The following is a 288358-nucleotide window of genomic DNA, read 5'->3' as shown; positions in this document are numbered from 1 at the left end:
GCACTGGTCTAAAAGGGTAAGTGACTGTTCTGTAAACTGGCCTGAAACCTTCTCAAACTGGCCTTGGTCCAGTGGGCCATTCCTCATTGAGCCCTGACAAGCAAACAAAAGCCATGTATACTAACAAGTCAAGAAAGATGAAACAACAGTTTTACACATTAAATCATTTTAGCAAAACAGAACAGCTTGGCTGAGTAGTGTATGAAGGATTATCTAACGCACTGGAGAAAAAGGACCACAGAAACACACTTGTGCCTCCTCCAATCACAAGCTGTTGAGAGTGCCATTTGGTCTTAGTGCAACACAGTGGCAGGTGGCTGTACAATTCAGCCTGTGTTTACTGCATGCTGAATGGACAAGAAAACAATGCCACGATTATGATCTTATTCAGTTTATTTCCAATTAAGTGTGACCAGCCGGCTCTAGTTCTACATCTTAGAATGACAAATCTTTATAACTGTGCCACACTTCACCTAAATCGAATTAGATGGGGGAAACTATCCTAATGAAAACCAGTTGCGTCTATTTAAACCATTTGTTATTTTTCAAGGGCAAGAAATCATAAGTGCAGCTCACAACCTGGGCTTCACATTTGATTAATTAACTGTTTTATTGATTGCCCATGTGTTAAGCTAAACAATTTAATGTTTAAATGCCATCTAGCATAATCAGGCTTCAACTTACAAAGCAGTATTACACATTCTACATTAAACAGCATCACACACAAAAATTATTACTTACTTTTTTATTACTTTAGAACAAACCTACTGAAGCAAACAAACAAACAAAAAAGATTTATAGTAATGCATACAGGTACATATTACATAAATCGTGTTTATAGTGTTAACTAATTTTTTATGCATTCATTTTATATGTTGTAGACTTTGAGTGCTGCACAGTTTTAACTGTCTGGATGCTAATTAAAGGAACATTTCACCCCAAAAAAATTTTTTGTTAAAAATTTACTCCGCTTCAGGCCATCCAAGATATAGATGAGTTTGTTTCTTCGTGAAAACAGAGAGATTTCTCACCAGTGGGTCCTGTGATGTGAATAAGTGCCATCAGAATGAGAGTTCAGACAAACGTTAATAAAAACAATAATCTACATGTAATGCACATGAATCCAGTCCTTAAATCAATATTTTGCCAAGAAAAAGGCTGTAAGCTAAATAAGCTCATCATTACAGTATTTTAACTTCTAACCACTGCTTCTGGCTAAAATATCAGTCTATAACGTATAACAGGAAAAAATCCATCCTCTGTTGTTAAAAACATCTTAATTATGCATTTGCTTCTTACAAATAAGCAGCTTTTCCCTTTTTAATGTTGGACTGGAGTCATGTGAATTAGGCAATTTATGGATTATTGTGATGTTCTTGCTGTTTGAACTCTCATTCTGATGGCACCCATTCACTGAAGAGGATTTATTTGTGAGCAAGAGATATAAGGGTAAATTTCTCCAAATCTGTTCCAATAAAGAAACTAACTTATCTACACATCGGATGGCCCTAGGGTGAGTACAATTTCAGCAAAATAAAATGTTTGAATTATTCCCTTACGCGAGTATCTATGAAATCATCTACAAATTGTTTTTGCAAACATTCAAAGTCAAACTGATGACACATAATAGAAATGCAATCAGTGTCAACCACCTGTTGTTTACATCCTCACGATCGTTCTACTTAATTTGTGTTTTCATCTATTCATCTCTTTTAGATCAGTCATCTATTCATCTCTTTTCAATCAGTCTAAGAAAAAAAAAAACTTGTAGCATTTTGAAAGCTGTTTCGATAGCCAGCTCGAGCAACAAACTAGACACAAAAGCCCATCTGAACCTTCATGTCAACCACTATAAAAACAGTGGATTGATTGATCTTCCAAAGCACAACTCTGACAAGCCAGACACTAAACAAACATGATGTGTAAATACTGTCACCTGACCTCTCAGGACACTTTGACAATAAAATTATGTGGTCAAGTAAGCGTGCTTGATTTAGAAATCTCAAGACAGGGAGATCGCTTCTTCTGGGTAACCTCACAAGCTTGCAATCACACTATCTTAGAAGATCAACATAAATAGGGTAAGGGCAATTAAAAACTGCACAATGAAGGAGATACGTGCGTGATTGTGCAGGCGCACAAGTTGCCAACAAAGCGCTCGTGACTCGGGTGCAAGAAATGATAAAACACGAGCCAGACAACACTATCAAGTTCAGTCCTATCCAAACTCTCCAGTAACCCTTCTGACCAGGTCTGCTGTCCTTCCGATGACTCAAAGCCGCGGTGTTATGTTTATATTAGCTCATGAATTAAAGAGAGATGTATCTTTGTCAAACACTATGATCTTTGGCACACACGTACGCTGATGATGAGGATGATGATGATGCTAGCCTGCTAGCCAATGTCTCTTGTATTAATAAAGCATAACACCTCCTCAACGACAGCTCACAGCAGCTGTGATTTAAACACGGAGCTAATTACAACAGCCATACAAGCTAATCAAATCATCTTCCGTACACCCGAGAAGACGGTCAAAGGCGGAACTTACCTGAAGTCCTTCTCTACAACATCAGAGATTTTGTGTTTTGAGATGTTGTGACTGAGCAGCGGCGGTTAGCGGATAAGAGTCAAGTGCCGCTTCAAGTGTTTTGGAGTTGTTTTACACCACTGGCAAACCTATATTAATGATATGTCTGTCACTGTCAAATCAATATTTATGGTGGTAAGGAGTGTTGGTAACGGGTCAGTGTTGGGATACAGTGTTCTCGTTTTCTTTCTCTCTCTCTCTCTCTCTCTCTCTCTCTCTTCTGTAAGAAAGAAACCCCCCACCTCCCCCCGCTCCGCTTGAAATCCGCTCTTCCTGCGAGAAGAATAATGTGCGAGTGAAAACGCTCTGCCTACTTTCCAGTGTCGCGCGTTGCGATTGGTTGAACGCGAGCAGAGTGTAAGACGCGGACCAATCAGATTGGTCATTTTGTGATTTAAAAACGCGCGTGTATATGTGTGTGTGTTGGTGCTGTGTAGGACTGCTTAAACAGTGCTTGTAGGATGGTAGTGAGGGGAATTTTGGTTCATACAAGAGATTCGAATTTATCGTTTTTAACTCATTTTTATTATTATTATGAGTGAGCCAGAATTAATTTGCTACACATTATTTATGTTATTTTTTATTTAATGTCTAGCTTTAAGCATAGGCCTACTGTTCCAACAAATGCAAAAATGGTCTCACATCACAGCAGGCACACAAACGTCATAAAACATTTATTTGATATTTGGTTAAATTTCGGTTGTGACGTCAGGTGACCCAAATTCAATATCAATTCAATTTCAATGTTAATTCTATGTCCAATACCAACATCAGCTGACATGTGATATTTGTCGTTTTTAGGTTGTGTAACCAAAATCCAAGGTTAGTCAACGTCAAATTGGTGTCAAATACCGATTTTCATTAGGTCTGTCAAAAATTGGGAACCAACTTCACACATACTCCGTCTGCAGTGCGTATGCAGTCCGTGTGTGTCACGTGCTGTATGTAGTGCAGAAGGAGCACAGACTCATTGTGCTTTCACTCAGGAAGCGTTTGCAGTCCACTACTAATACGTGGCTGTTTAGTCCACAAACACTACATTTGTTCATTATTTTGATTTCAAATCATGTAAAACTTTTTCAGCATTGTGACTCTTTTATCACAGTACAGCAACAATCTTTCACAGACATTAAACTCAATAACTATAAACAACGTATTATTAATGAACTTGACTTCTAGGTTTGTATAGTAAGCTGCTAAAGCAAGCGGCAAAACATTTTAACACAACGATTAGCTTAGCATACTTTTCTTGTTAGGATATCGCAAATATTTAAAATTAAAACCACTGACAGAAACGGTGGACTCTCCTGCCTTTTGCATTTAAATCTTTATTACAAGCAATCCCCCGGGTCTTAATGAACTTAGTTTTTCTGCTTCCATAATAGTGCATATATTATGTTGCCTTGTTTATCTAAAGGTGCTTTTTTGCTTGTTTTAAACCTAGCTAAAAAACAATATGTTGAGTGTGAAACACAGTAGGCTTTAATTAGTATACATTTATTGTGTAATCATGGGCATCAGACTGGGGGTAAAACCAGTACTGATTACCAGGGCCCCAAAGGAAGAGAGGGCCCTTGAAAAGTCTGGAATATATTTTATTTACCTGGATATTTTCATGGGCGGGGCCATCGGGGCCCATCAGGACTGCCTATGCATAGGGCCCGGGATCTTGTGCAATGCCCATGTGTGAAATTACTGCATTTCCGTGTCAATTCATTTTAATTTTTACCGCAGACAATGCGCCATCACTTTAATTCAGCGCGTGCAGTACAGCAAAAATAGACTCGGTATGTAAACGATCGCTGCACTGCTGCAGACGCACCGCTCCTGGAACGCACTGACGGACCGCAACCGCGTGCAGTGTGAACGCTGGAATCTGTTAACATGGGTGCGTAAAAAAATATGCAACGTATACGCACTGCAGACGGAGTACGTTCATTATTTTGATTTCAAATCATGAAAGTTGTTCGTACAAACCAACTTTCCTTTTAAGTCGGTCAGGTCATGGTTCACTACAGATTAGTTTGCACATGAGATGAGCAAGATATAATTTGTTAATGCAATGGTTCCGTTAGAAAGGAGACCTGACTCGTTCAGATTCAAAATAATCTGCTGGTTCACTGAAGTGGTCACCATTCAGTAGGACCAAATCGAATGCTGTTGTTTTAGTGCTAGTAAAACAATTGGTTCACTAAAAGTCTTTGTTAAAAAAACACCATTTGTTAGTACACTAGGCCTATGTGGATTCCTCGTATTAAACCTAGCTACATTTTCAGATATATAAAATGTGAATAAGTCACATTTTAAAAGAATAAATCTGTTCACTTCTGAGTAACATGGCCTTATATTTTCAGGATTCCCAAGCTTTAAACACCTGGCCGAGGAGGGACCACATTATTTTTGCAATGCTCTTTCAGAATGTTTGTCTCTAGTGTGCTTTATAAGCACATACAGTGTGCGGTTCCCTGCTGTGGAAATGATTGGTTTATACTGTAGTCTTCCACACTTTATGCTTCTCCCTCTCTGAAACGATGCTTCAGTCAGTCCCAGAGGATTCATTCAGCAGCGGGTCATTGAACATGACCGCTGAGCCCTGAATGCTCTACTTAACCTTCTGCTGTTCTGTCATGGATGTAATCACACAAAAACAACATCAGATCGTTTTACATTTAACATTTTCCTCAGTAGCCATGTGTATTTTTAGTATGTACAGTCACTCGGTGCATTTAACAACATTGGTGATATATTAATGGTGCTTTGGAATAACTGACACAATCCTGTTTTGCATTTTAATAGACGTTAGGTGAAAATGTGTTGCTATTTTGCATTTTATATAGTTAGGCTACATACATTCAAGGGAAATCCAGATCTTATCTTATTCTCTATTAGCAGTTAAACTGAACCGAATTGCAAAAAGAAAGATATATACATGATAATGGTGAGGATTTAGATTCATCCCATCGATTTGTAAATGTAGAATAAATTGAGTATAAATTAGTTTAGATGACTTTAGTGATTCCTTCAGCATCTGTATTTAGATGGCTTAGTCAGTAGGTGGCGACTCCCCTGACCGAGTCATTTAATCAATAGTAATTCTAATAATTTATTTTGAAACATTGTTCAAAAAAAATAAATCAAATAATTAGGCTACAATTAAATAATGATTTAAATGAAAACCTTTTTTTCATTTAGTCAACACAGAAAATTATTTAAAAAAAAAAGAAGTAGCCCAGTATAATTACACAAGTATATACAAAGAGAAAAAATATTATTTAAAATTATTTTAAAAAATATACCTTTTTGATTTGTCAAAAAAGCCATTTTCTTATTCGTAGATTAAATTTCAGGGGCAGAGGGTGTCATCACCTGCTATTACAAGCAGGTTTCAGGATGTTTTGCATATGTAAGTGCAGCATTGTCTAAACAAGAAAAAGGAAGCTGGAAAAGTGATAAATGGACACGCAGTGGTATCATAGTGCTGGGGAAAGGAAAAAAACAGACTGAAGTCTAACTGTTTTGTGTTACAGTGTAGTGATCACAGCTGGCTGTTTTCTTCTCTCATTATGATAAAGGTATCAAGAGGCTTGCGCCGAGATATTGTGTGGGAAACGGATGGCTTGTTATTCTATTGTGACATGACAGGCTGAATGAACAATAAAAATGGGGGAAGAGGGAGAATTTTTGTCCGAGGGTCTTGATTGGAGGAGAAGGAGCACGCCGTGATTGATTTCAGCGGGAGAGGGCGAGGAAGGAAAGTGGATTCAGGAGGTGTCTGTAATCAGAGAGACAAAGCCAAACATTCAAGTGCGGGTAAGAGACAGGTTTTGTGCGAGAAAAAGAAACCGCAAACCTCCCCTTCCCTTTGTCAGTTGAAATATGCAAACTCTTGATACAGAATACCATACCTCGATCATTCCTGCCAGAACAAGACAGATGGCCTGAATCTTATTTCCACTGCAGAGCTACCTTGTCTTGGCAGCTCATCTGATACTCTGCTATTAGTAATCCCTTACATACTGTGTGTCAAGGTATAATGTGCATCACAGGTTTTATGGCACCTTTAATCTGGCAAATTCCCTGGTTTTTAAAACCATAGACCTGGCGACACTGAATGAAGGCATGGGTTAGTGTGTTGTGGGAGCTTTGAGGAGTGAAATATAATGAGGATCCAGATTACAGGAGATAATAAAGCACAGTGTGATTTGATTGTTATCGAACTGTGGGCGGATTCATGCTCCCAAAGGAAAACTGATGGCAAAGAAAATCCTGAAGAAAATATGTGTGCATGTGCATGTACTATGCAGATGAGAATTATTCAATTAATATAACGTAATCACATAAAATGATAAGTCCTAATAATCACAATGCAGATTCAACTCAAAGCCATGATGTTCATTCATCATACCAGATCATGCAGATTTTTTTCTCCTTTTTACAAATATGTAGTGTAGTCAAAGCTGAATATGAATTAGCCAAACAACCTTGTTAATGGTAAATTTTTATACACTAAACGAAAAATCTAAATATCTATCATTAACAGTTGTTATTTTAGCGTGCCTTTACATAGAAAATGCTTAAAGTGATAGTTCACCCAAAAATAAAAATTCTGTTTCCATTTACTCACCCTCATGTTGTTCCGAATCTGTAAATCTGAGTTTCCGTCTTCTGCTGAAGACAAAAGAAGATATTTTGATGAATGTTGGTAAATAAACAGTTGATGGTAGCTATTGACTTCCATAGTATGGAGGGGGAAAAATACTATGAAAGTCAATGGGGACCATAAACTACTTGGTCACCAGCATTCTTTAAAATATATTCTTTGATGAAGATTTTTTTTTAATTTTTTTTTTTTTTTTTAGCTTTAATAGAAAGAGAGAGAGATAGAGGGGGGGGGGGGGGGGTATACAAAACGGATAAATGCTGTTTCAGCATTATTTTGGCAGCATAACGCTGTACAAAAGCCTCACATGGCAGGAGAGAAAAGAGGTGACATCTTAGCCAAGATTGTGCATTATACTAAAACAACGGCAGAGGGCAGTGTGGGATAAAACACGATCTCCACACAAGCGTTTCAGTGGTAGAACTATTAACGTTTCTTTCTCGAAACATTGAAGTATACATATATACTGAAATAACAGAATCGCCTGAAGACAAAGTTAATCCCTCGCGGAAACAGCAAATCCGAGCACAGGTAGTCAAACCCGTGTCTGACATACTGTTGAATTCCTCTGTTGAGTAATGACTGACACGACCACTGGGTGGCGCTTCTGTTTCTGTTGCTCCAGGGTTGTGTTCATATTTCCGTCATGTTTGATCAGTGACAGATAGTTAAGAAAGAGTCTTTCTCAGGTTTCTGTGCGGAACTTTCGTATAAAAATGTATTTTTAATAATACATATGTAATGGTTTTAATTTTCTTATCTTTAATACTTGATTGGTGCACTTTCTGTAAGCTTAATGTGCATGTAAGACCTTGGATGAATTTCCATAACCTTTCCATATCACTTTTAGACTTTATTAATTGCCATGACTTTTTCAGTAGTTTGTGACTAACAGATTAGGATTTTCCTACCTTCTAGCTGACCAAAATTACAATCACTGTATTGATTATTTTCTTTCACTTTTCTAGGGTTAAAAAACACAATTTTAAGATGGGAATATTCTGGGATTGTTTTCAGATTTGTCATGACTGGGTCACTAACCTTGTGTCCTGGCACTCATGCTCTGTTTGAGTACCTCATATTCTGACCTGTTCTTTCAAACCAAACTCAACAGGGCTTTAGTTTTATTAGAAACGCTGAAATGTTACTTGATTGCTTGTCAGAAAAAGCAGTCTGTGCGACCTATTTGATACTAAATTGCAGATATATTCTCCCTGTTGGTTTGTTTTGCTGAAAGTAAAATGAAAGAATGATCTCTGCTGTCAGACTCTAATCTTGCCCAACCCAACTCTCTATATCTTTGTTATTTTTTGTGAATTATTGATGTTTTATTATTTGAACTGATAATGTAAATGCATTAGTATGTCTAATGGATTTATACACTATTACTGTGTGTTAAGTAGATAAATATAAGCCTCACCCACTGATGATGTAAATGCATAATAAATATATATATATATATATATATATATATATATATATATATATATAAATATATAAATATATATATATATATATATATATATATATATATATATATATATATATATATATATATATATATATATATATATATATACATACACACACACACACACACATATATATACACACATATATATATATATATATATATATATATATATATACACATATACACATATATACACATATATATATTGGCAAATTACAAAGTAGATAAATATATAATATAAGCTTTACCCACACGCTTCTATTTTAATAGGGATCATTTATTTGTTATTCCACGCATATAGAACTAACACTTCTCAAAAGCAACACAATGCACATACTCAGGCTGCACACCGCAGCACAGTGAACAGCTTTAGTTCTTTGCTAAAATACTCTGTGGAGCACCAGAATCACTACAACTCACAAGAAGCTAAACAAAGCTTTCTCACACAAAACAGAGACACAATAAAGGACTGATGCTATTTGGAAAGCAAAGCATAGTTGTGGATGGGGACAAGGGCTATCATGGAGAGCAGTATTCTGTGTGACTACAGATCTGGACCTTTGAATTCACTGCTTTTCCATCTATTCTCCATTCTACAGGAGCTGGCATTGTGTGGCTTTATGTGTGGGAGAGTAAGCACAATGAACACACTAAGACTGAAGACGGGCCGCCACTTCAGATGGGCCTCCTGAAGTTCTGGCCAGCGAAACGAGCCTTGTCTCCAAGCTCCTCCTCAATCCTGCAGACGTCAAACAATGTCAAAATCAATCTGGGAATTTCACTCACTTTAAACAACTTAAGACATGCAGACTGGTACTTAATGTTATTTATTAGAGATGTAAGGATTAGCAAAAATAAACTATGCAGGAAAAATAAATCATGGATCTCTTTAGTTTTTAAATGAACAAGAAATACTGAAGAGTTGAACCATTTAACAGTTTGAGGTTGGTAGGATTTATTTCTTATTCTCAATAGGTTTTCATTTATTTGTAAAAAAAAAAAAAATACAGCAGTAAAAAAAACAAAAACATATGTGAAAAATTATAACAATTTATAGTAATTTTTCTATTTGCACAGGAAACATTTATTAATATCAATGTTGAAAATGTTATGCTATTTGATATTTTTGAGGAAAACCTGAATAAAGTTCAAAAGAATAGCATTTATTTGCAATAAAATTTAAGATTATAATTGTCTCTACTTTTGATAAATTTAATGAATAGTTGTTGAATAAAAGTATTAATTTCTTTAAAAAAATATTTGACTGCGTAATGCAACTATTGACCAATCAGAATCAACTATTCCAGGCAAAGAGCTTGTATAAAAATGTAATGATGTACAAATGCAAGCGCTCACCTCAGCAGCTGATTGTACTTGGCCAGGCGCTCAGACCGGCAGGGAGCACCAGTCTTGATCTGAGAGAGAGAGAGAGAAAAAAAGGCAGTTTACTTTGCAATTCCCTACACAGCATTGGCCAGCCTTGGATAAGACGGTGCTTGGCAAGCTTTATACCTGGCCAGTGCAGAGTCCGACCACAAGGTCAGCGATGAAGGTGTCCTCTGTCTCTCCAGAACGATGGCTGACCATCACACCCCATCCATTAGACTGGGCCATCTTACAGCTAAACAAAGGAAGACACATTACATAAAAAAAACACAAGAACCTAAACTTTAGTTGTAAAAATATCCACATCCACAGTGCGAGACATCAGAAATACGTACGCCTGAAGGGACTCGGTGACGGAACCGATCTGGTTGACTTTGAGCAGCAGGCAGTTGCAGGCCTTGTCAGACACAGCTTTAGCGATGCGCTTGGGGTTGGTCACCGTGAGGTCATCACCCACCACCTGGATGTCAGTGCTGGCAGTGAAGTTGCTCCAGGCCTCCCAGTCATCCTGGTCAAATGGATCCTCAATGGAGACCACTGAGGAGCAAAAGATGGAACTTTATTGATTTGAACTGCAGTTAAAGGAGTTCAGATCTATCTATCTATCTATCTATCTATCTATCTATCTATCTATCTATCTATCTATCTATCGTTTTAATAAAGGATTGTTAAATAGCAAAAATGCTAAAGGTGCTAATTTAAATGCTAAATGTAAAATAACTATTATCTATTTGAATATATTTTAAAAATTAATTTATTCCCGTGATGGCAGCGCTGAATTTTCAACAGTCATTACTCCAGTCTTCAGTGTCCTTATAATGTTCCTTCTGTAAGTCTGGAGAACTGCTGACTGGCCTCTCGGGGGTTAAATGACCCCTGTTAAAACTCTCACCCCCACAGCAGGGTTTCATTCACTGCTGGATCTCTTCAAATACCTCTGCCTATTTTTGGTGATCTAAAGATACCCAAAAGACACGAGGGAAGAACTTGTGTTCGGGTAAACACACTTAGATAAGGATACGCATTTTGGTAACATTTTACAATAAGGTTTAACACCAGTTCCTGCACTAGATTATTATTATTACTAAAATTACTATTAATTAAATTTGTTTCATGTTTATATAATCACATAATTTGTCTACATAGATACTCTGACTTCAGATTCGCATTAAGCAGTTGTCACCGGTCGTCTGAGGACTGTAGTAGTGTATCAGACTCTCACATACAGTGACACTAAAGATCAGGGACACTGACCAGGATAATCCTTGATGAAGCTCTTGTAGATGTCAGCAAGCTGGTCAGGGCTGATATAACGGCTGGGGTCATCAGGTGATTTGAAGTCCAGGTCGTACTTGCCATCCTTGTAGAACTCAGAGGCGGCCACGTCCATGCCGATCACAATCTTGTCAGTGTAGCCGGCTTTGCCAATGGCATTCTTCAGCAGCTCCAGAGCTGAAAAACATATGAAGTTGATGCATCTTTTTTCTTTTCTTTTTTTTTTTTTTTTTTTTTTTTTTTTTATACATAAGGCTTTTTGGATAAAATGTATATAGGTAAAGTATATGTTTTAGGTTTCACTTACATTTTTTTTTACACTATTAAATCTTACCCTTGCCTTCACTAGTTTATTTTAATGGTTCTGCAGTCTGACTAATGCAGTATTTAATATCCAAACATTCAATGCCGAATGTTAACTTCCCAAAAGTCTTTCATATCAAATGCCCAAAACAGCTGTAATTACTCATAACAAACCATTAATATTTCTGCAGTTTATATTAGCTACAGCCAAATAATCAGTTCAGGCATTGATTTGTACTTTGTTTGAACATAAATGCATCTTGAAAATATATATTTCATGGTGCTATGCTTATTAGACGTAAGCTTTTAACCTACATCGACTAAATTAATTGTAAAAATAACAAATTATATGGGTAAAGAACAGGATAAATATTTAGACATACACAGAATAAGTAATCCAAATAGATGTGAAGGTCTCTACATTATTTTTCTCTGAAATAAGCTGATGTTATGGCTGTGATTGCAGGCAACACTAAGGTCATGCGCATTCCCAGAATTCACCAGAGAGTTGGCCTCAGCTGCAGAACTTCACTAGCTTCAATTCAATTATACCAATGCAGCAGATCTTCAAATGAAAACCATTTGTTGTTTGATTGAAATTAGTTTTGAAGGACTGAGCAAGTTTCGGTAATGATTCATAGTAACTCAAACATTTTGTTGTTTAGTGGTCATGTTTGTAAACCCGCTTATCTATAATCAAGATAACTATAATCTATAACACCTTTAGTTATCTCAAGTGCTGTCTCTATATCTTTTACCATACTGTATATTAGCGCTTATCTCTACTTGTTTGCTTACCAGTGGCTAAAAAATTTATTTGGTTATGAATGTAAATCATTTCTAAGATCAAACGCATAGTTTACATTTAATTCCCAAAGTATGTTTTACCGTGAATATGTTTTATATTTATGGTGGCATTACTGTGGTATTTACATTCTTAAAAATCTGAGGCAGATCTACATCTAGACCTGTTATCACAGAGCTCCAGACTCTCACCTTCTTTGTTCTCAAGGATGTTGGGAGCGAAGCCACCTTCATCGCCAACATTGGTGGCGTCTTGGCCGTACTTCTGCTTAATGACGTTCTTCAGGTTGTGATAAACTTCAGCACCAATGCGCATGGCCTCTTTGAAGCTGCTAGCACCGACAGGCAGGATCATGAACTCCTGCATGGCCAGCTTGTTTCCAGCGTGGGAGCCGCCGTTGATAACGTTGAAGGCCTTTGAAAACACACACTCTATTTATAGTGCGTCATAGTCTGCATCTTTCAGTAATGTTGGTTTATGTCATTGGGCATTTATTCCAGACAGAGATGTAGGTAAGTGTGCAGCAATTGTGGCTGACTTTAGCTTATAATATTTATAATAATTTTTTTTTATGATTTCAACTTGTACTGAGCGCACAAATAGTTCTGATGTATTCAATCACATGACTTGTTCAGGGCAAGTCACATTCATTTTTAGATGCACAGCTAAGAACTGATTTAGTAAATGTGTTTGGATTTTGCTTTATTTACAGAATAAAAAAATATATGGCAAAATTTGCATCATATTGGGGGATGGGAACCAGTTAAACATTGTAATGTACATCAGTAAAGACTGATAATTATTCAGGTTATTATTGTGAGCACGTACAGGGACAGGGAGGATGACTTCTGGGTTGCCAGCGAGGTCTGCGATGTGTCGGTAGAGGGGGACACCCTTCTCGGCAGCACCAGCCTTGCACACGGCCAGGGAAACACCCAGGATGGCATTGGCACCAAACTTTGCTGCGAATTCAAGGGAGCACATTCATTAAAATAATGGATGCATATTTAAGAGTGTTTATAAGCCGGCGTGAAGAGCTGTGAAAAATTACGCTTTCATACCGTGAATAAATTCTGTTCTGGCAACCCAAGGAATTATAACTATGATGAAACACTTAATCATATTAATACGCTTACACTTGTTTTCAGTGCCATCCATATCAAGCATCAGCTTATCAATCTTCTCCTGCTCCAAGACGGACACATTCTGTTTAAGCAGAAAAGATAGATTACTGGCAACATCAATATTTCAAGGAGTTTGACATTCACACAAACTTCTTTTAGCATAGAACAAATGCAAAATTACAGCATTCACAGCATTGTGAGATTAGTGGGAGGTTTTTATCTTTAGAATTATCTTTAGAGATGACAAAACGCAATTTTTTTTATTCCAGAGGTTAGTTAATATTCACAACAAGACACTTACCACTTATAATCATGGCTCTGAACTTATCTAATTCTCTCAGATAATCTTTCAGTGCCTCTTTTATATATTATGAATAACCACAACTCATCGACAGTATACATTATCATGTTAGTCAAAGAACAAATATTCCTACCTGGCTAACCAGAGCAGGTGCAATTGATTTATTGATATGCTCAACAGCTTTTGAGACACCTGCAGGAACACAAGCAGACCATCACTGACCCAGGCCAAGGAGTGGATGAACATGCAGAGCAGACATGACTAGATGATCACAGAGCAGATAGCTGCTTTATTGTCAATGAGAACATCTGTGATCATCTACAAATACCTGCCGGGGTTAGTCGGCAAAGCAAACTCAAAAAAGGCTCATGCTGCTTCTGTGCTTTATCAAAAGGGGTTAAGTTCCTCACTTCAGTTAATACACACGCTAATTTACCTGATTACACAAAGCAGGGGCCAAGAACTCATTTACATATTTAACAGCTCTTTTCACCCCTGACAGAGGAGAAAAGATACCAGAAGAAAGAGAGGATGAGAGGAGAAAAGAAACAGTGCAGTGTAGATGATACCCTTGAAAAACAAAACTGAGGAAATGATGGATGTCACAGAAATTAAGAAATTAAGGTTTAAAGATAAATAAATGCAGTACATTCTTAATTTCATTCAGATTTTTTCTGGATGTTATTATGAAGTATGAAATATACATGATATTATGTATATTTGTAAAACATTACAAATCGAGCATGTAGAGCTGCACGATTAATCGTTAAAAGATCGCGATCTCGATTCAGACACCCTCTCGATCTCATTTCTAAAAGACAACGATTCCCCGAGTCTGTTAAACCTTTGACAAAGTCTTACCGGATCATTCAAATCCGTGCGCGCACTGCCGCTGACACAGAGAGAGCTCTTACCATGTTTGGTTAAGAAACATCTTCACAAACAGTCTTTTCAACTACACAGTATTATATCTGTCTTACAGTCATTTATATTATCGCAGAAATACTGGGATAAAGTTTATAGTTTAAATATAAACATTGATGTCTATATGGCAGCGATCAAAATATAACAAATCCCCTTTTGAAAGTACTGCGCTTTAAATAACGTTTGTGTCGATTGCATTGTTTCACCAATAGGTGGCGACAAGTGTCTTAATTTATTTGTCAATGAATTAATTTTTCATTCAAGAGAATCGTTCAAAAACGCTGATTCATCCAGAAATGAAACAAGTGTAGTAGGTTTATGAGTGAGTCGTTGAATCAGTGATCTAAACAACTTTTTCATCATTCTAATATTAAAAAAACTGGGGTTTTAAATATATTATATATACACTACCAGTCAAAAGTTTTTGAACCATAAGATGTGTAATGTTTTTTTAAAGTCTCTTCTGCTCACCAAACTATATTTATCTGATCCAAAGTACAGCAAAAACAGTAAAGTTTTGAAATATTTACCATTTAAAATAACTGCTTTCACTTGAATGTATTTTAAAATGTAATTTATTTCTGTGGTGTGCAGCTGTATTTTCAGCATCATTACTCCAGTCTTCAGTGTCACATGATCTTCAGAAATCATTCTAATATGCTGTTTTGCCGTTCAAAAAAAACATTATTATTATTATTATTATTATTATTATTATTATGTTGAAAACAGATGAGTAGATTTTTTTCAGGTTTCTTTGATAGAAAGTTCAGAAGAACAATAATTGTGTGTAATAGAAATATTTTGTTATAAATGTCTTTGTCACACTTGATCAATTTAAAGAATCCTTGCAAAATAAAATAATTAATTTATATACTTGTGATAATGTTAATAGTAATAATAATAATAATAAAGAATCGTAGGAGAATCGTGATCTCTATATGAGATCAAAAAATCGTGATTCTCAATTTATCCAGAATCGTGCAGCCCTACGAGCATGATACAAAATGAGTTTTCACATAGAAAATGTTATTCTATTTTTATACGCTACTGTTAAAAGGTTTGTGGTCAGTAAGAGTTTATTTAACGTTTCTGAAAGAAGTCACCTATGCTTTTTGTTTGATCAATAACACAATAAAACAGTACTGTGAAATATTATTACAATTTTAAAATAATAATAATTTTATGCAAAGCTGATTTTTCAGCAGCCATTAGAAATCATTCCAATGAATATTAATATACTCAAGAAACTTTTCTTCAAGATTCTTTGATGAAAATACAATAAAAACACTTCTGAATAATCTAATGGGTCCTTGTTGAATAAAAGTAATATATATATATATATATATATATCTCTGAAATACAAACCTTTGCCCAGATAACGTGTCTTGTCATTGTCACGGAGTTCAAGGGCTTCATAGATGCCAGTGGAAGCGCCGCTGGGCACTGCAGCTCTGAAGAGACCTGTTGAACAATAAATACATGGAAACCTGTGAATGGTTATAAATAATTTACAAACAACCCTGCCTAGATTTGCAGAAATCTGTCTCCAGAATTTCCTTCTAGAACCACTGAAGTCACAGCTGGTCTACCATATGAGGAATGGTTGGACACAAATCCTTAATGCAAAAAGATTACGCAACAGAATCACAAAGAAAAAAAAATGATCTCATACCACATGTCAGTCTATACTATATCATATCTTTAAAGAAAAAATAATCGACTGATTAAACAATTGACAAGCATGGTACCTCAAGGAATTTTTAATCACCCAAACTCATGTTAAAAAGTGATGTTAAGGGGGTTTCCTCTTGTGATGTAACCTCCTGAGAGAAAGGGACACCCCCTGATTAAGGCAGCACACATGCACTACAAGATGCCATATTTTGACTCAGATTGTGGCAAATCTGCACATGCATATTCAATCAGCTCAGCATAAGTCGGCTGCCAGAGCGTGAAGTTGAAAACGGATTTAAAGCTTAACCAGAAACACATCAACTCTTACATAATAAGTCTGTACCTAACCAATCATTTCCACAAATTCAAACCTATAAAACTGGCAATAATGCCTAGTTTTGATCTTTGTAACATATCTGTGTTAATACACTGATCCAATCATTTATATTAATTGTTTTGCAAATCCAATGAATCAAAATCTTAGAAATTGTGCACTAGTTGGAAGTTAAGCTGTATTTTTCCAGTCCTCATACTAATCAAAACATCCATTACGCTGCGCTCAAATACACACAGACACATTAGGTTTGGGTGAGTTGTCTCCATTTGTTTTCATACATCTGGGACTGAGTGGAAAAGTACAAGAACATCAGCAGAAGATGAATAAACTTTCTACATATTAGTCCATATAAAAAAAACACATTCATCACCTTCAAAGATGAACCTGGCAAAGTAAGCCAACTCCCTCTCTGTTTAATACAATCTGGCAGAAGAGATATTCTACATATTTGTTCGCTTGCCAGCCTCAATCTTTCAAAATTGTCATTCACTAAACATAATAAAAATTCTGGGCATGTGTTAGAGGACAAGGCACGGCCTTGTGTTACATTTGTGTGTAGGGGAAAGGACAAAAAGCAAGTTACAAAATCAAGTATATGCTTTTAAGCATTGTTGCAAATGATCAAAACATTACTATGAGATCCGATTAGGCAACAAGTCTAAATTCTGTACACCACCATTTCAAAGTTTGGAGTCTGTAGGATTTTTTTTTTTTTAATGTGGTTCAATTTAAAATAACTTTTTTATTTTATTATATTTTAAATTATTATAAATATGTTTTAAATATTATAATATAGCCCATTTTAAAATATCATTTATTCCTGTGATGGCAGAGCTGAATTTTCAGCAGCCATTAAAACTATTGTGCTGCTTAATACAACTTAACTTAATCATAATCTTTTTTTTATTGATAAATAGAAAGTAAAATAAATAAATAAATAATTTTTTTACTCTCACTTTTGATTAATTTAATACTTTCTTTCTGAATAAAAGTATTAATTTATTTAAATAATAATAATAAACATAATAAAAAGTAAAAATCTTACTGATCCCAAACTTGAACAGAATTACTTTCTGTGTTCATGTGCAAAGCACCACACTGTAGCAATGCAATCCAAGTGGTATGCATTACTTCAGCTATTTATAACCACCTACCACCTGATATGTCGACTATATGCTATTGGACACCAACATGAGGGCCTGAATAGGCAGAGAGCAGCTCAGAAGCTCACCCATGTGAAAACTGCCACAGCATTTAGACTGTACGCCCCAATAACACCACACACAAGGTCAATTACTGTCGCTTTGTATTGATCTTCAACTTGTAATGGACTGCTCTGCGGTTGAAGAGACGGTGGTGATGGACCATGCTTTTTATCTCTAAAATGGACCCATTTTTGTATTTGCTGGCACATTACAAAATGGATTAAGCTTCCTGAAAGAATCATCAGATCAGTATACATACATGTGATTCTTTTTTTAGTATAAAAAAAAAATCTGAAGTGTTATTAAGTGTTAAATTGTGAAGTATTAATAAAAATTTTTAGCATTACATACCTTTCTTGGTGTACAGATCAACCTCCACAGTGGGGTTTCCACGGGAGTCAAAGATTTCACGAGCGTGGATCTTCAGGATGGACATGTTGCAGTTTCTGAAAAAAAAAAAAAAAAAAAAAAAAACTGGAGCTGACAAACATATCAGACAGCCACAAAATAACACTTATGGTTAGAGATGTACAATGTATTGGTATCATATCAGTTATTGGTCTATTTATTTAATTTTTATTTTATTTATACATCTGCATCGACCAAATATGGAAAATTTAACTGTTAAAGCATATTTACTCTATTTTTACATTTAGATTATATTAAGCCTTGAACACTAATATAACTTTTTTATGAATACATTAGCAAATCTCAATATAAATATGATTTTTTTATTTATAATGTGGTGATTGTATATTCAGTATTTTATGGTGAGTTAATTCAGACAAAATATAACTTTAGTATTTTCAATGAATAAAACTTATTTAAAAAATTTTTTTTATATAAAAATAGTAAAATAATTATGCTTTATAAGAAATGGAAATATAAATTTAACTTCTAGTCATAGCTAGTCCCACTGAAGGCCTTGTGGTGATTTCCCCATTAGGAAATGACTCAACTATTCCAAACTGAGTCAAAGATCAGGAAGGTTCTACACTTTTTCACCACATTTCATCAGAATCAACTCTTTATATGATCTGGAGTTTCATTTAATGCAGTCACCAAAGGACTAACAAGTTCAAAGTGAGTAAACCACCCAATTCTGACAGTCAACATGAGTAACAGGCTCCAGAAGTTGAGAACAAACTAACTTTATGACTTTTTTAAGTGCCTATTTCCCACTCCAGCCAAGAAAAGCTGAGCCTTTCGGCTCTCAGCACCTATTCGGCTAAAAATGCAGCTGTACTGAACATTTAAAACATGTAGTGACACTCAAATCCTCTAGCCATTATGCTTGTGAAGGTTTGAATGCTTTTGCATGTGAAGTCACTATTCATCTCTCAAATGAATGAATTCCTTGCCATTCTTTAAAAGAATTTGTTTGCTTAAGCTCTTGTGAAATGAAACTATTCTTTGCACATATAGACAAAAATTAATATCTCAAAAACCTCTTTTTTCATCATCAGATTAAGAAAAAACTTTCACATGAATATCACAAGTCCAATTTCCCTTATCTTTATAATGTCCTGTCCTGTCAACATAATATGCTAACATATAAAAACAAAAAAAACAAAAAAAACACATACACTTCATTTGGACCAATGGAAAATCCTGTAGCCTTAAATGTCTGAGGAAACTTCCCACTGGCCACTACACAGTGGGTTGGGTTAACTGAGACGGACAGTAACAAGTGACTGGCCTTCAGTCTGCATTGCACAGAAAAAATGTTGCTCTAAATTGTAACAGATTTATATCGAGAATTACATTTAAATAAGCTTCAAATTCAAGATTTTAAATATCTGTGATGATCATCAAATAAAGGTGTGGTGATAATAATATATGTCACACTAATAATGAAATATAATTCTAAAATAAATCTATTGCAACGTTTAAAAGCTACAAAATAAACAATATAATGTATCCAGTTACATATCTTTCCAATCTCATTAATGTTGCAGTGTTGAGATAATAGTAACCGAATACTCCGATTCTAGAGGACGTCATCGCACGACATAACTCGCTCGAACATCACGACCCCTGATTTAGCACATCTTATTAATCATGACAAACGTTTTTAACTGTTAAAATATTATAGCTAAAACACACACCCTGCATTCGCCTTACCGTTTCTGGTCTAGACGGCGCAAGAGAAGTCAAGAGCTGACCGTGGTGCAGAGAAGATAGAAGCTGTTGCTGTGGCGCAGTTAAGTGTAGGGCATCAGGATTCAGGAAGGAAGCGGTCAGCGCGAGCGCGCTTCTCGTGCTGTGATTGGTCAGTCGCGACTCACGCGGTACGCGAATGAGTTTGCATGGCAGAACGCACGTTTTCAACCGGCGAGACTCCGCCTTCGACAGAAATGCGGAAATTATAATTCACTGACTAAAAGCGTTTATTTATTTTAATTCAAGGTTGTTAATGACATGCTGTTGACATTATCTGGAACTTTATTAGTGTATCTTGTGTTCAAAGCTTTTTGACTCTAATATTTTCGCGTTTTATGCTGGAAACTGGTGCATTGTGGAGTACGTGCAAAGCATCACCTACTACCAGTGATGAGTCACAGTGAGTGTGCACACGAGTGAACGGATACTGATTGGACATGGCAGCTTTTATGTCATTCTAAACTCAGTTTACACTGTGATTTATAAAATTATGTACATTCGATTGCACACTGGCTTCAAAGGGTTTATTGTTATAATATTTAAAAATATGATGACAATCCCTTGTCAAAAATGTTTATAAACATATATATTCATTTACACTTAACTTTTTTAAAATGATACTTAAATTAATTTGATAGATGAGAGCTTTATGTTCCTTTTTATTTTATATAGCTTTTACAGAGTCAATGCGTTACTTTTTATAAAATAGAAAATCAAGTTTTTTTAGAAGTGTATTTAGATGGATATGTTTTATTCTGGGAATTCAATAGCACACAACAATATATGCAAATGGGAACAATATGAAAGCATTATGATTTACACAAAGATTATTGTACCAAATATATTCTCAATGTCACATCTGTAACCCACACGATGGTCCAAGTGATGCTGTGCGCGTTCTCGCCTCGGCTATGGCAGCCTCCCTCACTGAATGACCTTGAGCAGGATTACTAGTACGCCATCTGATGGCTGCTCATAGTACTTCCAACATATTTCCTCCAAGTCCTCAGACATGCGGTAGGCTGTATCGTTCGTGAGCTTCGTGGTTATGAAATACAATGGCGTTATAATATATATATGCATCAAAAGTTTATTTGTTTGTATTTGTCTTTACAGAAATATACTACTATAGAGATTTCCTGACAACATCTATGCTGTTCAAAAATGTGTTGGTTGTATTTATTTGATTTAAAACACAATAAAACAGTAATTCTGTTAAATATTACTGATGGAAAAAATACCAGATATATTTTTATATACTTTAGTATGCAATTTATTCTTGTGATGGCAAAGCAAAATTTTCCGCAACAAGTCTTCAGTGTCACGTGGTCCTTCATAAATCATTCTAATATGTTGATTTGGTGCTTACAAAACATTTATCAAAGTTGTGCAGTGCCATATTAATGGTGAATGCTTAATATTTTGTCAAAAGCTGTGATATCATTTTTTAGGATTCTTTGACAAGGAGAAAGTTCAAAAGCATTTATTTAAAATGTAAACTTTTGATCAGTTGATGCATCACTGCTGAGTAAAAGTATTAATTTCTTGTGGAGTATTATAAAAGTATTATAAAATCTTGTGGAGATCCATACTGTTACTATAGATTGACTTAGTGTTCTTAAACTGAATGAATATACATGGGGCAAATTTTCGAGCAATGTTGCTTGGGCACTTTCCCATTGAGAATCGGTAACAAATTCTGGATACTTTATATCAGTCTTGGGCCCTGGGTTTCCCAAAGTTGCCCAGCAACATTACTCAAAAAGTTGCCCTGTGTATCATCAGCCTTATAGTGTTACTGACTGAGCAATAATGTTCAATAGTATTTAACCAGTTCTCTTCTTTCACTGAGGTACAGTGAAATATGGTTTTCATTTGAAATCACTGAAGACTGACAAGGCTTGAGGCAATTAGAAAAAAAATCTGCTGTCTTGTTAGGGCTGCAATACAGCAAAATAGTAATTTCTAAATTCTCAATCAACCCACAAATCACACGGTCCTAGACAATTAAAATTTGTACAAGAATATTAACCTCTAACTGTACCAGTTTTTGTCTTTGAATGATAGCACACTACGTTCTTACCTTTACGTCCTACGTTCTTAGGTACCTTTATCCTTCCGTGTACCTTTATCCTTCCATGTACCCTTATTTTCCTGTACTGCGTACCCTTGCTAGATTTATATATTTGGATGAATGTTATAGTCATTTTAATTTAGGAACTGTCATCCTTGATGTCATGTTTAATTTATAATATCCATAGAATCAACGTCAGATTAAGATCTTGATCTTGACAAAAACATTCCCACAGCAAGGCCAGTGTTAAATTTGTGCTCCTCATATCACTCTGAATTTAGGTAAAAGGTACATCTTGATCACAATATGTTTTCCCTCAATGCAACTGCACTGTTATTATGCTTTTTGCAAACTCCAGTCATGTTTTCACAGAGTTCTGTGAGTAATGGATAGTAGTGCTGTGCACAGCACTTGCCTTGACTAACTGGAAAACCTTTACTACATTATCAGCTACTAAACTCTAGAGTCAACAAAGTAACATTTGACCTCTATGGTTTCTCTCTCCAGGCTCCTACACTCAAGAGTACCTCAAGCATTGGCTTTTTATTTTTTTATTTACTTCATCTTCATGTTTAGAATTCACAAACAGCATATTCCATTGTTACTAACAAATAGCTTTAGTGTTTTGTAATTAAAATGTCCACTGTAAGATTTATAATATTTTTAATGGACTTTTTTTTTGTCAATGCATTGTATAATAATTCATTACATGTATCTTCTGTTGTCTCTCAGTTTCTCCCTTAAATTTTCCACTCCCTTGGCACAGCTTGTAAAAACATGTCGTGACAGCTATCATAACTGTCAGTAGTGTCTGTTGAACATCTTTGTTCATGATTAAAAAATAAGACATATAGACAGATGTTTGATTTAGCCAGCAATTTGACAAAAATTGAGAAGATTGTTTGCTACAAGTTAACATGTTGTTGGTCTTCTCTTCTTTAGAAAATGCAAAGCATTTAGTTATGTCTATGATGGTGAGTGGGGGGTGCAGGAGGGTTTCTCCTTAAAGGGGGGGTGAAATGCTCGTTTTCACTCAATATCCTGTTAATCTTGAGTACCTATAGAGTAGTACTGCATCCTTCATAACTCCAAAAAGTCTTTAGTTTTATTATATTCATAAGAGAAAGATAGTCTGTACCGATTTTTCCAGGAAAAACACGAGTGCCTAGAGGCGTGACGTGTGGGCGGAGCTAAAGAATCACGAGCGCCAGTAGGATTTTGTGTTGAGCGCGTCTGGAAGCTGTGACACAGATCCAGAGGCTGAAATTTAACAAGAGCAGCATCAGCAAAGGCTTCTCTATGTGGTATGTACTGAAACTGTATATATTTGCTTAGCGGTTTTGGAAAATGACTAAGTTCCACTTTGTCGTCTTTTTTTTTTTTAAGCTGTACATGTGGAAAGTGCAGTTTGATGACAACATCGCATGTTGTTTACTTGATGTGCTTACGCACTGATAGCTAAGTTAACAACACAGAGATATTTGAAGCAGTTTTACTCGTGCAGTTTGATAACAACATCGCATGTTGTTTACTTGATGTGCTTACGCGCTGATTGCTAAGTTAACAACATATTTGAAGATATTTGAAGCAGTTTTACTCACCGCCTGCGGTTCCAACACACGATCGTGACCCTTTTTCGTTGGTATTGCATTATCCTTAAGAAATAAACGATGTGCAAATCCAGCATCAACCTGGGCCTTGTTTGTAAAACAAGCATCTTCGAAATGCAGGGAACAAACACAAACACTTGCACAACTCCGTTGATGCTCTGTAAAAATAAACTCCATCCACTGGTCCCTTAATGCTGTTTCTCTTTTGGTAATCTGTGCAGGGTTGTCTTGCCCTGGCAACCAAAAACACACTCCTTTTGTGACATTTCGCGACGCTCTCGCTGTGATCAGTGATTGTCTGTGCACAGCCTCTCTCTGCTCTGCTATACGGGAGCGCGCGCTCTTCCGGCAGACGCGCCCTTAGCACCCATATAAGGAAATTCCGCTCCATCTAACGTCACACAGAGCCATACTCGAAAAAAACTTTCCGAAACTTGTGACAAACCGGAAGGAGTATTTTTGGAACAGAAATACTCCTTCAAACGTACAACTTAATTTTTGAAACTTTGTCCATGTTTAGCATGGGAGTCCAACTCTTTAACAGTGTAAAAAACTCAGTATGCATGAAATAGCATTTCACCCCCCCTTTAAGTCCACTATCATCTCCACTGTTTTGCGCATGTTCAGCTCCAGGTTGTTAAGACCGCAGTCATCATTTAATGTAATTATTTTAAACAGGGTTTATTTATTAACAACATGTTACCAGTTTCAAATGACTTCCTGCCAAGTGTGCTTTATAGTGTCCTTTCTAACCACTCAGACACTGACGTTTTGTCTCAGTACCAGCAACATGTCAGAAGTGCGCACGAGAAAGTGCCAGTACGCTAAAGACTAAAATACTGAAGTGCCGGTTCTGTGTACCGGTGGTGCGTACCGGCCCACTTCAAGCACTGGTTTAGATATTAAAAGTACAGCTATAGAAAAGCAAATTCTATATGCGTTCAAATATAATTATAAAAAGGTGCACCCTTAAGGGTAAACGTGCAAAATAAGAAAGGGAAAACATGAAAAAGAAAAAGGGGAAACCACCGAACAAACTAGACTGACCTGTTGGTGAATCCTGAGAACTAGATGCTTCAAACATTTATTTGCCAAAACGTCAAAGCTTCTCTAAATGACCATGTTACTACACGCCTTTGGCATTCTGGGTGTCACTCTGCACCTCTTTACAATCCTGTGAACGAGACTGTTAGAGCATGCATCACACGCAGAGTCTGTGCACGCTGAGCATGGAGCTGTTTGTAGTCCTGTTATACACCGGATTGGTGAATTTTGTATCAGCTGGAATAGATGGACAGAAATGGACATATTCAGGCAAGTGCTTCCTTTGTATTTATATTTTTGATACAATTATTCATACCATAAATCTTGAGATTTCTGATGCGCGCGTAATAAGTTTGTAAGGCAATGTTCGATACTTACGTTTGCAGTAAATTTTAATATGAAACATTTAGCCTTTTTATATCGTTTTAGCTGCTGTCTTTCTTACTGTAGCAGATGTACAAAGTAATGTTTTTAGTCTATCTGTCAAATAACAATAAATCGCGTAGTTCTAGCCTAGTTCTCATCACAGAAGAAAAATGTTACCTACACAAATAGCCTATTAAAAGAAGATTGAGGATAGTAAAAAGAAAAAGATAAATATCTAAGACAAATAGGCCTATGGCTAAATTAAACAGTCTATCCACTGGTTGAATTTAAAGACTTTCAGTGGAATTTAATTTGTAAAATTTAATTGCAATTAATTGAGAGTGTATATATTTATTAATTAATTAATTAATTTATTTATTTATTGTGGAAGACTAAATTGAGGGTCATTTTTGGGTGCAACCTGCACTCGTTTTCTGGACTCATATTATAATCGACTGCGTTTATAGTGTATACGAGAAATGTGTCGCGCTCTGCTTAAATGCCTTTCATTCTTAAATACAGAAGGAGAAATTGACCAGAAGCACTGGGCAGAGAAGTTTCCCGAGTGCGGCGGCGACCAGCAGTCTCCCATTGACATACAGCGGCGCAAAGTGCGCTACAATCCGGGAATGCTGCAGCTCGAGCTGACGGGATATGACGACATTCGCGGCAACTTTCGCATGACCAACAATGGACACTCTGGTATGGATTCTTATATTAGAACCATTTCAAACCAATGGACAATTTTTAATTGTTATTATTTTCTAGCTAATATAAACTGCCTACAATTGTTATGTCGATCTGTTATCTTAATTTTGTCGCCTCCTTGTGTCAAAAAGGGGCCAAAATCTATTCGTCTATTAACAGTAAATGCTTCCTATACTTCTCACTACTTGAGTCCATGTAATCTTTACAGGATAGATTAGCTTTTAGAATGTAGTCAACAATCTTGTTTGTGTTTGACAGTGGAAATACATCTGCCACACACTATGAAGATTACCAAGGGGTTTCCAGACCACTACACTGCTGTCCAAATGCATCTGCACTGGGGAGGCTGGGATTTAGAGGAAAGTGGATCAGAGCACACAGTGGATGGCATCCGCTACATGGCAGAAGTATTTACAGAATTCATTTTAGCCCAACACATGAATGAATATACGTTTAGAGACATCCTAGATATAAAAAGATATAAAGCAATGCTGTTAAGGGATTGTTTTCTTCAGTGACTATGGTTGAGGGCTTATCCGTTCAAGTGATGCTGGACACATGCCTGAAAGCTTAGTACATTATGTCAGGTTCTATTTTAGACAAATATGTAGTTATCATTGTTCTGTTATAAATTGTATTGATTCATAATCAGCATTCCTGCATTTAAGTTGCTCAAGAGCGTTGAGAAACTTTAATTTAGCAATACGGATGGACTTGTTTAACTCAACATATGATTTGAATTTAACATTACTCAATTTTAAGTGTAATTTCTGGCTCCTTCCTGTTTGACTTCTTGTGTCACAGCTGCATATTGTTCACTACAACTCTGATAAGTACAGCAGCTTCAACGAGGCCAAAGATAAACCAGATGGTCTTGCTGTTTTAGCCTTTGTTTATGAGGTAAGACTGGGTGTTACCATCTTGTTCATCCTGTTTGAAATTAGAATAATGTTTGTATTTTTTATGACTCTTAAAAAACAAAACAAATATATATATATAGTGGTGCAGTGCTGCCCTCTAATGGGAATAAGGGAAAGCAAATTATCTTCAAAGAACAAGAAAAATGCAAATGAAAATGGAAAATGCTAATTATTGTCTATGTGAATTTTTCTGAAAAGAGCTGGGATACATCAAATAACCAAAATGCACCAAATGCCCCCGCATTGCCTGAATCACATAGCATGAGTAAAGATAGACATCTGTATTCTCTGAACTAAATGGGTTAATTGATCAGACCGCTGTGTGGTGGCCTACTGCCTGACATTCTGTTCCCACAAGACTGTGTGCAGGTCACGAGCTCCCAGTGCCATTTGATGGGGGAGGTCATTGTTTTAGTAACACACCCACAGGCACTCTAATCTGCTGCATGGTGAAGTGCAGTTGCAAATGTCTTTTTTTGCAATTGCTTGGCTAATAACTGGGTTTTTATTAATGATCTCTAGTGTGTTCACAAAACCTCTGCATAATGTTTTATCGAAAAATTATTAAACTTGAGTGCCTCGATCAACTTCACACAGACCTATAGTTATAGCTAGTAACATCATGCCCCTAGTTTAATACCACTTTTAGTTTCAACTTACTGTTAAAAAATACAATATAAAACAATATGTAATTTATTTTTAATAAATGTAGATTTTCTATTATATTTTTACAATAGCACTAAATTATAACAGTATCTATCTATCTATCTATCTATCTATCTATCTATCTATCTATCTATCTATCTATCTACAGTGTCTATCTATATATTTAGCATATATATATTTTTGAAGTTCATTTATATATATATATATATATATATATATTCATTTACAGTATTTGATATACTGATACTTTGTGTTTAGGATGGTCATTTTGAGAACACGTACTACAGCGATTTCATTTCAAACCTGGCAAACATCAAGTATGCAGGTAATGCAATTTTTTTTCACAAAAATGTTTTATTCTGTGCTGCCTCGTATATCCACTTCTTTTCTGTATTTTTCTCTTTTTCTTTTTCTTTGCAGGTCAGGCTATGAATATCACTAACTTGAACGTACGCTCCATGCTTCCGGAAAACTTGAGTCACTTTTTCAGATATCAGGGCTCTCTCACCACACCGCCGTGCCATGAGAGCATTCTGTGGACTGTATTTGATACGCCCATCACCCTCTCTCACAATCAGGTGCCTCTAAAAGTCCTCATGAAAAAGTTTTTTATCTTTTTTGCTTTCCTTTAACTTTTAATGTGGTGACCTTCAGATCAGAAAATTGGAGAGCACATTAATGGACCATGAAAATAAGACCCTGTGGAACGACTACCGCATAGCCCAGCCTCTGAATGAGAGAGTGGTGGAGTCCTCTTTCCTCCCACGCCTGAGCAAAGGAGGTTAGGGCAGAGCTTCATCCTTTCCAGCAGTTATGAAAAACGCTCTTTGTTAGGCCTGCAGTGCCTGAGCATGTTCTCCTTCTGTCCTCTTTTGTTTCTTGCAGGAATTTGCCGTCAGGAGGAAATTGAAGCCAAGCTGAAGAGGATTGAGAGCCTTATTGTGTCACTGGACAAAAAAATAGTTTCAGGTATAACTTTTCAAGAGAAATGTCATGATTACAGGGAAATCTTAAAGGGATAGCCCAAATTCTTGATGTCTTTAAGAAAAGTGTATGGGTTTCTTCTATTATTTGTAACAGAATGTAAGCTGCTTTTTCCATACAATGGAAGTGAATTGTGGCCAAAGTGGTTAAGCGAAATGTTTTAGTGGAAAGTGACTTAAATAGGAATTGTTCCTTACACAAACTACTGTATGGCTACAGGAACAGATTAATCTTTTTCTTTTTAAATATATATATATATATATATATATATATATATATATATATATATATATATATATATATATATATATATATATATATACATACATATATATTACTTTTTTGGTTTTGTTATTTAGCTTTAGTTTTTTCTTTTTCAAATTTTTAATAATATATATTTTTTTTAATTTCAGTAATTTTAGTATTTATTTCAATAAATTGCAAAAGCCAATTTATTTGATCTAATTTCAATTAATGGAAATATAAAAAAAATATTTTTGTTAGTTTTAGTTAAAATGTTCAAAGGTTTGGAATATAGTGTATGAGTCATGTGGACTGCTTTTATAATGTTTTATGGTATTTCATCCTTTTTGGAGCTGAACACAATCGGTTCCCATGCATATCATTGTATATAAAAGCAGCTCAGACATTCTGCATTCAAAGGAAAAAGACGTCATACAGGAGGGAGAGTAAATAACATAATCGTTATTTTTGAGTGAACTATCCCTTTAAATGTAATATGTGTAAATCTCAGTGTACACTGTTAAACAATCTCTAAATTAGAATTAGCTTTGACATTGATATTTGGTCTCTCAAGGACCATCATCTACAAGTACAGGTGAGTATTTTTTGCAGTGGGTGCAACTGTAGTTTTAGAACTGTAGACATTCAGATATACCATAAAAATTAATGTAACCAGCTGGGATTCTATTTATTGACTTACATCACCTTTCCTCCTTAAGGCCTGCAACATGTATCTCCACTGGTCCTCTACTTCCCAAAAAAGAATGTGGAGAGTTACGCCATGGTGTTGTTATCCCACCCCATGAACCTCCAATCCTTCACAGCCTGCATGAATGTCCGTATAATGCCCATACCAGACCTTACCGTGCTTTCTTACTCCACGGAACTTGACAATGAGCTCATGATCACTTTGGGCACTGAAGTGGGTCTCTGGATCGGAGATGAGTTTGTAAATTTACCATTCGAACACCAATCCAACAATTGGACAAACTACTGCTTTACCTGGGCATCACACACAGGAGGGGTTGAACTGTGGGTGAACGGACTGGTCGGGAAAGAGCGGTACATTCGGGCAGGATACACCATTCCAGCTGGAGGAAACCTAATTTTGGGAAAGGACCAGGATGGCCTTTTAGGGATCTCGGACAGTGATGCTTTTGTAGGGCACATGACCGATGTAAATGTGTGGGATTATGTGCTGACTGCAGCAGAGATTAAGGAGCAAATGTTGTGTGATAATGGCAAGGTGAAAGGGAATGTCCTGAGCTGGGCAATCACTCCGCTCAGTCTGTATGGAGGAGTTCAGCTGCAGACTGAGCAGGTTTGCCTCTGAGAGAGAAAGAGATTTTTTTCAAACAAACGTCAATATCAGCAATATTAGCTCTGCTAACTTGAACTTTCCCTGGGGAGTAACTGCAAGTAAGAAAGATAATCTATTTTAAATACAAGCATTTCAATGTATTTTTACCCAACTGAATACTGTGAATCATATCTGAAGAATTTCAATAAACATTTGCATTCTTAACCTTCTAAACAGTCCAAATCTATTCATGTATTCCAAATGCACTTTCTACATACTGTACTATGCCTTAAATATCTTTTAAGAGCAAGTTTCTAATTTCTTAAAGAAAGAATTTCTTGATTTTACAAAAACACAAAAAATATTGTATTATTGCCTCTTAGAAATGGAATTAAGCAGTGAAGCACATTCATTAAAATATGTCACAAAATTATATATATATATATATATATATATATATATATATATATATATATATATATATATATATCAATGTCATATGATGCAACAAACATGCAAAAAACATAAAACATACACAAGATATTATATAAAGGACCCTTAAGGTCAAAAAGTAATTCAAAGGATAAGTTTGAACTTTATGAAACAGCAATATTGTAAAATATGCAATGCAAATTATTATTAAGAATTGTAAATGCTTAAGAATATACACAATACTGTACTTCTTACTATAAAATATTCTTAGTTACAAGAAAAATATATTACATTTTACTTCATGATTACATCATTTGTCATTAAATTGAATCTAAATTGAAAATGTATCAAAAAACCATATGAAAATATCAATAAAAGTTATTACAATACATGCATTTTAAACCTGATTTAAAAAATAAAATAATAATTTATTGTAGAATCTTACTTGTCAAGACCCTAAATAAAGATGACAATGAAAAGGCAGACACTAAAAAATGTAAAGTGCATTAAAACAATTCAAAGGTCAAACGCAAGAACATGACCGGTGTAAACAGCCCTTTATCCATTAAGAAAAAATATGTTTTTGATTTTGTGTTCACTGCTTTCCCCTCCAGTCTCTTTGATCTCAGAGTCCCCAGCCTCCACCACAATGTCCACCTTGTTTCTCTGAGCAAAAAGCTTGCTGCTTTCCAGAAAGCTCTTGCTTTTGGTGATCACCCAGATGTATGAAAGTGTGGCAAGACAGATGAAGGCAAAAATTATGAAGCTGTACTTTAGCATTACGATGAGTAAGTGATGATCATTTTTTGGGTGAACTATTTTTTTTAAATAACTTAACAAAATCATCAACTGGTGCAAAACTGTGACTTTGTTTTGCGTTTGACCTCTAGAAAGGGGAAGACCCGGCCGAATGTGAAGTTTATGAGCCAGTGAACCGAGCCAATCACCATGTTCAGACATGTCAACTTTTTATAGACAGTGAGAAAAGAGATTCCATGAAACACTGTGCTGCTTTGACAATCCGTTAAACTGCCACTTTAAAGCACTTCTCCCACATTCACTCCAGGGTTTTAATGTAAGATCCCCAAAACTGCGGCATAAATCTATTGTCATTCCCCACCAAGGAATACAAGAAATGAAATGTATTCCTTAGGATGCAGCAAACCCCCCTGTGCATCTGCAATTGGTGTGATCTCACTTGGGCCAACAGCATGTCCGATGACGTAAACAATGACACAGGTGATGCTGACATAGGACATCCAGTCCAGTGTAGTCTGTTATTCTACCATTTATAGCCCTGCATTTCACACAGACCCAAGAGGCAAATTTGTCAGGCCAGCACATTCACAGCTCTAAAATGAAAATCTGTGCTGGGACTGATATTTTACAATGCCTATAACACCTGTCTGTCTGTAAACAAGAATTTACTACAAACATAATGGGCCACTTATTGGGTTAAAGCGAATCTGATTAGTCATAACCACCAGATCCAATATGAATCCTTATTGCTTGTATTAGGGGTCAAAAAATTTAAAATCTGGTTGGTATACATATAAACTTTTAATTATTATGTTATGGTCGATAACCAATAAACAACTTACATTACATTAAAATATTACCCTGACATTGATTAGACAAAAAATCATAATTTTAATATAATATTTTGTCTTAATATACAATATAAATATATTACAAATAAAACACAAACATTTGAATTCTTTGTGCTTGTGTTAGGAATGGACAGAATTAAAATACTCGTCAACAGAAAAACCACTAATTATTATGTTATGGCCAATAATCAATAAATGACCTCTATTAAAATTTTACTATGACCTCATTCAAACAATAAAATTTGCATTTTATATTTTCTGTCTAAATAATGTCATAATCATATTAAAATATAATACACAATAATATTTTTTTAATTCATGAATTTAGGTATCACAACATTAAATGTCCAGCATACAAAATGGAAACTCCCTTTGAAATTGGCCACAGATTACATTCAACTGTATTATATCATTAATGCTTTCAACGACTGACTCAAAATGATCTTAAGATGTTGGCAAAAATAACCTAATGTAAAGTCAGGGCAAATAAGCGCACACAATGGATTGTACCATATAAGCCGATATCTATCTAATTTTAGTTTCTAAACATTTGTAATATTTCCATATTTGATTAGTCCAAAATGAAGCATCTTTAATTTGTTTTTGAATAAATACAGAGTTGTTATACCTGTAAAGTGCCACAGTCAGAAGAACACAGGCTCCACAGCAGACACCAAAGCTTACTTTCTGCCAGATTTCTCCACTATGAACACCTACACAAACAGAAAATCATATTCTTTACACTCATTTTTCTTTATGATGTAAATTAGCTCCTCAAGAGGGGCATAAAGCTATAAAAACCATTAATAAGTCACAAAAAAAAAAAAAGAGAGAGAGAGAGGCAATAAGTAGCTTACAGCTGCTATTTTCATGTAGACACATACTGACCGTGTTGGTCTGCCACCCCTGCTGAGCTACAGATGCTGTCAGCATAATACATCTGAAGACTGGGTTCAAATTAGGATTTAGTTAAGCAAACATTAAAAATATAGAACATCAAACTTACGCTTTCAGAACAAAAATGTACTGGAAAGACTCATCTGTGTGAATTATTTTAAGTGGGGCTTCAGCACTGGCTCCTGTCAGTTGTTGGTCCATGTTGATGAAGAATACAGACAGCAGCTGCAGTGCAGCGCAGTGAGCCGAAGGTGAAGAGGCTGAGCACAGAGAGTCCACCTTCTGTTCCTCCACACACACTAGATACAAGATTCTACAAGACTCAAAATACATAATTGAATTGGTTTTTTAAGGACTCATAACAGCAAGAGTAAGGCATGATTTTATTTTTTATCTATCTATGAAGAAGGTGGAACATTTTGAGGACATTTGAACAGTGTAGAAGTTGCTGTGTTGGGTTGACAATGATGCATTGTCTTTTGCTGAGATTATGGGATAATATAATAAAGTGTTTATAATGTGTTATAAATTCTCAAAAAATTATCTCTCTCTCTCTTTCGCTCTATCTCTCTCACCTCTCCACCCCACACACATTGAGGTAGAATGAGATCGATGTCTAAGAGTGTTTTTAATTTTCTTTTATCAATAATGCATTGTAAATTTCATGAAAATAAGCATGTTTCCTCAGAATGACTTGTTCTTCATATATTAAAAGTTTTGAAGAGCTTGGATAATGCACTTTAACAAATATAAGAACATTACTGGTTCCTTTTTTACTCTTACTTTAATAAATTGCCATGGCAACACTGTTCAATATATACAAAATCCATTTGCATGTGTATTCTGGGTTCATTCAGGGCTGTAATAATTATAAGGTAGTGCTGGCAGCAAAAAGGTTGGCAAACAATGCTTTTAATTTGTAAGTAGTTTGCTTTTTTTTTTTTTTCATAAATACTAAAAAACTAACATGAATCCTGGGAGAACATATGCGCCCCTTACAGGTGAAAAGAGTTTTTTGCAAATGTACATGACAAGCAGTTTTTGTCTCATCTAAAACATGTAACTCAAACTATTCCCATTAAAATAATTAAATGAATTATTACAGATTTTTAAAGACAAGGAAAACAAATTAGTAATACAAAAATTAATGCTGCGGTTTTTAGGTCTCTAAAACAGTATATATACAAAATATATAAAATTATATAAATATATATATAAAATAAAATTATATATATATATATATATATATATATATATATATATATATATATATATATATATATATATATATATATATATATATATATATATATAAAATAAAATTATGAATAAATAAAATAAATAAAATGTTATATATATATATATATATATATATATATATATATATATATATATATATAAATGCTTGTTGTCCTCTAAAAGACCTCTAAAGCCAGGACTTCACACACAGCCTGCAAATTAGCGTATTTTAATTAAGAACCTATAATAAGAACACTGGTTTACACCTAAGTTATGAAATTAATATATCCATTGACTTATCAGAACATCTTCTGGAGTTTGTAATTGTATAATTACTCAGTGTCATGTTCTAAAGGAAAAACAGTGTAGTCCGAAACAAAGGGATTTCAGTAACACTTTGAAAAGGAATATTCATATTTAATTTTCTCAGCTCCACTACTGCTGAGTTAATAAAACAAGCAGAAAGAAACACACACACACACACACACACACACACACACACAGAGAGAGGTATTCCCCTTGTCTGAAGAAGCCAGATCTCTAAATTTCCTTTCCAACCAAGTTCCGGCCAATCATAACTTAAACTATTTTAGGACAGAATATCTTGTATGGTGATGCAGTTAAACAATGTGCAATTCAGGAATATTTATTGTAAATTTCTAGGTTGGTGGCAATATACGAAATAATAATCATAAATACAGTAGGCCAAATTGATTAAACAGACTAAACCCAAGTCAAATGAAAGAATGAAGATAGTATTGTCTTGGACACACTGTAAAAAGTGAACCAGTCTGGGATCTGAATATGGACTGCAGCCCACTAATTGGTGACCTCTGACCCAGGCTGTTGTTCTCCACTAAATATCAACAAATGCTAAGCTTTGTTTGTTACAGCAACACTGACTGCGTATGCACAGCATGGTGTCTGATTAAATGTATATAATACATTTTTTTACCTTAATACCCAATTTAAATCAAATTAAACATCTAAAACATATGGCAGCTTTATTCCTGTGGTGTTTCAACAAATGCATCATTGTCAGATATGTTTGAGTCTCTAAAAGGGATCTGCGAGAAACTTACTCTGGCACCAGTGATGTTGGGAAAGACACTTTAAAAAAGCAATTTTCCAAGCTGCATAAAGCTAATTATTTAGAATAGCTTTCCTTTAATTATTAAGTTTTTTTTTTAAAAAATCTCTCTGCACATATATGATCTATAATTAGAAAAACAGAGAGAGATTTGTTATTTTGTCCTGTATTACCCCTACCTAGAAAACACGTCTTATGAAAAACATACCAAATGTTTTATAATAACGTATTGTCCCTTGAACTTACATACATTGTAGTATAGTTGTTTGAATAATATGGGACATGCTGAAAAAACACGTTGCCCAAAGTACATGCCCAAGGTTTTGCTATAGGCTACTATGGTTAAGTGATTTAACGTCTTTACCTGCTGTAGGCCATACAGAGTTGTTCAGAGTTGTCTTGAATAGATTGTGTGTTGCTTATCTTTTCATTTCATTGGGGGAAAAATGGCATCACTAGTTTATTCAAATTAAAAAGTAGCATCTACTTAAATAAAAATAATAAAAAAAATTATACAAACAACAAAACGATTATTTTATTTCACAAAAGAGTATAAAAAACCCCCCTGAAAATAGATCAGGTCTATGCCATAAAATGTTTGACCCAATACAGAGCCATTTTTGAGAAAAAGCAGCATCCACGGACAGCAGGGGTCTCTCTCTGACCAGTATCTGCTCCCTCCTGCAGTGCAGCACTGCAGATTCTCTCATTCCCATTCCTCCTTCAGCAACTCATTAATCAAATTGATTGGACCTCATCAACTTAAACAGAGATCCTCAGCTGTTTATTTCAGCAGGTCGAGGGCTGAACACCCCACTGGGGATTGTGGTGAGGTGTGTGTCCTCACAGTCAGGAGTGTGTGCAGGTTTAAAGAAGCTCTCCTTTAGGGGCTGTCCTCTGCAGTGATATGCAGTCATTGCAGACACCCACTAAGGGCTGTAATGCACCCAAGAGATGGACACCGGAGTGAACAAGAAAAGGTTAAGTATTACGTGACTTTCCCAAAACCATGAATAAAAAAATTCCAGAACAGAGAGGGGGAAATACATGTTAATATGAAAATGTATCTTTGAAAATAAATCAAGTTTACACACACACAATATGTGATTTTGTTTTTAAGATCGAATCTCAATTGTATTTCTAATGATCAAATGTGATATATATTATGATGAATTAAATAAATTAAATTAAAATCATTCTGAAAATATATTATGAATTTAAATTAGGCTTATGAAATCAAATTCTCAGAAGATAAACAACTACATTTGCTATTAATTTAATATTTGCTATTGATTAAACCACACACACACACACACACACAACTGAGAGAAATGTCAAAAATACATTCTAAGTGCTTAAATGTGAATCCATTCCGTTTATCACTGTGGTAAACACGTTTGTTAATTTTGTGCTTTAAGTGACAAGCCCCTAATATGAAACACTGAAATATATGATTGTTCTGTCCCAGCTTGCCAGTGAAACATAACGCTACACTTGTGTTCATGCCAAAATTAATGATACAAGCTTCAAAAATGACTGTTGAGCCATGTTTGCAGTTTCCACTCAATAATCTGCTGTTATGAGCCGCTCATAGGACTGGCTTGTCAGCTGACGCTGCCTCAGGGTTAGCAATACTGTACCAAGAGTTGGCATATATACAACATCCACTTCCCTCAGCTCACATAACCAATCAGCACAACATTTGCCATTGTATTCAGCTTGTGCCCTTTTCCCAGCTATCCTCGGTATAGTTCCTCTTTTTTTAACTGAAAGCAGATCTGATATCATGCTGAGATAATGGAGAAGTCGCTCTGAATCCTCACTGTAGTGAAACTGGCATAGACTGAGTCTCTTACACGGCATGTATTATCAAATATTTAGAGAAGCTCAGATACAGCTCATCTCCACTCTAAATGCATATTAGCCAACGTCAAACGAGACTCAACTGAATGTCAAGGATTGAGGGAATGTGCTGGTGCAATCATTTCATAATTTACAGATCATTACCAAGCAGATTCTCTCCATAACCTTCATGATGGGAGACGTCGCCAACTGTTTTATGGATGTGAAGCTTAAATAATAAATAAATAAATAAATAAATAAGGTCCACATTAAATTAAAATTCTGTCTTTGCAAACAAATACATGTTATCAATCTTATTGTAAATTATTCATCTTTGTATATGAACATTTTTGAATTGTTTCATTTTTAAATTTGTTTGACCTTGTAAAGTTTCACCAAAATGTCCTAGCTGAATTTTCCAGTGAAAACGACTTTGAAAAAGACTTCAAAAATCAAACTAAAAGAAAACTTCAAAAACAAAAACTAATTCAAAATATTTATGAAAACAAGAATAGTATATAAAAATAATAAAATAACAATCTAGCGGGTAATGAATCGTTTTATTGAAATAAATTGATATGTTGATAAAATCTAACTATAATACAAATTCATAACTACATAATTAATAATATACATAGTTTAAAAGGCACTTCTTCCCCATTGTGTCATATGTATTTTTAAGGCATTGTGTGAAATAACAATAAAAGTGCATGTTGCGAACTAGTGCGTGTGACTTTATACATAGAAAAGCGATGAGAAAAATACATTTGATTATGACATTAATGCATACATATACGGCAAAAGCAATCCTATACATTTTTGTACATATAAATACAACACAATACAGATAATTCTTGGTTTAAAATTAAAAATTAAATGAAATGCACAGTAATGACATTGCATTAAGAATGCTTCATTGGGAGAAAGAGGGAAGAAATCCCTTGTAAAAACACTTCACAGTACATTTGCCATTTTGGTCACTAGTTAATAAAATGCTGTATCCCTCGCTTCCCCCTGAGCTACAGATCTTATTTCTATTAAAGTGAACATGAGATATGGAAGACAGAACAGATTTGGAAGACAGAAAGCCTCCCACCAAAAGTGCTGAGCTAAACCAGTAACAGTAAGTGCGTTTGTGTTCCATGCTCTGCGGGTTTTGTGCATGTGACCGCAGTCCCCTGTAATCCGTGAAGGCGCTTGGTCAAACAAGAAAGCTAATGTAAGGCTCCGATGTAACTCCAACAACCACAACAGAGAGCTGTAAAGTCAGAGCTTTCACTCGATTCAGATAGTGTTTAATGTACTGCAGCAGATGGAGGATCCTAGAAGCTGTTACCCCTCACTGTTCTCCCTGGTTTGGGGGTTGGTGTTTTCCTCTCTGTGTGAAGGCGTATGTGCACTTGCCCTATTCTGGGACACTGAATCTGTATGCCAGTGTCTGTCCTGACCTCTGCAGCACAGCACAGCCACCAGACGTGAGCGAACTGAGGGAGTCAACAGCACAAACATGATGCAGTTCGCAGCTCCTTGAAAGCTGTTTCCAATTCCCTATTAAATACAATGAAATCAGAATAAGTGGGTTGCCGAATGCAATAAAGGCAAGTACAGATAAATGACTTTGATGAAGTATACAAATAAACTGCATGAATGGGACTTCAGGTGGAAGTAAATTAAGTTAATTTCGGGCTAACTAAGTGGAACCGGGTGACTCACATGCAAGGTGACCAGCACAGGGTTGTGTCCTGCAGGGGAGTCAGTCAGCAGGAGCAGGAAGCGGACGGTGCTCCAGATGCGGAGCATGATGAAGATGATGGGGATGAGGGTGAGCTTCCTGTCTGCCATGGAAGACAGCGAGTTAGAGACAGGGCTGCTGGTCAGGATGGGACGGTACTCGGACAGAGCTGCATGCTGAAATACATCAAGGAGAAAAGGGACATAAAAAAGGGATCAGAATTCTGTAGTCTTACAGAAAAAGTTCACCTAAATTTAAAATTCCTGCATAGAAGAAAGTCATATGGGCTGCCTGCTCTACTATTCAAAAGTTTGTGATCTATAAATGTTTTTAAATGAATAAAATTAATGGTTTTGTTCAGCAAGAGTTAATCCAGAATTAAAGAATGATCATTAAATTGTTTAAAAGTGACAGGAAGGAGAATTTTTACCATTTTTAAATGCTGTTCTCAAACTACTAACTACTATTTTCAACATTTATAATAAGAAAATGTTTCTTTACCACCAAAATCAGCATATTAGAAGGATTTCTGAAGGATCATGTGACAATGAAGACTGAAGTAATGACTGCAAAAAATTCAGCTTTGCCATTACGGGAATAAATAACATTTTAAAATGTAACCAGCTATTTTAAATTGCAGTATTTCATGTTATTATTGATTTGATTGGAAATTCCACCTTGGTGGGAATAAGATAAGGTTTGCAGAATGCAGTTGTGCTACTATGACAAGGAATGTGGACCGGTCTTTAATATTGTTTGCATAGTATTTAATTTTCTCAACAATTAACTTTATAGGGTTCCTACCCCGTTTTACCAGTTAATTCCCATAACTTATCCAAATTAATTTTAATATATATATTTTTTTTAAATGTTGCACTCACAATGTGTAGCCTTTGAAATATTTAATGGATCACCATAACTAGTAAAACCTATTGATGACCAAAACCTCCATGACCTTTTAAAACTTTATTAATATCCATGAAATTTCCAGGTCTATCACTATTTTATGATATTTCCCTGATACATTAGTTCTGGGAATTATTCCAGATATTACATGCCCGTTGCGCACATTATGAGTTTATGAAAATGTCATGCAAACCTCTGCTAAGCTGTAATGTTACGAGCCATGGTGGACTTACTGCATTGTGAATGTGTATCTTTATAAGGATGTACAGGACTGGCAGTGTGACATAGGCAATGAACTCCCAGATCTTTCCCGTGAGCAGCATCCACAGCACATGGTCTTCAGCCTGGATGTTCACCCAGCACCAGCCAACAGACACCTCAGAGGCGTCATAGCCGATCTTGTGCAGGGACAGGGCTGCCACAGTGATGGCAAGAGGAACGCCCCAGCTGAAACAAACCACAAATCACAAGATCAGAATGTAAACAGACATCCACAGGCTGCAAAACCAGACCTTCCCTTCTTACACAGACCACTCACTGTCTACAATCTTAGAGTAGCTTAAAGGATGTTTCTGAAGGCAAAATATTATAAAAATTATATAAATAATCTCCTTTCATTTCCTAAAACACTGTCATATATAGGAAATATGGATACAATCTCCTGTCTACTTGTAAATCAAATAAAAAACAAGCATGACATATGCACATGAACATTTTATTTCTGAAACATTAAGATTACATAACATTTTTTTTATTAATTTGTAAAAAGTACAAATATTCCATATCAGAACGGAAGAAATTATCTAAAAGGATTTTGTACATTTGATTGATTTGATTTAAAGAAACTACACTTTAACTAATAAATTTAATAAATACTATACAGTTAATAAACAATGTTTAACATTAAACTGAAAGATAATGTTAAAAAAACATCGCTTAATTGACATTATAAACAACCACTTTAAGTTTTAAAACGATATTTTCACCATATTATTATTAAAGTGAACAATGACTCAGTCGTTCTTAAAACGTCTGCTTTTGTTTTTCACAGAAGAAAATTCATACAGTTTTGGTAGACCACAATGGTGAGTAAATGTTTAAAGAATTTTGAATGACTATTTCTGGGGTGAACTGTTCCTTTAAGAATTTCCTGGCTGTGAAGAAACGCTTTGTAGAATTTACCTGATAAGATGAAAATACAGCACCAAGTTGTCGGCCTGTCTCTGGCTGGACCTCACAATAAAAACGTATAAGTAAATGGCAATAGCCACGGTCCAGAAGAATGAGCTGGTGTTGGCGAATGTGGAAATGGCTCCTTGCGCAATACAATCCCCAGAATCAGAGTCAAAAATCCTCAAAACTCCGTAAAAGTAAGAGAGTGCAGACAGAAGGTCAGCGACAGAAAGATACACGAGCAGTTTTCTCGGTGTAGTTCTCAGATCGTGCCATATTGCAAATGTGCATATGATTAAAAGTGACCCAAAAAACGAAAGTGCACAGGATGTCAGGATAACAACCTGTTCGTAAACATACACCTCGGTCTGGTTCGTCTCGGCCATAGTTTCTACTTCAAGACTTTAAAATCTACTAACGCCTAGTTTGTTTGTTTGTTTGTTCGTTGTTTGGTAAAGTCGAGTCGTATTTAAAGTATCGAATCCACTTTTAACCCGAAGAGATTTCCAGTCCACTTTTCCCTTGACAGAGCATTACCTTGAAAAACAGGACGGGCTTTAAGATCCAGAGGCTTAACGAGAGCCAGTCCAACAGCCTCTTCAAAACTGCTGAGGCAGTGAAACAATGTCTTGAAAATAACAAATCAAAACTTGTAGAATTTCGCGTCAATATTTGTTACTATATAGCCCACTAAACGTGTGTTTTTGTCATAAAACAGACTAAACGTGTGGCCAACCTTGAAATCTAAGCTAACGAACTCAAGAACTTTGTTTTTGAGTTTAACAGTTTGAGAAGGTTAAGTCACTAGTATTAGAGAGTGATTCATCAAGTGAATCCTTTGATTCAAAACACTAAAAAGATTCATACAGAATCATTTACTATAATGACTCTTTCTGCTGGTTTCAACGTCACGCAAGTAGACGGGGACATGAACCATTCACAAGGCTGAAAAGAGACTCCAGAAAGAAAGTAAATTCTCACAAACGACAGTAAATAGGATTTATATATATCACGGGAACATTTGAATTTCACATAAAATATTCACGAACTTCTAATAAACACCAGTAGCCTACTAACGAATATTAACAATGGTTTTATTATAGTAAAATTGTAGGAACCATGTTTTTGGCATATTGACCACCATTTGTATAACCACAGTTTTACTACAAATCCCGTGGTTAAACTATTAATGTTGCAAAACCATGGTTAATTTGTGGTTACTATGGTTTAACTAAAAGGTTGTTATTTATTTATCTATCTATTTATTTATTGTAATAAAACCATGGTTATTTTTTGTGAGATTACAAACATAATTTTTTCTTTAGAACGTATATCATTTTCAACAAAATGTCATTCACCCGGAAATATTATTAGATGTTGGAACTGTGTTCCAACATTCCAAATGGAACTGAGAGAGTTTGGTAAAAGTATGTGTGCAAGCAATGCGCCATTGCAAATGTGCCTGCAATTATTGACAATTAAATACATGAAATAACTATAATACGCCATTAGATGGCGCAATGTGAACTTCCATCAAGCTTTAAGATCTTGGTCTCTTTTCTTTTAACCTCTTTATATCGTTATTTTTTTATCTATCATAATGAAAATTTTTGGAGAGAGATGGTGTTTTTGTAAAATAAATAAATAAATAATATTTCGTCTTATTGTGGATTTCTATAATTTAGGCCAGGATTAATTTTAGATAAATGCATCTCCTTTTATCACACTGTCACCAGGAGAGCAGTAATGTTTTCTTAGAATACTGCTTCCTGGAGTACTGCAGCATTCTGTCCCAATGTGGTGCATCGTTTTATTTCAGGCAGAGAGGAGGAAAGTGGAGAAGAGAAAAAAAATCAATGCTTTGCTTGATCCTCCATTTAAGGCAACCTATAGTTTTCTTCCCATCGCCTCTGTGAGCTGTGCATGCAGAGTGCTATTTAGAGGAATTTCACTTTCTTATTCTCATTACTCCATGTGAGTTTAACAATTTCAAAAAGTGCAGGTTTTTTTTTTTTTTTTTTTTTGCTCTCAAAGATACTCTTATGCTTGACAGACATCACCAACATAAATATGCCACAAATGGGGAATCCTTTTATTTTAACTGTGTTGAATCATATAGAAAGTAAAGAAAGTGAAAGTTGTGACATTTTGCCAAGTATGGTAACCCATACTCTGAATTGGTGCTCTGAATTTAACCCATCCAAGTGCAAACACACACACCATGAACACACAGTGGACAGTCATTTTTGCTCCAGTGCCTAGGGAGCAATATATATTTTAATATATTTTATTATGTATTGTTATATATTTTATTGTATTCTATGCTGTGTAATTTAATGTAAAATATAATTGAGAAGGACTAAGTAAAAAAATCTGTTTTGCATACTGATATATTCAAGTTCAGTTTGAGTCTATCACAGATAATATAAATTAAACTCCAGAGCCACTGACATAACACAATTCAGACTCAAGAGATAAACTACAATAAAATGCAAAGTACCATAAGTTACTATACAACTGAAACAACGATTGTTGGGAGTTGGGCATTTATCATGGATATTGTTTTGTGCATAACATTTTTTATTGACACCGTCTGTTAAGATCCAGTCTAGTAAGTGGCCTACAGGACAAATATTCAAACACTTTATTTGGATTAATTTGCTATAATTGCTCCTCTCTCACTCTCTATACGTACACACACACACACACACACGTGGTGTTTAACATACCTTTTAAATTAACATTAATGTTTGTGATATTAAGTTACACTCCATTTCACAGTATTAAAATCACACTTTAAGGTTATGATTAAAACATTTGCTTTACTACATTGTGAAAGACCTCACTAAACTGATTTCCAGGTTTCTGGACAAGTTCAAACTTACTGCCACACTAATGTGATTACATCAAAACCTCAGGTGAGTTACAGGCATTTCGTTCACCTGAATAAACTGCTCTTTTGAAGATCAACAACCGAAACCCAACCACTAATCAAATTAATCAAGTTAAAACTGCTTTAAAGACTAAACATACATCAGAAATAGTGAAATAACACAACATGACAATAATTTTTGTTTGTTTTTATTGTTATTTGGATAAAAAAAATGCATTTATATAGAATTTTTATATATTTTGTTAGAGATCATTTTTAAAATGAATATTGATACAAAAATATTACAAAAAATTACAAAATATTTTTTTTTAAATGAAGTGAATTTTATACATAACTTTCTTTCACTTATACATTCTCTCTATTTTTAGTGTGTAAGTGAAAAGTAAATGAGTAGAATTTTTGGTTTATCATATGATTAATGTTTTGGTCCTTCATCAAACTTATACATAAACACATCACAGCACAGTACTAATATGTCATCAGATTGTAAGCTAAATATAGGCCAAGTATAAACAGGCCAAGTCATACCAATACCGAAACTGTGAAATCTGGTCAGCTGATATTCACAATAACACTGAATGATTCACTCCTGATCTCATGGAAGAAGAAAGAAAGGGAACAGACCGATCTAAACTATGACAGCAATGTCATAGAAAATAAGAGAAAACATACATGAACCAATCTTTCACTTGAAACACTCAAGTCACTGTACGTGTTTAAGCAGCGGTGCCAATAAACAAAAGCTGACACTCACAATTAGAAGAAGAATGAATGGGTAGAGAAGCTTGATAATGAGCACAGACTGAGGTTTCTCTTTTCTTGTCTCTCTCCAGCCTCTGAGTGCGGGTGGGTTCCTCGGATGGATGGGCCTCCCAAGGTGACGAGTTTCTGCGGCAGTATACTTGCTGATTGCTTCGTTCTCACTCCACACAACAACCAGCTAAGACACTGCCAGAGAACCACTCACAGCAGCGGCCCTCATCCCTCACTCGCTCTCTTCCCTTCCATCACCATCAGCTGTCGGTGACTGTAGACGCTTCCAGTATATGACTCTGCCGTCTCCTGCAGGTCAGCTCTGGACACTTTAATACTCTGCTCATGGAATGTCCACAGTACCTGTATGACAGCCAGGGACAGAGGTAGATTTCCCCTGAAAGAATAAGCCTTTGTTCTGCTTTTGCTTTCCAAGAAAAGACGGTAGGTGAGAGGTTTCCTGAAAACACAGAAAACATCAAGTACTTCCAGTTTATTACACCTCACCACCACTGCATGCGAAAACAGAACTGTGTGACATAACACAGGGAATGACAGCATTAACATTTCAGAAAACTATTTTATCAGTCAGTATTTTTTTTTTCGGTATTAGGTTACTAATACTGCATTTATTTGATTACAAAATACAGTACAAACAAATGGAATATTGTGAAATATTTTCTAATAACTTTTCAGTTTTCATACAATTTGTCTTTTTTTCTGTAATCACAAAGCTGAATTTTCAGCAGCCATTACTTCAGTCTTCAGTGTCACACAATCCTTCAGAAATTATTTTAATTTGATTCTCTCAAGAAACATTTCTGATTATTATCAGTGTTGAAAACAGTTGTGGTCATTACTGTTTATGTGGAAACTCCTTAATTTATTTGGACTAAAAATCTTCTGTAACATTATAAATGTCTTTACTGTTACATTTAATCAATTGAATGCATCCTTGCTAAATAAAAGTTTTATTTTTATACAGAAAAAAAATGTGCTGAACCCAAACTTTTAAAAGGTTAGGGTTAGGTTGCAATAATGCATTTTTAATAGCATAAAGTGAGGGAAGATTATGCTTAAAACACACATAAATACGTTTAAAATAATTTTAAAACTGTCTAAAATGTCTTTTTATATAACATTTTTTTTTCTTTTTAAACCTAAGTACAAAGGGACAATGACGTCTGTATAACTGATGATAGAAAGTACCCAAAGAAATCACAGTTCTCATATGACGCCATTTCATCATAACTGCATGACACACAAAGGCATAAACTTCCAGGTTAGCTTTTAACAATAACCTTTGACAGAACCCAAAACACTTACCTTTAATAATCACAAGATAGGTGAAAACACACCCTGTGGATACACTGACGTAGCGCTTTCTCTACACTTTACGACAGTAGCGCTAACTTGCTAAGGCTTCCTCCAATGTAAACAAGCCTCTAAAGCTTACATCTGAAAGAGAAATACCGAACTCTTACAAAGTTCAGTTTGAGAGGCCGCCACACCTCAGGGAGGGGAGAGCACACCTTCCTTTATTACTTATACGAACTATGCTCAACCCTCTACACCGCAAATAGAGCCGTGACTCACTTATTCTCAAATAAACGTCGAATTTAGGTTCATGGGTTTAGCCTATATTTGCCTGTAAGAAACTGAGAGAACGGATGTGTGTGAAAGAGCACAAGCGTGCCATATGTTTATGAGTGCGATGACGGGGGTAGGTCCGGTCTTGATTTGTTGTTCACCTACACAAGCAGTAGGAAGGCCCTATCTGTTGGTATTCCCCACAGTGCAGCTATTTTGGGCAGGCAGCCTCTCTCCTAAGGGCTCTGTCAGAGAAGAAGGGCCTCTGCTCACTTAACAAGAAGACTTAAAAGAGAGTGGGAGAGAGTTAGCGTGTGCGTGGGAGAGCGGAAGAGTGAGGAAGAGAACGTGGAGGCACAATTAAAGAGAAATAAAAAGTGAAAGAGAGAAAGAAAGTGCTGAAAAAATGCTGCAGAGGACAGTAAAAAAAGATCAGGTTTTTCAAATGTGCTAGAAGCGCTTGCAGCATTAGCTGTGCGTCACACCAGGCTTAGTCACTGTCATCAGATGCCTGAATTCCCATACTGAAGCAATAAGGGGCACTGTGACCCAGCTGTTTTGTTCTTCTTCTGCAGTACAGTATGGTGACAAGTTATGGCATGTAATAAAAGCATGAGCTCAACAGGTTGAGGTCAAGAGAGGGCGAAGAAGCGCATGTGATATTATCTTTGTTCCTCGCTCTTCGGTCTGAGCGAGAGGCACCAGTGAAGCCTTTTACAGCAGCTGCTGACACAATATTCCATTGCGTCCTCTACGTTATCTGAGTCTGAGCAAACACACCTGTAATTATGAGACTCTTTTAGCCTGCGCTGACTGCTACAGTACCTCACATGACTGCTGACATCACCGTGGGGGGGGGGGGGGGGGGTTCCTAGAAAAAAACTTTAAGCAGCTCCCTTCGCTTTTACATTTTACCCCATAGCTAACAAACCAAGAAATGAGTAGTGAGACTGGTTTACAAGGAAAAACAAACATTAAATGGAAAGTTTCTCACTGAGTGTATAGAACTAAAAGCCACATTTTTTAAAATTAATTTTATAAATCAGTATTTTATAAACCATATTATTTTTTTCATATTTATATTAAAATAAACACTTTTCTAAAACACTGATACAAATGTTATATACATATTATTTCATTTTAATATTTATAGCATATAACAACACATAACTATATATAAAATATATAATAAAATCAATATAAAATATAAATGTGTATGTTTATTGTTTTTTTTTAAGTTTTGAAGCATGCATTTTATCAAACAGTATTAGATTGAAGCTTAAAAAAATATAGATCAACAATATACACTTATATATAAAATATATATAATAATTTTAAGTGTGCATTACATTTTGTTAGATTAACAAGAAACAATTATACAGTATGTAACAAGCCCTATACAAAGTTTTTTAAATAACTGTACTGACACACACACACACAAAAAACCCATAACGCAATTTTTAACAAGCCTTATGCAAATACCTTCTGCAGGGTTGTTTCTTAAGTAATTTTAAGAATTTATATTAAATATTTGAAGAGTTCATGTGCAAAAAGCCTCTAAGTGCCATCTGAAAGTTTCTTCTAAAGTGAGCTTTTTTTTTCTCAGGCTCCTATGTTTATGTTCAGTTTTATTTTCACTTTAATGGTAATGAAAAGAACCTGTTCATTGTCATTAAAGTGAAATTACTGAACCAACACATAAGAGCCTGAGAAACATTGTCATTTTAGAAGAACATTTCAGGTGAACTCTTCAATTGAACTAAAACTACAACCGAAATACTGATGAACTTTTGTGTGTGTGTGTGTGTGTGTGTGTGTGTGTGTGTGTGTGTGTGTGTGTATGTGTGAAGTGTATAACCCATCAGACTGTACATCAGAATTTCTGTTTGTCTGAGACGTGACAACCTGTCGGTCCTGCTTGGCTGGCTTTTTAGATCCTAGACGTGTATATTATGTCAGAGTGTTGGTGTTTAGTGCGATATAACATGATGCACGCTAAATGACATCTCCAACATTGGTACATATTATCAGATTAAAGGCTTTGAATTCTGTCAGCCAAAAGTATCATTAGACCACATCTGAAGGCTGCTTTGAGGAAATCTGATCGGCTCTTTGGACAGACAAACATAACACACACACACCCATGAATGAGCACACAGCTGTCTGATGGTCTTTAGAAACAGAAGAACACCGCCACATTTGTGCCACCCAAATCAGCACAGATGCAGAAAATCATTATTTCCCATGCAGTGCCTTGTGAACACATTCAGACCCCCACTTGCCCACACACACACACTCATATACAAACACACGCCTCTTGATCTGGTTTCTGCTGCAGTTGCTAAATTGCAGTGTTGTGTCCCTGTGTCTGTCTCGTGAGGCCGAAGGCTTGCTGAGACCACATGATGGCAGGAATTCCTGACTGCTTTGGGCCTGATGTAATCGCTAATACAGGCTTTCAGGAAGCAGGGGAAAAACACACGCGCATACACACACACCTGCCAGCTGGCAATGTCGTGAGCCAGTATATCTCTGACGCACATCAGTACCAAGATACACAGGTGCTGCATTAACTGACAGATCACATTTATGCGTTTATGGGTCACAAAGTTTGCAGGTTTAAATCTGAATGCCTAATCAATTTGAAAAAATTTAAATTAAATGGATTGAAACCAGTAGATAGGCATCTAATGTATGTAGCATCTCTTAAAGGGATAGTTCACCCAAAAATGAAAATTGTCATGATTTATTGTTTTAATTTAAAGCATCCACAAAAAACATATTTCGAAGAATGTTAGCACCCACTGTTTAGACAAAAACACTGAGACATTTCTCCAAATATCTTCTGTTGTGTTTCACAGAAAGTCATATGCTTTTTTGAATTTTCATTTTGAGTGAACTGTCCCTTTAAATGGGCATTTCCCCTCTAAAACCTAGTCTTTTCTATAATTTTGGGCAATATATGTATTAGATATTAGTAGTTAGTACTGAATATATGTATTAGATATTAGTAATTAGTACTGAAAGTAATCTCAAAAAGATGAATCTATATCAACAAGGACAGTTAAAAAATATAAAATAACTAGGACCAGACACTCACCTTACTGCTGACACAGGGTCTCTCATCTTCTCCAGAACATCTGGATACATTTCTGTAAAAGAAGCACTTTGTTTTGAACACCATCGGCACAGTTGTTTTCTTGGCCTCTTTCTCCCACGGTTGTGTCACTCTGTCTATAGAACAGCAGTCATTTCATTCCTCAGACTTAATCATCTTAAAGAGAAAGTACTGCTAAATGTCACTGAGCAAAACTTCTCAAGTTTGTTCCTTTATTCGGCTAATTACATTATTACTGTGAGAGTAAGTTCCCCTGTGATTTTAGTAGTAGTTATTACTTTAGTGTTAGAAGAAATAATATATAAACAGAATATTGGAAAATTAAACAGTGTAGCTCACTGGAGACCACAGTCGATAAATACAGTTAAATAAATAAAAAACTCAAATTAATTTTACCACTACTCTGCAATCCTTTTTCATGTTTTACCTTTTAGAGAGAATATTCTTTTTTAAACTATGTCAAATACACTCAACATTTTTGTCACATTTAGTTGCATTTTTGCCCTGAGCCTTGATAAAGTAAAGTCACCCAAAAATGAAAATCTTATGTTTATCTGCTTACCCCCAGGTCATCCAAGATGTTTTAGAAAACCGTTGCAGTCTGCAAGACTTACAATGGAGGTGGATGGAATCACGGCTAAAAATACAATAAAACAAACAAACAAAAAAACATACACAAACAAAACCAAATTAAACGCTGTGGCTCGTGACGATACATTAATCTGTAAAGAGACAAAACGGTTGGTCTGCGCAAAAAACACAGTTTTAGTGTATGTTTTAGCCGTGATTCCCCCATTGCTCTGAAGAAACAAAGTTTCATCTTGGATGCCCTGGGGGTAAGCAGATAAACATCAACTTTTCCTTTTTGGGTGAACTATCCCTTTAAGTTCTGACACTGGCTATTATTTCAGAAAAAGAGTGCTGAAAAATAGGCAAAAATTTTCATAGACATGATAAGGACTCTATGTCACTATCCAGCAGTAGTGAAAACCAAAATCCTTAAATAAAAGAAGAGACCAGGAAAACCAGAAAAAGTCATAGGGGACTGACAGGTGAAAAACAGTTTTTTTTTTTTTACCAAAAAAGCTAGAACCTGAAGTCTTTGAAAAGCTATATGGGGAGACAAAGTGCAAACATTGCATTCCTAAACAATATCACTTCACCCAAGAGGCTGTTGATCAATGCAAGCTCTATTTGTAGAGCTAGAAAGCATTAATAATTCACACAGCCCACCTTTCAGCCAGTGAAATACATTACTATCAGCACAGTGATGCTTCTGGCAACAGCAGCGGGGCTTGTGAGTTAACCACTGGTTCATGGAAGTAACCACCAAACAAATGTACAGCCGTCAGACAGTCCATAAAACAAGACTGGCAAACCCTCTCACCTTTTGTCTCTCTCCGGGGTCATGCCATCAGAGGATTGATTAGCTGAGGTGAAGTCAGGGATCTTCCAGAGAAGGGATATCCCTGTCGAGACTGTTTAATCAAAGACAAAAAACACATACCTTTATACAGTCTGCTATACAATCAGTTTATATGTGTGTTTGGACAACACAAAAGACTGAGTCACAAAGAGGTCTGTGATTCTTCCATTGCTATAGATCGATTTTCTCTATTTTTAAGGTCAGCAGTATTTGTTCACGGATGGAGGCTGGAGCACCAGAGCTGATGAGTACAGGGTTATTGAACAGTTTATCAATAATATCTCTGAAAATCAGCTTACATTTAGACACAGAGGCAGAAAGAATGTGACTCTTAAAGAAATGAATTAATGGCAAAGCTTGGCTTTTGACAATGACAAAGTTTGAGGGGTCAAATGACTAATATAGCAGTTTAAATTTAGCAGCTCATAAATTAAAATAAACCTCTTTTGTGTAACACTGCAAAATAATCTTTTGTATTTTATCTTATATTTTATTTCAAATATTAAAAAAATATTTCTATAGAAATTTGTTTGACCCCATCAGCGAATATATTTTTTCTTCTTCACATTTTAAGTATACACTTCTCTGCATTTCATCATGCTTACACTTAAAACGAAAGAAATTGCAGATGACATTAGAGAAATTTTTCTTAATTATTACTTAATTCAAGATGTATTTTCTAAAAACAAGTTTTGTTATATCATGCAGTTTTGGTTCTCCTGTTTAAGATGTTAATATGTTTTTAAAGTAAAAAAAAAAAAAAACCTGATTTTATAGCCATTTTATCTAATAAAAGAAAAATATTTTTAATTAAAATATTAATTTAACATTTAAAAATATATTTTTAAACTATTTATATATAAAAGGATGTCTCGTTTTCCGTTTCATTGACCCCACTGGCAAGTAGTTTTTTCTCACTTGATAAAAAAAACATCACAAAATGTTGTTAGATTTATGCTAAAACAATAAATGGCATTAGAAAAATCTACTCAATTCAAAATATGTTCTATAAAAAAAAACAAGTCTTATCTCATGCAGTTTCTCATGTTTAAGATGTTTATTAATAATAATAAAAAATACAGATTAAGAAACGAATTTAATGCAGTGTAATGATGTACATTTAAGTGCAATGTGATCATAAAATAGCAAAAAAAAAAAGTTTTTGACTAAAAGCACTATTCTTACACCAGCTACACCTGAGGAGTGACACACTTACTTCTCAGTTCAGTCTGTCCCAGTATCTATTCAGTTCAGTATAGTCTCCAGTCGACAGTATTGCAGTTGTCTCTTTCACTGGTCAATTGGATGAAAACGCAAATAGAGTTGCTGGTGCTGACCACAAGCCTCAACTCCCTCCTGACAAGCCAGTACAAGTCAAGGCATGTTCTTGTTGCTCTGCACAGCGCCCTCTGCTCTAGGGCTTCAGCAGCAAAAACTGGAGGAGGAGCAAAGAGAGAAGACTTAGCATCAGAGGTGACATTACAAATCAGAGATACCTGTCTCTCAGAGGTCACTGTACTGTCTTTACACGCAGTAGCATGTTCAGACAGTCCCTGCGCAACAGAACAGTTGATGAATAAGTGACTCAGACAGGCTGTGTTACGTACAGACATGATGAAAGAACACAATTATGCCAGTCAAGAATATTTAGTAACATGATGGGCAATATTTACAGTGTTAATCTACTATATTTAATTCACGTGGACAATTATTTGAGTGCACAAGCATTTCAACCCATTTACACAAGTGGGAAAGTAAATGAGTAAAGTTCTGAGTGTAGCATAAGTGTACACAAGAATAATATTTGCCTCATTAAAAGTTGAATGGTAATATTTTACTCCATATGATATATATATATATATATATATATATATATATATATATATATATATATATATTTTTTTTTTTTTTTGTACGTATTAACATATCTATTAAAACTCCCAAAAACTTGTACAACTTTTCAGAAGTGAATGTCTTACAAACTGTAGAGGAGTACAGTAGAGGAGATCTGTTTTTGTCAATGATATGCAGTAAGTTCAAGTGGTTCCCTGAGGAAGATTTTAAGGGACCCTACACTGCTCCCCCTAGTGGCACAATCATACTGCACCAAAGTTAAAATTAAAGGTCTGTACTTTTCTACAAATAAAATAAATAAATTATATATATATATATATATATATATATATATATATATATATATATATATATATATATATATATATATATATATATATATTAAAAGATGTATATTAGTAAAAAATACAATCTGTAACAATAATCTCTATGAAAAATGTAAATGTATAATGCATTTTTAGCAAATTTTTTTTTTCACAATTATAAATTATATAAAAATAAAATAATGTACGTATTTAAACTAATTTGCACATAATAAGGATAACAATAATTTCTATTAATAATGCATTAAAAAAAAGATTGAAAAAGATAGCGTATTTTAAATATTTAAAACATTTTAGGCTAATTTACAAAAATCTAACCTTCATGCATCGCTTAATCAAATTATCAAATTTTCACCGATCATTTTTACACAAATATTTACACTTACCCGAATCCTTAGTGGAATACGCATCGACACAAATGATTTCTCAGATATAAGCCAGCACTATTTATGTAGCAATTAAACACAGACCCTTAATTAAAGTGAGGCACCAGAGCAGCAACGCAGAGAGCACAGCACTCTAGAGAAACTTCATCAGCAGGCAGAGTTGCAGTGCAGCCGCACAGCTCAGCTCCACAGCAAATGTAACACTGTGGCCTCTCTCTCTCTCTCTCTCTCTCTCTCTCTCTCTCTCTGCAGTCTGGTCCACTGTGTGTTACAGTACTAGGACTGCACTTCACTGGATTGCAGCAGTCCAAGAATGATGACCTTACCAATAAAAACAACACAGTCACAAATGCCAGCGTTTCCATTTCCATCAGCACACACTGTCCTGTGGCTCACCTTCATCCTTCTCATTTACCCCTCTTCTGATTGTTTTGCCCCATTCTGATTTGTCCATTTTGTTCTTTTCATCCTTGACATGTACTGAACCTATTGGTTTAGTGTGTCAGAGCTGATATCTATAAAACACACATGCTGCAGTGGCTATTAAGAGGGTGCTCAATGGCCTCCTCTCTGCTTCATTGGGGCCTTGTTTTATTTGAGTCATCAGAAAAATCCCTTCATGAACCTGAAATTTTCTACAACACCACACTAATTAGTTGGCAGATTAGTAGCTTGGCGGATGCCACTGAAATAAAGGAAATCCCTAAACATTGTGCGCAAATATACTTGCAATACTATGAGAGGTTGGAGGGCAAGCATTGAATCCTTACTCCAGCAAGATCAAAGCTTGCTGCATTGATTACATCATCGGAACTAAAGCACTACTACGGGACAATGCACCATTGGGTTGGGGGGGGGGGGGGGGGGGGGGTTAAGGTTCGGTGGGGGGAGGTGGTGGTGTAAGCAGGCTAATCTAGCTGTTCTGTCTTTTCTCTCTCTCACTCATCCTGTCAGGAGGGCATATCCACAATCCGGGCTGCCAAACTCAAGACAAGAGCGAAAGACTTTTGTAACATCTCTCCGTTAACTTGCTTTCTCCTTTTCTTTCTCACATCATCCACGTGACCGTGTAGCTGCCTGTCTTTCTTGCTGCTGCAGCTGCTGCCACGTCTTGGCAGTACTGCAGGAACTGTGCTGCAGGACACTGCAGGGTATCCGCTCTCTCTCTCTCTCTCGTTCCTCCTCTCAATCTGTAACTTTTCACGAGGTGAAGGTGATCAACAAAAAGTAGCCATTTTGGAGGGAAAACAGTAAGGTTTGTACGTTCACGTCTTTCTGTACCTCAATACTGATCTCTGGAGAGCATGGGGGAGGAGGAGTAAGAGGAGATGGGAGGATGGGTGTTAAGAACATCAGGTGAGTGCGGCAATACGCTTTTTGGCTAAGCAGCGATCTCCTCCCCCCCACCCCCCTTTGGTGAGCACCAAGAGAAACTGCAGTTTCTGCTAATGATGTCAGGCAGCGGATCTGACAGTGATATAGCACTCCTTGCATTCCTGCTGTATACAGATCTAGTCCTGCCTTATAGCTTGCAATGTACGCAACAGCGGCCGTTCTTCAATGTTCAGTGGGGATGGAAAGGCTATGCGCGTAACCTGAGTTGAACTCATCATCGCCGGGTTCGTGTGCTGGTTATGAGCGCTCATTCAACTTTCAACCTACACAAATCGCTAAAGTGTGATGACAAAACCTTATTACATTTCAAAGCAATAGGCACTTAAACATAAACGTTATGCTCCAATGCCCATTCACTTATGTATGTAGGTAGTCAAACTGGAACCAACAAGAGTTGCAACAAAGTCTTAAAAATATGGCGCATGTTCAAGTATATAAGTAGTATCTATAGTTGAATAGAAAGCAAGCTGAAGCAGAAAAAGACCTGCAGTTTAAGAGTTATGAGTCCCCCCGATGCTTTATTTCAGTTACTCTCTCTCATTCTCGAATGGGACGGTTAGCAAGAGTGCTGCAATGTCCAACTGAGAGTGTGAAACACACACGTTCATAAACACTTGAAGCTGAGAATCTCAGGCACCTGACTAAACCATCCTGTCAAAAGCTTCTGTCCGAGTGTCCTTAGGAGTCTATGGTGGTGACAGTTGCTAGCTGACACATGCTCCATCCTCCCCAGGCCGTCCTAAAACGTTACTTCCACTTTTCCATCTGCTGCAAGCTTTTTAACGCTTTCCCTTCCTGGCATTCTGGATGCACGACAAACTGCAGCTTCAGTACTTCAAGCTAGACAACACAGCAAAAAATACAGCACCCTGAAGCTGAATAGGTCTGGCCTACTTGTTTTATTTATGTCTGCAGGCGTCAGTTCTGTACTAATCCTAATTCAAACTAGTGCATCTATTCTTCCTTTGCTAAGTGCTCTTGCTGGCTGGAATCCCGCATGTGCCTGTGTGTGCTTAAGTTGATAAGTAAGACCGACCGGAATTGTTAGGGAGATATTAAGTATTAGTAGCCTGACTGGAGAAGATCACTCATCATGTAGGTCAATGCAAACGGGTCCTTTCAGACCTCTGAGCAGGTCAGTGAATAATTCTGCAATCGGAGAGAAACATCCCACAAAGCTGAACCCCCGTGTACGGGTGAAAAGTTCGACATGCATCCTCTATCCCTGTAGGGAAAGACAAACTTCCACATACTCACTCAGCCTCCACTCACCTCCGGGTCTTGCAGGGATGATGCACATGCAGTCGTGTCTTCTTCTCCGGTGGTGTAAAGTTGACTGCAGCATTGCCTGCTGAATGGAATGACATTGTCCGCTTTCTCTCTCTGCCGTATTCTCTGTCTCTCTCTCTCTCTCTCTTTTTCTATCTCTTGCTCCCCCTCCTCCCTTCTGCGCGCTCACTGCCAGTACAAACTGCACAGCTCAGCAGTGTTCTCCCACTGCCGCAGCAGCTCCTGCATGAGCCTTGCGTATCTGAGTGTGCCGTGACTTTTAAAGGGGAATGCAACCTCCAGGGTCAGTGTGTGCCTCATCACCACCCCCCTACACTCCCACTATGACGACCCCCTCCCACCAACTCCCCCTCACAGCAGCTGGTCAAGACATTCCTTTAAAAGGGGGTATGTAGCGGTTGGGGGGAGGGAGGGGGGGGGGGGGGGGTTCGAAACTACCTCAAATCCTTTGGATTAAACGGGTGACCCTTTTTAAACTACAGTGTGCTATGTTTGTAGTGCGGACACCATCCATCTTGGCCACTGACAGTGGCCCAAATCCACCTAATGAGGCTATGTGGGCGATTTCGTCAGGTGAGTAAAAAAATGATGGATGTTGAACGAAAGAACATGTTTGTACTGATGGTGACGAAAAAAAAACTGAAATACAAAACCAGGATCTTGAGAAACCAGATCAGGGGGTGTTTGATGTGTATCGTTGCTTCCATTGCAACCAAGAGGTCAACTGTCTGGGAGTTAGAGAGATACATTACCAAGTAGTGTGCAACATTATATTGGACAGACCCCGAAGAGTTTTGACAATCAGGACGATTGAGGCGTCATGTTCCATTCACCATACGTTCTAAATCCTGACTTACACGTCGAGAGATCTGACATTACCGTAACTTCTAACAGAGGGGGTTTCGAGACCGTTGGCCCACGCCATGGACAGTAAATCAATCACAACTCTTTGCATCAGCAAAGCTGAAGCTGCAGCCCTGCAGTGGATTTGTCCCGCTGTCTCTTTCTGTAAAGCATGATGTTTGAGTCTGAACGCTTTTACTACAAGCGCCACTGCAGAAAGCCCACCGAGCAGTTACATTTATTGAAATATGGGAAATTCATAATCCTGAATGCAGGGCTGAGTTCACAAGACCATGACCTCTGGATAATATATAAACGGCTGCTGCATACTGGAAACCGGTGAGGGCACTTTGTAGCAATGGCAGATATCACCATAACTGTATTGATTGGTGACCTGCGAGTTTGCCCAGTGGAACAGAAAGCGATTGAGCACAAACTGTGTGCTGATCTCGCACATCTGCGTGGCTGTGAGTGCACTTTCCAGTTTGCTCTCCAAATCGCTTAGACACTAAAATTTCTAAATTATACTTTTGAGGTGGTGATTCAGGGAAGTATTAATGAAACATCCTAATTTTCACATCCTCACTGAGGCGTTCAAATGATTTATGGTGTTTACTTTCCTCTGTCTCATCTGTGACAACAAATAAAGATGCTCATAATGGACACAAAACCTGGATGATATACTGATATACATTCATATTTTATATTTACATTTCTATTAGTAGCTGCTTTTATCCAAAGCGATTTACTAATGCGAATACAACATCAGCAGTTCATCCTAAGAATGGAGTAACATGAGAAGTGCTGCAAGACAAAGTTTCACGATTGTTCAGAGAACTATATACTAGAATAGTGATGCAAGTGAGAAAAGTTAACGAACAATATTATTTGAAATGCCATTTAATAATTTTATTTAAACTGATATTTGGCCATTTTGACATTTGTATTTATAAATATTTCTTGACATATTAGTACATACTGTGTAAAATCATTGTATAAACAAAAAAAAAAGGTTTACATTAACTTACTTGTACTAATAGAATTAGTTTATATTTAAATATGTAAATAATTTGTATATTTAATGTACTGTAATATTATAGCAATTAATGTCATTCAAGTCATTTGTTCACTTGAACATCTTATTACTAGATAATATTTGATAAAACAATCCCTATAAATGTTTGAAATAAATGTATTTATAATATTAATTGTTTAATACATTACTATTACATCCAGGCTCAGCCATACTGCTATCAACATCATCCATTACATTGAACCACATCTAGTTTGTACACATGCACCTCTCAGCATTTCAGTCCTGCTGGTGCTCTGCGTCTCTCCACTGAGCATCCTGTGCTGACTTTGACACAGATAGAAATGCCTCCACCAGCATCTCCTTCATGAGCAGTGCATTTGGGTAATGGCATCTCCATTGATAAATAAAACATGAGTGAAGGGCCCTTTTACATGGCTGATCACATTACCCCTCGCCTCACCTGACGCTCTGAGTCAGCTGTCAGAGTGTCCCCTTCCGCCTCCGCACGGCTTTGGGATTAGAGCTGTGAATACCCACGGGAGCAGCTTCGTCACCCACCGGAGATAACTGTTCACAGCCAGGTGGACACTGGCTGCACGAATACTTCAGGGGGATTTAAACGAAGAGTGAAATAAACATTGATCATTTTAATATTTTACTCTGTATTTATGCCCGACTATTACAGCTGTCAAATCATAATTTATTCCACAATTAACAACAGTGTCTGTAAGAGTGTGCTTGAGATGAAACATGAGGATACATGTGAAAAAAACTATAATGGTAAAACACTTATTTTTATTGTGCATAGTTTCCAATCAAACTGTGATGTTGTCAAGTGATACATAAAAGTAACTGTTGTGTATATACACTAACCATAGCATAAAGACACCACTGCTCATACAGTATATGTTCCTGTGGCTCAGTGGTAGAGCATTAGCAGCGCAAAAAGTTGTGGGTACAATTCCAAGGGAACATACATATGGGTAAAAATGTATAGCCTGAATGCACTGTAAGTTGCTTTAGATAAAAGTGTCTGCTAAATGCATAAATATAAATATTTCATGTTTTTGAAAGAGATTTCTTATGCTCACCAAGGCTGAATTTATTTGATCAAAATACTGTAAAATCAGTCATGTGAGATATTATTAGAACTTAAAATAACTATTTCCTATTTTAATATATTTTATAAAATGTGATTTATTCCTGTGTTGACAAAGCTGTAATTTCATTTTTTTTCTTTGGTGGAAGCGATAATGTTTAAAGTTCAAAAGTAAAGCATTTATTTGAAATATAATTTTTAAATGTAAAAGTCTTAACTGTCATGTTTGTCAATTTAATACATCCATTAATAAATAAATGCATTGTAAAAAAAAGAAAAGAAAAAAAAGAGTAAGCCATATTATCCTTAATGTCCCATTTCAGAATGTTGTTCATGTTGTTAGAAGTTCCTAGTCAGAGTGTGAAAAGTGTGTTTTTAATTTAATTTCCTAAGTGTGCATAGAACCAAAAGTGCCTACAGTTCAAGAAACACATAATTTGTGTTCTTTGGAGTTCTTGGCAGTATGTTACTAGAAATAAATGAAAATTAGGCTTGGGATGCTTATAGAAATACTACCAGAAAGAGAAACGGACACAACACATCTATCCTAAGGTTAATATTCAGATCTCAGACAGGAAGATCTAACCCTAACCGAAACCCATCCTATCTACAATCGCAGCTCCCACTCTGGTCTGACAGAGCCAGCCGTCCTCCAGAAGAGTTTAACTGCAGCCCCATCAGATCACCCCTTCACCTCTCCCTCTCTCATTCATCCCATCCCTACCTCTCTCTACCAGCAGAATGGATTAACTAATTGACCGGGAACAGCTAGGAATTCAACGAGCCTGTAGTTCTCAGCTGACCTCATTTTTTTGAAGCAGGCCAGATCACTCCTTAGGCCTACTGTACGACTGCAGCAAAACTAGCATGCTTCCTGCTTAACTCCTTCACATAGCTTACATGAACAAGTTTGAGAAATATAGTAGCAAATTAGAGCTAAAGTGAATTTGATCATCTTATGAAGTCCTGAAGAAGATTCCAAATGGAGGTGATTCCATAGAGGAACAATTTTTGGCTCCTCGAAAAATCTTTCAGTGAGCAGTTCTTTTAAAAGAAGAACATTTTAACGATTTGAAGAATTTATCTTCTTTTTTGCCAATGGAAATATTACATGGATGTGAAATGTTCTTCATGGAATCATAAAGCCTATAAAATATCTTTCTGTAGCCATGTTCATTAACTCCATAAAGCAGTCTAAGGCCAGTCAGTGATGGCCTGAGGGTCTGCGACAAAGATGTCTGAAACACGTGCCCTATCTCAGTGTCCAGAGAGAGCTGACCTAGAGAAAACATAACGGCTGCATGTTAATTAGAGGAGGTGGACGGCTGGAGTGGATTGTTGTGGTGTCAGAGTCATGTGTGCGGTGAAGAATGGCTGTCTGCAGTCGTCGGCACATTTGATTAACAGCCTCCCCCGCATAGGCTAAACTTAAGTATATGGCTGCTTTATGCCACAAAATTACATTTGACTCCATGAGCTGTCAAGGCTTGAGTCGTTTACATCCCTGATTTGAACAAATCACCATTTTGGAATGTTTGGAGCAAATCACTTTCAAGGTACTGGGTCAAGAGGGCTTTTAATTTTGATGGCAAAAAAAATCTGCATTCCTCTCATTTTTGGACGGGCGCGATGATAAAAGCAGTCATGGGTCATTTAAAACCTCTCATGATATCTGGCAGTACATTGATTTTTAAAGTTGATATTACATGCCCGAATTAGCCTGACACATGAGCTGTATTAAACACTAGGGAGCTAAATGAAGACAAACATATCGCTGTATTTCGCCGCTTGCAGAGAGTCATTAGCTAATTTAGCCTCAGCAGCAGCTTTTCTCGGTTAATTGCATTTCAGCACTTTCTGTACAGTCAGTATAGATACAGTATGCATATATATATGGGGAGGGAGTTAACACATGTCTACAATGCAGGTTATTGATGTACGCATTTATGCAATATATATGCATGTATGCCAGCTATTCAATGTGATGCATGAATGTCTGTGATTACTGCATACTTGCTGAGCTAAGGAGAACAGCCTCACACACCATCCTGTGCAACCACTCATGTGATAAGAGTCACACAACATTATCACTCCCTCTGCAGGACTGCAGCGGAGGCGCAGTTCAAACAGAGTCAGTAGGCCTAGATTGTGTTCAAGGATGATCATCAAACCAGAAAATGAACCATAAGAACAGTAACTGCGGTTGGAGATGAGCACAATTTATATGAAAATGGTAAAATTAAACAGAATGAATAAAATAGATTACATGTGAAATTAGACTAAAGAAAATAAACAAAAATTAAAAATATAAATAAAAATATTTATTTCTGAAATTAGACTAAAAACAATAAAGGATTTCGACCCAATTAATTAAAAAACGTATTATGAAATTAGAATAAAAATAATACATTTACATTTAACTTAAAAATATAATTGATTCATTTAAAATATTCCTATTTGAAATGAGACTGAAAAAGATAAAACTGAAAAATATTAATAAAAATAAATCCAAAACATTTATTTATGGGGAAATAGACTAAAAAAAAAGATATTAGAAATTAATTTAAAATATTTTCTGAAATTAAGAAAATTCCCCCTCCCTGTTTCTTTGTCATTGTTTGGAAGATTAATTTTCTGTATTTATATTAATGTATGTGCCTACTAAAAGTCATCAACAGTTAGTATAAATTTAGATTTGCCAATAATAGGGAGAAAAATCATCTTACAAGTCACATTCTTTCTGTGCACGTAAAAAAAAAATCTTTGCGAGTGATTGGCATCATTAATTTTAAAGAGCCGTGTGAGATGGTAAGAGCATTTGGAGGTGCCCTTTCGACCTCTATTAAAGGGGCCGTGCTCCAGGGGTCTGAGCTGATGCAGCTTTGCACAGATACACATTGTAACAGTCACAGAACTGGTCATATGCAAACATAATGCCATTATAATATAGTGTAATCCACTGTTACGTCATGGAGATAATATATGTTCATAAAATGAGAGATTCAAATTATTTCAAGAACATGCAGCAAAGAATCGCTCCTTTAGAAAATCTGTCTTTCCCCAGCAAGGAAGCTCAGGACAGTTCTGCTGCTTTGCGGAACATATCAAGGGAGAACATTTTGCAGTACAATGCTTAAAGGGACAGTACGGTATTGCCCAAAATGACCTGCATTGAATGTATTTGCATAAATGTGCCACAGTAAGTAGGCTACATTTGAATATCTAAAATAAATGCGCTAGTCATATTTCCAAAGGGCATTTTCAGTATTTCCCAAAGTATTCTAGTGCTGACAGTGCTAACATGCATTTAGATGTATATTTTGAAAACACATTTGAATGAAATATTACATTTTACATTTAAATAAAATGATAAATTAGCTAATTTAATAATTCTATCTTGTCTTATTTTAACCTATAGTAATTATCAGGTTAGGACTGATGAATTTCATACAGATCTTTCGTTAACAAACATTTGATAGATGTTTTTTTAATAATATACTGTAAGTATAATAATAAGTGCTGTTCCAATTATCCGTACACATCACATCCATATTAAGGCATTTGAATTTGTACAAAATATAATCTGTACGCAAAACCATCCATATGTAGAGTGAATGTTTGTTGGACATGTACATTCTATACATATAAAGCTACAGTTTTGGTACCAGTGCTACAATTTTGGTTATATAATGTTCAGTTCATTGGCTGAGTAGAACAAAAAGGCATTTTAATGCAGTTATGACAAACTGATACAGTGATTATCCTGAGCACAGTCAGGTAGCTCATTAAAGGAGCACAGGGAGCTGCTAATGCCAATTTATATATTATAAATATGATTAATGCATCATATCACTATGAACAATGAGCACCTTTGCTCATTGTTCATAGTGATATGAAGCATAAATCATATTTATAATACATAAATTGGCATTAGCAGCTCCCTGTGCTCCTTTAACTTTGCTTTGATTATTATATCTTAATTATAAATTACGTAATTTATCCTGTTTGAATATTGCACTAGAGCCATAACCACCAAAGACATTCAGGCCTTAGATGAAGTGCCGCCCCTTAAGGTTCTTGGAAATGGCCAAATTGACCCCCTAATATTTGATATTTCTGATTTATATGCTGCACTACATTACTAAGCACTTTGCTTATATAGGAATGACATAAAGTTTTAAAAGTGACATTTTTAGGCTGGCCTTCCTCAGCAGTGTAACAACAGGTAAGATGTAGCAAAACAGAGATTTAATATTCAACAACAGTTTTAAGGTCTGACTCTGACAGTAGTATCCAGTTTTTTCCCCCTCAAATTTTTGTGTTTTGATTTAGAATATGGTATTACTTATGTGAACCCCATTGAAAAGTTGGGACATTTCGTAAAATGCGATAAAATGGTTAATTCTCTTTAACCTTTAAACAAAACCTCAAAGAAAAGTTTTCAATTGTTCTCACTGACAAACCTTTATATCATATTCTGTAAATAAAAATAAATTTTTATTTTGATGGCTGCAGCACACTACAAAAAAGTTAGAATAGAATATCCATATGTCCTATAGAATAACTTAACAATAAATAAATAATTAATTAATTAACAATTAATAATTAAATACATTTTGAATTAAAAACTATTTGCAAGCAGTTCAATCGGTATACTATTTGAATAAAAATAGACCTAGAATTTCTCTTACTTTTTAAAATTTATTTATTTTTATTTATACACTTTTTTTCCTTAAATAAAAAAACAACACTTATCTATACTCATAAAGTATTTTGTCTGTGTGGCTTCAATGCCAGAAACATTTTCATTTTTTTTCTTTTTTTTTATGTGTGTGTGTGTGTGCGTGCCACAATGAACCTATTTAGTTTTGATCTGAAATGCAAAAACATACTTTACTACTCATGCTGTAGTCAAAATTATGCTTCATAGTCTTATTTTAATTGTGCACTTTGTGATTTGAACATTTTAATGTCATTTTTATCAGCAGGATTATTTCAACAGCCAAGGTCACATATATTTTTCTAAAAATGTAGTAACCATTTCATGCCTTTAGGGAAAAACTAAAATGCTTTTGAATTGCAAATACCTAATAAAGCCCATTTTCTCCAACACATCTTATGAAGATTCAAATATTGCTATTTTTAGATTTAAACAGAGGGCGAAAGCCTGTACATTGTTCATCGTCATACATTGCAGAGATGTGTTTTGTTTTTTTGTAACAGGACTGTGTATACCCCACAGTTAGCACCTGCTCCAGCTGATGTTGAGAGAAAATACCAAAGCTGAATTGATCAGCACACTCGCACCTGGGACTGTTCCCAAAAAGCTGCTCTTAAACTAATCCTTACTGGCAACTGAACTAAAGACACTCTTAAAATCAGCCTTCTATCGGCTGCTATGAGGATAAGAGATGAAAAGAAATTAGGCAAAGGAAGTAAGAACATTTTTCAAAATTCTTTATCACAATGCAAGACAAAAATAGCATGAAAACAAGAAAGAAGGATGAAAGAAAGAAAGAAAGAAAAAGAAAGAAAGAAAGAAAGAAAGAAAAAGCAAGCAAAAAATAAGATGCAATAACACACATAGAAGAGAAGCAAATCTACAAATAATGCACTGTAAGAAATGATGCAATTGCATCAAAGCATTTTGTACTCGGCAGTGACCTTCACACGATTGCCACCAATTCTGTGTCTACTGCACATTTTAAAGCAGCCAAGGAGACTGCTCAAAGCATGCTGCCCTGGGCCTTCCTGTGCTCCTCCACCCCCAACCATGGAGAAAAGCTGATTGCCTCTCTCTTTCTCAGCAGCAATGCAGCATTCATGTCCTGCAGGCAATTTGATAAATGATCTAAGATCTGAGCTGAGGGGGATGCCTCTACTGCAGCACACGTCCCAGAGAGCACGTGCTCGCAACCGGTAGCACTATGAATTACACCCAACATACCATCAGCCCTATGCATGCACACTGTCATGCTCTCTCTCTCACAGCTGCAATGCTGTACTGATGTTCTGGCTTTAGCCTAAAGCTGAGGAATCTGCTCTGAGCGAGCACTTCTATCACCAAACCTTCACAATGCAGTACAGACTTCATATTATGAAGGCATTCAAAAATCATATTCTTAGTGTTTATTTTATGTCTTTGTTTTTCAGTTAAAATGTGCTTTTATTTTAAATTAAGCATTTAAATTGAGCAAGGGGGAATTTAAATTTAATACAATTATTATTTTTAAGCATCTTGTTCAAATCCAACAACTTTTTGTGTGTTTTATGTTTAAAAGCAGCAAAACTAAAAGAATATTATTTTTGATACCAAATATATTCTCATCATACTTTCAAGACAAATCTACTTTTATTTTAAATGAGGCAAAATAAGTTAAGCATTTAAACTGAGCAAAATTATGTTAGGTGATGTCTTTAGTTAAATGTGTTTTTTAAATGCAATAAAATGTTATGTAAACATAAATCCAACTACATTTAATGAGGTTTATGCTTACAACAAGAGAAAGAACTAAAAATCATGATTTTTAATTCAAAATATATTCTCCAAACATTTACAATGAAGATGAATGTAGCTTTGTTTTAAAGTTGACAAATTAAATTAAGCATTTAAATTGAGCAACATTATGTAAGGTGATTTATTCAGTTAAATTTCATTTTAAATGTAATAATTTTTTGTAAGCATAAATCTAACAACATTAAGCAAGGTTTTTGTGCTTAAAACAAGAACAAAGTTTATTTTACTGTTTAATTTAAGATATTTTCTGAAAAAAAGTAGACAAAGGAAATTAATCATTTAAATTAAGGAAAATTGTATGCAGTGATTGTCTTCTGAGAATGGTTTTTACAATGCGTTATCTTCTCGTTGTCTGGGGTTGATAGTTTACTGTTGGCTGTCAAACCCCCTGTCAGCCACACATGCTCTGCTATAGAGGGGGAATGATTTGCGGGTTGCCTGGTGGGACTGCTTATTGATTATCTTGAAATTACAGGTTTTAAAAGGCTGGCGAAAAAGAGAAGATGTAAGCTGCCCGCTCGCAGCAGTGTCTGCATGCTCACCGGCAGTAATCAGCATCTTCAGCATATTGTGCTAACACCACACAGGAAAATGTGAATTTCACTGAGAGACAGCTGAGTGCTGGGTAATTTAATTCAGGACTCTCTCTCTCAGCCAGAAGTGTAAAATGAGCCATATAACCTTCAACTTTTCATTTGATCATAAAGGATGACTGACAAATAAGAGCAGTTAGCATTTAAAGAAATTACATGTGTCAAATGCTAAAAACCATTCCTGAAAAATGCTCCCGCAGAAACCTGATCAGCAGATGACTGCGTCTAAAAACAAAGGGCAAAGAAATCTCAGTTCAGCTCTTTCCAAAAGTCCAAAAATTGATTTAAAATCTAATTCAAACTTGGACAAAAGGATTTTGAACAATATAAAACAAAGAAATCCTATGACAGGAAAAAAAATATTTCATATTTTATTTTAAATTCAAGACAAGCTAATTCAAGACAGATGTTCTGGAGTAATAGTAAATCATGCCACATAACATCATCACCAGGTTTTAAATAGGACACCACTGGATCCTATAAAAATACACACACACAAAAAAAACTCTGCAAGTCTTATGAGAATCTCATTGGAATGGTTCCAAATTATGTCAGAAATTCTAAAAAGACCAGTTTTCTTATTGGAATCCTTTAGGATTTTTTTGACAAGGGTCCTAGACAGGAATCTTATGGGAATAGTTTAAAAATATGATAGAAATTCTAAAATGTTCTTAGTGGAATCTTTTAGGATTTTTTAGGGCAAAAAAACAACAATAAAACAAATAATAAATTATAATAATAGTGTTTATTAAACTCACGTTATATGAATTTTAGCATTGCAAATCTTTTAAAGCAAAACCCATTAATTCCCTGCGCTTTAGCTTTGACCTTCATCTATTCTCGGGATTATATTTGAAAGCTTCCTGCAGTTGTGCCATGCAATTCTAAACACAAGGTGGCAGGAAAGGACTGTCTTTCCCTTATTCTTAAGCCATCACAGTGCATTATTATTCTGTAGCTCGATAATTCATTCTCAATGACAATCATAAAAGCAATGATTTTGACTAATCCTAACAAAATTGAATATGACAACTTTTCCTTTTTCCACATCACCTCCATTCACCTTCCCAAACTGCTTTGAATGTCAAAGCCTCTAGTAGTAACATTAAGCAAATAATCCGCCTGGAAAAATTAGGCCTGCTTATTAGGACAAAGGAAAACAATGAAGCCCATATATTTCACTTGAATGCAAAGACGTGCATATGTTGAATGCCAGATTTGACAGTTTAAGCTGAGCTCTTATATATGAACATTCTTTTGTAAAGAAAATAAAGTGCCAACATACGCAATAACCAGCACAAAGATTTAAAACTACACAAGCAAATGCTTAAATCCAAACTAAATCTGAAAAGAAAGTATCAGGCTGTTTTACAGTACACCTCTGCCGTGCCAACAAAGCAAAATATCCATTAACCAGAATGCCGCAGCACGGCCTCACTTATGGCTTCCATATGAAATAAACAGCATCTTTGCTGTAGAAAGTTTAAACAGCCTTCTGTAAGAATGACTCAGTGCACAGAGAGAGCGAATGTGTCAGAGTGTTGTGTGACGGTGGGATTAGCTCACAGTAAATTTCCTTTTCCTTATGACACGCTACCCAAACTCACATTCCTGCAACTCAAGTACAGTTCCTGAAAAGAATGAGGTGCTTGTGCAGAGATGTTTGGAGCCTGGTGAGGAAACATTGCAGGTGAGTCACTCAGAATCAAGCGCTTGTTTATTGCTTCTGGTGGAAAAGGGAACCAGACGGCAATGGTATAAATACAATAGAGCTGGTGTTAAAAGATGTGCTTTTCATGATACAAGGGAAACTGTTATGTAACAATAGTTTTAGGAAGGATGCAGTATATCATGTGTAACCTTTTTAAACTCTTCTTAAAACTCTAAATATTTGAACTGTAACTGTGTTATCCCTTTCCACAACTGACAGCATAATTCTTAGAACGTATACAATAACGTTTTCCACTAGAGTCCGAGTCTGACTGTTTGTGACATTTATATGGTTTAATATGGACAGAGTGGCTTTCCGAGCAGGAGAGAGAGAGCTAAAATGAATGTGTTTGCTTTTTCTCAAGTGAAAGGTAGCAATGGTTGTCTGGTTAAACAAAAACAGTCTGTGGTATTGTGCAACTGTGGTATGCTTGCCATTATTCAGGCTTATTGAAACACACTTGGTTTGGCATAAAGAACTGAATCTAAATCTAAATCTAAAACAACTAAACCCAGAGTTGTTAACCAGAGATTAAGCACTCCATGGGGTCCATAAAGTATGTTAGTTAAAAGAATAGTTCACCCAAAATTAAATATTTGCTGAAAATTTCCTCCTAGATGTAGATGATTTTGTTTCCTCATCTGAACAGATTTAGAGAAATTTAGCATGACGTCGCTTGCTCACCAATGGATACTACACAGTGAATGGGTGCTGACAGATGAGAGCTCAAACATCTGATAAAAACATCACGATAATCCACCAACAATCCACACGACTTCAGTCCATCTATTAACACTACGTGAAGTAAAAAGCTGCATGTTTGTAATGCACAAATCCATCAATATGGCATTTTAATAGTAAAACATCCGTCCATAATCCATTATAGCTTCTATTCTATTATAAAAAAAGGTCCATCCCCTTGTGTCATCTCACATCAATACCCACCGAAATATTTGTTTAGCACCATTTTGAACTGTGTTCATTTGTACATGGTGCTTGATCTGTGCATATTTCTCTCCTGATTCAGATGTGATGTTTTTTTTTTTCCTGGAAAAGCCAATTAATGCCATAATTTAACCAGGTTTGAAGTTAAAAATGGATTACTAATGGATATGTGTATAAATACACAGATTTTAACTTCACTAGATTCTAACTGATGGACTGGAGTTGTGTGGATTACTTGTGGATTATTGTAATGTGTTTTTTTTTTTTATCAGATGTTGAACTCTAATTCTGATGGCACCCATTCACTGCAGAGCATCTATCTGCTCATGTTCAGGTTTGGGGTAACTCTTCCTTTAATATTTTTGTCAATTACATTTTTTTTGGAAATGCAGTCATCATGCAGTAACAACATCTAGGTCGGAGTGCAATCGGGCTGAAAGTGAATATGAAAGTGCAGACATTACTGTGACTGAAGATGAGGCTGTGACCAAGTATTCAAGATTGGGGGTCATTGAAAAGCAATACTACTCTGAATATTGGAGGGATGCATGCAGCGTCCCCCCTTAAAGCGAGAGACAGATTATGGCAAAACACCTCTAACAACAAAGTCAGAAATTTTAACAGAAATTGTCTACATAATCTGTCAGAAAACATTATTTATTAAAAGCCAATTTTAACCTCTGGAGAAAAAAAACAAACACTTTTTTTACATAACTACACAAAGCAAACAGTGTAGCATCCATTTATGGCAAATGGTTCAAGGAATTTATTCATTTTTATAGTGATTAAAGTAATTTAAATCAATCATTTTAAAAGTATAATTGTATAATTAAAATAATCACACTGCTACTTCAAAAAATCGAATCAACATTAAACTTAACTTTATGTTAATATAATTAATTATTTTATTTCATTTATAGGCCTACTAAGAAAGCAACTAAATATAAAATATAAATATATGAAACACATCAAATTTAAGATCAGTAAACAAAAGAAAGACACATAAAGCAACCAGTGTAGCTGTCAAAAATGTGTCAAATGACTGAATTAATAAAAAAAAAAACTTGCATACTGTTGTATATCTAAATAATCAAACTAGTATGTAAAAATATCTGTTTAAGTACAAGATATTACTTAAATTAAGAAAAACAATACTTATAAGTCCCTAAAATAAAATAAAAATATTATGAAATATATCAAATTTGAGTTAAGTAATAAACAGAGGTAGGCCTACTCAATGCAAGGCATGTCAATAAATTTTAAAATAGGCGATATGATGCATTTTTGCCCATTTCTGACCTTTTTGTTTCTGAGAAAGACCCTGGATAATAGGTTTACAAAGTGACCTAAATTACCCATATCGTGCATATTAAATTCACTTGAATATAGAGGGCGAGTCAGTGGCTCACAAATAAAACAACTTTGTTTGAATGGCTAAATATTAGGACTATAAAGATGGTCAAATAAAATACAAATGAAAGAAAGTTCTAGCGCCTAACTGTATATCTGACATGCACTTACACAGTGATTATACTATCATTGTGTAGTCCACAATTAGCAGGCTTTATCAGGGGAAATGAGCTAAACAACAACGCTCAATTGGGAGGGACGTTCAGCAGCAGCTGGGAGCTATTTGACCACGTGACTGGAGAGATGTTTCTGTCGCTGTAAGCAGCCATCATTTCACCCAATACAAGCCTATGCTAAAAGACAGAGGGGAGATATAGTCATGAATTTGCACGGGAATACCGACTGAAAGAAACATACTTGAGCCACTCCTTCGCCTATGGTTTATTTTCCGGTAAGTATCATTTGCAGCTTCGGTCTGAAATAATTACAGTTAAACACATTTGCCTGTCTTTTGTCTTTGCTGTGTTCACATGCACACACTCGCGTTTTCCCAACATTTTCGATTGCAAACATCCAGTTGATGTGCTCATTCAACAGGGCGAAGTTAAACGAGAAATGCGATACAAAGGCGCCAGAATGTGTCACGTTTCCTATTGCGTCTCAGTGTAAATAATACATTAATATGCACTAAACAGCAGCTACTTCCTGCATTTGTAATGAGTGTAAAGTTGATTTTAAACCAGCAAATGTGTCTCGTGGACCTACGTTTAATAGTTTCCAACCCTAGTTAAGTTGAGCAGCATCAGGAGATGTGTGTTTCTGGTAATTGTGTTTGTTGGTTACATTTTAACCTCTACGAAAGTCAAAATAGTCGCATTACTAGTGACTAGCGGAGCTCCATGCATTAATTAGTTGGTGTATTTGTATGGTGTATTTACGTGAGAATTGTGCAGTCTCTAGTTTTACTCCACGACAGTAAAGGTGTTTGGCCCAGACAGTGCTCTGGAGAGGCTTTACTTTCGGTTTAAGGTTTTAAAGACCGCATCTGGAGGCTTGATTTGTTCTAAACTATCTGTACTTGTTTGTTGTTCTAAGACTGCTAATAGTTTAGTGTAATAGTACTGGAGTTTGTGTACATGGATTGAAGAGGGGGATCTTATTTATTGTATGTCTTCTAAGGTTTAAGTTTCCTTTTAGTCAATTAAGTGGAATCACATGTATTTACCTGCAGCGGGGAGTGGGCCTTTGCTGATATTAATCGCGCCAGATCTCCCCTAGCAGGTTTCATTCACTGGGGGGCTGGAAACTTAAAAACACGGAGTGGAGTTGGAGCAGAGTGACTGCAGAACGGTTTGAGGGAAAGGGGAAATTTCTGTTCCCGCTCCAGTCACATGGTGTTCCAGACCGGACTTTGATCGGTGTTGCTTTATAATGAGCAATGCTTTGGCTTCTTTTGAACTATTCATTGACGAAGATAAATAACTTAATCCCCTTAATCCCATTTCAATGGAGAGTTTGCGAAACGAGAGACATCCACCGTAAGGGGCGTGTCCAGTGACGCGACAAATTTGGTTGATCGCAGAGGAGCGGATCCAGTGAGAGCTTGATGGGATGACACGCAATTAAAAAGTTTTCCAAGAGTCGTGACAGTAGACCGTGCAACTATAATGACATATGAATGGTCCTGCCCACTCTAAAGTGATCCTAAACTGCAATGGAAATGTGAACTGTGCTGTGCCTGAGCCTGAAAATGCCAAACTTTACAGCAGAAAAAAAGCTTACAGCCTGGTACAAAAAGTGGTTTTGGTCTAAGGCTTAAAATAATTTAAATGAATTAGCAAAAAGTTCTGCAAAATTAAGGGCATGGCCACATGAGTGACCGGTGGATTGCTGCTGCTGTAAAACTAGGTAGGTGTGGTTTCTGCAACTAGCTCCTGCATCTTTGCCGTTTCACTTCCGGATAGCTGGCAAAGTTATCCGGAAGTGACCCTCTGTGATGTGATGCCAAGATGGCGACTGCCTGCTCCGCCCACTTTGAGCTTCAAAAACGCTCTTCAGAAATCTATGGGTGATGTCATGAACACTAAATGCATGTTTTTATACAGTCTATGACCGTGCCGAGTCATATCACGCTTTAGAAAAGCTCCATTAGTTACCACAGTTTTATTGGTGCAGCTCAATCTTTAGCGTATATTAAGGCAGGAACTGGTTCATGGTAACTTGGGGTTGTAAGGTGTTTAATGCCAATGGGTTTTGAGAACTCGCAGACACGTCAGCTCTGTGTTTGATCTATTTAATGTCAGATTACTGTGGTTGATGTATTCAAGGCAGATTAATCTTGCCTTTGTGTTTGCAGGAACACTAGGACTGATTTTCTAATTTCTGGAGGGAGTTAACTGTCTGTAGTAAATGCTCCCAACTGAACACTCAGATGTTTGTAGGCCTGTTTAACAGGTGTCTCCTCTGTCTCTGTGCTGTAGAGGACATCCTACTGAACTGACCTGATTTACAGCAGTGCGAATGTTGTGATTTATTAAACTGATTTGCTCCCATCCCATTCACAAATACTGCTTGTCTGGGTTGGGTTAACATTAAAATCGAATGGCCTGGCTTTTGAAGTGTTAAGAAATTAATTCATTAAAACAAAGTTCTTCTGTGGTTCTTTAGCACAGGATTTTATTTTTGAGTGTGTGTATATAACATTCTTGTTGTTGTATGGTCATTTTGAAGATTAAAGTTCTTGATGCATTAAAGGTACTTCAGGTCAGTGTATTGTTTCAAGCACATGGTTTTTCTAAAAATAACTTGTTGTGATATTTGACTGTAAAAATTATATATATTTTTTTAATATTAAACCTGGAAGTGAATTGTCAAGGTGGTTTTTCCTCTCACACTATTTTCTATAAAATGTACACTATTTAAAAGTTCAAGGATCAGTAAGTTTGAATGGTTTTTGTCTCTCATCTTAGTATAAGACTCATGCTCGAAGTTGCATTTGTGATCGCAAGCTTTGTCATTTTGCCATGTGCTTGAAGTATACTGCAGTATCAGTCAAGTGTGATTTTATCTGCTCCATCAGCCCCCACTGACTGTGCACGCACCTTCCCAAATGGATGATGCTTTTATACTTGTGTTTGCCCTTTGTACTATTCTTTAAAATGACAGGGGGTGACAAGGAGTAATTTTCCTCTAAAACCATCGGGAATCACCGATGAGAAGTAATTTGCCGGTACAAGACTTATGTGATGAATTGATATAGAAATTATTAATTTATGTACAAACTGAATAAAACAATCTTAAAGGGTTAGTTAACCCAAAAATTAAAATTCTCATTAATGACTCACCCTCATGTCGTTCCAAACCCATTCATCTTCGGAACACAGTTGAAGATATTTTAGATTTAGTTTGAGAGTTTTCTGTCCCTCCATTGAAACTGTGTGTACGGTATACTGTCCATGTCCAGAAAGGTAAGAAAAACATCATCAAAGTAGTCCATGTGACATCAGAGGGTCAGTCAGTTAATTTGTTGAAGCATCGAAAATACATTTTGGTTCAAAATTAAAAATAAATTCGACTTTATTCAGCATTGTCTTTTCTTCCGGGTCTGTTGTGATGTATGACACTGCTGACGTGTTTTCTGGTGCACCCAATAACAAAGATAACATGTCATCAGCGTCATACATCGGTAGCATCACTGCAGTGTTGTGAACTCGCGAACAACAGACCCGGAAGAGAAGACAATGCTGAATAAAGTCGTTATTTTTAGACCAAAATTTATTTTCGATGCTTCAAGAAATTCTAACTGACCCTCTGATGTCACATGGACTACTTTGTTTTTATGACATTTCTGGACATGGACAGTATACCGTACATTTTCAAAGGAGGGACAGAAAGCTCTCGTACTAAATCTAAAATATCTTAAACTGTGTTCCGAAGATGAACTGAGGTCTTACAGGTTTGGAACGACATGGTGAGTCATTAATGACATAATGTAAAATTTTTGGGTGAACTAAAAGTGTAGTTTGATGCTTTGACGTTGTTGTCTTCATCCCTGCAGTTGATGCAATCCATGTTGATGCAATCATGTTCATTGTTCACAGAAATCGAGGGTTTATGACATCATTAGTAGGTGACACAATGACACTATAGACACGGTCCTGTCCATGTCACTTAACATTTTTGGGATAATGTAAGTACACAAGTCAGCAAAATAAATAACACTGTTCTAGTGTTTTTGGGATATTTTAATAAAAACTATTGGCTTTATTTTGCATAAAGCACGACCATTTTAAGCAAATAAGTGAATAAATAGTATCTAAATTCTAATTCTATTTTTGTAGAATAAAAAGAAAATATACTTCAAATAAAAAGCCTTGGACAAACTTTGCAAAAAACATTGCATTGTTTTCTGTCCAAATGTCAAAAAGCACCTGATGGAGTCTGAACTTTACATCAAACTACTTCTGTTTCACACACACGCTGGCACAGATGTGCATGTTTGGCTAGAGTTTGGTGTATATATACATGGGCACTACGTGTCGATTTATAAAGGCAAGCACAAACAACCGTACACAGTGGCTGAGTACATGGTACTGTTGTTGCTGCTCAAGGGTTTGGTAAAGTTTTTCAGCAAAATTCTTGCCTGCCACGCAGGAGACCCTGGTCCGATTCCCAGCCAATGCAGCAGCTGTTCTCTTTAAGGGAAGTCGTGGCCTAGTGGTTAGAGTTTGACTCCTAACCCTAGGGTTGTGGGTTCGAGACTGTCCACTGCTCTGAGCGTGTGTTCACAGTGTTTGTCTTCACTGCTGTGTATGGGTTAAATTCAGAGCACGAATTCTGAGTATGGGTCACCATACTTGGATGAATGTCACGTCACCACACATACACGTACACTCTTAATAAGTTGACAGTGCCAACTACAGGCCTGGCATACATAATACAGCGTTTTTGAGGATGTGTAAATGCAAATAGTTTTGAAACGTTGTTGTGACTCGCAAGAGAGAAACTTTTTTTTTTTTTTTGACTACAGTGTTGTCGCGTAAACGTAGCCTTTATAAAGTAACGGAACACTATCACTCTCAGACAATGTTGTCAGTGGACTTAAGACAACTATGCAGGGTCTTGGTTTGACCTGATACCCTCAGAGGTGAATCGATGGCTGTTTGCTGAGATTAAGCCTAAAGTTACACAAGTCTGTCTGCGTCACTGCAACTCCCCTCATGTTTGTTGCATAAAATTCACTAATGTCTGTATTTTCGTAGCCAAGATTTCCTATAACATTTCTCTGGACACTTTTTCTGTTTGTTGAGGATCACAGGTTTGGTTCAGCTGAATGAGTTGTCTTAGTGTAATCTTGAAGTCCTTCAGTGTGTGCTGTTTTGAGTTGGCATACTTAATGAGCGTTTAGTTCGCTTAATGAACTTCACTAATTTGGTAAAATAACGAATTATGCTAACAATACAGCAGGTTTTGACAAGCAGCAGTTACTGTAAACTAAGAAATGCTGAGCTGCACTAAATCTATATTTAGTTCTGCTGGTTGAGGTATAGTTTCATATCTGATAACTGGTGCAGTTGAGGTTGAGAATGTTTCATGTCTTGGGATTTCAGCAGCCATTCATGTCTGCTCCCGATGAGTATGTCTGAGGAAGTGATATTTGGCAGATGAAGTAGTGATTTAGGTTTTTAATTTTCGTATGTGGTGTCTTGGTTTCTTCTCAGTTCCTGGCACGGTTTCATATAGTATACAGTATTTCCCCATACTTGCATAAAGTCAAGTTGCTGTCCCGCATTACCTTTTACCTGTAATGTGAGTTTATTCAGCCAGTTCGATGGACTCACTTCAGTTAATATCCAGGCTTTGTGACTGATGTTCATCTGTTCCTGTCCACCCAATGAAAGTCCGCAGTGACCAAAACAATACTGGAGCCCTTTAACTTTAAATTGTGTGGATTTTTTTTTGGGGGGGGGGGGGATGGGGGGGCATTTGTGTTCTGCAGAAGAAAGTCATACAGGTTTGGAATGACATGAATGTGAGTTTCCATTTTTGTGAACTGCCCCTTTTAAAAGTTGCTGTGTTCTTTTAAAAAATCTTAACTTACTGAGCCATGTTTATGTAGTCGTAATACTCAGTTTTTCTGAACTGAACTTTATTTCCAAAATATAGACTTGGTTTTTAGGTGGGAAGCATGGGCTGTCTAAAACCTGAGGCTTTCCCTACCATCATGGCAAAAACGGCATCACCCAATTTTGGTCTTCTGCTTTGACTACAGAAGTGTGTGTTTGTGTGATTTAGCAACATTTAGAAGATTCCTATTAGATTACAACATATATGTGTAGGGGTGTTCTTTTCTGTTAATGCATGATCGGTTCTGCACTATCATGATGGCACCTGCTATGGATCTGCCTAGAGCTGTTGAACTTGTCTAGTGGGTATGGCTGGTTTAGAGTGCTCCTGTTCTCTCATAACTGCTGCGTCAACCGCTATCAGCCCCACAGATCCCTGTTAGACAACTTAACAATATGATTGCTTTAATCCAGGGTGAGTCCAAGTTTGTGAAGGGAGTGTCAATATAATGACGCCACGCCCTTATCTCTTTCAATACAAATCAGGCCTAATGTGGTTGTCCTCAAACTTATTCTCACTATTGCTCATGCTTTGTCTTGTTGGTTTATTTACGTGTTATGCCGTTGCAAACCTGTTTTTTTTTTTTTTTTTAAGAGCAGAGATTATGGCATTTAGAGAGCTTGTTATGATGAACATCATAAGTGTCAGCAATTAAACAAAAAAAAAAATCTATTAGTTAATATACAATTTAGCCCTAGTTGGGATAAAAGGTTAACCTTATTTGTATATATATATTACACAGCTGAATTAAAGGGGTTAAACTGGGTTCAGGACATGACCCAAATCGAACCCGGGATATATATATATATATATATATATATATATATATATATATATATATATATATATATATATATATATATATATATATATATATATATATATATATATATATAATAATAAAAAAATTCTAGAGTTTAGGTAGTCTTTGCATGATTTCTTTAATCAAGCAGTGTTACAGTGCTGTTTGTCTGCCATTTTTCACCCATCTGCCCACTGACTGAATAGAGCATCTGTGTGACATTTGGGTTGACACCATGATTTGTCGTCATCTTTCTCGGTCTTTGCCCCTCACTCACAGCTGCCTGACAGATACCTCAGTCTCATGATTAAAACCTGTAGAAAATAACGTCCCTGTTCAGAGTGGCATCCTTCATCTTGAAAATACATCCTACACATAGTGAAGAATAAAAAGTCATTGGTGTTGTAAGCGTGTCACATTTTGAGTTATATTGACACACTTAATGGCATATGGCATATTAATTAAAATATTCAAAAACCTAGAACGGTGTTATTTCACAAATAATTTGGCTAAGACAGTTTCATTTAAATTTAGCAAATTATAAAACACTTAAATTGTTTTTAATTTACGTCTTGAAACTAGTGTAGGATATGGCGAATGTAAATTATATAATTTATTTTGCACTAAATGTTGCACACATGAATGGGAAAATTTAAATAAAGAAAATAAAAACATTGCCATTTTACATATTGCATTGTCATTTTGCATATTACATTTCAAAAAGGATTTTGCTGCCCATATGCTTCCATAAATTATGAGTGGCACATAGGAAAAATGAAATTAGAAGTATTTCGAGGTTGAAGTAGGTGCAAGGTTGGGATTTCGGCAGAACACAGGTTTTACAGAAGCAGAAAAGTCTAGAGGAGCCCAATTTTGCACAAGTATTAAATCTGGTCAAGACAAAAACCAGCACTATTCCCCAGTCCCAACAAATCCCCCCCCCCCCCCCCAAAGCTTCATCCGCATTTCAATCAGCTCTGCACAGAGGGGGCAAACCACCTGCAAAGCCCCTGCTCATAAACACTAAAAAAAACAAAAAACACTGAGGGTGTCACCTCCACATCACATGCCAGGCAGTCTCAGTCAAAACTATGCAAAGAGAGCAGACGTACCTGCTGGATGACATCATCTCACCCCTGAATATCATGCAATAATGTGAAGATATTTAAAATGGTCATTGGGTTCTAACAGATCTGTAAAAGGCTGTTTGTCTGTGTGTGTTGGTGCTTTGCCATGGAGCTTAATTGCCCCTTGCATAGAGAGTGTGCAAATTAACATGTTTCTTACTTTCTAAAGGTTGGACAGCCATTGAAGACTGTATTGTTTGGCGTTCACAAACTTGCCACCCACTTCTTGGTGTTCCTCTGCCTCGGGTAGGCCAGCGGCGGAGAGGCGTGACCCATTTAAAAGGTTGTTTACTTGTATCAGAAAAAGGGCTAAGATGCTCCTCAATGAACTCTTGTCTACAATTCAATTACCCTTGGGGCCCTTCAGCAGCTCATTATGAAATGTTTTCGATTAGCAGTTTTATGCACTGTACGGGAACAACATGACTTTGTCCAATAAGAATTCTCAAAGCTTATTTTTTTTTGCAGTTGTTTGTAGCAGACCTTTCTAATTGTTAAATATCAGATTTAAATGTGATGTAATTTAGGAGGACAGGAATTGCTTTAGAAACCAGAACATTGGGTGGGGATCTCACACACTGCACTGGTATGTCTAGTCTCTAAGCATGTCTAATGAATTTAGACCCCCCGACCCACCCAGTAGCCTCTTTTGCCACTGACCTGTCTGGTGGAATATTGCTGGCCCGAATTTGAGGTTTTTGCAGAAAAGTTTGGCTTTATTCTTGAAGACAGACTTTTTATTGCTCTTCCTGTTATCTTCAGACTAGACAAGCTTAAAAGAGGAAATGGCCTGTCTTTTTCCCTCCCTTATTTCCTATTTTTAAAGGGCATTGTGTGAAGCAGTCTACAGGAGCAGCTTGGTTGTGGTAAAGCTAGAGGTTTATTTCTCTTCTGCTTTGTCATGTGATGTAATGGAACTCTGAAAAGGGCCATGGACCAATAAACTGTGTTGTAACGTTAATGCACACAAGTGAGGCATCGAGCATGCAACTGTCCGAATAATACAGTGACTGTGCTATTAACAGTCTACAGTTGTCTGAGTTTGTAGAGTAGTTTAGTTTTTTTTTTGTGTGTGTGTGTATGTTCTCAAGCGTAGGCAGAATCAAGATAATCAGGGTGTTTTCTCATTAAAATTCAAGATTATTTTCAAGATTGTTTTATTAAAAACTCTGAGCCGATTATATTAAGAGCATGTCAAGTTTGTTGTATTTTTACAGTTAATGAATAGTGTTGGGTGATTATGGTCATTTTGTCAGATCGTCAGCCTGTGAGATCGACAAAACGCGATATTATCGTGCATGGGTGGAGAAAGAGAGACTCTCTGTACTTGTCATAGAATAACTATTTGGTGTTTTAAACAGTGCAGTTGCGTGAGAGAGAGCCATTGGAATAACCAATAATCGAAAAAATATACTTTCAAACATACTGATAGACTAACTTTATAAAAATAAATGTATTTAAAACAGCTAGTTCATATCGCGTGTCCTTTTGAAGTTATCAGTCTAAATATTCAGCAAAATCAGTCAACGGTGAAAATCGATAGTAGCTTTCATTTAAAGTCCAAATATTGCACCTATATGGGCCGTTCAGATTACTTGTTAAAGTGGAATGAAATACCTTCTATCTGCAGACGATGTACATCTGTTTGTGGATGGAGACCCATTCACCAGCTACAGGCTCTCCTCATTTGCACGGGCGTGTTGTATTTATGAAATGAGGTGCTGAAAGTGAAATAGCTGGGCATTTTGATAGCCCAAGTATAACAGGCCACCCAATAAAAATAATTATTATTAGGGATGCACCGAAATGAAAATTCTTGGCCGAAACCGAAAACCGAAAAAGAGAAAACCAAGGCCGAAAACCGAAACCGAAACACCGAAAGAAATTATGCCAATTATTAGTACCATTGCATTTATTGCTATGACCATGTACTAACTTTACTAAAATTAAGACATTGCAATTGCATAAATTAATATTAAAGTTTCAAAGATAATTACAATTACATAACTTATTTAAAAAAAAAACATAAAAATACATAATTACAAATGATGCAAATATTTATTAAGCACATTGCAACAATGCACAGTATAAAATAAAATTCAAACTAAAAATTTATCCCACTCATGTGTATATTTAATAATAATGTACAGGCCTACTGGCCTGCAGAAAGGTTTTAAAATGAACAGTTCTCTCATAAAAACAAAGTGCATTTAGGTGAAGTGCATTTGAAATTTTTCTATGTAGGACTAGAAAGTGCATTACTTCTCCAGTTGGCAAGACTGTTATCACTTCTGGGGATGTGGACTTCAGACAGATAACCATCTAGCTGTTGAGCAGTTGAGCTTGTCATCTGCCTGACATTTGAGACATATTTGAGAGAGTGTATTTAAATAGGGCCAGGGCATAAATAAACATTTTTATCAAATTAAAGCAGAAATCTAGCAGAAAATCTAGCATAAATATGGCTACAATCTGATATTATGTATGTATATATGTTTGTGTGTGTGTATAAGAACAAAATAGCCAACGTGTTATTATTATTTGAGGCACTTTCTTGCAGAATTCCACTGAACATATCAGACAACGAGGGTGCATGCCACTCATCTGGTGCAGAGACCAGCCTTTTTTTCTGCGCTCTGATCCGTTTCCTGCACTTGGCGCTTCTCCGTCTCCACGCGGGTTCTCCGCATACAGTGCGGCCTGGATCATTTCTCGTGCGCGCTGCCTTATTTCCGCATCCAAGTAATGGTCTTTATAACGCGGATCAAGCACATTCGCGATGAAGTGCAGAGGATCCGACAAGATCTCAGTGAGACGTGTGCTAACAGACTCTATAAGACTGTACTTTTCTTTGTTTTTACTTCGTGGTCCGTCTTAATCTCTTTGTTAGGAGACGCTTTACTGCTGCGAATAAAGGAATACGAAGAGAGAGAATGTTTTCACGTGTGTTAAGTGAATGTCGCGGGGAGCTCGTGGTCTGTGCTATGCAGGTGCACGTGCAGGTCGCGGTTTCTGTTTGCGTCATCACAACATTTCGGCCGTGTTGTTTCGGTGATAAAAGTCTATCGGCCGAAAACCGAAAAGGCCATTTTCGGCCGAAAATTTTCGGTGGCCGAAATTTCGGTGCATCCCTAATTATTATTATAGTTTAATAGGAGAATAAGCCTAATATCATCTTGACTATCAACAGAGACATCTATTCTCTATCTCTGACTATCGTCAACACACGATACGATCGTCTATCAGGCACAACCCTATTATTGAACACACAAGAAAGCTGAAAAACATTATTTTTTGCTGCTCTTATTCATATCGTGTGTGTGTGTAAAATGTGATATGATATATGTATTAAACTAATAGTATTGATGATTTATATTCTTTAATGGGCATATTTATATAAATTATTGTATTAACTGATCATCATTCATAATTTATTTTTGTGTATTAACATAAAAATTTGTTTTGTGATGGTTGTGCATGAGTCCCTTGTTTGTTCTGAACAGTTAAACTGAGCAGCGTTCTTCAGAAAAATCTTTAAGGTCCTGCAGATTCTTCAGTTTTCCAGCATCTTTGCATATTTGAACCCTTTCCAGCGGTGACTGTATGATTTTTGGGATGCATCTTTTCAGACTGAGGACATTTGAGGGACTCAAACACAACTATTTAAAAACATTCAAACATTCACTGATGCTCCAGAAGGAAACAAGATGCATTAAGAGAACTTTTGGCATTTGAAGATCAAGGTAAATTGTACTTAATTTGTGTACCGGGAAACATACAAGTATCTTCTGTTGCTTACGAAGGGCAGAACTAAATGGAAAAAAATTATATTTCAACACAATAAGACAAATATTGTTGCCTTCTGGAGCATCAGTGAATGTTTGAATCTTTTTAAATAGTTGTGTTTGAGTCCCTCAAATGTCCTCAGTCTGAAAAGATGCATCCCAAAATCATAGTCACCGCTGGAAAGGGTTCAAATATGCAAAGATGCTGGAAAGCTGAAGAATCTGCAGGACCTTAAAGATTTTTCTGAAGAACGCTGCTCAGTTTAACTGTTCAGAACAAACAAGGGACTCATGCACAACCATCACAAAACAGAAAGACAGTCGAGGATCATCCGGTAACAGAACACCGTATTAAAAACCAAGGGTTCCCAAACTTTTGATTTTTTTTTTTTTTTTTTTTTTTTGTCTTGTGGACTAAATGTTAATATCTTTTATGTACAATATCTTACTCAGGACAGTACTAAAAAAAAATAATAATAATAACATGCATTTAGTATGATCTCTCTTATTTTTTTAAAATTACTCATTTTCACAGATTCTGCAAGGGGTGCCCAAACTTTATATATATATCTATCTCTTTATCAAATTAAGGATTAATTTTCAATAAGTTAATATTTACTATATTATTATTATTGTAATTTAGGCAACAATGAAAACATGAATTTTATTCCAGTCGTTTAACTGTTCCTCATTTTTATCTCCCTTTATTCTTCCTAGGTGCGCTTAACTAGCAGCTGCTTTGACCTGGTTTCCCAGCAGTCACTGGCATAAAAACTTGGCCTGCTTATTTGCGGAGGGGCATAGGTGAAGGAGTGGACCCTGACTGCCTTCTTTCTGTTATTTGCTCTCTTTTGTGACGAGGGGGGAGTAAGGTGCTAATAAGAACACCCAGAGCATGGGGCAGAAGGTTCCGGGAGGCATAAAGACTGTGGACATGCGGGACCCAGCGTTTCGGCCTCTCAAGCTAGAGCTGCAGGCCCTGGACTACACCAAGCCCTCCCGCCTGGATTTGTTGTTAGACATGCCATCAGCCTCACAGGAAGTCCAAGTTCAGCACTCGTGGAACAACGACGACCGGTCATTAAACATCTTTGTTAAAGAGGACAATAAACTCATATTTCACCGGCACCCGGTAGCGCAGAGCACAGATGCTATCCGGGGCCAAGTGGGATACACACGGGGACTGCATGTGTGGGAGATCAGCTGGGCCATGCGCCAGCGGGGCACCCATGCAGTTGTTGGGGTGGCGACGGGTGAAGCCCCGCTGCACTCTGTAGGATACACTGCACTTGTAGGCAACAATAACGAGTCCTGGGGCTGGGACCTGGGGCGTAACAAACTCTATCACGATGGCAAGAACCAGCCCAGTAGGACATATCCAGCTTTTCTTGAGCCTGATGAAACCTTTATTGTCCCAGACTCGTTTTTGGTGGTTCTGGACATGGATGAGGGGACTTTAAGTTTTATTGTCGACGGACAGTATTTAGGGGTTGCTTTCAGAGGACTCAAAGGAAAGAAGCTATACCCTGTAGTGAGTGCTGTGTGGGGACACTGTGAAATCCGAATTCGGTACATCAATGGACTTGATCGTAAGTATCATCCTTTCTGCTTGTTTGAATGTGCCTGTCTGTTTCTCCATGGCTCCTCCAGTCAGCTCTTGAATAACAAGACTGGCGTAGCGCTGTTGTTTGTTAAACATTGAACGTTTCTGGAGTTAGTGTGGCTTTGGGTGGCTTTGTTTCTTATCTGTTAATTCTGTGAAACCAGCTCCATTTACCTGATAAAGACCATGACATCATTCATTATCTTCACATCCTGCAGGCTAATCATTAAACTGACCACTTTGCTCTTTCCTTATTACATCTTGATCAGATTCCACTGTTGCCTGTGGAGCATTTAAACACTTTTTTTGCTGATTTAAATCATTTTAAAAGTCATTGCATCCATTATTATAGAGAAATATCTGCTTATATAACACAGTTGTAACTATCATAATGACTATCTTTTTTTTTTCTGCTATAGTTTGAGGGCATGTAAAAAAACAATTTTTTAAATATTATTATTATTGTAGCCTCTTCATTTGCTACCATCTTTTTATTTTTATGTGAATCTCTCTCTCCCTCCATATATATATATAATTTTTATTTTTTTTATTAATGCTAATAATGTTAATAATAATATTTATCAACGTGTCCTGGAATCTTATCTTTAAACTGGACGCTTTGCCTTGCTCTTTCTTTATTACATCTTGATTAGATTACACTGCCATTTCTTGCAGATTAATATTTTAAAAGTCGTTGCATCCATTATTTTAGGGAAGCAAGATTAAGCTTTTGTTTAACAGGAAAATAGTGATAGGCCCAGTCAGTTATTTGAGATTGTGAGAAAACTGCCTGATTAACAGAAGTGGTTATTCTGCTGAGCCAATTTCAAATCTCGTTTCTACAGTCTTTTCAGAGACTAAAACATATTTTCTGTTTTAGGATTCAGTTATGCGAGTTAATGTAAAAACAATGTTCAGTTAAATTCATTTTCTGACACATCTTCATAATGTGACATTGTTAGGTTAATCATTCTGAATTTTATTCTAGTGACATCCATAGTTTTAACATTAAGAAATGACAAAACTAAATTTAAGACTATTGTTTTTTTTTGTTTCTTTGAATTTGATTTAGAGACAATATTTAAATGAGTACTTCATGCAAATGTTTTTAATGTAAATTTGATGTAAATTGGGAAATATTAATTCTCTTTGACTGTGTATGGCCAATTATTTAAGTTAATTTGCACAGTGAATTTTTGCACAGCTACATTTTAGGAATGGGGTCCCATGCAATGGCAGTCATCATAATTAGGAGGTCCTTTGAATAAAGTTTGATATGGCTGGCTGACACAGAAGCTGACACTGCAAAAAATAAAAACTCCCCCCTACAGTAGATTGTTTGAGAGTTGAGAAAGTTAAGGGTTTTCAATATTACTCTGTCATATTAGTGTGAAATGTATTCTCTGAAATTGCAAGGTTACATAAAAATGTCTGCTGTTGGTGCATGTAGTTTCTTCGAAACTGACTCATTTCCTCAACCCAGCATGCTGTAATGAGTCAGTTCTGGAGGACATTCTTGTGATGTTATCATTCTGTGGTCATATAATGAAAGGATGCAGGTGAGGGCCAGACTTACTCATGTCTGGAGTGGACAGCTGTAACCCACCTTACTCTCAGTGGAAACAGTCTCCGGGCCTCTAATGATGTCCTGTCCAATGGAATACGTGTTTTATCACCTCAATGTTTTGCATGCCGTCAGGTGATGGAAAGACTCTTAAATGTCTTTCCTGAGTGTGCCATGTTGAGCAACATTTAACGAAGGTCTGATTTTGGGAAGTATTAATTCATCAGCTCAGGACACAGGTGTTCCCATTTTTGGAGAATTCTCATCGCTTGTATGTGTGAGAGAGTAGCCAGAGTATTACTCAGCCTCTGACTCCAAGACCTTGGCTTCCTTTTGTCTCTGTCTTGTGTCAGTGCCTTTAATGCGTTCCTCATCATGCTCGCGGTCAACAGAGGTATAATTGCACTGTTATTTATCCCTTACATCACTCTTACATCTACTTTGGTTTCCCCAGTGTCTCGTTTGCTAAAGTGTGCGATTTATGAAGTAATCTCAACATCCGAGCAGGTGGTGCTGTGGAAACCCTTCTGAAGTCCGAAGTACTTTAGGGTTGTTATATGGCTGGACTAAAGGGGACCTGTGGGGAAACTTGTTATACTTAAATCCAGGTGCACACTGTATAAATCTTTTGGACACTGTTTCTTCTCTTGGTAATTGTGAAACCAATATCGGCAGTCTGTTCACTCCGCGTCAGCTGATGAATTGCATTTGTCAGTTTTTTTTTTTTAACCTAAGGATCATACATAAATGAATATTTCTTTAACTTTTTGTCTTTAAAACCTCCATTGCAAATATCATTATAATATACTAATTATAATACCACATGCCTGCTCTTAAAGGGGTCATGAAATGTTTTTTTTTTTTTTTTTAGTTATTTTATCTTGCACTTGTGATCTTGGTATGGTTAATGTTTTAAAACTATCGTAATTTAGTTATTTATGAGCCATAATTTAGCTCTGATTTGAACTCTTCACCTGAAGTCTCCTGAAGACACACCCCCTTACTATTTCTGCTGTGATTGGCTAACATTAAAAGAGCAATAGAGGTTAATTTGTAAAGTTTGCACCGAAAAAGTCTTTCAATACCTAACAGTAGTAGCTATCATTCTTGTGTATGATGGACATACAAATCCATACACACAATCATGACACATGATAAAAAAAAAAATTAATGTCACGTTTCTCCAGTTTTCAATAGAAAAGGATCATTCATATTTTAAACGGAAGTAGTTTTGGGTTTTGAAACTTGCTTTGTTTGTCAACCTCTTATGTGTAAATATCAAGAACATTTTGGTTCTCCATTTCATAACCCCTTCATTCATCTTCAGAACACAAATTAAGATATTTTTGATAAGCCCCTCCCATAGACAGCAAGGATCCTAACATGATCAAGCTCAGAAAATGTAGTAAGGACATCGTTAAACTAATCCATATGACATCAGTTATTCAACTGTAATTTAATGAAGCTAAAAGAATACTTTGTGCAAAGATAACAAAAATAACGACTTTAATGACAAAATTTTCCTTTTTGGGAGAACTATCACTTTAAGAACAATCTATCCTCATGCACCCAGCCACAGACACCAGACATTCCTTACATTTGCACAAAGCCTTGGGCTTGCGCTGTATCATGTCAGTTTTGTGTGTAAATAAGGATGTCAAAACATGACTGATATAAAACAACCAGCCTAGCGCATATTGTACAGTCTGTCTTGACGTTTACCCCAAAATCTGGACAGCCTACACCTAGCTTTACAAGTTTGCGTAGTATTTGTGTGTGATCATTTGCTAATGAATCTTTGTCTGTCTTTTTCTCTCCCTGTAGCTGAACCTCTGCCATTAATGGACCTCTGTAGGCGCTCAGTCCGGGTCGCGTTGGGAAGAGAGCGACTGAGTGAAATCCATGGACTGCCCTTACCTGCTTCCCTTAAGAACTACTTGCTCTACCAATGTTGATATTAGTGCCTTTCCAACCATTCAAGGCATAGTGTCCGCCTCTGTTACTCTCTGGGATTAATCATCTTTCTGGCGAGCCTGTTTCATTACATCTTCGTTTTGGTTTCGGTGCCATTCTTGGTCACTGGGTATGGTACCAACAATAATTTTTACAAATAGGTCTGAGGATTTATCATGCTCGATACTTTTAGGATCATGCGTGTTGTTTTTTCTTGTTACTTCACTCATATACTGGAAATCCAACTGAAGGCTTTTGCCAGAATCTAATGGCAGATACAAAAACAAGAACCTTTTCCTCTCTAATCATGGCTTAGTGAATCTTCCGCTGTTTGTCAAGGCCTTTTCCTTTTTATAATTTTTTTTTTTTTTTTAATGAAATGTCGGCATTTAAGCTTTCTTGTATCATGTCATTAACTTGAGGGTCCATATAGCGACTCTTTGCGGGCAATGCAAAATACAATACCTTCTCAAAACCTTTAGGCTTAACAACCAGCAAGTTTTTATGTTGATAGACTTTTTTTTTATATTATGTTTTTCAGATGTCCTTCCCCTTGCAGTCAGTATAGTAAAGTAGCAACTTCAGATTCAAGGCTGCAGTTAGCAGGTTAGCAAGTTGACGACACGTAAGGGAAGGCGATGTCTTCGCTTGCTTGTTCTTGGCAGGTTAAAAATAGCATGGTTTTAGCTGTAAGTCTGACCGTCTGGCATGGAAAAACAGTTTTTGACGTATGTGTCTGTGAAGGGGGAGTTGAGAGACTAGCATTCATGGAAACAACCACAGCTAGTGTGCAATGCTAGCTTTTTTTTTTAATCACTCAACGAGTCCCTCGCCTCTTCACACTGCAATATCTGAAGTGCCTGGCTCATGATACTGGTATATTAAGAGAAAGCCATGATTGGAAGTCCTTTTTATATTAAATTAAATATTGCATCACTGTGAAACTACGTAGCATACATTAATCAATAAGAGGTTGTATAGTGTGCTTTCTGTAATGGCCCCTAAAATCCTGTGAACGCCCGTATTTTACAAATCATTTTTGCCTGTTTTATTATTGAGGACCCTGTTTTTAAACCCCTTCTGCCTGCACACCACCATTCTCTTTGTATTCAGTGATGTAGATGAATATTTGTAATCTAATAAAGTTTATTATAATTGATGTCTTTTGTGTTTTTATTTTTTTATTTTTTTTAATGTTCTTAAAACCCCAATGAAATCACTTATTTGCGGTTTGTTTTCCTTTTTATAACTCTTTCCTATTGATTTCCTATTTAAATTCTCATTACATTGTTAGACATGAATCTCGATTTGCAGTTGCAAATGGTATTGGGGTGGGAGATCCTAGAGAGCGTTTGATTGGACAGCAGTCTGTGCAGTGCAGGATGAGTCATCACCATTTTTGAAGTAGGTTAAATGTTTTTTTTATAAACCATCAAAGCTAACAGACATGAACAGAAAGCCTTGATTTGACAACTTGACTTGTCTGTCTTTCCAATAAAGCAGTAGTTCACCATTTTTAACCAAACTCGTTTATGCAATAGAAATGCAAAAAATATATAGTGCTAAGTGACTAGGAAACGTCAATGCACTGGGGCGAATTCAGACTTGAATGGGGGTATATATTGCACAATGATCTCTAGTTTTTTTTTCAAAAAAGTAAAAAATAAACTAACTGTTGGCAATTTTCTGATCTGTCAAAGGCACAAATGCCAAAAATAAACTGACAAATAAACCGGGATATACTGGTGCAGGTAACAAAAGAAAACCCATTGATTTAATTGCTAATACTATCAACAATGTAACGATCCAAAGCAAGTAAGAAATTACTTGCACTTTAACACATCCTAAAATGTTCAGATGGACAAAATGTCAAGCGACGTTTGTTTCATTTCAGAATGATTGTGCTATTTACAAAAACATCAGAGAGAGAAATGAAATTTGTTGATGGTCACCCTACCAACAGGCTTCATCTTTGTTCTTCTGCTTGAAAGAGCTTCGCTTCAGTAACTCATTTTGTTGATGTCAGTAAGCGTTTTATTCATTTATCCAACATAAACACTGGAAACTTTATCTGTAGACATAACAACGCTGCACCGAGACGAGAACAAGGAAAATCTGTTCCAAGCAAACAGCATCTCCTCTGACAGTTGTTTTAGGTTAGCAATCTTCAGCTAGCGTCAAGCCCAAGGTAAATGAGTTGCTGTCTAATGGAGTGGATTTTGATAGCAATGTTCCCACTGTCATCCTGACTTGGCGGTTGCCATGGCAATGTGTTTGCATACACACAGCACTTGAGCTTCAGCGTGAGGTCACTCATCTCAAGTATGCAGCTTGGCTGGAACAGTCTGCTGTTTGGGTGTCTGGAACAGCACATTCCTCCCTCTAATATTTTCAAAATGAAGGCTGGGAGTTTCTGTGTATACTTTTTATGAGAGAAATGAGTCCAAGTTGGCTTACAACTGAAGAAATGTGTTATCGGTTGAGGAACTGTTGCGGGTTCAGGAGGTTCAATGGACTTTAGTGTGATGTACTGAAGTCATGTTTCAAGGAACTTGCCTTTCTGTGTTTGTTTCTACACTATGTGCTAGCTTAGTGCATGATGCGTATTCGCTTTTTGTCTTTTGTCAACATGTGACTCTCTGAACCAGCTATTACAAACAGGCCAGACAGAGTCTGTGGACTTTTTTACATCTATTTTTGTGAAATTTCCTATGCTACATTTAATGAGAAAATCTGTGAAATGGACAGTGTTGGGCAAGTTACTTTGAAAATATAATTAATGACTGATTAGACCCATTTTTATACAGTCTATGATTAGGGCTAGTCCCTTTAAAAGTAATCATGTTACTGTTCTGATTACTTTATTTCAAAGATAATTAGTTACATTACTAGTTATGTAACAATTTTCTGTGACTACATGCATGAAATTTACATGGAATACAAGCATAAACGCTCCCAATAAATATATTACTATTAAAACATCAACATTCACAAAACACTGTTATTTTTAACCAAAGCAAGCATAGCTGGCTGTCTAGGTGGCATAATGCCAGCAAATATTGCTGCATTTATGATCTCTAAAAAGATGACATCAGTTCATCGCAATCTCAAAATGCTGTTATAACACACTGAATATGCATAATAAATCTTTCATAATGTCTACTCTAATTACTGTTTTGAAAATTATAACGCATTAAATTGCCCCGTTACTATAAAAGTAATCAAATGAACCAATTAATACTAGCAATACCTTTTCTTTTCTTGTCTATCATATTCTTGAAAACAACAACCTGGCTATGTGTTCTGTACTAGACTTGTCATGGCACTGTATACTGTGTTGTTCTCTTGATGGTCTGATTGCTTCTATTGTTCTCATTTGTTAGTCGGTTTGGATAAAAAGCGTCTGCCAAATGATTAGATGTAAATGTAAATTACAATAACACGTTACTAAGTAATGCTTTACTGCCCAATACTGAAAATGGAATTATCACTGGTAAAAAAGTGTTACTGTTGGTGGTAATATTTATTATTTAATAATAATAATAATGCTAGTTTATTATTATTAATAATATTTTATTTATTTTTATTTTTTTATATATTTTACTTTTAATAATTTTTTTTTAAAATAAACTACTGTTTATTTCATTCTATTTTATTTTCAAGATAGTAATTAATTGTTAAATAATTAAAGGAGTGTCTCAGTTTCTGTTGTGATATTGGCTGTTGCCAGCAAAACAAATTTTCAATATGTTAGTTGTAAACTTAAACTAATCTTGCAAACTTATTGCCTCAGAAAAATCTAGTTGGTTGCTCAATATAAATATAGTCAATCAAAGTTTACTCAGAAGCCAATTTATGGAAACTTGAATATACAAAGTAACCTTAATTGGATTTCTTTTTTTTTTTTTTTTTTGAGACAATAGGTTTGCAGCCAGGTGAAGTAAACAAATTGAAATTTACAGTGATTTACCAGTGGGACACTAAAGGGACAGAATGGTCCATTACAGATAGATGATCTGTCCTAAGTGGGATGCTTTCACTGTAGACTGCAACAACAACAACAACAAAGTCTCACATTGACAAAATACATTGACAAAACCATTTTTTTTATAAACATTCCCTGGGTTGGTGTGAAACTGTAATTGTGACAAGGCAAGGCAGAATGCAGTCAAATGCATAGCTCTTAACCACTAAAAAGTACTTTTGTTGCGAATTTATATTTAAGCATTTGGGAGTCACTTTAACTCAAAGCAACTGTTTGCATTGAAGGCATGTTTCATGTTTCACTTCATGCATTCCCATGGAATCGAACTCATAACCTTGGCATTAGTGCTTTGCTTTTTGTTTGAGATACAGGAAACCATGCAAATGATGTATTTAACACATCTCAGAAGCATTTTCACTTTTTGCTTGGGCTTCATTGGCCTCGGGTGCAGATCACAGGAAGCATAGTTTAAGGTGTAAAGAGTTTTTCCTGTTACAATTCTCTGAATACAGGATCTACTGTTAGGTAACCACCAAATCAGAGGATGCAAGAGATGGCAAAGCTGCAGCTACAGCTACAGAATAAAAATACGCCAGTCTGTTTTAAGGAGTAGAGACTCCTACTCATACAAAGTAACTGGCATATAACGGTGCCATTACTCCTCTGAGCAGCATCATTGTTTGCATATTTGACATGGACTGTTCTTTGTTAGTTTAGTCTAGGAAGACAAAACACAAACTCTCCAAGGCCCCTTGGCTTAAATAGCCATTAAACTAACTGTTAGCCATTTGTACTGTATAACAAGAGCATATTAAACATGTAAATGTTTGCACAAAGAGAGCGTTAAGCCTCCCGGTATGCACTATATGCCAACTTTATCTGTTTGCTTTTAAAGATATGGAAGGGAACATGGTTATTCTCATGAGATCACGAAAACCATCTTAGAAAATGAGTTATTGTAGACTGGACCAATTTTAGATCTTCTTGCACTGACAGGAAAGTGCTATTGGAGGAATATGATGCCCTGCTTGAACACACTCATGAGGTGTTACTTCAGACACTAATCTGATATGTCCTGTGGTCATATGTGTAAATATTTTTGGTCCTCCGAGTGAAATGACGTCAATCTCTTTCTTCGTTGTTGGATTCACATGCTACAGTTTGTGCTATTCTGTAAGGTGGGTTCCTGCCCTGTAGTTTCAAATAAAACAATGTAGACATATAAATGAGCAACACTCATGCATGGCTCTCTGAGGATTGAATCAAAGGAAAAACTCAGTTCCAGATGGGCCGGAGAGGTACCAGATCAAACCAGACACCGAAAATCATTACCATGTGTAGGTTTTAAGAGGTAAAGTGAGAGACGGTGAAAAAGAAAACAGCCATTTACTACTTGCAGTGCTGAGAATGAGCCATATCAGGCAGAGAGACTTCATCATGGGGGCTGGCAGTAGATCTTTTCAGGTTGTTTCCAAACCATGATATATGCTGATGAAATTTTAAAAGAAAGACGGAGGGGGGAAAAAATGGCAGAGATTGAAAGAATACATGTGGAAAGGCTCTTGTGTGTCTCAAAGTCTGTGTGAACAAGCTGCCCCAGCTGCAGAAACAATGCCTAGCTGACCTGTAACAATCGGCGGGGAATTTAGCTCATGGAAGAATGGTAATATGTTACCCGAGAATCAGCTCTCTCTGGTCTTCTTGATGGAGAATGTTGACAGGCATCGTCTTCCAGAGTTTTAGGGGTCAAGCCATACCACACTTAGTCCAACTTATTGGGGAGTATATGAAATAACTTTTACTAAATCAATTAAATCACAATTTGTTAAAGTACAGTATTCATATAAAGAGGCAAAAGAAAAGTTACATATTCAGAAATAAATGTATAATTATTCTATACATATTATATTTTTACACTTTGGGATCTATTTGATCTATTTCTTCAAAGTCAGTTTGTTTTAAAACAACATTCTGCTTTTCCGACCATTCAGACGTTTGGGGTTGGTACAATTTAAATGTCTTTGAAATTCATTTATGCTCACCAAGGCCATATTTATTTGATCAAAATGCAATACAAACCATAACAGTTTAAAATATATATATTTAATTTTTAATACGTATTATGTAATTGATTCCTGTGATGGCAAAGCTGAATTTTCAGCATAATGTAATCCTTCACAAATTTGCTGATTTGCTTTTTGATTTTTGTGAAAACCGTGGTGCATTTTATTTCAGGATTTGTTGAAGTTTAAAAGAACAGCATTTATTTCAGATATATTTTTTGTAACAATGTAAAAGTTTTAAACGACACTTTTGATTAATTTAAAGTGCCCTTGCTGAATTAAAATTATAGGCCCAAACTTTAGGGGCTTTTTCAGAATGTTTTCATGTTACAAAGTCTGAATATTGCAAATGCAGAACATTGTTATGTAGAGATGGGGTCTTCTACAAATGTATACGAAATTTGTATGATTTGTATAGCTCTGCTCACTGATAACCGATGAGTTAACTGATAATCGAGATTCCACACCCAGTCAAAACATATTTTGGGCTTTTTGCCATTCGCTTTTGGCTCTTTTCAAGCTGCTGACCCTGAAATATCCTGAAAATATGATGGCAAGTCTACAGTAAGAATCGCCTTGTGTCTCTGATACGCAGTATGGACAGTACAGATTTGGATTGTCTATGCCAAAGAATGTCTCTTTTCTCTCTTTTTCCTCTCTTGTCTTTCAGGCATGCCATCCATGTCCTCAACACCTGCCAAGTCCGTCATGGCTGCTGCCAGTGCCTGATGCTTCATAGTGGAGTGAGTAGTCATGGAGGCGGGGAAGGGTTTTAGATTCAAGCTGCACTCTTGGCACACTTGAATTGAGCTCCATGCCAATGGATCTCACAGGGCCTTTGCCTACTAAACATGGACACCCCTCTAAGAGCCTGGGCCCCCAAAACAACTCCATCTACTCTCCCTGTGCCAGGCAAAGGATTTATCCAACGTCTTTATATGTTGCTCATATAAATGCAGCTCTACCAGACCATTCCCCAGAGTTGAATTGGGTGAAGCAAATAAATCGATAATAGTTCGATAATTCTTACAGCAGCCAATGCTAGTGATGTGAAATTTAGATTTAATTAGATTACTTTATATTTAGATAGATTTATGTATCCTAAGGAATATTATTGAGGATGAAAATATAGATTTACACCGTAAGGATTTATGATCAGCAGTGTCAAGTTGGAAGAGACACACTACCAAAATGACTAATTCCCACAGCATTTTCTAGTGTGAATATAGGGTGTGATGCATTGTTTCTATTTGTCATGTTTTCATGAGTTTTTTACAGATTTTTTTTGGACTGTCAAAGTTAAAATGTTAAGTCATGATAATAATATTTTATATGAATCATTATCATAAATATTATTAATATTAACACACACACACACACACACACACACACACATATATATATATATATATATATATATATATATATATATATATATATATATATATACACACAAATACATTTAATTTAGCTTTCTAATGACTAGTTTTAAATTTTGTTAAAATTATTTTGTGTGTTTTTGTTCACTTTAAAAAGGGAATAAAATGTTTAAACTTTTAATTTGTTTAAATATTTTTTATTAAATGATAACAATACTTTTTTTTTTACATTTTTAATATAAATCATACATATTTCTAATTGTTAATTTAAGATGCATTGTTAGCTTAATAAAAAACAATTTAAAAAGCTAAATATTTTTCAGACAATCTAAGTAACATTTATATTTATTAATTTATGCAAAGCAGCTTACAAATGAGGAATACAAGAAGCAATTTTTACTAAAGAGACAGTAACACAAGAAGTTATACAGTACAATATAATTACTGTATACTTACAATATAAGTACATTACAGTATAATTTTCTGAATAGTACAGAGTACAAGTACAAGTACTAGTTTGAAATAGTTTAAGCATAGTAGAATAGAAGTCAAAATACTGAATACCCCTCATATAATGCAAAGAAATTGTGCAGCAGATTCATTGGTTATGAAAGTGTGAAAATAAACAATATTTGAGAACTAAGTCAGTTCTTTTTCTTCCTGCTTGCTTATAGGGGCTAGAAGATAAGCAATATTTTTGGCTACCCATTTAATACCACAGTGATTTCTCATGAAACAGCTAAAAGCTTCAGTACTCCCTGTGACTCCTCTCAAACTTGCATCTGATTCCTATCAGCAGGAGGACACAAGACAGGGCATGTCCAATCTCAAGACTGTGAAATCTTACAAATGATGAAACATCCTACACTATGCTCTCACCTGTGCACACACTGAGCCCATTAAGAGAAGTTTACAAGCTTTAAAAGGTAAAAGTTGAATTAAAATTAGGACAGCAGGACTGTTACAGTTCCACTGTTAATATAGTGGAACATCAATAACCTGCGTTTTCATTTCATCAAGGTCTATGTAGGTTAACTGTGGGAGTGACGTGTATGGGAATAAAATGCTGTGACTTCAGATACGGGCCAAACTGTGTCCTGGTGGTTGGAATGGTGTCTGCATTCCGTGTTTGGAGCCAAACAGGAAGTGTGATAGAGCGTCTGTGGCACTGTGGCCTCGGTACCATCTGCTGCTCCAACTCGCCCCCCCTTCCCTGGGAGAAACACTGGGGCATCGCTGCTGCCAGGTATTAATAAACCTGGGATAAGTACAGTCTGACCCTTTTTAGTCTGGGTTGATTTGATGAGAAAAATGGGTCAGAAGCGTAATTATAGGACAATGCCTGTCCTATAATGCATGTTTTACTGCTACTGCAAGATCCATACTGGGTTTATCACTGTGGTCCTTAGTAAACTTGCAGCAATGGTTAAAATTGCCATTTCATCGACACCAAACCAAAAGAATGCTCCTTTTATTTCATATTACAGTAGATTATTTATCATGATCATGAATGTTATTAAACTAGTGGTGTTGTACCTGATGGCCTTGTGTACAGTGGCCGAGAGAGCTCAATGCACTGCAAATAGAAAAAAACCTGCAAATTAAGAAAACAACTTCATCAATTTGACAACATGTGCTGCAAATACTCGCGACACACAAAGAAACGCGCTACAGATAAACTTATTTGGTTGTGTTGTGAGCATTTGCAGCACCTGCTGTCAAACTGATGAAGATGTTTTCTTGATTTGCTGGTGCTTTTTCTATTTGCATATGTTTTCTGAAGTTTTCTGTGAGCTCTCTCGGCCACCATACTTGTGAGGAGTGTGCTGACATATAGTGCCATGGTGCTACAGGTGAGTTTGAATCCCAACTGTAGGACCTTTCCTGATCCTGTCCCTATCTCTCCGCCACTTCGCTTTCTGTCAGCTCTGATCTGTCCTATTAAATAAATGCAAAAATGCAAAAAATAATCCTATATATATATATATATATATATATATATATATATATATATATTAGCCAGTGGAACAGTAGCTATTTAAATCATTGTATTTCTTATATTTCTTGTATTTATTATAGAAATGGCAACTAGCTAAAAGAAACAATATATTTTATTTTATTATTTTATTATATATAATTTTTTTTTATTATTTTATTGTTTTAGTATTAGTCATTAATAATAACCCTGGATGTTGACATTAGTAATGTCATTTATGTAAATAAGTAACACATTTGCTTCACTATCCCGAGTTTTGTGCAAATGACATAATAAAAAACGAATAATAAATAAAATCGTCACTTCACAGTTTATTTAAAAGTTTAGTTTGTGCCTGTCAATTTTACATTTGGTGTCAAAGTCTATACAATATTGTTAAAGAGTCAGTTTTTTATCTACAGGTAAAAAAAAAATACTATATTGATAATCATATTATAATGGGGATTAATTGGTTTGGGAATCGCTGACCCTTAAAGCATTATTAATTTGATGTTTAGTAAATATATTTACTATTAAAATTCTCTCAATACTGTTTTATGTACTGCTTTTTCTGCAAACAAACTCTTCTCTCAGTCAGACATAAAAGGATATTTACAGTATTGTGATGTTTGAAAAACAGCTCGTTTTTTATATGCGTATCAAACATTGCAGTGACTTATGACACAGTCATCAACTTCCTTCTGAATGTAATTACTCTTTAAAATGCAAACAATTTATTTCTTAATTTTAAATGCGTTCTTTGCACAATTGAGCTCCTTAACGCCATGCTAAAATAGGAGGGATAATGTAGGCCATATGTTCCAGCCAGCTCAAGGGCACAGCTAGAGCACTACCACCCAGAAGAGGGGCAGGCCGGGTGAACTCACGCCTGGTGCACCCCTGAGCGTTAAGTGGCAAATCCCAGTCATGGAAAAGAGTGTAATTACCACAAATGGCTGCCAGAGCCCACTTGAAAGTGGAAAACAGTGAACAAGACTGATTAATGAAGAGGCTGTTTGTTCAAGTGTCCCGTTTAATTAGGCAGTCAATTTATCATTTTTAGCAGCAGTAATTACTCTGCTTTTTCAATATGTGTGAGGTGTGTATGGGTGATGCTGTGATGGTCAGGCCGTTGAATGATAGCTGAAGCGTGTAGGGAGGTTGTGGTTAAAACAGCTGCAGCTTGTCCGGTATATTCCTCTGATTCATCAAAACTAGCTGACTCACTACAGTAATGTCTGACTCGGTCGAAACTAACTGTAAGTCTTGCAACAATTTTTTTGTGTTAATCATTCGGCATGAGCTAAGTGTTGTAAGAGGGAAAATGATACAGCATTTTTGATGACATGCTTTTGACTTTAAGGTTTTTTTAAGGACATTTTTGAAGTCGTTGGCTCTGTATAAGCCCTGAGGCTGTTGTGTCGAGGATAACAAAGAGTGGAAATTCATTTTAATACACCAGCAGAAAGCTTTGTATTCGAGAGAGAAAAAAAATAATGAGATAATCAGAGTGATTTTCACAGTCACTATCACAATCACTATCAACAATCAAATCGTGAGAGTCATTATTATGGGAGTTGGACTACAAGAAAAAGAACTGTATCATAAGAGTCATTCTTGTGGGAGTTGGGCTGGTTGTGCTGTATGTGTTTCATTCCCTAAAAAGAACCAAATCATAAAAGTCATTATTTTCGGAGTTGGACTACCTTGGCTGTGTGCTGTATGTGTTTGATTCACTAAGAATAAGCTGAGTCATAAGAGTCATTTGTTCAGAAGTTGGACTGCACTGGTTGTGGTTTATGTGTTTGATACACTCAAATGAACAGAATCATAAGAGTCATTCTAGTAGGGGTTGGACTGGTTGTGCTGTATTTGTTTGATTCAATGACAAGAATCAGATCATATGAATCATTCTTGTTGGAGTTGGACTATACTGGTTGCGCTTTATGTGTTTGATTCACTAAAATCTACCAAATCATAAGAGTCATTCATGTGGGAGCTTGACTACATTGGTTGTGCTTTATGTGTTGGATGCACTTAAAAAGATGTATTTTAAAGAGTCATTTGTTTGGAAGTTGGAATGCACTGGTTAAACTTTATGTGTTAGATTCACTAGAAAGAACCAGATCATAAGAGTCATTCTTGTAGGAGTTGGATTACATTGGTTGCACTTTGTGTTTAATTCACTAAAAAAAAAACCAGTTATATTTGTTTGGGAGTTAGACTATATTGTTGCACTGTAAATTCAGAGTTTTTGTGCAAGAAACTCTGCAAGAGTATTTAACTAAGATTAGGGACATTGTTTTCATCTGCAATATGTCTCTAAAATGTTTCCTGTCAGAAGACAAATAGATGATTAGAAAATGTATTTAAGATGTTTGATCTGGAATCTATGTAAACCAATCTTTTAAAGATGTTTATCAGCTTGTACAAAACAGATGTTGTGCTGTTTTTTAGTCCTTGACAGGCGTGTGTGAAAAAAATGTATGGAAAATACCAGTGTTATCTACAAAAATATATGTTCCATGGAAAAAAGCACATGCTGTAGGTTAAGTGTTAAATTAATAAATAATGACAGATCTTTTTTTTTTTTTTTTTAAGTGGACCATCCCTTTATGAGCATAAAGTAGCAATGCTACTTTTAAAAGTCCCTTGTCTGAATCATGCCACTATAAAGCATTTAAGCTTTTACAGCATGAAAGAGTGTGGTCTGATGACTGTGCTACTGTGCAAAGTTCCACTTCTGAATCATATCGGAAAAAATAAATATATGTATCACAGTACATGGCCATAAAAGCATAAAACCTAATTCTGACTTTGTTATAAACAAATATTTACAACCATGGTGGAGCTGATATCAGCCGACCTTATCAAATTACACTGTTAGACTAAGGCAAAGCTTTATAAATGCAGCTTCAATAGACAGACATAAGTAACGTCCTCAAATGCACCCCGCAGCTGCAGTGGTCAAACATTTGTTTCAATTCTCTGACATGGCTAGAAATACCACATTAGATTTTCATCCCAGGCAGACCTTAATTCTTTCTCTTGTCTTTGTTATACGAGTGCTGATGGAGAACATGTGCTCAAGGGCAGGAGGCAGAGGAAAGAGTTGGTAGCTGATGTGAACGGGCCTGCTTCCTGTGGCAGAATTATTCACAGCCCTTTGCGGTTCACGGCTTTTCCCATCGGCTAGACATCACAGAGCCTAGCCAGACACCACAACATGCTGTTTTTCTGCTATTTTCACTGCATTGACCGCAAACTGTAATTTAGCTGCATTAATCCATGCGAAAGAGTGTGGCGGAAGGGATTGCGTGGGCAGGACCTGCTGCACGTCTCTCACCCTGGATCGGCGGGAAGATGTCTGGTCTCCCCTGCTTTGGGTTTGGAGCTGCTGAATATGACCAGGCCCTAGTGAAATGGGCGACTGCATGCTGAGCCACTTAGGTCTCTCAGTGTGCTACAATTGCCTTGGTCTGGAAAATCATTACAGATTGTGTTTTGGCATTCTAAAAAATATTTGTGCTCTTAAAATGTGATGTATCGGAATAGGCCCAAATTGAGGGGTTATGGTTGTGCTGGTTAGCATAGTCCAGGGATAGGCAACATCAGTCCTGGATTGCCGCTGTCCTGCAGAGTTTAGCTCTAACCCTAATCAAACACACCTGAACAAGCTAATGTCTTCAGCATTACTAAGGCTACAGACAAGTGAGGTTTTTTTCAGGGTTGTAGCTAAACTCTGCAGGACATTGGTACTCCAGGACCGACGTTGCCTATCCCTGGCATAGTCCCATTAGCTGCTGAAAGATGCTGTAACTGCACTATATAGCTGGGAAAAGATGTGCGTGAAAGGTTTTCTACATTGATAAGCCACGTATGCGGTATTGTCAATGGCAATAAATTTACATTTTCTTTTAAAGGGAAAGTTCACCCAGAAATAAAAAAATCTGTTATTTATTTACCATGAAATTGTTCCAAACCTGTATGTTTTGACAGTAGCCACTGACTTCTATAGGATGTAAAAAAAAAAAAAAAAAAAAAAAACTATAAATGTCAATGGCTACTGTTAACAACTTTTGTTAAAAACATAAAGGTTTGGAACTATGTAAGGGTAAGTAAATGATGACAGAAATGCATTTATTTATTTATTTATTTGGTTAACTTAAATTTTAAATATGATATACGAATAATCACCTCAATGTATTATAGTTAATTATATAAATTATATTGTAAACAAAAATAGTAAATTCAAGGCATGCATTGTTATGTCATGAACTGGTTTTATGCTTTTTTGTCTTATGTCTTATTTCAAACTAGTTTGAAGAAAACCTCCAAAATACAAATTAAAGTGTTTATTTTATAACACTTATATCTATTTGCATCTGAAGATTTCAATTTACAATACATATTTTTAAAGGCCTGTTTGTATATAGGGTTACTTTTCAACTAAGTGTAATGGTGCAATGCTTCATATTTAGCAGTTTGCAAATTAGGGCTAATTTTGGTTATAACTAGTCTTCGTTGTAAAGCACTGATGGTGCATAAATGGAAATACTAACAGCTAGGTTTCTCCAGGTATTATTTCCCTCTTTTGCCCAAACACCAGATCAGAAGCCGAGATTGTTAGACCTTGGGATTGTTCGGTTTAATCTTCTGTAATATAGACCTTCCTATTTGATGTAATCCGAGCATGGTTCTGCCTCAGTCTCTGCTCACAAGCATTTGATTTTGAGAATCATGCTCTGGAGTATCTCAAGTTTTACTGAGGGGCATTGAAAGTAACTCTAGACAGAAAGACTAGTGTGTTTGCAGTCAGAGGTGTGGACAGATATGGGTGTAACATGATATGCATGTAGGTGGGTGCCTGTAAGGCCTTTTAATGGGCTTGGCAGCAATAGTTATAGCTTGGTTATATGTGAGATGGTTAAGATTAGCTATCATGAACTGTCCTTTTAAGGTTCACTTGAACTAGTCCCTGCTAACTACTAACTGCTGTCATCCTGAGGGCTTGTTTTGCAATTATATTATAAAACTAGGAGGAATGACCTGTATACTGTTATATACTGTATATAGCAAAAAGTAGAGCACAGATATAGAGTCACACTAAGATTTTCGGCCTTTGAATCTTGGCATTAATTGCATCAGTTAAAATGTAAGATCTGAAGCTGAAGTGTGATGGCAAACACATTCATAGCAGACACTATTTTTTACATATGGGGTAAAGGTCAGTTTTCACATAACTGGGACAGATTGTGTCATTATGAGATGTCAAGGTTTATTTATTATTTCCTCTGATTAATGGAAAGAAGTACGTGTTTTTATTGACACTGGGGTGGGCTGGAGTGTAAGACTCAAATGATATAATCAGAGAGGGGTGTTTCAAAGAAACCCGGTTCATTTTGTCAGATTAACATGTTTTGTCAGGTCAACACATTGAAATGACCTTTTCTTAAAACAGATGTCATTTCTTGGAACCCAAAAGATGGTAAACAACAGACATAGAGAAATAATTGTTATGGGGCAGAGATCAGTCATCCCATAGATATTATCTGACAGAGTCATTACTGTCACACTCATTTATCCTTCAGTCCATGATAATTTACTCATATGGCCAGGCTAAATGTAGAGATCTTTGTAAATCACATGATTGTCATGAAACTCTCTAGAAGTTGCAGGACAGTCAACATGAGGAATCGAATGTAGCCATAGTATTATGCGTTATTACAAAGAGTGTATATATATATATATATATATATATACACACAACATTATGGGTGTGTTAACTTATATGCATATTGTTTTGTAATTGCATGTGAAATTTTGAATAAGAAAAACTTAAATATTATTTTCTTGTAAAATGTACTACAATAATGTTTATTTAGAATTTTGAAAAATCTTGTTTACAGTGTAGTTCAGACTTAAAATGTTTTGTCAAGGTTTGTTTGGTTCTCTTTTTGCTGTGTACAGTAATTAAAATTTGATTTGACTGACTATAAAATTTGGTCACCAAGTCAGTCTCTTTTTATGCCTGTAAAACTCTTAAATGTTATATCACCTTGGCTGTCCTATAAGTTTCTTTAGTTCATTGAGCTCAATCCTTTTTATTGGATCACTGGCATCCAGTTTTTTGATTGGGCGGATTGATTACAAACACAGGATAGGAAATAATAGCAGACAATACTTTGGAGAAGCATAGCCTCCAAAAATGATATTTTTTACACATGCAAAATAGAATCTTTATTCTGTTTCAGTCTTTTGATGAAACTGTTATTGTAAATTAAATTCAGTTCTGTCAATTTTGAGTCCTGTGCTCAAATCACAAACAGTAAATCAAAGCTTGTGTAACAAAAACAAGGCAGGCTGTACAGGATTCTTGGAAACGGCTGGTTTTCCAGATAATAGCTGCATCTCCTGTGTTTATGTGCTCTTTGTGGAACCCCTGCTACAAGTCAATAAGACCTCATGAATTAAGGCTCTTGTTCAGAAATGTGGGCCTTAAATGAAGTCAAAAGGCTTTATTAAATTAATTAATTTACGATTTACGCGCAAACATTCCCATTGCTCCAAGTCATGCCTTCTGGATCTCTTTGGAATTTAACAAAAAGATTTTCACACTGTACTATTCTTTAAAAAATTTTGATGCCTAAATTAAATGTATTTTTACTTTAAACTTTATTTTATTTATTTATTTTAACATTAATTAAACCAAAAAGTTGTTTATATTTTGTCATATTTCATTCTATATTTTATTTAAAATAATTAAATACGACTTATAAACACTTGTGTTTCTTGACATGATCTGGAGGACATCAGAGTGACCTTAAACTGAAAGATCTGCGTTTTTAAGAACATGGTTTAGTTTTTCGTTTTAGGTTTGGAGATCCATGATGCAACAATAAAGGTATTGAGTTGAAATCTAGACCATCATTCCAGTGTTAAGCTTAAAAATGACCTCTGACCTTTTGTATTCATAAACAAGTGACAGGACATCATATGGCCAGGGGAAATTTTCGAGCTGATACGTTGTGCGGCATGAGACAGTAAACAAATAATGACCTCAGGATAAAGGAACTGAGAAGAAGAGGTTCTTTCTGTTCTATTTAATAGGCATTAGCGTAAACAGCCTAATTTAATTTAATGAGCAATTATTGGCTGAGTGCAGGAAAACACATTTGTACACTTTCAGACAAACACACAGTTGAACTGCTGAGACCGTGGCAGATGTTTTAGACTTTCTCTTCACAAACCTCAAGGACATTTTCTGTGAATGATTTCGAAATGATGACTCCAGAACGCATACAGGATCCAGTTGTTTTCTCTTACTGGATGAATATTACCCTAAGCTCACACAATAGTGTTTTTTGTTGGGAATGTGGCCACATGGAAACCATGTACAGAGCCATGGGTTCACGCACAACTGGGACAAAAGCGATGATTTTATTCAAGTGGAGGGGAAATAGAGATCAGCACATTATTTACAGGATGACAGTAAATGTTTGTGAATAGGGGTTATTGTTATGGTAATTCATTCAAGAGTATATGTGGCCAAGGTGAGATCATGTTTCTGAGACAGAATAGAGGGCATGCCACTACAAATAGCATCACGGTTCACTGCAGAGGGGAACACAGTCTAGTTTGGATGTGGAGAAAAAGGCTTCAACAGCATTAAAGGAACAATAAGAAATGAAAACTCTGTCATCACTTTAATTCCTTCCAAACCTATATGACTTACTTTATTGTGTGGAACACAAAAGATTAATCTTATGAAGAACATCCTGACTAGTCTTTCATAATGAAAGAGAATGAGGAGTGGGGCTGTTCAGTTCCAAAATAACAAGAAGTACCATAAAACTATCGTTAAAGTAGTCCATATGACTACATTTTATAGTCTTTTTTTCGGGAACAAACCAAAAAGTAACTCACAATTACTCGGTTTTACAATCCTTAAACTGTTCATATGAACTCATTGGATTTATCAACAATAGCGGAGTCAGATTATGTCCACTATGACTACATTGCCTCAAAACTGTCTTTAATAAAGCTTGCAGACAGTCTTGGTAAAATGATAGACTAATTCATTATGTTAAGGAGTAAAATGTTATGGACATTTTTACGAGAAACAAGAGGTTTCTTTAAGGAGCATTGTTTCCAAGAAAGCCTGCTGTGGTTTGGCGGCTATAGCTACGAATAAGATGGGCTTTCCCTTCCCAGAGCTCCCACTGAACTGCACTTTGAAGAACCCTCCTGCTAGGGCTATGTCAATTCCATCTTTTTGAAAACAGTTTACTCTGTTATTAAAACTAATCCATGTTGTGTAATTTTGAACTTATTGGGATCATTTAGTAATAAAGTAATTGTACCTTTGCAATTTTAACTGGCATTTTCTTTTAATCATCAGAGGTTCTTTATAGGCGTCTATGGTTCCATGAAGAAACTTTAACATCCATGGGACCTTCCCTTATGAAAATTAACCAATATTTTACTACAGATAAAACCAAAATAACATGCTTACTATAGTTAAGCCATGGTAACCACAAAATAACCATGGTTTTGCTACACTAACTATATAATCATGGTATTTGTATAGGAAACTGTGGTTATACAAATGGTAATCAATATGACAAAAATCATGGTTACTTCATTTTTACTACAATAAAACCATGGTTAGTTTTCATTCTTGTTTTTGTTTCAGGGTTTCCATTACACACACCCCAAAAAAAAAAAAAAAAAAAAGTACACTAAGGAAAATAAAAGTAAGTACAGTTCGCTGAAAGGCTCTTTGGGGAACCAAAAATGGTTCTTCTGTGGCATTGCTGTGAAAACCCCCTTTTGGAACCTTATTTTTTTTTTTTAGAAGGCCAAGGGAGAGGATTTATTTAGTTACCCATCAACATTAATGCTGACATAGTCAGTTACTTTGACATTCACTGCACCAAAGCGTAATGACCTAGTGCAAAAAAGTGCAGCAGTACTTTGCTTACATAGCGGCAAACTTATCATGCTATCTATTTTGACAGCATCACATCATAACAGTCATCTGATAGTAAGAGTCGCCGCCGGGTCAGTGGTATTATCCCTGGCCCAACTGAATAAACAGGGCACTCAGTTCCATGCTGGTGCAGCTAGCTCTCATGCTAGAGCCGCTATTATCATGGCATGCTCCATTGCTAACTGGAAACATTAGTCTGCTGTAACAGCAAACTCTAGAGGGCTGTCAAACTGGTTGTTTAACAAGCAGGTGGTGAGGTCCTTTTCTCCTAAACCTCATTCTGTTTGAGTCTCAGCCCCACTTACCGTCTCCCAGCAACCCAGCACCACAGCCACCAAACATGTCCTGCATACTTGAAAAAATAAATAAAAAGAAGGCAGTCTCAATTTATGTGAGGGGATTACAACAGTCGGAAAACTGTCTGCGACACTCCGTAAGTGGACTGAAGAGCTCATAGCGACATGTTCAGCAATTCCATGCCCATGTTTGCCCAGAAAATGACATAGAGTCATGTCGAGCCCACTGAAATATATGCGGTTATTAATGTTTTGAGCCCCTCCTACTTCTGGGCTAATCTGAGGAGTCACAGGAGAAAATGTGGGAATTCTCGATGATTACATGAGTTATGAAATTGAAGGAGCATGTTGATTTATAGACAATATTATAAAGGAAAGGAAAGGATGTGATGTGTGGCCAAGTATGGTGTCCCATACTTGGAATTTGGGCTCTGCCTTTAACCCATCCAAGTGCACACACAGTGCAATGAGTAGTGAACAACCATGCACACACACCCAGAGCAGTGGACAGCCAATGGGGAGCAGTTGGGGGTTTGGTGCCTTGCTAAAGGGTCTCACTTCAGTCATGGTATTGAAAGTGGAGAGAGCGCTGGTTATTCACTCCCCTTACCAACAATTCCTGCTGGACCTGAGACTCAAACACACAACCTTCGGGTTACAAGTCCGACTCTCTATCCATTAGACCATGATTGATTTATATTATCAATATTATCAATATTCTATATATAGAGATCAGTTAGCTGAAATCAAGTTTCCCAGGTGAATGCAGCATGGAGGTCACAGTTGCCATATTGTTGCTTATTAGAGTTGAAATCAACAGTGAATGTTTGTATCAACGATTTGGTCCACCATTGTCCACCAAGTTCCCCAAAGTGTTTCCACTGGTGGAAGATACTTATTGTGCCTGATTAGAAATCCTAACAAATCCCTTAGGCTGCACCCTATATTGCAAAAAAACTTTGTGGCTGGTAAAAAATATGTTTTTAATACTCTGCATACTCCCAATTTACTGCATCCTTCACGTTGTCATTGTCATGTGACCAGTGTCAGTTGCTTCCTCCCGTGGCTTCATAGTGTCTATCAGAGGTGCCTTTAGTTAGTGCAGACTTTTCCCAGACACATCCTGGCCAGGAATTCTATGATGCCTAAAAAAATCCAGGTTTTGTTTTTGTTTTTATAGTTGCTGAAGGTAATGTTTATAAAGTAGTTTGACCAATAATAGGCAGGCATTGTATATAATCAACCAATAGTGGTGTGTGGGAATGTGGGATCTATAGTGAACGGTCAAAGCGATGCAAATACGCATATACACATTAGGAGCATGACTGACTTGAAGCTGCACTGCACAGACCAATCTGTGTGGAAAGTATGGAAACAGGAAAACAAAGCCAATACTTGGATATTTTAGGCAATATAGAAATCCTGACCAGGATGTTTCCATAAAAAAGAACACATACTGTACAGTATGGTCACCCTGTTTTAGTATCTCAATGGAAGTGTGTACTTTTCACCTTTTCATATAAGTACACAATTTTGGATGCTGCCTTTGTGATATTATCTGAACTTTGTTATTATGACCATTAATGTCTTTTAAATTATATGTTACATAAAATAGCATATAACAGTATGGTTTTATAGTTTACATTTGGCTGCTGCTCAGCATGCTAGCTTAGGCTACCATTAACATAACATAGCATGTTATCTTAGCCTATACCCTGCACATATGAATCCTGGGAAACTCATTCCTCTAAGCATCCATTTTTACAACATGTCATGCATTGAAGTCTGAAACATAATATTAAAGTAGTGCAAACAAAACAACTGTATTGTGAACAGTAAACCCAAATTACTACATCTGAATTCAAAAAGATATCACCTGTTTATAGTCGAGTGATTAACTCTGTTCACTACAGACTTGCTTTTCGCTCACTGATCTCTATACTGTAGACTATAATATCTATATTATAGATCAGTGTTTTCACAGTATTTCAAATAGGCATGCCATTTTAACGTCTATCATCTAGATTTATGAGTTTCCCATTTGTAAATACAACTCTACTTTATGGTTCAAATACTCTAAGGGCACAATAATCACAGCAATACAGTTGCTGTTGATCAGGTTTTTTTTAATGGCTACAAATCAACAGGAAAAAAAAGCTGGTTTTAATGCTTGTAGTTTTAGTGAATGTAATATCAGCGCTTGAGTTGGAACATTTTAAAAGTTCAGAGTCAGTCACCTTCAGAAATCCTTACACAAAAAGGCTTTGAAATGATTGGAGTTCATAATACAAGCCACGTGTTACTGCGTTGAACTAAGCCCTTTGTGTTTTTTCATCACTGTTCTCACAGATCGTACGTCCAATCATAACTTTTCCAGTGTGCCAAAAAACAATGGCTTTCAGATGGGCTCCTGTCTGGTAGGAGAGACAGAGTGTGAGTCTATATCTAGTGTACACACTCTATAATAGGATTGTGACCCTGGCTGAAGAGGCAATTAGAGGACAAATGCAGTGTCTTTCTCGTTCTTTGGTTCTCTCTCTCTTTCAGTCACTGATTCTCTCAATCTCAGTGTGTTCGGACTGTTGCAGCCTGCAGCTGTTCCCCTTGTTTTCTTTGGGTATAATGAGGCAGTGCCGGTGCTGCAGGTTCTCATGATCTAATAGTTGGAGCGTTCAGACTGAGTTCACTCACTCACTGCTGTTTTTTGAGAGGAGACCACAGATATTTCCTTTGAATGTCTGCTCTCATGTCCTCAGCTGCTTTCCCTTCATGAACTTTGGCGATTGTTGAGGGTCGTGAGAATTTAAACCAGCAAAAAATAAAGAAGGTCAAATACTCTACACTAACTGAATGGAGGTGATAAACAAAATATCTATTTTAAGTAACTACATTACCAGTTAAAAGTTTGACCACACCTACTCTTTCTATGTAGTTATAATTTACAACTTACAATAGTAAATTCATCAAACTTTGAAATAACTAGAAATGAAGCATTTTTAAGCACCAATCAACCCACACAATTTTTTCCCCAGGAGAATCATATGGGAATCATATCGCAATTTTTACACATTTCCCATAACTATCATTAGTTAACTATGGTTGTTTGTTTCATAGAACTCTATTGGTTAACAACGGAACTTGCGACAATAGTTGCTTTTGGGGAATGCACTCCAGAGCAATCCCTTCAACAAGCCTCATTTGTATTAAGGAAGTCTTCCGTAGCACTGCACAGGACTTGTTAGAGCAAGAATTTTGTTTTTGACCACAAAATCAACAATGTCACCAAAGAAGTGTGTTCTTAGTTGTGAGGGAAAGATTATCTTTCTCCAGCTTCCCAGAGAACACAGCATTATGGGAATGATGTCGATATCACAGCTTTCAGACAATCACTAGTATGGATGTAATGATTCACTCAACTCACGATTCAATTTCATGATTTTGATTTCATGATTCGATTCACAATGTTTAGAAAAAATAAAAATAAAAATATAAATTAAATGTCTTATTTTAGTATTGCTTGGACAAAAGGCTGCATGTTTCTTTGTGAAATTTAAATATAACACTATAATAATATACTAATATAGCACTAGCATATTATTGCTCTTTTGTTGGTTTTGATTGCTTCTATTGTACTCATTTGAAAATCGTTTTGGATAAAAGCGTCTGCTGTATAACAAAATTAAAACATGTAAATGTAAATAGCAAAACTTAATTGAAATTTTAAATCAAGCTCCAAATCAAATAAATAACACAAATAAAATAAATCTCTTCACATAAACAAAATAAGGTTTTGTCTGCAACCACTGCATTTTCTATCATGCTGAATCATGATCCAAACAATGCTGCATACATGCAACAGGAGCAGTTTTAAATCTAAATTAGATTGTATAATTTCGAAATTTGAAGCAAAAACAGAATGGTTCAACTTCAGATTTGTAAGAAATATCTGCATGAAACAGAAACAGTAAGTTCTCCTCATACAAACATTCATATAAACTCCTACCCCTAATTTAGTCACGATTTTTTTTAGCATCTCAACCGATTTGAATCGTCACACATTTGAATAGATTTTCAACATCGTTACATCCCTAATCTCAACGCAAAAGTATAATGTGCTTTTGACTCTTTCTCTCCTAAAATTTAAAATATACATTAAATTTAAATGAATTATATAAAAAAAGTAAAAACATCTTGTTTAAAATATATTCAATATTATAGCATTAGAAAATTGATTGAATGGATATCATTTTAATTAATAAAGTTTATAAAGTCATATGGCTGGGACTAGAAGAAATCGGGTGGTTTGAAACTGTTCTAGTTATAGCAAATGAGATGAAGCAAGCAGAACTGTAACTCATCATGAAGAATAAATATGCATTGAATTACCTCTGATCACCATAGACACACACCCTAATATGCTGGGAAAGAAATATCCCATGTCTATTAATTCTCCAGCGTAATTGAGTGGACTCTATGATGGCAATGTACTCCTCACTTAACTCAGACAAATAGAAATTCATTTTAGATTATAGAATGAATGTTGTGTTTTTTCATTCTTTCAGTCTGTTCCCAAAGTTACAAAATCTAAAAACGCTAGCAGGTTAATGTTTCTATTTTACACCGTTGTTTAACTTCATGTTAACTTATACTTGCAATGATATAAATATTTATATAGAAATTACAATGAACCTACATTAATAAATTTGCTGCAAGATAATCCATGACCTAATGTTTATGGATTTAACGATATTGTATAGTGTTACATGTAATATTAAAATATATAAAGCTCACAGTCGATTGAAATGGACAGTATCACATTTGTGTGAGGTTTTATAACACATACTGTGTGGAGGTTTAACAAGATGCGTTTAACCTCTCTCCCCTTCCTCTATAATGGAGGGTTCATTTACTTCAAAGTGACCTCAGCCGCTGTAAAAATATGATGTATTTTCCTGTTCGAGGTTGAGACTTTGGTACTGAGTTTAGTCTGTATTTTCAAGATAATGGTTTTCAAATTTCACAGCGGCCAAACTGATATTCATGCACATGCATAGTCAAATATAGGATTGATGAAGATTATGGGACAGAGGAAGTCTTTTGCCTTTGTGGGGGGTTCAGTGTGGACAGTCTTGTCTAAACGTCCAGACACTCCCTGTGCTGTCAGTGGCACACAAACCACAACAGCTCTCCCTGACGGCATCATCCGCTCTCCCCTCCCTTAAATTGCAAGCTTTTCCTGCCTGTCATGAAAAACAGTATGGATGCAGTCTAGACGTTCTCTAGTTAGAGCATATGTCAAATAAGGAAACCTGTGCCTGAGCTAAAGTGAGGTGGACATTACTGAATGCTGCTCAAATGGAAGAAAAGGAGACAATCTCAGCCAGATGTTATGAAAAGTGCTTTGTGATAGAAGTGAATATGAAGGTAAACAACGCACCTCCAAAGTCAGTGGGGGCTGTGTTATCTGTAAGCTCTGATGAGACACTGTGGGTGGGCTCTTCATGACTTATTCAAAGCTGTTTGATGTTAAGAACATTATCTTAATTCAAACTTGAGGAGGTTTATAATACCTGGAGAGAGCAATAGGTTAGCTTTTTGATAATTGCCATATATATATATATATATATATATATATATATATATATATATATATATATATATATATATATAATAAATTCATTTAAAAGTAATAAAATAATTATCAAAATATTTTAATTTACTTCATAAAAAATATACATAACTAAATAATAATTACAAAAACACAAAACATTTTGTAAATAATTGTACACTATACCATTCAAAAGTTTTTTTTAAGACATTAATAGTTTTATGCAGCAATGTTGCATTTAGTCTGCAAAGCCATTAAAGGGTTAGTTCACCAAAAAATGAAAAATAGCCCATATTTTACTCACCCTCAGAGCATCCTAGGTGTATATGACTTTCTTCTTTCAGACGAATCCAATTGGAGTTACATAAAAATGATTGTGTCTCTTGCAAGCATTAAAATTTGAGTAGGCAGGTGATTTTGTTCAACAGTCCAAAAGTAGTCAAATAAAGAGAAATGCCTTCCGCTTTGCAGCAGTATATGACTGGAACATACTACAAAATACCCTGAAACTTACATCTCTGATACAAATCTCCACCTTTAAGCAGAACCTCCAAAATTACATAGTTGACTCTTGTTCCTGTTGACAATCATGAATCATATTTATACACACATACTTAAGCACTTTACTGTTTTTCCTTTTTTCTTTATTGTCTATCTTTTTTTAATTCAATTACTTGTTCTATGTGTCATGTGTTTGACTATGTACAGTTGTACAGTATGTTCCTATTAATTCCTGTAGCCTCTTGGCCAAGTCATGTTTGTGAATGAGAAGTGGTTCTCAAACAGTATACCTGGATAAATAAAAAAGTAATAAACAGGAGGCCTTTATTCACCCTCTGGAGTTGTGTTAGGCACGTTTTATTACGGATGCACTTCATTTGACGTCTTCTGGATTGTTGAACAGAAACACCCATGTACTCCCACTCTAACTAAAAAGTTGTCTTAAATTGTAATATTCACAGTTTTACCGTTTTTCTTTTTTAAAATGCAAACTTGATGATCATTAAAAGCTTTACAGGTCCATGCTAACCAGCGAAGCCTTGACCGCCAGGCACTTCCAATACTGTCCTCTTATGTCATATTCTCTACAGACAATCCTGTCCATCCCACTGTGTTTAGACATACAGGAAACGTCTGTGCAAAGACCTTGGCATTTCAAGTACATCATTTTATCAGACTGGTCTATTTCTAACTGCAAACTCTGCCCACATCATCAGATTCTGTCTCTCACACAGTTGCCTAGAAGTTATTTTTATGTATATTTTGACTGCTAGAATATACCCTTCCATCAGTGAGGCACTCAGCTGTGTAAAGTTACATGCTATTTTGTCCATGTGGTTCCTGGAATGTCTTTCCATGTCTGCTCACTCAGTTACATGTCCACTTCAGTCCAGCTCAAGCTTTACTGCACAAACCACATGGAAACATTCTTCTAAACAAATAAAAAAAAAAAAATGGCAGCAATGACATGAGGGGCCTCTTTTGTAAAAAACGTGCATAGGCCACACAGATTTGATCTTGGAGTGTGTGTTCGCTAAAATGCATGTCAACGTTCAAATGTATAAAAATGGTCTATGATGTGGAAAAGTGTTTCGCACCACGTCAGGGTCTAGGCAGACGTATGCACTTTTCAACATCGGAGTTCTGCAGGTATTTAGAATATTTGGAAATCTAAGAAATTCTTGTCACATTCTTAAATAAAGGATATTGATGTTGGATGGTGCTCTATTAAATGTTAATGACATTAATTAGGTGGCATTTACAAGCGGCGATCTGAAACCTTTCAACTGCGCACAACTCATGAAAATGTATGATTTATACATAAATTGTAATACAATTTTTAATTTTTAAATTTCATTGTCTGAATCACACGAACGGACATTTGAGAAAAGATTGTAAGATCAAATATTGGACAATTTCTATGTAACATTTTATAAAAGCGGACCAACATTTCTCCAGTGTGACATTGTTGAACTTGGTCACATGATCAATGTAATACCGAAGTCACAGATGTAATATCAGCACTAATTCAATGCACTTATTCCTCTCATCTTTGTAAAATGTTCCTAGACAGTTCCTCTTTAAGGGTTCAAAGAGAGCCTTTAAGGCCAAAAGAAATAAAAAGAAAGACATTGTCATGGTTCACATTTGCATTTAACTTCTTACCTAGATTGTCACTTATGCTAAAAATATAAATTCTAATTAATTTTTTTTATAAAATAAAAAATGTGTGTGTACATTTTCACTCAGAAATTGCTAGTAAATTTAACAAATAAGTAAAGAGAATCTGCAAGCAACATTGAATTAAATGTGAAAATCTTAAGTATACAGACTGAAATAGTCTTTTTTTTTTTTTAAATCTCATTTTTGTACCCATTGCAGGCTATAAATGAGGTGTTAGCTAAAACTGTGAAGAGATCACTTGTTGGTTTGAATAGAGGACTTCTGTGTCAGCTTAAACGCTCTAATGTTAAAGTGAGAAGTAAAAGGATATTGTGATGAAAACTAAACATTTCAAAGGATGTAAAAGCCAGTTTCTCAGTTAATTAGCCTGGACTGTCCTCCAGACTGCGCGAGGCGTTGAGGAGTGTGTGAGAAAGAACTTTGAGGGTGTGAGGGGACAAACGAGCCACTAAATGAGGACTGATGAAAGCAGTGTGAATTATTCATCATATTATGGGACAAAGTGTGAGATGATTGGCTCCAGTCTCTTCGCACTCACAGCCAGCTGCTCATGCTGCACATCTACACTCTGAACACATGGGCTCAAACTTCAGACTAAACTAAACCGAACACATGCAAACACAAACTTACGTAATAGTTCTCTCTCATTTGCTTGCATCTGTGTGATATGCAAATCGGTGGACAAAACAGGATCTACAAGAAAGTCTCTGAATCTGTTTTGTTTGGCAGACTTAAAGAAGTGGATGGAAGGAATATTTAAGTTTCAATGCAAGTTAAGCTTAATCTACAGCATTTGTTTTCATGATGCAGATTAACTATATATATATATATATTGATTTGTTTTGACTTGCTCTTGTTTTCAAGGTTAAATTTTTTATTAAACATTTATAAAGAGCACTTCCAAAATGTTTCTGTCAAAAATTTCACAGTATTTGATTTGCAGTGCACAAAACGTCTGAAATGTTTAATTTATATTTATTTATTTAGACTTATCACAGATGGGTCCTATTAACTTCCAATGGGAAGGCCTTACTGTAACCTTGAAAATATAAAAATATTACATGAAAAATAAAATTAAAATGTGGTAGCTTTATTTTAGTGTGGAAATATTAGTTTAACCTTTTTTTAATGATATACCTGGTAGCCATGAGAATTAAACAACTGTAAAAAAAGTATTTAATAATAATAATAAAAAAAAAATACAGAGCAAAATACTTATTTTGTGCTTAAAATAAGCTTCACATTTTTGCTTTTAAATGCTCAAAATGATACTCTATTGTACCTCACTTTAACCTCAAAAACGAGATAAAATACTTTTTTTTTTTTGTAGTAACCAACATTACTTCTTCCAAACAAATGCTATTGACTGAGCATAACAGCAATTCAGGATACAGAACCTAGGATGTTCCTTTTAAGTCAGGCTCAAACCTAGAGAGAAAAACAGCCGGGGTTATTAATTTCACATGTACCAGGAGATCACGTCATAACAGGGTCAACTGGTTTGGAAGATGTAATGTAGATGGGCAGTCTGGCCTTTCTGTGACGCTAATGAGAATTGTTATGTAATTGAGAAATGTACCAAACTCAAATAGTATATCATGTGATATGTAATCATGTGATTTGCATTAGTTTGTACCATTCAATGTTGTGCATATTATAAACAGAAAAACCCAAGTCTATTTTTACAAAGCTTAAAGAATCAGCATAATGCACGGCAAGTGCAAAAGGGTAAATAAGTGCACAATTCTGCTGCTTTATTCCGCTGTTCTCTTTCTAAACTGTCATCAGCTCTAGTCATCAGAGCCGTGTTGACAGGCGCTGCTCGTAAGTCTGTGTTCTGACCCTGGGAACTGTTTTCACAGTTGGGGGTTGGGAGAACAGCATTGCTTTACAAGAGCTGGAATAGGGACTGGTTCTCCTCCAAACTCTGATTCATGGCCACCCTCACACCTGACCAGCTGTGTCTGGCCTCAGTCCACATCATCAGCCCACCTCTGACCCAGTGCACAGAGACTGACCGGAACAAGTACTCAATCCTTGCAGATATTGTGTATCAAAGCGAAAGTATCCTAGTGTATTGTTATTTTAGTATAGGCCTATATAGTATACTAAAGAGTCTTTGTTAATATTTTGAGCAGCTTTTTATATTTTCAGTTTTTTTTTTTTTTTTACTTTAATTTAATTTTAGTATTTCTACTTGTTTCAATTGCATGTTTTTTTTTAATCTAATATGTAGCTGTATTTTATTTCAGCTTTGTTTTAATTACCGGTACCAAATTTTTTTAATCATTTGAGGTTTAGCAATAACAAAACAGGCAGAGTTTAAAATATGAGAAAAGTGTTTCATAATCGGTCTGACGATATTTCAGTGCGCATCATAGCAGTTATGCTCAATAAAAGGTTTTCAGACCGAGATTCTGGATTGCTTTCTCCTATTTTAACCTCTGTCCACATATTGTGGTTGAAATTGAGTAAAGGGTGCTTTTGAGAATTGTCTTTATTATGTTTTTGCTATTGTATCATAAATTGAGCATCTATTGTGATTTCTCTGTCATCTGAATTTTTTTTTTATTAATTTAGTTTTACTTTATATCCGTTATTAATTACGTTTGGGAGTCCTAGAGCAAATAAGGTAAAATTAAATGCATATAAGACGATGAAAATGTTTTTTTGTTTGTTTTTTTTGACCTTGCAAGAATGTCAACCTGTTGTTGTGGACTCCCAAAACCAAAATATTAACCTTTCATAATCCATAATAGGGGCACTTTAATTACTGAAATGAGGTTTTGAATGATGTAAGCTATATGTTGCCTTCTGAATGTGTGGTAGTTAATTGATAAAACACATCCATAGCATTTCAAGTTTTGTAATAACCACATACAGCCACTAGACCACACAAAGACCACAGGCATTGATGTATAAAACTCATTTAGCTATTTAAATCGAAAAGTAGACAATCAGACAAACATGTTCAATGAAATATCACACTCAAGTTTATTTGTTTCAGATTTTCTGGGCAGTATGTACAAAACAGCAGTATTTACATTGATGATTGCACAGGAAAAGGTCACAGAAGCAGCAGCTAAAAGAAAAGTATAACAACGTCTAAAAATTCATACCCTGTCATCAGCATGGATTTTGTGCTGCATGTTTTGTTCTCCAGACAAATTCGACTTCTAAACAGGAACAGCAATCACAGTTATGTACATGGACACTGCAAATAAATGGTGCTAGAATCATGATTCACCACAAGGGGGCACAGAAGCCCTGCGCAGCGCAAACAAAAGCAGACTAAAAATAATATTTCCAACATATTTGAGCATTTTTATTGATACACAACTGACGCCAGGACCTCTAGAGGTTGTAGTTATGGTGTTAGTAATTCTCGCTAGTTGTGATGATGTACAGCCTTTTAGTCTGGTATGAAACAGAATAATAATAATAATAATAATTTTATTTGCTTTTCTAATGCAACATCTTACAATGGCTGTGTCCAAAACCTCAAGCAGCTGCCTAATCAGTCTAAAAATTCACAGGCACAACGAAACTGCTTTCAGACAGACACGATTATTTTTATATTTTTCAAATAAGTCTCAAGCTCACCGAGGCTACATTTATTTGACAACAATATACTGCAAAAACAGTAATAATGTTAAAAATGATTGCAATTTAAAATAACTGTTTTCTATTTCAGTATTTTTACTGTGATGGCAAAAGCTGGATTTTCAGCAGCCATAAGCTACTCAAGTCTACTGTACGGTGTCACATGATCCTGCAAAACATTTTTTTTTTTTCAGGTTTCGGACACAGCCAATGTTTGAGTGTGTGATCAGGAAGGATCAATTGTGGGAAATATATCAAACAAACATGGATCAGCTATGAGAACTACATAACATTTTAATAGTGTAGGACAAGATGGTATAAAGGCAATTTAAATGGAAGCCAGTAAGGCCAATTGTTTGTCATAAATACATTACAAAAAAAATTTGGCTAATCTTTCCCCTTCATATATTTTGACACTTAAGAGTAAGGCAACCCCAAACCACTGTGCCATATTTAAGCTCCAATCAATGCTTTTTGCCTTTAACAGAACGAGCAAAAAATCACACTGACTGATTTTTGGCATTAATGATTGATTTATAGATTAGCAACAGCACATTTGTTTTAACTCAAAAGTCCTGTCTAGATTGAGTGTGTAAAAGAGGACTGTCACCTTGACACACAGTTTAGACATCAAGCGATCTGACAAAAAAAGAAGAGCCTGTTAACAAAAGGAAAGTATCTCCACTAGGGATTTTTAAACAGTTACCTTTATGAAAAACAAAGAGAAGTGTCATCATAAGGAATTAAACTCAAAACCCAAGACATTTATCATGGACTGCTTATGTTGCAAATAATCGACATGTCCAACTGGTGAAACAAAGCTGAGCATAAACCATGACTTACAGTTAGTCCTGCTTGGTTAGATGGTCAGGAAACGAAGCTGAATTAGTATGTTAACTCACTAGTGTTGTAACACTGACATGGATGCACATATCTTCTGTTTGAGGGTAAGATAAGGCATTCAGAGGGAATATATTATTATATACACACTTCACGAAACTGTCATGTTTTGATGCTAATCAAATATTTTCTTTGAGCTGTACTCGTTAAAATACCGCATTTCTCCATGCACAATGTCAGATAAATACATTATTTAAAAGTAACGGGACCCTCCAGTTTCTGACAAATTCTCACCAATAAATATGAGCTACACTATTAAGGGTGTATCGGTACACGTATTCATACCAAATGTTTTCAGTACGGGTCTTTCAGTTCAGTACACATACCAGTCAAATACAGCATTGTTTTAACCACTGCACAAGTTAAATTTCATTGGGAACGTCCAGTTCCAGTTGAAACAAAGTCTCATCTTTAAAAGTTTTTACAAAAACAAAAACAAAAACAACATTTTGATGATTTTGCCTGACAGATCGCTGTATAAATGTCTCTGTTCAAATGGCAGCTCTTTACTACTAGCTTTAACACAAAATAAACAGCCAAAGTCAGAGCAAACAAAGTTACAACAAAGTTAGAGAAATGAAATCTAAAGAAGAGCATTTCGTGAAATGTTAAAATAAATATTAATTCAATTTAAGTTTGGGCTCTGTAGTTAATTGTAACCTTATAGTAAAGTCAAAGTAGTTTAGAGCATAAGATGAGGCAGATTTTAATCCCTATTAATTGTAAGTATAATGTAATCTATTTAAAGAACGATTTGTTCAGTAAACCACTAAAAACCACTATAAAATTTTCACTAAAAATTATGTTTCGTTTTTTCCTGCTGCTGTACCAAAACCATACTGAAATGTGACATCTAAAACATGGTACGTACCGAACAGTCATGTTTGTGTACCATTACACCCCTAATATACAGTATATGTATACTATATATATATATATATATATATATATATATATATGTATATATATATATATATATATATATATATATACACATACATACATACATACACACACACTGTAGATAAAAAAGCTAGGGATGCACAGTATACAGTATCAGTACCCTATCAGCTATTGGGTAATATTAGAAATGTTTTAATTCTTTAGTACTGGCCGATATTGGATATATAATTGTTTGTGCTTTTTTAAATGACTCTATATATTAATTTCATTTATTTCCTTTCCAGGATCTAATGCTCAAAAACTAAAAAAAAAAAAACACACACACAAAAAATGTTAAATGCTATATGTAATTTTTAACAAATTTCAAAATAAATATCAATTTTCATACTGTATATTATAATGCTGTGATACCTTAATTCACTTGTAGCATTTAAAAAAGTTATTTTGTTATTTCTTTACAATATATTGGTCACAAACAAAATTATTAGCAGCTTATCGGTAATGCTCTATTTTTTTTATATCGGTGCATCCCTAATGCATTTTAACTGAACTCAACTGTTGATAAACAAGATCTTTTTTTTCTTTGATCTTTTGAATGATGTTACTTTTAAATAATGTATTGCACAGCTACAATGTACATCAGATCAAGGGTTTTCACACCTTAATTCTAAACGACTTTCTGAGCGAATTTGAGACATGGTTTGGTCTCTATGGCCCTGTCCTAAACAGCGCATATGATGTGTACTGTACTTGCAGTGAAGTCCCCGAGACCGTAGTGCTTCCCATTTGTCATTTGAGGTTTCAGAAGAATGCTCTATCCCTGTTGCAGAGTCCACCATTTGGAACAAGGTTAAAAAGCTTTCATCACGCAAGCAGATAAAATGTTTTTAGGATGCAAACTTCACAGAACTGAATTTCAGCACAGTGTTAGGACCTCAAATAACCTGCTAGTTTAGCCACTCACCGGCACAGTGGCGTGTCAGTAGATGCTGCTACAGAGGAGCTTCTCATCCATTTACCGATGTACTCAAGGGGAGCGGGCCAATGCACAGTCTCTGGCTGCCTGTAGCCAACTCCTTCCTGTTTCTGGTCAAGTCTGCAGGGGAAGAGAGTGTCCTGATGGAGGTATGGTCACATGATTGTGGTTCTGGGGCATGTACATGTTGTCACTTCTGCAGCCAACTGTGATCGTCATCCTCTTCTTCATCAAGTAACGCCTTTTCTCTCTAAGGTGTTTCTAACGGAATTGCTGTTTGGACAATAAGGTTAAGAACAATAATCAGGTCACTGACACTGCATTAGCATGAAAAACAAATTACTAATTACATATATTATCAATGAAAATTTTGCATTTTGTATGTCTTTTATGTTCACCAAGGCTGCATTCATTTGGTCAAAATACAGTAATATTGTGAAATATCATTAGAATTACAACAGTTTCTATTTGAATATATTTAAAAATGCAATTTAATGCTGTGTTGGCAAACTCCATTCTTCAATGTCACACGATCCTTCAGAAATCCTTTAAATATGCTGATTGGGTGCTCAAGAAATGCTATCAATGTTGAATAATAATACTGCTTAATATTTATGTGGTCGATACATTTTTAATAGAACATCTAAGCATTACTTTTAAATCTTTTGGAACATTATAAATGTCTTCACTTCACTTTTGATCAATTTACGGCATCATTGCTGAATAAAAGTATAACATTCTTTGAAAAAAATAAAAAAAATAAAAGCTGACTTACAAAAACATTACTGGCTGCCGAGCAAAACACAATACATTTGAAATGTTCAGATACTGAGACAGAGGTTGCTTTTACCAAAAATTATCCATTATTTCTGGCAAATTATGGAAACACCAACAAAATCTCAAAATTTTTTCCATCATTTAAATATATATATATATATATATATATATATATATATATATATATAGAAAACTTCTTTTGTAATGTTTTCTATCATTCAGCCTTAAAAACGAGCATGCTTCATATGCAAAGGATCCAAAATATGTACCACTTCAATGCACTTGTCATACAGTTGCAGACCTTATTAAGAGTCTCTTAATATTTAATATAGGGCTATACAAAAGACTAGTTTATGAGTTTACATCTTAAGCTGATGAAAGAAAATGAATTCAGTCATGATACAGTATATCTTACCTGTTGATGGACGTCCATGGGGCAGTCAATCTGGAGGGGCTAGCAGTTCTGCACAGATGCACACACAGTAACAGAGTTACAACAGACAGAAATAAAGGGCGGCAGAGTGCACACACTCACCCAATAACTGTGCACACTGGGTGTATAATATATACACTTCTGTTAACAAGTTTGCATTCTATAAGATTTTGTAATATTTTTTGAAAATTCCAATTGCTGTATCTTTACACTAAAGCAAATACTATTTAATTCTCTATGTTTAGACTAGGCTAGTAAGACTCACAGATGTGGACTTGTGGTCATGCGGTCGCTCAAGTTTGATGCGGATGTCTGTACGGTTCTGCTCCTGGTTCTTTCCACCATCTGTTTTCCCGGCTGGAAACATAAGAACATTTATTTAATAGATAAACACACAGACATAAGATACACTACTACACAAAGATACACCAAAGATGTTTTATTTTTTATAAATGTGTTAAAGAGTGTGTGACTTAAATTATTTTCCCCAAGTGTGTTTCTCTCACCAGGAGAGCTCCCCCTGCTGGTTGTACTGGCAGTGCTCATGTTGTCCTCCAGCCATGTGCTGTATGTGAACGAGTCTCGTTTTTGAGGAGTATCTGCTGACGACAGACTCTCCTGAATGGGACAAATACAACAAATTGTTCTAGCAGAGAAACTGACAAAATATATGGAGTCTGTCTTAGTGTTTTTTTTTTTAAATACTAGTCTCGCTGTGAACATGTTTGTGACAGTTTGCATGCAATGACTGGGTAGTTTCTAGAGATGTTCATTAGTTGAATGTGTTGATGATAAATGTGCTTTTCTCACCATGCCGGTGTCATAGTCCTCTGTGGCCTCGGTTTCATTGTCCTCTACCACACTAGCAAAGCTGCTGGCATTAGAGGAGGAGCGGGACAGGTCAAGAGCCTCAGGAATGGAGGGAGCCTGGTAGTACATGCTTGAGCTACACACACACACACACACACACACACAAAACACATTCGTAATGCCTTTAGCTGTGACAAACAAGAAGCTCCCATAGTTATTGTTGTCAGATCCCTTGCATCCACCAAAACACACAAGCCAGGGTTCAGTAGGAAACCCTATGAAGCACCAAATATGAAAAAAAACTGACAATGTTCAGCAGTGAACTTTTTTTTTTCCCAGCAAATTTAATTCTCAGTCATTACATGTCATTTTCACCACATCTCAAATTAAGGAAGTGGTGGTATTTTCTATAGAGATTTTATACACACACAAACACTGCTTTGCAAGATCACTCACTGCATGTAAGATTTTTGGAACATAACCAGTCCATCAGTACTGGCAGTTTAAATTTTCGAAAATAAATCACTGTGTTTACACCATTCTAACACAACGTGTGAAATATTAAAATGAAATATGAAATGTTCTGTCTATATAAATATATCAATATTATAATAATTTATATTTTATCATGCTTTTTCGTAGATTAATATTTGGGTTTGGGACAAAAGGAAAACAATATAATCTACACATACACTACAAATACATTTGAAAATAAGCAAAAATAAATAAAGCTATTGTAGAAAGCTTAAAAAACAATTTAAACAAATTTTTTTACACAAAACATTGAAATCAACCCTTGAGACTTAAAAGCACATGGTTTAAGGCTCGCTGAAATATGTGAACAAATCAAATCAATCAGCACTCCGTAATGCTTTTCACTTCACCTGTTCTTGGTGATGAGGACTTCAGGAGAGCTCTGGTTGGAGGAGTTTTCAGACTTGGGATCCTGGGAGGCGTGGCCACTGTCAGGAGTCTTCTGTGTGCTGGGGAAGCACTCTCTACTGCCACACACACACACACACACAGTCTCACCATCAGAGGGCAGTATAAGCATTGTGTTTGAAACTCTAGGTCAAAGGTGAGGTGACAGAACCCAAGCTCAACAGCAGTCTACTCTGAGTTAGGTTAGGTTAGATACAACAGTGCATGCTGATTCACATCACTATACTGAAACACATGAATTTGGAGCAACATCATTCAAAGGGCCTGTAAGTACTACAGCACATATGACAAAAGGCCAGCTCATGCAAGATCAGTTAAACAGACATTGATTGGCTGAAAAATTAGCAGACCAATCAGTTAGCATGCTGATTTTGCATGTGTGACCAGTTTAATAATGTGGTAAAGGCCATAATTCATAGCATTTCAGATGCATTGCTATGGCCAGGTAAGGAAAGCAGCTACTCTGTGGTTATAGAGGTGTCATTCTATGGTGGCATTTATACTTGGAGGAATCCACGATGAGCCTCCCATTCCTGAGAGTGACGCTGGGTAGAGAGAGACAGAGCACTGTCCTGTCCTCTGACAACAGAGCGGCAATTCTTCACCAAACACATAAACACAAAAAATAGTGTAAAGTTTGTGTAATATTACACTTTATGTTCTGTCTGCAACTCTTTTATTTTATATTAAGTATATTTGCATGTACAGAGCATATAAATGTATGATTTTTGGGATATAACCATTCTGTCAGTACTAACATTGTCAATAACATCTCTCTCAAACTGGTTATTTTTCAAAATAACACTATTTTGATATGTTTTGTAATGTAATTTATTTCTGTGATGGATGGCAAAGCTGAATTTGAGCAGCCATCATCACTCCAGCTTATGATTTGATTTTCTGCTCAAGAGACATTTCTTATTATCAATGTTGAAAGCAGTTGAGCTGCTTAATATTTTTAACTGTGATAATAAAACAACTAAATGAAATGATAATAAAAATTATAATAAATAAGTAAAATAAAACATTTCTGAATCCAAACTTTTGAATTGTAGTGCATGTATGAATTTCACAAAAAAATCTTGCTTCTGAAAGCAGGTTTAAGCACAAGCACAATCTGTGACAATGAAATGTTCATGCTTCACAATTGCAGTTTCTGAAGTTTCCTCCTCCTCTTACCTCTTCTCCTGGACCTCCTGGATGTTTTCGATGCCAATAGCACTGCTACGTCGAGAGCTGAAAGGTCCTGACTTTTTCCTAGTTGGGCTTTTTCCAGGAATGATCAAAGACTGTAGGAGAGAACAGGAAGGTCAGCGAGTCAAGGATTCATAAAGGAACACCTTCACACTGTGATGAAAACTTCTCAAAGGAAACTTGAAGGATAATACATCCTCTATAGGTCAGGTCTATGTTATACCACTTGCAATAGTCTATTATTTCTTATATCTGTGGCATGCTCCAGTCTTTTTTAAGAACAAAAGGCAGTGTTTCGTAGCTTGACTGGCAGGGTGGATGTGAAGTGTGTGCTTGAGAGTTTCGGCCTGAACTGAGAGATGAAAGATGGGAGCAGGATCTCCTGAGCTTCACTGGGCGACTGTGCTCTCGCTGGGGACACTTTGTTCTCTTCAAGTCTGAACGCTGGGATTTTACAGCTACTGCTTTATGACTTCAAATGAAAGGCCTTCAAAAAGGCTTTTATCTAAAATGGCTTCAAAGGCTTCGGAAAGACTCGCTGTTGCCTTTTTCTTTTGTGTTTCTATGCTATTACAGTAGCTCGCGAAGAGTGTACAATTATCAGACCAGGGGATAGAAATACACTGAAGAGTACATACTACACAACAAGAAATGATGTTGGACATTTAAAATGTAGCAGAGCTATGGTTTACATGCAGGAAGTGATGCTGGAAGGGGAGCTATGATGTAATCTGTGACCTTTCACCATTAACATTAAACACTGAAACACTGCTGCTGAACACAGATGTACGTAGATGTACACGGGTCATTTAAAAGAACTGTGATGGAGGATATAAAAGTATGCAATATGACTCTAACTGAACAGTGCTTACTGTCAAAGTGGCTTATATTCAATATGGAATATGGCCTGTTTAGTAAGACTGGATAGTATGGCATGAATAAAATGATGGATGCAAAATATATATGCTTCATATCAGTTATTTAATTGTGCATGCCCATTTCCTCTTTCATCGTATAAAGCTAATTTAAAGTTCATCTTTGCAAAATACTAATAATTTATGAATTAATAAAAACTTAACACTTTAAATGTAATACTTGGCTAAATGAATCTCAAAATCTCAAAATGAATTTCCATTTTTCATTCAGCACATTATAATTCTGTGGTGCCTAAATTCACTTTAGCTTTTAAAATGACTGATTTTAGTTTAATTTTATTTTTATTTGGTGTACATTTTATTATTGGAAAAAAAAAAAGAAATAATAAATACAATAAAAAAAAATTAAATACAATGAAAAAATCAAATAAAACAGAAATTAGACTCTTAGATGTAGACTAGCAGAAGTATTCAGGGTAAAATGCCATATTTAATGAAATCAATTAAAACATTGCTGTGAAGAATAGACCAATGCTAGATTTATTTTTATATTTCATGTATGTTTTAGTAATTTTGTTGTTTTGTCTTTTTATTAGCTTTTGTTTTAAATGTGTAGACAGCTTTTTTTTATATAAATTTTTAGTTTAGTTTTAGATATTTTATTATATCAGTTTTTTTTATTAACTAAACTACATTCTTATTTATTTATTTTTATTAATTACACTGGTGGCAATCATTCTGTTAACAGAACATTCAAAATAGGTGTATTTCCAAACAATTGTCCACTTTTTAAAAATGTCATTTTTTTTAAGTAAAACTTAAAGAAAGTTTTACTTAAAGGAAATATTATTTTATGATCAGTGCATTGAAAAAAGGACTTTAACTGACTGTAACTGCAGCTGTATGTTGTAAAAGTCATGCGGTGAGAACAAATGATGCATATGAGAGAGGAGTGAGAGTTATACATGAACCTCTTCTATGGTTCCTATTCCTATGGCACTGCCACGCCGTCCATATTTACTGGGACTTTTGCCTGGGACAAGCAATGACTGCACAGATCCCACAGAGAAAGAGAGAGAGAACGAGAGAAATCATGAGTCCATGCAGCAGGTTATGTGTTATACAAACAAAATAGCCTACAAACATCTGCTGGAGAGACAGTCATCAAAGCATGAACAGCGAGTAAAAAGCTGTCATGAACACAACAAGGTAGCCACACAAGGAAAAAAGGGCCAGAGGAACCTCAGCAGGTGCAGGGACCTGTGAAGGACAAGAACGCTGAAGTAGGAGCACATAGCACACAATTGGTGACATTGGGACAGTTGACATTTGAACACAGTTTAACAGTAAGTCAGGTTAGTCAGACAAGAAAGTTCATATATCATGACGTTAAATGAACATTTATGCATTATTTTTGAAACTGAACTGGGCCAGGTGTTATGTTAAACTTGTAAAAATGCAAACTATGCATACTCATAATTATCTTACTGTAGGTCATTGGCACTCGACTGGTGGGTCGTGATATTAAAATGGTTTGGCCTATTGAAGCAAATCCATTTTCATATCAGGGTCCCACATAAAAGTGGAAAAATGCTGAAATAACGAAATAAAATACAATTTACAAACCTTTAAATATTACTATCCAGTTTGTTATTTTGCATATTGTTGGACCTAAGCACATTTCAAACTTATTTTACGGATGCTTTTATTTGCAATAAAATAAAATACAACAAAAATGTAAATATTAAAATAAAAAACAGAATTCAGAATCCAGTTTATGTTAATAATATTGCATATCAATGGACCTATGCAAGTTTCAGTGTGATTTTAAATAAGTTTTTATTTACTTTATGTTTCTCATTTTGACTATTGTTGGACCTTTGCAAGTTTCGATGTAAATTTGAATATGTTTTTATTTACTTGTGATGAATAAATACATTTTGGTAAGTGTTGAGTTGTCACTTGATATGCAATGTAATGGGTCCTGCAGCAATACCAGTTGATAACCACTTTCACACACACAGGACCTTAGTGGGGCCCCATCACTGTCTATGGCCTTGTTTGTTCTGACTTAATCACCATAAGGGGATGAATTAATACACCGTTTCTAATTTTCACCAGTAACCTTTGGGATTAAATTCCCAATACCAAAATAATAGTTGTATTAAAATGTATTTTTTTATGCTCCATTGCATAACCTGTGTGAAGGCCATTTGGCTGACATGGCATATGATAGCGCTATAAATAACAGAAGCATTAACTGTGACAGAGGCATGGCTCAGTAACTCTGAAATGTGTTCCAGTGCGAGTCCCTGTGGGGAAAGTGGGATTTCTCTCGACTCATATGAGCGGTGCTCACGAGGGGCGCTGGCATGACTTAGCATGGCGCTAAGTGTGTGACGGTCCCCGGGGCAAGAAGCAGCACCGCTGCGCTTGATGGAGCAAGAGCTAGCTGGCCGGAAGATACTGTTTCTGCACTTAAGCTGTGCAAGAATTATACTTACCAACAAGACACCTGCATATTAAAATCCATTCAACATTCATTGCACACACATAAATACGTAACTCTCCCAGCAGGTTCTTATGCGGTGCTGATGTGTGTCTGATCCTGTGGGGGATGTGGTAAGGTCAAAACATTCACAGCCTTCTTTATACTAACACTGTTGCAGGTCGCCTTGGCCTACTTCAAAATCAGATAGTATTCATTCCTGAGAGACACTGCAAGGAAAATAACACAATAATGTCTCACATGACGCCTTGTAGATCTGACAGCATTTCATTCCCTCGTGAGCAACATGCAGCACATTCCACACTACTTTATGTCATGCACCCCTCAGAGGACCTCATCTTCACCATAATCAAGACACACACCTCCTGTGATTATAATGTGGAAAGCGATTATAATGTGGATTTGAAAAAGTTTAATATAATTATCAAAATAAAATTGCCTGAAAAAATTTGACAGATGTCATGCAACCATCATTATTTTCAAAAAGTTTTTTTTTTCAAGGTAGTACTATTTTTAAAAGAGTATTAAAAATTATATTATCAAAAAAAAACATCAAACTGTCAAAAGAAAACATATTAAAATATATTATATATGCATGCCAAGTTACTTTCATGCACAGGTTTTTTCCCTTCATTTCTATTTTTTAATTCTAAACAATAAAAAAAACTTATTTTTTACTTATTCGCTGGCATGGGGTGGGGGGTTGTTCTGTAAAAATGTGAAAAGCTTAAATAAAATATAAAAAAAAGAAAAGAAAAAAAAGAATAAAGATAATAGATCGAAACTTCATGTCATTTAGCCTTTTAACTGAGGAAATCCTGACTGTAGAGCAGCAAACAGGAGCAAGACCAGTGCATTTAAGTGACCCTTTCAAGAAACGTTCCTGAGGTAAACTGTAAAAGATCCAGTGAATAAGATCAGTGGCTGCAGAGATGACAGACAAAAAGCATGAAGGAAATGAGGAAATATTTTTTAAGGGACTGGTGCATGAGGGAAATTATGAATTAAATCGAAGTTGGTTGATTGATCATGAATTATTTCATCTTCGTTGTGTTGTTTTGTTCTCAGTTTGGCAGCTCAGAGGATCTGTGCATGTGCTTAACTTTCAGTGTAGTCAGGAATTCGTGAAGTATGTGTAACCAGGACTGACTTTTTAGATCAGAGTGGAGGGAAGTGAGGGGACTAACATAGATTGGCCCATTGAAAAGTCAATAGGGCAGGGGGGTTACTTACTATCCCAGGGGGTTTAGGGGTCTCTGGTGAGTGGTGGTTGTTGTTGTTGTGGCTGATACTGCCGCTGTGACTATTGGAGACTGTGTACTTCCTGATATTGTGGCCCATGGTGTCCAGAGACTGGCTCCTGCTGCGGATCACCCGCTATAGCACAGGGAGAGATGAGGAGGACACACGGTGAGCAGCGGCAGGTCAGCGAGGGCCAATGGAGTGGGTCTGAAGCCAAAGAATCAAGTAGCTAAAACAACCCGAGCAACACCTGAGCGAAGAGTGCAGCTTTGTTCGTGAAAGAAAAAAGCAAGTGGGCAGAGGGAAGACAGATGATATGAAGCTAGCAGAGAGTTTGGCTGCTCACGATTGAAGCTCGCAACCAATAGAGAGCAGAACCACCTGAGAGTGTTAATGGATATTGATTAAACATCACCCACTAAAGTGCTGCCTGATTTCACGGGAAAATGCCACAACCACCAATGAGCTGTGTCTACGCTAATGAGTTCATCTATTGACAGCTGCTGCTGAAAACAGTGTGAAATAGTGGTTGCGGAAGCAAATATAATAGATTAAAAGACAGATAATGAAAATGATTTATGAGAAGTCTGATTGATTTTTCATGTCTGGATGACCACAATCAATGCATGAACACCACTGAATACAATCAATTATAAACCAGGCTACCATGCACATACAAACCTTCCCTGTCTGTAGTGAATTATTGCTATGGAAAATTCAGTCTACTTGATAAATAACCTCTATATACTCGTCAGGCATAATGCTGCGCATTACAGAGAAATATTTGTGTCATGTATGATTAATCATGTACTACTGATTAATTTGTAAAGTATTTCAGGAAGCAAAACGCTGTAGAGCATAAGATAAATCTCATGAGTGGATCTATGCTCAACAATGTGCTAATAGGATTTAATTAGTGTTAATTATGGTAATGAGTTATTTAATTTCAGTAGCATCGGTTACATCACTTGGCAGGTGGAGTCATAAAGACATCACTATCTAAATCCCAAGAGAGAAAAATATGCTACTTTTCATAAAGAATAACAGCCGCAAGATAAAAAAATATATATATCAGCTAGGATGGATTTATTTGTTGTGTTTAAGCTTAAGTACTAAAACAACTAAACCTAAATTAAATAAAAATGAATGAATAACTAATACTAAATAGACATATTAAAAACAGAAACTAACGAAAATGACAAACACAACGACAGAATTACTAAAGCTAAAATGAAAACAGAAAATATAAAATTTAAATGTAAAATATTATAAAAAAAAAAATTATATTATTATACAAATATGATCGTATATAAAGACACTGCTCTGAATGAATGACTCTTCTCATATCAGAAAAAAAATGTATGACCACAAACCAAATCCACCCCCGTCCAGCATTCACACACACAAGCCACAGCGATGCTTCACAAACATCCCCATCCCCATCTATTCTGGATGTAAGTGCCCTCACAGAGACCTCGGAGCCCTGGGTCCTTGTGGATTACCTTGAAAGACTCAAAGAAGCCGCCTCCCCCTCCTCCTCCGTTCTCCAGTTTGTCCTCCTCTCCTCCCAGCCCCATCATAGCCTGACTGTTGATGTGCAGCTCCTCGTACAGCGTCTCCAGCAGAGCAGACCGGGTACGCTCCTGGTGATATAGCGCACTTGTACTTAGACATAGCATACATTTTAACATGGTAAATTAATGCTAGATGAGGCGTGTGACATTCACATTACACGTATGCATTTGTTAGTCACATACAGCATATCATAAAATACATTTTATTAATACATTGCATTTAAAGCCATCACCTTGGTATTGCATTTGAGCACTGATTTCTGACAGTTTAATGACACTCACCTCTAATTTGGCAAATTTTTCAGCTTTGTAACAAGCGTATTCAGCATTGATCAGCTTGGTAAGCAAGAATTCATGAAACTCTGGGCCCTGAGAGAAGCAGGAGAGTGCAGAAGGAGAACAAATAAGAGAGATACAGATGGATGGAGAGAATTATTTTCTTTACATATAGAAATAATAATAATAATAATAATAATAATTTTATTTAGTATGGATTAATTAAATTGATCAAAAGTATTTGCAAAGGCACTAAAATATTATAAAATTATATTTCAAACAAATTACATTCTTTTGGACTACAGAATACAGTCTCCACATAAATACTAAGGAGCACAACTCTTTTTAATGTTGAAAATAAAATGATAAATGTTTCTTGATTACCAAATTGGATCAGGTGACACAGAAATTCACAGCAATCAATTGTGAAATCGCAGGAATAAATTTCAAATGTAATACGGTTTAACAATATTACAGTTTCTACAGTACTTTTGATCAAATAATTGCAACCTTGAGCATAGGAGAATTTAATAATGTTTTAATAAAATCTTACTGACCAAAAACATTTTAAATGAAATCAACTGTATTAAGCAGATACTTTCCCCCCTGAAATGCCACTTAAAAAGCATTTACTGTATACATTTCATCAGTTCATTACTTAGGACCTGAACACATGAACCTGATGTTGCTAGTGCAATGCATAAATACTGTACTTCCCTTTATTAAGATTCATAAACTCACTTTCTTAAAAATGGCTGGGTTGGGGAGAGGTGGTCCGAAGAAGGGGACGTCATCTCTCGCTGTTACTGAAACCTGGACAATGATAAATGCATGCATCACTTACTAACTCACAGGGAGGTGTTACAGACGCGCTAGATTGCAGTAATACTGTGTTGATGTACCTTGTACAGGACGTTGTCAGAACAGGCATTTTCAACTTGCACCACTACATAGGCATGCAGGAAGTTGGAGGCAATCATGTCTGGCACAAATGGAGTGTTCTCGTCTTGAAACACGATGGCCACGATGTCATTTCCTATATGCCTCTTCCTTTGTAGCTGTGATAACAAAACAAGAGATGTCACTTTGATAATTCCTAATTACAGTTGCATTAAACTATACTATACAGTTGTTAAAGTAAGATTTCTTTGGCATAAATTAAAATGTATTAGCAGCTTTCAAGCCAAAGAAGGATAAAATAGTTGGGTCCTGGATGCTGATTGGTCAAAACAGTGTCGCAGTCTAATAAAATAGAAACTATAGTAATGTATGACACAAAAACTTATTCACCATAGATTCATAAAAAAAAACAACTATTAATATTTAATTAACCTACATACAGTTAAAATGTTTGGTGGCTATAAGGATATTTTAATGTTTTTGAAACAATTCTCTTATGACCATATTTTTTATATATATATATATATATATATATATATACATATATATATATATATATCAAGATCCTTTAATAAATAGAAACTTAAAAACAACAGTGTTGAAGAATAGCAAGAAAAACAAGACATTATACATTAGCTTTTAAAAAAATGCTAAAAAAATGTGTCTTTAACATTTATATCATGTCATTATATAAAATCACTAGAATATGTGCTATATTCTGAATATCCATTTTCATAGTGTGCCTTTTATACATGAATCTATGCAAATCATAGCACAAAATCTTGCACTTTATTGCTTAGGAATGAAATAAGCCAGTCCAAACATATTTGATGTAATACACCAACACACAGCTGCGGTGAGTGTCGTTAAACGCTCTTCTGGCAGACATCTGAGGATAAATTCCATATACTTTTGAGGTTCCATTTATGTGTCAATGATGGCATGAAGTTGTTTTTCACAACATGTCTCAACAGATGGCTGGCAAGGGCGAACACAGAGGTTGCAGCCGCTCATTTAAACATGGACATCAGTTCACCAACTCGATCTGCTGTCAGCCTCCAATCACTGCAGAGAGTGAGTGTGCACACATGACAGTGAGAGAGAGAGAGGAGCAGGCTTCATGTGTTCTAAATGTAGAAGATTCCCCGAGGAGTGAGCTCTAAAAAACACTCTTCCTCAGAGGACACAGTGCTGCCAGTGAAGGTGCAGAATAAAGGTCAGTTTGTGAGTCAACAATCATCTGCCAGCAGCACATCAACAGTGTGTGGCTGCACAAAACAGCATCTGCCCCAATCATAAGAAATGGATTTCTTCCCTCCTGTCGATCCAGATGGCTCATACCTATGTGGCTTGTTACATTATTTTGCATCTGAACAGTATCTACAAAGATGGAAAATCAGGGACAACTGATGCTTACCACAGTTGTACTGATTAAAGGATCTAGAAGCAATGAAAACAGATGTGCTGTGAGTGACCCTCTCACGGTCTGAACCCACAGAATTTTGAGTACCTGCTGTGTATCACCCTCTGTGTAAGGAAGCTTAGTTGACACGTGGAACATGATCTCCTTGTTGTGGAAATTGTGGTACACAGATTCAGAGCCTGTCTGTCCATGTGTCACGTCCAATCCTCCACGAAATCTAGTAGAAGAAAGCATATTCAAGGAATCTGCTGTCAAACATGAATGATATCATTAGCATTAGCCTTCACAAAGATAAGGAATCATAGTTTTGTAGCAAAACTTTATCATTTATCAAAAAACATATTCTAAATGTTTTGCAATGATATTCAATAAAAATAAATAAATAAATGGATTTAATAAAAACAAAATACAAAAAGGATAGGAAAATGTACTGTTTTTAAACATTTCTACAGGATTTATTTGATCATTTATTATTTATTGTTGGATTTCACTATATAAACAATAATTACACCAACATATATTTGTTTTAATGAAAACTTAAAAGTGATTATTTCTATTATTTTGTAAATAATTATTAATTAATTAAACAAATAATTTAAATTCCTTTATTTTTTAAGTGGCTAACCTTTTGTTCTGTGCCGATTTATTTTATTGTGTTTTTTTTTTGTATGATTAGTATATACACTTTTAGTATTTTACTAATTATTAATGTTTTAGTAATTTGGTGATTTTTGTAATTTTTTCAATAAATATGTCTATTTAGCATTAACTTCTATTTTAATTCTAGTAATTTTATGCTTGAACTTAAACATTTTATTTTAGTTTATTTTAGTAATATTTATTAATAAATTAATATTAATAATAGTACAATTTATATTTTTCATCTATTTCAATTAATAAAATATTTTTTATAATTTTAATAATAATAAAACTGGCTTGATAATAATAACATCATTTTACACTTTGTGTGATTTGGAGGAGCTATAACAGAGCTATAAGAAAGTGCCGTTCATTCCTAGTGAAATCTCTCCTCAGAAGTGCACAGATGCAAACACAGACACCCAAAGCTTCTATTTTAATTGATTCATGTTGTTAAACATTTAATCTAGTGCGTTGGCATCTCACTTGTGCCGTACTGAGAGAGAGTAAGAGAGAGAGTTACCCTTTGAAGTCATGGAGCTCGATTTTCTGTCCCAGAAACTCTAAAAACTCCACCAAAGCAGGACTCTCCTCATTATTCCCAAACAACTCCTCCTCTGAGGTCTACACAGATAAAAACACATAAAATGTTTAAAAGTTAAAAAAAAAAAACATTTGTATTGTGCCCTAAGCAGCAGACACAGTAACCCTTCAAGTACAATAGAAGGTCAACACAACACAGAAGCTTCATGCATTATCATGACTTCAATTTCTTAACAAAACAACAAAGTAGTTAGTCTTTCATACATCACAAGAACACATGACAATGCTTATGTTACAGCACAAAGCCCGACATTCAACAAAGCCCATACGAAATGAACTCACACACAAAAACAAGAATATCTTGATGAGGTCAAAAGCAAACTCTAAAATTAGAAAACCAAAATGGCTCATCATGAATCAATTAGCTTGATGAAAATGCAAATTGTTCTCCTGAATAAACACTGTCTCCCATTCAGAGTCGAGGAGGACAAGCGGAAGTTTTTAGGGCTGATCCATAAGGTGCGTTTTAGACATGAGAACGTCCCATTAAGGGCCTCTGTGTTCTTGTTAACCACATTGGAAAGGCTGAGTGTGTAAACACATTGATCCGTGAGATTAGAGGCTGTTCAAGCGCATCTCGCATCTCTCATGTTTATAGGCTAAGGGCGTTGCTGGCAAGCATCCTCGAACAACCTCTCAGGCACCTCTCAGTCTCTGAGGCAGGTCAAGGATCTGTCTTAATGCAATCAAAGCTTTCCTCTGGGAACAATGGCATCATGATATTAATAAAAGACAAATGAAGACAACGGCTGGATTGTTGTTTAAGCAGAGGAGACATTTTAGGGTTGAGAGAAGGAAAGGCAACTTTGTTCAAAAGAACGGTGTTGTTCTGAATAAATATGAATTATGATGGTGAGTTACAGCACCAATTCATCTCTGTGCATCGGCTAAATGAGAAGAAATGGGTTGTGAAGAAGCTAATGGAGATACGGCTTCCCATGCGACTCACCTGTCCAAACTTCTGATAAATGACTCCGAACTTGAAGTTGTTGCTTATGACGTGTTCGTCGAAAGTGACGATGAGCCTGGAGGCCTGTGGCAGAATAGACGTTTTCAATAGCATGATGAATGTCCTTTAGGTACTGCTTTGTCAACAATGCAAACCCAAAGAGACGACGAGCAATACTTTTGCAGAAGGTGGCATATTTCCCAGTGCCACGCTTTAATCAACCAGGACAAATGATTTAGGATTATGTGTTATTGAGTTAAGCGTATCACTTTGGTGCAGGTGGGTCATACAAAAAGATTGATTGTAATTGTTGTGTACCTTTGGGTAAAGCACCGGGAAAAATCGGTCCACGTTCACCTCTTCACAGACGAGCTGATGATAAAGAAAAAAGAAAAGACATATTGATTCGTTCCTCATTCTCATCTGATCTTGCAAAAGTGATGCAACACTACGGTCATCTGTCCAGGCAGGACAGAACAAGCTCATGGGAGAGGGAGACAATCAGTCATGTCACTCCGAGAGAAGTGTGATGAATCGGAGGGCCTGAAAACAATAGTGCTGACCCCTTCACCCCCTCCACACTTGATTCAATCTCACCTTGGCCATCTGGACAATGTTAGGGAATTCGGTCAGACAAGATATTGGTATCACATCCTGATATGTTTTCATTTTTGTTCTGTAAAAAAGGAAAGACATTTGTAGACATAAGATGATTTTATATATATATAAGGCAATAATATATGTCCTCTTCATTGACTTACCCTGCGTCCCAATGTGCATACTATCCCTCCTAAATTCACAATTTGCAATACTATTCAGGGTAAATAGGGTGGATAGTATGCACATTTGGGACACAGGGTTAAGTCTCTGTTTTCCCTTGATTACTTTAGTTAGTTCACATGTGTCTAGTTAATTAAGTCATTAGCTCCTCTTACATTTGTATAAATCTCCTTCCTTTAGTTCTCTGAGTTGTCGGTTAATTTTGAATGTTACCCTCCTTTGTGGATGTAATAAATGTCTCTTTAGAATGATCTTCTTCGTGCGCTCCTCATCCTTAAGCCCAAACACACTGCACGATTCTAGCAATCCTATAAGATCATTGCATGTCACACTGTGCGATATGGATCTAATAAACTTGGCTACGACATGTGTGTAGACTATAAGATGATGACACCTATTGACTCTTAGGAAACAACGCACGTTTCTATAGAAGAATAAAACGTCATGAGTATGCGCTAGTGGTAAACAAAAAGAGCATAATAAATCACACTTTAGCAGTTGTAGTTTTTATGTGTGATGAATAAAAGTGAAAGCGGTGAAAGAGGAAGGGATAAGAGCTTCAGGTAAGTTTTATGATTTAGCGTCATGTCGCGATGATTTCATGATGTATTTTTATTGGCTGGTCAGTAAACGTACGTGACTCGTACCAGCAAACACACTGTGCGATGATCATGCTGTATTGCTGGCTATCTTTGATAGCAAGACCGCGACAACGGCCGTCTTTTGTGCCTCTCTTACTATACGACACAGAATCACTGATTAGAAGCTACGATCAAAGAAAATGCTTTAGGCTTTACACCACGCAGAAGCGTGACATATGTATGTAATATAAAATAAGTTTTGTCATTGGAGTAGGAAAAGTGTATGCATATATATTCCTACCCCAATGACAAAATGTATTTTATATTACAAAAATAGCTCAATTTAAATTAAAAACATGATACATTTATATATATATATATATAATATACTATATGTAATATATAATATATTTGTAATATACAGTATATAAATATGAGCAAAGGTGGCTGTGAAAATAAATTTGTTTAGTTTATCCTTTATGATCTTTAATTCAAAAGTTCACAAAATTCTAACTTTTCACTGAAGTAAAAAAATGGAAAGTGTGGGGGGGGGGGGGTCTCATTATGAAATAAATGTTTTCTCTAGTTCATGTTGGCCACAATTATTGGCTCCCAAACATTGCAATGTCATTTCCCCAAGATAACATCTGTTTTCTCTCCTATAATGCCTTTCTATTTTGTGAAGCTCAGCTATCTTTTTCTACACATCAGAACTATATTCTTTGGTTTTACTCTGGGAACTAAGGGAATGACTAAGGGAACCTGGCCTATGTGTTCCTCATATTTATAATCCTGTGGAACAGGGAGTCATGGTTGGACAATTTCATGCTCTTAGTCACTCTGGTGTGCTAATTTTTTGTAAATATGAATGAGAATATACTTCAGATACTGTATATGTTACTCATAAGAATTTATAGGGGTGCCAATAATTGTGGCCAACATGCATTGGAGAAAAAAATATATAGTTTTAATCAACTTAGTTTCACATATATTCTGTGAAAACAAGATTTATAATCGTTCTCAGCTTTGCTTCACTTAAGTAATGCATTAAAATACACATATATCCACATCCCTGGCAGCTCAAAAACAACAACAAAAAAAGTTTCTAGTGGAATAAAAAGCACAACACGGCCCAGACCTACAACAGTAACACTTATTAACAGTCTTCAGTTCAGTGTCATTGTGGCATCATTAAATGTGTCACATGGATTTGATAACAGGAACATCCTGCTGTCTTTCCTCCGCCCACACAGATTGCCCTGTATTGTCCATCTGGTGCCTAATGCGGAAACGATGGTAGCGTGTACATTTGGCCTGTTTAATCTGTGAGAAAAGGGGTTTTATTGTGGGTCCCAGGAAACATTCACAGTTGTCAAGGAACATATATCAGTGTGCTCTGTTTAATGTCCACAATAAAAGCCAAATCTCAAAACAAAGTAGTGAAACTGTGCCAGACACTAAGCCCTTCATTAGCCGCCCTCATCTAGAGACGTTTGGCAAGGCCAGGAGACAAGTAAGTGATTCGAGAAAAGTAAATAAGACATGACAGCGGGGGAAGCAATCAAGAATGGATGGAGAATAAAAAACAGTATTAGAAGAGATAAGGTCACACCTGAGCATGAGACGGAGATGCTCTTGGTCCCCAATAACATCATATTTCATGGAGAACACCAGGTGGCCCAGGGCACTGTCCACTGTATAGTAATTAAAGTGTTCCTAATGAAGGAGCAGAAGGCGAAGCTGTGAGCGCTCATTCATCTTCACACTTGCAAACTCATTTCAGTTTTCAGTCCCAACACTCCCCCACAGATCTAAGGGCTAACCGACCACTTCTTTATGCACATTAGTCTCATTTATAATGGATATTAGATGTGAATACATTAAGCCCATTGAAGCTAAAGCCTAATAAATCTTCATTATGTCTGCCTGCTGCAGTGTCACATTGGCCTGTGTAATTAGGTTACATTTGTTAACAATTACATTTTTGAAACTTATTCAAATGGATGGGCAGAAGGTGATTTCAATCTGAATGTTCAGCTTTTCTATGCATTTTCAACTCGTGGGGGCTCAAGTTTTCTATTTAAGGTCTGCTGCAGACATATGATAAATTCACTGATAATCTTTACCTCCAGTGGACTGTTGTGGGCAAATAATTGAGTTGAATCCAAGAACCTAAAGAGTCTGATTAGTGAATTCATCTTTTAGACCAGTTTGTGAACTGATCCACTGAAATGTTCGGAATCAAATGAATAGCTTGACCATGATTTTGAGATTTCTACTTTTCACAATAATGTACCAAGGAGCGGCTTTGTAATTAATAATGACTTGAATTTTGGACTGTTCATCTCACAAAGCTATTATATGACTCAAAATACAATTAGGGCTCTTTAGTCTCCTGTTAACTCCGGGTTATTGCCGTTCTAAACCCTACTGTTAAATGTGAAGCAAGATAATCCTGGATTCCTTTTACCCAGAACAAAGTCAATCATACAGGTTCGAAAACAAAATGAGGGTGTGCGAAAATAATGACACAATCATTGTTGGGTGAACTACTACTTTAAGAAAATCCTTACTTTGCCCAGAAAATGCTTCCTGTAGATCTTAGCGGTGGTGTTACACTCCAGTTTGAAGCGTGAGTTGGGAGACAGGAGCTGGTCCAGGTCGATCCCATAGCTCAGCTCGTGATTGGTCCCTTCAATCCAATAACCCCCGAACTGGGGCAGCAGAATCAAGGGAAATGGACTCTTTCTACCGAGAACCTGACAGGGACAGTGAATAAAAACAATTACTGTGACTGTCAGTTGTGCAAGCACACAATAAATTCCACTGAGATACCAACAGTAAAATGTTTTCTGTCAGCTCTTTTCTTCTGAACTGGTTTACCTCATGGACGCTGGGGTAAGGGATGTAGTCCTCCTCGGTCTATAAGGAGATGACATTCAAAACATTACTAATAGAGTAGATCTATTTGGTTGCAACAGATCGTTTTTAAACTCCAATGACCCAAGGAGCAAAAAACACTCTACTTGCTCATCTGCTGGTTTATTTAAGAACTAAATCCCTATCTGCACTCAGTGCAATCAGTTTGATTCTATACAGGCAGTATGGCTTTAAGCCAGAGAATATTGCTCAGCACCAGGTTATCTTATTTGATTGCAGTTCCATTAGGGCAAGGGAAACTGTGCTAGGGATGTCTTTGAAAACTAGTTGCACCAGCTTGACTGATAACCAGCTCTTCTATTTGAAGCAATACAATACATGTTTTGTATTTTTGTCAGTGTTTGTGTGTACAGGGACAAAAGGGAGCTGGTGATGTGTACATACTTTGAGAGGAGGAGGAAAAGTGCATCGTTGCTCGTCCATTCTGTTGCTCTGAAAGATAAAAAGAGTGAATCTGTCAACCCTACAGCAGCCCTGTTAGCCCACGTGTGAAAGCTAAAAAATAACTGAAACACGTATACAAGAAAATCTCAAGTTATAAACTATAGGAATTCTGAAAATGTCTCTAAAATCATATATTTTGAGAGAGACACATGACGGAGAATATATAATTTGTGCATCTTAATTAAGGGGCTATACTGTAAATGTTCAAAAACAGTGCTGGATAGTGTTTAAATGAACACAATAATAATATTTTTTTTACGTAAATATTTTTCATTTCCCAAAAAAACTGTTTTGCCCAACAACTCAATCTTAGCAAATATAAAAATATACTAATTAATGTCATTAATTAGTTTTCAAAGAAGAAAGCAATCATTATTATTTACAATCAGTATAATTTACAAAACAAAATATTATATAATTCATAAAAAAGGTCAGTGCAAGAAAAACAGACAATTGCCAGGGGGGAAAAGTTAAACAGCATAATGGGACTTTCATAAAATGATTATGAAAGACCATAACATCTTATTAAAGAAAGTTCACGTGCCTCACGAGAATATTAGAAAAGAGCACATTATTTTACGAAGACAAACTGAGAGACAGAAAAAGCCTTTAGATTAGTCTTAGACAATGAACTTTTTTTATTCTCTTTAATCAGGTTTTAAGAAAATGGCAGACAGTGGAACACAAGATCAAAGTGCGATTTTGGGCATGCAGGGAGAATTGAGCATCTCAGTGACTCAAAAGAGTGAAGCCCTATGCAGCTCAGTCCAGCTGAATATGAAAATATTTTATGAGCTAGTCTCATCAGATTCTTCTGATAGCAGCTGTAGATTTGAAATGCTGCACTGAGATGCAGTGGGGATTGAATGTCTGATCTATCTGATGACGCATTCCATCAAGGGATCTTTTTGGCAGACCAACTGTGATATACATACTGTACCAACACGTTTGTTATTTAAAACATCCTATACATCTAGCCAAGCTTCTCATTTACTGTACAATGTCCCCCAGCTGCAACCCAACAAAAAATCAGATTCAATTTCAATGTCATGCTGTTCTCTGAAGCATTATGGTGCATTTAGTTTCTGCACAGACATCTGTTCATTCTAAGTTAGAGATAACAGCCGTAATATCAGAAGACTAAGATCAATACATCTCTGTGCACCCAACAACAGGAACGCCTTGTATTTCAGCACCAGAGACAGTAGACAATTTGTTTTTTAGTAGTTCAATCATGTACTCTTTATAGATTTGGCAACTAAAAAACTATGATAATCAGGGAACAAGAATAAATGTGTAAATTTTTCATTATAACTGTAATAACATAATAATAATAATAATATATATATATATATATATATATAGTTATATATTTTTTTTATTTGAACACTTTTAACATTTCATTTAAAATAAATAAATAGATCTATATCACAAGTTAGATTACAAGACTATAAGAATTACGTTTAATTTGCAATAACTGCTAATAAATATTCAACTATTATGTAACCAGATAGCCATAGTTTAAAAATTATATAAAAATTATTTTTTTTTATTTTTCATATAAACATTGAATTCTATAAACTGTTTGTAACTACATTCTATGTCACAAAATAACACGTTTTTACATGTACATTAAAGTAAGATACATATAGTGTGCAGCAGTGGTTGGGTAAGTGACTGACCTTGGGGTCATTCTTGTGGTTTCTAATGAATAAATGTCCTCATTATTTACAGTGATAACCTTCAACAAAAAACATGCAAAAGCAACTATGTAGCCAGTTAGGACAGCTGATTCAGGGCTAATGCTACTTCAAAGATGAAAGGCAGAGCAAAGGCAAAAGAGAAAAGTAAAAGAAACACATTACCTGCATTTTCTCAATCATTTCAAATAAATCAGTAGTCTGGAAGAAAGGAGAGGAGATGAGATGGAATGAGATGAGATGAGTTTAGAGTTGACCCCTGATTACATTCCCATGATATGAGAGGGGTGTGGCCAACACAATCTGACTGCAGCTGCATACTGAAAATATCCCATTTATCACTCAGACTTCATCAGGAATCAGACATTTAAAACATTCAGAACACATTCACAGCTTCTTTAATGCTGCTGTGGCACAAATGCATTTACACAGCAATTACACCTTAATATAAGGGCCTGAGAAAATAAATCTTGACTAGCTTTTATGCAGCATTGAGTCTTTACACATAATTTTTAGCAGGCATAGACCAGCCTTTACTTAGCTGTGTAAAGACACCTCAACGAGTTAACTACATCAACATGAGCTAACAATGAAAAATATTTCTAAAGCATTTATTAATCTTAAGGTGTCAATTTAAGGCTGCTCTGTGCCTGCTTACAATTCATTGTAAAGACACACACATGCCACTTCAGAAGTGCTTCTATTCCACCTTTGGAGTGTAAATGTCAACATTCACAGTACTAATACATGATTCAAATTAAATGTGTAGTTTCTGTTATAATTTTAGCAATTTTTACGGACAAAAACAAACATGAACTAACACTGATCAGCTGTATTTTGTTTAAGTGAATGAATGATGCATTTATAATACCATCAAATATATTTTTATTATGTCCGCATTTATACAGGTATGCATTTATTATTAACTTACATCAACAATTATTAATACATATTGCAACATATTGCTTATTGTTAGTTAATGCATTAACTAACATTAATTAAAGGACCTTACTGTTACCAGTTTTCCCACATAAAATTAATTTTAACATCAGCACAACTTTAGGGGCATGATAGTGTTTTTGGATCCAGCCATGAGTTAATAATGCCAAGTACACTCAATATTGGCAGATGGCAAAGTTAGTTTTGGCCCAACATGCAGGATACGGTGGAACTGGCATTTCCTTTCTAGCCCGATGCCAGCATGTCATTTTTAGATGATGCAGAAAAAGTATAGAGATAACTTAATCAACGGCACTCATTTTGGATAAAAGGCTTGTAGCTGACTGTCTTTGTAGCCATAAAGTTGGTTACAATCGGCTAAAATTATAATTGGATATAATTGTTATAATTGGCTGCTGAAGTACTTTGCAATCAATGGCAATTATCAATATCACACAGCCTTCACAACACGAGGCAATTTAAGAAAAAATCTGAGGATCAAGTGTAATATTTAACTTCTACATCCTAAATACATTTGTTTTGTTTCGTAAATCTTCCGATTATTATTCACTTGATTTATTCCCACACACATTACCATATTCTTATCTACTGACAGATTATGTGATTCCAGTTTACTCTAGTGAGCTTATTCTAGTCTGGAGAACCTCCAAGACACAGACAGCCTTTGGGACGGACCCAAAGACAACGTGAATGAGAGTAGAAACAGTTATAGGACGGACCCAAAGACAACATGTACCAGAGTGGAAACAATTATCTTCGATGCGTGGAGAATGAAGACTGGATGAATTTGTAACAGTCTTGAACAAATACTTTTTTACTGTAGCACATTGTTTCAACACAATGTGTGAGTCCTCCACCATCGGCAAACATAACTTACACTGCTGCCTCGAAAACGAACTTCAGGGAAACTGAGTCACAAAAACACTGACAGGAGGTCAGACTGATAGTCCTGTTACACAAACACATTACCAAAAGCCTCTTCAGCCAAATGACTTACCAAAACAACAGATCATAAAGCAATTTAATACTACTACTAAACTCCAAACCATATGCACTTTATGGTTCGAAGCAACCAGTATCCTCCTTAAACAAACATGCACAGATGAACACCTATTGAATTACAGAACAACTGTAAATATAATGAAAAGATATAATACAGAAATATTTTACAGTAACCTATCCTGCAAAAAAAAAGTGTAATCTTTTGAATTGTATGAGCTTCCTTTGTTCGCCTCCCAAATAGCAGATGTATGGATGTAAGAACCATTTTGAAGGCAAAATCCATTTGATCTTGAGATAAAACTAAAGGTAATTGAACATGACGAACTGTGATTAGCTTGAAAAGATGAATCAGCAGCAAAATCACAGTGCATGTCAGTCTATACTGATAGCAGCTCTGTCAGTGATGGGAGAAAATTCATATTCTCTTTTCTTGCTTGCATTAAAAAATTGCTGTGCATTGAAAAGGAAAGCCTTTGATATTTAGCTGCAAGAACATGATGTTGTATCAGGTAAGCATTGAAATACATTCTTTGATGTCAGAACTTGCTCAAATAAAATGTATCCTGCTCTCTACAAACACATGATAATATTTTATTATAAGTATATTTGGTTTTATATATATATAAAAATGCATTGCTGTTGGTTTTAGCATGTTTTGCAGCATATAATTAACTTTTATTTGTACTCAACTCAAAAACTGTTATAAAATCAGATATTTACCTCCCAGAATTGATCCAATATTTCTGTTAAGATTGCAGATTTTGACATACTTACTGTATCAGGTCTTTTCCAGTGAGCAACTGTCACTTGCTGCGGGTTGAGCTGTGCATACAGACTTTTAGCCATTATTCGAAAAGTAAAACCAAAGCTTCAAAAGTCAAAAAGCCAAATATTATCTGAAGGCTGCAAATCTAAAAGTCCTCTGTCCTCAGAAATGAGAGGAAACATCCAGCCCCGAGTGCTACAGCAGGTTTCATGTCAATAAAGTGAGAAGCTCCAGCAGGGCAGCACTAGACTGCTGTGTGTACTCTGGGAGGTGCGTGCATGTCTGTAACCTGAAGTCTAATTGTGTATTTAAGCATTAAGATCCTTAAACTCCATGTGCTCTGGAGTCTTTCCCCTCTCGGGGAACAGAGTGAATTGTGGAGGAGATGTTGCATTCCTACAGAATTAACTTTCTCTCCGTCCTGCACTTTTTCTTTCTCTCACTGGCAGAAGTTCAGGATAAAACAGAGAGCTGATCTGAGTCTGGATCTGCTCTCTTTCAGTCAGACAAGCCTGAGCAAAGTCTTACTTGCTCATCAACTCGGTTTCAAAACCTAGTGCAACATCACAATCATGGTTTGAAATGAACATCCGACAACATGCCAAATGTGGATGAATATTAACCCCGTTGACAATTTCACAAGTTATAATTCATATATCGTGTGCTACGTGTGAGCAGAGCTTTGTTATTATCAATTATCAACAATTGATAATGCACTACTGTTTGTATCTAGAATATAACAGGGCCAGAACAGGGTCTGGGATTGTTTTTCACACAATTTGAAATGTTCATGAACTTCACCAAACACACATCTTAACCACATCATGTAGGTAAAAGCGAAACCCAATTTAATTAATAATTTAACAATTAAATAACAATAATTTATTTAATGAAAAAAATGTATTAATCATACCCTCTGATCAAAATGAGCTTAAATGTTAAATAATTAGCCTAATTAAGGAATGTAACAATATGTTTCTGAAAGCACAAACATAAAATAACATTTACATTTTTAAAAAGTCAAAATATTACTATTATTATTATACAGTAAATTCACAAAAAATATTAAATACATCAATAAATAAATATAAAATATAACATAAAAAATATATATTATATATTGTGTTCTTTGTAAAGCATACAGTATATGTTGCCTTCATATTTAGCAAAATCAGCATCTTAAAAGACAACACACATCTGGAAACACAATTTGAGTTCGGAGTCTATGATGCCGCTTATGTTGACAGCTTATTAGGCTTGAAAAAATAGCTTCTCTTTGTGCACAATATTGTGCCACTTTAAACTAACAAAAAAAATCTGAATAGTGCATATACAGTTGAGGTCAGCTGAGACATGACTTTAGCAAAAGTAATGTAACACCAACTGTAGGTGATCAGCATGCAGAGGCCATTCTTTAGTTTGGCTCTTGAGTCTTGGGACAAAATCTTCATTAAACATGCTGTCACGTACATGTGCGATCAATATGGCCAGAAATGCATGGGTGATAGACAGATCTGTGGTGCAAAACAGACTTCTTATGTCAGCTTAAATAGGTTTATTGTTAGTTTGACTGGCATTATTATAGAGTGATACGTCCAGTTAAAACCAGCCGTGTCAGCTCGGCCTTCAACACCTCAACTGTATTTGGAGATTCGAGCAGAGCCTGCTCAGCTTCCCCACTGATCTTTCATTACTTCCTTCTGAGAAGCAATTCACACTTCACAGCAATTACAGGAATCACTGATACAAATACACACTAAAACATCTATTTAAAATCAGTTGTCCGACTGCCTTTTATTTTCAAATGTATGTACATTTATTTTGGAACAACGTTCTAAAATAAGAATAAGCTCATGATTATTAAAGGGGGGGGGTGAAATGCTATTTCATGCAATCTGAGTTTTTTACACTGTTAAAGAGTTGGATTCCCATGCTAAACATGGACAAAGTTTCTAAAATTAAGTTGTACGTTTGAAGGAGCATTTTGGTTCCAAAAATACTCCTTCCGGTTTGTCACAAGTTTCGGAAAGTTTTTTTCGAGTATGGCTCTGTGTGACGTTAGATGGAGCGGAATTTCCTTATATGGGTCCTGAGTGCACTTCTCCCCGGAAGAGCGCGCGCTCCCGTATAGCAGAGCACAGCCGAGACATTCACTGACCAGAGCGAGAGATCGAAATGTCACAAAAGAAGTGTGTTTTTGGTTGCCAGGGCAAGACAACCCTGCACAGATTACCAAAAAAAAAAAACATCAAGGGACCAGTGGACGGAGTTTATTTTTAAAGAGCATCGACGGAGTTGTGCAAGTGTTTGTGTTTGTTCCCTGCATTTCGAAGATGCTTGTTTTACAAACAAGGCCCAGTTTGACGCCGGATTTGCGCATCGTTTATTTCTTAAGGATAATGCAATCCCAACGAAAAAGGGTCACGATCGTGTGTTGGAACCGCAGGCGGTGAGTAAAACTGCTTCAAATATCTCTGTGTTGTTAACTTAGCTATCGGCGCGTAAGCACATCAAGTAAACCTTGTACACCTTTAAAGAAAAAAAAAAGAGGACATAAAGTGGAACTTAGTCATTTTCCAAAACCACTAAGTGTAACGGAGGCCAGTGAGTAGTGCTGTGCAGGTAAACCTCCCCGATCTCAAGAGACGCACTAGCAACAGACGCTAGTGGCTGTAGCCATGTAGCCTCCTTGTTAGAGGAGACCCGGGTTCGAGCCCCGCTCGGAGTGAGTGCGAGGAGCATCAGAAAGGACCCGGGAGAGAGCAAATATATACAGTTTCAATACATACCACATAGAGACGCTGTTGTAGTCGTTGCTGCTGCTGCTCTCGTTCAGTTTCAGCCTCGGGATCTGATTCTGGATCATAAATAAACGGCTGAATCTGACTGATAGCCATGGTTTATTTTGGATGATGTTTTTTTTTCCTCACGGTAATGTCACAACTTCCAAACGCTCTCAACACAAAAGCCTACTCGCGCTCGTGATTCTTTAGCTCCGCCCACACGTCGCGCCTCCAGCGGCTCGTGTTTTTCCGAAAAAAATCATCACAGACTATTTTTCTCTTATCAATATAATAAAACTAAAGACTTTTTGGAGATATGAAGGATGCAGTACTACTCTATAGGTACTCAAGATTAACAGGAGATTGAGTGAAAATGAGCATTTCACCCCCCCCCCCTTTAATTAATTCACATTGACGTTGTTAGCTAATCTTAATAAAACAATTCAGTCAATTCTACCTGATCTAATAGCCTTTTAATAGTAATTGACACATACAGTAATCAATGCCATATCTGCAATCAAATGTCAATAAATAAATAGATAGCTTAGCCTCATTATATAATTGTTTAATAGGTGAACAAGTAACAATGAAAATTTTTTTCTGCATATCAAATTGACTGAAATAAATAGCTTAAATAAACCTAGAAATAAACTGATAGCACAAGCTATGCACACAGATGAATCAGCAGATTTGGGCTGGACTGTGATTATGCTTAGAGAGCCTAGAGAAAAGTGAATAGAAGATTTTTTCCAAAATGTTCTGAGGAACTTTTTTTTTCATAGTTATCTATGATTCATGCCAACCTGCCAGACAGAACTGGCAGTCTATTTTAAATTAGCTTTAAGCCAGCGAGTGGATTTGGAAATGGAAATGTCTCCAGGGCTCAGAAGAAATGAGCAAATCTATTTAACTGGTCTAAAAAAGACCTTGTTAATACATTTTAAAATAAATGATAAAGAGCTTGTATGGTTATCTCTGTTTCAGCCTTAGCCAAACAACAAAACCCACAAATATCACTTTTTTTTTTTTACTTAATATAACAAAAAATAATTAGACAAAAGTGTCCCAATTTGGATACTTCATACACATGTTATGTTTAAGCAAATATCACTGCAAGTACTGTATAACAAAATATCAAAACAATGGCATTTATTCTTAGAAAATGACAGCACAAACAAACTTCAGGCAAACTTTAGGTCACATTTCAAAAGAAAAAATAGGAAGTTGAGTAGTGAAATTAAAGATAAAAAAAAATCACTGGAAACTTTCTAGTTATAAAACCCTGTTCACTTGAGCGGAAATGTCTTCGTACATCCGCTAAAAATCATCTTGAACATTAAGTAAAAAAAAAAACACTGGCAAAATGGCTCAGAAAAGTGAAGCTAACCTGCAAGTAATGACATTTAGGCATTTTTAAATGTGGCTAAAGTGAAGTGTGTAATCAAAATGGACTGTTAGACAAAGGTGGAGAAAAATCGCCTGTTTTTTAATGAAGCTCAGAGAAAGAAAGAAAGAAAATACTGATGGGCTTACTGGACTAATACACAGACAGTCAGGGGCATTATCTCCACTGTGAAATCAGGCCAATCCTTAATTAACGATCCCCTTCATGTGATTCTCTAGTCACTCTCTCTCTGTCCTATCCATGATCATCCTCAGCTCAGCACAAATCAAATCAAATCTAACTTTAGAAGATGCTGCTATTAGACTAGCAAAAGTCAGCACATCTCTCTTCTCATGGCCATGAGGCCCACAGCAAAAACAATGCTTCACTGGTGTCACAGGTCTTAATGAATAGGATCATGTTTTATACAGTATACATATTTTGGGGCTTTTCAACATTTTTATGAGATCAGATAGAGGACAGTGACAGGAAATTATTGGGGAGAGAGCGAGGGAATTGTGAGACAGGCCAGAGCCTCAAGAGCACTGGAGCACTTACATACCATGAGTTTGTAACAATGCATTTTTTTTATATTGTTCAATTTAGATCTTTGAGATGGTGCTCATCCTCTCAGTTATAAGTTGCTAGTGCGCAATCTCTTCAGAGGAGTGTCATGTGGAGGCAAGCAGGCCCATATGCTCATGTTTTACAGTTGATCTAACACATGCTAACACTGCAGGCAATTGTTGCTACTGTGTGTAACTTTGGATAATTTTTTTTTTTGTGTGTGCTTTCAAAACAATGAAAAAAGAATGGTGAGACATTCCCATTAGCCTTGTAACAAAAGCAGCTCACAGAAGGGCGTCTCAGGCCTGCAGCATGTACGTCAGAGGAGAAAAAAGACTTACATCTCACACAGAATTAGACAGTGTGTAAAACTAAAATCCTCTTTGACTTGGCAGCCTCTAATGTAAATGACATCAAACTGCTCAAAGCACAATCCAGCAGAGAACTGCTCTGGCAATGCAACTATAAGGTTGAACGAACAGGTCTGCTGGTGGATATCTGTTTAGCTTGTACAGCAAAATTATCTACATATTATTTGCGTATAGGGTTACTTTTTATTATCGAATTTAAAAAAATTAACAGAATAAGTACAAACAAGTGACAGATAATGACATACGAAACCCATAGAGTGACAATAACAAACGAAACCCATAACCAACAGAATAAGGAAAAATGTGATCTGTATAATTTCAAATCTCCTCCTAGAAAACAATGAAATGGAGTGCAACTGAGAAAATAGATTTTTGCGTAAATCTCCTAAGAAAAGTCTCCCACTTCAGAGATTGCCTTGTTCGTACTTCGCAGAAGATACAAAAATCTAAATAGATTATATTTAAATTATAAAAAATCAAATATGCAATTGTCTGACCATCACCCACATAATAATTATAATAATATATACCGTATTTTCCAGATTATAAGTCACACTTTTTTTCATAGTTTGGCTGGTCCTGCGACTTACAGTCAGGTGAGACCTATTTATCAAAATTAATTTCACATGAACCAGGAAAATTGAACCAAGACAAATGAACCAATAGAAAACATTACCGTCTACAGCCACCAGAGTCTATACTGTCTATACTGCTCACTGCTGCTGTAGTCTACACTGAAAACATAGAGCGCCCTCTCGCGGCTGTAGACGGTAATGTTTTCTCTTGGTTCTTGGTTCTAAATAAATGCGACTTATATATGTTTCTTTCCTCATCATGACGTATTTTTGGACTGATGCGACTTATACTTAAGTGTGACTTATAGTCCGAAAAATACGATATATATATATATATATATATATATATATATATATATATATATATATATAAATAATTTGCATATAAGTCGCATCAGTATATATATATATATATATATATATATATATATATATAAAATTATTTTTTTTTTAATCTTCACTCTGTCGACAATTGCATCATTTGTACTGTATCTATTTTTAACTTCAAATTTCAGGAGAAACATCAGTCAAAAGTTGATACATAAAGAGACCCAAAATTCTGTCATAATTCACACACCTTTATGTTGGTCCAAACTATTTTGAAGAGTGTTGGTAGCCAAACAGTTCTGATTACAGACACAAAAAAGACATTCCTCAAAGTACCTTCCATTTATGTTTCACATAGGGAAGTCATAAAAGTTTAGAGCAACAGAATGTGTAAATGATGACAGAAGTGTAATGTTTGGGTGAAGTAGTCATTTAATTAAACATAAATAAGAACCAAGCAATAAAATTGCCTATGGGAATATATGAAATGCAATGAAGAATGCTTCCTTTCCACAAATCTTTCCTTTTACCTCAGAATAGACTCAAAATTAATGCCATGACCTCCAAAGAAATCTTCTCTTTTCGTTTTCCATTCATTTTCTTTCTCCGGTCTTTTCTCCCACATGTGAGATCACCCTCCATTATGCTGTAGATAAGCTATGCTGCAGAATTGAGGATACCATTACAGCTCTCTGACATCACCCAAACTTTATCCTCTTAATCACAGGCTCAGCACACAGAGTTTAAAAGCACTAAAATCTCCAACACACACACAGAGATCACTCAAACTCCTTACACACATTACACACAATTCACGAAGGATCTTATTCTTTAGCCCTGCGCTTTGAGAACTTGACCCCCAAATCTAACTTTGTCAGACACAATCGGCAAGATCGCCAAACTATTCCAAACAAAATACAGCTAAACAATGAAACTAATAACATTTGACTTTAAGTGTGGTTTATTTACTCTCTTAGGACTGTTGAGAGTATTAGATGATCTGTGGATCAGCAAATATTAAAATGCAATAAATTTGATTTGTGCAGCTCAGTATGACAAGAAAAAAACACTAAAAAGAGATTTTCGCTTTCCATCAGCCAAAGTTCAGCCATGCAGTTAAAATTCATGCATTTTAGAAGCTGAGTAAAAATCGTCATTTTGTTAGAACTGTTCCTTTAAGGGTCACAAGAGCAGTTTGCTAAATCCCCGGGGCTAAGCCACTGTCAGTGGATAAATGACCTTTCCTAATCAATGTTATTTTGACAGTCATTAGTTTGTCTAATGGAATAAGGGGCGTGACTGAGAAACCGGCCTGACATTTGTTAATTAATAGCATCTGGCATTTAATTACATCACTCTCATTGAACTGCATGGCATGTCAATCATGTGTATTAATAACAAACAGAAAGTTCTTGATCATCACGCCTCCAAACAATGGCCTCATGCAAATCAGTATTAGTTCTATACAGGCTCACAGTAATGGAGCAGATGGGTCAGAAGAGGCGAGACAGACTCAGCAAGGACGCTCAGCATTCAGGCACGCAGGAGTTTTGTGATACTGTACCTTGAAGAACGCAGGGCCGGTGTGAGGCAGTGAGGGCTGGAACAGTGAAGGATCTAGTGTGTTAGAGATACAGGGCTCTCCTCCATCCTGTTTCCTGAAACGAGAGACACACTTCAGTCTAGCAGTACATCACACCCGTCATTTTTCTAAAAAGGGTCACAGCAGGGAAAACAGTGCAAAATGCTAATTCTTTGTGGCCTGTCAGTCAATGATTAAATCTTTTAATTTGTACCTTGGTAGCTTTCTGTATAATTAAATCACATTAAATTAAAGTTACTTATCTAGACCTAGAAAAACAAAAAAACTAAACGAAACAGGCTTATTAACATTTTAAAGGGAGGAAAATGCTTCCTGTATAGCCAAATGTAATGTAATGTAATATAATATAGGGAAGAAAATGCATTATATTTTTTTCTATGATAATTTGGCATACATTAATTAATAATATAATATATGATAACATATTTTTGAGCTTAAGGACATTTAGTTACTACTTGATGTATAATGTGTCCAAAAGCAGTTGACAACCACTGCTCTAAATGGTCAAAGGCCATAAGGGTCACCGCAGGGCAAGCTTTAGCATTGTGATAGCATGAGTAATGACAATTGTATCACCCCACACATGGCTGTACGGCAGCACCTCCGATTAGGCTTTGCATTTAGATTAGCAGGTTTCTCCATCTGTGCAAAGCTCCATGAAGCTGAAGAGGTGATGTGCAATATGCAGGGGCTGGTATAATACATTTTTTTAAGACTCCTATTGTTTTGACATGAGGCCATGATTAGATTTCCCATTATACTTTGGCTGAGGAGAAACAGATTGTATTACATTGCGGGCTAAATACGGTTCAGGGCAATGTAAGTGAGCTAAAGAATGACCCTGGATGCTCCATAATCAGACAACTGGTGAATTTATTCTTTCCTAAATGTTTTCGTAAAGATGGATCCTGACAGAAACTCCCAACAAGGTAACTGTGATTGCTGCGACACAAATCCTCCGTGGTAATTTAGGAAATGGATATGGATATAAAAGAATGAGTCCAATTAAAGGAAACTGCATGCTAACACACTAATGAAACAGATGCTGCACTTGCACCCAAAAATTACTTAAAAGATTAAAGGGGGATTTGAATAAGAATACCGCGAGCACCACTAAGGGATTTTATGCAAATCAGGTAATAGAGCAAATGTGCACATAAAATTAGCACTGAATTCAATTTGCACAGTGCAATTGACAATCTTTGTGGTCAATAAAATGTGTTAAAATAAAATAAAAATATACAATTAAAAATTAAATTAAAATACAATTAAATGTACCAAGCAAATAGTGTTTCTAACATTTCAATACACACTTTTTTTTTCTATTATAACACAGTGCATCAGTGTTTCAGTGCATTTGGTATCTGGTAAAAAAGGTGGTGTAACTCTTGACTGAATTTGCCCTTCAGGACTTGTTAGGTGCTTGTATTGCTTTTGGCGATCCATATCTGGGAAAATCCTTCTTTCTGACATCAAGGAGGGGTCATTATTGTTGTGCACCGCTGAAATCTCTGTAGTTTGTAAGAGGAGGTCAAAAGGAGACCTGTGATGAATCTTTCAAACAAAGAGGCAACTTTCCAGTTTGTACTTCTCAATAGTTCTCATGTCAGTTTAAACTGATGCCTATTACGGGTTGTTGTGGGAAATAAACCCAGAGTCTGAGCTTTACAGCAGCCGCCCCTTTGCTTGAATATTCTAACACCATCCATCAATTCCAGACAGCTACTTTAAAGGCAAATGAGATTTTGAAGACATGGCCATTTGGCTTTTAGCGTTCACATTAATGCATTACCGCAAACCATAATTTGAGGCTTGTTTTAAATTAACCCCCAGATTGCCCTATAACCCATGTATGGGTGTTCATGTGAACTTTTGCCTTTAACGGATCCAGAGATGTCTTGTGGCGTAGATTTCTGCTGTGGATAATGGATGTGATGTAATGCGGGAGTGATCAGCAGTGCTGGAACACAGACCTTAAATGAACCGCAGCTCAGCTCCAAAACTAAAGATAACAGAAACGCTCTATAAACATCCTCAGAAAGCTCGAATGGGCTGATATCCTTAATTAAACCATCCTCCAGTAATTGAGCATCCTTTAAATTAACTTCAATGAAACGATCTTGGAAGTGCACATCCCACTTTAGCTATAAAAATTGAACATTGTAGGCTCAGCATGTGGTGGTGAATTACTGCAGTGTAGTGGTAATTTACTCTATCGTTAAACTGACACACAGATCTGGTAGGTTTATTACAGAGTGATTAGAATTCCTATGTGCTAATTCTTTTCCCACACAGGCAAGAAATTCCCACCGGACTGCTGAGGGAACGCTCTGCATTCACAACCGGGATCATTATTTCACTCCCTACAGCTGAGCAGCCCAGAAACCAATTCCATGCACCAAACAGACAAAATCCTCACTGCAAGTCTGCAGGCATCACAGCCCTATGAAACTACACTACAGTACAGCCATGAAATTGTGCATAACATTATATGAATTGTTATTAATGCACACCGTGTTTGGAAATTCAAAAGTCTTGATAAACATTACATCATGGAGAAATGGATCCTATTGTATTAGTGCAAAAGATTAAATTTTAAATGCCTTTTATATTTAATCTTTTGCACTAATACAATAGGATCCATTTCTCCATGATGTAATGTTTATCAAGGCATATATGCCTTTTTATATATATATGCCTTTTGCATTAATAAAACTCACTTAAAATTAATCTTTTAAAACAGTAATAATTAAATAGTTAAATATATATTTTGCCAATTTTAAAAATTAATATCCATTTTTCATACTATACATCAAGTTTGTATACAATACTATAGTTGATGCGTAAATTCAGTTATTCAATTAAAATGTCTTTTTAATTAAGTTTTTGGTATTTTATTTTTGCTGTTGTTCTATTTACACAAAAAAGTATCACATTTAAATACGGACCATGAAAATGACATCAATTTTTAAATCGTAATTGTTTATAATTATGTTTAATGGTATGACCACAAATTTTAATAGTGGTGCATCAGTCTTACACAAGAGCATCAAGTTAAATGGACATTAATGAAAAAAAAAAAAAAAATCCCAGACAGATTAATTCATAATACACATGAATCTATAATTTGTATCTTATTAAACACCTGAATTATTAAACATTTGAATTGTCGATTTAATGAAGACATGAAATCATTTTCCCCTCGGCTGCTAATATCTAAAGACTCAAATTAAACTCCAACCTCTCCTCTGCTTTCCTCTTGAACCAAGTTCCATTGAGAGTAAATTCAGATATTTAAAGTCTGTGATTTAGAGGAGTGCAGCTCCGTGTGAAATTACATAAACCATTCACTCCTGAGGTTCTGCCACGCAGCAATGTTTCATTAGCATCACACCTCTGTCTTTAGCGAGTTTGAGTAACCACAGCAGATGCATGATGAAATGCACAAACGAGGAAGAGAAACTAATGAAATATGAACTACAGTCTCAAATGTGGTGTTGGAGAAAAGAACAATGCACTAAAAGCTCAAAAGTCAAGTCCTGAGCGCTGGAGCTCGGAGGACGACTAAAGAGGTTGGTAGGTCACCCATTAAGAAGTTAATTGTAAACAATGAATTGAACATTACTAATGCTTGCAAACGCACTCATTGCTGTCTTTCCCAGCATCCCTCTATATATCTAAATGAAGATTCATCTCTGGAAGCATATTGTACATGTCACCATTCATGCACCGCACACCTGCCAGATGCTCTGGCTGTCTCACCAAATCTCACACCGTATGCCACACACACCAAACCCCCGCAAACTGTCACACTTCATATTCCTGTACACATATACAGTGCTATTACTCACTGCGTGCGGATGGATGTAGGATCTCCTCTCTGCTCTTGCAGCGGTGAGATTCTCAAGTCAGTCGCACACCTGCTGGAAGCATTGATCCTCCCACTATCACTTCATTTGTTGCCTGGCTGTATCGCTCGCTTGCTCTTACTCTACTGCTCTTTTCCTCTCTCTTACCCTCCCCGTTTGCGCTCTTACGCACCCGTCCCGTCCCCTCCCCCGCTCGCTCAAACACTGAGGGCTGTCCATCTGAGCTGTCTGATGGGGCTGTAATTTGCATTCACCGTGCTTTGCCTTAATTAAACGCACACCTCTCCATCACAGACTGTTGCTCAGGCAACCAATTCACTAACAAATGATGTCCTATATCCTATTTAAAAACTGTAATCCTACCTTTACATGCTTTTTAAAACAGATTTCTCTTTGTCTGTTCCTGACTTCCGCTCTTGAGCCTCCAAGGGGTTTTTTTGTATTCAAGAGCTTGTTTCTCTTAAGTTAAGGATCTATTAAAAGGACATAATGTAAAGGAAGTGGATAAGATGAATGAATGGAAAACCACAGAAACATTGGTAATTTACTTATAAATACAATATGGAAGTTAAATAAAGGAAGTATCTTGAAGCGTCCCGGCTTGTCACATCAGAGAGTGACGGCACACATGTTCCACCGATCGAACATTTAAAGGGAAATTCTTAATCATTTATTCATTTCAGTCCTATATGACATCCTTTCTTCCATGCAACACACGAAAAAAGATGTAATGTGTGAACCTTAAATAGGATATGAAATCACTGATATCTTAATTTATATTTTTTTAAGAAGACTCTTATGCTCACCGAGGCTGCTTTTGAAAAGTACAATAAAAACATCAATCTAATGAACTGTTTGCTATTATAATATATTTCAAAAATGAAATGTACTCCTATGGTGGCTAAGCTAAATTTTCTGTGGTTTTCAGTCTTTAGTCCTGAGTGTCACATGATCCTTCAGATATCAGTTGAATATCCTGATTTGGTAGCCTACTATAAATTACTATAAATTTTAGGCCTGCATAAATTTTGAATCAGACTGATATAGAAAACATTTTTTTTTCCACAGACGAGGCTTAGAACAACATGAGGCTGAACTGAATACCTGTATTTAGTGAACTGTTTTTTTAAGATGCTCCTACAAACACATCAAGGAACTCAGCTAAACACAGACAGCACCTCACTGCATCAGACGTCTGCAAACACAACACATGTCTACCATATGACAGCAAAATACTGCTGTCCACAGCATAACTCAAAGAGATAATGCAGGATTAGAAGGAAATCTTCTACTCTTGAGAGACGTGTTTTGTAGTAATCAGTGAGCATAATCTGCCGGCCATGAAAAGCTGAAAACACACAGCTCATGTACAACTTCCCATTCAGAGAATAAAGAAGATCACGTTAAACTGGAAGGGCTGTTATTAGAAGAGGAATAAGATGTTGAGGAAGGCAGATAAAAAAAGGCAACATATAAATAAAAAACAGCATTTCTATCAAAAAAAAAAACTGTACATACTATTCAAGTTATTTTATTGTGAGTCATCTAATATCAGAGATATTTTTAATTCATATTTTCCTGAAAAATAAAAAAGGAATGCATGTAAATGATATTCCTTACCTACTGTAATTTTCTGTCAGAGTATTGCACTTTGACATTCCACATCCCATGTTTTATTTTATGGAAGGGCATCTTACTTTATGTGACCTCATCTGACTGCTCTGTGTATTACACAAAGAATAATATATATAAAAAAGGCTAAATCTATTCCATTTTTACCCTTCCTAATCCACACCCAGGATAAATGTGTCATCCCACACTGAGTGTCATCTTTCAAACTGCCCAGAAGCTGTCATGCTCATATCTGATCTCTAACTCTCCCTGATAACTTAAACCTCTTCTAATGATGGCCGTTGAGCCTCGCAGGTGTTCTGCATCTCCATCTGTCCTCAGAGAGGTGGAGAACAGCACAAAAAACGATCTTAACACAGAGATCAGTTAGTAAGTCTAGACAATAGCCTCAGAGAAAAAGTTGTTTTTCTGTCATAAAATGGATCCTTTTCCTGTATCTCTCTTAAGGGAAACAAAGACAAAACCACAAAAGTAGAGTGACTCAGACTAAAGCCATATTTGGCACATTAAAATTGTAAACTGAATCACATACACCACAATATCTAAAAAGGATACTTGGTTTAGTGTGTAGGTGTGCGGCTATCACTTACAGCAGAAATACTAATACATTGTGCTGTTCTGACTAATAAAGGCTTACTAAAAACTCCTCCTCCTGAAATACATGCCTGCATACTCCAAGAATATTAATCTATTCAAATGATAATCCAAAATGACTTAGAATATATGAATAATAATGTGACAACCCTAACTTAAGCATGGGGGAGGAGGAAAATCTTAAAGGGGTTCGCTCTGTTCCTCTCTTTCTCTCATTTGACTTAAAGTCAGAGTGAGAGAGTTTCAGGAAAGTAATTTTGGCTGCAATGTCACTACATTGTTCAATGTACATCATTGATTACAGTCTCGATTTTGCATATACAATACCAACAGAATGTTACTTTTGTTTCTGACATAGATTTTGTCATAGGTTTGTCCAAACTCCACAAACTACTTGTAACCTTTGAAGTATCAGATACAGTGTAATGGATAGAACATCAAAAACAAATCAGTTTTGCACACTGTGTCCTTATTTTCAAGCCAATGTCTGTTTATACTGAACTGTTTTTGCTGAACGTTCACACACCTAAAGCTCAAATTAACAAAATAGAAACAAAACTAAAGCACTAAGCAAAACAAAAACAAAACAAAACAAAACAAAACAAAACAAAACAAAACAAAAACAAAATCCTGAGCTACAAAACAAAAGCAAAAAAGGAAACAAAAACAATAAACAAAATCAAAATAAAGCCCAGAACAAATATCACATCACCTTAGCCGCAAAACTCATCTTCATATATATTTTAGGACAAATTCAAGCAGCATAACCTCAGCAGACCCCCTGCTCTCTATCACTTCCCCCTCCTCAGTTCCCATATGCATCTGTGAAGAAAACATTACTCATATTAGCACTAACTCCATCGAAGCCAAACTGAGTCATGTTCAAAACATTTACACAACAGGATCACAACTGCTGCCACTGACCTCATCTCCTGCGTGGGTGGTTAGCTTTAAAAAAAAAACATCCCCATTCCCCACAGAGGCAACGCATCTCACCTATAAACCATTTGCATGATCCGGCTGTTGGATATGTCAGATGATGGGTTTTTACTTTTAGCCATAATATAAACTGTGGTCTAGTATGTGTGGATAGAGGGGCTGGATGACAAGTGCATCACATGATGCAGTGACATGTTTTCATCCTCTCAAGGGCAGAATGATGTAACTCATGAATCCCTGATGCTGTGTGACCAGAACACAACCTCTAGAAACACACAGGATTTAAAGGTCCCATTGACATGGAAACGCCCTTTGGGAAGACTACACCTATTTATGTTGGACTCCACCCACCAAACGAGCAGGTGCAGCCAGCCCATGCACTTCATTATCTATAAACATTGATCTTCCTTTAACAAAGTGGCTAGTAGGCCTATATATAAGCCTACTGTATGTTGTTAATCCCCCCCAAAGCAACATGGAGACATCAATCACATCTATTCACTTCCAATCCACTGAGGAACCTCCACAGCAAAACAAGCTTAGGATTTACGATAAACGAATACAAAGGCAGAATGTCCTTCACCTATTCTATTTGATCTCCTGTACTGCTTCAGGATAATTCACACACATGAGGCGAGATGGGTTTTTCTCAGGTGTTTTTTTTTTTTATTCAAGGCCATAAAATTATATGGACATCAAGTGGATAACACGGCAATATTATTACAAATTAAAATTACTGCTTTCTATTTTAAAAGATTTCATTATTTTAAATAAATATGTTTATATACAGTATGTATGTATGTATATACAGTATATACATGTGTGTATATATATATATATATATATATATATATATATATACACACACACACACACACACACACACACTTTTTAAATTTCATATATTTTTTGTGTTTCTAAATGTCTGCTGAATTGCAAGTTTCATGATTCCCTAATAATTCACGGAACAAAATAAACCATCTCCATGTTCATCCTTGCTGCATGTGATTTCAAAGTAGTCTAACTCATAATTTATTTGTGCAATTCGGTTCAAATTTTTTTAGTATGAGGGCATTTCATACAATCTATCCATGTCATCTAGTTCCATCATGTGACACATGAATTCGCTCTAAAATACCCATAAAGATTTGGAAATATCTTAACTTTGCAAAATGATAATGCATTTTCTGGCTTATATTCATCATTGTTTTCCCTGAATGAGCCACCAGTTGAGAGCCACTCGGTTAAACTATTCTATTTGTTTATTACTAAACAGACCACTGTCACTACTGAGCAGTTATTAATATTTTTGTTTTTTGCAAAAAGAGAATGTGAACTCCAGAGCATGTACCATGACTCAGAGTTTGAACCCACGAACCCAAACCACCATTTACAGCAATTAAAGTCTCCCCTTCTCTCCCTGGCTCAGCGTATGAGAACCAAAATGTCCCGCCCCAGGAGGACACAGATGGGGAACAGCTATACATCACCTGCCCCCAGCTGGCCCTGCTAAAAACTCAAGCAGCAGCATCTGAGATTAGCTCCTAAATTCTTCATGTTCACAACTATTTAAAAAATTGTTATGCAACTTATTCAGATATTTAAATTTTGAATTCTGCAAACACCTCTTTTGATGAAAATGTCTGGAGTAAATGTACTATAAGAGGGCCTATTCAAAAGAAAACTAGAAAAAGTACAAACCTATCAGGTTATTGCAGGCAATTCCTGTAACAGAAGAAAATGTAAGAAAGGCCCCAAAGGATGACAGTAAGAAGGGTGTCTGAGGCAAGCAAAGGTTGCTGCTCTGATATTAAGCTGGCTACTATTGACACTGACATTCCTCAACCTACCAAGGCTAGAAGCAGCAACAGCATCCTAGGGATCCAAGCAGTTTTCAGTGGGACCTTTCTCCTTGTCCCACATAAATCCATTAATCACATATATATATTCTGCATAATTGTTTTCTATTTAAATATTAAATCAGTAACCCCAGAACTCCCCATAGAATATTTTTGTTTAAAACATACACTTTACAAGTATGTAAATGTGTGTAAAATACACACAGAAAAATAGACTTGTATTTCAAAAAAACATAATCCTAATGCTCTCTCTCTCTATATATATTAGTGCTGTCAATCGATTAAAAAAAAGTAACTAATTAATCGCACAATTTTTTAAAATTAATCGCGATTAATCGCGATTAATCGCAATTAAAAGACTGAAACTTTTTGGATATGTAAATGTAAAATGTAAATAATTAATGTAAACTCAAGACAAAGAAACTATTTAAATTCAAAATATGATTGTTTATTGGAATTTTTGTTTAACTTGTAACACAGATTTTCTCATGTAAACAACATACCTGCAATAAACCATCAATATCCTCCAAATTAACTGTTGGCTTGAAAGCCATATTTATTACAGAAATAAAAACACAGGCATGTAAGTACCATTTGAATTTCAAAACAATCAATGCCAATAAAAAACAAAAATGATTTCCATGTTGAATTCTAAGTGGACTGCAAAAAAATTCCAAAGTATAGTCATTGCCAGTGCTTTAAGTGGGCCGGTATGCACCGGTACTCAGTACCGCCACTTCCAAATATAGCTCTTGAGCATACCGGCGCCACCTCTCCGTGCGCCCAGAACGTGCTTGTAGCGTACCGGTACGCTCATTTGGACATCTGTTTTAATAGAGGTTTTAATCTTTTACCTGCACTGCCGATTTTCCGAGCGCCCTTCACAATGCAAGCTTCCTAATTCATCCCACCCAGAGCAGAAACTACATTACCCATTCACCCTTAAGTTATACAAGTGAATAGCGCATGTGTCGCTTTTCCCACTGTTAAGTGTCAACAACTCAACGTGGCCGGAGAAGGTGTGTGAAACTCGTTGTGAGTTATACTAAAGCAAAATCTTGAGTATTTATTGTCTGATAAACATTAAAAACTGTCTGCGGAGGTTGAGTCGTCCTGCAGCCCCCGCTGGCGGTTCATTGGCTGCAGCATCTTTTTTCTAAGTGCTAAAAAAATACCGTAGACGGCAAGGCAAAAATGTAGATATTCATTTATCTAATTAATCTATAGCCTATGCACAAAGACAATATGATTTTTTTGTCCCCTTTTTGTTTTAAAGCTTGATGAAGAGAGAGCGCGCAAGTTGCTGCAGCTGCGAGGAGGACAGTGATGCACGCGTACAGGAGTGATTGACAGTTCGCAGCACTGTGTACAAAAAATACTCCGCTACACAATTATTTCGTTATTTTCGTTTAAGCTTATTAACGTTAGCGTTACAGAAAGGTCTGATTTACGCACTGTTACAGTCATTGTTTTTTTTTTTTTTTAAACAATGACATTTGAGTTCATGATTTTAATGTTGCTGTTTCTTGTGGCAGACTAAATGAAGAGTAATGTTTCTTGTGGCAGACTGAAGAGTAATCCGGCAGAGTTTTATACTGAAACTTTCCGTCTAAAAGTCCTTCCTTGGTCTTATCCATATTTCTTTGCACGTTGAACACACATAGGCCACAACTGGAAAAAAAAAAAAACTGCAACCGCGTTAATTGCGTTATTTTTTTTTAACGCGTTAAATATTTCAAATTAATCGAATGCGTTAACGCGCTAATTTTGACAGCACTAATATATATATATATATATATATATATATATATATATATACACACACACACACACACACACACACATACACATACATTCTTTTAAGAAACTCACTTTAATATGATCTTTTATTTCTTTTTTTTGCACTGAAAACTTCAATTCAAACGTGACCACCACTTCTGTCTTTTTCTGTGGGTACAGCTAATGCCCTCCACTAGCTGCCTGCCTACAGTCTGTAATGGGTCAGATGAGTGTCTGCCTGCCAGAACCTCCAGAAGTGAGCTTGGACTGAGCTTTGATGCATGGCACATCAATCTAACATGCCTCTCATCTCCCCATGTCTCTGCCATCAGAACACCCCATGGTGCCTCTGGCCCTGAAGGTATTTTGATGGAATAAACCCAAATGGGCAGCTTCAGTTTGAGGAGGAGGAACTTGTACATCACAGCATGCTCGGGTCTAATATTTTTATGAGTGCTGATATCCACACTGATTAATAGCTGCTTTCCTCCGAGGCCCAGACCATCATCATTTCACTTTAACTATTCCTCTATAGAGATCTCAGCGTGAGCTGAAAAAGCAAAAATAGAGTGGTGTGGATATATCTCTGTCTTTTCTAGAATTTTAGCAGATTTGCTAAATCTGTTTACAAATCAGATTCAGGGAAAATATGATACCTTATCCAATGGAATTTGTGGCTCAATATTGCATAATCACATTTTTATGACCCATGGGATGGGAGTGTATTCATGCGTCCCTTGACTATAGCTGCTCTCCTTCAACCATACAAATGCACATTCTTCAGTTAATGTTACTATGCTTTAAAAAGGTTGCTCATTCTTCACAATGAAGTTCATGCTGTTTCCTATACTCGGTTACTTTCAAGCCACTGTATAGGAAACTCACTATGGTCTAACTAACTGCCACAAAAGTCGTTTGTGTGTGTGTGAGAATGAAGAATGATGACCTATCTCTGAGGATGAGATAACAGTCATTATACACAGATATATGGATTAAACATGCAGACAAACACCTTTACAAAACCAAACTAAGACTTCATCAAAGTGTATTCATCATAAAAGAGCTTTTTCATGCACCTAAAGGGTTTCTAAAAATGCATATTTCTGCAAATGTTGTTTTTAATACGCATGTCATGTGCCGTGTGATTACGATGGGTTTCCATTTATAAATGTTGTCTCAGAGAATCAGGGAATAGCTTGTCACTTTGCTGCTATATTTAGTCAGACAGTTGCATGTAAGGGACACACAGAAACAGTCTGGGCTGATTAAGTTTGACAGCTCTTTCCTCCCTTCTTCTTGAAACTCTAGACAATAGATTCCCATAAACACATACAGATACAGTAGTGTGAAAGATCAAGCAAACTCACCTGTATGCAGTTCTTGTGCTTGCATACAGTGAAAAACTCAAATATAGCCCTAAGAGCCTACTTCTTTGCTGTACAACTATGAACCTTGGCGGTGCACAGAGTCTGATAAAGAAAGCAGATCACTCAGGCAGTTCTCGAACATCTCAGGAGCATCATTATACAGTCAAAAGAGAGGACTAAAGAACATTCTGCTTATCTGCTTCTTCACAAAAGGAGATTTATAAGAATGTTCAAGCAGCTCTATTCCATAAATGAATGTATACAGGAACTAAAGCTGTTGAATATATAAGTTTGGCAATTTTCACTATGTACTAAGTAACAACTTTGACATCAGCGATATGATCTTGGAGAGATCTAAACCACCAACTCGAATGGGCAGTGAGGGCAGATAAATTTATATTATAAATCAAAAAAACATCAGTACTGATGCCTTTATGAAATATAAAGTGCAAATGTTTTGTGATTTTTTTTAGATGAAATGGGTAATTTGCCATCATTAATATTAAATAAACAGCAAATTGGAATCAGAAGTAGCAGCATAGTTCCTGTCTTACACAACCAAAAACTGGGAAACTCAGGATTTTCTTTCAGTCCAGAGTTTCCCATTTGGGGAGGCGTAAGTGAAAATACATGGAGGACGCAATAGTTGTGGGGGATATATTCAGTTTACAGCACCTGCATAAATGAACAAGCAACTACATGTGTAATGCACGTTTCATTTTTATTTATTTTTTTTGGTAGAAAAGGTACATTGGCATCTTCTGCCAGTGATTTAAATGCACCTGATGACCAGCAGTGATTCTGATGAAACAAACTTCTCAGGAGGACTTCAATAATACCAGAATTGCCAAAACAGGGCTAATAAAAAACAACAGCCTATGGTAAAAACAATCCACCAATGTCTATGTATCACTGTGTGCGGCTGCTTGCACCGGTGGACATCGCTCTGCTCTATCGATCTTATCAGACACAACCTGTTTCCCAGCAGGCTGTCTGGGACAGAAGGACATTGTGTGCTCTTAATGGCTCATTGTATTATTTTACACCAGCCTCTGTATATCTCTGTCTCATTTAATAATGCCAGACAGAACTCGGCTCAACATCGGTTAGACAAATGTGCTCAATTATATAAAACAAAATAGGACACCATGGCAGCATATTTCCATAAGAAAAGATCGACTTCGACTTAAAAGCAGAGAGTCTGAGGTAACCATGTCTCTCCTCACTGTGACACCTGCACTTTGTGATGAAAGAAGAGGAAAATGAACTGTTGTCACTCTGTACTGACATGACATATTTCTGCACTTTTTTCCAGAGATACTTTATCAAAGCCAGGGATGTCTCTTTGATGTCAGGGAAGTAAAAAGGGCAACAGGAAAGACACTTGATTGCTTTCAAACCTCTCCTCAGAATGTCAGCAGCCCTCTCATAGCCGCAGGTCATTCGGAGATTAATGAAAGCAAGTAGCTAAAGTCCACTGAGTTAATGGAAAAAATACACAGCATGTGTATTATTTCCACCACAGGAAGAGAGGTGAGTCTCTCTGGACCTTGAATGGGTTTAGCTGACCTGAGATGGGGTTAGATATAGTGTGGGACCAGCAGCCTGTAATCTGAGTGCCCTATTGTGCGTTAAGTGCTTCCGGATTTAGCGCTGGCCTGGTATTAGGGATGCTGTCATGAAAAGGAAGACTATATGCTACAGAGCTGCAAAACATGCAGCTGGATCATTCATTTACCTGAGGGAGAATGAGAAGGTTTGGAGTTCGATACAGCATTTTATTCAAAATAAAAATCTTTGGTAAAATTTTAAATGTCTTCATTTCCATAGTACATTTTCTTGTATCTAACTGTTTTTCAAAAATCTATTTAAGAATTATCAGTTCATTCAATTTCAGATCTCCCCAAACCTTATGCATCACAGTTAAAGCTGCAATGAAACCAATTAGCCACCTTCATGTCTTTACATTAAGGCTAAGATGTTAAAACGCATTTATTTATCTTCTGGGAAAACAGACAATATCCTGCACAGATATTTTTGTACACTGATGTCCTTCCCCCAACACCACATGCAGTGGACCATCTACAAAAAGAGGCTAAATTCATGGCTCAAATACATCAAAACAGGAACAAAAACTATGCTTGTCAGGCAATTTCATGCCACCTTTATATGGAGACGTAAACCTGATGCTGCTATATGCACATAATAACAGTGACCTAGATTGCCCATATGTACCAAAGAACGAGAAAAAGTCTGAATAAAACATATAGAGAAAGTGTGAGTGAAAGAGACAGGGAGATAAAGATGCCTTATTAACAGATGAAAGTGTCTCGATTCACACTCAGTAAGCAGCTCCATTCCTCTAACGCAGCATCATTGCTGAATATTGAAGCATTCCTGCTGGATCTGTGCAAAGATTGCTTTGTGACGCTAAGCAAGGTGCCTTCATTAAGCAAACCAAATCTAAATCCATTCATGCTAATGCCACGTCCAAGAGTGCAGTCCGCACATAATGACCACTAGACAAACACTTGCTGCCCCGCTGGCGAAATATTGACATTCTTTTCATATTCAGATCTGCCACTGAAAGATCTTCCAGAATTCAAACTCACCAGAACTTCTTCGGCCTCCTGATTCGAAAGGGAGAGCAAGGCATTGTGGATGTGTCAGGCTAATTGAGATCTGTCTTCCTTCCTGAAGATCTCAGGCCTACAGATGGGATTATGGCCTAATTCTGGATCACAGTAGTCAGATCCTGTCTCGCTCTAACAAGCTAATGAATCCTCTTCCTCTCAGTCTCTTTCAAAGACTCAAAATAAGCCTCATACATAAATTTGCATGTCTTTTTGATGAATTATCACCACTATATATAAAGCATTAGAATTAAAAAAGATGCATTTTCTATATGTGTTCAGATTTCATGTTCATAGCTAATATTTAGCATCCCGTTTGGCACAAGTTCCAATATATATTAATAAACTGCGACTCAGCAATGGACTACCTGTCAAAGTCCCGTCATAAAGCCACTGAAGTGTGATGTCAAAGGCTGCGATTGGCGTAAATATGAAGAAATCCTCAATTTGTCCTCAACTGCTCTGTGCCTTCAGAAAGAAACAGTGAGGAAGGATAGATGGGGTAGGGCTCTTGTCCTGCAGGCTGTTTGCTTCAGAGGCGGAGACTGATGCAGGCCGGGTCCTGAGGTCACACGTGGAGGGACGGATGCCGTTGGAGTCAGGAATCTGGTTTATCCCGTGGGTTCTTTAGGACCGACCTTCAGGCTGCTGTCCATCTGCGCCTGGCATCCTTAGCAGGCCTGTACACAAGGCCTGCCAGCACGCAGACACACACACACACTCTCACTCACACAGACAGGGGCGTGAGAGTGTCGCATGTGCGCCTCAGCCAGTTTGTCCTGCCAACACTGCAGAGCTGTCTCCCGTCGCTGTGGCAACAAGACAGCAGGACTGCAGTGTGTCCTCTGCGCTCCGGACCATTCTCATCCCAAAACCACTGCCTGAATCGAAAACATTTAATCTGGCTGTCCTCACTCTGTACGGCTTTGTGACACTTTAAGTTAAACACTTTAGTTTTTTTTTGACACTTTAGTTAAAACCAACAGTATACAACTTAGAATTTAAAAATCTGTCTATCTGCCTGTCTGTCTGTCAAACCATCATCCATTTGTCTATCTACAGTATCTTATTTAATGCATATATATATATATATATATATATATATATATATATATATATATATATATATATATATATATATATATATATATATATATATATATATATATATGCAAGAAATGTGCTTTGTGTAATAAATAATTACTCAATATAAAGTTAATTATAATTTTATATCAGTAAATCTTAAGTGATTTGAATAGATTTGAAGTACACTCATACTTATGAAATGAACTTATTTTTAACAAATTATGTCAGAGGATTTTTTTTTAAACTAGGGTATCGATTTACCCACCAAACCGGCCCACCCACCCATAAATCTTCAAAATTCCATGTGTAAATTGTCAAACTTTCAAAGACAATACTGTATCACTTCTATATTCTCTGATTTCTCTAATTTAATTCAAACTGAAATTGAAATCTAAATGTAATTCTCAAAGGTGCACATCCCTGCAACAGTAACCAGAAAGGTTTTTAAAACTACAGTGGCATCCTTAAATTGACAATAAGCTAAATGTGAAATCTAAATGGTATTACTAAGGAAAAGGCTGCTGCAACACCAAAGGGCTTTTGAATGGTTTCTTTCCAAGTCACTTAAAGCAGACAGAAAATTGTCTTTCCTCTGTAACGGTGTCCAGGCTGATACCCCTGAGCAAAACAGCATAAAAGCTTGTGGTTTCTGGAATGGCTGTTTCAGGCTATGACTGAGCTAAATGAAAAAGACTGTACTTACCACAAACTCCTGGCTCTGGAAAATGTCTTGTCAACTCTGAAATGACAAAAAAAAAAAAAAAAAGCATTTTAGTTAACGGCAATTCCTTGCACCTGTTTTCTCTTTACATAGAACAACCGGTTGCCCAAATAACTAAACTGCTGATGTTTGAGCTATCCTAAAAAGACATTTTAACATATTCCAACATTGTGAGCTAAATAAATGATCGTTATTACTCCACAGAAAAGCCAGCTGTTTATGGTTACCAATGTCCCTTTCAGAAATACCCTATTTAGAGTCATATTCATTGCTTAAAATCTAGTCTTTATTCAAAAAACAATTTCCCAGTAATAGGGGAAGTAATAGTGTTTTTGGTAACTATTGTTGGTAATGACCCTTTCCCATTTAGAATTAAATAGCATTTATTTTCTTTTTCAAATGAAATAAAATGATTCGAGTAAATTGTTTCCATCCATTTATCCTCAGTCAACATTTGAAAGCAATCAATTACCATTAAAAACAGCTAGCAGTGACTGAAACAGATGTTAATATTTAAATCTATATTTTAATATATATTTATATATACACTATATTATAAAATCTGCCTAGCACACATTACTGTGTGGGGAAAATGTCGACTTAGGCATGATCCTGCCACCAGCAGATGGTGTTGTGATACAACACTGGCTTGTTAGCTGAAGAATTACAGTGCAAAATCTGCACTTCTTACATGCATCACAGCAACACAAAAGATTAAAACTGCACAATCTGCACAACACATGGGACATACATTTAAATACAAAATATTTACCAGACATATCAGTTGTTCTGTACATGTTTCCCCTGCTGCTGTTTAGATACTCTCATATTTCCAGTGTGTTTTACTTAAAGTGCACATTCACCCCGGTCAGTCAGACAGGCGGTAGAGTCCGCAGCTTACGGCAATCCATCTTTCCAGCAACCTGTCTGTCATGGATTAGGCTGCATACTATCATGATTCACAGAGCTAGAAATAGACGCATGGTTGTTGCTCTTAGACACTAAAGCACCAACAGAATGTAAATGGACTGAAAGCATCACTTCTGTGTGTGTGTGTGTGTTTTGTTGACAGCTGCTATACAGTGGACTTTGAATTCACTATCCAGCCTCACCTCCACATAATAGACAAGAGGACAATCAATGTCACAGATGTTGATTTTCCTCTGACAGCCTCTCGTTTCAAAAAAGACAGCTGATGTTAAACGCTGACCCCTTCAGTGGCACTCAGAGTCAAGTACATCAACGGATGTTTCCATAAAGGTACAGTGCTAAAAGAAAACTACATAACCTGTGTTATTTTTAGTATATTGTCACCTCAAGTCCATACATGTTTGACAGTACTGAGAAAGCAGAGGCAGTGTGGGATTTCAAAAGGGAAGTTCAATGTTTCCTTTTTTTTTTTTATACACCTTCTCTGTTGACAGTCTTTGACAGTAATGTGTTGACTAGCCTAGCTAGCGATGCTAATGTGTCACAAATTGGTATCTGTTGACACTTGTGGTTCACTTTTCAAAACGAATAATAGTCCGTCACAAGATCGTAGTCAGTTTTCATGAGTTCTGAAGGCGAAAACCAGCACAGTGTTTTGTTTAGGAGAAAGAGTCTCACACCAATCTTGCCACAGAGCTTCGTTTCATTTACAGCTTCACTCTGACTCATGGCTTGTTTTTTGTCTGGTATTGTTTGTGTATTACAAAAGGAGACAAAAGATGGCTTCCTTAATACAAGTCAGAGTTTCATTACCGGAACAAAAGCAAACACTGATAACAGTTCAGTAGGTTCAGTAATTAACCCTCAGCCAAACTGAAACACATTAGGCTGTCTGCATTTTTCCATTCAGTGCAAGTGACCTCAAGTACAGTGAAGACCTTGGCTCGAATCTCTGTTGCCTTCAGGCATCAAGCAGTTCACACTTCACTAAAGCTAGTTAAAATATAATTTATTCACTCCCATGAACTGATGCAACCATTTTGCACAACAAACAAATGAATTTTTTAATCTTCCCTTACAATATACACTACTGTTCAAAATTGAGTTGACATGGCTTTTTTTACCATGTTAACCATGGTTGCATTTATTTATATATATTTTAACAGTACTACTGTGATATATTACAATAAATTATAATATTAAAATAACTGTTTTCCATTTATTTATCATTTAAAATGTAATTTGGCAAAGCAGCCATTCCTTCAGTCTTCAGTGTCACATGATCCTTCAGAAATCATTCTAATATGCTCAAGAAACATTTCATATTAATGTTGAAAACCGTTCTGTTGCTTATTTTTTTATGGAAACTGTAATACAATAATTTCAGGATTCTTCGATGAATAGAAAGGTCAAAACAACAGCATTTATTTGACAAAGAAACATTTAGCAAAAAATCTCAAATGGGTTTATCAGCAAAAAAAAAAACCTTGAGCAACTTACTCGGCAGCTATATTTATTTATTTGTGTGTGTGTGTGTGTGTGTGTGTGTGTGTGTTGGTAAGTTTTTATTTTATACTTTTATACATTTATAAAAAACAGTCCACAAAACTCAACAAAAAGTTGGACAAAAAGACGTCCTGTGTGTAGATTACAAAACATAATTGCTGTCAGTTCTGACGTTTGTGGTGTGGGGCCGCTCATAGTCTCTCAAGTTTAATTAGCTTTGCCTCATATCCGCAAATAAACAGTAAAATCCCCAGCTGCTCAAACACATAAACAGCACATCACTCAAACACACTCAAAGGACCACGACAACTGAAGCCTCCAGGGAACATTGGTGCCATCAACTGTACGTAAATAATGCCCTGACAGATCAAGACATTTTATTATTTGCTACATACACGTGCATTAAGATGTTTATATGATGTTAATGAACTGTCAAATGGTCACAAATCTGAGCTGCCAACAAAAGGATGAGGACTATATCAGAACCCCAGTCATGTGTTAGCTGCCCACAGGAGAATCAGAAAACTTTTTTTTTCACGTTCACCTCTTCTCGTGTTGCACAGAATCCTCATAAAAAGGAAATTGAGTCTGGGTGTGGTAAAACTCTGAAGCAAAGCTTTGACTGAGCCAAAATATCCGCAGGGGATCACAGTTCAACGGCATGCGTGATAGACTTAAGTAATTAGCCGGCTAAAATTAACACCTATTAAACGCACACTAAGCCAGATATTTGCCTGAATATATCAATGACCTTTTGACATTACAATTATTTTACAAATATTCTAAATTAAATGTCTGCACCTATAAATTAATTAAAAATGTGACTTCACGTTGAACTTTACCATGCCAACGTCAGGCAGTTTCCTTCTTCTTAGATGTTGCGTTTCGTGCAGAAATATTTGTTATGCAGGTTAATTGAATGCATTGCTATTTAATTGAAAGTACATCACAGATAATACATTGTTATTTCAGACATCAGTTCATGGAAGTCTGTGTTTCCTTATACTGTGGAACTACAGTAAGGATGTATAATTCATCACTAGGGTTCTGAGCATAAACTAGAGGGTTTCTGAGCCCTATGGAGAGCCTGGGGCCCTTTCTGTCAGGATCTTCTGAATTAATGTAATAATGTACCTTGCTGCCCTCAAACCTCTGCGGGGGCACTCAATATATTACACGAGCAGGTTGTGTTAGCTTGGATTTATAACATTGCAATAAAGTTTTGGGAGTGAGTGAGTGGTACATAGCAGGGAGACTGAGGAGACTGTCAATATTAAGGCCGGAGAGGATAATTACACAGGATACAATGACTTACTGAATCAAATGTTAAAGCTGACTTGGCTCTAACACAAGCTCTTTGACCATCACAGCCTATGATGCCTCTGTTAAGGTAACATGGTGCAGATGCATCGTAAATCATGTCTCAAACCCTTCAGGGCTACTGGAGTAAAGAGCACAACAATCCTGCTGGATGTCGTTTATCATTTAGAAAGCAGAATTCACAAGCATCATCCACTGACGGTTCAGTTCATCTCCAAAGGAACGAGAATCATTAAAAATAAATAAAGTAATTGAGAATAAATAAATAAATAAAATGTGTTTATGAATATGTGTTGGCCTTTTGATGGCCTGGCCATCTGTTTCCCCCGCCCGCGTCCCGAGATACTGGAATAGGCTTCAGCATCTCCACGACCCTACAGATGTTATGAGAAGTGTTTGTGACTGCATCGATGGGTAAATTAATGATTTAAATCAATTTAAATAAATAAACAACATTACATAAAACAACTAATTTAATTAAAAGTAATAATAATTAAATAATGAAGGAAGTCGTACTGGAAAAAGCAGAGACACTTTGAATAAAACCTACTTTGATGGTATGAGTTGCAATGTAACAAATTTGAGTGAGTCTATGTTTTTTGACACATTTTTTTTAAACATTTATTTCTTATTTTTTTCCAAACTGATGTCTCAAATGTTAATTTTGTCCTATCAACTTCAGTAAATCTATGATCCTAAACTTTCCTCAAGGTCACAGATCAATGGCCTTGTGGTGGGAAACAAAATGCACGATGCGAATTTAATCCATTACAACTTGACTAGTACATTGTTCACTGTACAGAATAGATTATCAGAGAAACAAGCAAACTAAACTGGGCAGGTTTAATAGTGTTTTGTCATTTTGAGTTCAGTAAAGGACAAAATATTGCAGCAGATTAAAGGGGGGGTGAAATGCTCGTTTTCACTCAATATCCTGTTAATCTTGAGTACCTATAGAGTAATACTGCATCCTTCATAAATCCAAAAAGTCTTTAGTTTTATTATATTCATAAGAGAAAGATAGTCTGTACTGATTTTTCCCGGAAAAACCCGACCGGCTGGAGGCGTGACGTGTGGGCGGAGCTAAAGAATCACGAGCGCGATTAGGCTTTTGCGTTGAGAGCATGTGGAAGCTGTGACATTACCGTGAGGGAAAAACCATCATCCCAAACAAACCATGGCTTACAGTCAGATTCAGCCGTTTATTTATGATCCAGAATCAGATCCAGAGGCTGAAACTGAACGAAAGCAGCAGCAGCAACGACTCGCTCCGAGCGGGGCTCGAACCCGGGTCTCTGCATGGGAGGGGACGCACTAACAAGGAGGCAGAGATATTTGAAGCAGTTTTACTCGTCGCCTGTGGCGCCACACGATCGTGACCCTTTTTCCTTGGGATTGCATCATCCTTAAGAAATAAACGATACGCAAATCCGTCGTCAAACTGGGCCTTGTGAACCAGCATCTTCGAAATGCAGGGAACAAACAAAAACACTTGCACAACTCCGTTGATGCTCTGTAAAAATAAACTCCATCCACTGGTCCCTATGCTGTTTTTTTTTTGGTAATCTGTGCAGGGTTGTCTTGCCCTGGCAACCAAAAACACACTCCTTTTGTGACATTTCGCGACGCTCTCGCTCTGATCAGTGAATGTCTGTTGTGCTCTCAGTGCTCTGCTATACGAGAGTGCGCGCTCTTCCGGCAGAAGTTCCTTAAGACCCATATAAGGAAATTCCGCTCCATCTAACGTCACACAGAGCCATACTCGAAAAAAACTTTCCGAAACTTGTGACAAACCGGAAGGAGTATTTTGGAAACAAAAATACTCCTTCAAACGTACAACTTAATTTTTGAAACTTTGTCCATGTTTAGCATGGGAATCCAACTCTTTACAGTGTAAAAAACTCAGTATGCATGAAATAGCATTTCACCCCCCCTTTAAGAAGTACAAAGATGACAAAAAAAATTGCACAATAAATAAATAAATAAATATATAAACAAAGACTGAGACTGCTGATGTAAGCAATGACAGATTATAAAGATGTTTTGAATGTATCTGTGCTATGAACCATGTTCAAAGATGCTGTCAAAGGCCAAAAAAATGAAGGTGTATTTTTATATTTTTGAAAGAAGTTTCTTATGCTCACCAAGGCTGCATTTCTTTGATCAAAAATACAGCAAATAACAGTAATATTGTGAAAGTAAATTTTAATTACAATTTAAAATAGCTGTTGTCTATATATATTTTTTTTTTTATGTCATTTAATCCATGGCAACGCCGTTTTGTTTTCATTCCAATATGCTGATTTGGTGCTCAAGAAACATTTATTATTATATAAAAAAAAATCTAATTTTTTTTTTTTTCTAGAGAAAACATCTGTTTCATCTGTGCTTAATATTTTTTTATATAAAACTGCAACTTTTATATATATATATATATATATATATATATATACATTTTTGAAATTTTCTATTTATTTGAAATCAAAATCTTTTCTATATATCGATTTATTCATATATCAGATTAGAAAGAAAGATGTCTCTTCCTTTTAAACTAAATACTGGTATTTTTTTAAGGAATGATGCGAAATGAGTGACTTGTGAGGAAACAGAACGTCAGTGTTGACAGATACTAACATGTCTCAGTATGTGAGTGTTTAAGGAGGACAGAGTTATACCTGCTGTCTGGGGAACAGATGTTAACCAAGAGAACAGCCCTCTAGTTACTGCCAATACATGTTATGCATCATAACAAGAACCTTACATAAACGCCCATCAATTTTTCATGGCTCTGGAACACAGAGGAACAATACCGGAACAGCGTGTATAAACAGCACATGTTTATGTTTACATTTCCATCTTTCTTGTTAAATAATAAATAATGTTCAAGTGATAGACATCATACACACACCACAATGTGTGAAACAATGCAGGCCTCGATATAAACATTCAACATCTGAAAGCTGCCACTGAAAGACAGTAAGGAGTAAGAGTACAGTGGTTGTACTGTACTGAGACACAGTGGTACCAGTCGCAAGTCTACAATGTGACAGCCAGATGAATGTATGTGGGTGCCTTAACACATGCAGACCGTCTCACAGCTCTTCAGGTTTCATCAGAAGTGTGTCTCCAAGCTGTAATGTCCACATTTGCTGTTACAAAACAGCACAGGTGCAGAGACCCATTAAAACAGCAGCAGCACCTGTCATGTGACACACAGGGCTGGAATGCATCAAACCTGTGACAGCATTTGGAAATTTGACCTGGGGCTTTAAAGGGAAATACACTAAATAAATGTAAATTAGACTCAGTATTACTAAAAACAACATCAGCAGAATTTAAAATATTTAAAATACAGTTAAGCTGAAAATTTATTTATTAACCATTAACGGTTAAACTGACAATTTTAAAACTAGATATTATTTTCTCAAACTATTGTTCAGTTTGGGGTTGGTTTAATTTGCTTTAATGCAATTAATTCATAGCAAATTCCCTCCTGCTGAAAATGAGTTATGTATGAGCCATCTATGGGACTGGAGGTGTCTAACAGCTGCCCTTCAGGACTAATCAAGAGTCTTTGTCTCCTCAAATAACACTAAAATGAATCCAGCCATCTTCAGTCACGTCTTCAATTCAGCCACTGGATGTGAACATGACTGTAAATTCAGATGAAGATCAGATGAAGGACAGAGGGGTTCGCGTTGAGAGAGGTGGATAAGTGGTCACAGACCCTTAAGAGGTGCACACATGGTCTTTGTAATGTAAAGCAAAACCCTAATGAAAACGGTTCTGCCTCTTTAAAATACAACTCAGTGGACAAACAGTGGATTAGGAAAAACAGAGGCTGACAAGCACCTTTAATCTTTGTCATTTAACAGATCTGTGTTAATTGAAAACAGTATGTACAAACCAACATTGTGGAATCAAAGGAAAATGGCATGAAATGGTCAATTACCAATTAGACTCTAAAAAAGATTTTTCAAAGTAAAAGTATTAATATTGGAGTACGTTTACAAAAAAATTACTACTTCAATGTTTCACTTTTAATTAAATGTGTTACCTGCCATTTCTTTGTAATCATTTATGGAATTTAATTATTTTTTTCAATTTCTGAATGTTATTTTTTTTTCAGTGTTCCCAATTCTTCTTGGTTCACTTCCTGTACCATTCTTTGCCCCACTGGAACATTTAAATTGGGCATAAAGAATCTGCTGACCTCCAAAAACCAGTGATCGGCAACACTGCTTGCAAAACAAGTTGATTTTCCACATGGTTGTTTTTGAACAGGGACCACTCAGAGTCTTTTTGAGACATCTAGAGTCAAGTGCTATGACTCAACCCAGGTGCAAAACTAAAGAAAAGAGAGAAAGAAAGACCAAAAAGAAAAGCATTTCATGATCTGGGACAAAGCCTGGGCCTGCTGTTTATTTCATTAGACTCCAACTCCATTAAGAGTTCACGAGGCCAGAGAGATGGGCCAACATAGCATCACCAGGCTTCATTTAGAAAATGACTCTATATTTCAGTCTGAGGTCACCTGAGGGGACCGTCCACATGCAGATCCACATGCTGAACCTGCATAATGAGATCATTATTCAAACTGAGGATAAATTTTTGTTTCTTTTAGATGACTGTGGCTTCAAGGTCTGGGCTGGAAACTGAAGCCATCATGAATTATGCCCTTGATCATTGTTTAGGAGGAATGTCCTTGTAGTGGAGGTTATTGGATAAAACCATCTGCCAAATAAGTAATTGTAAATGGGATTGTCATCAAAGGTAAACACATAAAGATCTTAAAGTTATACAGTGTTTGTCTAGGTTCTGTAAACAGGTGTATGTTCACGAGGCCATGTAAACAATCACCTGCAAAGCAAATCTGTTCACTTGTTATCTACACTCGGAGCAATTTTCAGAGATGACTTTCAGATGTCACAATCTTTAGGACCAAGCAAATGTCAGAACGCAACCAAAGACAATTTACTGAGCGAAATGAGAAAAAGGATCAATACAGATAATTTCCTTCCATCAACAAATCAGTGAAGCAAACTCGTAAAAGTACAAGCTGCCCTTTAAAGTGTTGAATACACTACCAGCCAAACTCCCTCAGTTTTTTATTATATAGATAATCAAAAACATATAATATTACTAGTGCTGGGCAACGATTAATGTGTACAATGTGTGTGTAGTTTATATATTTATTATGTACATATAAATACACACACATGCATGTATAAATTTAAGAAAAATATTTTATATATTAAATATATTTAAATAAAATATAAATTATATGAATATAAATATAACATGTAAATACATGTATATATTATATTTTCAAAATATATACTGTATGTGTGTATACATATACACACACAGTATCATTATATAAACACACACACACACACAAAGATTAATTAATTAATTACACACACACACACATGTGTGTATATATATATATTGTTTTTATTCAAAATAAGGGAATACAATTAAGAAATGTATATATCAACTAGTGTATTAATTCAAAAATGACATGTTCAAATTGACTTTAATTGACACTTGTATTTAAATGTAACAATAAAAATTAAATTGACAAATCACTTAAATCATTTTAATAAAAAAAGGTAATGTATTGGTAAGTTGCAATTTCTTTATATTTTTTTTTATTTAAAATGTCCATTATTTTAGTATTTTACTATTACACCTATTTAATATGTAATTAATTAATTCACTGGTACATAAATGAAGGATTAAAAATGCCTAGTTTAAAAAAAGTTTTTCATTTATTTAATTTATCGTTTTTTTCCAGGAAGTGGTCACAAATTTAATGTTTTTTTAAACGGTATTCAGTCTGCAGTTTGCATATACCATTTTAGTATTTAAGAAACTTATGTGTATTTATATTGGTCTACTAAACCATTTTAACACATTTAAGCATAAGCTTTAGATGAAATGTGCAATGTGTCCTGGTAATACATCTATTTAAAGACAGTTCTGGTGGAACAGGTTAAATGTGTCTTCTTCAGCATTCCTGTGATCTGATCAGCCACAGGGACACAGATAACACTTGTCCTTGACAACACAGAACTGAAATATGGCAGCCTTGCACCTGTTGAGCAGACGGGATCCCTTAACAGGCAGAGGAATCTCACTGGAGTCTGTGGGTATTCAGTCAAACGAAATCTCAGGTTTAAATTCCTCCCTACTGAATCAACAGATCACTTAAAGCGGGCTTAATCGAATCCTTAAGGCTGGATTGATAGGGTAAACAGCCTGTGATTTCGTTAACCATCCTGGCTGCTTCACAGACACAAGGTTTCTGCCTGGATGCGTGTCTGCTACAGTCAACCGCAGTGTCTAATTCAATCCAAACTCAATTACCCTCTCCACTATAATGGCCCTTAATAACAGGGTTTACTTGCAGGAGAGCAGTTCACGAGAGCATTGCACTCCGAGAGAGCAGTCCTGTCATTCAAATATATAGCAGTGATAAAATCAAGTCTGCTTGTAGCGATAACACTCCACTTTTACAATGCATTAGCATTCAAACACACTAATATTGCATCTCTCTTCTGAGACCGTGACCACAGTTGCTGATATCCCAACAGAATTTACAATCACACTTAACAGCACAGAGTAAGAAATGTGAATGTGAGTGTTTGCTCTTACCCGCCATACGCTCCAAAAGTGAAACTCCTCTTTCTCTGTGGCATCTTGGCTAATGGATACAGCTGAGTGAAAAACAGAGAGACAGAACTCTACAGAGACACCAGCACTGCCTCTGTCTCCCTGGACTGACTGGGTATGTGTGTGAAAGTGTGTGTTTTTGTGTGTAACTGTACACATGCAGCACGCTGTCCTTCCTTTCCACTCCCCTGGCTCGCTCTCTCTCACGCCTCCTTGGCAAATAAGGGACAGAGACGCTGGCTCTGTCCACTTTTAGTCGCCCCGGTAACCGCTCCCCACTTCTCATTCATATCAGTGCTATTGTAAACAGGCAGAAATGGAGCAGTACCTAATGTCTTTATAATGTCTTTTAAAATACACTCATTACATCTCAGTGAAATTTCAGGTCTGCTAAGGTAATAATGAAAATAAAAAAAACTGGACTGGAGGGAGGAAAAAAATAAAATAAAATTGACATGGACCAACAGTTAATCAATTATAAAAGGAAGAAAGAAAGAAAGAAAGTAACAGTAACCTTTAAAAATATAGTTTAAAATGTAATATATATATATATATATATATATATATATATATATATATATATATATATATATATATATATATATATATATATATATATATATAAACAATCAGAGCGCCTTATCACTATTTTGATTTTGATTTTGATTTTCCCTAATACTCCATTCACACACATTAACATTGCTTTACTCACTGTTACTTGCTTTAATGATGGATGTATGTCTAACTTTGAGAGCAGGTGAGGACACGTTAGAGCTGCATTCGGTGCTACTGTGTATAGACCATCAGGGCCATATACAGAATTTCCTCTCAGACTTGTTGGTCACAGCTGATCAAGCACTAATTGTTGGAGATTTTTTTTACATATTCATGTTGATAATACAAATGATGCATTAGCACTTGCGTTTACTGAACTAATAAACTCTTTTGGAGTCAAGTTAAATGTCACTGGGCCCGACTCATCATTTTAATCATACACTAGATTTAATTATATCACATGGAATCGATTTTACTGATATAGATATTGTTCCTCAAAGGGATGATGTTACTGACCATTTCCTTGTATCGTGCATGCTGTGTATAACTGATATTAACTATATGGCTCAGCATTACCGTCTGGGCAGAACTATTGTTCCAATCACCAAAGACAGATTCACAAATAACCTGCCTAATTTATCTTAACTGCTATTTGTACCCAAAAATACACATGAACGAGACAAAATGACTGGCAATGTGTCACTATATTCTCTAATACATTAGAAGCTGTTGCACCCATCACAATGAAAAAGGTTAGAGAAAAATTTACTGTGCCATGGTATAACAGTTATACCCACTCTCTCAAGAAAGAAACTCATAGTCTTGAGTGCAAATGGAGAAAAACTAAATTGGAAGTTTTTAGAAATGCATGGAAAAACAGCATGTCCAGCTATAGACAGGGCCTAAAAACTGCCAGGGCTGACCATATCCACAAACTCATTGAAAATAACCAAAACAATCCAAGGTTTTTTTTAGCACAGTGGCTAGATTAACAAATAACCAGATGCCACCTGATTCAAATATTCCATTAACATTTAATAGTAATGACTTTATGAATTTCTTCACTGATAAAATAGATAACATTAGAAATACAATAGTGAATGTAGATTCTACAATGTCTAATACTTCAATTTCATCCATCGCACCCAAAGATAATCTGCAGTGCTTTACAACTATAGGACAGTTAGAGCAAAATTAAACTTATAACTACATCTAAACCAACAATATGTTTATTAGATCCTGTACACATTCCTTTCTGCAAAAAATATCTGTGTTCAGTCAGGTTTCAGGCCCCACCATAGCACAGAAACTGCTCTCATTAAAATTACAAATGACTCACTTCTTGCATCAGATCAAGGCTGCATCTCATTGCTAGCTTTACTTCATTTTAGTGCTGTGATCGACACCATAAATCATGACATACTCATAGATCAATTACAAAACTATAACTTTAAGGGCAGGCTTTAAGATGGTTTAGATCCTCCCTGTCCAATCGCTATCATTTTGATTATTTAAATGGGGAGTCATCTCATTTATCACCAGCAAAATATGGAGTGCCACAAGGATCTGTCCTAGGTCCTCTGCTATTTTCAATATACATGTTGCCCCTTGGTAATATTATAAAAAAATACGGGATTAGTTTCCACTGTTGATACTGATGATTCTCAACTATATATCTCAACGAGACCAGATGAAACATCAAAATGATCTAAGCTACAGTAACAGAGTGTGTGTTACAAATGTAGAAGATTGGATGACCAATCATTTTCTCCTATTAAATTCAGATATTAATTATTGGACCAAAAAAAAAAAACAGTACACTCAATCTCGTAGATTAGTTTGCAACTAGATGGATGTACTGTTACTTCCTCTACAGTCAAAACTCTGGGTGTTATATTAGACAGTAACTTGACAGTAAACCAGTATTTCCCATATTACAAAAACAGCATTCTTCCATCTTAGAAACATTGACAAGCTGAAGCTACGAAACATGTTACCTGTTTTTGATGCAGAAAAGCTAGTTCATGCATTCATTACCTCTAGACTGGACTATTGTTATGCACTTCTAGGTGGTTGTCCTGCATCTTCAATAAATAAGATACAGGTATTCCAAAATGCAGCGGCTAGAGTCCTTACCAGGTCAAGAAAATATGATCATATTACCACAGATTTACAGTCTCTGCACTGGCTACCTATTAAGTTTGTATCAGTTACAAAATATTATTACTTGCGTATAAGGCCCTAAATGGTTTAGTTCCTGTGTACCTAACTAGCCTTCTACTACGTTACAATCCATCATGCTCCCTAAGGTCACAAATTGCTGGACTTTTAGTAGTACCTACAATAGGAAAACAAAGTCCACTAAAGGAGGTAAAGCTTTTTCGCATTTGGCTCCCAAACTCTGGAATAGCCTTCCTGAAAATGTTCGGGGTTCAGACACACTCTCTTGGTTTAAATCTCTTTCGCCAAACAGTCAAATAATGCATCTCATAATTTTGGACTGCAGTTATATCTGATCAAATGCACATTATTATTCTTTAGCTTGGGTTAAACTAATTCATTTTACTTGGTTTACTTGGTAGCAGCTACGCTAATTATGTCTCTATTTGTTTCTCTGTTTTGAGAAACCATTCTGGATCCAGAACACCTCAGAAGAAATGATGCCAATCTCAGAGGACCTCAGATGATGCTAACCCTGAAACAACAAAGAACTAACAAATATTGCTACAAGTGTGATAGCATCATATAATAATTGCTGTTAATAGTGTTCATTGTCTGTTCGAATACGTTTTTTATCAATTTTTCTGAAAATTTCTGCCATATGCACATAAATTGACGGTCACGACTGATAAGCTACTACTAAATATTGAATAAGTTGTATTTTCTGTAAAGTTGTTTTGCAATGATTTGTATCGTAAAAAGCTATACAAATAAACTTGAATTGAATTGCATATAGTGCTGTTGCGCTACGGACATTTCCCTGATCCCGCCCCCTATCTCTCTCCCTTTTCACTCCGTCAACTCTGATCTTTCCTGTTATAATAAATGTGAAAATTCCAAAAAAAAATCTTAGAAAAATGAATAAATAATGTGCTAAAATTAATGAAAAAAATAAAACATTAATAAATAAATTAAATATAATAGTCTCTAAAAACATGTTTCAATAAATAAAAGAAATCTCTCATATCAGCTGATATCAATATATAATACACCCTAAAATCATTATAGTTGACAGTAGAGGGGGAAAAACACTAGGTATTGTGTCGTTCATAATAACAGCTGCTCAAACAAAAGCATTGTGTCAACTGTTGACACAGACTTGTGTTCTGTTTCGAATTCACTTAACTATTTATCTAACACACATACCTACTTCTCTGTTCTGAGCATGTATAATAAATGAGTCTGGGACACAGTCAAAGGAGAAGTGTATCTGTAGGTCAGTAATTTAAAAACTTGCTTTGCACAGAAGGACTAGGGAGACAGTAAAGTCTGAGTCTAGCAGTAATGTCTTTCTGACTGAGCAAAACACAGCTGCTCTGCGCCATGGTTGAGTTTGAGGATTTATCTGCTTTTAAGCAGTTTCGAGTCTTCTTGGACTCTCGCTGCTACGTGTTTTTTTGTTCTTTATCAGGATTGGATGGCACACAGACTTCCAAAAGAACACAGAAGCTGAGATCTCCTCAGAGATAGTCTTTATTGACCCTGACGTGCTGCTCTCAAACCCAGACGGTCCAACACATCTAGCCAGCGGCTGAAACCACACTGACAAGAGAGTCTAAAACTGCTGACTCATGGGTGAAATCCAGGTTTACGACAGCGAATTCAATAAAATGACTCCTTGGCACTTTTCCACTGACTCAAAGATCTGTAAGAGGAAACTCATGCACACTAAGACATCCAGTAAATTGGCCTGCTTCACACCGCACACATAAACATCACATTTTTATGTCTATGTGGCATCCATATCAACGAGTACAACTGGTTTACATTGTTTACATAAACACTAAAGTGTTAGAATTGTAGCACCTATCATATTTTTTTGTTTGTTTAGTATTTTGATTGTACATAGTGTGCTAAAATCAGCAGAAAATTGTACTATCCTTTAAAACATTTGAGCAAAACAGAATTTTAACCCACGGTTTAATAAAAACAGAGTAATACTATGTTACATAAATAAATATAGAATTTATATTTATAAAAATGTATTATAATATCTTGAGTATATAATATTTTTTAATATTTGTAAAATACTTATTAATTATAATATATAAATACTTATTAAATACTGTATATTAGCGCTGTCGAACAATTAATTCCATGCAAAATAAAAGTTTTTGTTTACATAATGTGTGTGTACCGTGTATGTTATGTATAAATTACAGTTACAGTATATATTTATATTCATATAATTTAATTTATATGTAAATATTTTTATTATATAAACATACACTTTTTCTTAAATATATGCATGCATGTTTCTCTATTTATATATACATAATAAATATATATACACACACACACACATATTTTCTGTAAAATAAATACTTGTATTTTGGATGCGATTAATCGCAATTAATCATTTAACTACACACATATACATACATACATACATACACACAAGTTTTAATATTATACATTGTGTTTTAATCATATTTGTAATTTTTAATTGTTTTATGTGCATCATTACAACATTACATATGTATATATCAGACACATATATACACAGGGCCTAAAACTAACTTTTCGAAAAAAAAAACAAAAAACAAAACAGGCAGTTTTGGTGAGTGTTAATTTAAGGCCCTGTATTTACATTCTTGCAACTGCTTATACATACAGTGTGAAATGGGGCGTAGTCCTCAATTCAAATCTAACTTTATAGTGACTGACTGGCCAACCAAATGAAATGGATTGATCTACCTACAGAAAGTCCTGCTACATGAAAGCCCTGACATCATGTGCCTGAATATATCGTCAATCCATCTGTAGAGTAGACAGCCTGTCCTCATTGACTCAGATGGCTGCTCTCAACTGAAAGACATTTGCTCTTAGGGAATAAACTGCCAGGTAGACATTGATCAAACCAGAATACTGTTTACACAGCTCTTATTTTTTTGCTCCGGACCACCGCTGTTCATCATTTCAAGGCTTGAGACAGATCAAGATGCTCCACAGAGAATGCTTATTGTTTGAGGGGCAGGCGGAGGACATATCAGTTACATCTCAAACAAATGAACGTGGCAGGTCCCATTCACAAGCCAATAAACCCTCACGTCCCTTTACTGCACCTGAGCAAAGGGGATTTTCAACAGTGAGACCAAGGAACTAATATAAGCCTTGAACTTATTACATGTTGGTGAAGACAAAAGTCAGAGTCAAGGCGAAAATTCATAGGCTATAGTTCGAAAACTCCTGTAATAACACAGAGGCTCTGAAAAATACAGCTCCATCAAAAATCTGCTTTCAGCTCAAATAAAAAAAGTAGACAGTGGTGTAGTTGTTTATGAGCCGTTTATCCTGTGGCGTGAAAAGGTCCAGCCTGCTTCCCTTCAGACGGGAGGGTTAATTACACTATAACATTTACTCTGTCTCATGATAAACACCTTGCTTATGGCCACAGCATATGAAAGTGGTTTGACCAAGGTTAAGACTATATTTCAAATGGAGAAGAGATGATTTAAAGGGGGCTGGTATTTAAAAAGTAATTGTGCTGGAAATAAACTACAGCTTATCTTTGCCTGCATTTCATTTTTATCAGTCTTTCACTCTGCACTTCAGCCATGCTAAAGCAAGATTACTTTCTGTAAATCTTTACTCATAAAACTCTTTTATGGGAGTCTGGAGCTTGTTTCAGATGGAAAACAGAACTGCTTTTCACAGGCAGTCATGGGCTTGTGATGTTTAAAGAGACCGTAGATGTGCTAGGAGAGGTTAAGAAGTGTCCACATGACTTCACGTCCCAGCAAGGGAAGCAGACATGGCCTCGTGCACACTGCAGTCTTTCACTGGAGCTCAGTGCACCGCTGCAGACACACTGAGAAAGAGACGCTTGTTCGAGTACGCCATGAGCTTCCCTAGACGAACTGGACTCACATGAAAAAAAAAAAAAAAAAAAAAAAAAACTTAAAGAGGTCTCAAACTACCTTTGTTTTTTTATTTTGTACTGGTCTCTGAGGTCTACTTATCACGTTTTCAAGATACATAAAATTTCTGCATGAAATAAAACAGGATAGAAAATAGCCTTTTGGTTCTAAATAGTTTTTTTTTTTTACGTAGCATAATTGCACAAAGTTATGGTCAGACTATTCTGTTTTAGCTTCTAATTTAAATCAAAAACTGGTCATGCTGCATGTTTGTAGCAACCTTTATTTATTTATTTTAAATGTAGTGGTTGCCTTTAATTTTTATATGAAGAGATTTATTTAAATAGTAATATTTATCTGATTTGGAATTAGTTTCTAAAATTTCAATTTAGCTTTGTTATTTATTTCAGTTTTACATGGAAATATGCAAAATTTTGTCTGAGAAATTATTAAAAGGACACAAAACGGTTTCAATATCTGTTCTGTTCAGGGGCATCGCTAGGAGTTCTGGGCCCTGTGCCCTGAATTTGCTATGCCCCACCTCAAAATCATGTTCAGTTGCACAGGATTGTGGGATATCAAATGCAACAAAGGATATATCAAAGCTGCCTTCAAAAACTGATCAGGTGCAGGCATCTCAGTAGACAGGATGTGAAACGATCATGATTTTAGACATTCCTTGTTGCTGTCTGTGGAAGCAGTATTTTTCAGCTTTTCGACCTGACATATGAAACTGCTTTTGATAATGAGGTTCAGCTGGACTAGACACAAACAGGTCTGGTTACTGCCGACCCTTTTCAATTAAATCAATACTTAAAAAGAACCTAATAACAGCATAAAGTTGGTTAAAAGGTCTTACCGAGTAATGTGGGCACACTATGCCAAACATGAAGAAAATTCCAGAAATGATGAGGAAGATGATTGAAATACACCAGTCTGGAAAGGGTTACAAAGCTATTTCAAAGGCTCTTGGACCTAAAAAAACACCATAAAAGCCATCACCTCCAAATGGAAAGAACTCAGCACAACAGTGAACATTCCCAGAAGTGGCTGACCTTCCAAAATTCCTCCAAGAGCACAGCAACAACTCATCCAAGAAGCCACAAAGGACAGCATCGAAGGAACTGCAGGCCTCTCCTGCAACATTAAAGGTCACTGTTCAGGACTCCACTACCTGAAAGACACTGGCCAAGGCATCCATGAAAGAGTGGTGAAGCGAAAACCACTGCCAACAAAGAAGAACATTAAAGGGTCAATTGTTTATGGTTTTGTACTGTTCTCCGAGGTCCACTTATGTTTTCAAGATTTCTACATCAAAAAATGGATGCTTCTGATTTAGATTAAAATGCATAAATAATCATTACATATATCAGATGATCTGTAATGCAGACAAAGCAATAGTGCAGATTGGCTTCAATAAGTTGTTTTGAGGCTAACGAGAACATTTTGAGCTCTGAAACTTACAGAATGTTTTTATTGTACAATGACTTTTTAAATGTCAAAAGAGCAAGGGAATTTTGATTCTTCAGTTATTGACCCCTATAAGGATCATCAGAATTTTGCCACCATGATCCTTTCATAAATACAGTACACACAGACATTACAGACACACATTACACACTTTCTTAAGTTTACTGTTAGAATGCTAAGAAGAGGCATTCTCTAAGATGATTTCAGAATTCATCACAGTGCATAAACAGAAGACCATCAAATTCACTTTCTCAGCAGACACTAGATCTCTCTCATCCCAGGAAACACCTTGCTGGATCGGTGACCTGACTAAGTGACTGTTTATGGGCCTCTTCCATGCCCATCGATTTTAGTGCCATGGAGAGAAGATCTATTATAGTAATAATGGATGCCTGGTGCTATGATGCTCCTGTGCCAGCTAGAACAGACCTACAGTCAAAGGATGACACACAACCAGAGTTCATTTCTCTCTTCTTAGGCTGAAAGCTCAATCCTTCTCTTTCACATGGATTTATGCATCCATTTGTACAACGTCAGATGCTTATTCTGTTCATGGCAACACTGTACTGGCACCTACTGGCAGATAATGAAACTGCAATGAAAAGTGAATTTCCTTATACAGGCCAAAATAAATAAATACAAATTCCAGTAGTTTTATTGCATAAAAGTAGTGCATAAAAGCAACTCTCTTTTCTAATATGTATATCATGAGACAGCACGACACAGCATGCAAAAAGTCTCACTAACAAGACTGCACAAGAGAAATAATATAATAATAATATTTTCTTAAGATGACCGTTAATTTAAATTCATTTATAACAATTAAATAATGATTATTAACTAAATTGTAAAGAGTAAGTAGTTTAATGGATTAACAGTTTCAAATGACCTAAACAAAGTATTGCTGAATTTCATTTAAGACGACTGCTTAAAAACTCAAATCTTCACACATTTAATTAATAAATTTGTTTCATGTATTTATAACTTGATATCATGCTGCATACAGCAGGATGTCAAGTAAATAGCAAAAATAGCATCTTTCGTGTCCAGTGAAACTACTCAGAAATTCATACTTGTAGTATCTCGCAAGTTGTCCAGCAGAGAGAGCTGTACTTATGTATCACAGCAGAGCTAAATGACTTTCTTATCTGTGTGATGCAGCAATACACCTGGAGCTTCCGGGGATGCCCTATATAACATTCATTCAGAGCACACTGTACAGACTCACACTGCCGTAACTGCCAAGCGCTGCACTGTCTGTGCATGACCACGGAGTATGTGGATGGATTCTCTGAGATACATGAATGCAAAATTCAGAAGAACATTCCGCTTTGAGAGCATGTGGAAAATAAATGCAACTTTAATAATAAATGACAACAATACTTTACTCCGATACTAAATGACTGATTTCAGTCGGTTCATTATTTCTTCTTAGCTCATTATTTACTGAAAAATCTGTCCGGTTTTGAAAGACTTGAAATAATTTTTCAAATACTGTATATTATTGTTAATAATGTCCTGAGTTTTACTATCAGTTCAAGCCTGAAAGGGGAACAGAGTCGCGTGACAGACACAATGATGCTTGTATGTGTTTGCAGTACACAAGCTACTGACGGTTAAGACAGCTGACTCCACTGTGTGACCATCTCTGTCTCACACGTGCGCAAAACTATGCATTTGAACATACAATAGTAAATACTTAAACTAATAAGAAAACATACTTAGCCGATTCAGAAGCACCAGATTGTCATTGCAAAGTCAGAATTACCTTTTCTCCTAGTTTCACGAAACGGTCCGCCATTAAATGCATCGCTGTTCCGTTGTAATTTGTGAGCAATCTTAAAGATTCCTAAATGCATCTACTTTTAGAAGGCCAAATAAAGTACTTTCACCTAGATACACACAGCATCTCCCTGACATGGCTGCTTCAACACTAGCTGTGTTTACTGAAACCATGGCTTTTTTCTTTTTGCGAACATTTAGGCGGCATTACGCAAATATTTCCACACAGTGACGTAGACATGTGGGGCAGTGTTTGAATGGGTTGTTTTAGGGGGACGTGTCAGAGTCTTAACTTTGATAAAGAATATCTCTTTGGATTTGAGACTTCAGTCTTTGCAACTTTACAGATCTTCTTTATGCACCAAGAGCTTGTAACACTCCAAAGAGAAAGGAAAAGCTAAACTTGAAAACATCTTTGTCTTATAACAGTCTATAAGTGTGTTCCAGCTTTCCCTCTCTAAATTCAATAATCTCTTTGCTCTATTTTGAAGGACATGAAACAATCAAATTCTAAGAAAGAGAGAGTTAATAAGTTTGATGGGTTCAGGAGAGTCTAAGACAAGATACAGGCAAGTGTAAAAAACAAGCGAGTATTCAGGGAAGACACATCATGCTGGACTGTCCATCACAGAAGCCAGCCAGTAGGTTTTGGCTCTCGTGTAAGTGTCATTTTAATGAATCATTCAGTAAAAGCAGGCTCTTCAGCTCAGCAAGAGAACTGGGCATTAAGTAAAGGCTATCTGTCAGCCGCAGACACTGTCTGTCTATCCTATTTTCAGTTAGCCCGTCACTCTCTGAAGGCCATCCAGTTTTCTCCTCACCTACTGTCACTTTTCTCCCTGGGAAGCCTTCCAAAATAAAATGACAACATTACTTCCAGAGCTCTGAAGACTTGGAGCACTGTTCTTCTAGCATTCTGATAACTTCATGAAGATAAACACACACACACCAACTGTTCATCTTATGAATTTAAGAGACACATACATTTGTCGCCTATGAAAGATTGTTCCTGCCACAGGGAGAGAAAAGGTAATTTTGACTTTATATCTCAGAATTCTGACTTTTTTCCTTTTAATTCTAAAAAAAAAAAAAAAAAAAAAAGTCATAATTGTTAAGATGTGAAGTGAGAATTATGAGAGATAGGCTTTGTTTATTTATTTGGTTTATTCCATGGTGGAAACAATAAAACATAATTGTGAGATAGAAACTCTGTAGTGGAAACAAGCCTCTAGCCCCTTCTGTGATCCATCCCTAATTTTTATTTATCAATTATATATAGACTCAAATGCCAGTAAATGCTAATAAATATCCAGAAAGTGCACAAATTTACTACCACCATGAATATGACCCAAATCTTTAAAGTTAATCATTTTTCTGTCACAATATTTCTGTTACTCTTGGAACCCAGGGAAACACAGGAGACAAGAGATCCAAACGCAGTGTGGTTTAATGGGTAATCCAAATCAGAATCCAACAAGCAGGGGTCAAAACCAGAAATCAATCAAACAAGCAAACAATAGGGATAGGTACAGGAACAGGAACTGGAATAGGAACAGGAACAGGAACTGGAAAGTCGGAAGACGAGGAAACTGGGTGACGGAATGAAAGGACTCTATGAAGACAAACAGAAAAAGACTGGTTAATATAGACAGGGTAATGACTATCAAGTGAAGGCACCTGAGTTCAATTAACAGGAGTGCAATTACTGTGATGGAGGGACAAGGCTTTGTGGGAATTGTAGTGCCTACGGTGAGGTGCTTATGGGGAAGTGAGACCACTAGTGGAGACTCAGGGAAACAGAGACCAGACAGCGTGACAATTTCAAGTTCTTTTCATCTCCTCCAAAAACCTGTTCCATTTGGTAAAAAGATCAAATAATGCTGTTTAGTATTGAGTTTAAATAACAGATGACAGCAGCTGTGGAAAACAATAAATGCAAATATCACACATATGGAATATCTCTTGTTCCCTGCAACTCAAATTATATATGAAATGCAAGTAAATGCTAACTAATCTCAAACTGTAATTTTCAGAAAGTTCACAAATTTGTGATGCATATATTTAAAGATAGTCGTTTTCACATAGCATATTTTTTGGTGCACAATATTTCCAAAGAACATCGAGTTCTTTTCATCCTCTCTAAGCATCTGTTCCATTCGGTAAAACATCAAATAATGCAAGCAAAATGTTTTGAATTACTGTGGCAGATACAGTAGACAACAGCAGCGAAGCAGTGAAAACTCCAAGCAATCACAACAGAATGTCAGATTGTTTTATTTTTCAAAAGAGTGAAGATGACATCAGTGCTGAGTAAGTGGCTCCAATGGTCACTCCAACAAATAAACAGAATAAGCTTCTGCACTGAGCATATGTCAACAGGCATTCTGCAGCCAACAAACCCATTCAATTAATGAAGCATTTGCCATTTTTTTACCAGGAAACAGCACATCTCAAACAACAAAGTGCTTTGCTGGCAATTAGATGGGCAATTTAATTTCTTAAAATGCCAATGCTATAAAGCAGTGTGTTTGTTTGCCAGCCTCTAGATTAAAATGCCTAACTAAATCTTCCACTTAAAAGTGAACTGAACATCTCTCAGGGTGAAGGAGAAAGGGACGAGACCTTTGCTCCTTAGCTCTTTATTAAAGACTTGGCTTATTTAAAATCACTACAGCTAAGCAGAATGTGATCTGCAAACTAAATATTGAAAATTAAATGCTACCAATAATAATAGACTGCAATCCCATCTGCTCACTCTACTAATGCCGCAGACAGAGACGACATGAATGCGGACTTAATTTTTCTCTGCAATTGTAAAGAGCTGAAGAAATGAAGTGCAAATGGCATAGCTTACGCTAATGACATTACGGTGGGGATCCGCAATGAGCCAAGCTGCTAACTGAGATTGGCAGCACATCACTGCTAGAAGCCATGAATACAGATGAAGAAGCTTCTGAACCGCACACTTCATAATCAAGAACATAATAAACATGCTCTAATAGATTGTGTCGGTATGCAAATTGAAACAGTAAATGACTTTGGTTGATTTTTAAGGACTTCTCATCCAAATTTATAAACTGGCTTAGTTTTTAGAGAAAGATATCACAAGGAAAATATATTACCTTTATCTGGGGGAAAAACTGCATTTCAAAATATTCATTGGAAAACTACAGTAGATAAAAACTAGAAAAATGAATGAAAAAAAAAAGTTCAAATTCAAAAAGTGTGGGGTCAGTAAGAGTTTTTAAAGAAAACCCTCTTATGCTCACAAAGGCTTTTCAAAATAAGAAATACAGTAAAAACAGCGATATTGCAAAATATACTAATTTAAAATAACTTTACATATTTTAAATGTAATGTATTCCTGTTATGGGAGAGCTGAATCTTCAGCAGTCATTACTTCAGTCTTCGGTGTCACATGATCCTTTAGAAATCATTCTAATACATAAAAAAATATTTCTTACTGACCAAAATTTTTTAATTGCAGTGTATGTATAAAGATATGATATACAGAGCCAGTGCCAGTGTCAGTGCGGCTCCTGCCAATTCTTTCAGGGGGGGGCAAATGTTTGCTCAATTAATGAGGATAGGTCACCCATTCAATTGATAAATTAAAGGCTAGTTAAAGATGTAAAGGGAACTGAACTACTATAGTATTAAAAATAAACTGACATTAGAAATCAATCTCTTGCTCTCCTTATGTTTTTCTATATGCATGTTAACACAATTCAGCAGAAAATGAAGACTGATGCCAGGATGTGGTTTTTCCCCAAAAAAACATTTACTTCGATTTCAGTTTAATAAGAAATAATTGAAGTCTCATAAATCACTGTTTACTCATTTATATCACATTCCTCACTTACATTACACTGCTTCCCTAATATCCATATGCATCTTTCCTCTTTCATGTTTTTTCACCATCTCCGAGAGATGATGCATTTCGGTGACACCTGTAGTTGTCTATGCGATGTCCGTCATGCTCTCGCGATGGAACAAAATGCAGCATTAAATTAGCAAAATACCTTTACATTTGATAAAGATATTTAAGTAGTTTTTAATTTTTTCTTGTTGGTAAAATTCAAACTCATTGAGATTGCCTTGCAGTGCCTGTAGTTAGAAAAAAAAAATCTTTGAATGGAAGTATATGAGAGCACTCAGGGCAATTCTCAGTTTGACAGAAATCGCCCAAAAAGGGGCGGTACTAACCGCTGAGCCAGAGAGAGACATGCACTGCTCTTGTCATATTATCACAACTATGCAGTGTTCTTAACCACATAATGCATATTTTAGGTTTCAGACATTTAAATACACTAGAACTAGTAAAACAATACATTTAGAGTTTGAAAAATACACACATATGTCTATGGAAGCAACAATAATCCATTCAAATTTAATTTGCAGATGTGCTTTATTCATATCAGATACACATATTGTAAGTCACTATAAATTTCACTCCATTCTTCATTCAGTTCAGCGGCCACTTATTACTTGTATTTCGTAAAAAAAGAAGAATTCACGTGCTGTAAATCCAACTGACAGGTCTTTCTGAACTGCAGCGCGAACAAACATGGTGGCGCCCATCTCACATAACAAATCACACTCAAGATCATTTATAAAGATTTTTAAATGAGAAAACACACTAATTTAGATCTATCTGTGAATCGGAATATCAGATTGTCCATGACATTGTATGTTAGTTTGTGCACAGAACACGGCGCACAAGTCCTCAATTGAGTTTTTAGGCGTCTAGTGTTTGAATGCTTAAATTGGCAAAGCTTAAGTGCAAATGATAAGCTTTCATGACCAGCAGTGCGGCAGTGGGCCGTCAACTGTCCCAAGCATTTTTTTAGGCTGGCCTTAGCCAGAGATCGCCAGACCCCCCTTCAGTCATGGGCCCCTATAAAGCCCCTTTCACACTGCCATTCCGGCAAATATACGGGTAAAGTCAGTGTTCTGGATATTGTTCCCGGGTCGCTAGATTTTGCACTTTCACACTGCAAGTGATTACCCGGGATATGTGCGTGCTTTCACACACAACCCGTTAAGATACCGTAACGACACGTGAAATCAGGCGTGACGTGTAATGTATGAGTCGAAGACGTTAGGCACGTTATACTTTCACTGAAGCAAGCGAACGATCTCGGCATCGGCGCGAAAAGTGAGAAACCAACTGATCTCTGTTTCATTACAGTTTGCACATATTTTTCCGTCGCAAATGTTGATCTTCCTTCAAAACAGCCGGTAAAAGAGTCGCGCAATAATGTGCGTCATCACTTCGACATGCCATTAGATCTGGCTTTTGTTCACACAGCGCTCGTCCCGGGTTGAACCCGGCAATGTTACTAGGTCCCCGACCCGGGTTCAATGCCGGGTTCAATCCCGGGATGTGTTTGCTTTCACACAGAAGGCGACCTGGCAATTTTCCGGCAATATGCCGGGTCCGACGTGCAGTGTGAAAGGGGCTTAATAGTCACCACTTTTCACCCCAGTATGGATGGCCCTTGGTCGGAATTAGAATTTAATGCTGGTTCTTAGTTAGCCACTACAGTATTCCTATTAGAGTCATGTAGAGATTTATAGTTTTAATGATTGCTCTGATGGACATGCGCAAGGTTTCTAAAACAATAAACAATAAAACAATTACAAACTGAATAACTGAAATGTTCTTCATGTCACAATAAAGTAAACAACATAGCTCACCCTTATGAAAGGAAAATATATTTACCAATATATTTCTTAAAATATATTGTGATATATTGTAATATATTATTTTCCCTTTTTATTTTCTAATATTTAATATATTTGAATACATTTAATAATATATTGATGATACATATATTATATTATATATTGCAAAATATACAAATCATTGCCGCTTTTAATATATTGCAATATATTGCAAAAATATAAATATATATAAGAATATATGTGTGGCGAGTGGGGCGGGGCCGAGAGGCGTGGGAACGAGGAGTGAGGCCAGGTGTAGTGATTGGAGATGAGCTACACCTGCGCCCCACCGCCGGTCTTGAGTCCCACGTAGGAGATGGAAGGATATAAAACTGGAGCGACGACCGTGAAGGACGAGAGAGGACCAGGCCTGGGACATTATTTTATGTTTTGGCTTTTATTTGTGCGCGTCAGTCACCGTGAGGGGCTGACGCGCTATTTTGTGTTTATTCTGATTATTAAAATGAGTTTTTGATTGTGCACCGGTTCCCGCCTCCTTCTTCCCGATGAATATGGAGATTTGCATATCGTTACAGTGGTGCCGAAGCCCGGGAGAAGGAGGGACGCGCTGCTGAAGATCCCTCGTCACTGTGGTGAATCCGCGGTGCCCTCGAGCTGGCGAGGTATGTGCCGCCAGGGACGCTCGAGGCGGTGGGCTGGAGCGAGTTGCCGGGGACGGGCGAGCTCGCTGCTGGCCGCCCACGATATGGAGGGGCGGCTGCCGTCCGTGAGGGAGCGGAGGAGTCGGCGCCGTTCGCCAGGGGGCCGGAGCCTGCTGCCTCCGCGAAGGAATCCGGAGGGGCAGGGAACGGGGGACTCCTGCCGGCTGCCCAAAACCGGAGGAGCCGTCGCCGTCCATCGGGCGGCGGAGGAGTGTTGCGCCGTCCGACGAGGGCCGTCCAGTGCCACCGCCAGGCACCGCGGAGGAGATCACCCAGCTGGTGGAGGGCCGAGCAGCAGTGTGTCGGGGAACCGGATTTTTTTTTTTTTTTTCTCTCTCCCCTCTCTCGTCCTTGTCGCTCCTCCTTCCATCTCCTTTTCTCTCGCCTCGCCTGTCCTACCCCCAGGTTCCTGCAGGTCCCCTTGAGCGGTCCCCCCCGGAGGGAAGGGGGGGGGGGGGGGGAGTAGAGCGCAGTCTCGAGGGTACCCCCCCGGCCTGCGAGGGGCGATGGGGGTATGTGGCGAGTGGGGCGGGGCCGAGAGGCGTGGGAACGAGGAGTGAGGCCAGGTGTAGTGATTGGAGATGAGCTACACCTGCGCCCCACCGCCGGTCTTGAGTCCCACGTAGGAGATGGAAGGATATAAAACTGGAGCGACGACCGTGAAGGACGAGAGAGGACCAGGCCTGGGACATTATTTTATGTTTTGGCTTACTATTTTGTGTTTATTTTGAATATTAAAATGATTTTGATTGTCCGCCGGTTCCCGCCTCCTTCTTCCCGATGAATATGGAGATTTGCATATCGTTACAATATGCCTAATATATTACATGATATTTTCCAATATATTGCAATATATTTTTGTTTCATAAGGGCAGCATTATAAAGTATCCTTTTTTGCTAATACAAGTTATAATAGCCGTCATCTTACACATTAAGGGATCAATCAATCAATCACACGTTACAGTGTGCAACTCATATACAGTAATCAGTTTGCAGTAATCGAAATGAATTAAACTGGTAAACAGTGTCTGCTACAAATACAAACACAATTCAACAATTTATCAATGCAAATAACACTAAACATACTTTGTCCATCACTCATACAACGTCTTTATAATGAAAGCAATCAAGCAAAGTCTCCAGTCAGAATGGCTGATGCAAAACTAGAGCGCAATCCTCGTGATCAGTTTTACTATGTCCGTATCCTGGTAATTTGTGTAACTCTGAAAAAAGCAAACGTTGTGCTTTAAAACAAGCACAAAACAACTAAATCAATATTCCATCAACAAACAGCAAGTTAATCTTGCCGTTAAGCCAATTCCTGTTCAATCTAGAGGCTCAGATCTGCTAAAAGTAGTGTTTATAGCGTTTTATGTTACCCCTGCTATAGTTTATTCTCCAAACAGAGAAAATATCAGCAATCATCAACCAACAAATCAAAATGTTAGTTCCTGAAATAAATGTTAGGTTTCCTTTAGAAAACGACATTTTCACTAAATAAAATGACCTATTATGCCAAATAAGTTTTTCAGAGATTATATAAGGTTCAAAAAAGGTTAGATGAGTTAAAAAAAGAAGTCTTCCAATTATAAGCCAATTATGGTATGCTGAAAATCTGAATAAGCAATTAGCAAGTAACTGTGAATGTGTTTAAATCCCCTTTTATAACAAACAGCTACAATATTTCAACTAGCAACCTCTACAGCAGTTTTCTTATCAGACACTGATTTATAGAGCTCATTCCAGATGTTAAACATCTAGCAGACACAGGCAAGGTGCCATACAACATTTATCAAAGGAAGAGCAAGTGTTCTCAGAAAGCACCATAAATTACTGCAGTTCAGAGAAACCAATGTACTGTATGGCCTGGGAGGAACGATAATCATGTTAACCATAATCCTGCTGGACACTTGCATACAGTACGTCCATTTTTCTAAGTTAAAGTGCTAATGTCTGGGATTTATAAACTACATAATCACAAGAGTCATTTAAGGCTATAATATGTGTGTGCTGTTATTTCATTCAAAAGCGTTCCTACCAGGTTCCAGCCTACCACTTCAGGTCCCTCTGGAGAGATCCAGCAGCCAATTAGGAGAAACCCTGAGGCAGCTTTATGCATCTCATGCGGGATCCAGGGTGTCAGATCTGTTCCTGCTTAAAGCTCAACTCTGATGAAGAGCAAGCTACTGCAAACTCATACACCACCAAAAGCAGCAATATTCATCCAGCTGTTCTAACAGAGAGAATCTGAGGTCTTGTCTCTTAGATGAGCGTACAAACATGGCAGAGTGCTGAGTGGCAGACAAGCCTTTTATCTGATGACATGCTGAGCAGTCAAAAGGGACATGGCCAGGTTTCTTCTCATGGAAATATGCCAGCATATATATATATATATATATATATATATATATATATATATATATATATATATATATATATATATATATATATATATATATATATATATATACTCATAGTAAGATCAAAATTTGCTGTAAAGAACATGAAAGTATGGCTCCATCCTGCCTTGTCTCAATGGTTTAGGCTGGTGGTGGTGGTGTAATGGTGTGGGGTATATTTTCTTGGCACACTTTTGGCCCCTTGGAACCAAATGAGCATCGTTTAAATGCCACCGCCTACCTGAGTATTGTTGCTGACCATGTCCATCCATTTATGACTACAGTGTAACCATCTTCTGATGGCTACTTCCAGCAGGATAATGCACCATGTCACAAAGCTCAAATCATCTCAGACTGGTTTCTTGAACATGAGAATGAGTTCACTTCACTCGGATGGCCTCCACAGTCAACGGATCTCAATCCAATAGAGCAGCTTTGGGATGTGTTGGAACGGGAGATTTGCATCATGGATGTGCAGCCGACAAATCTGCAGCAACTCCGTGAAGCTATCATGTCAATATGTACAGTACCAAAATATATGAGGAATATTTCCAACACCAAAAATGAAAATTTGGTGTTCATCTGCTTACCCCCATCCAAGATGTGGGTGAAATTTGTTATTTCAGTAGAACACAAACTGAGATTTTTGGCTCAAACCATTGCAGTCTATCAGTCTTATATTATAAGTGGATGAGAATCATCTAAAACATACAATAACAATAAAAAAAGCTACAGGGTTTAATTTGGTTTTATTTGTCTAGGTTTTAAAAAAAAAATGTTTTAGCCATGATTCCCATGCACTTACATTATAAGACTGATAGCAAAGACTGCAAAGGTTTGATCTATATATATACTCACTGACACACACACATACACACATATTTTTTTTTTTTTTTTAATGGCCAAGGTCTTGGTAGCTAGTGGTAAAGTGATTACTTGGTAATGGCCAACACTGGAGACCTCCTATTGATTTATGTCATTGGAAATTTGAATCTCCATTGACCAGATTTCCCATTATGAATAGATACTATAAAACACCTTAAGTCTATTGTGCATACATATTTACTGAAAACAACATGAATACAAGGACCCCATCTGTGGAGGTCAAACTCAGAAATTGGACAAACGCCTCGGCTTGTTCTGTTCTGACACATCATTCCCACAAGTTTAGGGAACATTTACAATTGATCAACAGAATGTGAAAGATCTCAATCCCTCAAAGGCAGTCACAGTTCTGTGTTCATGTATTTTAACCTTAAAAGGTGATTTTTAAATTATGCTTTCTGGGATAATAGCTCAATCAAAAAAGTCCCAACAGAGATATGTGAACCAACCTTTGGCCTTTCACTTGAAGGTGTCACATAACTTTGTCTGTCATAAACATTATAATCATTTTTAGCAACCAATTCTTATCAACCTGACAGTGAGCGTGATATCACCAAGTACAACATGTTCCTGCATCAACATCCTTTTTGATCCTGGAGCAACATCCTAATCAACCAGTCAGAATCAGAAAATATCACTTTTAGGCTTACAATCATGGTTACGTGCTACACCCTTGTTAATCAACTATCATTTCCCACTGATTTTAAGAATACGTAAATCATGGGTAGGGTTATTCTAGGGGTAGGGATTGGGCTAAGTCTATATTTTTGGACAATAATGTTGATGCAAAATGACTGAGGGCGTTGCAGGAAAGGTTTTTGGTCCATCATGCGCTCCTACACCCATATATCAAGCAAAATAATTTCTGACAGGAAACTGAAGTGAAACTGAAAATAATTTTAGTACTGATCGATCATCGAACTGATTAAATATACGATATACGATATACAATATACAATATACAAAATACAATATATGATTTGACAACTTGCCATGTTAATGACTAATTTAATTTAAACACTGCTTCATAATGAATTAATTATTCATGCACTTAAAATAGTTTTGCCATTTATTTGCTCTTTGAACTATCATTTCTAAAAGAAAATGAGTGAAAAAAGAAAATTATCAGGCACACAAGGCAGGAAGTTTTGGCTTGAGTTAACTAACTTAATTTTACTTTATTTTCTTTACAATAAATTTAAGCTTCTGTAATTTTGTTTTCCTTTTAATTACATCACTGCTTGCTTTTAAGTCACCAAAAATGGTCTAAATGTCTAAATTCACTCATCAAATTCACTTTAACAGCTCCATTTATTTATTAACAATTTATTTACTACTTATCTATGCTAATAATTATCAGTATTTATGTTATGTTATATTTAAAAAAAAATTTGTCTAGGGCACCAACAGAGCCTGAGCCGGCCTTGGTCTGCACCTTGATCCACCGAACATACTGTATTAACCTCAACATGAATACAAGCACAGTGTGAAAACTGGGGAAGAAAAGAGTACATAAAACTGTTTTCCAATATTCAATTAAACCCATCACCAACATGTCTTTTAAGTCCATAATCCATATCAGAAACCCCACTGCTGTTGAAAATAACAGCACTGATCCTTTACTTTGAGGTTCACCAGGCTCCAAACCAGCAGATCTAACACAACCAGCCCCCCGGTGTTATCTTTCCCCTCTGGAGCCATATGAAATGGGGATAAAAAAGGTGTAAAATACAATCAGAACACAACAGATCACACTATGGGCCCTATTTTAACGATCTGAAACGCAAGTGTCAAAGCGCGAAGCGCAAGTAACTTTGTGGGCGGGTCTCGGCGCTGTTGCTATTTTCCCGGCGGGATAAATGGGTCTTGCGCCCGGCGCAAATCTAAAGTGGGTTGGTCTGAAGTAGCTTCATTATTCATAGGTGTGGTTTGGGCGTAACGTGAAATAAACCAATCAGAGCGTCATCCAACATTCCCTTTAAAAGCAGGTGCGCAAGTTCCATTATGGATTGCTATTATTATGGCGTATTTACCAGGCACACGCCAGGAGCGGTTCACAGCCAAGGAGACTGATGTTCTTGTAAGAGCAGTGAAAGACAGAGAAGTTGTGTTGTATGGGGATGGGAGAATAATTAGCCTGAATAATTTGTAAGCTAGATTTATGCCTATTTTTTCACATCTTCGTGGCACACCACAATGATTTCCGTCATCTCATGTGTTAATATTTTTTTAGTGTAACAATTTATGATTTGCAAAAATAACTGTTGCATCTGTGTAGATTACATGAGCAAAGTGTATGCGCGTTGTGCACGCTATACATTATGGTCAAGCATGCGCCCTTAAAATAGCATAATGAACAACGCGCAACGCGCCACTGACTTTAGACTATGGGCCCTATCTTGCACCCAGCGCAATTGACTTTGTACACCGACGCATGTGTCATTCCTATTTTGCACCCGCGCAAAGCGCGCTTTTCCCTCCACAGAAGCACGTCGCTAAACTAGTGAATGAACTTGCGCTCCCTGGGCGGTTCAGCGCAAAAAAGGAGGCGTGTTCCGGCGCAAACAATCCCTGGTGCTATTTTGCTGTTCCATTAAACAATTGCGCCACTGACCAGAAAAAACCTAGTCTAAAGTCAGTGGCGCGTTGCGCGTTGTTCATTATGCTATTTTAAGGGCGCATGCTTGACCATAATGTATAGCGTGCACAACGCGCATACACTTTGCTCATGTAATCTACACAGATGCAACAGTTATTTTTGCAAATCATAAATTGTTACACTAAAAAAAATATTAACACATGAGATGACGGAAATCATTGTGGTGTGCCACGAAGATGTGAAAAAAATAGGCATAAATCTAGCTTACAAATTATTCAGGCTAATTATTCTCCCATCCCCATACAACACAACTTCTCTGTCTTTCACTGCTCTTACAAGAACATCAGTCTTCTCGGCTGTGAACCGCTCCTGGCGTGCGCCTGGTAAATACGCCATAATAATAGCAATCCATAATGGAACTTGCGCACCTGCTTTTAAAGGGAATGTTGGATGACGCTCTGATTGGTTTATTTCACGTTACGCCCAAACCACACCTATGAATAATGAAGCTACTTCAGACCAACCCATTTTAGATTTGCGCCGGGCGCAAGACCCATTTATCCCGCCGGGAAAATAGCAACAGCGCCGAGACCCGCCCACAAACTTACTTGCGCTTCGCGCTTTGACACTTGCGTTTCAGATCGTTAAAATAGGGCCCTAGGTTTTTTCTGGTCAGTGGCGCAATTGTTTAACGGAACAGCAAAATAGCACCAGGGATTGTTTGCGCCGGAACACACCTCCTTTTTTGCGCTGAACCGCCCAGGGAGCGCAAGTTCATTCACTAGTTTAGCGACGTGCCTCTGTGGAGGGAAAAGCGCGATTTGCGCGGGTGCAAAATAGGAATGACACATGCGTTGGTGTACAAAGTCAATTGCGCTGGGTGCAAGATAGGGCCCTATGTGTCCTTATTATACACTGACAGTGTAACGGCTGCGAATCTTTTTTTTCCCCACCACAGGAATAGCCTACATTGTTTTTTAAATAGTGCTGTCAAATTATAAATCACGATTAATTGCATCCAAAATAAAAGTTTTGTTTACAAAATAAATGTTTGTGTACTGTGTATATATTTTTTTATTTTAAATTGTAATAATATTTCACAATAAAACAGTTGTTTGTGTATTTTTGATCAAATACATGCACTTTTAAACAGTTGAGCATATTTTGCTTTGTTTCCATAGTTATGGATGAAACAATTGAGAAATTCTGGTCGAAACTGCTAGGAATTTTATGTTGCTGCAATAATATTTTCATTCAAAAAAGAAAATGATGACCTACATGCAATACACAGCATTTCACTCCTTCAAATTCTCATCTTCAGACTTGAAAGAACTGCAGTTCACATGAGGTATGACATCAGACTACCGCTGATGAGCCACACTGTTTAAGATGCTGTGCTGCTGTTGAGGCCGGATCAGAATCACAGCTGAGCGCAACAGGCGGAGAAGCAGATGTGCTACACCATGTGATATCCACTTTCACCACAGAAACTAGTAACTAAAGATGCAGCCTCTATCTTATGTACCAAGAGTGTGGACATCTCAAATATGTGTCTGTCTTTTTCACTAAATCATATAAAGCTACAACTTATTTAGTTGTCCAAATTTAGCCATCTTTTCAACACAGGGTATTGTAACACACTATAACACACTAAAGACAGGGTCTTTACAACTAACTATCGATTCTGCTTCAATCTTCAGCCTATGAATATCCGAGGGACAAGCATTATGAGGAATATGTCAGAGATTAATTTCTAAATGGTAAGCAAACAGAAGAGCAGAGGGATGTAATCTACACGGACCCTGAGTGAAATTGAATTCTGTCACTGCTGAACTCTGAATAAAAAGAATTACTACTTATAACTAAATAAATTTCTGGACTGTGATGAATCATACCAAGGGGGAAAAGAGAAGAGTATATTGAAGTCATGCTAAGTAAGTCAAATTATGCCTTAGATGATTGACCATGGCAATTTCACAGCAATCTTATTCCTTCAAATATATATAAAAAAAATATATATATATTTTAAATATTTGTAGAAGTATTCAACATTTTCATGACATTTTAGATTTTTTTAATATTTTTTGACATTATATATGTAAAATGATATATTTGACAATTAAGTTATCACATAAGTATCAGACAATAAACCTACTTTGCAAAAAAATAATTTAAGAGTAATTAATTATTATATATCATGATTAACATATAATTACATATTTTATAAATTTGATAAACAACATTTTATTTATACATTTTGTTATTGTATTAATGTTATTATTTAACATGTTAATTTTTAAATAAGATGTTTTATATGTAAAACTGTATTTTTGATAATGAAGACATTCAGACATTCATGCAAATTAAAGCTGATTTGAACCCTTTTCTTAGTAAATTAAAGTACTTAATTTATGATCTTTACACAGTAATTGAACTAAACTAAATCAATTCTTTAGCTTTACAGCAGCACTGATCTCTGAACCACATTTGTCCTGTTTATCTCTACTTTGAAACACTCTGTATTTTATAAATAAAGGTGACTTGTCTTGACTACTCAACCTTTTTTCGTGTGACTTGTAGCAATCCTCAAGTCTAAAGCTTGAGCATAAGAGCAAAAGAAAGCAATACACTGCCCTTGATCCACATGCAGTCTCCAAATCCGTCTCACAGTACTCTGCTCCACACAACAGCTTGATGTGTGTATCTTTGTCTTAAGAGTATTTGTATGTAGATATAATGTACTATAGATTCAGTATCCACAAAGCAACATCCCTCAAGGGACAACAATAACAAATACAGAACTACTGACATGCACCATATAGACTTTACTTTTTAATATTCAGGCAAATGGAAAGCAACCCACAGACACTACAATTTTCCTTCATTCTTTCAGTTGAGATGGTTTTGGGAATGGAAAAAGACATATATAAGTGTGTGCCTTCTTCCCTATGAAATACCGCTGACATTGCAAGCAAAAGGGAGCTTCTGCTCTGTGTGTAGTGACAGAGATGAGAGGAATAGTGTAGCATCAAACAGAATAGCTCAGAAAGGACCAAGCACTCACCATGGGCTTAATATCTCCATGAAAGCAAAGAAATTCAGAAATCTTTAAAAAGATTACTTCAAAAAACTTGTTCAACAGAAGTAGTGTGCTTGTTGACTGACAGCTACAATAATCTCCTTTGCACTTATACTCAAAAAGTGTAAAAAAAAAAAAAAAAGAAAGTGTTTTAGCTATTACACTGCTACCTGATTTGAGTTCAAATAAATATTTTATTCAAAAATAGAAATATTCTGTCATCATTTACTCACCTTCATGTCATTCCAAACCCTGGAGCTTACCACGTTTAAAAAAGGATGCCAAAAAAAGTATCGCCTGTAAGTTTTATGTAAGAAACAGGGAAGGTTTATATCACTATCCACTGAAAATATGGACATTTGCTGCTGTCAAGATCATAAGAGTTATGCTCTTTTCAATGTTGGTCCAGTTCACATAAATTATTTATTCCCCATTGTGACTTATCAGGTTCTGGAGATGCTCCAGCCACAGTGGTTCTAAAGTAAACAGCTCACTGGAGAAGAAGATTAACAGTAACTAATTTACTTTTCAGCCTGTTCCTCATAGAAAGTCTGTTGATCATTTATGAGACTTGAAATATAGCACAGTACATTGCTTTTTCAATTCTTTTTTATTTTGGAGAAAGACAGCCCCAGTCCTCACTCAGTTTCAGCAACCAGGAGATTTATCAGAAAATTAACCTTTTGTATTCCGCATAAAAATAAGTTTTCCATAGGACAAAGATGAGTAATAATGACAAACAAAAAAAAAATGGTGCAACCCAATAGTAGGATGATGATAGACTATATTAAATAATATTTTATTGGTCCCTCTTTATACAAGGTGTATTTTCCTATGAACTATAGTATTGCTGCAACAACGCGTCGACGTCATCGATTACGTCGACTACAAAAATACATTGACGTGCGTGAAATGCGTAGACGCGTCACACTGTTTGTTTACATCTCGCGTATTGGCATACTTTGTTCCTGTCACAAAACCGATATGGTGGACCACGGCAGCACAACTGCGATGCACGCGCGAGCACCTCAGAGGAAAACATCTTGGCGCTCTCCGGTTACAGTTTAACTGGTTACCGTGTGATCTGGTGACCAACTTCCTGGTTCAAATCTGGTATTCTTGCGCTTGCGGCATTCTGAAAAGTTGAGAAGTTTTTAACTCGATGTGGTGCGGACGCGCCTGGAAAAAAGAGTGCGTCGCGACCGCGCTGCTTCCATTATGAGCATGCTTGCTTATCGCGCGCCTACATTGGAATTTACGTGATATGTGAACGGCCCCTTAAAAGACAGCACGCCGTGAGACAACAGTCACAAACCACCAAGCTACCCCGAATCAGCTCCAGATCTCTGGAAACCAAGCTAAACCATAGCAGAACCCTGACTACATTTTATGGTTTGTGATGCTAAAGAACATTTCATGACGTCTCAGACAACTGTAAATTTATGGCTACTGTGGTTTAATTATAAACTCTATCATAAACTCATATTTACCATAGTAAAATCATTTTCTTTGCCTCTTTATTATTTTATACTGTAAAAACTTCAACCACATTGGTTGAAAATGAATAAAGGTTGAAATATTATATTAGAAGTTGTAAGTTACTTATATTTTTTTTTTGTAAAGTTCTCCAAAGGATTCATTAACTAATAAAAAAAGAACATTAAATTAATTATTTATTGTAATAAAAATAATCGTTAGATTAGTCGACTAATCGAAAAAATAATCGTTAGATTAGTCGACAGAAAAAATAATCGTTAGTTGCAGCTCTAAACTATAGGATACTTGCATCTAAAATTCATCAGTGGTGGACAGTAACGGAGTAGCTTTACTTCGTTACTGTACTTAAGTACATTTTTCAAGTATCTGTACTTTACTGGAGTAGTTTTATTTTGATTAACTTTTACTTTTACTTAACTACATTCCAAAGCATAAAATCGTACTTTTTACTTCACTACATTTCATAAAACATATCGTTACTCCCTATCACGTGCTCCGACACGCAGAAGCGGTGTCTGATTCATCATGAACGAACTGAGTCTTTTCAAAATAAACTTTTAAATCGGACCGCGAATCGCACCAAACGATTCGTTTACGAATTAGAATGATCCGATTGCAGCTGTTCTGGAGTCGACCACTCACTGATTCAAATGAGCCGTTTAGTTCGAGTCAGTAAGAACCGGGAGATCTTGTGAGCGCGCGTGCGTCTGATGTTGCTAAAAGTAAGTTATTAATGTCGAAATTTAGGATTAATTATTGTAACTGAAAATCATATTTAGGTCAAAATTGTCAGTTGTTTGGGAACTAAACCCGCTGTAAAGAGTGATCTGTTTAAGCCCACTGAAATGCTCGAGTGCAGACGATGCAGACACATCAATCAGCGTCTCTGTGTTTTAGGTAAAAAAAAAAAAAACACATTAAACTAACACAGATTACATAAAATAACTCGTGCATGTTCAAATTCCCCGCTGCCGTAATATTAACAGTTTTATTAAAATGCTACCATGTCCTATGTGACGTCTGTTTTTATATTGTTTATCAACAGTAACATTATACATATGTATATTCTTTGGATTAACTAGACAAGTAGACAGACATGAATGTTTATTCATAACCGTACTGAAAATAAGTAAATATTGTTTGCTGATGCTAACTGTCTACCTAACAAGCTTGCTGGTGCTAACTTAAGGTAATTTTTTATGAATAATGTCCAAATATTTTTATTCAACCACCTATATTTTAAATTTATATATAGTTTACATCTAGGGACAAAAGAAAGGATGTGATGTTCAGAACATGGTAACTACAGTAATTATCAAAGAGGGGAAGAGATGCACCCCGTTTGGCCAGGGGTGTTTTTACACCACAGACAAGATTTGAGAAGGAAAAAATCATTATGAAAATATAATTATATTTTCCTTAAAATGTTCTTCCTAACTTCAGGCCTTATTATCATGTCATATATTACTGTGATGTTCTGTAAAACAACAAACTTTAAAATACTTTGTTCTTACTGGTGAAAATCAGATGGTCATCTCTGTTTTCTCTCAGGTACATCACAGTGTAAGCTTCACAGTGAATATTACTCTCGTCAATGAAGTCCATATCAACAACAAAAATATATCTTGACTCCATATAGTGGTTATTTTGGAAAAAATCCCTGGGCCCGTATTCATGAAGAATCTTACTGCAAAAAGTAGCTCCTAGTGACAAAATTCTAAGAAAATTCTTAGAAATGTGGGCGTTTACTCTTAAAATTAAAGAAAGAAATCCTAATAAAGAAAAAAGTAATTCAGAAAGCATCTTAACCCTTAAAAGAGGTCTTAAGGTCAAACTTGTTAGGAGCACAGACGAGGACTTTTAAGAGGCTTAAGAGTTTCTTTAGCAGAGGAGAAGAAGAAGAAATGTGTTGCAGACAATGGATGACAGTAAGTTAATAAGACGGTATAGATTATATAATAATTTATAATTTAATATATAAATTAAAGTAATCACTACATTACGATATTAAAATGCAACAATAAAATGCAACAATGCAATAGTGATGATTTGGGTCTGTCACAACCTTCTGTAAGCAGAGTGATCACACAAACAATTACAGCACTTTCAGAACATCTTATTGTGTCGCAGTTCATTTAGTTTCCACTGGACATTCCCACCTTGCAGGCTCAAATAACTGCATTTATGAATATAGCAGGCTTATAGGTGCACACAGGCAGGGAGAATGAACCGGTAAAGACTGTTCCTCTGTCCAGTTTGGCTTTCTCGCCATTCTTGGTTTTGATTCCATGTTTGATACATTAAAACCAACATTCGAACCGCTACTTAAATAGGACAGCAATCACTGTAATTAGAAAGAGTGGAACAATTTTTATCATTCTAAGCCAATCAAATACCTTATAGGAAATTACAAGCATGGTAAATAAAAAAAGGATTTATATACACACTTATAATGTGTGTGTGTTTGTGTGTGTGTGTGTGCGTGTGTGTGTGTGTGTGTGTGTGTGTGTGTATGTGAGAGAACAGTCAAATAGGAAAAATTATGCATGTAAATTCAAAGTGAGAATTAGAATAGAGCCTATACTTAAAATCACTCTTTTTTTCCTTCTTGGACAACCAACCAATCACAGTCTTCAAAAGATTGTGTCATACATAGCAACGGGGTCAACCCCGCCTCCTCACTAAGATGAAAGTTTTTGTCTTTTCCTTACTCAGAGTTGCTCTCAGATCGGTCCCGAATCGCTTTTAAGCTAAGACTCCTACGTAAAAGTTTTTAAGCTAAATTAAGAGTTTTCTGAGAGGATTCTTAGAATCTTTATGAATACGGGCACAGGTATTTTGAGCAGTAGGATTATTTAAAAAAAATATGTGCTAGTATAAAACTTAAGTAGCCTATATAAAATTTCAAACATCTATCTTTCAGTACTTTTTTACTTAAGTACATAAAAAATTGAGTACTTTTGTACTTTCACTTGAGTAAAATTGAAAAGGGAGTACTTTTACTTTTACTGGAGTAATATTTTACTATACGTATCTGTACTTTTACTCAAGTACTTGATTTGTGTACTTCGTCCACCACTGAAATTCATTGCTCCCTTTCAGTCGGTCACACTCAATGTCATGTTGGTAATGACCGACGAATTTGGATATCACTTAGAGACAGCAATCCACTTTGAGTTTAAACTAAACCAGCCAATGCAAGTGCGCTGAACAAGTTCAGCTCACTCTTTGAGAGTAGAACATCACCTATGAAGTGCCACTATGCATATCCCACAACATTAGGCAAAAAAAAAAAAAAAAAAAAAACATTCAGAACAGGCACGAACAATAATGTGACAACTTTATCATCACATGCCAATGTGCACTGGCTCGTTTAGTTTACACTCAAAGTGGATCTAACCAAGATCCCAATTCGTCGGCCATTACTGACGTGACGTCTTCGTTCCCTCCTTCAGGGGACGAGGGTTTCATACATAACTGAGAAGTTGTTGAATTACTGAGTTCATGCTGTATTGGAGAAAACACCTTAGCTAATACTGAGGTGGAATTAAAGTTAAGGTTAGTTTTGTGGGAGGGTTAAGGTGTAGGGTCTACAGTGTAATTATTAATTAGACATAATAACATGAACGTAGGCTATAGTTTTAAAATAAGTAAAACGTAAAAACATACATGCACACAAAAAGTGAATTTTATCAACTTATTTAAGTATTACTAGCCTAAATACCACACTTAATATAAACCACTCAGAAATAGTGTAGGTTGTTTGAGAAACACTGCACGAGTCAACAAACGGCACAAGCATCTGAAATTCAGTGTTTATGTCATGCGTTCAAAATGAGACAATAATCACATTAAACCTACTGTAGCCTTAGGTATAGTCAACCCTCCTAACCCAAATTCATCTGCCATACCCTTTCATACATCCGCAATATTCCTATAAAACTGTCTGCGCACTCGAATTTAGACTCTCTCAAAACTAAAACAGCATTTTGGGCGCGTTTTCAAATCAGTAAACGCATCGGAAATCATTTAAAATATACACAGTCTATGTTAGCAGCTTACTATTTTAAACAGTATCATACGAACCAAACTATAGCGCGAATAGGCTATACGAAACGGAGGAATTCGTTATTATGTATTTCATCTTACAGATAAGCGCAAAACGAATCCAGTGCTCTTGCGTAAGCTGTAGTCCTCTGCCTTATTTTTTTCCATATCTCACGTCACATTACAGTAAAGCATAAAAAGCATGTCGGCTTACCTTGTTCTGTTTACTTTGGTTTACTTCTCGTTGTCACCAATGTGAAGTCCGGTGATGTGGGCGCACTCAGTTAACTAACGTTACAATGTGCGTTTAAACTGTAAGAACACAAGCAAGGTATGCCACACAGCGATGAACTGAATAAAACAGAGCTCTCCTTTTCCTCTCAGTACAACTGCAGGCTACTCCTCCTCAGATCGACGCCGAGGAGTCGGAGATATCTACACATGACAGCCTTGATCCTACTGAAACTGTTGAATATACTTAAAGAGAGAGCAACACTGCATGGAGACATCTGTAACTGCAGTGACATAGTAACTGCTTACTAAGGAATATGTGCAGTTGTATTCAGACGATGATTAATAAAGTAAGTGAAATATATATATATATATATATATATATATATATATATATATATATATATATATATATATATATATATATATTTCACTTACTTTATTAATATACTTGTGTATTGTATATCTATGTGTGTGTGTGTGTTTATATATATATATATATATATATATATATATATATATATATATATATATATATATATATATATATATATATATATATATAAGAAAGGCTATAGTCTGGATTCCTGGTGACAATTGCATCAATTTTACATGTAATTTAACTCGCTTCAGTCCACCATCTGACTATTTTGCATTATGACAGCCCACATCCATTTTAATAACCCTCTTACAATTTTCCATGAAGGACCTGCATTCTGCAAAACAGCATAAAGTGGACAAGGTCAGAAACCCGTTCAAAACAAATTATACTCACAGATCAAATGTCTGAACTGCTGTGATGTGTAAGCGCTGTGCTTGAGATTTTGGACACTGGGATTCAACCCTAGAGACGATCTACTAACTGTGTTTTTATGAAGCCATTGGTTGTAAACATCAGGATGCATACAGGGTTTTGTTTTAGGGTGAATTTCAAGAAGTGCGAAAATGCAATGCTTGGTATTAGTGGATCTGTAAACAATAAATGATTTCCGTATCAACGGCGTCTCCGTCACTGTGGGTTAAAAGAAAAAAGTACGATTATGGAGTCAATTGAACGGCTTATATATAGGCAAATAATTTACGTTTTGCAAAAGAAAATAAAGTTTTGCAAACGAAAATTAAAGTATTGAGGAAAATTTATTAGCTTTTTGCAAACAAAAATTAAGAATTTGCAAAACATAAATGAAACAGCATGAAAGCAATGATTTTACAATACATATTTTCCATGGTCATATCTATTAAAGGGGGGGGTGAAATGCTATTTCATGCATACTGAGTTTTTTACACTGTTAAAAGAGTTGGATTCCCATGCTAAACATGGACAAAGTTTCAAAAATTAAGTTGTACGTTTGAAGGAGTATTTTTGTTCCCAAAATACTCCTTCCGGTTTGTCTCAAGTTTTGTAAAGTTTTTTCCGAGTATGGGTCTGTGTGACGTTAGATGGAGCGGAATTTCCTTATATGGGTCCTAATGACACTTCTGCCGGAAGAGCACGTGCTCCCATAGAGTAGAGCACTGACATTCACTGATCAGAGCGATTCACTGATCAGAGCGAGAGCGTCGCGAAAAGTCACAGAAGAAGTGTGTTTTTGGTTGCCAGGGCAAGACAACCCTGCACAGATTACCAAAAAAAAAAACAGCATTAAGGGACCAGTGGATGGAGTTTATTTTTACAGAGCATCAACGGAGTTGTGCAAGTGTTTTTGTTTGTTCCCTGCATTTCGAAGATGCTTGTTCACAAGGCCCAGTTTGACGACGGATTTGCGTATCGTTTATTTCTTAAGGATGATGCAATCCCAAGGAAAAAGGGTCACGATCGTGTGTTGGAACCGCAGGCGGTGAGTAAAACTGCTTCAAATATCTCTGCCTCCTTGTTAGTGCGTCCCCTCCCATGCCGGAGACCAGGGTTCGAGCACCGCTCGGAGCGAGTCGTTGCTGCTGCTGCTTTCGTTCAGTTTCAGCCTCTGGATCTGATTCTGGATCATAAATAAACGGCTGAATCTGACTGTAAGCCATGGTTTGTTTGGGATAATGGGTTTTCCCTCATGGTAATGTCACAGCTTCCACATTCTCTCAACGCAAAAGCCTATTCGCGCTCGTGATTCTTTAGCTCCGCCCACACGTCACGCCTCCAGCTGGTCGTGTTTTTCCGGGAAAAATCGGTACAGACTATCTTTCTCTTATGAATATAATAAAACTAAAGACTTTTTGGATTTATGAAGGATGCAGTACTACTCTATATGTACTCAAGATTAACAGGATATTGAGTGAAAACGAGCATTTTACCCCCCCTTTAATTTATTTGCAACGCTGCTTTAATTTTGCGTGTCAGTCTAGTTTGAGCTTGCACTTCACTTTTCTGCACGTCTCTCTTTGTGGAGTCAATGGACAGGGCTGTGTACAACATGCCTCCCTGGAAGTGACGTCATTGGCCCGAAAATATGAAGAAGAATTATAAAGGACTATGCATATGCAGCCTACAAGATTTACATTACTGTATTAACAGAATTGAATTGATTGTGATGAACAGTAATAGTAAATAAATAGAAGCATAACTGCAGCAAACTATATTACACTGAATATTAAAACAGTGAATATTACACAGAATGTGAAGTATTACATTGCACTACAGTACAGGGTCCAGTTTAATAACAAAGGGTCCATGTGTCAGACACTTCACTATCTTGAGGCAACGAGTTAGTACCTTGAGGCCACGAGATAGTATCTTGAGGCCACGAGATAGTATCTTGAGGCCACGAGTTAGTATCTTGAGGCCACGAGATAGTATCTTGAGGCCACGAGTTAGTATCTTGAGGCCACGAGATAGTATCTTGAGGCCACGAGTTAGTATCTTGAGGCCACGAGATAGTATCTTGAGGCCACGAGATAGTATCTTGAGGCCACGAGATAGTATCTTGAGGCCACGAGTTAGTATCTTGAGGCCACGAGATAGTATCTTGAGGCCACGAGTTAGTATCTTGAAGCCACGAGTTAGTATCTTGAGGCCAAGAGATAGTATCTTGAGGCCACGAGTTAGTATCTTGAGGCCACGAGTTAGTATCTTGAGGCCACGAGATAGTATCTTGAGGCCACGATTTAGTATCTTGAGGCCACGAGATAGTATCTTGAGGCCACGAGATAGTATCTTGAGGCCACGAGTTAGTATCTTGAGGCCACGAGATAGTATCTTGAGGCCACAAGTTAGTATCTTGAAGCCACGAGTTAGTATCTTGAGGCCACGAGTTAGTATCTTGAGGCCACGAGATAGTATCTTGAGGCCACGAGTTAGTATCTTGAAGCCACGAGTTAGTATCTTGAGGCCACGAGTTAGTATCTTGAGGCCACGAGATAGTATCTTGAGGCCACGAGTTAGTATCTTGAGGCCACGAGTTAGTATCTTGAGGCCACGAGATAGTATCTTGAGGCCACAAGTTAGTATCTTGAGGCCACGAGATAGTATCTTGAGGCCACGATTTAGTATCTTGAGGCCATGAGATAGTATCTTGAGGCCACGATTTAGTATCTTGAGGCCACGAGATAGTATCTTGAGGCCACGATTTAGTATCTTGAGGCCATGAGATAGTATCTTGAGGCCACGATTTAGTATCTTGAGGCCACGAGCTAGTATCCACAATTTTTTTTTTTGACAAAGTGGGACCAGAGGGGCTTTTTGGGGGGGGGGGAGACCAGATTTATTTTTTTTATTTTTTTCAAGCCTGTCTCCATTTTTATCCATGAATATAAAACTGCATCCTTGATTGCTCTTTTCATTTTAAAATCCTCACGTATGTTATTATAAAATTTCCAGAACCAAGCTGCAACCACATGACATCACCAGTGCCGCTGACATTTCAAATGTCAAGGGGATGCATCTTTTGCAGTTTTGAGGCAATTGCTGAGCTGGAGAAATGACCCACTAAACCCCTAATTAACTCTGACATTTTGTTTAATGATCAGTGGTACAAAAAAAAGGTGAAGACTTAATTCTGAATGCTATAAGACTTAAGGTAAGGATTGAGACATTAAACATTTCCTAGATATGATTTCCCTTTCCAGGAAAATGGCAGCATTCTGTGATTTGACAGCAACTTTCTCCACAGTATCCTGTAACTGTAAAAATGAGCAACTAATTTATTTATAAGTTTCATGGCTGTCAATAGTCTTGACAAGGGATTGAGAAGAAGTTAGGTAAAGTTTAAAAGATACATACATTTCTCCAAGGAAAAATTAATGTGCACACTGCATAATCAAAAGTAGGGGAGCAGTTACTTCATATTTTTGCAGAAAGATTTGTTTTCCTTTCACAGCCTTGTAATTTTGTCTTGCCATATTTGCTAAATCATGTCTTCATTCTTCCACACAGTCATGCCCACATATTTTGCAATCAAAGTTGTGGATGGTTTGGTTTATCACATAATTGTCCCAGAGCTGAATCATACAGCACCCATTGAATGATCACTGTTGTTTTGAGCCTGTAAGTTGCTAATTTGCATTGCAAGGTTCTCTTAAAACTATTGCTGTTCCATGGCAGTAGTTGACCTGAAAAAGAAAGCTATCGGCCTGAAATTGCACATTTTCTAGTAGATACTACAGTAAATTTGGATTGAAACCTACTTCACAACTGTTAAACAAGTATGTTCCACATTAAATAGTACGAATATGGATAGTATGAACATGTTACATCTTATACTCTATACTATACTTTTTGAATACTGTAACTTCAGACATACCACTTTTTTGGTGCAGGCCTACTGTTTTTCACATACTATATGTTAAAGAAAAATGTTGGATGTGCCCTTAGTTCGTAGGACTAAGAATGTGAACAAAGCAGAATGTCCAAATTCACAGTATTCATAAACCAGAAGGCAAAAAGTCCCCAGATGATTTACTATTTCCAGCAATATTCAGAATCTGAAGATTTTTTGCACTTAAAAATGATCTTATAATACCATTACGGTTAAATAACTGATGTCACATGGACTATTTTAACAACGTCCTTACTAACTTTCTGGGCCTTGCATGGTTCGAAAGCTCACAGATTTAAAAAATATATGAAGTTATGTTCCGAAGATGAACGAAGGTCTTATGGGTTTGGAACAACATGAGATTGAGTAAAGTCCCTGTTTTTTAGTAAGTATCTTAATGGTAAAAAGGACTGTGCTTATAAGAATTTTTTATTATTATTAGTTGATCAAAATATTACCTTAAGTTTGTGCTTCCATAATTGTTCTTTACTACATTTTCATGGTATCTCCCATCTGCTAATAGACTCTAATGCCTTTTAGTTGCTCACTAGCATGATGTATTCACTCTCCTTCCGCCAGCTGTAGATCACATGTATGATATGACTACACATGCATTCTATATCATAATTTTTTCTGATTTCTTTACTGTCATTTGAGCCTGTAAGCAGTGCATTTTTCCCCTGCGGCACTCTCAACTGTCCATGCATGTACAGCATATCACAAATTAAAATAATAGGATGGTTGTCCTTTTGAAATGTACAACTGTATCCATAGACACACAGGCTCCTGTCAAATACATTGCACAGACCTTGTCCTGAGGCATGTGATCATGCTGGTTACAGTGCAGTGCTGAATCGAGGTGAGAGTGGGAGCTTGCATGGTTTTCTGTGTTATATTAAAATTCTGGGTATTATCATTATGTTACAGATTAAATTGACCATAATACAATTCTCCAAAAATCACACTATTGAAGTTTAAAAAACCTTTAACATGAATGTTTCTCACACATTACAATGAAAACATGTTTTTCTATTTAAATATTCATGACAGTATTTTAAATATGTTTCCCCTTTTCATTGTTTTGTGTCTGTGTTTTGTGTTCTCCTGAAGCTCAAAAAGCATGCAACATTAGTATCATAGGTTTGATCTCCAGAAAAAAAAACATGCATAAACTGATACTAACGTATGCCTTCAACAAAGCATGCATTTTGCATTTCTTCAAATAAAATTTTTTTTTATTTAATTTTTTTATTTAGCAGACACTTTTATCCAAAGCAATCAAACTCACAACCTTTTGCATTGCTAACACAATACATTACGACTGAGAAACAGTATATTCCATACCTGTAAGCCTTCTTCTGCAGAACAGATATTTTGAACAATGTTTTTATCAAAGTCAAAGAGGTTTAAAGCAACATTATATGGACAAAAGAAACTGAGACAATATTTTTCTTTTGTGTTGCACAGAAGAAATAAAGCCATAAGGTTGTGAAAAAACATGAGGGTGAAAAAAAAGAAGATTTTTTTCTTTTACTTTGTAATCATAAGATGCATCACTGAACTAAAATCCATTTGGCTCTGAAATCTGGGGGGCCATGTGGGAGACACGCTTCTGCATTCAACCAATACAACAGTTCCACTCCCCCCACAGCAGTAGACGGGCTTGTACACTGAAAGTCATTGATTTTTTTCATGTGTTTATCTCAATGCTAATCCCTCCACATCAGCCCTGGCTGACTCTCTGACGTCCACAACACACATCAAAGACGGCCCCTAAGCGCTTTTCAGCCCACAACAGAGAACAACCAAACCTTCTAAAACATGGGCCCTCTTCCAGTTTCTTCACCCCGGTCCTACGGCTCAGTATTTGAAGAGAGAAAGTTAATCACACCTTTCATGCCCTGAACCAGTCTTATACATAGTCATTATCTTTGCCTTAATGAAATTCAGAGCTTCTTTCCTCGTTAGAGCCGCAGAGAAGCAGAGGAGTATTGGACAATAATGTCAAAGCTCTTTGTTGCATGGCAGGGACTGGAGGACGTGATACAAATTGCTCTCATAATTGTTACTATCCAGAGAGTTGGAAAGTCACCTTGTTTTTCTTTTTTTTTTAACCGTACCCTGTAATTATCTGGAAATAATAACAGGGCCATCAGTGTCAACGCTGTGTTCCTGAACAATTACAACTGTGCGAGGGCAACAAATCTGACTTTATTTGGCTCTGTATGCATGAATAAAGAACTGAGGAGTTTTTCTGCATTTACTGCAGCAAACATTCCTACTCTCTAAACTTTAGACATCATTCATCCTCAACTCAGATCTCTCTGGATGGAAGCAGTCCAAGACAGACTGGCCTATTTTAATATATATTTGATGGGAAAAGCACTTTCACTATGAATTGTTGATGCTAGAAGTGAACTAGTGAGTTCATTTTCACCACAACTGGTGCAAAAAGTGCTAACAAGATCATTAGTGATTAAATAGCTCATGTACAGTAGCTGATGTATAATATATTTGGGATTTAGTATATTATCCTGTTTTGTTTCTTTTCCTTACTCTGTTTGTCCTTTTACATTATTTCCATCCATTTTATAATTTTATAAATACAATTATATATATATAATGAGCAACATTAGCACATATATCTATCTCCTTTGCTTCTTCTGTGTTTCTCCACTGTCTCTTTGTGTCATTTCAGTTATTTATGCACATTTGACATTTCTGGATTCCTGCAATGCTCAATATGCTGTTCTGCAGAGCTTTTGTTGTTACAGGGTGAAATCATAGAGAATAAATTCACACAGTGAATGAGATGAACAGCTGGATAGACAATGATTACATAAAAAAAAGCAAATGAGCATGAACTCCTTGAGCTGAAATTCAGAGCGGGAAGCACACTCTGTTCTTGCTGTTTCATAAATATTGAAAACGCCATGAAATATTTAAATGAGCAACCACATACGTGCACTCACACACACAAAAAATAAATATCTGGAATCTGACATTGGTTTCCATATAAAGAATAACTGAAAAGGCATCCAGTCGAGAGAAAGTGTGCCCCACCAGCTCTGTGAAGATGCAACGTCTCTTCATATGCAAATAAAGCTCTCAGAGTAAAATGATCAAAGTTATCTACAGCAAAGATAGCTGCTTGTCATGGCTCCAGTTTGATTTTAACAACTTGGTGCTATTTCAGAATAAATGACACTTTCTGAGAGATTGTATAGAGCAACCACAATACTCCACTGATCTGTTTCAAGTCAGTCACTGTGCCTTTAAACAAGCTATTTTTAATCTTATTTGACTTTTTAAACAATTTTGTATTTGTATTTCAGTTTTGTATTAAAATTTTAATGGTACCACCAATATATCAAAACACTCAAATCTTCAGTCAAAAATATTAATTAAAAACCTTTATGATTTGTTTTTTCATAATTCCAAATGATGATTAGTTTGATAATCCAAATGATCATCTTGATACAAATGTCATATGAAGATTAGTAGATGGCATATGAGTGCTGAATGTCTGAATTGGTTTCTGGGAATTTCACATGACTGAAGGATATTTTGTAGAAAAGCACTTACACACACACACAAAAGCCCTTTAATGTCCACATTCAGATCACTAGTCAGCGGCCTAGCACTTAAATCCAGCATTAAATCTCTAACAAACATAGCAACATACTAATATTATGAGAAAAAAAAATGTTTGTCATGGCTTGTTTTTCCACAATCTGTTTATGTAACTGTTAAGACATAATACACTGGATGATACCAAAGAGCTATGAATAATTAATCCACAAAAAAAATCATACATTCAAAAAAATAAATAATACATAAAACTACACATTGAAGCAAAAAAACTCAGAAAATGCTGCAATATAAACCACAATGCAATTCACGATTCAGGCTCCATGTTCTCTCTTAGGTTTTATGGTCTGTGCATCATAGCATAGATCAATGTGAAGAGGCCTATAGAGCATGAAAAGATCAGGCTCTCATTAAAACTAGGACGATGTCTCTAGCTGTACATCCAACTAAGGAGCAAATTTAATTAGTGGACTGTGAAGTCATACCGCAACTCTCTCACTAGATTCATTATACACAACGCAATGCATTCTGTGTCCTAGTTCTGCCTCAAGGCATAGCCTTTACTTAAGGTAAATTAGTGGATTTTGTTTGTTCCTCTTCAATCTTAAAAAGGGTTTTCGGAAAATATTTTCCGGTACTATGAAACTGTAATGTGGTGGGAGTTTGGTTACGACACTCAGATTCGAAATGGAGGGGAGCTGAAAATGAGAACAGAAGCTGGAGAGAGAAAGCAGTTAAAAATCTAGGAGACTGTGACTGCATGATTGCACATGCAAACTAATGGATTTCTTCTTACCTTTTTTTAAATTTTGATCAATTCAGGTTATGCACACTGTCAGCATTCTAGCTGCAGAGGCTGCATTTTATGCTTTGTTTTGTCTTTAATATGACAGAATGGACAGTGGTTTTTCTGTTTCTCATTGATTTTTATCCCTGAGGTAATTCAACTGTTGGATTTTGTAGTATAAAGCCGGAGTTGAGTGCTACAGTATTTTTGTTGCCTCTAAAATTGTTGATATCCCATAAACACATATGAAAACCCATCATTTATTCTGGCAAAATGCTGCAATCTGTTGCTTTATGACAAAATCACAAGACTTATAATGACAGTCATTATGTCTCTGGCTATGTCCATTAAGTTAAGAGGATTTTGCTGGCAATTGACAGACTGCCCACTAAACTGGAACTAGGTCCAAATACACATTTTCTGCCATGAAAAGATGTAGGATCAATGCTTTCCTGCTTTATGCATTGTACATTAAAAGAACAGTTCACCCCAAAATTTTAATTAGCAGAAAATGTGCTTACAAATGTATATTGTGATGTTTTTATCAGCTGTTTAAACTCTCATTCTTTCGGCACCCATTGACTGCAGAAGATCCATTGGTGCAGGCAGTAGCTAATGTTCAATTTCTCCAAATTAGTTCCAGTGAAGAAACAAACTCATCTATTGTACATCTTGGATGTCCCGTGGGTGAGTAATTTCCAACAAAATGTATTTATTTGGGCGAATTTTTCTTTAGCACAACTAGCTGTAGTATATTAGGCTGTTAGCTGATGTACTGTAAATCCCATTAGTGCCACTTTTGTGGTAGGTCTACTTATTACAGGTGTATCACAATGTGGTTTTTATTTGTGAAGAAAAAACCTAGAAAATTATTAAAAACAATAACAATATTTTTTGTGTCAATGTGTAGCGTCTGATACCAGACAGCGATACAAATTTAGTTTATATCTTAGAATACGTTTAGCGAACTTGGACTAATAACTTGTGGTAATTAATGAAACGTTTGAAAATGCTGATTTAAGTAACGTAACACAGTAAGAGAGTAAGAGAGTAAATATACTTTTAATAACCCCCAAAACTTTGTTTTATTTCACCCCAAAAATCGTTATGTAATCCTTCAGGCTACTCACCCCATGCCATTAAAAAACTATGAAAATGAACTATGGTTTAAAAAATCCACGAAAACATGGTTAAACCGCGGTAGCCATAAATTAACCGTGGTTTTTCTACACTAGCTAAACTTTAACCATTGTACAGCATTTGGAGTAAAACTGGGGATCTGCAAATGGCGATCAATACGCCATAATACATTTTCGTAAGGGTGTATGACTTTCATTTTTCAACTGAACATATACCTTTGAGAATATTTAAATTTTTGTCAATAATATGGAAGTCAGCAGTAACCAAAAATGCATCTTATACATCCGACAGTGGACAGCCAGTACTACTGTAGAGAGAAATACTGCCATCTGTTGTTGTTGAGATTAATTGTGGCTTTATGTATTTCAGTATTTTAAATACCTTCATGTGACTTTTCTGCTAAGCACAGTGATCCAGAAACAGAAACAAAAAAACCCCCCCGACACATTCACGTGTTGCAGTTTTGTTTATTTGCTTTATTTGCAGCTATAAATTGATTATTTAGAAAAAGTAGGATACCCAGCATGAACATGTATTGGCACATTTTTTCTTGGAATACTAACACAATTTCTGTTGTATACTGAACAAAACCATATGTCGTGTTTTAGGAAGTTAAAAAAAATTCAAAACACTAATCACATGTAATATATATATTACATAAGAAATATTAGAAGCCTGTTTCATTCATAATGCCTAGCAATATGTGGAATAAATAAACAGCATGTGAACAATTATTGTACTTTTGCTAAATAAACAATATACTAAATTCATCATCACACAAACATTATGCACAAATCTAAAATATATATATTTTATATTATAGTATAACAAATATATTAGTTGAGTTAATTTGCTGGATGTCAAAATAAGATTGGTCCAGTTTGGAAAGATATTAAACTTCATCGTATTGGAGACCCTAATTAACACTTCTGAAAACAGAAGGACTGCTGTATTATTGTAAATGATTGATTTGAGTTTGTATACTTTTTTTGAATTAATCTTGCCACTTCTTGGTAAAGCTACAGTTAAAGTATTGATAAACATATATCATAATCTGAAACCATAATAATTTCTGACATCATTATACTTGATATAACACCAGGAGACATATTATATCAGAACTCTTCATGTGTTAACTAGACACTAGCAAAAACTGTTAAAACTGTTAGTCTAAAGTCTAAAAAACAATATATTTCAGTTGAATTGTACGAACTGAATCGTTCAAAATAGTACACAAGTGTGAAATAATCTTATTCATATGCATTTAAACATGCAGAAATTATGATTATTATTTTTTTAGATACTATTCTCTATTTCAGAATGAGTAAACAAACAATAAAAAAAAGTGTGAGTGTGTTGGTGTGAGAAAAAAGCTGAATTGTCTTTACTACTGTTCATTTGCTGAAGTAAGAAAGTGGAAACGTTCAGAATAGAATACTAAAATACTGCATACTGCATGCTACAACATACTGTATACTACATGTTATTGTTTCAATATAGCATGTAAAAAATAATAGCACAGTATGTCATATGTAATTTATCTAAAAATAGTCTGCAGTATGCAAAAAAAAGGTTTAAACTATAATATTGTGCACTGTTATAACAGTGTCACAAATATTACATTAGAGAGAGGTGTCTGGTTATGATTCCAGAAATAAATATAGCAATTTTGCAATGTTTAATACAATTTTGTATACGAATATTCACGTTTTTGTCAGTCCAGTGAAATAATGAGTAATTATTGAGAAGCAATGTACGTACTGGTCAAATATTGCACAGTTTGGCAAGTCTAGTAAGTCATAAGAGCATTCAATGCAATCAGAAAATCTGCATACTAGTGTTGTCAAAAATATATATATATTTTATACATATCGATACTGAAATATCTGAAACAGCTTTGAGCATAGATGCTTTCAAATCTCTTTCTCCATAGTACTGAAACACCTATAGCAACTCTAAACTTGCTTCGTAACATCAGCTGAGTGTTTGAAATAACATTCTTTAGTGATCTGATTTGGCTTCTTATTACAGAACTAGGCAGAAAATATATTATTTTACAGTATTCTATATTGTATTAAATTCCATGTTGCATTACTTGTGTTTACGGTGCTCATTATGCTCCATAATGGTCACACCACCCTATTCTGGGTAATAAAATAGCAAAAATAATACTTCTCTTTAAAAACCATTTGAAGTAAACATGCAAATACGTAAGCTTTTTCTCCAGTGTAAATTTTTTCTCCAGTGTTTTACCACCTCAAGAAGTTTTCATTATTGTAAAAATATTCCTCATTGTCAAGTTCTAGCCTTGTCATATTTATCATTTAATAGAAATCAACAATGTAATGCCCTTAATGTTGTTCCAGTTTATCCCTCTGGCATTGAAAATGGTAATGAATATCGTATCAAAGTTAGACATTCCAGTATCGTGACAACACTAGTGCATAGTAAACAGTGCATAACCTACAGTATTCCTAGTAGGAGTAATATAATAGTTTGCCATTGTGAGCATACCCACTGTGCTACAGTGGAGGATGCTCACTTGGGTTAGTCTACAGCATTACTTTATAAATGTAGCAAAGAGCTCAGAGCTGGGAATCTGCCCCCAATGCATTCAGATCATCTCGGGTATATTTCTCAGATCCTGAGCGGAAGCTCGCAGAGATCTCTTCAAATGTCCGCCCTTTGGTCTCAGGAACTTTGAAGTAGGTAAAGACAAAGAATAGCAGCAGGAGGACAGTAAAGATGATGAAAACGTATGGCCCTGTCAGTTCCTATCAACAGAAAAAACTGTGAGTACTTAAAGAAATATGAGAACAACAAGAAAATAAAGTCTGTAACTGTTTTATGTCTGCGTTATGTAATGTTTCCATACCTCAACATACTGGAAGCTCATTCCCACCAAAAAGTTGGCAAACCAGTTGGAGAAACCAGCAACAGCAATGGCAGAAGGCCGGGGACCTTGACTGAAGAGTTCTGCCACAATGAACCACGGGATTGGGCCTGGTCCGATCTCGAAAAATGCCACAAAACTGAAGATGGCTACGATGCTGATATATGACATCCATTTCACTTGATCCTGCAAAGGATAATAAGTGAATAAACACCAGTAAACACCAGTTTACACATGAACATTAACAGAACTGTAGTACATCAGTGTAAGCAGATACATACTAGTAATGCCATAGCTATGGTCATGAGAACAGAAGACGCAGCCATTCCCATCAGCCCGATAAGATGTAGTGATCTTCGGCCAGCTCGCTCCACTATGAACAGCTTAATTAGAGAGAGAGATACAAGCATTTTCATCCAAAACATGCACCTCAACAAAGGACAAAATCACACACACAAAAAAAGATTTGTTCTAACTTACCGACACAACTGTGAATGCTGTGTTCACAACTCCAGCACCAATGGTGGCATAGACCGGCTCAGACACTCCTGCTTTCTCAAATATACGAGTGGAGTAATAAAAAACCTGAAAAACACAATTACATGCACTTAACAGGCAAATCACTGTCAATGTATACATGACAGTTATAGCTGAACATTAATAGGTGCACCAATGACCAGCTTACTAGCTTTGTAATTCATTTATTTTATTTTAAGCTGTAGATAAACAAATAAACATATCATTAAAAAGTTTATGACATTTTCCATCAATTTACTCTTGCTAGAAACTGAAGTAAAACATTTCAAAAGTTTTGTTTTAATTTTGATGATTTGAGTTTACAACCAATGAAAGTCAAAGATCCACTATCTCAAAATATTGGAATATTTCCTAAGATCAATAAAAATCAGATCAAAATCAAGTTCTTTAAAGTATGTTCATTTATGCATATACTTGGTTGGGGCTCCTTTAGCACAAACTCCATCATCAGTGATGTGTGGCATGGAAGCGATCAGCCTGTGGATTGCTGAGGCACTATTGAGCCTTCAACTCGGTTTCTCATCTTTCTCTTGAAAAATCCCATTCCATATTCCATATGGAATTTTCCATTTGGGGTTCAGGTCAGGCATGTTGGCTGGCCAATTAAGAGTAATATCATGGTCAGCAAACCACTTGGAAGTGGTTTTGGCACTATGGGCAGGTGCTAAAGTCCTGCGGGAAAAGGAAATCATCATCTCCACAAAGCTTGTCAGCAGATAGAAGCATAAAGTGCTCACTTTGTCATCAATAAAACACAATGGACCAACACCAGCAGACGTTATTACACCACAAATCAGGGTGACTTCGGAAACTTGACACTGGACATCAAGCTGCTTGGATTCTGTGCCTCTTCAGTCTTCCTCCACACTTCAGACCTTTATTTCTAAATGAAATGCTAAATTTACTTTAAACAGGAAAGAGGACTTTGTACCACTGAGCAACAGTCCAGATCTTTTTCTCTTTAGCCCAGTTAAGATTCTTCTGATGTTGTTTCTTGGTTGCCCTTTTCCTTAACCGTCTGAGTGTGTTGACTCTGATACTCTCCAGCTTCAGTCCACTGCTTGTGAAGTGTTTAAATCTGTCTTTGCTTGACAGTGGTCATCCCTGTTGCTTGTGCACCTTTTCCTACCCAATTTCTTCCTTATAGTCAACTTAACATTTAATATGCTTTGATACAGCACTCTCTGAACAGCCAGCCCTTTCAGTAATGACCTCTTTGTGGAGGGTGTCAATGATTGTCTTCTGGACTATTGCTAAGTCAGTAGTCTTCCCCACTATACCCAGAATGTATACTGTGGGGATTGTCATTTAATGAAACTCAAATATAAATATTCTAACATTTTGAGATACTAGATTTTTGACTTTGATGAGCTGTAAACACTAATCAACAAAATAAAAACATTTTAAAACATTTGAAATGTTTTACTTTATTTGTAACGAATTTAGAACATATAAAAGTTTCACTTGAAATAAGTTACCAAAAAAAATAATATACACAATTCTTTTTATTCATATTATAACTACCTATTTTTTAGCATGGCGTATCGGTATACTTAAATGTATCATCTTTATAGATGGTATTTCTAACACAACAAGCAATATATTTTGATGGAAAAGTATACTGATGGATCGGCTGATAAATGCTAGATAAAGTAATAAAGAAAACATACAGCATTTATACCGGAGAACTGCTGGGAGAGCTGCAGCATGATGGCAATGAAGATGGGCTGGCGGTAGAGCGATGAGCGGAAGAGCTCAGGGATGGTGACCTTCTTCTCCCTCATCATCTGCCTGCTCTCTTCTCTCATCTCCTGCATGGCTTCATCCACATCTTCAGTGCCACGGAGCTTCTTCAGCACTGTGGAAATCAGTTAGTTAGGCTGACTGGAGAAACCCTAGGCAACATCTTAAACTGGGTACTAAAAACTCACCACTCTTAGCTTTGGCCTCCTCGTTCTGGTTGATGAGGAGGTAGCGCGGGCTCTCGGGGCAGAAGGGCAGCAGGGCACACTGGAGTATGGCTGGGATGAAAGTAAAGCCAAGTAGGAAGGGCCACATTGTAGGAGTCCCCATGATTTCTTTCATACCAAAGATCTACAGAACAAAGCAGGAGTGTTTCTAATGAAATACACACACACAAAAAAAACACAAAGGTCCCATCTATCTATGCAATGTAAAATTCTTAATAATTACTAAAAGTGGTCTCATAATGAAGATATCATATTGATTTACCTGTGCTATGAGGATGCCAATGACAATGCCAAGCTGATGAAGTGTGCCCAGTGCCCCACGTAATGAAGTTGGGGCGATTTCTCCAACATACATTGGTACAAAGCCTGTGGACAGGCCAGAGTAAAGGCCTACAATGAAGCGTCCGATAATAAGCATCTCCCAGGATTCAGCCAGCTTGGAAAAGCCCATTAAAGCGGCAGCGATGAAGGCCAGAATATTAACAATGAGCATTGAGTTCCTCCTGTTAAAATATCAGAAAGAGAATGCTTAAAGACACATGGATTCAGGATAAAAATTTCGAGGATTTGTAAAGTTCTGAATTAGTTGGTTAAGTTACCTGCCAAAGCGGTTTACAAAGAGCCCAACTGAGAACGAGCCAACAATGCCACCCACAGAGAAAATGGCCACTGATATGGACCAGAGTGTAGTTAGAGTGGTCGAAGGTATGTACTCCGAGTACCTCTTATTCCACGTCTCATTGTAGAAAGACTCGATGGTCTAAGAGAGAAAAGAACATACTCTATGAAAATCATTAGTGAGGATATGTGTTTGATATTTTATTTCAATTAAACATTTTCTTTAAAAAAATAATTATTAACATTATGATTTTATGATATTGTCAAGTCATTTGCTGCAGCAGTTCTACATTACGTCAGCAGAGGGAGCAGTACTCCATGCTGACTACAGCATCAGAACAGATTGCATAAGAAGCTGCTTAATTAAGCTTGATTAAGTTAATCATCAAAATACAAAACTGCAAACACAGGCGTATTATCTAGATTAGGCCTCGGCTTATTGTTGTGATTTAACAGTTTCTTCCTCAATAAATATGAAACCAGAAAGAAATAATGTTAAAAGAATATTCAAAACTCTCATAAACATTTCCTGCATGCTTTTACACTGAACGTGAATTACCATTCAAATGTTTGGAGACATATTAATAAATAATATTTTTATTTATCAAAGATGCATTAAACTGGTCAAAAGTGACAATAAAGAATTTAAAAAAAAATTTATATGTATTTAAAAAATGCTCACCAACATTTGACTAATAATCTTAATATCACAGTATTATTTCACAGTAATGATGTCCCTATGCGTCCTTGACTTTTGACATTTTCTCTTTATCCTATTAAAAGACTATCACTAAACTATGGCACATGATTTGCACTCTATATATAGTTCTCTCAAGTATATTTGAGATTTAACCGGAACCCTTAGCTGATGTGAGGTATTAAGAGGTCAAGGCAATTTATTCATTCATCATTTACTGTGAAAAAACATTTGTTGCAAGCAACATTTCAGCTCAATACCTTTTTTTATTACTTGATGCACATATAACAGTAGCCTTGAAATAGAAATCTTTAAAAAAAAAACGTTCTACTTGCCCTTTTATGCACAGTAAGAAAGGCTGTTATAAGAATCTCTTCTGAAAAGTTTCAGTAGTGCTGGTCTATTATTAGAATGCTTTGCATGTGTGAATCAGCATGTCTTAAAAGGCTACGCAAGAAAGAGGATTGATACAGCATAGTTTACACAGCTAACCTAAAATGAGATGCATTATATAATAACACTAACATACAAACATCAACAATACCTTTTTATCAATTTGTCAATTAGCAATATGCTGATACTTAAGTGCTCATATGACAAAGCATGTCATGTCTGTTACTTGTCTAAAATTGTTCACCTTCTGAGGGGCATTGATGACTCCTGTGTTGTAGCCAAACTGCAAGGAGCCGATCACAGCAGTCCCAACAGCCAACATCAGCTGAAGCGTCAGCTCCTGTAAAGGTAGAAGAACAACATTATTATATATTTTTATATTTTTTCAAATATATTATAATATGGTTCACGATTAGATAATATTGATGTTTATAGCAAGAACTGGAATTCGGGAGCATTTTGCTGATAATTACTTCATGAATTTTATAATATGATGTGGAACAATACTAAAATACAGAAATCCCATTTCAGCCACTGAATTTAAAGAATTAAAAGGTATAAATGTAATATATGTAAACTTTCTATTCTGAGAAGAAACGTCTGAATTGTGAGCTATAAACTCAAAATTGTGGCAGAAACAAAATAACTGAAATTCTGAATTTTGAGATGTAAACTCAGAAATCAGAGGAAAAAAAAATCTGAAATGTGATGTGTAAACTCCGAATTCTGAGAAAACAAGACAGAATTGTGAGAAGCAAAATCGGAATGTCTTTAAAAAACAAAGTAATTGTGAGATATAAATGTAAAATTGAAATATGTGTTCAGAATTGTGAGAGAAAAAGTCAGAACTTAAAGTTTACATTTTGCAATTCTAAGAAAAAAGTCAGAATTACAAGAAAAAATGTTTTCTATAAATATAATGTATATATATCGTGCTTACATACTAATAGATTTTGTAAGCGTGATGATTTGTTTACACATTCAAAGGAGTTAAAAAGGTGTGTACTGAATGTGCAATTCCACTCTGCATAATAACAATATTATGCATAATACAATAGTCAGTTCTATATTGCCTTTGCATTCCTTATACAGCTTTGCTAAATCCAAAAAGACATTAAATAGCTTAAACTGTTCAAATTATTTTGATCTTTTTTTTTCTAACCACCATGTGAACAATGGTTCAGTTCATTACACAGAACTGTGAACCCACTATGCAGGCAACATGTAAGATGCTGAATGAGGGAAACCCTGTTGATTATCAATTTGATCCTATTACATATCTGGCAGCATCTGAGCCAACTCACGCACATGTACCACGACTACTCCAGCCTCTTATTCCAATCCACTCCAATCCATTCCAACAACCACAGGCTTTTACATAACAAGCTCAACAGGCCTTCAAAGACAACGACTTCATCGTGAGAGCTAGCACGTAGGGCCAGATTAACTACAATACTGCTAACTCCGGCATGTGATTTCATACGTGCTCCTAAACATTCTTACGCTAAATAACACTTAAGTATATATTTAGAGCTGAGTTTAATCTCGACTGGAGTAAAACTCTTCAACTGTGTGCTAAAAAGGCAAATCCCACAAACTAAATGTTCTGAGAATATAGTGCAGAGAATGTTATTCTGGGAAACCTATCCTTGTCATACACTAGGTAGCACACACTAGTTAGTCTCAAATTTAAGAAGGTTACATCAGTAACCTTTTAATAGTGTTTTAATCTCCCACCCTGCCTACTTGTAGTAAACTGAGTGTGTTTTAACAAACACTCCCTGTGATAGAAAATAACTGTTATGGCAGGTTTGCTGTGGGACAATGGCGCCTCCTGGCGGTCATGCTCTGTGCAGCTTGACCACAACACGTGTGCTTACATGTAACACTTAAACCTGGTTAAATATTATGTAACCACAGGTCAGCACATGCAGTCAACTGCAGTTGTAAGAATAAAAACATGAATTGATGTGCATTTAGCAATGTTCACCGAGTAACACTGGCCTCAAGTCATTAGAAGCTTAACATTCCTGTTGAAATGAACATATAGAAGATTAATAAGTAATGCAAGGTCCACTGAGCCACCGAATCAAAGGGGTTTAAACTTCAAAGGGTTTACAGAAGCACTTTTTCTAAATAATCTCAATTTTAGAGCACTGCTCTTCTAGTGCACTTACACTCTAAAAATGCTGGGTTATTTCAACCCAACTTTGGGTCAAATATGGACTAACCCAGCTGTTGGGTTAAATTTTGTAAATACATTTTTAATCCAAACGTTGGGTTAGTCCCTATTTGACCCAAAGTTGGGTTCAAACAACCCAGCATTTTTAGAGTTTATTAAAAGCACACATTATAATAAACCAAATGTTATTGTTCGACAAAACTACAAAAAGTTAATTATAATGCATATGCATATACATTAATCAAGTACAAAGCACTGATGGATCCCACAACAAAACAACAACAACAACAACAAAGTATTTTGGACAGCGCTGTCGAACGTTTATTTGCGTTTAATTGCATCCAAATTAAAGTTTTTGTTTAGTCTACAATTTATAAGTGGATATACTGTGTATATTTATTATGTATGTATAAATACACACACATACAGTATATATTTTGAAAATATTTACATGTATATTTTTATATCCATATAATTTATATTATATATAAATATATTTAATATATATACAAAATGTTTCTTAAATATATACATGCATGCATGCGTGTGTATTAATTTATACATAATACATATACACACAGTACACACACACATATATTATGCAAACAAAAACTTTTATTTTGGATGCGATTAATCACAATTAATCATTTTAAATAAGATAATTAAATGTAAACGCTAAACGTTACAAATTAATTTGACAATTTTGAAACAGACAAATATTTCAAAACTGATAAGTGTCTCAAAACAGGTTTTCTTTTACTCTGTAAATATTCTGTAAATAGTAATCTATACTTCCTTTGTGACCTTAACTAACCCTGCAGCTGTCAGGTTCTCCCATTCAGAAGAGGCTGTGATCGCTTTTTTGTTCTGCCACTATCTCTTTCATCACTTTACTTTCCTGGCAAACAAGATAAATGAGACTTATGTCCATGACACAAAGGGTTGATGTAATGAATCTGTTTCTCCTCTAAACCCCTGAATAAGGCTGTGGCTTGAGAGGTCTTATTAGAAGGTTTTACCACATTATTTCCATGACTTAAGGATTTAAACCACTGACAGAAGACCTTAGTTGCTGGAGACAAAAATAGGTTTTGTTTGATGGGTAGTTAGATAGATAAAGAGAAAGATTAATTTTCACTATTTGTCTAGATACAGATGCATACAAACATCAGCTCAAAAATATAAATGTGAGTTAAATATAAAATCAAATTTTGCTTTCTTGAGTTTTTTAACTTAAAACTCTCTCCTCACTAGTTATATTCCTCAGGTATTACTGGCTAAAGATCACTAATTACAAGGCAAGCAATATGACATTACCTTTTTATTAGACTCCATAGTGGCAGGTTAAAAATGCTTTAAAAATAAATAAATAAATAATACAGAATAACTATTTTCTTCTCTTCGTTGAGATGTAAAATTGCAGTCCTAAAATCCACTAAACAAAAAAGCACGAAAATGATTTAAAATCCACAATGTATCATCCAAGAAGCCCTCATGTCTTGTGTTAGTAGATCTTATACCGTCTCTGAGTCTGTCAGGTGCGTTCAGAGAACTGCCATCAGTGGAGTAAAGCGCTTGATATAAACTCTCTAAACCCGGCTCTGATTGGCTGTTGCTCGGTTACCTCTGTCCGAGTGTTGATTTGTACACATGCGTGCTTCGGAAATGGACTCCCCGATTGGCTGCACGTATTTAATGGGGTGACGTAAATGCGTCGACTTTTAGTCGTTGTAATCTGGACAGTCCTGAGAGCGTTTCTAGATATCCATATATTATGCATATGTAAAAAAAAAAAAAAAAAAAGTTTTAATTATTACCGTATTACCGTTAATAATTAATATGCATGCAAATGTTATGTATTTTTTAACTTAGAGACTACGATGAATAAATTGTGTAAACTATTTAAATCTTAAAGACTAAAATAAATAATCGTATTTTTATAAATTCAACTAGCATAACTGACAAATAAATGAATACTTCACAACTGAAATGAACATAAACCTATTAAAATAACCACTGTTGTCAAAAAATGATGTTAATCTGAAGATTCCACCGTCTATAATAAAATGTAGCTAGTAATAAAAATAATAATATAAGTAAATACAGGAACAGGTTTGGTAATCTAGTAACGCTGGTAGCTTTGTCATTATTGTTTCATCCTGACACCATATCCTTAGCCTTTGTTCCTCACAGTAGGAAAGAGTCCGGTAAAATTGTATGCAAAAGAAAAAAGCACTTCTCTTTCATTGTCTTTCATTTTCATGGTTCCTCAGGACTAAATTAATCTTCTTTGATAGGCAAAAATAATAATAAAAAATAAACAATAACAGACAAACGCTGGATCAAAGACAGGGTGGGTTTGGTAGATGTCTGTAGGTTTGCATTGTTCAGTAAATCAAAGATATGTCTATGCCATTGCTTATTTATTGTCTTGAATTGTCATTTTCTTTTTTTAATTTTTAAGCAATTTGTCCAGATTGTAATAGGCTTAAGTGGTGAAAGTGGCAGAAGCATGACTGAGTCGGTGAAAGTTCGTGCTACAGGGCACTACAAACTTATCTCTAGGCTATTTCTGAATGGGAGACTTATCAATGAAAGCATTATTGTTTGCATGGCTATGATTGCCAGCACCTCTTACTTGACAGGAGTGAAACTGAGCATGATAATATAAAAGGACATTCATTCTACATAAATGCAAAGTGCACCTATTAAATATTAAAATCTTAAAAACAGCACCAAAATAGGACTGCGCTTATTAGGTATCATATTAAATGTTGTTTGATTTGAAAAGTTATACACTATAATTTTATAATTAAAAGCACAATGTTGTAATTTAACCTAAAACTTATAGTCATGTGGTAACATTTAAAGTAACTGGTGTATATAATCATCAACATTTATATCTGGATTAAGTCAAAACCGTAATATTATTATGACTAAATCAACCTGACTAACCTGATAAACTATTATGACAAGATTAGACCAAAAAAGTCCTTTTTAGAAGGTCAGGTAAGGTAGAATTAATGTCTTAAGGTAACAATTACAGTTACATTTAGTGTAGTGTTAATGGTTGCCAAGACATTTTGCTGTGAAGGATGAGTTTAAGGTCATGATACTGTAATCCTCAGGTCATGTGACCTCTTGAGCTTAAACATGGATGCGTCACTCTCTCTGAATGACTAGAAATTCAATTGCGTCTCAGCTTTGTAAGTGTTCATTTGAGCATCTTCATCTTCACCTGAGCACAACAATCACCATAGCGTTGTCCGATCAGATGGCTGTTTCATGTTTGAGTGGCTTTAAATCACTAGAAAACAGCAGGCTGCATTGGATTTAAGGGACTTTACAAGCAATGCTTAAGCATTTTTAAACCCTGGATTCTATACTTGTGATTTTGAAAGTGGGTTAGACTTGGTCTGGGTTTTGTAACTTTTGCGTATGGGTTTTCAGGCGCATTTTTAGAAACTTTCATGCAATATATTCATTTCAGCATTTGAGGGAATTGTCAATGCCTGACAGAATACCTGTTATTTGGAATGACAAAGTAGTCAAAGAAACGGTTATGGTCCAAAAAGTCTGATTTGTAAAACTGTGATACCATAAATGAATATACTGTATAGCAATGCAAGCCATTCTTTAATCAGGTCACATGCTAAATTCATCCACTCGATGCTGAAACAGCAAATATGCAAATAAGAGCATAAACATTGCAGCTTTTTAATGTACAGCGTGAAACCTCAAAACTTAATTTCGAACTGAAAGAAAATAAGTGTGAAACATTGAAAATGATAACATAGCATTCTGTTAACCCAGGGTTAAGAATGATCTGGAAGCACTGTGTTTATTTTCTTATGATAAGTGTTTATGGAAATACAGATGATATTTCAGTTTCAAAGAACCCTTTGAATCATTGTGAAACTGACACGGACAGACACAAGCGCTGGTTTTGGGTCAGCCAGTTCACAAAGTTCAAACGAAGACAGCCATTGTCTGAGCAAAGCTTGACCAATCTGATCAAGCGAGCATCCACATCACCATATCCTCATCTCGGTCATTTTCATTATCTGCTGTGACACTGTCATTGAAGCTCATGGCACTGAATGAAAGAGCACCTTCTTGTGGATTAAATGGAAACTTTTACACTAACAATGATGGAACAATGTGACTCAGACTAATGGAGAGGCACATTCCAACTGTATTGATGAGGAGCCTTGTGTTCCTCCATGAGTAGTGCTGGACCCTCTTTTTCATGTGGTCCAATTAGAGACATGTCCTGTCTGCCCTTTGAAATCTGTCAAACAGATAATGAGCTCTTTACAAAGCATTCATTTGGAGCCAAGGGGCAACAAAGCATCGAAAGCCCCTGTGCAATGGGCAGAAGTCCCATTTCTACAAAAACTGTGAATATCTATCTTGGTGGCCTGGATCAGCTGCAATGGCCCAGTAGTAAGTCTAAATAAAAGTGCTTCTTGTGTTGGGACTTTAAACTAAAGGATTTGGATTAGGGTCAAAATCATTAAGTCTTTTGAAAATAGGATTACAGTAAATATCATATCAGAAGAGTTAAAAATGTACTGCACCGCATGCACCCAAAGTGCAGATCTGCCAAACTATCTAACTAACTATAACAAACTAGAACTCACAGTATGTATATGTCAGTACACTGTATAAACCCAAGATCAGGTCCCAAGGAATGCATCAACTGATAAAATGTACCTTGAATGCAGTGCTTTCTGTCTTTCTGAGTAAAATAAACTAGTAGATGGGTTACAAAATCAAACAATTAAATAATGTAAAAAAAGAAAAAAAGAAAAAAGGTTTCAGATACACAGTTTTGACGTTTTGGTCACCATTATTTTTATTTTACAAACTAAAAATCCACTGGGAAGACTGGAAAAGTGACAAATAGCCTACAAAATACATACAAAAGTGATTATTTCAATTTGAAAGAGTATAACTGTCTGCCACATCTAGAATGAAAATATACTGTATTTACAGTAAGAGTGAAATTTACATCTTACACACTCAAAAAAATGCTGAGTTAAATAAAACCCAGGGCTGGGTAAAATGTGGTAAAATGTTGTTTTGACCCAGCGGCTGGGTTACTGCCCTGAAGATTGGGTTAAACATTTAACCCTACTGTTAGGCGAAAACAACCCAGTCGCTGGGTTTGTCCATATTTTACTCAGCGCTGGGTTGTATTTAACCCAGCATTTTTGCACTTACAGTAAATGTATAAATTCAGTTTATAAAATGTATCAGAGTAAGGGTCAGGTTACATAAAAGCATTTAAACACAAATGATGCAGTAAAGGAATAAGAGCATAATTAAAGCATGTTAAGTAAATGTTCCCCCTATTGTTTTGTTTTTCTTCTTCTGGGTGGGACTGTTTAACGGAGCAAGTACGCAACAGCGGACAGATCCCGTCTCCCCATCTATTGTTACAGTGAGAGTCTCTCCGTGGTGGCCACTGAGCTTTAGTGTCTTATTCATAATGAATAATATTTTGTATAAGAACCCTGCTGAGTGGAGGGAATAGAGCACAAAGCGACAACAAAAACCGGACTTGGAGATGTCAGGACTCCCCACGAGCCTGGAGGTGACAGAGCAATGTTGTTCTTCCTCTTGGTAAGCACAAATGCAAAAATAAACTCTGTCGTTCACATTGTAATAGACTAAAGAAGTCTTACTATGACTAACTCACTCAAAAAAAGAAAAAAAGACTGTAGTTATCGAACTATTATTATTTTTATTTGTGTGTGTGTGTGTGTGTGTGTGTGTGTAATGATAGGTGTCTGTACTTAGTTACTTAAGACTGTGTCATTCTGCCCTCTAGTGAAGTGGAATGTGTAACAGCTAATAATTTGTTGTTGTAATTTATATTTATATATAAATATATGTATATAAATATATATACACATACAGTACACACAAGAAGATATAAATATATACACACATAAAAGAATAATTTAAAATTATTGCACACACAAAAGAGTATTTTTTTGCACTAGGAAATAGTTTTTCCTGTTGTTTTTTCTTTTCCTTTTTTGCACCAAAATTGTTTTTCTTTTCACCTTTGTTTCCACTTTTATAGCATTTCAATCTCATTTTAAGTTTATTCTTAAATGTTCAGTCTTTATTGTTTGTTTTTCTCTGGCTACCTACCAAAGAGATAAATACATGGACATAATGACCTTGATTTTAGCTTAAATATATCCAGTTTTAATGTTAGCTGTATAATATTTGCATTGTCTAAGAATTATTTTTATTTTATTTTATTTTATTACACAATGTACAGAACAATCAGCCTACCAACAAGACCAACACTGTAACAGTACTATATTAATTTTTTAATATAATTTTCTAATGGCTAATTGGTAGTAAGAACTAAAATGCTCCATTTCCAGATCCAGATCAATTTTTACATTCTGTTTACATATTTTCCTGAATTATTACATTTCTTGTTGCCGTCCTCCATGGTGGCTTTGTACCCAGAATACTCTGGTGGTATAGGCAAATTTTCTTTCCTTTTCACTAATTGCGTGGATCACACGGTTTGATCATCAATCAATATTTACTTAAATACTTAAATACGTCATATGGCATGCTTGATGATTACAGAGTATTTACTCATTATGACAGCACATCTGATGTATTTTCAAATCCCTCTGTCCACTGTCTGGAGAGATGTTTTAAAACAGGCTATTTCAACCTGTTTTCAAGATGCAAATTTAACCTTGGGGTTGAAAGGTAGGTTTGGAAATCTCTTTCTGGTTCTACAATTAATCTAAAACTATAAACCAGAAGAAAATATATAAATTATTACTTCATTATACTATACTATTATTTTACTAAATAATATAAGTATAATATTATACACATTTTGACTGACATGATTTTGTTTTCTAAAATTGTGCATTATATGAGGATGTTTTAATAAATCATATATATGCTGTAGGTACAGGTTATTGCCAATAAAATAAACAATTATGTTTTACAAAATCTCTGTATCAAGAAATGTGTTATATTAAAGCTAATGATTTAAACAGTAGGGAGCGTAGTGGCCATGTGAGACAGCACCAATCAGGGGTGCGTTTCCCAAAACTATAATTGCTAAGTTAGCAATTTTGTTGATTGCAATGCAATTTCCTATTGCCAACCAACAAAGTTCCTAACAGGTTAGCAACTATGGTTTTGGGAAATGCACCCCTGATTTGACAGCTTTTGGGATTAAACAATTTTTTTAACACAATATTAATAATATTACATAATAATTTGATTATGTAAGGGAAATGAGCACAGAAATATATGTTGAAGAAAGGTTTTCACACTATGATAGTACTAAGTCAAAGTCACTTGTTTATCTATAAAAACAAAGGGAAGAGTGTTTTAAAAATATATTCACATAAACATATAATATTCAACAGTAACAGTAAACCGTAACTTTTAGTTGGGTTTGTTTGCAGAAATAAAATAAATTTTCATATTTTGGTTATCATACAAGAAAAGCTGGAAACCAGTGTCATCTAATTTATCAGCTTCTGCACACAGAGATTTAATAACGACAAATATTACATTAAACTGGGACTGTGTAATAGACACTACACTCAGAATCACAATAGCTTTTGTATTGCTTTTTAATAAAGACCTGGTGTCAATATTCTACAATGCTGCAGCGAATTAGTTCTCCATTGTACTATATAATACTACACTGCAATAATAGAAATGAAAAAGATTCCTAAAAATGGTTCCAGATCTAATTAAAAGATTTAATACTAAAAGTATTTTCAGGTCCACTCCCGCAGTTAATGTATGGCTGTCAGCCGAGCGATAATGGAACGTCAAGTGGACTGTATCATTTTTCAGTCAATAGAGAGTATAGTCTTTCTATGGACATAGACAGCCCTCAATGGTACTCATACTTGCCACAAGATCTAGACTTTAAAAATATTCTAGACAGGTTTGATCTCTGGAATCACAATAATCTCATATACATTCAGCCTGATTGTGTTTCTTCGTTTCAAGAAGTTCTATGAACACAGTAGAATAATACTTGACCAGAAAGTGCAAGTGCATGTACTCATCTTAATGCATTTTTGTAATCTTGTTGATTGTGTTTTTTTCATCTGCATTTACAGTTCACCCTGAAGCTGTGATCAGCTGTGCTGGAGCTCTTAACTCTTATCTTTACCCTAAAGATATCACTGTGGAGTGGATAGTTAATGGACAGCAAGACAGGATATCAACAGGCTTTGGGCATGACCAAATATACCAAATTTTGTTATCTGACACTACACACAACTACTCCTGTCAAATAATACATAGCAGTCTTCAAAAAGCGATGGTCCTTACAAAAGGGTAAGAATAGATCACAAACATTCTTTTGATAAAAAAAAAAATATATATATATTTAATATAAAATAAGTGTGCAACTTCTGACACAACTTACTTGATCTTTCTATTGCTATCCCTCATGAACAGATGCTTCCTCAAGTATGACTGATGAAAAAACGTCTCTGGACATTGGTTTTATTGCAATACTTATCGCAATATTTACACTAATAGTAGTTTGTGTTTGGAAATATATATATATATATATATATATATATATATATATATATATATATATATATATATATATATATATATATATATATATATATATATATATATATATTTCCAAACACAAACTACTGTTAGTGTAAATATTGCGATAAGTATTGCAATAAAACCAATGTCCAGAGACGTTTTTTCATCAGTCATATATATGTGTGTGTGTGTGTGTGTGTAATATAATCTTAGACTGTCATCCTTAAATCCTATAAATAAATGTGATATTTATATGATAAACATTATATTTAAAAATTAAAAATTATAATCTATATAGTTTTGCACTTATTATTGTTGTTTTATGTTATCTAAGACTACTTTGATTTTGATATATGTATGTTAAAAAGAAATATAGATCTTATTAGAATTTACATGTTAATCATTGAAATACATATTTAGATACATGAAGATTGTTCATGTTGAACTTAATTTTATGTTTTGACACACATTATCCAATAAATGAAGATTAGGTTATGATGTTGTTAAAATTAAAATTAAGATTTAATCTAATTTATGCTCTATTAAAGTATCTTTTGCGCCTGACTGGATTACATAAAGCATATCAAATTAGTTTGTTCCATTAACTGCAGTGTCACTGCTTTTGCACATTAGATAATATGCATGAAAGGGTTTGGATCATGTGATTTAATATCATCTGGGATAGAAATGTAAAGATCAACTGATGTGTGATGCAAAGCACTGATTATGTTTCAACCCAAGACCATTCAGACTATAGCCAGAGAATTGAAAACTGCATGGAAATATTATGATAACAGGCTGGCCAGGGAGTATCATTTTAGAGCTACAAAGCACATGCAGTCCCATCTAATAATCTGATTAAACCTCAAGCACCACTTCCGTCCAGACCACTTCAGCATACTCAAAACAGATGGAAAGGGAAACCCTGCCCAAATCAACTTCTCTGCTTTGTTAAAAAAAACTACAAATGTTCAGTAGCGTCTGTGGGAATATATATATATATATATATAGTGCCACTTGAAAGTTTGTGAATCAAATAAAATTTTAGTAATTTTAACAAAATTCTATTAAATTGTATTGTATAGCGCTTTTTAAGATACAAATTGTTGCAAAGCAATTCCACAGAAAATTAATGTTACTGTTTTAATGTATTTAATATTTATGTAAATGAATGTTATTAATATTTAGTAGGAGCATATCAGTGGTGACTCCGTTTACACATGTACACTGTACATATGACAGAATTGTACAGAAAAATCAATTAAAGAAGTAATCAAACAGACAACGATGTTATATGATGTTAGAGATCATACAAAATGCATTTCCTTCTGGAGCATCAGTGAATGTTTGAACCTTTTTTAATAATTGTGTTTGAGTCCCTCAATAATTCTCGGTGTGAAAAGATGTTTTTTTCTGAAAAACAGTGCTCAGATCACTTGTTCAGAACAAACAAGGGACTCGTGAACAACAATCACAAAACAGAAAACAGTCGTGGATCATCAGGTGTCCACACACAGTGTAAGAACAGAAGGTTCACACATTTTGAATGGGGTTATTTTAATAACTAAATGTAAATGTTGATGGACTAAATGTAAACATCTTTTATTTTAAAATATTTTACTCAGGTCATTACTAAATAAAAAATAACATACATTTTGTATGATCTCTCTTACTTTGTTAAAATTTCCCACATTTTCACAGATTCTGCAAGGGATTCACAAAGTTGCACTCTGTATATACATTTATATATATATATATATATATATATATATATATATATATATATATATATATATATATATATATATATATATATATATATATATATATATATATACATAAATACATAATCAGTTTTTGCCTAAAAAAGTATATGGACACTTAATAAATGTATTTATCTGAAAAAATTAAAAATGTTTCACAAAATAAATTTGTTAAAAATAAATATAATTTAAAATTACTTCGTGTTATAATGCAGTGAATGATTTGTTTATTTTTATATGTGTGTCTTTACTTTTTGAGGCCTCTGTATAATCCTGTATACAAAAATATAGCCAGATACGCACAAAGTAAAAATATGTATGTGTACTGACTAACTATTAGCACATAAATAGCATTATCACAATCACAATTTTTCATAATTAAATGACCTTTTAATCAAAATACTAAGATGCTAAAAATGAAACTCACCTGTTTGCTGTTATCACTCGGCCTAACCAGGCTGGTGGTCTCGTTAGGATTGGTCTTGTTTGTGGTGGTCATGCTGATGAAAGAAAAAGAGAGACCAGAGCGCAGAATGAGAAGCAGCTGTCTGCTCCTCCAGAATAAAGGAATACACAAGCCACAACCCACATCTCATTCATCACATATATGAAAACACCCCATTACATGCTTTATCATCATCTGACGCCTCATTCAGCAACTGAGCAAACATCCATGACGTCGGCTTTTGACCACCAACAAATCACACTGGAAAAGCTCACTCACTGTTCAGACTTACATTACAGATTATTGCTGTACACATAAAGTACTGTCTAATTTAATCTAGCTACTGGACGTTTCTGCACCTTGCCTATCCTTTCTTTTCTCTCAACCCTAAAACACATAATGCAGTGCATAATTCAAAATACAAGACCATTCAACAGTTTGGATACGATGAACATAATAATAATACAGAGGTTAAATGCATTTTAAAATGTGATTTATTCATGTGAAAGCAACGTTGAATTTTTAGCAGCCCTTACTTGTGTTTTCAGTGTCACATGATCCATCAGAAATCATTCTGATAAGCTGATTTGATGCTCAAGAAATATTTCTCATTATTATAAATGTTGGAAATGATTGTGCTGCTTAATATTTTTTGAAAACTGTGATACATTTATTTGAAATGTAAAGTTTTAACATTATAAATGTCTTTACTGACACTTTGGATCAATTGAATGCATCCTTGCTGAAGAATAGTATTCATTTGTTTAAACATTTTATTTTACAGCCCATTAACTTTTGAATGGCAAATAAACAAACACGTTTCAATAAAAGTAATACATTTTTAAAATCTTATAACCTAAAAAAAAATAACTATTGACATTAATATAGCAATTTGCTTTGGCTTAGTGTAAACAAACAAAATATCACGACAAGCGTTCCCTGAAAAAAACTTTTCATTTTTTAAAATGGGTATGTGCTGATTATCTGTGAAACAGTCTTCCACTTTACGTACATTTGTAAATATCCACAAAGGCTAAAGACTTTATGAGCAGACATACAATGCTGTATTTTGACGTGAACCTTTAGTGACTTGCCAGTAGATGGCAGCAGTAAAACACTAAGATTCAAATGTCCCTTTACCCTTTTTTATCTCTGTTGCACATTTGAAACGGCTTTCAAAAGGTAAATTCTACTCACTTATTACTTTTCATACAGTATATATTTGGATTCAAAAGTTATTATAAAGAACTAGAGCAAATACCTGTGGGATATTCTTGTACTTATCATTAATGTTTCTGAGGGAAAGTCTTGCATAATGGATCATATTGAGGGTAATTCTACGTGATGTCATGTAAACATTGATGATGACCTCTGAACCGCTGCGGAGAGTTCACTGCAGGAGATGGAAATATTTCTTTCCAGTGCAAGGCAGCATTAACCACCACAGATAACCTGGAAAAAACACGTCTCTGTATGAAAACATTAAATATATTAGTTAAAATAATAATGAATAATTTTTGCCTTTAGAGATGTGCATGTCTGTCTCCAGGGATGAGAAATGAGCAGTAGGCTGTTGATGGCGTGTGTGTGGATGGACAGGCAGCAGGAGGTGAGTGATTTACAGCTCAACACAGGAGAGATGGATGGCATCTGGTATACAGTATGGGTGCAATTACAGTTACGCTGGGGCATTTATGGCTGATAAGGAATGGGAGTGGGAGTGAGCTCTTTTTCGCCCCTGACAAGAGCTTTGTAAAGTTTGATGGATCCTGCAAATCCAGTGTCAGTCTTACTTTTGTGGAAATTGAAATGAGATGTTCACATAAACCGAATACACAGATGTGTGATGCAATCATTTCTCCCTTCACTGTTTTCTTTAGGGGATTTCATGTCATTGTGAAACTTCACTGTCTTGGCTGATCAGGTGAATTCCTGTGAAAATTACCAACCATCTGTCATGCCTTGTTGTTAATTTTGAGAAGGACTGTGCCTGTGTGGTGGTAGCAATGATGTCAGTGCCATTCATGTTGGTTCATATCAGCCATATGAAGTGGACCGCTGCATCTGTGTGGGTTTTCAATATTTCAGATAGATGATACCTCAGGCTTTTAAGGAACATTTATTTCTCTATCATCCTTGCATTGTATTTTATGTTTTGTCACCCACAGTAAAAACTACAGAATTTTGATCATAAAACTAAGCATTTAATTATCATCTATAATAACCTATCAAGAACTAAAGAACTTTCATTTTACTTACTATTTATATATTAGTGCTGTCAATTAATCACATCCCAAATAATGTTTTTGTTTACGTAATATATGCAAGAGTTTGACTCCCAACCCTGAGGTTGTGGGTTCGAGTCTCGGGCCGGCAATACCACAATTGGGTCCCTTGAGCAAGGCACCAGACACACAAATGCTCCTCGGGTGCTGCAGCATAAATGGCTGCCCACTGCTCAGTGTGTGTGTTCACTGTGTGTGTGCACTTTGGATGGGTTAAAAGCAGAGCACGAATTCTGAGTATGGGTCACCATACTTGGCTGTATTTCACTGTCACTATATATTTTGGGGAAAAAAGTATTTACATGTATGTATTTATATTCATTTAATTTACGTTATATATAAATATATTTAGTAAATAAACATAACATATTTATCTTAAATATATATATATGCATGCATGTGTGTGTGTGTGTGTGTTTATTTATATATACATAATAAATGTACACAGTACATGTATATATATATTACATAAACAAAAACTTTTATTTTGGATGCGATTAGCAGCAATTAATCACATCCAAAATAATGGTTATTGTATACTTTATTTTCACATTTAAAGCATAGTTGACCCAGATGAAAAGAAGTTTCCAAAGAGTTTCACTGAATGGCCTATGATCAAAATAAAAGTTCAATAAATAAAACTATCACATAACATTAATAAAACAGACATAATACACAGTTGTGACCACACCTAACAAACTCCCATCTGGATGATATGCAAACATGTTCAAATGATATTTAAATAAAACGTGTCAGAAAACCTCAAATAATGTATTGCCATGTCAAACCACTATATAACACAGGCCTGCTTTGCATGTAGGGTAGGAGCTAAAATATCCAGACTGACTTCCCCTTAGTCAATACACTTAGTACACAAAATGTCTTGGATTTCAAGTTTTTATGTTCTAAGTGGATGTTTTCCTACCAGTGTGGATGCTGCTCACATAACGGTACTAATTATTAGATAGGTGTTAATAAAAATCAAGAACAAAGGCTATACCTCATACCAAGAATCACAAAAAAGTCTTGTAGTGCATAAACTGATGGTTACAATCACAAATGAAACCGATCATTTAAATCTGCTACAGTACATGTTGTCTTCATGTTATCTGAATTAAAAACACTGATATACTTCCCTAGTTTAAATAGCTCTCATGTCTTCTAAAACATAAAACACTGTACAGGCTCATTACAGGATAACGATCTTCTCTTTCTCTCTTAAACACACACACACACACACACACACACATAGACATTACAGAAGCATAAGGAACTTATTATCAGAGCAGAACATGGCACAATCACTCCGTTCATTCTCCTGGCTGTCCTCTGACCTGTTTAATTATGCCAATGCTGCTTATGCACCTGTGTGTCCCAGACTATTACACCTCCCATCACTTAACGGCTTTTAGTATCCCTAAAACTAAAATCGCTTTTAGTAACCACTTTATTGCCTCACGCCACAACCGAAAAAAAGAAAAAAAAACCCTACTGTTTGAATCACCCTTGAGCGAGACCGGTGCAGTTGTGTACTTGAGGTGCTCAGCATTCAGCCATGATTGCTGTTTAATGCTCTTTGTTGAGGTGGGCTCGTAAAAGTCAGGGTCAAGCAACAGAGGTGTTTTGTAGGCTTCCACCCCCCACCGGCTCTAATGAGACACAGAGGCTTAATAAGATGGAGGATAGTGCACACATGCAGACAGGACATTAGCACACTGTTGTTAGACTACAATTCCTCCGTCTGCTCAGCACTGGGACTGAACCGCTTTCTCACAGCATCTACGACAGGAGACATGCATTGCTGTTTCACACTTTTTGCATTTTTTGCATATACCCTCTTTGTGGCACAATTGTTGCATTATTCTGTTCACATAGAACAGTATTTGCAACCCTAAATATAGGATTTTTATTATACCATCATACTCTTCTATATATGTAAATATTTGCTTTGAATATGCAAATTGATTTCAAAATTAGAAATTTGATTGCAAAATCATTGCTGCTTCACCCTTTTTGCATTAACACCCTCTTTGTGGCACCATTTTTGACATGCTATTATACTGTACTCTTCTATATATTGTAAATATTTACTTTCAATATGCAAAATGGGGGCCTGATTTTGAATATTAGAATTCTGACAGCAAAAAGACAAAAGCTGTGCTGTTTCACACTTCTTGCATTTAAACCCTCTTTGTGACATCATTTTTGCATTTTCATTTACATAGTACAGTATTTACAAACCTAAATATGTTTTTTATTATTATCCTACACTCTTCTACATATTACACATATTTACTTTGACTTAACATACTGAGGGTATGATTTTCAATATTAGACATTTAATAGCAAAAATAGGTGCATCGACAGACCACATGTATCACAACAACCCTGTCAAAGGGGTTCTGTAAGAGAGCGAAACAAGAGAGAAGAGAAGGGAGGAGCTAGAGGTGGATCATACCGAATCCAGAGCGGCCTATTGGTGCTTTGAAGTCACATGATTGCTTTAGGAATGCTAATTCATGCTGTATTTTTTTCTCCTCCTCTCTGCTTGGTGTAGTCTGTGCCTGTCGGATAGAGCAGACCTCAGACATGGTGTAGGATATCAGGAAAGGAACAAGCGATTGAAGTTGAGACGAGGCCTGTGTTGAGGGTATGTAGAGCTTTATTAAGACGTGCTGTTGTCTTTGGCTTCACATGTGACTAAATGTCACTTGTTCAGGAAGCCCTACTTATATTTAAAAATGTATTTTCTGGCTTAGTGTCTTATATCAACAGTATGTGTGGTCTGTATGTTAAATAGAGTGCATAAATGCGCATATGCCTGTGCATGTCCGTCTCGGCACAATGAAAGCTGTTTACTTTGGAGAATTCCACCACATGTCTCCACGGCTTTCAGTACGGTTACTAACATCAGAGAGAGCGACACAGATTGACAGTTATTATCTACGGTAGGTGGGCTCGAGGAACTTGAGACAAATTACAAATTACACTTCACCCATTCTGTCATTATTTACTCACCCTCCTGTGTGATTTTCTTTCATAATCAGGTTGTTTTGTCCATACAGTCAAAGTCAGAGGTGTCCAGTGTTGTTTTGGACCCCACTGCCTTTCATTGTATGGATAAAAAGCATCTAAATGTCTTAAGTGTGAATACATTTTTGGGTAAATTATCCCTTCTCTATGTCAACCTGATGACTCAATATTATCAATAAGACAGGTACTATATCTGAAGTATTACCACCAAAGCTGAAGGTGAGTCATTTACGTGGACATGCGTCACATCATTTGTGATGTTTTAAGGATTATCGATGAGTTTTTTCAGCACACATGTACACAAGAAGCTTTTAGACCTGTCATAAAACTAAATGGAGACGATGCTTTCCCGGACAGGGGGGTGTTGCGCTAGTAGACTGACTGACTGACAGCTAGTGCTGATACAAATCATTTAACCTATCGCCTCTCAAATAACAAGACCATCTGCACTCTTTCGGTACATGCTAGTTTGACCCAACGCTCTGTAAACAAAGCCAAGCCGAGCAACGCTTGTGTGTAATCTCGCCAGTGTCATCTTATGAATTTGACACTGAGCATCTGGTCAACTGTTTTTGTGTGTTAGCTTTATATGTGATGTGCGTTTTATATGTACTTGTGCAATCGTGCTATAGAGTGAAGGAAGCAATAGAGTGTCGTTCATTATACTGTTAAGGTACTTCCAGGTTACTGCAGATGAATCCAGCAAAGCTTGTTGCTCTCAAACGGCAGGTCACTTCTGTATGGTAATTGGGGTAAGACCCTCATGTTTTACACTTGCCTTTCCTGTGTCATGGGCCTCACAATGAGCTTGAGTAGTTCACCCTCACCCTCAGGTCACTCTAATAATCAGTCAAACAGGAGGGACACAACTCCGGTCCCTCTTAAAGCACCAGGAAATGAGGGGCTTGTTGAGTAGCGCAAGAAGGAAGCTCCTGTAATCAAGAGAAAAGAGATAGAATGAAATTAGCAGAAGTATCTCACTACACAGAAGAAAAGATCTGTCGATACTTCCATTTCATTGCAACTTGTAGGCTTGTTTTTTAATTCAGTTGATTAAATCCAGTTGACTATTAACTTTTCCATCTTGCTTCTTCAGCTGACCAAATCCCTTCACACTAAACACAATTGCTTTCACTTTTAACAGACAGCAGTCCAGTGTATATATCACATGCTGATGATGGTTCTTTTGAGCGAAGAGTCTGTGTTTGAGCACATGCAATGACCCCTTGATCTTTAATGAGCTATACAGGACTCAGCAATATGTGTTATGTGGCACTGAATGGTGAGATCCATCTCCAGCAAAGAAAGCGGTGAGAAACAGTAACAGATGAGCCGAGATGTTTTTCGTACAGTGCTGTCCAAGCCCTCATGAAGATGAGATGCAGACCCAGCGAATGAACGCGTTCACCTCAGCGCTCACCATGACATTCTTCTGTCATGCCTGATGATGCTCCCGCGTGACTCAACCATTAACACAAACCCAAAACAGACCGCATGTCAGGGCTCTCTTTTTCTTTTCTGACAGTTTCTGATACTTATCTGACTTGTAGATATGTACACAGCTCTTCTCTCCCGTCTTTCCTGAGAATGACAAGTTTTGTCCTCAGAGAAATACTTGCAGAATGTGTGTATGCTTGTGATGCCTTGGTTCGAGAGGCTAAAACCGCCGAAAGTGATTAATCAAATTGAGTGCTGCATCAGCATAACTCTCCGATAATTCTCAGTCCCAGAGTTCAGAAGGTCAGTACTTCTAAATCGGGCGATATTTGCAACAACAAGGTTTTGATCATGCCTTGTTATCTTAAAAGTTATTTTCAACTGAATAGATTTTGTTTGAAAACACTTGCTATTTCATATTGAAAAAGAGATGCCATAAAAAGTGCTGTACAGCAACAGCATATTTATGAGTGTGATATTAATTACAAACAGTTAAATAAACAAGAAATTAATATTGAGTGACTTAAATTTTAAGTATTACATGGCATGGATGCTTTTAACATATTCAGGTTTTGAACACAGTGTGTTTGAACGAATTGGTTGAGTGAATTATACAATGACTCACAACAGCAGTCAGTTGTTTTCCATACTGAATAAATCAGTGCGTTTAAAAGAATGGGTTGAGTGGATGATTTAGTGACTTGCCCAGAACAACAATCAGTTCCTGACTTTGTTCATTTCCTAAATGAATCTATGTGCTTGAACAAATTGACGGAATGAAAAATCCAAAAAGAGTCACCAAAAATCCCCAGCACTAATACACAGACTGTTCATCTGTCCAGAGTGCACTAACATGGACAACTGCAGGGAGACAAACAGCAAAAAGTCACAGTGACCAGCACTCCTGTATCGCATCTTGACCAATTAAATTTGAGAGGCGGAACTGTTGTATAATCAGTAAAACAGTTTTCTCGATGTGCACAGGTCTCACTTTCCTGGCAGAAGGGAAAGCTGAACAGGATCTGAATGAGAATGTGTGAGAGCTGCTGACAGCCTGTAGTAACTGCTTGAGAGTGTATGAAGTGAGTGCAGACAACTCTTTCTCCCTCCACTGCTGCCTGGGCAGATGAAAGTGATTCTTGCCTGCCTCTGAGCTCCATGCCCAGGTGTTCTCTGTCCTCCTCTCCCTCTCACTTAACTCTCCGGCTCAGCAGCCGACAGCTACACAGCTGCTTGACATAAATCTCCTTTTTCTTTCCTTTTTTTTTTTTAGAGAGAAGCAAAGCTTAAGGCATTAATGATTTGGTTCCTCACCAGGAAGGGCAGCAACCACTGAGTTTTGCCCCATATAACTTGACTGGCTCATATTATTAGGGTTATATATGTAAAAACATCCACATTTAAATATTCAGTTTCTGTGGATGTCATGACTTTGGGATTTCCCCAAAATGCTGAAATTCAGTCACATTTCCTCCTCTGCGTATCTAAAATAAGATATAATGATCATTCAGTAGGTCAGTATTGCAAAATACTCATCACTATGATCAGTCATTATTCCACCTATTAGAAAGCTACCAAATAAAAACATAAATTAACTATAAATATATATATACAGATTTTTTTTAATTAAAACCATTTTATCAGATTTGAAGGTTTTACCACTCTGGCTAATGGGTTTTTTGAGTGTTGCATCTCAAGGTTAGAAATTAGAGTGACATAGCTTTTTAAGACACATGAAAGTCTCATAGTTATGAGGTTTTCAATATTTACAGTCACTTTTCATTTCTTGTGTTACTTTCTAGGCTTTCCACCTAAGGACTGAAGTAAATCAAAGATCAGAGAGGCAGTTTGACTCTGAGGGCTTAAATTACATACAGGATCTGTCATCTCTTTCTTTCCCATTTGCTAAGTACTGTCTGACAGCTTCACACTCAAAGAATGTGGCTATGACAGGTGGTTGTGTTTCACAAGAACAAGGTTTGCTCAGGTGTTTTAACCATGCGTGCAACTGAAAAACTACCAGTCACCATTTGCTATGAAACATAACGTCCACTTAAAGTACTTTAGGAACTGTTTCATAATGGGAAAAAGTTACAAAGTTGCAAATTTAAAGTTGAAAAACAACATTTTAATCAGTGACCAGCCAACAGAGTACAACAGTCCCCATTCACTCCACTCTTTTAGTGGTCTTGGTTCTTGAAGTTTTGTAATTTTTTTAATCTGGAAGAGATATAAGCCATGAACCAAGCAAGCCAGCTATGAGGTCAATCACATTATTACAAACTTTGATTTGAAGCAAAAAAAGTCATTGAAAATCGTACAGCAGATGAATGGCTTTATTAAGGGAAAGACCTTCATTCCCATGAAGCATTGAGCATGATATAATAAAAAAATCAAATTTAAAACAATCGATTGAAAGATGTTGATTATATATAAAGACTTTATTATATATATATATATAAAGCATATAAAAATCTCACATCACACAGTCTTCAATGGTTTATTGTTAAAAAATTAACTAACTTCTGAATTGTATAGCAGAGGAGGGTAGTGTTTGTGAAGGCTGTAACCTAAAAATGACACAATTGAGCTTAAAATTTTGTTACTCATAGAGAAAGTGCAAGCTGATTTTCACCTGTGTTCTTCAGGTTCTGTCAGTAATAACTTATAGGGTGGAAGGCTTTGAGGTGCTTTGTAAACTGAGTGGTCTCCGGGGCATCTGTGTATCTGATTCCTTCCCTGTGGTAATGTAGTTTTACGGCTCTGGGAGTTTGCACAGAGAGGGCCACGTGTGCTGCTGGCTGCTGTCTTTTCACGCTCAGACAAAGGGGAAGAATACAGCCTGAAAAGCTCTCACACTTTTGGCAGTATGACGGTAATTTATAGTCCCAGTGTGAGAGCATCTCTGAGCTAGACTAATGACTTGTTTGAAACAGACCATCATTTCATCTTTCAATTAAAAGAATATTTCACCCCAGTGCTCTCAATTTACTCACCCGTATGTCATTTGGATACCATATGACTTTTTTTTTCTGTGGAATACAAAAATAGATATGAATGGCAAAATGTATTCAAATGTATTTTTCCATACAGTTAAAGTGAACAGTGCTACTTTTTAAAGATTGACAAATCTCCCTATCAATTTTCATCTCCTTTTGTGCAAACCATACATGTTAAAAAAAAAACATTCGGACCAAATAATGACAGCATTTTCATTTCTATGTGAACTATCCTTTTCAAAGATAAAACATTTGATTATTTCCATATCAGAAGCATTAATATTTTTCTATTTTTGCTCTGTGTCACCTCATAATCCTGGAAGGAAGAATTTAATGGGCTACAGTCAGCTATCAGATTTAGGTATGCCTTAGGAACAACTCAGGCCTCCCAAGAGTGCTGTTTGACTGTTTTTAACTGGTTTTGTGCAACTAAAGACATTATTTTTTGATTGAGACATAATAATGAGATGGTTCTGCGATCTGGGAGGCCTGTGTTGTTATAGCGAGGAAATGTGTTACTGATGTACAAATTCAGGTTATTTCACGCTTGGACTCCACACGATAATCAGAAATGATACGCATCCAGTTTGTGAGCACTCGGCTGAATAAAACAACAGCAAAGTAGCCAAAACCGTGCTATACTGTTCCAATTTGTCTGGCTCTGTGAGCACCTAATTTATATGTAAATGGCTCCATCTTAAATGATAGCTTTGAATGACAGAATCCCAAATCATTGTGAAATTGTTCCACATGCTTGGCATTCCCGTTCAGTTGCTGATGATAAGGCAGCTCTATATTTAAACTGGACTATTTAAATATTCAAACACATGGGCTGTGTATTCATTTCCCTTTCCATTTACATTCAGTGTGGGCACCCAGATTTTTTCAGCTGCCTGGATATTTGCATGTGCAAAATTCTGGCTTCTATGTTCAAATCCCCTCTGTCATATACATTCAGTGTTTTTCTGAAGTGATGAACCATTTTTCTTAGTATAAAGAACATTTTACCAATCTAACGAACCCTTTTCCACTATATATAACCTTTAGTGCAATGTTCTGTAGATGTTAAAGGTTCTTCATGGAACCATCAGTGCCAATAAAGAAGCTTTATTTTGTCAAGCTGGGTCATGCAAACTACAGTACCTCTAAAAACACTTGATAGCTGCCAGACAGAGAAACCCCCCTCTGTCAGGCTCTTCACACCGATACCATGACGACTGGGGTCATATTTCATGCTTTTTCAGTTCAGCAACGATGTGGCCCTTGCAGACAAAGCGGCAGTTTTATGGTGGATCTTAAGGAAATGAGGGCCACAAATCTCGTCTGCCCGGTTGCCACATAGAAGGAATGTTCTAACATGGAGAATGATGGATACCAGAGAAGAGAGAGCTCTGGCAGGACAGAACAATGGCTTGTCAAATTTAAGATACATTTCTCACTTTGAACTATTTTGTGGTGTCTAGTCTGGAGAGCAACTCGAGAAGAACTTCATCTTGCTCTATTGCGTGATTGCATGTGTTTGAGATAGAAGAGTATGGTACTGACTCATGCATGAGGTTCTATATGTGTGCTCTCCACATCTCTGATTTATGACAAGCATTGGTGAATGCTCAACAGGCACATTGTTAAGCAGCATGTTTTGGCAAGGTCCTTCCCTGCAGTGAGATCTTTCTGAGTGATAAATGCTCTTGTGCTACAGAGCACCACCGAATATGACAGAATGAGTTTCCCGAGTGTCAGATCTCGAGGTGACACCACGTCTGATGTGTCCATTAACTGTAGAAGCTTCTAATTGCTTCACTGTTTACTCACACTTGGCCAAAAGTGTCAAAGCTGACAGCAAGCATCCTGTGATGAAGTTAATATCCAGAGAGACTGTTAGTTTAAATAGCAGAGTGGTGAGCACGATCATTTCAGGTCTTAAATGTCACGATTACAAAACATGTGAGTCAGCTTAATAGACCATTATAATAATAAATCTTACCACTGTGGTTTATCAATTCATAATGTTATAAACAATCTACCAAAGCAATATTATACACAATAAAAATACATTATACAATAACAACATTAACACAGTGATTATAAAGTACTAACATTTAATAACTTTACAGCATTTATTAATATAGGTAATGTTTATTTATAAATATACGTTTGTTCATTGTTGATTCATGTGCATTGATAATACAAGAACAAATGTTGGATTTTATATTTTATAATCATTTTTAATTTACATGAACTAATAGTTATTTTATAATAATGTTAAATGTTACAAAATATATATAATATATGTTCAATATAATTATGTAATATTTTATGAAGTTCATTTTTTATGAACTTATGTTAAAAAGCGATATTACATTTTATAATTTGACATTTTACATTAACTAATAGTTAATTTATATTTACTTATATTAGAATCTCTCACTCTAAAAACTTTTGGGTTAAGTACAACCCAGTGCTGGGTTAAATAACTGTTTAATCCAAACAGTTTAATATGAAAATGAACCCAAAATAGGTTGTAAATTAAAAATCAGACACATACAGTATTACTAGAGGCATCAGCAATAATAAAATGAACATTTCTTAATAAACAATTAAAAAACAAAATTATTATTATTTATTCAACTTATTAATAAATGTTTGTTAATTGAACATGTTAATTTATCTATTAATCTATGTATCTATACACACACAGTCAAAGTCTCTCAGTTAATAATAGCCATAAAAGCTGCATGCATAATACAGTATACTGTACAGCAAAATGTGGTTCACAAAACAACTTTAGTATGGAACGCTGGAGGACATGTGAATACACATATGTGCAGTACTCAGAACAGTGGCTGACCATTAATCAGCTCTCTTCAGTCAAGCTGTCCGTTTATGACATGACAAATGCAGGACAAGACACACAACTGGTTTTAGCAGTTACTCAACATCTTTTGATGGTCACGTTGCTGTGATCCTAGCGGACCGGTTTTGTCCAGACAGGCACAGATTGGGTGTCTCATCCATCTGTAGTCATTCACCCTGAGGGTTTAGCCCTGCTTGTTTGATGTGGCCTCTGCATTGTGCTGATAACCCATCTCTACCTGAAAGCCTCAACCTTACCTCATCTTTTACAGCTCCGGCTCGCTCATTGCTAATCCTATTTGTTTTGCTCAGTGCAGACATTGCATCCTGGTTGCTACACCAAAAGCACTTTTTGCCTTCAAAGAGTGTAACTCAATTTGGAGTCTGACTTTGAGAGGGTTTTGCGGGCAGCATACCCAGATGATGATGGCACTGGATGTTCAGTTAGCTATACAGAGCTGTGTGGTGAGGAGGTATCTAATGTAGTCTAGAAAGCAAATCGAGTGGAATAATGTGTAGTGTGTTGTGTTAGCTGGTGAAATAATGAGAGGAGAGAGGAGAGAGAGAGAGAGAGAGAGAGAGGGAGAACGACAAAGAGGGGACGAGTCTCCCTTTCCAGGGTAATGGAGAATGGACTGTATTAAGCTTTTATATGTCCTTGAAAGATTCCACGTCTAATGGAAGGTTAAGTGGGATCAAACAAATTCCACAAATGTATTCTGATGACTTCAATATCTAGAACTATAATAGAAAATCTCACTGTATGAAGTCTCTTTCTCTCTTTTTCTCTTAATGTGCACCCAAACAAACACAAATTACTCAGTCTGAATGTGTTAGACACATTACAGCAGGTGTACCGCACTTTAGAAGAAGATCTCTCCCATTTGGTTCTGTGGCCTGTCTGTTGGTCTAGCTGTTCCTCGGCTGAGTAAAGGAGGTAGGGCCCCAGGCCAGGTCTGTTTTGATCAACAAGTGTCCTCCCAGCCCCCAAGAAGAAAATCCCAGGTCATTTCCCCCAGCAGCAGCAGCCTTTGATGTGTGTTTGTTTAATGACATTATTGGGTCCCAGTCATCTGTGATGGGAGGAGTTCTGGTCCAGAGAACAGTCAGAGTTTGGATTCTCCTAGCTGCTAGTTGTATCCTGTCACAAGCTGTGCTGGAAGCTGTCAGACTGTCTGAGTGAGTACAGTGCAACTCATTTGGTTTTGGCTTGTGAACTGTTTTTACACAATTTTGAACTTTAGAGAGTTCTAGTAATTTTATGGGCTACATGAGTTAGTGATGAATCAGCTGCAGTTAAAGCAGTAGTGGAATGTTCTCAACCTTATGCGCTTGTGTTTCCCATCTTTTGCAGTGTTTTGCACATGACACAGCATTCTAAAAACATAGCATTTAAGTAAAAATTAGACATTATCCAGTTTCTCTGCCTCTGAATGTACCTTTCTTTTCTGACGACATGAATGTTATAAAAAAATATATGAACTAATAATTTTGTTCTGTTTTTCAAAAGTTCCACCTTACATTATTTCTAATAATATTCTAACTTTGCATTTTGCATTATGAAAGTGGTGTGATTTCATGGTGACCCTTAATGTTTAACCACCATGGTATTAATTTTCTCAGACATATTTTACAGGTTATTAGTAGATGATAGTAGCAGTAAATTTGAGGCTTTCATGATTTTAACATCTGTTTAAACATGCTTTTCAAAACTGCATAAATGTGTGTATACAGTGGTGGCCAAAATTATTAGAACAGTAGTATCTTCGGCAGCTAAAAATGGTTTTCGTCAGTTATTTCTATGTTTTGCTGTAGTGTGTCAGTAGGAAATATGAGTTTACATTTCCAAGCATTAATTTTGCCATTATTTGAAATAATCCAGTGAGATTTTTGTTTGCACAAGGAGTCTGTCAACAGCCAGTGCTGCACACAGAGATCTGATCTCACCATCATCAAGTCTGTCTGGAATAACATGAAGAAACAGAACAAACTGGGACAGACTAAATCCAGAAGAACTGGCATCATCTCCAAGATGCTTCTAAAAAACCTACCTGTAAACCTTAAACCTCGTCGGATAGATTTTCTTTAACAATTAACTTCTATTAAATAAATCACATGAACATTTGGTGTGACCATCCTTTGCGTTTAAAGCAGCTTTTGCCCTTGGTGCACTTGCGCATAGTTTTTCAGGTAGCTTTACAGGTAGGTTTTTTAAGAAGCATCTTAGAGATGTTGCCAGTTCTTCTGGATTTAGTCTGTCTCATTTTTTTCTATATAGATATATAAATATAGATAAATAGATTTTTTTTAAAGCCTGTTATTATTGAAAGAATGTCTCAGACAAAAAGGTCCAAAAGCTGCCAATGGGACGGTACTTTTTAAAAAGCTACACTTTGGTACCTTATTTATCCCTAAAGGGTTTAGTACCAAAAGTTTATATGTAAGTACCTAAATGGAATATATCTTTTGAAGGGGTCCTGCCCCAGTGACAGCTTTTGTACATTTTTTTTTACCTTAGAAAAATCTTGCTGTCATTCCTGTTGCACATACTGCTTGGCATACTATGTGTTTGACTGCCTCTAAATAACAAAAATCAGCATTGCAAGTGTGACGTTATCTAATGCATTCCAAAGACACAAAAGCAGTTTTACCTGAGTTGAAATCAAAGCATTAATCAAGCTTTTGGCATTTTATAGAGCCTGTTGTTATATCTCTTATGGTCTATGAGATCCCAAGATGGATCAAAGCCTGGGGCTGCCTTTGGTGCTTTTGTCATGACTGCGTTATGTTGTTCCAGCCGATCAGTCTTCACATTTGTTCAGAGATACTGGAGCTGGCATGGGCATGTTGATCATAAATGAACTGAGGCCTGCAATTGTGAGAAGTGTTACAGTTAAGCAGTCAAGAAACACCAAACATCCAACAAACAGTGTAGCTGTCACTTTCAGTGAGAATTAAAAATAAGAGGATTTAGTGGTGAAAAGGACCTGTCTGCACGGATTAAATCATGATCCTGTCAGATGGGACTCGGTGTGAGAGTGACATGGATTTTAATGCACAGCAAACCACTGTATAAGTATATTGGAATCAGGTGAAAGGTCTGTGATTGGTTCAATGATGATCTCCCCTCAGGGTAGCAGAGAGTTTGGTTATTTCCAGGTTAGCTGAATGCATTTTTTGCAGCTTTGGAAGTAGCTTGTGTAATTATCATGCTCATTTTCCCTATGTTTAAATTTAAATGACCTTTGCTGTCTGCTCACTTAAAGATGTCTGTAAAACCACTAACTGAATGATAGTGAATATTCTGTTGCGTTGTCACTGACCACTGTATGGGGGAACTCCTGTTTACTCTGTTACTGTAACCTGATTATATAATATCCTATATGAGCTCCCACCACTGAAATGAGCCACCAGCAGTGGGCGATTCATTCCCCTGTGGCCATCCAGTACTGAATAAAGGGCTAATTTCTGAGCAAATTTCAAACACGTTGTTGCAAATGTCACTTCGCAAGTGTAGCTCATAGTGCTGGGCACTACGAGAATACATTGAGCACTCTTTTAGAAAAACGAAATAACTTTTTGTGTGCTCTGGAGGCCACTTTAAAGGGCTGCCGGTCACAAATCTCACTGGATAGTAGATGCTATAGCACTGGCTTATGCCTCAGCTGGCTTGCAATGCCCTATAGGTGTGAGCACCCATTCCACCACAGGAATGGCCTCCTCTTGGGCCTGGTTCAGTAGAATCTCTATTGTTTTGATCTTTCCCCTTCGCTAACGCATTCGTCACTTCTGAGCGGCACATGTGCAGAGCTGACCTCAAATGTCATCTGTCCGGAGCTGATTTCATGTACAACAGTGAATGCAAGCTAGATTAAAGTGATTATTACATTTTACTTTTCTTACAAAAATGCATATTTTCGGTTCAGGGGGCCATGTAAGACACTTTTTATCATGGATGGGTGCTTTTATAACTCCGAATTGATTCATCTGAAAGAAGAAAGTCATATACACCTAGGATGATTTGAGGGTGACTAATTTATAGGCTAATTTTCATTTTTGGGTGAACTAACCCTTTAAATATGGAGCTAGAGATACAGGGGAGTAGCATCACTACATCAGGGGCATGTTCAAGTTCAAAACGGTGCGCAACATTTTGCTACGGTTTCCGGGTTGAACGTCATGTTTCCTGGAAACGACGTGCACCGGTGTGCAACGGGGTTTGAGATGCGTTTTCTCGTGTTTGGTGGGTGTGTCAGAACTGCAGTCCAATCAGCAGCAACATGTATATAAAGCACGCGGTATTAAAGTGAACTCGCACAATGGCTTCAAGGAAAATAAAGTACAAATGTGTTCGTTGCAGCTCGGTATAAGCAACAACTGAGGATATTAGAAGACATGTTTGTCATAAGTTTTATTGTAAAAATATAGGATATCAACATAATGATGTAGTTGTTTATATTTTTAGCTTCATTGCAAGTGTATGACATTTGGTATAGAAATAAACAATGGTAATTAAGTGCTTTTCCTAAAAATCTGAAAGAAAATACAGGGTATTAAAACCATATGAACTACAAATAAAGTCAGTTTGTGAGGCTAAATAGATGGCTCCGAAAATTCTTCACAAAGAACACAAAGAATGGCCTTCTCAGCTGCCATAGTTGCAACTCTTGCGCCATCAGAACAGTGTGTTCAACGCATCACCGTTTCTGTTTAAAAACATTGTGCAATCAATATAGGAGTCACACCAGTTCGCTCATACAGTAGTGGCTGGAATATAAATTGTATGAACAGGACAGTTTGAGAGTCACACCCACTGGTGTAATTTTGTCTCAAAGATGGTGGTGACATTATGGGGTACTTCTTATTAGAACATCTGCTTTAAATATTCATGATAAAACCTAAAATTATTAATTATTGTAACTCCATATACAGTATTCAAGTGCTTTCATGAGCATTAGCTACAAAATTGACTTGGTGGGAACAGGTCCCATCCGTCCTACCCGTATGATCACAACAGCTATTGAATACGAATCACTGAACAGAGACCACAGTGAAACTCCTTCCACCAAAAGAGTGATCTGTGTACAGTAGTAAGTTTTACAACCCTAAAATATAAGATGCTGACAAGTTCCGAAACCTTTCACAATGACATCTACCACTCAGTGTCAGCAGTGTAAAAAAAAAAGCCTCCCAGTGATGTGCATGTTGCTGTTCTGTCTTTCTCAGCTGGAGGGGAGTGTGAAGGATTGACAGTAACCGTGGATCGGGCACAGGCAGGCGGAGGCCCCCCATGGAGAAGGAGAAGGAGCAGGGAAGTGTGGCCTCTAGTGCCTATGTCACCATCCCCAGCACCACCTCAGCCTCCACCGGCAACATCACTACAACAAACTCCTCCAGCAGACAGCAGGCTGTGCCTCAGATATCAGTATATGGAGGAATCACAGACAGACAGACTGTTCAGGTAGAAAAAAAACCCATTAACAGTCAGTCCTTCACTGTGCCCATAAAATTGCATTATCCTCTGGCTCCATCTACAGGCCATGTGCATCAAGTACTTCTAAAATTAGCATGAGGGTCTCATTCATCATTAATGTGGTGTTCTTTGTTAGTCATGTGTAATTAGGTTTGTTGTTTTATTTAGTAATACATTCTTTTAAAATAAATATACATTTTATTACCATATAATAGATCCTTAACTATCCTGAATGATAGTCGAGAACTCCTCTATAATTCAGAGTGAGTCACCAGCTGACCAGCAGTGATTGGCTGCACAGAACCCGATCTCTGAATTTGAATGGTAGTATGCATTAACACTGAGCACATGGTCTGTAAGGATCCAGCTGGATTTATTCAAGAGAGCTCAACATTTGGCCGTTCACAGGGTAAAATCGGTTTTCTTTTGGCAGTATATGTACATTGTTAAACATGCTGATATTATATAAGAGACTGCGAGACCCATAATCTTGCTTCTTAATAAGAATGTGAATGTTTTCAGTTGAACATTTTCCAGTTTAAGGATATCTACCCTTATCTGACTTCAGGAACAATCATTTTTGTTATGCATTTTAGTGTTTATTTCCTTTTTTCCTCAGTCAAATTACACTCATACCTTTAAATACATTGCAGAAATATATATATATATATATATATATATATATATATATATATATATATATATATATATATATATATATATAATGTAATAGTAATATTTTTTATTATATAATAAAAATATATTACTGTTATAAAATTATTATGGTAACATTATGGTAAGTTTTCCCTTTTTAACATTTGAAAATTCATTAGCTAACACGAACTAACAATGAGAAATATAATTTTATAATAATTGTTACAGTATTTCTTAATCTTTTATTAATGTTAGTTAATGCAAAAATAGTTCATGTCGGTTCACAGTGCATTAACTAATGGTAACAGATACAACTTTTGATTTTACAATAGATATTTCTTTTTTAGAAAATGTTGAAATTAAGATGAACTAGGATTAATAAATACTGTAGAAGTACAGTTCATTGTTAGTTAACAAATGAGGTCTCATTGTAGCATATTACCATAATAAATATTAAAATAATATTAAGGATGAGATATGAACACATATACAAGAGGAAAACAAGACAAACTACTGATTTAGAAAATGATCTGTTGCAGCGCAAATACAATTACCTGTTACCAAGTTTCGATTATTTGTTTATTAAACACTTTATCCAAATGACTAAGAGAGAGAGAGAGAGAGAGAGAGAGAAATAAAAGCAGTAGTTTTCATTTTCATAACACACAAAAAAAGATATCCAGTGGTTGACATTCCAGTGATTGCCCTGGGGACAGTGTGTACAGATCATGTTAGGTGGGATACTTTATCTGTAAAGGGAATGTAGTCATGCTGTCAGGCTGCTGTGATGGATGGCAGTGACCCCAGATGACCTATCAGTGCCCCCACGACCCTCTGTGTTTACAAAGAAATCACAGAGAAATGATGTGCTGCTTACACATTATACAACACAAAATGTTTTTCTTTATGCTTCTGTGGAATGAAACACACCATGAATAATATATCCCCTAAAGGACTAGGGGCAGAACAATATTGACATGTTCATCTCATCTTACTCAGGTCATCCAGCAGGCCTTGAACAGGCAGCCCAGCACAGCGGCAGCTCACTATCTACAGCAGATGTATGCAGCTCAACAACAACACCTCATGCTACAGACCGCAGCACTACAGCAACAGCACCTGAGCCTGGCTGCAGTGCAGCAGGTGGGCACACACCTCATAGACATATACCGTGCAACCCAAAAGCCATTAAAAAAATGCTTTTGCTTTTAGTTTGTCTACTTGAGCTGCATGAACCCCACACACTTGTGGACGTCATGTTCTCAAGCATGATTTGAGAATGATGCTATTTGATCTTGAGCTTCAGTAGAAGAACATCTGCCCATCCGCACATTAAATTCATGTCTCAAATTTGATTAATGGTTTAGAAATAGGCCTGTATCTTAAATGTTACTTAATTAATGTATGCCAAAACATTTCTTTTTCATATATTTTTCAAACTCCTAAATCTTCATATTTTCAGATTTAAATTAGATTCTGAATCAGACTTTCAGACTCCACTGTACAGCAACATATGCATCCATTAAATGCTTGCTCAAGCTTATTGGTGAAGTGTAACGCATGCTGGTGTTTCTTTTACTCAAAATTATTCTCTGATCTAACAAACTAATTCTTGTTCTAATATTTGATCATCTCAGACAAGATTTTTCTTGTTCGTCTCTCGCTAATGTGTTTCATTTGGACAGATCAAAGAAATAGTTTGTTCAGTGAGTTTGCTCTTGTTCAGGTAGTGCTTTACTGTATGTGAAGATAGTGAGGTAGTGATTACAATACAATACTGTGTGCTGATAAAAGCACAAGGTCACATAAGGTCTGATGAAAATCACTCAGGGCTCTTAATGAACTGTGTACTCACTAACTCATGTACAGGGGCAATAATTGGTAGAAATAAAGTGCTAAAGTCAGCTTAGACATTGCCAAGCATGTGATTGAGTCATTTAATCATTTTATTTAATCAAAAGTTAGACATTTTAATAATATCATACACATTTCATTAAATGTTTAAGAAGACACAAACCAATTATTACAACAAAACCTTGCAGAATTCATCAAATCCAATGTCAGTATTGAGGATTGTGCTGTTATTTTCACAACAAAATCATACGAGCTCTTGAATGATGATGATGATGTCATTAAGAAACTAGTTAAAGGAATATTGCATAAGGATTGAAAGTGAGATTGGGAACAAACGTTATTACCAATCTGAACAATATTCCAAAGAAAGCATGTTTTGGTAAAAACATTTTGATTAAAGAATTTCCCAATAAATTGGCAGTTATTCTTGTTAGTTAGTTAGTTAGAAATGCATATAGTTAAAATGTCAATATTCAAACTAATCACTATTAGTGAAATGATTTAAAAATCATTTCTATATTCAATTCATTTTATATGTCAAATATTTTTTGTGTTTGATTCAATATTTGATGGGCATGTTAAAATGTACTGCTTAATATTAAAAATGGCTTAATTGTAACGACTCATCAGACAGGGAATCCATTTAGCAGGCTTTATTGAAAGACTCGAGGTCGTACAGGCGGGGATCAGGACCAGCAAACACAACAGTAGAGATAACCAGAATCGTCGTCAAACACAAGCAGAGGTTCAGGGGAAACAGGCAAGAATCAGAGTCCAATAAACAATCCAAGGTCAAGAGGCAGGCAGCAAAGGTTCAAGAGACGGTAAGCAAAACAGTACTGGTAACAGGAAATCAAACACGGGAAATAACGCTTGGAAATGTCAGCCGGAGCAAAACAAGACTTCGCGTTTGGCTAATGGAGTTGTGCAGCTTATATATCCGTGCCAATGAGCTGCACCTGTAGGTGATCAGAGTGGGGGTGCGGGGATGATGGGTAGTGTAGTGCGAATCAGTATAGGTGAGTGTGAGAGTCAGTATTCCGGAGATGGAGCCCTCTGCTGGCCAGTAGAGGGAATCACGGGGTTCGTCTCCGTGACAGAGCCCCCTCCCTGCGAGCGACTCCTGGCGCGAGATGGTAGCCGACGTCGAGGTCTACCGCGTGGTCGTGGGGCCGGTTTCTCCGGATGTAACCGATGGAACTCCGTGATGAGGTTGGGGTCTAGTATGTTGTCAGCGTTGACCCAAGATTGTTCCTCCGGACCGTACCCCTCCCAGTCGACCAGATACTGCAGGATGCGTCCTCGACGCCTGGAGTTAAGAAGCTCTCGCACCTGGTAAGTTTCCTCAGTCTCGATCTGGACGGGCTGGGGACTCTGCTCACGGGACCTCCCCTCTCCCTCCACTCCAGGGGCCACAGCGGGCTTGAGCAGAGATACATGAAAGGTGGGAGAGATGCGATAGGTGTCAGGTAATGCAAGACGGAATGAAACAGGAGTGATCTGATGTGTTATCTTGAAGGGACCCACGTACCTTGGACTTAGTTTCTTGCAGGGTAGTCGGAGACGGAGATCTCGGGTAGAGAGCCACACCCATTGTCCGGGTTGGTATATAGGCCCAGGACGACGACGGTGGTCGGCATGTTCTTTTTGATGGCGGATGGCTCGTTGAAGGTGTACGTGAGCTTGATTCCAAGTCTCCTCACTGCGTTGCAACCAGTCCGTGACGGCGGGTACATCGGTGGGTTCCCCGGACCAGGGAAACATGGGTGGTTGATAGCCTAGGATGCACTTAAAGGGAGTTATACCAGTGGCTGGTTTGACCAGGGAGTTTTGTGCGTACTCAGCCCAAAGGAGGAACCGTGCCCAATCTTCTTGGTTGGAGCTACAGTATGATCTCAGGAACCGGGTGATTTCCTGATTGAGCCTTTCGACCTGGCCGTTGGATTGAGGGTGGTAACCAGAGGTCAAGCTAACGTTTATATTGAGGGCTTGGAAGAAGGCTTTCCAGAGACGGGAGGTAAATTGGGGACCTCTATCGGAGACGATATCCTCCGGTAGTCCGTAGAGACGGAAGACCCAGTTACAGAGTAGTTCGGCAGTCTGTAGAGCAGTAGGCAATTTAGGTAGGGGAATTAGGCGACAGGCTTTGGAGAATCGATCAATTACAGTCAGAACAACAGTGTTACCCTGAGAGACAGGTAGATCAGTGATGAAGTCTATCGCCAGATGGGACCAGGGTCGTTGTGGGATGGGGAGAGGTTGCAGCAATCCGGCTGGTAATTGGCGGGGAGTCTTGTGTGCATTACAGGTCTGGCATTGTTGGATGAAAGTTACAGTGTCCTTGGGTAATGATTCCCACCAGAACCGGTTCTGAAGCAGGTGAATGGTAGCCGTGATACCTGGATGACCGGATGCGGGCAAGCAGTGCGTGTGGTTGAGAACTTGATCACGTAAGGTAGGTGGTACGTAAACTTTTCCAGGAGGACAAGCTGCTGGAGGTGCGTGTTGAGAGTTGTGTTGTTGGATAAGCGTCATGATGTCCCATTGTACTGGTGCAATGACTACTTTGAAGGGGAGTATGGACTCTGGTTCGGATGGAATCTGTTCATCTTCGTGAATACGGGATAGCGCATCTGCCTTGGTGTTCTTGGAGCCTGGACGGTAGGTAACTGAGAAGTCGAATCGAGAGAAGAACAGTGACCATCTGGCCTGCCGTGGATTGAGGCGCTTGGCTGAGCGCAAATACTCGAGGTTCTTATGATCGGTTAGTACGGTGAAAGGAAAGTTGGCCCCCTCCAGCCAGTGTCTCCACTCCTCGAAGGCTGCTTTCATAGCGAGAAGTTCACGGTCTCCCACGTCGTAGTTACGTTCCGCAGCATTGAGTTTGCGGGAGTAAAAGGCACATGGGTGGAGTTTACCGGTAGAACTCTGGCGTTGGGAGAGAATAGCCCCGATACCAGTGTTGGAGGCGTCCACCTCGACGAGAAACTGGAGATATGGGTCAGGATGATGGAGTATGGGGGCGGTCACAAACCTTCTCTTTAGTTCCTGGAAAGCTTGAAGAGCAGCTTCAGCCCAGTGTAGCCGATGGGCTCCTTTCTTGACCAGAGACGTGAGGGGACTAACCACAGAGCTGAAGTTCCTGATGAAACGGCGATAGAAATTAGCAAACCCCAGAAAGCGTTGAAGCTCCTTTAGTGTCCCTGGTACTGACCACTTGAGAACGGCATTGACTTTGCTCTCATCCATGGCGACCCCCTCTGGGCTGATGACGTACCCCAGGAAGGTGGTGGAGGTGGTATGAAATTCACACTTCTCCGCCTTAGCATAGAGTTGATGTTCAATGAGTCTTTGCAGTACAGCTCTCACATGTTGGACATGTTCCTCCAGGGTATCTGAATAGATTAAGATATCGTCAATGTATATGATAACAGTTCTATTTAGCATGTCTCTGAAGATGTCATTGACAAAGGATTGGAAAACCGAAGGACTATTGACCAGACCAAACGGCATCACCCGGTATTCGTAGTGCCCATTGGTGGTTGAGAAAGCTGTCTTCCACTCGTCCCCCTCCCTAATGCGGATGAGGTTGTATGCGCAGCGCAGATCCAATTTGGTGTAGTACTGTGCAGTACGTAACTGTTCTAAAGCAGAGGGCACCAGTGGTAGAGGATAGCGAAACTTTACTGTTATTTCGTTGAGTCCACGATAATCGATGCAAGGGCGCAGACCTCCATCCCTCTTGCGGACAAAGAAGAAGCCAGCTGAAGCAGGAGAGGTGGATGGACGTATGAACCCCTTCTCCAGCTCCTCCTTGATGTACTTGGCCATAGCTTCTGACTCGGGTAATGATAACGGGAATATTCGACCCCGGGGTGGTGATGAACCTGGAATGAGATCAATGGCACAATCATAGCTGCGATGTGGTGGTAATGTGTTTGCCTGTACCTTGCTGAAGGCGGTGAGGAGATCGTGATACTCCTTGGGCAGATTGGGAATGCTGGTGGTCTCCGAGTCTAATGTGACAACTTGTACCGTCATGGGAGAGATGGTCGAGAGGCATGATTTCTGACACTGGGTGCTCCATCTAAGAATTTGTCCTTCTCTCCACGACACCTGAGGATCATGCAGTCTGAGCCAGGGCAATCCCAAAATAACAGGGGTGTTAGATACAGGGAGCACGTAGAACTGAATGGTTTCTTGGTGTAGCAGGCCGGTTAACATTTGGAGATCTTGGGTGCGGTGAGTGATCAACCCAGACCCCAAAGGGCGCCCATCTATTGTGGCTACAGACAGAGAATTAGTGCATGAAATTAAAGAAATGTTATTCCCTCTGGCAAATTCCTCAGAGATAAAATTCCCAGCTGCTCCTGAATCAAGTAAAGCAGTGGTGGCTATTTGAACCTTGTCGGTCTTGATTATCAGAGGGACTGACACACAGTTAAAAGGTAAACTCACCGACTTCGGAGTGTAAGAAGAGCGGCGATTGGGACAAGTGATTCGTAGATGTCCCGGAGCGCCACAGTAGAGACAGAGTCGGTTAACCCTGCGGCGGTGACGTTCCTCCTCAGTCAGATGATAGGAGTTTATCTGCATGGGCTCTGTAGTTTCTACGGGTCGCGTTACCGCAGCGGTGAAGAGGCGTGGAGCACTGACACGGCGAGAGCGTTGCAGGTTATCAATGGTTATAGTAAGTGAAATAAGATCACTCAGAGTTCTCCCCTCATCACGGCAAGCGAGTTCGGTTTGCAGTTCGTGATTAAGCCCCTTGCGAAACAATACCTTCAGCGTGTCACTCACCCATGACGTCTGAGCAGCCAAAGTGCGAAAGTTCAAGGCATATTCCGCTGCTGTTAATCCTCCCTGCGATAATTCAAGCAACCGCTCACCCGCTCCTTTCCCCTCTCGGGGGTGATCAAACACCTCACGGAAACGTATCAGAAAGTCAGTGAAAGTGGTGAACGCCGTTCCATCCTCGCGCCATACAGCCGTTATCCATTCCAAAGCTCTTCCCGTTAATAATGAACACACGAAGGCGATCCTACCAGCATCAGTGGTGTAAAGGGTGGGTTGTTGTTCAACGAACAGCGAGCACTGTAGTAAGAAGCCCTTACACTTGGTAGAGTCCCCGTCAAATTTCTCCGGGTAAGCCAGTCGAGGATTAACGTGAGTTGGCGTTCCTGCCATGTGGGAAGCGGTGACCGCTGCAGGTGGGGTTGACGTCACGGCAGGGCTGTGGAGGTTTTGAACAGCCTTTACCAGTTCCTCCGTGACGGAAGTGAGACGATTCAATTGATGTTGATTAGCAGCGATCTGATTTGCCTGGGCTGCCATGGTAGCACACAGATGATCGTAAGCCGCTGGATTCGGTTGCGGCGAAGTCTTCTGTAACGACTCATCAGACAGGGAATCCATTTAGCAGGCTTTATTGAAAGACTCGAGGTCGTACAGGCGGGGATCAGGACCAGCAAACACAACAGTAGAGATAACCAGAATCGTCGTCAAACACAAGCAGAGGTTCAGGGGAAACAGGCAAGAATCAGAGTCCAATAAACAATCCAAGGTCAAGAGGCAGGCAGCAAAGGTTCAAGAGACGGTAAGCAAAACAGTACTGGTAACAGGAAATCAAACACGGGAAATAACGCTTGGAAATGTCAGCCGGAGCAAAACAAGACTTCGCGTTTGGCTAATGGAGTTGTGCAGCTTATATATCCGTGCCAATGAGCTGCACCTGTAGGTGATCAGAGTGGGGGTGCGGGGATGATGGGTAGTGTAGTGCGAATCAGTATAGGTGAGTGTGAGAGTCAGTATTCCGGAGATGGAGCCCTCTGCTGGCCAGTAGAGGGAATCACGGGGTTCGTCTCCGTGACATTAATACCTAAAAGATTTGGTGGCGGGATAGTTTTGATTCAGTAAATTTTACAAATAAATAACAAAGAAATGACAAGTAAAACACTGAATTAAAACACAAAAAGTGGAAAAACGTAATTAATATTTTCTGGTAAAAAATATTTTTTCGAAAGCAATGAACTAATAGTCACCTGTTTTATATTTATAGAAATGAAACATATTTTGGTTCACAGAATGGAAATAAGTTTGGTGGAGTAAAGCAGAGCTGAATGTATTGTGTTCACACTGTGCTGTGGGAATGAGGGATCTGTTTCCTGCCTCTCTATCTCTCTCTCTTTCCTTCTCTCTTGCTCTGTGCTGTTGTTGTTGATTAATGAGTGCTAGGTTTGACTTGTGACCTGTCTCTGTGTCTTTCCTTCTTTTGCCATCTCTCTCTTTCTCTCTGGCATTCATTCATTCCCCATAGGCTAGTATAGTGGCAGGAAGACAAAGCTGTAGTCAGAATGGCACTACATCCCAGCAGACTGTGGCCTCCCAAACCACTGTAAGTATAATTAAACCTGACATTGATGTCTCTCTCAACAAGTCTCCAGAGCTACAGAAAAAAAATGGTAGTGGGTATTACTTACAGTCAACCGCTTTTTTACCTGGCAGCTTCCTTAATGTTTGGCAGATTGTGATTATTTGTAATGTTTTGGTTGAGATTGTGATTTATTATTTGGACTGCACAGCTTTCCGAAGAAAGCATACGTTGTTAAGATTTTTCCTTGTTGAAACAGATAAACCTTGCCACATCCCCAGCGGCAGCCCATTTGATCAGTCGAGCCCAGAGCGGGAGATCTGTTCCAGTCTGCATCGCCCAACATCAGGCCGTGCTGCTGGGAAACTCCTCCACACCCGCACTCACCGCCAGCCAAGCACACATGTATTTACGAGCTCAGATGGTAAATCCTCTTACACACACCCAACCACATGTACAAATGTGCAGTCTAAATAAAGACTTACCACTGTTTTTTTTACATTCTTCTTATAAAAATGACCACACATAAAGCATAACCCATTTTATTTTATTTTATTCATTATTCTTGCACCAGTATGCAATTTCCTGGAGGATTGTGTCATTAAGAAACTACTGACAGGAATATTGTAAAATATTGTGTTAAATTATATAGAGAACATTGAGAATATCTATAAAACTATAAAATTACTAATCATTGCTACTGTTAATAATACTAATAATTATTGTTGCTACTACTTATTGCTGTAAACAATATTTTCAAAAGACAAAAGAAAACTTGTTTTGTTTAAAATATTTAGATTTTTTTTAATGGTAAAAAATATATATATACTGCTGATATATTAACAAATTGCCAGTTTTTCCTTTTAGTGAAAATGGCCACATATTCTCCAACCAAAAGTGCCGAAATTATTTCAAATTCACCTGTACAAACATTAATCATGATGTTGTGAAATTTCATAGTCTCCCTCTTTAAAAAGTTTGTATTTTTCTCAATTTAAAAGATTGAATGTCCCTAAAAGGAGGTTTTGTTATGTTTTGCTAACTTCTGGATGCAAATTTGGCATTAAAGTATAACAAGTAAATCCATACACCCCATGTGTAATTTTGGAGTGGTCACATTTCAAATCCTGTATATAATTGGATTATTTTGGTCCTCCCTAATGGCTGCTCTCACTGTAGTCTGGATTATGCCAAGTCAAACGCACTGCTACTAAACAGTCTTCTCCAAGATTTCCTCTTGAATAAATAGTAATTTTCTTGCAAATGGAAAAAATAATTGCCGTCTGACTTCATTTTACAGTGTGTGTGTAGTATTCATACTTACCATCTTACAACATCTTGGCCTTGGATAGTAAACGTGGCACAGCTGCAGCTCTTCAATAAGGATGCTGACGAAAATGTTTTCACTGGCACATCAACTCTATTTTCTCAAATAAGGTTTTTGGCTAGGAACTGATTAAATGAGCTGTTTGAGATCTACCAGAATTGGAAATGCAGTCCTTTCAGCACTGTAACAGCTGAAATGGCTCAAGCGCTCTCTCTGATGTCAAATCTGATAGCCTGGTTTTGTTATATAAATGTGACTCATACAGTTGGATGAAGCAGCCATTTTTCGTGTGATTTCCAGGCACAGCAAACCAATCTTGTGCAAGTAGCAAGGAGCCTAGGACGAGCTGTTCCTTTGTCCCCTCAGCTCATCTTCACCCCAACTGCCTCAGTCACAGCAGTTCAGCCAGAGACCTCTGCGCTGTCGATCAACACGCCGCCCACCAGTGGACAGGTAACCCTAACATACCAGCCTGACTTACATCTATACCAATATGTGCTGTCTTTTGAATGTCCCACCAAAGTCACTTCTTGTCTTTCTCCGCTCACGTGCAGAACTTGGCTCTTCATGGCCAGCAGGGGGCGCTGGCTTCCTCCCTCTCTCAGTCTCAATTACAGAGCCTGAGTGTGAAACAGTGGCCCGGGGCATCAGCGCAGCTCTCTGTGACTAGCCAATCAGTGGCCCGACTCAGTAGTACTGGAGCGGAGCCGAGCTCTCAGGGAGCTTCTGCAAAGAGCAGTCCTGCAGAAACGCCTTCTGAGACTGTGGGAAAAAATGACAAAACCAGTGACCTCACAACAAGAGAGCTAAACTTTTGTCCCAATGTGACCTCAGTAGCGGGCCATCCTCTCATCAGCACAGGTAAGCCATCACAGTCTGGATGCTATCTTCACATGCAGATCCAGTGAAAGTGTAGTGTCTCAATTGAGGAGTGAAAGCAACAAGAAAAGCTCAAGTGCGAGGGACATCTGTCCTTGAGCATTAAACAGGGTATCAGGTTGCTGTGGTAGAGGACTCGAGGAGCACACTGGGTGTGTATGTGTGTATTTGTGGCTGGTGGGATTCTGTGTTTGATTGCACTCCTGCCCCCCAAAGTCAAGCTGAAAGGATATCCTTTATCACTGAGACAGATATACAACCTTTTTGGAGCAACAACACAATTTCCCCCAAGTACTAGTAAAGTGAGACACTTGTAAACTAAACCCTAAATTATTGACATGCAGTTATGGATATTAACAGTATTTAAAGGGGTCATATGATGCTGCTAAAAAGAACATTATTTTGTGTATTTGGTGTAATGAAACATGTTTCTATAGTTTAAGGTTCAAAAAATGCGATATTATCCACACACTTTACATTATTGTTTCTCCTCTACGCCCCGCCTTCTGAAATGCGTTGATTTTTGTAAAGCTCATCGATCCACTGGATAAGCTAGCCAGCGCTTTGTGACTGGCTGAATACCACAAGTGTGTGATGGAAATGTTACGCCCTTTAACATATTGTGATGCCCTGTCTGGCCAGAGTGGCGAGACATAAACATTAATTACAATATAAACGTGATATAAACATGATTTGTAGTCGTGTCCTCTTTTGGAAAGGCCAAACATAGTAGTTTTGCTTTCTCAACAAAACAGCATCACTCAACTTAGTTAACGAAGGCCAGAGGCCTAGAGTGAGCTGCGGCCAGCTTGAGTGTGCAGAGGTGGGCCAGCTTGAGAATGGCATGGCCGGCGGATTCTACAAAGGAGCTTGCAACCACATCACACGTGATGACCCCAACTGGACTCCGCTTCATTCACAGTAAAAAGCCGATCCGGCGATCCAATTTGCAAAGTTGATGTATTTACCAGCACAGATTAGCTCCAGGAATGATGAAGCGGATATAGTCTTCTTTTGGAAGGCCAAACAAAGTAGTTCCGCTTTCACAACCAAATGGTGGTGGCGGCAACAACAATACTACAACGAGAATAATAGGTACATCTTCTTTCTTTGAGTGAACATCTGGGCGGCGTTATACAAATATTTCCACATAGTGACGAAGAGATGTGGGGGCATGTTAGAAGGAGCCGTTTCAGGGGGGCGTGGCCAAGTCTTTGAAATCTTTGAAACTTTACAGATCTTTTTATGCACCAAGAGCTTGTAACACTCCAAAGAGAAAGGAAAATGTTTAATTGCATTATATGACCCTTTTAATATAAGCAATTTGTGAGTCATTATACCCATGGATGCACAACGTATTGGTATCATATTAGTTACTGTCTGATGTTAGAGATTTTTAATTTTTAATTTTACATTTAAATGAAATTCTGCTGATGTTTTTTATATATTTTTTATCTTTTTATATTTTAGTTTATGTTTTGATTATAATTGATTTATACTTGATAGTATATTATTTTATTAATGTCATTGTAATATAATGTTTTAACCAAAGACTTTTAGAGGCTTTCAACTCTTTCTACTGGTCTGCATGTATGAAACACAGAGAAATGTCCATAAGAAAAGTCCAAAAAGTCTGTTAATATGAATTTCCTTATGGAGAAAAATGCAGGATCTAAGCATCTCAAATGAAAACCAGTTAACCTTATAAAAAAATGCATCTTGAAAACCACTGTGTTCTGATTTATTCAAATCCTTTTTTTTGCACCCAAAAACATGTCCCGTTTAAATGGCTCATACGAAAGATACTTTTTAAACCTTGCATCAAGAGATTTCACTTCTTGTTTTTGCATTTGTCCATTACTCTCATAACACATCATCCATCACTGACATATTAATAGCAGCAAGCCACACAGAACAAGCATACCCTTCAGCAGAGCCACTCTAAGTCCGATACAAATGGAAACCACAAGCGGGATAATGTGTTATTTGTGGGTGTGGGTTTCTGTGCATGTGGTAAGGTCCTGGCCATTTCCTGTAATGAAAGCTTAACAGAGAGGGTTGAAGCACCAATATACTCCAAAATACTAAAGACAAAGCCAGAGAAACCACTGGAGCCATGAGAAGGGTACCAGCCATTAGAATATTTCGCTTTACATACTTTGCTTTACTGTTGCTTAAATGACTTTCATGCACCTACAAATAGCATTATGATAAGTGAATTCAGTTCTATTTAAACATCAACCAATTTCTAGTAGATCCTAAAAGAAGACCTGTTATTATGAGAAATCTTGGTGGATATACTATATTTAGAGAGGAAAAGACTATGGAGAAACCAATTGGTAAATGTAAATAGTGTGTTGAATGGCTCACCCTCCCATTGCCCATGTTTTCTTCATGAGGTATTCATTAGACATGAAAAGCATATAGCCAGGAGCATGAAACTCAAAGAATTTGGACCACGACTGGAGAGAAACCTATAAGTAAGACCAGACATTTCTTGGAATGACCACTGCAGAATTGAAGTGTTGGGTCTCCATGAAGTATTTTTATCAGGGCTGGGATTGTGGACCCACAGATTCTATGATTGTAAGAAACTCTGCTCTAGACTGATGTCTTTGACGATAACAGCGTGTTGCATCAAGCCACTTTGGCAGTGTGAAGTAAACTAAAGAGTCTATGTCAAGTAAACTAAACTGAGCTGAATAATTACAGTTGTCTTCTGTAGAGATGCTTTATAGCTGAATCAGACTTGTTTTTATAACTGATGAACTCTGCAACACCGGCACTCTTGTTAGTCTGACATGAATCAACACTAAACTGACTTGAGCTGAAAAACACTAATACTTGCCTTCTGTAGAGTTGCTTTATAGCTAATTACGAATAAACTTTGCAAATCTTTGCAAACACTGTTATTAAATTAAAATGAGCTAAATAATGAAACTGTTGTCTTTTTAGAGCTACTTTACCGCTGCAATTGTATTCATTTTATAACTGAACAACATAAATACAATTAATACATAAATACATTACTGTGAACCTGCTTTGAAACAATCTGTATTGGATAAATGAGATGGCTCAAGTTCACAGAAAGCATTTAAAATTGCGATGCTGTGCAGCGAAATCTGTCATTTAAGTTTTTATAAAGTTTACATTTTATTCACTTTCACAGGGCATCTTGAAGAAGTGAAAATGCGAGACACTTAAAAACATCAAACGCTTGTTGCATATTTACATGAAAATGAGCTGTATATGCCACTGCAGACAAAATTATTTTGGTTTTTTACTTGTGTTTGAAGTAGCACTCAGTTCTGAAGCCGGGGAAATGCTATTCTATAGCACTTATTCCTCAAAGGCCAGGAAGTCTCGCAGACATTTCTTTTTTTTCATATTAAACTGGGCTGAGAAAGGGCAACAGTTAATTATTTATCAACATGGGTGGAACTTAAACCAGAATGTGGTCTTCAGTGCTCAAAGAAAGGCCTGCATCTGTTGTTGCTATTCTACGAATGCTTTGAACTTAACAGGCTGCTAGAGGAGTGTGTGAATATGACACACCATCTGATATGTGTTCATTTATGCAGAAACCAGAAAAGCATATAGATGATAAAAAAAACACTCCCACTATCTTTGAACAGACTCTCTATTTTTATGGAGGATTTTGTTATCAAGACCAGCGCGTTTGATCGCTTGTCTTATTACATTTGTTCTTCTTTTAGGCAAAGCATGGCATGAGAATTTCATTACACTTATCGGTCTCAGCAGTACTCAGTAACACAAATGTAATCTTTTAATACGGAGTGAAGAAATTTTAAGACCAAGTGAATTCATGTCAAACAGTCCAAAACAATAGACAAATTCTACAGTTGGCTAAGCATGTGTTGGGCAGTTCCAACAAACAGAGCAATATTAAAAGTGCCACATTGTTTACGCTCTTCAGGACTGGAAACTTAAGTTTCAACATTTTAAAATGACTCACTGCACATTTAAGGTTCTGCACAAATTAGCCTGACATTCCTCTGAGCTACCACAGCACAGGCTGTCAGAGTATGTCTAGCTGAAGGTTACTTGGAGCCATCTGATTCATCGAGGTCATATGGTGCTTCACGAGTGGATGAATAGAGCCATGCTTCATACACCTTACAGCTGACATTCCAGATCAGAAAGCTGAACTCAGCCAAATGAACCCATTCACCTCAAGTCAACAAGATAAACCTGCTAGAACATTAAAAAGACCTCCTGGAATCTCACAGGCATCACATTAAGGCTGTAGTGCTATAGTCTTATATCTTACAGTGAGACATTATTTTACTTATGAATGTATTATGTATGCACGTTAATTGCCACTAAAATCATCCATCATTTAAATTTAATCAGCCCAACTGAGTGGTGTTGTTGCTCTAACAATATGTCAAAGTTTCATATACAGCATATAGGTGTATATTTGGAGACTCTTTTATATAAGTTATATATTGGGACATATATTGGGCCAACTTCATATATAAAATCAACCAAAAAAAAGTATATCATTTTATAATAAATATATACAAATCCAATCTCCAAATTGATTGCTGTAGGTGATATACGTTAACATACATCATATATATTCAGGCAGAATTTGAACCCCATTGGGTATTTGGTGGTGTTAGATGAATTTACTGAGTGGAAATTCATTATGCACAACAACCAACATTTAAAATTCTCTCATTAAGTACTCACCTTCTTGTCGTTTCAAACATGTTTATCTCCGGAACACAAATTAAGATATTTTTGATGGAATCTGAGACCTCTCTGACCCTCCAAAGACAGCAAAGATATTACCATGATCAAGGCTCAGAAACATAGCAAGGACATCGGTAAAATAGTCCATGTGACATCAGGGGTTCAACCGTAATTTTATGAAACTATAAGAATAGTTTTTGTGCGCAAAGACAACAATATCATAATTTATTCAACAATTCTTCTCCCTGAGTTACCGTTTTCCACCATTTTAGAGAGTAATCAACGTAATGATGCATGTGCGAACTGTCTACTGAACATAAATGTTGATTACATTGATTGTAATGAAATCAAACTTCAGAATGACATGAAAGTAAATAAATAATAACAGAGTTTTCATTTTTGGGTGAACTATCCCTTTAATGGTGCAAATTTGTTTAAAAATACAAATTATGTGGGGGTATTTTTAATTTACGTACTATAAAAAAAAAACTTTTCGAATCTTTATTTTTAAGAGTGTATAGTGTAATATACGATTGTTCTTTGTTTTTATTCCAGCATTTACCCAGATTCAGACCCATCAGCTGCTCCAGCAGCACAAGCAGCAGTTTGTGATACAGCAGCAGCCTCAGATAGTGCAGAGAGGTCAAGCACAGCTCATTCATCCTCACACAGTGCAAGCTGTAGCCATTCAGCCTGCCCTGCCAGCTCAGCCTCAGCAGTGCCCTATCCCTCTGCTACCCAAAGTGCCTGTTACCTGCCAACAAGCTACCATCTTCCATTCTACTACTGGGAGTCAGCAGGCCCTTGCCCAGAATGGACATCCTCCCATGCTGAGCCACAGCAAAGCAGCACCTCTACAGCTTACCACAGTTAATGTCCAGATCCAGCCAGTTCAAACTCAAGTACGTGGACTGAACATCATTTATTTGTCCGTTTCTTGATTTGTATGTATCCTAATTTTCTCCTATTTCAACCTTGCCCTGTTCTGAATTAGTTCCAGCTGGATGTGTCCGATAAGGACACCCCTGTTCCTCTCGAACCGCAGCTGCTATCCATCCCAACACAAGTGCCAACCCAGACAGAACAATGCCAATCGGTCAAACAATTTCAACAAAGCCAAGAGACAGAAAACACAAAAGGTACTGATTATTTTAATACATGTTTCATCTCAATTACTTCCATATATTTAGTTTGTTCATTATAAAGGGTTCTTGCTTTTTGTTTAATGTAAGCAATCCCTGCAAGCATTTTCTGCGTTTTGAAGAACACATATACAGAAGCCAATATTGGCTCATAACCAGTAACTTTTATGAATATTTAGTACATCAAAGCCACTATAAAAACTGCTTCAGCAGATGAAAATTAAACTTTTGAATAATTATTTTAAATACTAGGGTGCAGATAATGGGGGTTTTAGGGAGTCTGTTTAAATTATTTAAAAACTAGACATAAGACTGCATATTGTAAAGTGAATTTATGGATCTGTGGAATAAGTGGAAATGTACAATACACAACAGCCAACTGTTGATGTTAAATGCTACAATGTACAATGTAAAATTAGTTTTTAAAGGTGTAAATAAAACAAAGATTAGTCGTAGTATGTTTCTTTGTAATTTTTTGTGAAATTTATCAACAATTTCTTAATGAAAATGATTTCTACACCAACTTTGTTCAGTGTAGCTGATTTATCATACTGTGTTTCACAGAAACTCAATTGAAAATGCCACATCAACATTAAATACTTTCATCCTAAACACTATTAATTACAGTTTCACAATATATCTCTCTATAAAACACAATATGATAAATCTCTGAAAAAAGGCATGAAATATTGAAACAAGTTTGGTCCCATCCAGCTACTGACCGCAAAACCAGAAGGAAAGACTCCTGAAGCAATCTTGACCTAGCCAGACACAGAGTGCTTTACTACTACGTCACCACCATCTGTAGGTTTGCCAGTCTCAGAAACACAAAGGCCAACGACGCGAGCTCTCCCCTCAAGCGGAAGAGTAGATCTGTCACCCCCCCAGTGTCTATTGTCTGGTCACTGCACTTGCGAGAGTGTGACAGCTTTTTGCTATAATTAGGGGTGAGAGTCTGAGCTCCGTTGTTCTGGGTTGGATCTGAGAATAAAGGTGGACACACTCTGGCTGTCTGGCAGGTGTGTCAGAGGTCTAACTTCAGACGTTAAATTATGAATGATGATAAACTGCTCTTTTATGAACGGAAATGGCTTGAGGCACTTGAATCATAAATCATGTCAGGTTTTTAATTGTATCATGCTGGCTTCAGATAATTTCACTGGATATGGATCATGGTGCATTCATAAAAGTTTTAACGTGTCTTTTGTTTTATATCAAACACATTTAGTGGTTTTTCATGTGTGGGATTAGAAAGCGTATGCTTTAATTGGGTCTTTCAATGCTAATATACATGTCTCCTAGAACTGATCACTGAGCGAGATAACTCCTCTTTTAAAAGCAGACATAAAAGCAGCTCCAGACTTTGACATTGTAGTGCGAGACAAGCCTGGGTTTTGCTTACGATACTTAGACTCCATTGTGTTCGACTCCCAGCTGCTGAGTGTGGCACATGAGTGGTGTTGTATATCTTACAAGCGATAGACTCACTATGCATGCACCCTGGGTTACCCTGGGTCTTCCTTTGTCCCTGAAGAACCCAAGACCACCTCTTATTGAAAATAGATGTGTCTGCTCTAAATAGGACATATTTTGCAACAAGACCTAAAAAAGTTGTTTTTTTTTAAATATATATATTGTTTTTCAGTTGATGTATTGGATATCAACAATAGTGTATATTAATACGTTACTCAGAGAATTGTATAAAATGTTATTTTCTGATGTTTAATTCACAAGGGGTAGTTTTACTGCATATTTATACTATAAACAACAGTCTGAAATCATAAAATAGTGAAATTCTCTCTTAAGTCTATTTGATTCATTTACACGGATCAGTTGTTCAAAACTACTAATGTGTTCTGTTCCACTGGTACAAAGAATTGGCATAGGTTTAGGGCCCTACATGAATAAACTAACTATTAAATACATGCAAAATTTGATCTGGAGCTGGCTATATTGTTGGGTTACTAGCATCACTATACTATATATATTGCCTAATATAAGAAATGTTTCAAGTATTATGCTACACTTCAAATTACCTCAATAATTGTATCACTCAGAATTTATTTTATTGTTTTCAATTTTCAATCTTATTTTACATAAAAAATTCAACTTTGACAATCTAATAAAGTAGTCTCAAGAAACATATTTATTTAAATTTAGATAATGCTTACTGTTCATTCATCTGAATCAGAATCAGAAACACTATAAATGATAATGTAAAGTCGAACGTACTGCAATCTGGCATTCCATGATGCTAATGGCGCTTTTATTTTTTATGAAAAAATAGTGTAAGTGAGTAGTGTGCTATTCCAAAATTAGCAATGGAGTACTTTCTCTGCCTACGTGCGCCCCTGTCGTGGAGCGGCTCGCGAGTTTCAACCAATCGCGGAACGGCTCTGTGCTAAACACGACCTGCTATTGGACAGAATTCCAAGCGCGTGGGACCAATCGCAGCTCCGCGATGTTTCCTATTCAGTTCCCCCATACAAAGAGGATTAGAGAAGGAATCGGTTAGAACAAACAAATCCACGCACACAAAAAAGTTTGGATCGGATCATTTGTTGTACTGCTTTGTGTATAACACCAGTGGATTATGGAAGTGTATTTGGAAGCGTTGGAATGCTAGATTCACTTTAGTGTTTTCCTCTTCTGGCGCTTTAAAGTGTAAGTAAAGAGTGCGTGAGCGGAACAAAGGCGTGTGCTGTTGACAATCGCAAGGACGCCTGTGCGTGAGCGTATGACTGCAGTGTGAAACCCTGCCAAATGTTCGATATAAAGTTACAAAGTTCCTCTGTAACGTTACTTGTTCTGAGGCGCAGGGGTGCAACTGGTCTTTCAGATGCCGAGTTGTTGTTCGCATGCGAGTGTGAGTGTTTTGAGCCGTCTCGAGGAAGCATGGGAATAGTGCTGCTACAGTACGAGCGTAGCGTAACGTTACTGTTTTTCAAAACGGGTAGTGCTGAAAAATACTTCTGGTTTTAATCTAGATCTTTTTAGATGGTAGCAGTAATAGGCGTGTAGCTCATCATAAATCAGTTTGATGTGTGCAGACATTGCAGATCACAGCAGGTAGCTTGGATATGTTTTATTCACATGCATGTATAACACAGCTGTATGCGAGAGTAGTTTATAATTGTATCATTAACATATAACAGTGTGCATTAACTCCAACCGTACACATATTTCATAAAATCACTGGGTGACCTATGAGATTGTCATGGAGTAGCGTGAGTGAACTGTTCTTTTTAGTCGGGTCTTTTCGATGAATCCATAGAACCGGTTCTTTAAAGTGTTCTGAACGATTTGTGAGCACGGTTCTCTAATAACCAACAACGAATAAAGGAAAGCATACTGTAAATGTCCATTTCGCTATTTCTATGAAACGTTTATAAACACAAGCGAAAATGGGGTAAGTTTTATTTAAAAATACTTTGAAAAAGCGTAGTTATGCATTAGTAAAGCAATTAAAATTAACTTAACTGTTTTAAGATGCAAATCTTTAGTTTCGAAGCGACACATCGCAACAACAAACTTAAATTAGACTCGAAATCACTAAAATATTTATTAATACTTAAAAGAACGTATTAAATTAAACAGCGGTAACGTTATATATCCACAAATTACTTTTGAAACGGTGTTAAAATACCATGGCAAGTTGTAACGGGGCTTATGATGACGTAAATACGCAATTACGTAACACTGCCACAGAACCGGATCTTTAAAACAAGTTGTTCTAAAGAACCGATTCACGGATATGAATTGGACTTGCCGTCAGTATTACAGTGTTTCTAATGGATGCTGTTGTACTTGTGTTGAGCAGGCGGAGTGAATGTGAAGGCAGGTGTGGGCTCACCTCCAGCCATGACCTCGGGCAGCGGCAACAATGCGCCCACGGTGACCGGCAGCGCTCCGCAGAATGCCGAGAGTAAACCGCCGCCACAGGCGGTAGTGAAGCCCCAGATCCTCACGCATGTCATCGAGGGATTCGTGATTCAGGAGGGTGCTGAGCCTTTTCCAGTGAGTGCTTTTCATTTTAACACATCCCGCCTGGGTGTTTAAGTTGCTGTTTCAGGTTCTTGCATATTACTTTTTCATAGTTTGTATTTAGTTAAAACTATTTTGTTTTACTATTTAAGAGCGCGTTTCTTTTATTATAATGGTTGCATAAATGTGAACTGATTTGTGTTGGAAACAACAACTATAGCTGCTCTGTAATAAAATAGCAAAAGCCTAAATATGAAAGTAATTACTACAATATTAAATTATGAATTTAAAATGTAAAATATAAGTTGTCCATTTTTTGGTATTTTAAAAATATCCACGTTAAGTCACTCCGCTTGCTAGTAACATTTTGACGAAAGGTTGGAGCTGATTTTGTCATTTACTCACTGCTTGTCACTAAACCCATAAGACTGACTTTCTTCAGTGGAATCCAAGAAGTTTTGAATAAGGTGCTGATCGTTTCTTCCGCACTTAATTACAATGAATGAATGTCAAATAATACTGCAAAAATAATTGGAATGTAGTGTTTTATGGTCAACTTTAACAGTACCTTTGTGTTACCTTTTCTGTCATTTTGGAATTTGACAAACCTAGACCTCATACATTTCTTCCACAGAAATAGTCACTTAATTGGGCTTTGGGTAAACCATTGCTTTACAAAAATAAACCCATTTTAAGATTTTTTTTTTTTTTAAAGAGGCACACTTCCCTCTAGTGGACAATATACCACAGTCATAACTTGCATCTACATACTTTGGTATATGTTTCAAACACAGTGAGCAAGCACATATCCCATACATAGGTATACATTTGAGCATGCAGTACCTGTCTTTGTGTAACGAAGATTGTTTTAATGCAACACCTTGTGGATCTATCCAGGTTGAGCGTCCGTCCTTGCTGATTGAGAATTTAAAGAAACAGAAGCAGCTTCAGGCTTATTCAGACCTAGATAAGAGGTCTCAGACCTTTCAGAATGCAGACTCTGAGATGGAGGACCTTTCACAGCAGGGTAAGGGATACTTTAAAGCTGAAATACACCACATGACTTTTACAAGCTAGTGTGCCCGATGAGTTGACAGATTTCACCGAAAATTGCATAGCGATGATGGGCACAAACTCATAATTCCCATTATTTGGATAATAACAAAAATGTTTGATAGTTTTACATTTTCATCTGTCATCCATTTACAACAATCTAATGTTTTGGTGTGTGTTTGTATATGGATTGAATATACAATAGTGTGTGATCCTCTGTTGTTTAGTGTCTGATGCCTACTTTTTCTGTGTAACCATTTAGAAAGTCACCAAATATATGATGCCTAGTGGTTTAAAATCTGTTCAGATTGTGTCGTGTATTTAAGCCTTTAGTTGCACACTTAATGCTCAGACTGTAGTCCAATCAGCCATGTAAATTCTTTCATAGAGCTGAATAATCAGAATGCCGAGCCAATGCTGTCATGTGAATTCTGTGGGACCGTAGACTTCGCATATAACTTCAAGAGATCCAAGAGGTTTTGTTCTACGGTTTGTGCAAAGAGGTATTTGTGGATCCTTTTGTAGCCTGTAAATGATCTGAGATTTTATCAACATTTGCTTGAGTGGTGGTTTGACTTGTTTTTCTTCTCTTCCAGATATAATGTTGGATGCACAAAACGGATGGGACTTTTCCCAAGAAAATCAACCTCAGAGAACCCAAAGAAACAGAAAGCCTCCAACGCCAATCATCATAACAGCAGCACAGATGTCAGGAAACGGGTAATTGCTATTTCGTCCTGTCTCCTATTGGGTTTGTCTATGCAGAAATGCGCTCACTCGTCTCATTTGTGTTCTGTCATAGAATCCAAGTGCTCAAACAACCATGGCAGCATCTTTGTTATCCCCACACCCCTCTCATCCAAGCCACGGTGAGTCCAGCCAGTGCTCAGACATGTCCAGCTTCGAAGAGCCCATTTCGCCACTGTCCAACTCCAGTTTTGGAGCCCAAAGGCTTCAGAATGAGGAAAGATTTGATCACAGTAGAGAGCTCCCTCTCCTGACGCAACACTTCCTGGCCAGCGACCCCACCAAGTGGAATGTCGAGGACGTCTATGAATTCATCTGCTCTCTGCCAGGTAGCTACTAATGTTCCAAGGCTTTTTTTTGTCACAGATGACTTAAGTCACTAACAACTGTCTTTTGCTCCAGGCTGCCAGGAAATCGCTGAAGAGTTTCGTTCTCAGGAGATCGATGGCCAAGCCCTGATGCTCCTCAAAGAGGATCATCTCATGAGCACCATGAACCTCAAACTGGGCCCAGCTCTGAAAATCTTTGCCCGCATCAGTATGCTCAAGGACTCGTAGCCTTTCCCACAGCCTTATCTAGCTAGGAAAGGACATCCTAACAGCTCTGCACTGGTTTCCTCTTCCCGTTGTGGCTTTGGGTCCTGGGGATTGCTGCTCCTCAAAACCACAAACTTGTGTATAGTTCTCATCACAGTCAAATGGTTTCATTCCTAAAGCATGATGTGACTTGATTACGAATTTCTCTTGTATTCAGCTGTGCCAGGCCTGGGAGGAGGCCACAATCCATCATGTCAAGAAGACAAGCACAAGTACTTTACCATTTGTGCAAACAAATGTTCATCATATGGTAGCATGGAAACAGGTTTACAATTTCTTCACTGTTTTGAACTGGACTTTGTGATTTGTCTGTCATAAAGTGTCATTGTTGTAGTTCTGGTTCTAATTTTCACAGTTTGGTTAGCTAAGGAAAAATATTGTACCTTTTTAGCCTTGCAGTGTAGGTAGAAAACTGTTCCGGTTTCGTCATCTTACAGGATGTTCCTCAATAAAAATTACATTAGGTGTTGTACTCAAATTAAGCATTCTGACACCGGGATAACAGGAATTAAAACTTTGACTCCAAGATGTGCCTAATATTTTATAAATAGCCCAAAGATTACCCAAATTTTCATGTTTTTATTTCAAGTGAAAGCAGCATTTGCAAAATACATTTACCAGCATTCATGTTTAAGGACTGCCAGTGATATCACTCTACATTTAAGTTCAGAACCCATCTTGGTATGATCTGATGAACTGGGATCATTTTTCATGAATCACGGTTATTCCATCCATCAATGTGTGCACTCATGTTTGGATGCTTGTGTCTCTATTTTTACATTCATCATTTGATCAAATTTCTGTATTTATTGAGAGCAAGTCTCTGATTCTGTTTTATATTTGAAAATAAAACTCAGAAATCACTGTAGATGTCAGATGATTGTTTTCCCAATGAATCAAAACCTCACAAATCAGTGGGTAGCCATTTATTTTGTGGCGCCCAGGGAGCAGTTTGTTGGTTCGGTGCCTTGCTCAAGGGCACGTCAGTAATGGTATTGCTGACCCAAGACCCACAACCTTAGGTTTAGGAGCGAGCGGCAACCTCCCGCTCTCTCTCGTGAAGCCAACAAGGAAGTGACTAAAACTGTAATGCATGGAATGGCCGCTTGAGGCTGGCTGCAGAAGGGAGTCAATACCATAGACTCCCCATGTTAAAATGCCCAAATTTACAGCAGGAAAAAACATGTTTACAGCCTGGTGCAAAAAAAGATTTTGGTCTATATAGCTAGTTTTTCCCTTCATGACAACTGTGAGGGTGGTGAATTGTTTTATAACTCATCCGTTTAAATTATATTAAGCCTAAAAGTTCTGTATGATTAAGGGCGTGGCCACTAGAGTGCCAGGTGGATTGCCCTGTTGTGCCAGGTGGGCGCGGGTTCAGCAACCAACTCCCGCCTTTTTGTCCATTTTCGATTACCCCGGAGTGGCACGCAGTCACGGGCTGCCATGATGGTCACGGCCCACTCTTTTGGTTTCAAAAACTCTTCGGAAACCTATAGGTGACGTCACAGACACTACGTCCATGTTTTTATACAGTCTATGGTTAGGAGTCAAACTCTATAACCATTAGGCCATGACTTCCCCCAATGTGCACATTATCCATCCTACATTTTATTTGATATTATTAATTTTCAATACTCAAACCTCTACAAAATCATATGCAACTAAGGCCCCGTCCACACGGAGACGCGCTTCTGTGAATACGCACAAATTTTTTATCGGATAGGCGTTTCGTCCAAACTGATCCGGCGTTTTCGTAAGGTGAAACCGCTATTTTTTTTAAACCGGGTCTTAGAGTGGATAAATTTGAAAACGCTGTCTTTGCTTTTTCGTCTGGACGGCTAATCCGTATATTTTCTGAAACGATGACGTCGTCAGCCCACGTCTCCCCCCTAGTCAGACACCTCTACGTCACGTAACAGCAACAGACATGAACAAAAACTGAATGATTGTCTTTTTATTAACTAACATTAACACAGATTAATAAATGTATTGTTCCATGTTCGTTTGTGTACCACGTGCAATGTTTATGAGCATAGTCCAAGTCTTCTTCTCTTTTTTAGTGTATCTCTGTGGCAGAATTACAGCGCCACATACTGGTCTGGCATGTATACTACATCATTTTGCGGTTTCGTCTGGACACGGATATTTCTTGAGACGAGGAAAAAAAAGATCGGATTGGGGTAAACTCCGTCTCCGTGTGGACGGGGCCTTAATCTTCACTCTGGGTGCCTATATAATGTCTAATATTAGCCTATGGCTAATAAATTATCAGATTAGCTCGCCAGTGTGTGAGTTGGAGGCTAAGTATAAGTTTAGCACAGATGTATTTTCACTAGCATAACACCCTGACTGAGCGCTTTAGAGTTTCACTACCCGTCAGGCAATCGGTGATATTTTTCAGTTCATGTCAATTAAAGTGTCTGTATTAGACATACGGTAAGCTCTAGTGTGAAGGTGCATGCTGCCAGTGTGCTGCAGGTGGGTCCTCCCTCTCCCGGTGATTGGAGCATTGTCTTGCCGCTCAGCCAACACCAGCCAACACCTTTCAACATCGCAGGGTTTGTGTATTTTAGCCAGGAGGAGAGGGGTGACACGTAAGGTGTGTTCGACATCGGCTGCGGCTGGATGCAACCGATCGGCGAGAGTAGCCGCGTGCAGGTGGGGAGGAGCTGCAAGCGGAGATATGAAGCCGGACACGTTGTGGCTCCCGTAGTTTGCTGCAATTACGTCAGTCATGGCAGATCACGTGGCGATTGCTTACTTGATCGCGTTTAAATGTGTGTATAAGTGGTGTTTTGAAAAAAAAAAAAAAAAAAAGTGGTGTTTTGGAAGGGTGCCTTCCAAAACAAGATACCATATTGGATATATACTTTATCAGTATGACATGGGTGTTTCTGCTTATACAAAATGATAAAAGTAACCTATAAAAAAAATTCCCTGGTGGGTATGTGTTTTTCAAGAAGGTTTCAGCAACAAGATTTACAGTGCCCTCCTGCTGAGCTTTTTAACATTTTAATCATAACACCACTGATTTTCATATACAGAAAAGCACAATTCTGTTGGATTTATATTGTGATTTAGACCAACTATTTGAAAGTGAACAGTGTTGTCAAGTTGTTAAGTTGAAGTTACAGCAAGTTGTTAGCAGTTTGCTAACCACATGCAGGTGAAGTATAAACACAGCTAAATAAACTAGACAATATGAAGAAACCAAACAAATGGAGGAACATAATGTATTATGTATCATTTGTATAGGAGCATTTATGACCACATTAGATTGTATGCTTTTTAGATTAACATTTTAGTTCTTAAAAATGCTCATTTGAATAGGTTATGCTGCTGAATACTGTAAAAGGTCTGTATAAAAAAGAAAGTCATGCAAAATAAACACACAAACTTTATATTAACAATAAAGTAAATACAGTAAAACAATATTTAATAAATATGATTTATAAGATGAAGACGACATAAAAACGTATTGAACTGTTTTTAAAGTCCATATGAGAATTTCTGAAACTGAAGCCGACTCGCAATAAACTTGAAACGCACGTCATCGGTGTCATCAGTGAATCCAGCCAATCGTGGATCAGTTGTGTCGTCATCAGAACCTGTGCAGCCGCTCTTCAGAAGCTGCGCTGGCTGAGTTCTCCGGCTACTCTCGAATCGCTCTCGTGGTACTTTGACGGCACACGTCACAGTCACGTGGCGTCAGCGCTGTATCAAGTCGGACAAAATTTCTAACCGGCATGCACTGCTTCAAGTCAGCCGACGATCGGTTTGCGCAAAACTGCATGAAGTCGAACAAGCCTGTAGTGATGGGAAGTTCGGATCATTTTACCGACTCGGACTTTTGAGTCTCGTTCAGCAAAATGAACGAATCTTTTTTCGAGTCATTTCGTTCATTTCGTTCATTTTAGCAAAATGTTATTAAAATATTAAGTGCTACCTCCCCAACACATCTAGTACTTACGCAAACGATGATCACACTACAAACAATACAAAAATAAAATGCTATGAGATAAAGAAAAAAATACTCATTCTTTACCTGGGTCTTCAGTCTGTGATTAGCTCATCTCACCTCTTATCTGACAAGAAGTCTTCGGGTTTAAGTCATTCCTTAATCACGTGACAGCCCCATACGCAAAACTAACGCGGTCTTGAGCCGGAAAGAGAATTGATTAGTTCATCTCATGAGTCTTTTGGGTCGAGTTTGACTCGTTCCTTAATCACGTGACAGCCCCATACGCAAAACTAACGCAGTCTTGAGCCGGAAAGAGAATTGATTAGTTCATCTCATGAGTCTTTCGGGTCGAGTTTGACTCGTTCCTTAATCACGTGACAGCCCCATGCGCTATTTCTGACATTTCTGTCACCGTGTTTTTGTTAGTTTGTGGGTGATCTGTGGTTTGTTATTATTTGGTGCACTGCCAGTGCAGGGGCCATGTTTTGGGAAGACTTTGACGAGAGGGTAGCAAGCTTGAGGCCTTCTGCTACCTCTTCTAAGACCTCAGATGCTATGATGGCCAACCTTGCAGAGCCACTCTTACCCCGCACATCAGACCCTCTGGCCTGGTGGAGGAGATGTTCACCAGTATACACAAGCCTTTCTGAAGTCACAAAGACAAGACTTTGCATTGTGGCCACATCCGTGCCATCTGAATTTTTTTTTTTCTAAAACTGGGCAGATTATCTCTGATAGAAGAACTCACAGACTCAGCCCATCCAAGGTCAGGGAGCTTGTTGTTTTTTTAATAATGTAAACATGCCTTAAAGCAAGTCCTAAAAATATAGCCACAGTGTGTTATTTATTTTAAAGCTTATTTATTTTTATTTATTTAGAAAAAGACTAGCTTGTTGTGCAATATTTTTGTTGTTGTGATTTTAAAAGGTAATTTGTTATTGTTATAAGGCTCCATAGCTTTACTATCTCTTAATTTTCATTTATTTTTTATTCAAATGGTTTAAAATTATTTTGGGAATAGCTTGTTGTGCAATATTTAGTTTTTCTTTTTTTTTATATTGTACTTTTAAAGTTCATTTGTTAAGGTTATTAGACCCTGTGGCTTTATTATCTTTTCATTTTAATTTCATTTTTAATTATTTACATTTTTATTATTTTAATTTATTTTGGAATAGTTGTCCTCTTTGTTACAAAGCTTTTCTGTAATAAACAATAAACAACTATTCAAAAGTATGTACAGTGTTTTTAATGTTTATAAAGTGTCATATGTTACAAAAGTATGGTTTACACAGACAATCTGATTTAATAACTGCACAACTAAACCAAAACAAACAAACAGACAGAAAAAAAGATCAACATTTTAAGCATAACCAACTCTTTATTTCCACATTCAGTGTTATGGAAAAGTACCACCATGACAGAAATTAAAAACAACAATTTGAAACCAGAAATGCATCACGTTACTGTAAGAGTAAATAATACTAATAATAAATAAGTACTACGCACCCATTTTGTAAGGAAAGTTGTAAATGAACTAATTACTCTAGCCAATGTTGTCACACAGTACAAAAGAACGAAAAACCCGAAGAACCGAAAGATGAACTATTCAATTATCTGCATTCTTTTACTGTCAGTGTCTATGGTTTTAGCGTTTGGGTCTGTCACGTGATTAAGGAACGACTCGACCTGAAGACTCATGAGATGAACTAATCAATTCTCTTTCCGGCTCATATTGCATTGGGTTTAACGTATTGGGCTGTCACGTGATTGAGGAACGAGTCAAAAACCCGATAGACTCGAACTATGAACTAATCAATTCTCTTTCCGGCTCATGCTGCATTGGGTTTAACGTATTGGGCTGTCACGTGATTGAGGAACGAGTCAAAAACCCGATAGACTCGAACTATGAACTAATCAATTCTCTTTCCGGCTCAAGACTGCATTGAATGACAGGTGAATTACTACGACTAGAACAGAACCCATAGAATAATGCGCATGCGCGACTGAACGAATCACTCCCCGAGACGACTCGTTCTTCCCGAGTCACATTAAAGATTCGTTCAAAATGAACGAATCGTTCAAGAACGACACATCACTAGTGACACGATGTCCATCTCAGCCTCTGAGAGGGAAGATTGGGTGAGATCAGAGTCCGATCAGCCAGACAGCATGGGGCAACCAGACCTCCAGGAGGAGCTCATGAGGGTTCTGTCAAAGGCTGTCCAGGAGTAGGAGCTTACCTGGAGTCCTCCAGAGGAGCCTGTCATGAGTAAGCTTGACTCCTGGTATTTCAGGTCCACCACCGTCGCTGCGCACCTGTGTCCTGCAGCAGCCAAGACCCTAGGCCTGCAACCCACGCCAATAAAGCATATGCATATAATGGCGAGGCGGCTTCCGCGCTGCACGCCATGGCAGTGCTGCAGGTTTTTCAGGTGAAGCTCCTGCAGGCGGCGGAGGGTGGAGCTCTCACGGCAGAGGCCATTAAGGATCTGCGCGTGGCAACAGACTTTATTCTAACGGCATCAAAGTGAGCAGCCCAGGCTTTGGATAGGGCCATGGGGTTTATAATTGACCCTTCAGGGGTACCTTTGGTTAAACCTGGCCGACCTCAAGGATGCTGACTGTAAAGTGCTCTTGAACGCTCCAGTGACTCCCTCCGGCCTTTTCGATGATGCCACCATTACTGAGCATTTCGCGGAGGCTCGAAAGGATGTCCAGCCATGAGTCATGTGATTCCGAGGTGCGCTTTCCAGCAGCAAACTGTAAGATCCAGATCCTCATCGG

The 288358-nt window shown here is 36.6% G+C and overlaps 8 protein-coding genes and 2 long non-coding RNA genes across 27 annotated transcripts in view; 4 read left to right on the top strand and 6 right to left on the bottom strand.

Moving 5' to 3' along the window:
- Positions 1–2777, bottom strand: part of LOC128011120 (arginine-glutamic acid dipeptide repeats protein-like) — a 151768-nt gene extending 148991 nt beyond the window's left edge. For both annotated transcript variants that reach the window (XM_052593229.1, XM_052593230.1), the window contains exon 1: positions 2549–2777. The gene's annotated coding sequence lies outside the window, so the exon portion shown is untranslated. The remainder of the gene's footprint in view (positions 1–2548) is intronic.
- A 6200-nt stretch (positions 2778–8977) lies between these two features.
- On the bottom strand, positions 8978–20394 carry LOC128011559 (alpha-enolase). 2 transcript variants are annotated; one of them, XM_052594089.1, is made up of 12 exons: positions 20180–20394; positions 18407–18501; positions 16205–16300; positions 14049–14107; positions 13627–13696; positions 13319–13452; positions 12682–12904; positions 11362–11559; positions 10443–10644; positions 10234–10342; positions 10078–10136; positions 8978–9460 (listed from the first exon to the last, which is right to left on the bottom strand). In XM_052594089.1, the coding sequence occupies exons 2-12, from the start codon at positions 18489–18491 to the stop codon at positions 9397–9399; spliced, it is 1299 nt and encodes a 432-aa protein (XP_052450049.1). In that variant the 5' UTR covers positions 18492–18501; positions 20180–20394; the 3' UTR covers positions 8978–9396. The 2 variants fall into 2 exon arrangements, with proteins under 2 accessions (XP_052450049.1, XP_052450050.1); XM_052594090.1 differs by lacking the exon at positions 14049–14107 and adding an exon at positions 14352–14410 and having other exon boundaries at positions 20180–20337.
- Positions 20395–25776: 5382 nt separating this feature from the next.
- LOC128011162 (carbonic anhydrase 6-like) lies at positions 25777–30367 on the top strand. Its single transcript, XM_052593302.1, has 8 exons — positions 25777–26014; positions 26279–26427; positions 26825–26920; positions 27865–27931; positions 28027–28184; positions 28261–28387; positions 28492–28575; positions 29553–30367. The coding sequence occupies exons 1-8, from the start codon at positions 25792–25794 to the stop codon at positions 30164–30166; spliced, it is 1518 nt and encodes a 505-aa protein (XP_052449262.1). The 5' UTR covers positions 25777–25791; the 3' UTR covers positions 30167–30367.
- A 7417-nt stretch (positions 30368–37784) lies between these two features.
- Positions 37785–41897, bottom strand: gpr157 (G protein-coupled receptor 157). The gene is made up of 4 exons (XM_052593446.1): positions 41064–41897; positions 40115–40328; positions 38957–39151; positions 37785–38791 (listed from the first exon to the last, which is right to left on the bottom strand). The coding sequence occupies exons 1-4, from the start codon at positions 41438–41440 to the stop codon at positions 38576–38578; spliced, it is 1002 nt and encodes a 333-aa protein (XP_052449406.1). The 5' UTR covers positions 41441–41897; the 3' UTR covers positions 37785–38575.
- Positions 41898–44133: 2236 nt separating this feature from the next.
- LOC128011253 (uncharacterized) lies at positions 44134–52265 on the bottom strand. The gene is made up of 4 exons (XR_008182514.1): positions 52051–52265; positions 50796–50886; positions 49391–49442; positions 44134–45160 (listed from the first exon to the last, which is right to left on the bottom strand). It is a non-coding gene; the product is annotated as an uncharacterized LOC128011253 (long non-coding RNA).
- An 18160-nt stretch (positions 52266–70425) lies between these two features.
- LOC128011252 (SPRY domain-containing SOCS box protein 1) lies at positions 70426–88295 on the top strand. 2 transcript variants are annotated; one of them, XM_052593448.1, is made up of 4 exons: positions 70437–70627; positions 78401–78514; positions 82734–83605; positions 87008–88295. In XM_052593448.1, the coding sequence occupies exons 3-4, from the start codon at positions 82912–82914 to the stop codon at positions 87136–87138; spliced, it is 825 nt and encodes a 274-aa protein (XP_052449408.1). In that variant the 5' UTR covers positions 70437–70627; positions 78401–78514; positions 82734–82911; the 3' UTR covers positions 87139–88295. The 2 variants fall into 2 exon arrangements, with proteins under 2 accessions (XP_052449407.1, XP_052449408.1); XM_052593447.1 differs by lacking the exon at positions 78401–78514 and having other exon boundaries at positions 70426–70627.
- Positions 88296–119119: 30824 nt separating this feature from the next.
- On the bottom strand, positions 119120–210079 carry LOC128011248 (rap1 GTPase-activating protein 1-like). Of its 10 annotated transcripts, none has more exons than XM_052593442.1 (27): positions 209839–210079; positions 168391–168426; positions 151891–151984; positions 141757–141792; positions 139832–139879; positions 139391–139429; positions 139081–139266; positions 138120–138223; positions 135744–135822; positions 135465–135518; positions 135147–135230; positions 134118–134218; positions 133043–133172; positions 131535–131690; positions 131374–131445; positions 130639–130725; positions 130285–130425; positions 128774–128917; positions 126003–126080; positions 124142–124251; positions 123466–123561; positions 122905–123021; positions 122021–122156; positions 121717–121828; positions 121476–121567; positions 121193–121240; positions 119120–120273 (listed from the first exon to the last, which is right to left on the bottom strand). In XM_052593442.1, the coding sequence occupies exons 4-26, from the start codon at positions 141772–141774 to the stop codon at positions 121232–121234; spliced, it is 2193 nt and encodes a 730-aa protein (XP_052449402.1). In that variant the 5' UTR covers positions 141775–141792; positions 151891–151984; positions 168391–168426; positions 209839–210079; the 3' UTR covers positions 119120–120273; positions 121193–121231. The 10 variants fall into 10 exon arrangements, with proteins under 10 accessions (XP_052449402.1, XP_052449394.1, XP_052449395.1 ...); XM_052593434.1 differs by lacking the exon at positions 209839–210079 and adding an exon at positions 178825–178962; XM_052593435.1 differs by lacking the exon at positions 209839–210079 and adding an exon at positions 178825–178962 and having other exon boundaries at positions 122905–123018.
- LOC128011254 (uncharacterized) lies at positions 123003–125116 on the top strand. The gene is made up of 2 exons (XR_008182515.1): positions 123003–123228; positions 124116–125116. It is a non-coding gene; the product is annotated as an uncharacterized LOC128011254 (long non-coding RNA).
- Positions 210080–220569: 10490 nt separating the features above from the next.
- On the bottom strand, positions 220570–240274 carry LOC128011250 (solute carrier family 2, facilitated glucose transporter member 1-like). 2 transcript variants are annotated; one of them, XM_052593444.1, is made up of 10 exons: positions 240188–240274; positions 227471–227566; positions 226118–226278; positions 225781–226021; positions 225480–225642; positions 225219–225406; positions 223492–223596; positions 223293–223394; positions 222994–223197; positions 220570–222892 (listed from the first exon to the last, which is right to left on the bottom strand). In XM_052593444.1, exons 1-10 carry the CDS (start codon positions 240257–240259, stop codon positions 222704–222706), a joined length of 1521 nt encoding a protein of 506 aa, XP_052449404.1. In that variant the 5' UTR covers positions 240260–240274; the 3' UTR covers positions 220570–222703. The 2 variants fall into 2 exon arrangements, with proteins under 2 accessions (XP_052449404.1, XP_052449405.1); XM_052593445.1 differs by lacking the exon at positions 240188–240274 and adding an exon at positions 230726–230948.
- Positions 240275–245000: 4726 nt separating this feature from the next.
- Positions 245001–282474, top strand: LOC128012017 (polyhomeotic-like protein 2). Of its 5 annotated transcripts, none has more exons than XM_052594920.1 (15): positions 245001–245140; positions 258039–258273; positions 259939–260082; positions 267110–267187; positions 267423–267587; positions 268791–268943; positions 269045–269351; positions 274644–274990; positions 275083–275227; positions 279051–279247; positions 280112–280241; positions 280656–280770; positions 280864–280987; positions 281070–281343; positions 281417–282474. In XM_052594920.1, the coding sequence occupies exons 2-15, from the start codon at positions 258103–258105 to the stop codon at positions 281569–281571; spliced, it is 2505 nt and encodes an 834-aa protein (XP_052450880.1). In that variant the 5' UTR covers positions 245001–245140; positions 258039–258102; the 3' UTR covers positions 281572–282474. The 5 variants fall into 5 exon arrangements, with proteins under 5 accessions (XP_052450880.1, XP_052450882.1, XP_052450881.1 ...); XM_052594921.1 differs by lacking the exon at positions 245001–245140 and adding an exon at positions 253977–253991; XM_052594922.1 differs by lacking the exon at positions 267110–267187.
- Positions 282475–288358: the final 5884 nt, after the last annotated feature.

This window comes from Carassius gibelio, chromosome B23, assembly GCF_023724105.1.
Source record: "Carassius gibelio isolate Cgi1373 ecotype wild population from Czech Republic chromosome B23, carGib1.2-hapl.c, whole genome shotgun sequence".
Classification (NCBI taxonomy): domain Eukaryota; kingdom Metazoa; phylum Chordata; class Actinopteri; order Cypriniformes; family Cyprinidae; genus Carassius; species Carassius gibelio.
This window is presented reverse-complemented; position numbering and strand designations above follow the sequence as displayed.

Excerpts from the sequence above, each read along its gene's own strand:
- LOC128011559 (XM_052594089.1), bottom strand. The coding sequence starts at position 18,491 with ATGTCCATCCTGAAGATCCACGCTCGTGAAATCTTTGACTCCCGTGGA. Across the intron at positions 14,108-16,204 it reads GACACGTTATCTGGGCAAAG|GTGTCTCAAAAGCTGTTGAG; the intron begins GTTTGTATTTCA and ends GTGTTCCTGCAG. Across the intron at positions 11,560-12,681 it reads CATCCTTGAGAACAAAGAAG|CTCTGGAGCTGCTGAAGAAT; the intron begins GTGAGAGTCTGG and ends TATGTTTTTCAG.
- LOC128011162 (XM_052593302.1), top strand. The coding sequence starts at position 25,792 with ATGTGTCGCGCTCTGCTTAAATGCCTTTCATTCTTAAATACAGAAGGA. Across the intron at positions 26,428-26,824 it reads GCATCCGCTACATGGCAGAA|CTGCATATTGTTCACTACAA; the intron begins GTATTTACAGAA and ends CTTGTGTCACAG. Across the intron at positions 28,185-28,260 it reads TCACCCTCTCTCACAATCAG|ATCAGAAAATTGGAGAGCAC; the intron begins GTGCCTCTAAAA and ends GGTGACCTTCAG.
- gpr157 (XM_052593446.1), bottom strand. The coding sequence starts at position 41,440 with ATGGCCGAGACGAACCAGACCGAGGTGTATGTTTACGAACAGGTTGTT. Across the intron at positions 40,329-41,063 it reads CTGTATTTTCATCTTATCAG|CTGGGGCGTTCCTCTTGCCA; the intron begins GTAAATTCTACA and ends GGTTTGTTTCAG. Across the intron at positions 38,792-38,956 it reads CTGTGCTGGTCACCTTGCAT|GGAATTGGAAACAGCTTTCA; the intron begins GTGAGTCACCCG and ends TGTATTTAATAG.
- LOC128011252 (XM_052593447.1), top strand. The coding sequence starts at position 82,912 with ATGGGGCAGAAGGTTCCGGGAGGCATAAAGACTGTGGACATGCGGGAC. Across the intron at positions 83,606-87,007 it reads GTACATCAATGGACTTGATC|CTGAACCTCTGCCATTAATG; the intron begins GTAAGTATCATC and ends CTCTCCCTGTAG.
- LOC128011248 (XM_052593434.1), bottom strand. The coding sequence starts at position 178,868 with ATGCCACAGAGAAAGAGGAGTTTCACTTTTGGAGCGTATGGCGG. Across the intron at positions 141,793-151,890 it reads CCGGCCCTGCGTTCTTCAAG|ACTACTGATTTATTTGAAAT; the intron begins GTACAGTATCAC and ends CCTTTCTTCCAG. Across the intron at positions 133,173-134,117 it reads GAGCTCCATGACTTCAAAGG|ATTTCGTGGAGGATTGGACG; the intron begins GTAACTCTCTCT and ends TTCTTCTACTAG.
- LOC128011250 (XM_052593444.1), bottom strand. The coding sequence starts at position 240,259 with ATGACCACCACAAACAAGACCAATCCTAACGAGACCACCAGCCTGGTT. Across the intron at positions 227,567-240,187 it reads CGAGTGATAACAGCAAACAG|GAGCTGACGCTTCAGCTGAT; the intron begins GTGAGTTTCATT and ends CTACCTTTACAG. Across the intron at positions 223,597-225,218 it reads AGTTCTCCGGTATAAATGCT|GTTTTTTATTACTCCACTCG; the intron begins GTATGTTTTCTT and ends TGTGTTTTTCAG.
- LOC128012017 (XM_052594920.1), top strand. The coding sequence starts at position 258,103 with ATGGAGAAGGAGAAGGAGCAGGGAAGTGTGGCCTCTAGTGCCTATGTC. Across the intron at positions 269,352-274,643 it reads CCATCCTCTCATCAGCACAG|CATTTACCCAGATTCAGACC; the intron begins GTAAGCCATCAC and ends TTTTTATTCCAG. Across the intron at positions 275,228-279,050 it reads AGAGACAGAAAACACAAAAG|GCGGAGTGAATGTGAAGGCA; the intron begins GTACTGATTATT and ends TGTGTTGAGCAG.